This window comes from Aplidium turbinatum, chromosome 17 (assembly GCF_918807975.1).
Source record: "Aplidium turbinatum chromosome 17, kaAplTurb1.1, whole genome shotgun sequence".
Classification (NCBI taxonomy): Eukaryota; Metazoa; Chordata; class Ascidiacea; order Aplousobranchia; family Polyclinidae; genus Aplidium; species Aplidium turbinatum.
The window spans coordinates 11,711,356-11,996,952 of NC_137488.1; the positions used below are offsets into that span (position 1 = coordinate 11,711,356).

The 285,597-nt window shown below is 38.1% G+C and overlaps 12 protein-coding genes across 17 annotated transcripts; 5 read left to right on the plus strand and 7 right to left on the minus strand.

The window, feature by feature from the left end:
* Nucleotides 1-5,118: 5,118 nt before the first annotated feature.
* LOC145786501 (germ cell-less protein-like 1) lies at nt 5,119-10,186 on the minus strand. Its single transcript, XM_082598166.1, has 6 exons — nt 9,852-10,186; nt 9,228-9,395; nt 8,187-8,642; nt 7,518-7,748; nt 6,936-7,143; nt 5,119-6,635 (listed from the first exon to the last, which is right to left on the minus strand). The coding sequence occupies exons 1-6, from the start codon at nt 10,158-10,160 to the stop codon at nt 6,487-6,489; spliced, it is 1,521 nt and encodes a 506-aa protein (XP_082454292.1). The 5' UTR covers nt 10,161-10,186; the 3' UTR covers nt 5,119-6,486.
* A 6,382-nt stretch (nt 10,187-16,568) lies between these two features.
* On the minus strand, nt 16,569-20,841 carry LOC145786186 (uncharacterized). Its single transcript, XM_082597831.1, has 9 exons — nt 20,818-20,841; nt 20,610-20,707; nt 19,164-19,344; nt 18,994-19,062; nt 18,647-18,787; nt 18,504-18,557; nt 17,932-18,087; nt 17,675-17,847; nt 16,569-17,436 (listed from the first exon to the last, which is right to left on the minus strand). The coding sequence occupies exons 1-9, from the start codon at nt 20,839-20,841 to the stop codon at nt 16,569-16,571; spliced, it is 1,764 nt and encodes a 587-aa protein (XP_082453957.1).
* Nucleotides 20,842-33,156: 12,315 nt separating this feature from the next.
* On the plus strand, nt 33,157-53,831 carry LOC145786418 (inhibitor of nuclear factor kappa-B kinase subunit beta-like). Its single transcript, XM_082598070.1, has 17 exons — nt 33,157-33,373; nt 34,383-34,517; nt 39,445-39,557; nt 40,192-40,330; nt 40,707-40,899; nt 41,180-41,355; nt 43,417-43,611; nt 45,216-45,317; nt 45,545-45,701; nt 45,798-45,890; nt 47,730-47,847; nt 48,486-48,557; nt 48,798-48,904; nt 49,579-49,675; nt 49,794-49,947; nt 50,227-50,348; nt 50,629-53,831. The coding sequence occupies exons 1-17, from the start codon at nt 33,200-33,202 to the stop codon at nt 50,879-50,881; spliced, it is 2,400 nt and encodes a 799-aa protein (XP_082454196.1). The 5' UTR covers nt 33,157-33,199; the 3' UTR covers nt 50,882-53,831.
* Nucleotides 53,832-53,872: 41 nt separating this feature from the next.
* On the minus strand, nt 53,873-60,339 carry LOC145786419 (calmodulin-like protein 4). The gene is made up of 6 exons (XM_082598071.1): nt 60,191-60,339; nt 56,304-56,334; nt 55,794-55,934; nt 55,297-55,394; nt 54,977-55,067; nt 53,873-54,149 (listed from the first exon to the last, which is right to left on the minus strand). The coding sequence occupies exons 1-6, from the start codon at nt 60,191-60,193 to the stop codon at nt 54,052-54,054; spliced, it is 462 nt and encodes a 153-aa protein (XP_082454197.1). The 5' UTR covers nt 60,194-60,339; the 3' UTR covers nt 53,873-54,051.
* Nucleotides 60,340-66,184: 5,845 nt separating this feature from the next.
* LOC145786454 (aspartate aminotransferase, mitochondrial-like) lies at nt 66,185-75,141 on the minus strand. The gene is made up of 11 exons (XM_082598111.1): nt 75,030-75,141; nt 74,394-74,550; nt 73,317-73,439; nt 73,046-73,105; nt 72,413-72,486; nt 69,867-69,954; nt 69,686-69,754; nt 69,269-69,455; nt 68,462-68,627; nt 68,033-68,183; nt 66,185-67,545 (listed from the first exon to the last, which is right to left on the minus strand). The coding sequence occupies exons 1-11, from the start codon at nt 75,092-75,094 to the stop codon at nt 67,423-67,425; spliced, it is 1,263 nt and encodes a 420-aa protein (XP_082454237.1). The 5' UTR covers nt 75,095-75,141; the 3' UTR covers nt 66,185-67,422.
* A 2,398-nt stretch (nt 75,142-77,539) lies between these two features.
* Nucleotides 77,540-114,717, plus strand: LOC145786312 (arf-GAP with SH3 domain, ANK repeat and PH domain-containing protein 1-like). 4 transcript variants are annotated; one of them, XM_082597953.1, is made up of 27 exons: nt 77,540-77,711; nt 77,889-77,961; nt 83,823-83,977; nt 86,017-86,091; nt 92,979-93,028; nt 97,222-97,297; nt 98,176-98,229; nt 99,046-99,131; nt 99,406-99,481; nt 99,548-99,679; nt 99,800-99,925; nt 100,287-100,374; nt 100,571-100,619; nt 101,114-101,292; nt 102,570-102,703; nt 102,954-103,042; nt 104,289-104,472; nt 105,064-105,283; nt 105,464-105,603; nt 105,968-106,048; nt 106,318-106,537; nt 107,183-107,270; nt 107,883-107,914; nt 109,173-109,253; nt 110,958-111,066; nt 111,770-111,911; nt 112,334-114,717. In XM_082597953.1, the coding sequence occupies exons 1-27, from the start codon at nt 77,586-77,588 to the stop codon at nt 112,406-112,408; spliced, it is 2,940 nt and encodes a 979-aa protein (XP_082454079.1). In that variant the 5' UTR covers nt 77,540-77,585; the 3' UTR covers nt 112,409-114,717. The 4 variants fall into 4 exon arrangements, with proteins under 4 accessions (XP_082454079.1, XP_082454077.1, XP_082454078.1 ...); XM_082597951.1 differs by lacking the exon at nt 109,173-109,253 and adding an exon at nt 110,061-110,771; XM_082597952.1 differs by lacking the exon at nt 109,173-109,253 and adding an exon at nt 110,625-110,771.
* Nucleotides 114,718-137,915: 23,198 nt separating this feature from the next.
* LOC145786107 (serine/threonine-protein phosphatase 6 regulatory subunit 3-like) lies at nt 137,916-160,637 on the plus strand. 2 transcript variants are annotated; one of them, XM_082597755.1, is made up of 22 exons: nt 137,916-138,075; nt 151,467-151,626; nt 151,960-152,073; nt 152,390-152,527; nt 152,828-153,006; nt 153,227-153,349; nt 153,644-153,773; nt 154,146-154,298; nt 155,344-155,550; nt 155,642-155,825; nt 155,910-156,085; nt 156,333-156,433; nt 156,793-156,844; nt 157,010-157,115; nt 157,283-157,367; nt 157,573-157,679; nt 157,779-157,909; nt 158,188-158,261; nt 158,458-158,525; nt 158,619-158,682; nt 158,846-159,100; nt 159,221-160,637. In XM_082597755.1, exons 1-22 carry the CDS (start codon nt 137,942-137,944, stop codon nt 159,585-159,587), a joined length of 3,108 nt encoding a protein of 1,035 aa, XP_082453881.1. In that variant the 5' UTR covers nt 137,916-137,941; the 3' UTR covers nt 159,588-160,637. The 2 variants fall into 2 exon arrangements, with proteins under 2 accessions (XP_082453881.1, XP_082453882.1); XM_082597756.1 differs by having other exon boundaries at nt 156,384-156,433.
* A 12,296-nt stretch (nt 160,638-172,933) lies between these two features.
* LOC145786850 (cell cycle control protein 50A-like) lies at nt 172,934-174,506 on the plus strand. Its single transcript, XM_082598590.1, has one exon. The coding sequence runs from the start codon at nt 173,080-173,082 to the stop codon at nt 173,845-173,847; it is 768 nt and encodes a 255-aa protein (XP_082454716.1). The 5' UTR covers nt 172,934-173,079; the 3' UTR covers nt 173,848-174,506.
* Nucleotides 174,507-177,894: 3,388 nt separating this feature from the next.
* Nucleotides 177,895-190,570, plus strand: LOC145786371 (CCR4-NOT transcription complex subunit 2-like). 2 transcript variants are annotated; one of them, XM_082598015.1, is made up of 17 exons: nt 177,895-178,029; nt 178,447-178,515; nt 178,974-179,019; nt 179,398-179,527; nt 179,702-179,884; nt 180,157-180,178; nt 181,511-181,660; nt 182,098-182,230; nt 182,915-183,013; nt 183,208-183,312; nt 185,238-185,281; nt 185,583-185,616; nt 185,889-185,941; nt 187,504-187,673; nt 187,996-188,208; nt 188,568-188,712; nt 189,295-190,570. In XM_082598015.1, exons 1-17 carry the CDS (start codon nt 177,946-177,948, stop codon nt 189,382-189,384), a joined length of 1,770 nt encoding a protein of 589 aa, XP_082454141.1. In that variant the 5' UTR covers nt 177,895-177,945; the 3' UTR covers nt 189,385-190,570. The 2 variants fall into 2 exon arrangements, with proteins under 2 accessions (XP_082454141.1, XP_082454142.1); XM_082598016.1 differs by lacking the exon at nt 181,511-181,660.
* Nucleotides 190,571-192,477: 1,907 nt separating this feature from the next.
* On the minus strand, nt 192,478-213,188 carry LOC145786187 (uncharacterized). Its single transcript, XM_082597833.1, has 12 exons — nt 213,069-213,188; nt 205,501-205,619; nt 204,599-204,671; nt 204,129-204,233; nt 203,656-203,753; nt 203,326-203,505; nt 201,886-203,216; nt 196,920-200,077; nt 196,369-196,505; nt 196,106-196,281; nt 195,677-195,750; nt 192,478-194,478 (listed from the first exon to the last, which is right to left on the minus strand). Exons 1-12 carry the CDS (start codon nt 213,166-213,168, stop codon nt 193,760-193,762), a joined length of 6,270 nt encoding a protein of 2,089 aa, XP_082453959.1. The 5' UTR covers nt 213,169-213,188; the 3' UTR covers nt 192,478-193,759.
* Nucleotides 213,189-216,604: 3,416 nt separating this feature from the next.
* On the minus strand, nt 216,605-234,582 carry LOC145786647 (deformed epidermal autoregulatory factor 1-like). Its single transcript, XM_082598342.1, has 14 exons — nt 234,473-234,582; nt 226,775-226,868; nt 224,051-224,103; nt 223,701-223,789; nt 223,213-223,291; nt 222,060-222,147; nt 221,671-221,871; nt 221,146-221,351; nt 220,725-220,881; nt 220,377-220,486; nt 219,942-220,103; nt 219,037-219,148; nt 218,089-218,285; nt 216,605-217,337 (listed from the first exon to the last, which is right to left on the minus strand). The coding sequence occupies exons 1-14, from the start codon at nt 234,557-234,559 to the stop codon at nt 217,149-217,151; spliced, it is 1,824 nt and encodes a 607-aa protein (XP_082454468.1). The 5' UTR covers nt 234,560-234,582; the 3' UTR covers nt 216,605-217,148.
* Nucleotides 234,583-250,043: 15,461 nt separating this feature from the next.
* On the minus strand, nt 250,044-272,251 carry LOC145786121 (G1/S-specific cyclin-D2-like). The gene is made up of 6 exons (XM_082597772.1): nt 271,756-272,251; nt 270,040-270,177; nt 269,800-269,877; nt 267,891-268,050; nt 265,152-265,282; nt 250,044-254,308 (listed from the first exon to the last, which is right to left on the minus strand). Exons 1-6 carry the CDS (start codon nt 271,954-271,956, stop codon nt 254,075-254,077), a joined length of 942 nt encoding a protein of 313 aa, XP_082453898.1. The 5' UTR covers nt 271,957-272,251; the 3' UTR covers nt 250,044-254,074.
* Between the last annotated feature and the right edge of the window lie 13,346 nt (nt 272,252-285,597).

The window sequence follows — 285,597 nt, forward strand, 5'->3', positions numbered from 1 at the left end:
TGTGCATTTTCAGTTTGTATATTATTTCGTTGTTTTTGTTTTGGATATGGACAACTTTGTTTGACGCAAATAAATAATAATAATAATAATATATGTCTATGTCACTGTATGTCACTATATGTCACTGTATATATATCTATGTAACACATAGCCTACTGTATATAAAATCTCCGTTTCTTTCGTCACTTTAAAAATAACTAAAAGCTTGTGTTTTGACTATTTTAGACTTCATGTTTTGGCTTATAATCTTAATTATACTATGCTGCGGCCCTCGAACAAATTCAGCTTCTGAATGCGGCCCTCGAGATAAAAAGTTTGCCCACCCCTGGCTTAGCATATACTGTATAAATCTTTTAACGAGGTCCACTGCACCAACATCGCCCTTTTTAAGGGCATAGAGCTCTTGAAATAAAGTACCTTCAACCACCGCGATGACATTCATTGATTTTTCAATTTTTCTCTGATCCCTCGTTCTCGATACTAATCACGATATGAGTGATCACCATTTGGTGAACTTCTTCCGCTTGTATTCCAGGGAGCCATTCCAACCAACGCGAAATCGGGTAATTCAGATGAGTCCCGCTGGCAGAATATTGTGAAACTCTTATTGTGAAACGAGATTTTCCATGAAAACAAAAAATGACGCATAACGCTTGACGCTTAAAATCAGCAAAATAATTGACGGCGTTATCAGTCACTTATCAGTCACCTAAAAAATAAACTGACGGCGCTAGCCTCAGTGTCAACGTACAACACTGGCTACACACTAAACATGAGAGCTTTTAACCTACGCTGTTCCCAGCTAGCAAAAATTATAACGCATTTGTAAGTCATAAGCGAGTGATTGAATGTGACATGGCGCTGGAGTGCCCTAAGTGATTTTATTACATTTTTGAAGGCAAGTTTCGTGGAATTGATCGTCTGCGACTAGAGCTGTTTTTAGTATTCAATCAATCAATCAACAGTATCATAGCCGATGCGGCCTTTGATGAACTAGATGCTCAGTTCGTAAATTTTTCCAGTGTTCCCTTTGTCGCGCAGTGTCCCAAAGTGTTCTTGGTTGGCTGATTGATGTATTGAAATTGGATATAAATGTTGTTCGTTGTCTGCCACGAGCATCATTTTATTATTATTTTAAAAACATTATGTATATTGTTTTCACAGCATTAGCGAGGCCTCTATTCTAAGCACTTCTACGATATCTTTAGCAGCTCTGTAGCTTTTAAGAAGTTGTTGTTTTAAACAGATTTCATGGTAGATCTCACTGGTGAAAGAATTTTAATTTGTTATATTTTATTTATCCTACTTGTGCCTTTCTAGATACTGAAAAAGTCGCCTTTACGTTAGTGAAAGCTTTATCAATAAATTATACAAGTTTTCGAACCTCACTGATTTTATTTAGGCTACTTATTATGTTTAATTGTTCGGTTCCATCCTAAGTGAAGGATCCTTGTATAAATTTTCATCCTCAATGACACTGAGAAACCAGAACAGAGGTTGAAAGACATAAGCATCTATTTCTTTCATTTAAGCTTTTTCCTTTTTTTTGTATTCTTGAAAATGTAGGTACTTTTTTGTTTCTTTCTGGAACAACCTTGTCAGTACATGCAGGTTTCAATTAGATCTGTTCTTTTATCTTTTTTTTGTTTGTTTCTTAGTCCTCACAAAGCAAAAAAAAATTCTATTCAAAGAACGTTAAACGTCGGATTTACTTTAAAAGTTCTTAATAAAATAGCCTATAACAAAATTCATCATTAAAAAACTTAACTCTGAAATGAAACAGAATGAAATAATAACCGAATAATTAAAATTGAATGAAGCTGTTCACTAAGCATTTAGTTCAATAACATGATAGGCTACGTTCTTCTGGTGTGAACTAAGCTATCACAAGGTGCTTCAGGTGATAGTCTGACTCTCTGTTGAGCATGGCAGAATAAAAGGCAGGACCATGTTGCTGTAAATCAACCAAAAATGCAAAATACTTAAAAAAAAAAATATAGGCTAATGTTATTTTGTGATATTTAAAAAAACATTATAGCCTAGGCCTATGTAAAACATCATATAAGTTTTGTGATAATATAAAATAGTCGATAACTTATATGACGAAGTAAAACGGTGGCCTGACCTGTCAAGCATAGGAGGAGCAACAAGAATAGCGGAGGTACGTGACGTGTGGAAGCAAATGACAGCCCACTTTCGGCTCGGAAACTGCACTGTAGACTATATAGCCTAGGCCTACACGAATAGCGGCCATAGATCTTTTTTGGTAAGGTATTTTAGTTCTTTTGTATTTCCTTTTGATTTTAAATTTTTCTGAAAGAATTGTTATCGTGCCAAATTTTTTAACTTAATTACTTAAGCTATATCTGTCTCGAGCAAGTTTAAAGTAACGTCCACGTTTCGTCGCTTCTACCTTTTTCTAGACCGCTGTTATGTTGATATGTATTGTTGTCGCTGTGATGATCAGAAATAAAAAACAACTAAACTGAATGTCTCGCGTCAATTGTTCTGATTAATTTGAGAAAACTAGGTGTTGATTAAAATTGGTTTTGAGGTCAGCGTGTACAACGGATCTGCTGGAATGAGTGACGACTTCGTTGAAGCGCAAGATATCGTAGTCTTGTTCTGGGAAAATAATTTCCACAGACAAGATAACAGCCTTGTAAACTAAGTAGACAAGTAGCCAAAAGCCAGGGCCGTTGAGAGGATAATACATTTATAAAAAAAAAATAGCAATAGGTTATATCCAAAGAATACGCGGTAATTTCTTTAAAATTTCGAGGCCCTTGCAAAGGTTTCGAGCACCTAAAATCATGCCGGGCCCGGGTCCAAAAATACCCCCTGTTAACGCTACTGCCTATAAGTTAATTATATAATAATATTTGTTGACAAACTCTATTCTGTTATAGGCTAATACAACACGTACGTCTCGTAGGCTCAAGCTTTTACTTCATGACCCACAGAAAATTTTGAAAGTAGAGTCAAATTTATACTCTTAACTTTTAAACTAAATAATAAGTTAAATCAACCCAAAACTAATACTGACTGAGTGATAAGCCAACGTACTTCCAAAGACAGCTCTCCATTCAGCGGCATCTAGTGGATGGCATCATTCAAACAACACTCGGCAACGTCATTCTGTCAAACTTAGTGACCGAGCCTATGTCAGTGGTTCAAAGCCTCTGCTAGGATTAAGCTCACCAAGAAGGTTTCTCAGGATAAAAATTCCCTCAATCGTTGTTCAGCAAACTAGAGTGTTTTTATATTCAGAGCGTTTAGAATACGGTAGCCTACGCTAGATTTAACTTGTAAGGAAATGCGAGATATGGTGTTTGAATACCCCTTTACAGTAAAAATCCACCTCAGTGGGTTTACAACTCAACCTCATAAGTTTTCGAAGCAAGCTAACCTAAATTTAAAGAAGAAAAAAGTGATCTGGTGAACTAAGGGGTTGTACAAACAGGACATGACTACGGTTGTCAGAACGGTTGTTAGAACTACTAAACAATAATAGCCTACGGTTGTCAGAACTACTAAAAAGAGGATCAGTACGGTATTGTTTTATTAAAAGTGCATGGAGAATCAGAGTCAATTGATTCTCCAAGCGCTTTTAATAAAAAATACCGTAGGCTACTGATATACCGTATTGATTCTCCATGCACTTTTAATAAAAAAAAATACCGTACTGAATTGATAAGTTACTTGATGGAGAGTCGCTGGCCTGCTGCTTCTTAGTTACGAGATCCCCTTACCTTAACGGAACTCAATAAATGTAAAAAAAAGGATGGTAGGCTTACAGGGTAGATCTATAGAGTATGACAAAATCCGTTTTCATTTAAGCAATCCTTACCGCTGCGGTGTCAATTTTAATTGTTGGTCTCCCTCGTTCTAACATGAAACGTTGGGGTTGACTTGAAATGCACAAATGACAGGGGTTGTCCGTAAAAAAATGTCCTCATAAAATTGCAAAAAAAAAAATGACCTCTCTCCTCCCATTTCCGAAAAATGTCAGCATTGTGTTCTGCTAGTGTTACAGTGTTGAACAGGTCATGTGGAATGTCTCTATTTGCCAAATATGGCTGCTGTGAGTGCAAAAAACAATTTTGTCGAGTGATTGAATCATTGATTGCTAAAAAGAAAAGTCTTATTTTCCTAACATGGCCTTCGCACTGCAAGGTTGAGCAAAGGGAAAGATACGAGGCAAGTGTCCTCTCACTTCGCACACACGTAGCCTATCGAATTTTCGCACAAAAAGATTGTGTGACCAGAACTAGAATGCAGCGCAGCAGCGTCAAACATTTGACGAGTATCTTACTCCGGTTCTATAGTTTGGATCTGGTTCAAATTTGGAACCGGTTCTAATGGATCTGTTATTCTGAAATGGTCACCCTTGCTACATTGTTGATTTTTGTGCGTGACTGAACCGCTCCATATTTCGCAATCAGACGCGAAACCTGGTGAAATCGATATGGGAACGCAAAGTCAGATGATTTGGAAAATGATTTTGGTGTTTGTACTACAAAAAAGGATGTCCGTATCTCAGGAACCCCCTTCCCTACAAAATTCCGCAATTTACAACCCCATAACTGCGGATGTTTTTATATACAGCCCCCAAGTCATAGAACCAGGGCAGTTGAGAGGATAATTTGGGCCTTGCCAACAGGAAGCCCGGGCCTCACAAACAAGACATTTTGAAAGAAAACTATAGAATATGTTTTAATTGAATCTTTATCCTCGGACTGGGAAAACTTAGAGAGCTTAATTCTAGCAGTTTCGCATAGGCCAACTTGTAGAGACTTTGAACCACTGACGCAGACCTGTCACGGAGATTGACAGAGTGAAGTTTACGATTGTTGAAGTGTTGTTGACGGGAAATTATTCCATCCATTAGGTGCCGTTGAATGGAGAGCAGTCCTGAGTGTGCGTTGCTTAAGCGCACACCCCCATAGTCGAAGCAGCGCCGCTTGATCTTGAAGCTTTTTTGTTCACGAGCTAAACAACTGAGGTGCTTTCTCTGTTCTAGTCCCTCGAAAGATTCTGGGCCCCTAAAATTGGCCTGGATTTTGCTGTTTGGGTACCTATGCAACAACGGAACATTATCAACGCAGTGGAATTTATTTTGAATTTTAGAAGTCGTTAATAACTTTCACTCCAAGCTGTAACGAAAACTACACAACGCAAATGCGAAAGTTTTGTGCTGAAAATGATATAGGCCACGTATTGTGGTCTATTTTACTTCATAAGGGCGAACCCGGCAAACTAGACATTTAGCTGCATGAAACAAGTAGGCTATAGCTTGTACGTTAATGTAAAGTTTTCTTTTATTTAAATGCGAATAATCAATGCAAACAAAAAGTGATAAAATCTGATGGCACAGTCGTAAAAAAAGGAAAAATCAATTCAAAACATCTTTGGAATAAATATCGGTTCAAGCGAGCGACTTGTGGTAACATGTAGCAAAACAGTTTTCGAAAACTTGATGTCATATTCTGGTTTTGAAACGGCTGTGGTTCCATGTTTACCTAATGCAGCTGAAGGATTACAATATTCTTCATCTTGACATTTAGTTAACAAAACAAAGCATGGCAAGAAAGAAAATAGGCTAGACATTTCTGTCCTAATACCGGGGCAAAAGAAACAACCACGGTGTAGGCCAACACTGTTTTGTTTCTCAATGAACAAAAAGCGATCGAGGAAACTTTCCATGATGGCCTCTTGTTACTGTTCCTCAATTCCCACACGACGCCAAATATGACTTTTGTCATTCAACGCAATATGACGGTCGTGACATCACTAAGAGAGTCACATCATACCCTTTTTACGCATACCGTGTACTGTACAAGTATGGTTATTGGTTATCCAACATGCCAAAGTGGATAGACACTTGCGTAATATTCAGTATTTATGTCAAAAACAAATAGAAAAACACTTTGAAATTGGTACATCCATTTTTCTCCTACAAGTTTGTTCCACACAAACACATCACGCTAAGGAATATTTCTGAATTATATTTCTTGTGATAAATTTAAAAAAAATGTTGTTTAACGGAAGTTATTCATTCCTTAAGTAAATTTTACAAGGCGTGGGATTACTGCCACGAATACTTTGTTATCATTGCGTGTAATAAACAAAAAGTTGTGTTTATTTCAAGAGAAAAAATTTTAAGTCGCAGAAGAGCAGTACTTAGGCCTACCGATTTTTCGTGACAAAGAACCATTTCAAACCTTGTAGAACTTCTAAACAAGCTCAGTACGCAATAAATGAGAATATAAGAGTAATTAGTCAACAGTAAAAATAACTAAATAATTTAATTTCGTTTATGAAAATATTATACTCAAAAATAACAATACTGTAATGCACTTCATGGGTAAATCAAAAACATTGTGAAACTACTTGAGAATACGACATAAAACAACCCATTGTTTAAAATGAGAAAAAATGAAGAAAAAGTCCCAAAACTAAAACTGTATTCAAGTGTACCGGCCGTCAATTGGCCAAGCCTTTTTGATCGTCGTCATTCTGTGCTGACGTCAAGGAAGGGTTGATGGTATAGGAACTGTTTCCCATGTCATGGCCAGACACAACACGGAAAGAGGCGGAGACCATCAGAGGGAAAGTTGGCTTGTTTGCTGCACCTGAAGCAAATTAAATAGAGTCGAAAGATACTAGAGAAAAAGTTACAGGTCGATTTAGAATTGTCTCAAATTTTTTTCTGCTAACTTACACAAAAACTATGACAAAAAAGATATTGAACGCAATCATATCCTGACAGTGTCTGCCAAACGCCAAAACGAATATACAATTGATGGAAAAGGGAGAAAATCAAGGAATTTGCCACTGACAACAACACCTAGCAATCAGTTCCTCTAAGTGACAAAAGACAAAGCATCAATATAAAAAACAATGAACAAAAACTATGAAGATAATTAACTTACCATTGTCGAACGTAATCACCGATTTTTCTTCATCTTTTTCTAATGACAAACGCCGAGGACCAACCGCAAGGGCCCAATTCATTTTGCCGTTCTTGTCGAGAGAAAAAAGTTTTAATTGATAAATAATCTTGCGATAAACCGACATGCCCGCAGATGCAACCCGCCGCTGAGAGTGCACATTGCGTTTCAAACACAATGTTTTAATTGGCTGCAGAAAAAGAATAAATTTATTGCAAAACAGCTTAACATGAAGTGAATACATAACCTTGGAGCCCAACTTGCCTATTGACTTTTAAAGTGAAATAGATTTCAGTTAAAACTAAACAGTTCACATATAACCAAATACATTGTGGGCAATGTTAGGATGCCTGTCCAACCAGCAGAAGTCTCCACTTCACAACGTTCCGAGCGCTAGTAAAGCTGAAACCAAGTAAAAACAAACGAAACCATATACAGTCTAACAACTCTTGGGTTGAAGTAGGTTACCATTGGACATGCTTTGTCAAATTGCCGGTTACAAAACAGCGTGTAAACGGAATCTTTACCAAAAAGAAAAAGTTTAAATATAATTGGTTAAAAGACCTGTGAATTGTATGTTACAAGCAAGTCTAATCCAAAGTTATAACCATTCCATCTCCAACAGTGATCTGTATCACTTAATAGTATGCGGCCGCATCGCAAGCTGTCTTTGTCAAGCGACGCTGTTTGTGCAGGTCCGGTATCCACGCCTTGCTCCATGCGTAACATGGTCAACCAACGGTGTCGGTAAAGCGGTGCCAGCCAGAATTGTGGTATAATGCCATCTTTTTCAAGCTGAAAGTAGACAGAGTTAGACAAAAAAAAATTCCCAAAAATGATCAAGCTACATAATCAACTAGGAAAGAAAAAAGCGTTTCCTGAAATTTACAGTGTTACTGGTACTTAGTTCAGTGAACGTACACGACACAACATCAGGAACGCTAGCAAAATTTAGATTAATTCACTTCTCGTTCAAAATAAAAACATGTTTGCGCTCTTCTTTTGTATGAGAAGTTGTTTTTAGACTACATTTCATTGGGGTCAAATATCTGGGCATGCTTCGAGCAGCCAATTGATGGTAGAGTCCTCCAGCGTAGGTAAACCAACAGTCCTTGGTGGAGTAAAAATTGGGCAGTGATAGAGTATGATCAAGCAAATACAATGATTGACGGTCAATGCCTAAACTAACATTACATCACAGTCATGTCACTGTGAAGTAGCAACATAACTAACCTCTATGCAGCACCCAAAGTCTCGCATGATATTGCAAAATCGAACGGCCTGGAAAACTTGAACGTATTTTAATCCCTTTTCAGATAGCAAAAATACTACACCTGTTTTATAGTACTCATCAGAAAAGTAACTTTTGATAGCCACACTTTTGTCTTTATCTGATTTTGCTAAAAGCATTTTTTTCTGTTCACAGGAAGAAATTCTTAAGAATAGCCACATTTTAAGCATAGAGTAAACATCCATTTCTACTTGCAAAACAAACAGTTCATCAGAATTAATGATTCTTTGCATGAGGAGTTCATCAATTTGGACTACAAAGTCTGGGTTCTTTGTTTGCAGCATTAGGTTGTTTGCCAGCCATTTCAAACAAGCCTTCTCAACTTCGGGTTGTCCGTAAACTTGAGCTTTCTTGTAAAAGCAACAGACATTTTGGGAACAAACAGCATCTAACATCACCTGCAAATTAATTTAAATGAAAAATTATTACAAATGCTTTGTAAATTGACTAATTATATTTCAAACAGAGTTGATATATTAATGTTAATATTTAGTAAAAAACATTTGCATCATTAACACAGTTATAGCGAATTATGTATGTTCTTCTTCTTGCGTTTGAGGCCGCCGCAGATCACGTTGTTACATCCAGGCGCAGCAGCCAATAGATTGTGTGTTCATCGAGCGTTCTGAGGTCCACATTATGTATGTTGATTGTTGAAGTAATGATAAATCTCCAATCTTTTAACTAGGTTATATAAATGTCATTTTAATGAGATTTGAATGAAATAGCTGATTTATTGTTGAGTAGGTTAACACGTGAAAAAAGCTTAAGCAACTTTAAAGGGTAAAAATGTCTTCTTCACAGTGTTCTTACTTCTAAATACATCTGATTTAAATAATCAGTGTCAAATGAAAACAACCGGAAGTAATCGATGCCTGGTTCAGGCAAGGTAATAGAAAAATAATTTACAGTGCAATTTTCTTCTATTGTTTATCTAGAAATTGGGGAATTTATTCATTTTGTTTCTAAACCACAAACATTACATTTGTGCAATGTTCCATCAAGCATTCCAACTGAATTAATGAAGCTGCTGCAAGAACGGAAACTACTTCAGATGGTGATATTTCCAGCTCATCTGAATACAGTGATCCAAAGGCAGTTTTTAATGCATCCGTATCTATATTCTCATCAGGAATGTGAAGATCTATAACCTGGAAAATATATTTACATGAGTAAACAAATAAAGTACCAATCAAGTTCGCTTTGTAGTGTGTTTGCAAAAGTTTGGTATTTACTGTGTGTGGTTCCAAAATAATGCAAGTTTAGTCACCCTCAGAATGTACCTGCATACCCTTCTACAATGTTATATTAAATTTGAAAAGGGATAAATTTATTACTTCATATAAAAAGAAATACATTGAAAAAAGATTTACCGGTAGTACTGTTCACATTGTTTATTCTATGCACCATACTTTTTGTACCAGATAGCAAAAAGTATAGTTTCGCAAAATTTATGATAAAAATATAGTGCTTAAATCACAAAAACAACATAATATAAGCCTTTTTTCATTTAGCAAATATGTACAATAGCTGATCAGTAAAACTTAACACTGGTCAAATGGCTAAGCAACAAAGTGTAGATGAAGTTAGGATTTAAATTAGAAAACCTTTAGTGTTGATTCTTTCCATGAGCCTTGAAACATGCCATTGAAATACTTAGCTTGGCGAAGATAAACTTTATGTAACTTCCATTCATGGTTAAGCGCACGAATAGTAATGTCACTGTTTTCTCCTTCTACAAAAAGTGCATTGTATATATAATTTGATGTGCTTCTTGTTTTTTTCTTTTTGCAAGAATAAGAACATGACACTACTTTTTCTTCAGACTCCCATTCACAACTATGCCGCCTTTTGGATGAAGAACGCTTACTGGTTAACACTTCTTCAGGTGTATGTAATCCAAGTAAGTTTCCCATGTTAATGCCATAAACAACATTTACAATCAAATAAGTAACCACTAAACTGCAAATTTATGAAACAATTGAAACAACGTTTATAATATAGTAAGATATAGGCTAAGCCAATTTTTTATACAGAAAATAACAAAAGACAACCAATTGAAAAAATGAAGTCTTTGTCTAAAGCAGGGGTGTCTAAAATCCAGCACACAATACGTTTTACCATGGCCTGCGCCGCCGCCCGTTGTTGCATGATATATTATTTTGGGCCCGCAGACACAGAAATCATGCCATTTAACTTGCATTTAAAAAATACTAAGTATTTTCATACAGACAGGAGAAAAGCGTACAACAAATTAGGGTACTTAAACCTGCATATTGGTTTGTTGTACGAAAATGACAATAAATAACACAATATTACTATATCATATAATTATAATATAGTGTTGGGCGATATTGAAAAAAACAAAACCTTACGATATTTGAAAAAATACTCGATATTTCGATACTTTTCGATATTTTGTAGGCTACTAATTAAGAAAAGAGTTTCTCAGTCTTCGAAATTAGTATCAGCAATTGCCGAGGTGATTGCCGACGCAGATGCATGAATGGCGCATTAGCGTCGGCAATAAAAATGCCGAGGCCACAAGAGCGCTTGTAAGGTTAGGGTTAGACATTCCTCCCAGTCGTTATGCCACAGCCATAGATTTGCTCCTTAATCAACACCCTGATGGAGCTCTGCGAAAGAGGCGTGTGGACTGTGGATGGGTATCAAAGCACGAAAGCGGCAAAACGTGGACGCTTCATTGCGAACGGCGAAGACAGTGCAGATTTACAGCCAAGCGATGATCCTCTTGAGGTGTCCGATTCCAGTGATGACACGACAACCTCATCCTCCGATACAGCATCTGATGATTCCGATTCTGACATCTAGTTCTTCATCAAACAGACTTTGTGTTGCTCGCAGTATCCCAACTGTGCCGAAATTATGTTAGTGCATACCTAAATCGAGGCAATCTTCTCGCAGGGAGCGATTAATTTGTTACCGGTACTTGGTTGAGCAATTAACGTTATGATAATTCAACGTCGCTAGATGTCGAATTAATGTAAAACAAACGTAAATTTCTTATTGGGCATTGTTGTTACGCAATATAACCACTATAACCAGCCGGGAAAATTAAATCGATTTGTGCTGACTTGAACGTTGAATCAACCCAAAATTAACTTACTTTTCCCTCTGAGTTATTCAACGTGAATTACCGTAACAGCGTGCGTATCGCGTTGCTCGCTTTATCGCTACTTTTGGTATTATTGCATCACAACAAATGAAACAGTGCGGTCGTGATAGACTAACCTAGTATATTTTTCGCTTCTCGTTTTCCATGTTTGGTACATTTTTTTTTGTTATAAACGTTCACAGCAATTGCCGAGGTAATTTCAACTTTTGCCGTTTGGCTTTGGCAATGTTTTTGTGGGGGTTTGCAGTTATGAGTTATCGAACGATATTGAAATAAATATCGATATTGAAAAGATATCGTATCGTATCGAAAATTCGATATATCGCCCAACACTATTATAATATATACATTATACACCTTTCTTTGCGCAAAACAAGATTATTAGAGATTGTTGGTCCGGGGCACTTTCGCATTGACAAAGTTGGCTTGACAGCTGAAAAGTTTGGACAACACACCACTGTTTTAAAGCATATACGTATAATATTACAACTTGGATACATATTAAACTATATCCTATATTTAGTACTAAAAATTGAATGGGACTATTCATCACGCATTTAATCCAATAGCATGGCACACTCTCCTGGAGTAAACTGCTTTAAGTAATAACACCGTTTGCTAAAAATAATTTCATTCCAGGGTTGGTTGATTTAAATCAAATGATTTCAATTAAATAATAATAAATATAATAAAAATCAATTAAAAAAATCAAATGATTTTTTATTTGCTAAAATAAAAATAAATATGTACATCAACAAACGTTTCACTGCTTCTCTGTAATACAAAAGTTATATTTAAATACTTAAGGCTATAGGCCAGTGGTTCCCAACCTGTGGTACGCGTACCACTAGTGGTACGCGAAGGTTTTTCAGGTGGTACGCGGGTAGCTTCCGATTCCGAAAATTCCCGAAGCTTATTCTTGTTGTTACATAACTATTCTTGTTGTTTTGTATCATTATATCTTCTAAATGCAGGTCACGTCAACTGTCACCAAGGAGCACAGTTGCTTTGAAAAGCCGTACAACGCTGTGGGGCAGTGGGTGTTAATTATGTCAAATGATTGCTCTTGTTCATAGATATCATCTACTGTTTTATAGCTTAAGCTACAAATAGCGTTGAATAATGCTAGTTGTAAGCTAAAAATGGATCGGAATAAACTGTTCAATAACAGTTACAAGGAATGTTCTCCAATAAACTTCTGGCTCAGTGTGGCCTCTTCATATTCAACGCTAGCTTCTCATGCTGTTCCACAGCTACTGATTTTCCCTTCCACGCGGGAATGCGAGCAGGGATTTTCAGTCATGATGAACATCAAGTCAAAAAATTGAAACTGACTAGATGCGCCCGGAAATGACTTTCGTTGCGCTGTTAGCAAATTTACACCGCGCATGGACCAATTGGTGGACATTAAACAAAAATCTCATTAAATTTAATTGTGGTGCTTTAGTGTTATTTAACTTATTTTAGTATACGCCAATATCATTCTTCTGAATAAAATATGATTCGATCCAATTAATTGTTTCGCAAGAAGTGGTACGCTTGGCTGTACAGAGCGTCCAAGTGGTACAAGATCGTAAAAAGGTTGGGAACCCCTGCTAGGCTATGCATGTTTTGAAAGGCAACTTAGTTTACTTGGCAGTTCACAAACAGTGTTGTTCACTAAACATAGTTTTTGAGCAAGTTTTTTCCACTTTTGGTCTGGTTCAATCAGAAGTTCGAAATTGATTGGGCACTGCAAAGCTGGCGAGCTTGTATTTATGTACAAACTTCTCAATGCAAAATAAACTGCAATTTTGTGTCATCTGAACTTTTATTGTTTTGGTATGGTACGTCGGTAACATATATTACACAGTTAAACTTTCTTTGCAAAAAGTGTGGTTGCAGGCTATGCATCAGTTGAGCAAAAAAGAAAAGTGATGTGTGCTCAAACGTAAGGAAAGATCTTAGTGTAGTGAGATGACAGTCTGAGACGTACATCAATCTCGATATGCACATTATGATTTAGTATAAAGCAACATATCACACCTACTTAAAAATATGTGCAATAGACAGGCTAGCCTACAATATGATAATAAAAATGATTAAACACTTGCAAAGCAAAGCCTTTCAATCAATCAAGGGGTTAAATATAATTCTGCTATCTTACTAAAATGATCTCTTCCCCAAAGTAGACTCGACGCTTTTTTATATAAAAAAAATCAAAAAAATCTGATTTAAATTTTAAAAATCCGATTTAAATCAAAAAAATCCGATTTTTTTGATTATTTTTAAAAAAATCATGATTTTTTCCAACCCTGTTTCATTCTATGAAAGTTAAGCTTAACTGATAGTGACAAACAAGCCCTGGCTTGTTTGATAAGAGATAGCCCAAAGAGAACTCTCATGTTTCCCTTTGTTACACAGGGGTGTCCAACACTCTAAAATGCTAATTTTTATGTAATAACTTATTCTTGTGATGACATTCATTCCCATCTTGAAACATACGTACAAGCTCATTTTTTCTCTTATTCATAGCTTCTACACACCAAGCTATAAAAAGATGCAAATGCAAACCTCCACTACAGTTTAATACCGGTAATCATTCAATAATAGTTCAACATTTCACAATTATAATTGTTTTGTCTGAATGTTGGCAGACTTAACAGAAAAAGGGCCAATTTATCCAATTTTCAACAACGTCAAAGTCATATGTATGCATGCAAAGACCATTACACCATTACGATGTCAAAGGCAATTTTGTTAGTCGTAACTGTTTCTTTTTTGCATTATGAATAAACAATGGAACAACAATTGATTGTGTAACAAATCTTTGCTTTTGGCATATGAATTTTTGCAGAGCTTGATTGTCAGTTTTAAATTTGCCGCATGACTTGTGTTGAATACAACTGCAGCAGAATACCAGTAAAATATTAAGTTCCTGCAAAGCGATAGTATTTGTAGTCTGCGTCAAAAGGAAAGGTATCTGTCAAAAACATAGCAATAATGCTGTTTTTCTGCGGTGATTTGTTTACTCCTACTCCTGCCATCTTCATACTCCAGTGAGGGTAGTGTGGTGCCAAAATATAGCAAAATGCTGATAAACGCACAACATATCAAAGATACAATACCAAACAATCACTAGTCCTAATTTAATGATTGTCAAAGTAAGTGATATCATCTCCTTGTGGTGAGACAGATACAATAGGGGGTGATAACGTACTGTCAAAAAGTTAGCACAATCACAAAACTTGATTTCTTTATCTGCTGGTTTTAAAAGGTTTAGGTAGCCTGTTGATAAACAGACAGGTTTAATTGATTGATTGAATGTTTATCTTCGGACTGGGAAAGCTTCTTGAAGAGCTTAATCCTGGCAGTTTCGCATACTTGTAGAGGCTTTGAATCACTGACGCAGGCCCGGTCACCGAGATTGACAGAGTGAAGTTTCCGATTGTTGAAGTCTTGTTGCCAGGGAACTATTCTATCTAATAGATGCCGCGGACTGGAGAGCAGTCCTTAACGTGCGTTGCTCAAGCGCACACCCCGAGAGTCAAACCAGCGCCGCTTGATCTTGAAGCTTCTTCGTTCCAGAAGTGACGCGGTAACCAATTGAGCTATCGGGGCGGAATTGTGAGGTTATTACAATTACTTTTTGTCTATTTGTAACTTTTCCCCACGTTTTTTGCATAATTGGAAGTCAATGATAAAGTACCGTACGGAAGGGGGCAACAGTACAAAAAGCTTAAAAACCACTGGTTTTTACGGTAAGCACTTTAACGGCAAAATTTCTTTAACTGTCGAGAAAACCTCGAGCCAATCAGAAGCTACGTTGTCCGTGACGTAAGAACGTCAAAATCATGAATGATCATCATGAAACTCAATAATTTAGCCTACTTGTTTTGTCAGCTACATGGCGTGTGTCAGCTACACTTAATATAAATCAGGGGTGACGAACCTTTTTGCGGTCGCGGGCCACTTTGTCAATTACACATGGTTATCGGGCCACACAACTTAGCGCTTGTCAAAATTCAATGACGTCACATATTGGAATCGACCAAAAATACAAGGTGAAGTTGGTGAATAGTGTTTTAACAACTTTGCCTTCTAGCTTTCCTTTTTCTAACTTTATACCGTACCTTGAAAGTTAGTGTTTAGGGCAAGAAAATAGCAAAGGAAAGGTGTACCAGTGAATGCATAAAACAGCTTTGAGATGTATTTAATGCATGAGCGATTGTTAAAGAGTTTTGCGGGCCTCACAAAACTCTTTGACGGGCCGCAGGTTCGTCACCTCTGATCTAAATCTTCAACCACCTGGCGTGAGCCTGGATACGACAAAAAAACTGCTCTTCATCTTCGATACTATAAATCCCAATAACTTTGTGAAATTACTTTAATCAAACATACTTCTAGCTGAAATGTGTAAGTCTGCACTCTGCCACATTTAAAAGTTTAGCTGAATTAGCTCCAAGTGCCTTTGTCTAAATCTTTTCTCAACTTTTTCTAATATATAATTTTTGTTTAACATGTGCGGTATTAACTTTTTGTAAATAGCCAATGCACTATGGCACTTCCACTATTGTTAGGCCAGATCATCATCCATGTGTCTCTCCTCCCCTTGCCTAGATGAGACCTGCCATTTGTCCTCGCAACCCTTTTTTTCCCGACCAAACTGAGAAGTTTAGAGTTTCGTTATTTGTTGGATGTAAGTAGACGCATGCTAACAGTTTTGACCACCTTAACACACTAAACCAGCTTCTGCTCAACATAGCCTACAGTTTTCAATTTTTGTCCCAGGAATTAACTCTTCAAGCAATACTTTCCCTAGTTTGTGTGTGCATTAACATCCTCAATTATATGTCGTCGTTAACAATTGCAACATTTGTGAATTCATTTGAGGCTTTGGTCACCGAAATCAATATATTTGAACTAACAAATTCAGTCCACAACACTTTCCATTAGGCTGTTATTTAACACTAGCACGTTAAGTTAAGCACGCATATGTGCTGCGATTTGTGACCGTATTAGCAACTGAAAAAAACCTTGGTGTGAAGATCACAGAACTGTGCTTGCAACTGCACGGTGTTATCAACGTCCAAAACAACTCGGCTCCAGGTCCCCTGCGGTCACAGACACGCATATTATCCCTGAATTGGGGGGTATCGCGTTTGCCAATCGCTCATTGTCGCCTGGTTTGATTGCAAACAAGTCAATTCTATGTAGTTGCTTTCCTCATTGCGTCCAGAGTTGTTGCACCATAAGCAGCCCTCATTGCATCCGCATGCTCTCCATAACGGTGAGTGTAGGGGTTTGGTTTCGCACGTTTTTGTGGCAGTGGATCACACGCAACTTTTCTATCCGATCCGCGCTTTCGTTTTGCCTTCAGAGATTTAGGCCGAGTATCCTCCCTTACGATTGTTAATCCAGCGTCTTGGCAGATTGATAGAACATCAGCTGTCATTGCATCTATCCGAGTGACTGTATCATTTATCAATGTGTGATCGTTAACACGATACAGAACATTACACAATCGATCTACAGATGCATGAACATCCCTCATAGATGTCATAGGTGTGGTAGGTGATGCATTGCTCGGTCCAGGGGCGTCGTGGTTTATGGATTCAACATTGGTGGCAAAATCGAAAGACGGTTGCACAACACTTTGTGGAGAATATGATGGGCAAGGCACCGCTAACTTACCAACCACGTCGGGATCGAGCACAATCAACACAGATTTGGTGTACCACGTTGGAAAGGATTCCCAACGAACATTTGCCACATTATGAATAATGGCAAACATATGTTTGCAAGGAAGAAAATTGAGTTGGAAATCTTGGCATGTGCAGTTTGGCGCACAGTTGCAACTGCCAAAGGTTGTTCTGTAACGTACTTCTGATGAAGTGCTTTTCACAACAAACGTATCTCCATCTTGAACAATGGAGCTTGCGGTGACGTCTTGGGATGAAATGATACGATTCAAACATTCGTGAATGAAATGTTTGGGCCGATTTTTCAAGTAATCAGGAATCGAAGAGTTATAATTCCGATAAAATTCCGACGAGAACATGTTTTCTTGTTCGTACCTAAACATTGCAAAGATAACAGAATTATTAGTAATTAATTAGCCGTTAGCCATGTGATGTGCCTTTCTCCCCTGCTTTGGGTATTGGGTATGGTCGAAAACGTTTTTACTTTATAATTTATGTCCAGTTTAATGCATTATGTTAAATGCCGTGTGGTTGCTTAGTTTTATGGTTATTAGTAGCAGACAAACATGCAGAAAGTGGCAACATTCAACGATTATTCTGGAAAGTCACTAACCGACGTTTGTTGTCAGGGAGAAATTCCTTGTGGAGAAGCGTTACAAGAGCAGATAACGATTTATCCCTTCTCATGCTGATGTATTCCTTCAGAGTCCTGTTCTGCCGCTCCACTCCATTGTTGGTGTGAAACGTGATGCTGACCTTGTCAGAATGGTAAAACCACACCCAACGCTGAAACCCACCAACAAGTTTATTATTTTATTGAACTAGCCTACGATTTATTTGCATTTAGGGTGGTTTATATTGCACACAAACCTTCTTTTCTGTAAGCCAAACATTCTCAATATAATTCCGGAGTTTCGGATTGCTGATCCAACTATTGCTGTCCTTCAACTCGATTAATGTTTCTTCGAAAGACTGTTCGCTCTCGGCTCCAATGGATCTCATGGCATCTTCCACTGAAGGCAACCACTACAACAAAAAATAATTTATTTTTTATAAGCAATCAAAGCATTTATGCTATAGCCTAACAGTGAAGAAATGCAAATACTACACATGCAACAAATCTGGATTTAGCAAGTATAAGGTAGCTGATAGTTTGAAGCTCCAGTTTTTCTTCTTTCCATCTACTATAAATAGACTATTTCACCACATTTAGGTTTGTTTTATTCTGATGACAGCTCCTGATGAGTCAGTAAAAAAAACTGCAGCTTCGAGCTACCTTTTACTTGCTATTTTCAAGTTCTGTACTACCATTTACTATTATAGAAGAGTTCAACGTATACCAATTGTGTGAAGTTGGAAACAGTAAAATAGTTGAATATTGGTTGGTGAACTGTTGAAGGTCTTGTTGGGCCCTAGTACATTGCAGCAACTACATTACAAACCTGTACCAGTCCATGACTTTCAGTGTCATCACTTTCCTCTACTTCTGCAGAGCTCTGAAAATCACAAAGAACATTTGTAATGACACAATATCTTTTTAAACTTTTTAATTATGCTCTTTTTTAATCTTACTATGGACATTCACCTGAAAGGGATGGCTCTGTGCATCTAGTTTAGGAAAGGTGATGCAACATCTAGTCGTACTTAAACTTGCTTTGTTTGTTTTTAAAGCCACTCGGAGTTGTTTGTTTAAGTCCTTTTTGGTTGTGGAAGTTTGTGTGGATACCTTAAAAAAGTAAAGAAGGTAGAACACACTAGAAAAACTGGATGGTAAAATTAAAAAAAAAATTTCCTTCGTGTTAACATGATCATTTAAGCTGTAGAAAACCAATATCATTGAGTGTATAAGTTGAAGACACTTTGCAATGATACAAAAAATGTAAGAATTTAAAGATAGGCCTACTGGTGAAATCACACAATAGTATAAGTTACCTTATATTCGGGAAATTCAGCAATTTTCAGAAGTTTAACTTTGGCATTGCACTGATCCGTCACCATGACCTGTTAAACAATCTGTCATGAATCGTTATAAAATCCATAGGATAAGTTGATTTTACCTGAAGTAATGTAAGCGTGAGGCACTGCATAATTTTGCTACATACCTGAGTGCTTTGCTGTAAAGCTTCTTTTGGTCGACATTTGAACTGGACATATTCCAGCTTAATATATGGTGTATCCCCTCGCCAATAAATCATGCTGTTTGAGATTTCTGCAATAATTGTAGTAATGTGTTTGGGTACCCGGACACTTTGCCGAAACTCATTTTGCCGAAAAGACAAATTGCTGAAATTATACAAATGTATTATCATTAACACATAAATATCATTCGCAAACAGATCAGTTCTTTCGGCAAAATGTCTACACACGTGTGTTTGGCATGTTAAACAATATGCAAAATCAAAATGTTGCTTATCAATACACCCGGTAGTGCTTTTTTAATTATCATATCAATTTATTTTGTGTCATTAATGCATCCGGAATGAAAACAATACCATTAGTTGAGGTACCGTAGTCAATACCCCAGTATGTAAATGATAAGGTGACATGGCCAGTGGCAACAAAAATCTGTCCGCCCTATTTGCTCAGTGGTTAAGCACCCTACTAAGACCAAGCGGCGCTGATTCGACTATTGAGATGTGTTCTTGAGCAACACATCGAAAGGACAACTGTCCATTTAGCAGAACCTAGTGGATGCTGCACAATCTACTTCATAAAACAATCTGCAAAAAACTCGTGGTATATACATAATGCGGGGATAGTAGCAACACTCAAATCCTGATAAAAGCACTTCTCGTTGTCGTTGACATATTAGCCTACATTTTTATGCCACTTGGAAGTGAAGATACCACTTTTTGAAAAAATTGAGTACTTCTAAAAACGTTACTTCAAAACCAATACATCGAATAGCCGTAAAAAGATAACATTTACACAAGTTATGATAACATTACAGCCTGGCTAAATAAACTTTAAAATTTTGGATGCAACCAAGTTCGTACCCTGAAAAAATTGAAAAAAAAATAGCACAAAGCCGAAGTTGCTGATCGCAGTTTCCGCAAACAAACAAAAACTCTTAGGATCCTTACCGGAAATTTTAAAATGTTTGCGAAAACTCCGATCAACCATAACCCTTTTAAAATGTTTGCGGAAACTCCGATCAGCGACTTCATCTATTTTTAATTTTTTCTTCTTGATCTTTTCCTAACCCTAACCCTTTTAAAATGTTTGCTGAAACGGCGATCAGCGACTTCGGCGAACTCTAAGGATCATTACCGGAAATTTTAAAATGTTTGCGGAAAAAAGAAAACTCCGATCAGCAACTTCGGCTTTGTGGTAATTTTTCTCTTGATCTTTTAAGGGGGAAAATTTTAAAATGTTTGCGGAAACTGCGATCAGTGACTTCAGCTTTTTTTATTTTTTCTCTCGATCTTTTCAGGGTATGAACTGTTCAGGGTACGAACTAGGTTGCACCCAAATTTCTACTGTCAACAAAGGTAAACCTCTACAGTTCAGTATGAATTTTGTAGGATGTTATGTAGCAAACAACATACACACCATATGCTCGTTTCTGCGCAACAAGAAGTTTTGTTGCTGTTTTCTCTGCATACTCTTCAATGAACTTCATGCCATCTTCCACAGAAGTGAACCACTACAACAACAATAATAATAATTGTATGCGCTGGCAAATAAACACAGTGCAACCACATGCCATGATATAAGCACTTTTTGTAGTACTGACTTAACTGAAACAAACCTTACCTGAGTTTCAGGATGATCATTCATGATGTGGGCTACTTGCGTTTTCCTGCACTACGCTGCCTGCTATGAAGCTAATAATGCAAATGTCAGCTATTGCAAATGTCGTCACACCGCCAGCTATGAAACTAATAATGCAATTTCGCAAATGTCTTCCATTTGGGTTTTCGCGCGTTTTTTATGATTTCACGTCACAGAGAACGTAGCTTCTGATTGGCTCGAGGTTTCTCGACAGTTAAAGAAATTTTGCCGTTAAAGTGCTTACCGGTTTTTACTCTTGCTCCATCAGTCCATCTCCATTCAACCATAGCATACTGTAAAAAGTGATAAAGTGTTGCCAGACTCCGCCAAACGAAGTTCACCACAGCTGTAACCAGTTAAGTTTGTTTTTATTTTTTGTTTTTAACCAATAATTCCCAATTTAATTTAATTTATTTTGCATTGTTGGCGCAAAAATGAAAAAAAAAACGATAAAAAATCAATCAATAAATAAACAATCAATCAATCAAAAAACCAAACGGTGATCAAAGTCAAGGTCAAAGTCAAAACTTCTTTGGTTTTGCCGCTGTTTCCTTTTGTTGGTTTTATTCTCGTAAACTGTTGGTAACTTTATCATTGCTGTTTTCCGAGAATGAAAAATAAATAGAATTGAATTAACAAACGTGCTCCAACTTCAGAAACGAATATGAACTCTGAACAGGGTGGATTAACTTTGTGAAACCACAATATGGATTAACCAAAAGCAGATGAGATCAAGCAATAACACGGAATTTCAGTTTCACATAGTATAAAAAACAACCAAAATGAAAAAGGTTTTCAGTTTAATGTTCATGTTTAAAATATGTCAAAATTTCTCTGTTTATGGTTCAATAACTTCAATTCACCAACATTTTTTCACTGCAAATCGACTTCAAAAGTTGTTTTATCAATTTTACGCTGATCTTTAAAAAATATTGATCATAAGGTCTTCACTTGTCTTTTGAGGCTATATTTCTATAGATTTCTGCGTGGTTTTAAAAAAAAAATTGTCTCTTCTTCTGGAAAAAACGCTCTTGGAGGACGTTCACATCAAGAAGGAGATTTTTTATTGTCACATCAAAAATGTTCCAATTCCCCTATTTCAGCACTTTCAGGTGGTGTGTTTCCCAGTCAAGCGATTTCTGAAAAAAAAAAACTATTCTAATCATCAATGGTGGTTGGTGTTTCCAATTTTCAGCAGGTTTCATTTGCTCTCCGGCTTATTCTTGTGTCGGCCTTCGTAACTTTCACAATCACAACTTCTTGTCGCCAGCTGACTGAAAATTTACTCAGATTGGCAATAAGAAAACGATAAAAAAAATTACAATTTTAAGATCTAGAATTAGATTTAGATCTAAAATTAGATTTAGAAAAGTAGATTTTGAAAGTTATAGCTATTTTAGTTTAAAGCAACTCACATTTGATGGGTCTTCAATTGTCAGCTTTTGAAGAAGATGCTGTTATCACTTGGAGTTTTGACTATTCCATTAATTTGAATAAGAACCTTCTAATGATCCCAGAAAAGGTAAATTAGCATGTTAAGGTTTTTAAAGAATGGTACCATAACTCGGTAACTGTTAATGATATTAGGCTATGTACTGTGGGTATGCAGAGATAGCCAGAAACACAAAGAAAACGCACATGTCATGCAAGCAGTGTTGGGCGCGATAACTCATTTTTCAGTTAAGCGATAACGATAATCGATAAACAAACAATGCCTAAAGCGATAGGCCTAAACGATAAATCAAAAAAAAGTTAAGCGATAACGATAAAATTATCGCCAATAACGATAATTTTTTTTTCTTGATTAGCGCTGCCCCATCCCATGCAGCACAAACTGTATTCATCAACATGACGAAAAATCGAACATAATATAGGCTACTGTAAAGGAACAAAACTTTTTGTAAGTTATGCATGAATAGAATCGCAACAGCAGCAGTGGGTATCGAATCTTCAACCTCTTGATCCAGAATCAAACCACTGAGGTAACCGCCGTGCTTATAATTATGGCAGTGGCTATTTGACCGGCTCCGGTCTTTGAATCTGAAACACTATCTGACCGGTCATTACGTCACTATATAAGCGCTTTTTTCTTTTTCTCTTTCAAAGCAACAGACGAGAAGTGCCGATATAAGTTCTAACTTCAACACGTATTCTTCAACTCAGTCCGTGGCGCGTGCGATACGTCTCCGGCTGCCAATCTAGAGGGTATGAGTTCGATACCATCCGGAAGCACTCCTTTATTTCATTTTTTTTTATCTAAATTTTGACCCGAAGCGCATTTTTGTGGTCAATTTTTAATTTGAGTAGCCTACAGCCCATTTTTTATGTCTTTTCAAATGTGAGTAAAACTGTTAGAGTTTTTTTAATTTGCTGGAATTTGAGAATTTCTCTTGGTAATTTTCCGATCGTCATAAGTGAACGTGTGTTGCCGAACGACCCTACATTTTTCTCTCAAGTTAGTTATATACAATACTTCTTTAAAAAATGGTTTTACCATCATCATTTCTTTTAAAAGAAGTATTGTATATAACTAACTTGAGAACTATTAACTAACTTGGACTGTAGGCTACTCAAATTAAAAGTTGACCACATAAATGCGCTTCGGGTCAAAATTTAGATAAAAAATAAATGAAAAAAAAGAATGCTTCCGGACGGTATCGAACTCATGCCCTCTAGATTGGCAGCCGGAGACGTATCGCACGCGCAACGGACTGAGTTGAAGAATACGTGTTGAATTTAGAACTTATCTCGGCGCTTCTCGTCTTTTGCTTTGAAAGAGAAAAAGAAAAAAGTGCTTATGCAAGTGACGTCATGACCGGTCAAATAGTGTTTCAGATTCAAAGACCGGAGCCGGTCAAATAGCCACTGCCTATAATTATACCTTCAGATACCAGTTGGATGCTTTTATCAATTGAGTTACACTGCCGCTTACGTGCAGTAGGCAAAATAATTAAATCAAATATAAATACCATAAAAAATTCCAAACTTTGTATTTTGCTTTTTGCTTCAAGGGCTGTTTACAGCAAAGTCAGCAATAATTAATTGAAAAAGTTCCAAAAAACGCAAAATCAAACGAAATTTATATCGGAACAACAATATCGGACTTTTTCAATGTTAAAATTAGCCATTTAATGCCAAAAACTCTTTGATAAACTCCCTGAGCTTCCGATCCTCGGTTTCCACTGAGTGAGTTTGCAGCGCTTCCCCAGTTCTCTGTCTGAATTTTAAATGATTTTTCATTCAAATTCACTAGGCTATTATTTGTTACGTTTTTTGTCTCTGTGGCCTCTCCTTATAAACCGATTTCTTATTATGTTGATTAGTTTTTTGTTAACTTTGATTTGCAAAATTAACATTCCGCATTCATAATATTGTTGCCCCACCAAAACTTATGGCGTTTGTTATGTGACCGGCTTTTTTATGACTTGTTCATTAGGTTAACACTTTGGTGCTCTCTCACTTTAGGCAGGTGCCCCGCCCCCCTCCCTACCTTTTACGCTCTGGCGAGAGCACTGAACAAGGCCTACTGTATTGTTCTTGCATCTTTTCTTGACGATCATACATAGCTTATCTACTTCATGCTTACTGCATGGCTAATTTTCTTTAACTTTAAACAGGAACAACTTTTAACTTGCTACGCCCCTAATCTAAGCCTATGCAATAAAATCCCACTCTCCATAGTCTTGATCTTGAAAAGTGCGTTGAAATGCACGATGCTGCAATCAGAGTTGCGCTTACATTTTAATTGTAAAATTCACTCACGATTGCCAATTGCAGCAAAACAACAAGAGAATTGTTGCATGCATTTCATTGCAATTTGCAACTCTAAAAATTATTGTGTTGTCAAGGCCGTCGCTGCAAGGGGGCGTGCCCCCTCCCCTGACAACGACCTGTGCACACACACTTCAGGCACTGAAGAAGAACTGGTTTCAATTTTAGTTTCATTAACTAGCTGGCTAGTAAAAATATTACTTTTTATCGTTTTTCCACTTGTGTGTTGATCTGAAATAAAATTTATCGGCGATAATCAAATATTGCCTTTGGCGATAACAATAAACGATAACTGAAAAAATAATTGAGCGATAAGCGATAAAAATTCATCGCCGATAATTTACCGGCGATAAATTTTTATCGCTTATCGTGCCCATCACTGCATGCAAGTTACAATAAGCTACCGTAGCTTATGTGATTATCACTATTGTTGAAAAGACAGTTACTATATGTTTCCATTTTCTGTGTTTGACTAGCTTGTTTTTTGCATTTTACTGTGGTATAATACCGGTATATATTTATATAACAGTTTTTTTAACTTCAATCTTTGTTTTCTGATTTGAGTAGCCTATTGTAATATACAGCTACCGCAAAATGACTTGAGACCTACCTTATTTTTAAAGAAAAACACAGGTTTATTTGTTATGAACGCTTTTATTGAAAATAGTCACTTTTGTTAATATTTTGTCATATTGCCCTTGTTTTTTATAACCATTTGCAAGCGTTTGGGCATAGAGACGCTTAAATTTCTAAAATAATCCGGTGTCATTTCCAGGCACCACAGTTTTTTCAGCTCTTCTTTAAGAGTATCCAGGTTAGAAGTTTTTTTTCGGTCATTGTTCTCTTCATTTTGTGCCAGCAATTTTCGATGGGATTTAAATCCGGGCTGTTGCCAGTCCATTCAAGAACATTTATCTGTTGCTGTTCAAGGAATCTTGTTACTTTTTTGGGTTTGTGGCAGGGTGCACTATCATGCATGAACACCTCGAAGCCATGAATGTGGAAGAAATTGAGCATATGCTCCTCCAAAACTTGCATATAGAGATCAGCGTTCATTTTTTTGTTTTTTGGAAGAAAGTGCAGGCCTCCCCTTCCCTTGTCTCCAGAAAAACTTCCCCACAGCATGACTGACTGTGGGTGTTTAACAGTCGGAACCGTATATCGAGGATCAAAACGATCAGATGACCTTGGACGCCGCACCGTAGTAGACCCCATCTTAAAGACCTGGAAGTTGCTCTCATCAGAGAACATTTCTTTTCTCCATTGTTCAGTGGTCCAATGGGCATATTTCTTGGCAAATGCTAGCCGTTGTTTTTTCATCCGCTCATTGATAATCCACCTCCGAAAACTTTTACTTTGGATTCTCTTATGCTTTCAAATTAACTATGATTCTCCCAGAACTTCCTTGAATTCTCATCACTATTTTATTCTAATAAAATGCCCAAAACAATTCTACAGTAACATTGTCTTGCTAATAGCCCATTGTGTACATATTATACATCATAATTGATTTGAGTGAAACAATTGCCTTTTATGCAATACACAATGGTTTAATACTTATTGCAATTAAAAACGTGAGAAAATGATCGAGGTCTCAAGTCATTTTGCGGTAGCTGTAGGGTCGATGTGCCTATTTGCGACCATCGAGATAATTGCACCTACTTTACCAATTTGTAAATGTTTTGCAATTGAAAACAATTTGACAAAACCAATGAACAGTTCATTTATCAATAATGTTATCTAGGGGTGTTCAATTTCGATTATTTGAATATTCGAAATTCAATTTATTTTCGATTTCCGAATTTCGATTTCGAATATCACAACTATTCACCACACTGCAAAATGTGATTTTATTGAAAGAAACGACATGAAAATTCGCTAGAAAACGCGAAAAAAAGCGATAAAAGATTGCGAAAAAAGAACACAAAATAACGTCTACAGCTCCAGGCCCATGTTGGTGTTTATGAACACAAGCTGATCGACATGGTCACCCATCAGTCGGGATCTCAGCTTCGTGACGGTCAGGCCAGCTTTTGAAAACGATCGCTCCGCTGGAGCCGAGGTCGCTGGGTTCCCAAACACTTCAAGTTCATTTTCACAGCTAGTGATTCACTGCCGCGACATTTCACTGCAGAGTGCAGAGGTTTCGACTCGAAAGCGACATCGAGTATGTTTGCAAGCGCATAAAGCTAAACGCATGCTCCGTCTACGTAGCAAATTATATATGCTGTTTTTGGGTGCATTCAACATCTGATGACATTGAATCGACACAAAATGGTAGATTTTTGCTATGTCCCAGGCAGCAAAATCAGTCATTTTTATATTGATTCAACGTCTGCAGACATTAAATCAATGTAAATATGACAGATTTTGTTGTCTGGTGTTGGATTGTAGCATCGCAACTCGTTCTAGTGATTATCGCGAAGCTGTTGCGCAGGGCTGCGATTTTTGCCTTTTTCGGTGACGAGGTCACTCGACACGCGCCATCACTATTCGACAAACGCCGTGCCTTATGGAAAAAAAAAAGGAAAATAAAAAGAAAAAAAAACTGAGAGAGGACTAAACATTGTCAGGTCGAGGAACAATCGGGGGGGGGGGGCATCACGTGATGCAATCATAAAAGTGCTGACTTACGTTAACTTTCTTGCGCCAGGTACTTCAAAGCAAGGTCTAAAAGCGACGCTTCACACGCGAAACTCCCAAGGCGTCAGCGCCGCCATTTTGAGCACTGTGGGAGAATGCTTTGATCGAAGTTCCAACGCCTGGCATCAAACATTTCGCAACACACGTTTCGTGCTATTCGATACAACGGGTTTCTTTTATAGATGAAATAACCTAGGCTACGTTGAGTTGTCAACGTCTATGCCAGTTTGTATTTTGCGTTTGAGCCAATTAACAATATTGCTCTGGTAAAATGACTGTTGGATACTTGCTATGAAAGTTTTTCACATGTAGAAAACAGCCTAGTTTCCGACCAGATGTTCAGAAATACAAATAAAAAAGCCGCTATTTTTATGGAAAGGAGTTCTCTTCCAGAACATTTTGAACACTGCGGGAAAATGCTTTGATTGAAGTTCTAACGCCTGCCATCAAACATTTTGCCACACACGTTTCGTGCTATTCGACACAACGGGTTTCTTTTATAGATAAAATAACCGAAGTAGGCTACTTTTAGTTGTCAACGTGTTTGCAAGTGTGTATTTATGTCTGACTTATGCATTTGTTGTTCCAAGATTGCTGAAATGTTTTGCAATGTGAATAAAGAATAGTAGACAGATAAACACGGTTGGAAGTCGACTTCCTTCCACTAAAAGAGTTTCTGTGATTACTTAATCGGCGATGTTGCACATTTACAAAAGCACACAACCCAGCTAGCAAAACCCGTCGTTTTTACATTGATTCAACGTCTGCAGATGTTGAATCACAATGCATGACATGTATCAACAAGTTTGCTGGCTGGGAAGTCTGGACATCTGCAGGAAATTTGTCTCGTACCAGGCGAGATGCCATCCTTTGAAAGATTTAACAATGATGGATTTATGTAGCCAGTGCATGATGACGAAAACAAATTTAAGATTTCCTTTCCGTTATATAACTTAAAGCAGGTGATTGATACACGAGAAAATAATCGCAGAAGCACACAATAAAAGAACACAATAAAGCCTACTTATTACGCAAGTTTTTTACATCAAGAAAATAGCCTAGTTTCCGACCAGATGTTCAGAATCAGAAACAGAGATAAGAAAGGTCGCTATATATAAAAGTTCGCTTTTAGAAGAATAGTAGGTAGAGGTAGTCACTGGGAGTGGACATTTATTGGACAAGGCAAGGTAATAGGCAAGTTGTAAGAACAGCATAGCTTTGCCCAACTACAGATAGGATAATCTTCAGTTAGTCAGTATCCGGTAATGACTAAAAAACGACAGAATCCTCCGACAACACGGATGGCAAAAGCTTTGGTCGGTCTTACCGAGAAGCGGTTAAGGTCCAGCAAACAGCGAGTGAAGTGCGGGATCTGTTCGAAGGAGCTATCGAGAGAAGCATTGCCATGTCACTTTGGAACTTATTATTCAGGTAAACTTCTGGCTAATAGCGTTTAATAGCCTAACGTCGCAAAGCATTCTCAATTTTGAACATGTTTAATTTAATAGTGGTAAGCAAAAGCATGCTTCTCGACGAGACAGTGATAACGTTTCTGAGTTTGCCCAAGCACAACCAACAAGCAGTTCAAGTTCGGTCGGTGAGCTTCCATCTGCAAATATAAGGTCAGGCCCTGGCGATAGCACGTCTTCACTAGATGTTTAAGCTCATCAGGAAGCGATCAGGAAGTTGCAACAACCTCTCAATCTCATGTTGAAGTACCACCAACAATCGATAGATCTAGGTCTGAAGCTGGAACGCTCTCCAACGAGTTACGAGACGAACTACGGTAAATACATCTAACATCTTCGGCTGATTTCTGTAACTTGCAGTGCTGTATATCCATTCTTCCCTAAGAGTTTTGAACACAGAAAAATTTAAATCATAAAAAAATGGCTGGCGTTATAGTGGAAGAAACTCGACGCAACAGGCCAAGTTTCTCCGCCATAAAGCAAACGGCGACTACGAATCAAGCATTTGCTTTAAAGGCAAACCATCTCGCCATTACAAAATCGCTGATCGATGCGATGAACGTACTGGGCGATCGCTTATAATCGAACGCTTATAATCTGACTCTTGTGACGTCATACCACTATTCGACAAACAAACGCAGAATTTTTGGTCGTTCGACAAGAAAGAAAAAATCGCAGCCCTGCTGTTGCGGTTTGCATTCAAAAAGTGTTTTCCTGCTACCGATCGCCAGTTCTTCTATTGTTTTATGTATCAATACAGCATAAAAAGTTGCCCCCACACAGAAATATGTGTGGGGGCCTGGCCCTCACACAGGCCCGTAGCCAGGGGGCTTCGCCCCCCTGAAAAAAATTCGCCCCCCCTTGGCAAAATCTCAGCATTCTCGAGCAACAGCTACAATTATGATTTTGCTCATTTAAATTTTTTGGCCCCCCCCCTAAAAAAAGTTGCCCCCCTTGTTCTGCGGTCCGGCTACGCCCTGCCCCCACGGCTTAGGCGCCTATGGATTCGGTAAAAAATGGATAAAACTGCGACAAAGCTCAGCCTACACTTTCTGCCATTGCACAACCTAGCTATCTTCATTCTTGAGAGAAATTTGGCATTAAAAATGCCAACCTGGCATCCCTGGTGCAGGACTGGCCGTTGGACCCGCGAGAGCGTGTGATAGTCACGTGATCGACGATGCGCATGCGTCAAAGTCTTTTTTCGCTTGCAAAATGCGACAAGACAGATTTTGCGCCACTCGCGTTACTTTCAACGCGTTCAGCCGAAAGGGCGGCTATAATTTCGAATATGTCCCATACGAAAAACGAATTTCGAATATCACCTTAATTGAAATCGAATCGAAAATTGAAATTGAACACCTCTAATGTTATCACAACTTACAAAGTGTAAGTTTTATTTTTTATGCTAACTACAGTATATACAATAAATACATGGCTTGTTTTTCGTTTTCAATTTACATTTTTAGAAAAACTCTATTTGTATAAAAAAATTAAATATGGCATCCAGACTTTCAATCGGCATAAAAATGAATATGTCAATGAGAAATGCTTTTATCAGGGTCTGCGTGTTGTTGCTGTCATTGCATTTACCACTCGTTTTGTTATGTGGATCGTGCTAGACTATTCCGCCAGAATGACAGTGGTGTTCAAACACATTTATGAATTAAAACAGCATTCGTAAAATGCCCTATTGCAACTTTATTACATATAATACAACAATACCATCAAATTGAGAGTACCGTATGAAAATATCTTTCTAACAAAAAAAGAGTTACGGTACTGTTTAAGTTAACAAATACGATTTTTCAAGATGCAAGAAAAAATAATAATAATATATGAGATGTTGTAAAGCAGAGTGCTTATTCATCTTTCAAGCACGTACAGTAAACAACTAATAAAGATAATAACAATATTAAGATTAACAGAGGTATCAACATTCAACAGTGATACACACGCAAAAGTAAACAGCTATATAATGTCAATGTGACTAGGTAAAAAGACACACAAAACAATACCAAAATTTTTGTTATTGTACTACAGCAATATTGGTATGCATCAATTAGGCAGTGACTACTGGAATGCCTAATGCTAACAGTGTAATTGAACACTAGTGTTGGTACAGTAATAACAGTAGACTACACAATCACAACAATAAATAGTACACTACAGTATTAGATATTGGCAACAACAGTATAAATAGAAAGTAACGTTAAAAATTTTGGAAACAAAACTTACTGTGTTAAGCTTACACAAAACACAACATAAAAATTAGAAACATTGTGGGGTGTACACAATATCTCGGTTTTGGAAAAATTTATCTAATGAAGCTTTAAACAAATTTACACTTGGCGAAGCAACCACATGTTCAGGGAGACTGTTCCACCCATTGACCACACTGCAAGTAAAAAAGTTACCAAATTTTCTGGTCTTGGGCCTTGGCTTTTCTAGCTTAAGGCTGTGTCCTCTTGTAGCAATGTTTTTCAGGCCCAGTGTGAATAGATTGTTGACATTGACATCATACAAGCCATGCATGTATGTAAATGTTTCGATGAGGTCACCTCGGAGTTTTCTGTGTTCTATAGTGGGCAGACCAAGTTTTTTTAGCCTTTCTGGATAGGTTAGTTCTCGAAATCCAAACACAAGTTTTGTGGCTCTTTGTTGAACTGCTTCTACTTTTACAATTTGATGTTTGAAATTTGGCCACCAGATGATGTTGTTGTATTCCAATACTGTTTGTGACTAGCGTTTTGTATAGAAGGAGAAACATATTTACATCAAGAAAAGTGAAGGTTCTTTTTATGACACCAACCATACGATTTGCCTTAGATACCATCTTGTCAATGTGAGATGAGAAGGATAGATTGTTATCGAGTATCATTCCAAGGTCCTTTTCCTCACTCACACTTTTTAAAACAACTTTTTCTCCGCTTTCTGTAACCATATTATACTGTAATTTCATGTGTTGATGTTCTTTTCCAACTCTGAGGAAGCAGCACTTGTCGGGATGAAACTTTAGTTTCCACACTTTTGACCATTTTGTCAGAAGATCCAAGTCAGTTTGTAGGGCTTCCAAATCAGTACAGGCCTCGAAATTCACGGCGGACATGTCCGCCGTCACAGCATGTGATGTCCGCGGGAAGTACCATCTAGATCGGTCATATTTGTCCGCCGAGAAATAACACAGCAACTAGCGATACAAATCGTCATTGCATAACACGAACAATTGTTGCGAGAATATAATTTCCCGTGCATCTAGAAAATGTGAATACTGTATCTCCTAATTCCATTCAAGAAGGAAAACTTTCGATTTTTACGTTGCTTCAACGATTGCTGACATTGAAACAGCGTAACAAAGACAAATTCTTCGCTAAGAATCGATGGGAATACCGGTACTTCCACACTAATCACGCGCAACGTTAGTTCAAGTCTTACGTCACAATGTCTGGCTTTGATCGAGTAATATTGATAACGCAAGGTTGGTTGCAAAATTAGATTCTACGAGTAGGCTATATCACAGCAAGATGCAGCAAAATTTGTTAAGTTTTGGTATTACAGTAAGAAAGAAAACGTCCAGGGAAAATTCACTTTCGCTCAAAAGACACGCAAAAATAAACCTAAAGAAAAAAGCCCAATGAAACTTTGCACAGCAGAAAAAAGTGGTGTAGTGTAGAAGTTTTCCGACTCGTGCCAAGAGCATTGTGACGCAAGAAGCCACACGATCTCGTTCGGTGGAAGCTAATCAGATATGCGGCGTATTAAGCATCTACACAGCGCTTTGACTCTTCAAGCGCACATCGTTGGTCTGATGAAAGCCTTTCGGAGTGACTTTGCTGAAATTTTAAAAAGCCTTCTAAATAGTAGCTATAGTTTTCGAATGGCGAAGAATTATCAAGATAAAGTGATTAAACATGTCAATCGACGTTAAAACTGGTGTGTCCGCCGTGAAACTTAATTTGTCCGCCGAGATAGCTGCTCAGATCGGACACGTTTGTCCGTCGTCAACAAAAACGAATTTCGAGGCCTGCAGTATGGTCTCGAATTCTCTCATACATCTTAGTGTCATCAGCAAACAGTTTAACCGAACTCTTCAAACCAAGAGGCAAATCATTATTATAGATTATGAACAGCAATGGGTCCAAGACGCTGCCCTGAGGGACTCCACTTGTCACATTAGACCAGTCAGAAAACTCATTGTGAATTGTCACTCTGTGTCTACGATTCTGTAGAAAAGAGTTTGTAGAAAATGGTTGTAAATAGGCACATATGTGCACATTGCTTGCCAAAGATATTTTTTTTAAAATGCAAATCATTTTCAAGCTTTATTAAATTGATAGTTAATGTAAAATGTTTAAATTTAATGTAAAATGTTTAGAACAATAGTATAAACTGCACTAGTGTACTTTTGGTATTGCGTGATATACGGTAGGGTGTTTGTTTTAATTAATCTGTAAGTTTAGGATATTTTGTATTATGCTCTTATGGCGCGTGTTGGCCAAGAACAATTTGGTGATTGGAAAAAGCTTACTGTTCTTGGATCTGGAGGCTTTGGGCAAGTTTCATTGTGGCAAAATGTGAATGATGGAAAAAAAATTGCCATAAAGATGTGCAAACAACAACTTGGAGAAAGGTCTTTGCAACGATGGCAGCAAGAGGTAAAGTTTTTCACTAAACATTTTTATGCCTGTGCATGATGCAGTGAAGTAAAGGTCCCATAGGCTACTGTACTCAGTTACTGAGCTTTGGGGAATAAGAAGAAACTTTTCTCATTGTACTAAGTCTTTAGCACTAATGAGAGTAGGGTGGCCAGTTCCTTTCTCTCAGTTGCCTTTCCTTCAGCAGCTATACCCTCATAATTTATTACACCCTGGGTAGAGGTGAACAGTGTTTTTGACAACCAGCTTAAGCTGGGTGTTGAACCAGGTTCGCATAATAAGAAAGCCAACACCTTATTAGCCAACACCAACACCAGTGCCATCCCACAGTCTGCATGATGCAATAGATGTGCTAAAAGGTTTTTCTTTAATAAAAATTAAATATACCAGCCATTATGTTTACGCAATTATGATATATACATTGTCTTTTATACTTTGAATTTACTGTCTTTGATTTTTTGTATTATTTCATTATCTATTAAATGATCCATTTGCAGTATATTTTTATGTATAATTTATGGCTATCTGGAGATGTGGCTTCATTTGTCACATTTTGCAGATTTTGACCACCGTATCGCTATTGTCTGACTGAAATTTTTTTTTTTTAATGCAATGTTTGCCGACTTGCAATGATATAAAAAGGTCTTTGTTCTCTTGAATGAGGAAGCAGTAAAAAATGAGTAAAATTCACTTGGAGAAGGCAGTAAAAAAGATGTTAAATCATCATTTTAAAAAAAATCATTCAGCCAGTTACCAAAAATTGGCAAAATCCAGAAAAGTCTGCATAATGTAACAAATCAGGCCAGATCTTTACAAGTAGGCTACGGTACCGGCAGCCTTATATATTATAGAACTTACGTATAGTATGATATAATTATACTGTATAGTCACATGCACAGATATTTGTAGCAGCCCTTTGTTGCATTGTAAACATTTCTCTTTACTCTGATTTTTCTGGACTCTATTTGGACATATAGCCAATAGCCATAAATTTTTTTGTTTGGTTTAGGTTGACATTATGAAAAATATGAAACACGAGAGTATTGTTGGATTCCATGAAGTACCACAAGCAATACAAGACAACTATGTGATTAATTACGTTGCCTTAGGAATGGAATATTGTGAGTTGGGCGATTTACGGCGGGTAGGTTTGCATGAGTTTTCAACTTCAGGATTTATAAGCAACCCATACTCTAGAACTGGTCATGTTTGAGGTACTGCAATCTTCGGAATGGCCCGTTTCGGTGAGTCCGATTCGGTGAGTCCGATTCGGTGAGTCCGATCCCTTAACATGGGATTTTTTCAATTTTTTTTTAAATTATCTGGTACCGTAGCCTAATTATCATTGCCGTTTTAGGGTTAGGGGTTAGGAGTTAGGATTAGGGGTTGGAGGTTAGGAACTCACCGAATCGGACTCGCCGAATAGTAGCAGACCCTGCAATGCTATATGCACCAGGAAAGTTAAAGGGTTAATTTTATGCTTTTCCATTTACTACCCCCCATAGTGCTTTAGATGTTTCCAATAAAAGTGTATTTTATTGGATGCATGTGTTGTGAAGCATTTTATTAATACAGTAGGCCTATGCAGTTTATGCTCGCACACAATCAGGAACGTCTAATAACAATGCAACATTATGAAATGTACAATTGTACATCAGTTATAATGAAAACTGGAAAGAAATACATTTATTTGATTATGTAACAATGTAGCTCAAACAGTTACCGTAGGCATAATTGACCTGGACTACAAACAAATGAATGCTGGTTGCCAGTAACTTGGATGAATTGCTTCATCAAGCATGGTGATGTTTTCAGTCGACCTATATTGAAGTCTTCTTGTGAAGTGCCAGTACAGTAGGCTGGCCCCTTTTTGGGGTGATTTTGGAAATTGATTAGGCCTGGGTGTCTAATTTTTGCTTTGACCCAAAAAAATGAGATTCCCAAAAAATTTTTGAAGTTGAACCATGTTTAGACCCTGCCCCGGGCCCCGGTCCGTCTCGCCAGTTGACGAAATTTAAAACAGCCGTAACTTTTACAATATTCATGTTAACCAGGTCATGTAAGTACTCATTTTCATTGGTTTTTCATGGAGAACAAGTATGTACAGGTTTTTAATAGGTTTGGCTTAATTTTGGAAGTTTCGTTTTTTAGTGTACAAGTAATACGTTGGCATATCGGTGCAGGTATTGCATACTACAGTCTACATGTTGTGCTACTTCCAGTTTGTTCTTGAATAGTACAGGTTTATCACATGCTTGTATTTCACAATCACTTTTTTTAATGAAATTTCACTGTGTGGTGTGTATTCTCAAGCACTAAGATGTAGCAAGAAGTACAACAACAAGGTTTGCAACTTGGGTGGTGCATGAAGACCACAGATTATTGCAACCATGCAATTTTCACTGCAATGGAGGACCAACAAACGGTACACAATAACAACTATACACTGAATGGCACTTGAAAATACACATTACATTATAGTAACCATACAGTTGGGTTGCATGTAAAAGCACACATCATGACAACCGTAATCTGGTATCAATGAACCCTTGTTATTCTCGCAATGCAGCCTTTCTGGTTACACGGTAGTGTGGACCATTCCACTTCTTGCTTCTGCCAGAAAGCTTGCATAGTGCTTCTCCAACTTGTCGGCCTTTGCCAGTGATGCGGCTTGTTGACTCTGTAGTTAGCTTAACTGCTCGCTCAACTGACTGTGTATGATTAGGGTAATTGAACTGAACTGGGAAGTTAATACACTGCTTGATGTCACAGTTTTGCAGGAGTGGCGGCTCATGTATTTGGTGGTATCCTTTGTTTTTTGTCAGGTATGTTGGTGCAGCTCTTCCATTACATGCCATTGTTATCATTTTGGTATAACATGTGGCATCAAAATTTAATTTCGGAAGGTAGAATTCTCGAAGTTTACCTTGTGATTTGGTTCGTCGGATTTTTAGAATGATCTTCACAGCTTCTGAACGAATAGCTTTATTGTCATCCCCCAGCATTCCAAGCAAAAGGTTTTCAGGGTGAGCAAAGTAGCAGTTATTCTGAACACAAGTTTGCACAACATTGAGATCACCAACATCTAAAAGTAAATCTCTCTGGGTTGCTATTTCTTGGTATAAAAGTAAGGGACCTTGTTGAATTGATCTTCTATGTTTTATGTTGATGTGCAGTTTCCAGTATACTCCAACAATATATGTTGCCAGCTTTTTCACAGCAGGATAGGATGGAGATTCAGGTGTAATGGAAACATACATCCTGAGCAAGCGAGATGCTAAAGTTAACCATCGTGCATGTGATACCGGACCAATTTTTTTCTTCAGCAGTGCCCCAGAAATATTTCCATCATTCACCATCATGCACATTTGATAAAGATATTTTGCATCTGTTGACAAACTATTTTCGACTTCTTTGCTTAGCAACGGAAATTCTGCAAGCTTGAGAAGATCAAACTTCTGGCAAGGCTGTTGCTGCCAGCTGACCAATTGGTCCAGAAAAGCTACTTGGGCCTGTTGTTGAACCATCAAGTTTTTCAAACGGGTCTGCTACTATTCGGTGAGTCCGATTCGGTGAGAGGCTTTTTCGGTGAGAGCCTTTTTCGGTGAGAGCCCTATTCGGTGATTTTTTTAAATTTTTTTTGGAAAATTATTGGGTACCGTAGCCTAATTAAAACCCCTAACCCCAAACCCCCTAACCTCAAACCCAAAAACCAAACCCCCGAAAAACCCCAAACCCCAAAAAAAACCCAAACCCCAAAAAAACCCAAACCCCCAACCCCACCAAAAAACCCCAAAAACCCCTAACCCCTATCCCCCATCCCCCATCCCCTAACCCCTATAACGGCAATGATAATTAGGCTACGGCGCGCAATAATTTAAAAAAAAAACTCACCGAATAGGGCTCTCACCGAAAAAGGCTCTCACCGAATAGGGAACTCACCGAATCGGACTCACCGAATCGGGCCATTCCGTTTCAAACAGCTTGCGTAGTGGCAGTTCACAATGATGCAACATGCTTACTACTCGTTGACACGGTCTTGCCAGCCTTTATTCAATGCATGCCATTGAACCCCCTTTCCACCCAGTGTTGCAGCTTGTTCCGTCACAGCCTAACACACCAGATATCCCCAGCATCAACCTCCAATGATTCCAAGTAGTCCAAGATGCTATCAGCAACACATTTACCTGTTGAGAAAAGTGTCATTGTTAGAAATATCCATCCAAGAACAGAAACAGTCTTTCATAGGCTACTTTAGTTCACTTTGTATCATGTGTACTAGTTATGCTTTATATGGCTATCCAGCTCCTTTAGTTCAACAGATAATATAAAATCATATGCATTACATACCAGTCCCATTTTCAGGGCTGCAAAATCCCAGATAAGTTTCGTCAGGCTGTGAAACAACAGAGTAGTGGGCTTCTTTTTGTGTTGATGATGATGAAGGCAATGTGCTCTCTTTCACAACCGTTTTAGCATCTAGGCGCCCATCGTAATAAAGACCTGTTTGATATATGGAGTGTTAAATAGCTGTTAATTTTGTTACCATAGCTCAAAATCTCATCCACAAAGTTAAAAACTAGCTTATCACCATACCAAACATACCATACACAGCATTTTGTCTCATTTCACTTATCTTTTGTCTCCGTGCTTTTTCCCTCTGACCACAAACTTTCTTTCTCGTTACCACTGCTTGGTAACCAATGTCTTGGTTATAAGCAGTTAAAATTTTGGCTACCTGCTCTTCACCAACATTGATCTGCGCTGCAACAACAGCTGTATTTTGCAGTGATTGTGTGAAGTATGAAGAGCTAGAAGCTGACTGGTGTTCCTGACAAGTTTCTTCTTCCGATAGTTCGGAGCTACTTGCACTGCTCTTTTCAGATCCGCTTCCTTGACAAGAGCTGCTCTCTTCGTGGCATTCCAGCGTTGATGGTTCCGGTTGAAGACTGGTCAGCTGGAGTTGATTTCTGAGTTTACGCTGATATTTAGCAGTTTGTTGTTTGTCAACAGAGAAGGAATTCATCATTTTCCTGTCAGTGCACTGGTCATTGTAAAATTCTCTCTCTGGTATTGGTACATCAGTTGTACTTTTAAGAACAGAGAAAATCAAACTTAGATGATCTGTGAAGTCAAGAATTCGTTTGGGATTCTTTCTTTTGTTAACTTCCTTCCTCATTTTTTCTAGTTCTTGCATTTCGGCTATTATTCTGGTCTTACTTTTTGTTACTGGAATGGATGCAGCTGTGTAGATTTTACAAATGCAGTCATAAACTTCATTGTAGAGCACAGTTTGTCCTACATCATTTGTGTACTTAATATTTCGCAGATACAAATAATGCCTCAGGACATCTAGCTTAAGCGGAAGCATTGACTGACTCATGGGTTGGTACATACCAATATCAAGCGGATCTTTTGCAATTTTTCTTCTTTTTCTCTCATCCATATTAAAAATTTGACAAACCTTACAATACTATGCTGAAATCAAGAGAATAAATACAGTAAACACAAAGGCAGTTGCTTCAGACATTGCTATGCAAAATGAGGCTAATAAGCGTAATAACAGTAATTTTTCAAATAATTACAAAAAACAAGATTTCTAAATCATGCCATATGTATCAAAAACCTTTAGATTCTTGTTCTCCATGAAAAACCAATGAAAATGAATACTTACATGACATTATTAACATGAACATTGTAAAAGTTACGGCTGTTTTAAATTTCGTCAACTGGCGAGACGGCCCGGGGCAGGGTCTAGACATGGTTCAACTTCAAAAAAATTTTTGGAATCTCATTTTTTTGGGTCAAAACAAAAATTTAACACCCAGGCCTAATCAATTTCCAAAATCACCCAAAAAGGGGCAAACCTACCAGTACAGTAACCCATAGTCTCCTTCACAAAACCACCTCTTCTATTTGGTACTTGTCAATCCTTCTTCTCAATTCTTTATTTGATACTTGGTCTGCCAGTTGATTTGAGCATATCCATCTCACCAAACAACAAATATGCAACTTCACTGAAAAACCTTTACGACTGTTAGATTTAACAGAGTTCTATCTATAAATTGCAGATGTTGAGCCAGGCCAAAAATTGTTGTGGTATTCAAGAATTTCAAGTTCGTGACTTCTTGGATAACATTGGCTCTGCTATCCATTTTCTACATGAAAAAAGCATAGTTCACAGGTGATCTTTCAGTGTTAAGTAAGGTTTGATATATTGTTTTGTATTTCATTCTACAAAAGTGCAAATATAACAATTAAAATCACAATTTAAGTCTCCTCAAGAAATACAGCAAGTACAAACGTGTTGTATATACGACGTTTAATTTATTGCAACTCAGAGCTATTTATTTTTTAATTGTTTATTTTGAGTTTTTGTGACATTATTGTGGCTGTACTTTCTATGGGTGCTCATTACTACCCGGACTTACTTTGTGTACCAGCAAGAAAGTAATTGGTTGCCTGTGTTTTAATTGTTGAGGCTTTGTGTATGGCTTGAACTAGAATCAATCTCAGCCCTACAAAAAAGCACAGGTGAGCATATCAAGCAACTACTTAGTAGGTTGCAGAGGCTAGTAACTACAGTAACAGTAACTGTCAAATTAGTCTGGAATACGAATCAAATAACGAAGACTAGAGTCTATGCAAAAATTAGTGCAGAAAAACACATTTTGGGGTCTGGCACAGGGTTTTTCCTGTGGCTTTTTACGTGGAACTATTGGTGATATTTATACAGTAAACAAACTGTTCTTTGTGCAAAGAAATGCTAATTTAGTTATAGCTGCTTGTAGTAGCAATATTTTTGTTTGTTTTACCAGAGACTTAAAGCCTGAAAACATAGTTATGAAAAGCGTGGGGAAAGAGAAAATTCAATTCAAGATCATTGATCTCGGATATGCCAAAGACTTGAGTGAACAAACTTCCTTGACAAGTTTTGTTGGAACCCTGCACTACTTGGTACTCTATCATACTTTTTGTGCTAGTCTCTTTAGAACAGTTGTGTGATTTATAGGCTGGGTATTGGGTAAACAACCCATTTGAAAAGAAGTTGAATTGTCATTGTCTTTTGTTGAACATTAGGCTATCTGAACGAGAAAGCAATGAAGCTAATTTTCGTAACCGCTTTCAAACATGCCATTAAGGTTTTTGCCAAAAACTCAGCCGTGTGCTCTTGAGCTGTGGCTCTCACCACCACCATTCAGCGGTGCGTTGACAATACAATAAACTCAAAGATTGGTATTTTTCTGTTCAGACAGTTATAGTGTGACTTCTTGTCCTTATAGCATTATTTTTATTATCCCGTGGGGCTGTGATGGTAGTTTGATGTTGCCAGGCACCGGAGTTCTCGTCAGTCCAGCCACTGCGTTACACCAAGACTGTTGATTTTTGGAGTTTCGGGCTAGTTGCGTTTGAATGCATGACTGGCAGGAGACCCTTCTTTCCTCACTTAGAAGCCATGCAGTTCATTACAATACTCAAAGAGAACAAGTTAGATGAACACATTTGCACTGCTGGTGATAACAATGGTATGAAATTATTTTTGCACTTCAACTTGACTTTTGACAAGTCTAAAAAATGTCTAAAGTAGTTAGATAGTTCTTAGTTTTTCTGTCAAAAGTTTATGCTGTGTACACTCCACTGTATTTGCAATGCAGTTTTCCTGTGTGAAAGTTTTTTCTTTACACTGAGTCAACGTCTGCAGGGCCAGCAAGGGGTTAAATCAATGTTAACAGGACGGATTTTTAGTTGAAAGTGGTCGGGTTGGTAACATTGCTTGATTTGTGCTAATTTTTGAGAAAATTTTAGACCAAACCCCACGATTTCTCTCCTACATCCCTCAACCCCACGCATTGAATCCGGTGTTTGCCGACAAGATCAGGGTGTGGTTGCAAAAGATGTTGCTAATGGATGCGAAACGACGCGGAGGCGGAGACGGGAGCAATGGGTGGTTTAAAAATCTTCAAGAAATACTTGCACAAAAGGTATTCCCCTCGTGTTTTTAAGAAAAAAAAGCTTATCTGCCCTTTGACAGAACAACTATTACTGTGCTTGGCTTGCTTATGCAACGACCTATCTGTCAGTTTTGTTGATTGCGTGGTAGTTTTAGTTCAACCGTGTGGCTAGCAATAGCTGATGCCAGTAACTGCTGATTTTAAAGCGCTCAGAAAGCTCAGTGTCGCAACCCAACTTTGAATCAACTTTCGGCTTAGCGGAGATGGTTACTTGATTGATAAGTGTGTGCTACGACAATCCTCTTGTAATTGCTCCTCTAGCATTTGTTAGTAAGCCGTCATATTCCAATCAGCTTGTCTAAATAAAACAATGGCCGTGAAGACAGACTTAAGTTGTCACCTTATAATAAGCTTCAATCACTAAAGGCTTGCAAAAACCTCGTATTGCTCGATATGGTGTACAAAAGATTTTACCAAATGCAGTCCTCGAAATTAGCGGAGGCACACGGCAAATGCTGCCGCAAACGTCATAATCGCCATTCTGCTACGGTAATAAAAATGCCGTCGCAAAATGAGCACTCAATTAGGACAAAAATTGTTCAAAATTTCTTCCAGTGTTATTTACTCGCAGCGGGAGTTTAATCAGCAGAAACATCGCACCAAGACCTCACCTCGGACTATTTTACTTGCTGTGAGCACTCATGCAGTCTTCGAAATTAGAATATTTTTACTTGGCAAAAACGTTGCCGATGCCAAACGGCAAAGTTAAAATTGCCTCAGCAATTGCTGTGAACGTTTATTACGACAAAATTGTACTAACACATGTAAAACGAGAAGCGAAAAATATAGTCTATCACGACCGCACTGTGATTTTTTTGTGATGCAATAACACCAAAAGTAGCGATAAAGCGAGCAACGCGATGCGCACGCTATTGCGTGGAATCAACACAAAAAGACGTGGAATCAACACAAAAATGAATTTTGCTGCCTAGGTAACAACAATGCACAAGAAGAAATTTACGTTTGTTTTACATTAATTCGACATCCAGCAATGTTGAATTATCATAAAATAACGTTAATTGCTCAACCAGATACCGGTTACAAATTAATAGCTCCCTGCGAGAAGATTGTCTCGATTTACGTTTACACTAACATAATTTCGGCACAATTGGGACACTGCGAGCAACACAAAGTCTGACTCTGTTGGATAAAGAACTAGTCAGAATCGGAATCATCATTATGCTGTATCGGAGGATGAGGTTGTCGCGTCGTCACTGAAATACTTGAAGACGCAAAACTGCCCGTTCTTGAACGGGCGATGCCATATGATCGGAAGCATTACTTTACTGCCGAAGAACCATTTATCCAATTTTGTACTACTTTTTTAACTTGACTCGTAGCTTTTCTAATTCCGATTTGTTTCCGTCATCAAACTCTTTACAAATTTTGCAAAGTACCACACTAACTTTTCCTTCTGTTTACTCTGTTTGATAACCTATAGCAGATAAATTCCACTTTTCAACTGTATCATCCTTTACCATGATTTACGTTCGCAACGACACCGGTAAACAATAAGCATTCGATGAAAGAATAGCTTTTGCGTAACTATTAAGCCAGTATTTATAAGGTTGCAAACTTTTTACAGTTCACAAGAGCATTGTCAGCGCATAAAATAGCTTGCGTGATGCTCTGGGCTACCGCCGTTAGACACACGATAAAGCGCATAAAATTTCGTTTGATTAAAATTAAAGCATACGGCAATTGCCGCCGCAATCCAAAGTTTGTTGATTTGGCGACGGCAATGTTTTTGCCGTCGTAGATGGAAGCTAATTTCGAGGGCTGCAAATGCTATGATCAGGGTGCAATTATTTCGTTTTGCCGCGTGACCAAACGCTTGGTACCTTCGATCATTACAATCATGATACGGTAGAGTTTGCATGTGTAGTGTATACTTCTAAGTATTTCCAGTCTCATCAACTTTTTGCACCCTGTATTAAACACATGTTGTGGCACTGCGGTCAAGGTATGTTACATCGAATTCATGTTAGACTGCATTGAATTTTCTTCCTGATGTATTGTGACTTTTTTCAGCATATCAATGTGTACAACACTCAAACCCACTCAATGCTGACTATAGAAGCCAGTCCAGGCATGCGTATCCAAGGCTTGCAGCAGCAAGTAACAGCCAAAACCAACATTCCTATCGATTCCCAAGTGCTGCTCCTGAAAAATGGTGAAAGACCAAATGTCATGAGACTCGCTGTGGATGAGTGTTGGCGCACACCGGTAGGTATACAACTATACATGTTCAATTTGTATCAGAACGGCTATCGTGTACTTTTGAAGTTGATCATAGACCATGATGTAAGGTAGGCAATCTAGGCATCCATCAAATCTTGCCCTACATTGTTACGGGACCCGATATTATCACCAAATATGTGATATCAACAAAGAAAAATTTCGTTGCGGACGTTGCCGAAGGCAAATCATGCTACCAGAACTATATCAATATGCAGTTGGCTTTGTTTCGTAGACATGAGCGACAAGATCTATTGTCCAACAACAAAGATTCCCTTTGAAGGCATTGTTGCATTCCCACACACCCTAGTTTGCATTCAAACGTTGTCTGATAATATTTTTGTTTCAATGTGATTTTTTAGTTTCTTTTTTGTCCCTACTCGCCACATGGAAGTAGCTGAATTTGAGCTCATACTTTGGCAATGGTGGTATACTACATACTACATACAGTCGTGTCCATATTAATTGACTCAAGCAGGAAAAAGCATACAATTTCAGTTTTTCAACGTTTTTATTATTTATTTTACACAATACATTTCAAAACCCGGTGTTAATAACTTTTGTGACCACCTCGATTCTTCAGCACCCCTTTCACACGCTTTGGCATCGATTTAACAACTTTTTTGCAGTTTTTTAGATTTCTGGGTCTTTATACCATACTTGAATAATAATAATAACAATATTTATATAGCGCCACATCCACAGTCAAACTATGCTCCTGGGCGCTGTACATGACAATGGTGATAATTAATACGGTACATTCAGTCATAATGTTCATTGAAATAGAACGTTTTCAAGCGAGCTTTGAATTCATTAAAATTTTCAGCTTCTTTCACACAAATAGGCAAACAGTTCCAGCAACTGGCAGCAACAACTGGGAAGGTACGATTTCCATATTGTGTCTTACATGAAGGGTTGCACAAGAGCAATTGTTGCTGAGAACGCAAAGCCTAACCAAACTCATAGAGGCATAATGGCCTCTATGAGTTTGGTTTTTGTAGTGCAATCGAGTTTTTGCAAACAAGATTTCAAAATTGACCAAAGGTTTTCTATTGGGTTGAGGTCAGGAGAGTTTCCAGTCCAATCTAGAACGTTTATCTTAAGTTGATGAAAAACTCTCTTCATTTGCTTGGATGTATGGCATGGAGCAAGATCTTGCTGAAATACCCCCACCTTTAGGAAATGCTCTTTGCATGTCATGAGTTAAGATTCGTGTTATCAATTCAGAATATCGAGCTGATTTCATGATTCCCTCAGAGTTATTAACACCGGGTTTTGAAATGTATTGTGTAAACTAAATAATAAAAACGTTGAATAACTGAAATTGTGTGATTTTTCCTGCTTGAGTCAATTAATATGGACACGACTGTAACTATATGAAACTAAAACTCAGGAATTAAAAGCACCATCATTATGCAGTTCATGTATGTGAAAGTGCTTGTAAAAGGAAACACTACAGAATGGACATTTTGTGGTCATGTCTGCAACAATGATAATACCCGTGAGCAACCGATGAGTTTGGCGTCTACATATTTTTACTGCGTTTTTTTTTGTTCTGCAACTTCGCTAATCCACTGATGCATTTTTTTCAGAGCAACGACCCTTGGAATGTGTATTTGTATAGCGATGAAGAATTCCAAGTTCCCAGTTTGCAATTGCCGAATGAGCTGAAAAACATGATCTCAGGACGACGGGTATGCAAAACTAGGGACGTACCATGGGTTAGGGATGGGGGAGAAATCGCACCCCCAAAGTTTTACCTTGCCCCTACAAAAAAATGATATGTTTTAATACTACATTATTACAACGTTTTAATAACTGAAAATATTTTCCACCCTGAACAGTTGCTTTTGTCCTTCTTTGTTCCAAATCTTACTGAATGCATTCCAGTCTTTTAACGTTCTCACACGATTGCTTTCAGGCGCAGGCTCAGCCGAAAGAGACTCGTCGTGCTCTGTGCTTAGCCATAAACTTTATCAATTCGCAATGCAAACGCTGCTTGGAAGCTGTATCTGCACTTAGAGCTATCAAATCGAGCGTTCAGAAGCATTATTCTCACTTCAACTCCAGTGGCGAAGGTAGTCAAGTTTTCAGCAAATCAACAGCAACCATCTTTTTACCAAATTTTCATAAGATCTTTGAATCTTCATACTAACGTCAGCGTTTTTTTTTAGAACTGAAAGGGTCTTACTTCAGATTCTATGGTGTCCTGGAATTTTTTGAAAAAAGCCTCAAAACCGATGTCGACTACTACGAAGACCTATTCAGTAACAACTTTAGTATATTATGTCAATGCACAATTGACCGCAGATCGGTTGGGTTGAATGCGTATTGCGTAGCCTACGAAAATATATGACTTAGACACCGTGCATAAGCCTCCAGAACTGAAAGTTGAAATCGATTACGGATAAAAGTGTATTTGGGTTCTACATTTATGTTTACACTCTTGTCCGTTCTTCTTTTGTGTCCGCCCCGTTGACTTAGTAGTTAAGCACCCGCCTCAAAATCATGCGGCGCCGGTTCGGCTCTCAGGAACAGCGCATTTCACTACTGTTCCCCATTCAGCGTCACATAATAGATGGAATAATTCCCCCGCAACAACATTTCTGCAATCGAAAAACTTCACTCTACCAATCTCAGTAACCGGCCCTGTGTCAAAAGCCTCTACAAGTATGCGAAACTGTCAGGAATAACCTACGGTATCAAAGCTTTGTCAGTCTAAGGATGAAGATTCAAATTCAACCAACATTTACTTAAAATTTTTATTCAAGTCTTTTTAGTGTTTTTTGCTTTTTTTTCATCTTGCAATCTGAAAGTCAGCATATTGATAAAGTAATACTCGCCAATGAATCTATAGAATCTACATGTAGAGAATTCCATTCAATGTTTGAACTAATGAATCGAGTTTACACACTGCTTGATAAAATACTGTATCGTCAACCCTTCAATCCTGAAAGCTTTTGATCGGTGTCTCGGCCATTATACAAACTACACAGAAAACACAATTTTCTGCACTGCGTTTGTGGCCTCGTTGAAAAAGGAACTAATTTAATATACAGTAGAAAAAATAATTACAAATAAAAAAAGCTAGTAAGAGACATTTCATTTAGATTATAGCTCAGCTGAGCAACAAAACTTCTAGAACTTGTACCGAAACTGTCAGAGTTGTTATATTTGGCAGAAGATGGCAGTAAAACTAACTGTGGGGGACAGATGAAAAGACGATACTCGTAGCACGAAACTGGTGGAAAACGATGTTACAAAATAATAAACTAACGCAATCAAAACCTCTCTCTTCTAAAGTCATGTTTTTTACCGATTGTAGCGGTTTGAAAATGTTGACATTTTTTAAATTAGTGTTGCATTCAAAATATCACTTCCTTAGTTCTACTTCCTGTCTTATTTATTTCAAAGAGCGATTTCCACTCTTCGCAGATGAGCTTAGAATAGTGTGATTGAAACCTACATCGCTATACCACAGTAGTAGGGATATTTGGTCGAAATATTACCAACAGTGAACCATGCTCATTAAATAATTCTTTTCTTCGCCTAGTTTGTCATTGATTTGCTTCGACAAAGCGCGTTTCGTTTCTACCCTAATTATAAGTCCCCACATAATGCATCCCTTTTAAGTTATCACTTTACAATGCTACAGAAAAGGGATTAAAACAATTGCTGCGCGGAAACAATCGGCCACCCCCACTAGTGGGGAACAAACCGACGATGGATTATGATGATGATGATGACAATGGTAACTCTCGCAACCAATTCGCGGTGGAAAAAAGTATTCCTTGTGATGCGCACAAGGGCATCCACTCCATCAAGCTATTGTTTTCTGAGAACCTTGTTTCGGCTGGACCATAGCGAAGAAACTGTTTCCTAGTTTGCTATGACAAAAACACCGTTGTATTTTTACTGTTCGAATTCGAGATTAAAGCTGAATCAACTTTGAACTGTATTCAGGGTCAAAGACGTACTTAGGCTGAGCAAACAACCGGTAGCTAACCGAAAGTTAAGCTAGATGTGAAATCATTGAGTATGATTTATTGCGAAAATTTGAAGAAATGATTCATATTCTTTTGCGTTCTACTTGTATTTCTTTTCAGACGATGATAATATCATAGAGAATTGGACACGACATGAACGGGAACTTGAGCAATACAAGCGACAGGAGTTGCCTCTCATCAAAAGCACCATCGAAAAAGCCAATGTGTTCAACTCCAGGTAAGCTGCGAGTTCGTCCTGGTAAAGATACAGCTTTGATTTTTAGTGGTATCCACTATCCAAACATATAGGCTTGGATTTTATAAGCTTGAAAATGGCTATATGAATAGCCGAAAACGTTCGCTTATTGTTTTTATAATGTTAAATGTAGTGTTGTTGCTTAATTATGTCTGTTTATTAGAATGTTTCATTTTTTCACGATTTTTGAAGTCAAAAATGCTTGGGGTCTAATTAGATCGGATTACGGTCACATACAGCCGATCCAAAGTATTTTTTCTGTCGGACGGCTTATAGAGGGTGCGTAGCCCCCCCCAAACTTGGAAAAATTGAAACACCATCTTTCGTTTTAGTTTGTGTGATAGCGCATTAGCTACAAAGTTACGCTGCGGAAATTACTATCCAAGTTGTTGTGTATGTGCACTTTGTGCAGCTGTACACTTTAAACCTGGCGAGTTTTTGTGCTTGTTTCATTGGTGTTGTTGTATGCACCATTTTGCGAACAACTGCTTACGTTTTCCTCCAGTATGACTCGTTTTCGTATGCTGCTGCTCCGGGCACTATGATAATGAAGTTTGAAATGACAGAACTTGCGAATAACAACAATTGCTACATGATGACGAAAATTGTTTTGCATGCAGGATAAATGTTGGCGCGTTTGTGAAAAAAGCTGAAGAATTTTGCAATAGCACGTCCAAATCGCTTGCGGAAAGGTAAGAAGACATGCCTGTGTGGGTTACTTTGCTATCGATAGCAGTACTAGACGCAAGACACGCGATAAAGTGTTTTGCAAGAAGTAAGATTTTAACGGTGTGTTTTGAACTATAAATTTGCTGATGAAAGTTTGTTTATAAAGTCTATTAAAAGTTTCTATCTCTGTTTTGTTAAATGACAGCTTGATCGCTGAGTCATGTTACTTTGCAGCATGATCGCTGAGTCATGTTACTTTACAGAATTCAACAGTCTGCGCAAAAATTTGACGAAGTAAAGAAAAAAATACATTTGTATCAAGATCACAACCGACGTCGTTCTGAGAGGGACCCAGCACAAATTGCAGACGGTTAAGTCCCAATTTTTCTATTATACGGTGCACATACAGAGATGGTTATACAAAGCGCTGCCTGGTCAGCATACACCTTGGTCTGTAGCTTTCCAGATGTGTTAAATAACTGGCACAAGTCCATTTCCGCCTAATGGAGTTATCCTTGAATGGTTGCTGCTCAACCGCGCACGCCGAGAATTGAGCCAGTATTGCTTGGTCTCGCAAGTTGCCCTTATTCGTCGTTGTAATAATGTATACTTCTGTCTGGTCTTTGACATATATGCCAGTACCCATACACTTAGGAACATTACATTACGGGACGCGCAGCTCCGCTTTTCCGGCAACACTACAGCTCCGCTTTTCCGGCATCCGGTCAATTGCCAATTTGACCATTTTTAACCCTCACTACTAGCTTGCTTACTTTTAACAAAAAAAAACACAAAAACTTAAATTGCTTTAATACCAACTCCACTCTCATGATAAGTATTTTTTTTTGTAAATCAGAAAAAAGACGCAACCCCTCCAGTTGCGGATAAGCTAAAAGCAGATTTAATTTAGCATCCCCGTGATCTAAAATCTGTATCATACACTTCATGTGTTTCCCTTCTTCAATACTTTTATATCGAGTCGGGTCTAATTCATGGTGAAATGCTCTGAATAATGTGTTTACGTGGTAATTGTGTCTTCTGCAGATATTCACTCAACAATGAAAGATTTGGCTAATGGCTTCTTGCAACGGATCACTACAGAAATAACCCAGTATTACGTTGACACTAGCAATCAGATAAGGTAAAGCCGTTTGGTTACATCACGAAAATGTCTTTATTTTTTTACTGTGTGCTTTTTTATCTATTGTAACTAGGTCACTGCTGCCGTTGCTTTATCTGAAAATCCTTATTTTGAGCAGAATACTTCTCAAGTACCTGAAAGACCTACGTAAAGTAATGGGGGAAACTAACTTCGCTGACAAAACGCATCAGTTGAACCGCCACATCAAGTCTCTCTTCGATTTGCATCAATTCCGTCAGCAATCGATATGGGGAGTTATGCAACGACTCAAGGTATTTCTGTCTTCTGCGGCCTCTACCCTGAACTAGGGTTTGAAAAAAAACATAACAACCTTCATTAATTGGCCACTTATTAAGTAAAAGGTTGAAAGATGATTTCATTCAAGGACTATTCTCTTTTCACATATTGCGTCTACTTAGTTTTTATATTTTGTGCCACTTTTCATGCATGTATGCCATTAGTCGATAGTTAATTCCCGTTCCAGAAGAGTTTCAAATTCCCATCGAAAAAAAAATGTTTCCATTTCTAAACTTAACGTTTTTGCATCATAGGAAGAGAAGGAAGAAATGGACAAAGTAATGTTGGAAACGCCCTTTGTTGAGAGTATCAGCAACGATACTGAAAACACCGAATCTCTTCGTCTAACCGATGAAATGGATCACAATGTTCGCCAGTGAGTATTCAAAGCCTTTTGTGTGTTATTTTGCATAGCGGTAGCACAGATCAGGGCAATCAACAGAAGGGCGGCTATGCAGGTGAAGGAAACGCAACGTCACAGCAACTACTTGCTTCCGTGTAATTTTCAAGTAGCCGTTTTGGATAGTACCTTCTAAGAAAAAAAGAACTTAACTTCCTCACTGCTTACCCATTTATCATACCACTTTTTACGTGAGTAAATAGTGAAGCGAAACAAGTTCTTGCATCGTATAACGGTTTGGCTCGTCTTCCTGCAGATTCGGCGGGTGCATCAACGACCTCACGAATGATCGTGAAATCTTATTGAATTGGGATATCCTCCTCATCGACAGTGCTTCCAGGGTAGATGCAGATCCTCCCGCCGAAAATGATTACCATCCTCCTCAAGCTGACCATTCCGTTGATGCCGTGCCTCAAGCTGTTCGAAATGCTAATACCAATAACAACAACAGTAACAACAGCATTGAAGTGTCACCGGAAATAACAGCAAACGACCTAACCGGGACTTAATGTCGTTTTTGTGAGTACGTTCTTCCACTGAAAGGCCTCGTAGCTTCCCGAGTACGATTATACTCCAGGATGCTGTGATCCAGAGTTGCCGTATGTGAAACTAATTTCCATAGCCAGTTTTCCAATCCTGACATACAGTGTCAAGGCGAAAAGTGATAAAGCGTATCCACAGAAAGTTTTGCACATTAAAATGTAGTTTAGTTATAATTAAACTGTGGCTAAATATTCGTGAAAGTTGTATGCTTTCTGCATAGCAGAATGAACGGGAAGGCAATGAAGCCATTCTTTGCGTTTATCTTCCAACGAACTGCAAAACCTTTTCAGTGCGTTCTCTCCAACGTTATGTAACCGATTGGTGTTTTGAGGAGCATTTATGATGCATGAAACTTCTGTCAACCCCTAATGGTATTCTTCAGTCCAATTCGTTCGTTAATTATTTACAACTCATTAATAGTTCTGTCTATTTGCATTGATAAAGGTAACTTCACCATATGATTTATTCGCTAGCGTACGCAGTTCGTTTTGAAGTGTGCTAACAAAGCACTGTATCTCCTGTTGTTTATGATTCTTATTCTTAATCATAATCAGGCTTGTTGCAAAAGTTCTTGTATCGTTTTCCGCTTGAAAAAAAAACTGCACAAGGGCGGGGATTATGGAAGTACGGAATGTCCAACTACTTACCGAACAAACGGTGCGTTAAGGAAGAGTGATGCAATGTTTTCCAAAAAGCTATCTTACAGTAGCGGTCGCCCAAACCTTGCATGTTCAAAACTAGCCCAGGCCAAAGTTTAAAGTTGCTCAAAACGAATTTAAAAGAAATTTGTAGCTATGTCGTCTTGCAATGAGATTTGTAAATTTTCCTATGAAACTTAAGGTGCGTGTGAAGAAGTTACAGTTTCGGAAAATGTTTCACTAACCATCTGAAAACAACCAAATTTTTGAAAACTGTTGCAAGAATATAGATTCATGCTTCATGTGCAAAAGCCTGTAATTTTGTTTTCAGGCTATAAGTTCTATGTGTAAGTTAAATTTGCAAGCACTATGGTGGTTTGGATAACAAAATAGCTTTGGGTAGTTTTTCTTTTCAACGGGCAAGTTTTGGGTTTCCGTCACTGTAATAATAATGATATTTTAATTCACTCCAGTTGCGTGTAAAATAGCGTCAATAAAAATTCTCCACAATTGGCGATTTTCAGCCAACTGTCGCAGTTCTTCCGAGCTGTGCTAGCATAACAATTACGCCGAAAAAAATTGAGAAAAATACTTTGGCTTAATGTACCCTTCCTTTGACAGTAGTTCGCATTTTGTTGAATTAAAGGGTATCTGGGTCATGTTTAAAGTATTACATAACATTTCTTAATTGTGATAATGCAATAGTTCACTGGGAAATGTTGCATTTCAAGTTTCGTTCAATACAGAATAGACTACAAAGTTGCAGAAAACATATTTCAACTGCTATTTTATTCTCTGTTCATCGGTTTTTGTGTGTTTGAACTATATCTGTTCCAGTTAGCGTTTTTATTGTTAGATGTGAACCGCTTGCTAGGCAATCAGTTCGATTGTGTTGAGCTTTTATACTTAGTTTTACTGCAACAATGCTTCATGCCATGTCTTTTCTAATGATGAAATGTTTGTTTTATTCTTTTTACATTAATTCAACGTATATCGACGTTACAATCTGATATCATGTGATTATCTGCGCGGTTACTGTCATCAGTTTATTTTCAATCAACGATAATAGTAACTTGACATAGAATGTTAGTTAGAAATCTGAAGCAGTAATCTGCTTTGTTTTCTTTGATTATATTTTGCTGTAGTTTTATCCTTATTTTGTATATATCTTCGCAAAGATGTTTAGTTCAAGCGATATCCGTTGAGGAATGAATGCGAATCTCGCAGCCACATCCTTTTCAAACTCGATAAGTGTGTAAAATAATTAGACGGCTCCTTCATATTTCACCAAATCTTTGCAAAACTTCGTATTTCACTATCCAGCAAATCAGTCGTTTTTTACATTGATTCAACGTCTGCAGACGACTGGTTTGCTGTCCAGGTTGAATAGAAAGCGCGCGCTAGGTGTGAGCGATCTACAACGCAAACTCACGTTTTCAACCACAAATTGTTTTTTTGCTAAAAATTTTCGTACGTTGTTTTCCAGCAAACCATTGATTTAAGGGTCCACGTCTTTTAGGCGCAGACAGTTAGGCGTCGGTCAAATAGGCGCGCACACTGTGGCGTCAGGATATTGAGGTGCGGAGCACTGTGGCGCCCGTTCATTTATTTAGGTGCTCTTCCTACTAAAGTCTGCAGATTGTATCAGCTCAGCTTTGGCAAAACCTAGTGGGGGTTTTGACGGAAAACTAAGTTACTCTTCACTCAAGCCTCCCACCCGCTTGAATATAGGTTACGGTATATTTTTTAATGATGTTTAGTGCGGTTATTATTTGACTTATAAACTAAAAATGAACTCAGTCATGTTCGGAAACTTGAATAATTTATTGATAAAGCAATGATTTTGTGTGAAAAGCATTGCCGGTTTAAGCAGTTATCACTCACGGAAGCTATGACATATTTTTCTGTTTAATATAACATTTTGTGTGAAAAGCATTGCCCTACCTGCCAAGATGATACAATCTGTAGACTTTACAAGGAATAGCACCTAAACGAACGGGCGCCACAGTGCTCCGCACCTAAATATCTTGACGCCACAGTGTGCGCGCCTGACTGTCTGCGCCTAAGACTTGCTCCCAGATTTAACGTATGAACTATGCAGACTAATAAGGACTGGTTTACTGACTGAACAAATGTCAACTAAGCTCAATGTGCTCACTTTTTTGTACCACGTACGGCCCGACGTAACAAGTCTGCAGTGTGTGTCACAAGTAGTTCTTTTTTGTTACGTTTATGATTTAACTACTTGATGACCGACAATAAATAAGCTTCCAACCAACTCAGTTATTCTGTTGGAAACAGCAGCACTTCACTCAACGAACACATTAAATGCAGTCATATGGAAGATGTAATTTTTAGCACCAGAATTGCACTAGTTACATGGAGTTCAATACAGTGTATAAAAAGTATTAATATAAAGCAACGTGGTAACCGCATACGATTGTAAAAACAGCAGAATTAAAGCAACTAGGTCTACAATATTCCCGTGGTCCGAGATGTCAGTAGTCTGGAATGGGCATTGTAACCATGGCGATGAAGTCTCTATACTTGATTTTCCCTTTTCCTTTCACATTTGCTGCTCGGAACATTTGTTCAACTGCAAATATAAAGTTACGGTAGTAACCCTTGTAAGTTTCATTGAAAGCTTTTCAGCCTATATGCTACACCTGCTGAAAGAGCGCTAACAATTTTGGTTTGGTTTGGTTTGGTTTGGTTTTGAATCTTTATCCTCGGACTGACAAAGCCTTGATAGGTTATTCCTGGTACTTGTTCGCATACTTGTAGAGGCACTTGACGCAGGGCCGGTTACCGAGATTGGCAGAGTGAAGTTTTCCGATTGTTGAAGTCTTGTTGCCGAGAAATTATTCCATTCACTAGGTGCCGCTGAATGGAGAGCAGTCCTGAAATGCGTTGCTCAAACGCACACCCCGAGAGTCGAACCAGCGCCGTGTGATCTTGAGCCTGGCGCGTAACCACTGAGCTATCGGGGCGGATTTTACAATGAACATACAAAAGTGTGCGCTTGAGCGACGCATACAAGGACTGCTCTCCATTCAGCGGCACCTTGTGGATAGAATTATTCCCCGGCAACAACACTTTAACTATCGGGAACTCCACTCTGTCAATCTCGGTGACCGGGGCTGCGTAAGTGGTTCAAAGCCTCTACAAGTATGCGAAACTGCCAGAATTGAGCTCTCAAAGCTTTCCCAATCCGAGGATAGAGATCAATAAAGTAAGCAACAGTGTAATATTTAACATCACTTATAGACACAGGCAACGGTTTTCTATGTCCTCCAATCCTACGATAAGTGAAGTGTGAGTGTGTCTTTGATCGGTCTCAGAGCGAGAAAAGTAGCCTACTGCAGGAAAGTAAAATGACTGCACTAAGTACTGTAGTGTATTTTTCCCACACATGCCGCTCACCGTCTTTTGCAGGCAGTTTTTCTCCTGTGCGCATCAAGATATGACGAAGCTCCTCTACTGACACCATGCCCGAGTTGTCGTGGTCAATGAGCTGATTAAAAAGAGCGTTCTCTGATGTTTGAACATAAAAGTCAGAACGCTTAACGAAAACAGGCTTTGAAAAGTTATTCGAACACGACTTCAGAGTAAAATTGGTCACAACGTCTGCATGAAAATATAAACTAACCCATCTACAACCAAACCTAATCACAAACACAGTCATTGAAAAAAGTGCAAATTTAGTAAGGCATGGTATGTAACGCAAGCTACTCAGTCCTCACCTTGAGTGCCTCATGCAGCTCGTCGTTAATGTTTTCACTAGAAATTTGCTTTTGCATGATCGTCAAAAATTGGGAAAAGTCCAGGTAATCAGCAGGTTCTACAAAAATCCAAGTACAACTTTGGGCTACAGCTTCACCACAGTTTTTGCAATGCATAGAAGTGATTTAATAATGACCTGCTTTGTTCTATTTAAACTAAACCGAGTTACACAGGAAGTCCGACCCGATCACTCAGTCGGTCCAGCTCTCAACTGTGTGCACAAAGAAACCGCAAGATCAGCGCTAGTTCGGCTCTCGGGATGTGCGCTTGAGCAACACAATCAGCCACATCGATTGGAACAACTCACAGAGAATACTTCAATAAGGAAAAGCTTCACTCTGTCAATCTCCGTACCGACCCACGTCAGTGGCTTTTATGGTACCGTACTACAAATGCAAACCTTCAAAATTACTCTAAATATTGCCATAATTTAAAATCTAAACATGTTATCATTTACTTTTATTTATTGCAGACAAAAACTTTGAAATTTCTGATAGAGTCGGACATGCTCCAAGTGATCTCATTACCGAACACAAATCTTCACAAACGATCCTTCCGGAATGTTTCTTGTCATAGAAGTTAAAGCAATCTCGATATTCTAGTAAACATCAAAACAATAGTAAAAAATAGACAAATTCTGGATAGATCATATCACTGTTCCTCGCAACAGACAAAATAAAAGGTTTCTCTCTCTCTCTCTGTTGTATAACATATAGAGTTAATTCATAAATAAGTAAATAAACAATACTAAAATTTTAGATATGACACACATGCTTATATTTTTTGGCCAAGTCAATTATTTTCCTATCTTTAGATGTAAAAACTTTTTCACGTTTAACAAATACTCTTATAAACACATTATTTTTTATGTGGAAATCTCAAAAAATATTTATCAATTTAAGGTTCCTGTGTAAACAATGATTTAAAGGGCCTAGTGCATATTGCAAAATTTTGTGGAGAATATTACCTGCAATTTGCTGGTCACTTAAAAACTGTGCCTGTAAAATGAAAAAAAAAATATTTAGATGCAATTAATGGAACTCCTACATCAAGATAATCATGTGGAGAACTATTATACAACTACTGTACTTTGTATTCAGCTCCTGTGGTTGTAGTTACAACTGTTCATTGCAATTTTTTCTGAAGCAATGAAAACGCAGCTCTACTAGCTAATTTTCACAGTTCTTCTAGTATTGTTCAACTTCCACATGTGCAATATTATATCGTTATCTGAGATTTTGTGTTTATGTACAATGCACAATACCTAAGAATTAGTAATGTACTTTTCTATGTTTGTTGTTTGTAACATTTTTACAAGTTACTTATATATTTTATCAATTGCAAATTTGGTTTGTAGAAGGTGAATCATTGTAAAAAATGCACAGTTTTTGAATTTGCTTTATAAAATTAAAGTTACAAATTCAACATCATTTTTCACTTTGGTGGCTGCATAATTTGAAGGTTGTCAACTTGTCATGTGATAACTTCGCAGCTTAATGTCTGATGGCAGCTAGAGGAATTTTAAATCACGTTGAACCAATACAGTATATTATAGTTAAAATTAAAGAAAAAATATAAAATTAAGAATGTTGTGAACTTGGAATTGGCAATAGCTTAAATGTAGGTAAATTCCTTCAAATAACCTTTTCTGGTGTTACATACAAGCTGTTGATTAAGCTACTGCACGGGATGCAACCTAGTTTGTACCCTGAACAGTTCGTACCCTCAGTTTGTACCCTGAAAAGATCGAGAGAAAAAATTTAAAAAAAGCGGAAGTTGCTGATTGCAGTTTCCGCAAACATTCTAAAATTTTCCCCCTGAAAAGATCGAGAGAAAGATAGCACAAAGCCAAAGTCGCTGATCGCAGTTTCCGCTAACCCTAACCATAGACCAGGGCTTCCCAAACTATTTTGTTCGCAACCCCTTTTAATCTCTTAAAATGTTTCGCGGCCCCTTACGATTAAAACGACGAACAGTGCAAACTATCCATTTGTGATATTTATTGAAAAGCTTAAAATTAAATCTAATGAAAACCAAAAACAATTTACCGTTTTCAGTTCAGTTTGTTTTTATTTTTTATTTATTTCTGACCGTCACAACGAAGCCTATGGGTAGCTTGCTGGAAACAAAACAAAAAAGCAAACACATTTATTCAGTGTGATGGGTGTGACTGCCTTCTGCTACAAAGCAAGTCCACCCGTGGCTCAACGTTAGTTAAAGCTGGTCTCAAGGCGGTTTCAATGTTGCTTTGGTTGGCGAAGTGAGAACATTTCAGATAAATCATTTTGAAATTTTGGTTTCCAGATGTTCAATTTTTTGATGAACGCATCAATTTTAGATTTCAATGCAAAATATTGATGTTTTCTACTCGGAGAGACAAATTAAATTTGTTCAGTTTTTAAGCAAATCTGACATTTGGCATAATTCCAAAGCTAGATCATCATCATCATAATCCATCGTCGGTTTGTTCCCCACTAGTGGGGGTGGCCGATTGTTTCCGCGCAGCAATTGTCTTAACCCTTTTCTCCATTTCACCCTGTCCCTTGCATCTTCCTCCTTCAGTCCGACTTTTTTAAACTCATCCTTCACTTGTTGTTTCCACGTTCTTCTAGGACGACCGCGTTTCCTCTTCCCATCCACCTTTAGATCTAGTGCCTTTCTAAGAAAACTTCCTCCCTCCCTCCTTATCACATGTCCATACCATCTTACCCATTTGCCCTTGCCAGTTGGTCTATGGTCTCTCTCATCTCTAGCATATCCAACAATTCTTCAGTCCTTTTTTCCCTTCTCGTTTTCACCCCACACATCATTGTCGTGTAGATGTCATTGCAAAAACGGTAGACCAAGACTGAATTTTATTCTGTTGGAAAAATCACAATTTTGCTTTTCAATGTTAATTGGCTAGCCATTTTAAAGCTTTGACTTTTGAAAGCCACCTCACTTCACGATGCAGTGAAAGAGTTTTTAACTCCGATTCCATTTCATTTCATAAATTTTCAAAAATACGGCATCTTTAGGTAGCCATGGGGCAGCTTATTGAGTACATGACTAAAATTAATAACTGTCACAGCATCTCGCACAGAAGTGTTAATATGCAGTACCTTGTGCAAATTGGTACACTTTCTGCGACCCCTGAAGTTCGTTATGTGACCTCCTTGGGGGTCGCGACCCCCAGTTTGGGAAGCCTTGCCATAGACTAATCTATGCTCTAACCCTAACCTTCGCTGATCGCAGTTTCCGCAAACATTTATCTGTAGTTTCCGCTAACCCTTACCCTAACTCTAAGTCTCTAACCATAGAGTAATCTATACTCTAACCCTAACCCTCGCTGATCTTAGTTTCCGCTAACCTTTCCCTAACTCTAACCATAGAGTAATCTATGCTCTAACCTTAACCCTTGCTGATCGCAGTTTCCGCAAACATTTTTTCGCAATTTCTGCTAACCGCAGTTTCCGCTTACCCTCACTCGGCCCTAACTCTAACAACCGAGTAATCTATTCTCTCTAACCCTAACCCTCGCTGATCGTAGTTTCCGCAAACATTTTCCAGCAGTTTCCGCTAACCTTTACCTTAACCATAGAGTATTCTATGCTCTAACCCTAACCCTCGCTGATCGCAGTTTCCGGTAACTTTTACCCTAACCGTAGAGTAATCTATGCTCTAACCCTAACCTTCGCTGATCGCAGTTTCCGCAAATATTTTTCCGCAGTTTCATTTTTCCGCTGTTTCCGCTAAAACTTACCCTCGAGTTTGTTTGCAGAAACTCCGATCAGCGAGTTCGGCTTTGTGCTATTAAACTGCGATCAGCGACTTCGGCTTTTTTTAATTTTTTCTCTCGATCTTTTCAGGGTACGAACTGAGGATTCAGGGTACGAACTAGGTTGCACCCACTGCATGTATCCACAAACCTAACCATCAAAGTATATATAACCTAAGTTCCATCTTTTAATAGCTTACCAATAAGAAAAAAAACAGGGTAAATATTTTAATAGCAACCCCAGGCCCACAATAGTCCATGGGCATTTGTATCCTACGTGAAGGGTTGATTGGTGGTACAAAACTTGAAAATTGCAAGTAGAATGTTGCTTATACCTGCAACATTCCATTCGCAATTCTACTCGCAGCAGATTTTTCTCTAACTTTTTAGCAGCTGTGGTGAGAATAAAATAAACCTAAATGTAGTGAAGTAATTATAGTAGGCCTTTAAGAAAAACGAAATATAAAATTGCTGATCAGAAGAATTAAAATTAACGAAGTACCGGTAGTAGCTTTAAGGCACAAATGAATTCCTTTCAGCGGCTATACCTTGCTAGTCTTATGCTGCCAAAAAGAATTTGTTTAGGTATGCCTTAAAGCTACTACTGGTACTTTGTTAATTTTAATTCTTTTGATCAGCCAAATTTACATTTTGATTATTCTCGCACTCTACAAATAGCCTATTTCACCACATTATGTTAATTTTATTCTGATAGACCACCTCAGTGACCAAAGGATTTTGCCTTCAGCACTAGTGCTGGTAGATCTGAGATCAATCCAGGTCGGGTCAAACCAAAGACTTTTAAAACGGTACCGATTGCGTTCTTTCTTGCATAACACAATGAGAATAGCCTACCCTAAGTCGAGTAATAATGTGTTGACATTTTAAACCCGATATAAAATAAAAAACAAGCCCTGTTGCTAACAGACCCTAGCAGCTGTAGAGCGACAATAAATAAAACCATAACATTATTATTCGGACGATAGCTCCTGAATAGAGTCAGATGGAAACAGGTATCGAGCAGTAGGCCTAGGTACCGGTACTTTATATGGTATTTAACGGTCTATCCTAAAAGTAATAAAATTAAAACAACTTACCATGGTGTGCAATATGAGTTCACAGTCACCGCGGTTTTGTTCTAACTTCCAAAATAAGTCGACTTTGCGCACACTCCAATCAAATTAAACAGATTGCGGTAGGGGTTCACTTGACTTTCGTGACGTATCTTGTTAATTTTTATCTAAAATCTATCAACCAGAACCAATGGTTTTAGAGTTGCCATGCAAATTCATGTTAGCTTTCACGTTTTTTTCTTTTGTCCAACGTGCAGTCCTCTCGTTAAGCCCAAAACCCCAGCCATCTGTTACACAAGCGACCACATCGAGAAAACAATTAAAGAAACGATTAAGATCAAGAAAGCAGTTGTACACGACTTCCTGGGAGTCTCTGGTGGAATGGATGCTATCCTAAACAATGGTGACACGACAGTAGCGTACGTAGGGACCATTGTACCATACCCCCCCCCTTCAAAGCTAACCCCCGTTAGTGGGCCCACATCTCTCTAGAATAGAGAGTAAGCTTTCCCTACTAAAAACTCCAAACACACACTGAACAGAAACCACCGTGAAAACAGAACACACAAATGCAGCCGATCCTACACTCCGCCTAAGCGACTTTTGCCAATACCAAGCATTCAAATATCCCAGTCAGGAATTAGCAACAAGAAAACATAGAGACTTAGCTTTATTTCTAAAATATGCGGAAAAAAACATGATCTTATCCATTTTACAATAATATTCATACCCACATTTTTGTTGAAAATGCTCTCAGAATGCACCAAATTCAAAGTAATTTTTCAAAATTTTCTGGGGGACGCCTCGCGCACCTCGCCGCTAGGTGTCATCTTAGCCGTCAGGCTTCTCCCGCCGGCCGTCAACCCCACTTTTTTTCAAAATTCCTGGCTGCCTACGCCACTGCTTGGAGGCATTGAAGAAAACAAACAGTCATCTAAGTGAGATGCTTCTGATGCCGGGGCGTATCCTCAATGGAAGCAAGGGAAGCATTGCTTTCCCTGTCAAAATTGAAAAAAGAGAAAATGATATTTTTCAGTAAAACGATTTCGTAATTTCTTTACCTGAGTACATATTAGAACGGTTTCTAACTCATGTCCTCGTATGATTTCAGCTCGGTTTTAATTTTAAAAAAGTTGGAAGCTGACGGAAGCAAAGATTCGTACCGGTATCGCTTTCCTTGCTCTCGTTTTTGCTATACTAAGAAACAAGTGAGAGAAAGGAAAAAAGCAGCGCAAAATTTGCTCGATTTACGTTTCTTTTAACTCATCTATGGAAGCAACTTTTCAATTGCATTCCTGTCGCAGAGTTACCAGATTGGCCAAATTCCTCAAATTAGGCTAAATCCGCTACAAGTCATAAAATATATGTACATTTTATTATTTTTAATAGAAACAGGTAAATATATTCATTTGGCCTTTTTGTCTAATATTTTCCTTGTTTTGGCCGTTTTTTGTATTATTTTAGCTTTTAGACCTTTTCATAGTCTGGCAACTCTGCTCTGTTGGATGGTGTGCCAGTGGGCCAAAAATGAAAAAAATGGAGGCGCTGTTATGGTTATATAATATAATATAATATCGGCCTAGTAAGCAAAAGTTTGAGCCAAATGTTGGCTTTACACTGCTATCCTGGCTGGATAGACTTTGGTATAAAACAGGATATGTGAGGTCTAGCTGTTTTCTAATTTTAGCCGCATTTTGTACCCGTTTGTGTGTAAGAGCTACCTTTAATAAGTTAATAGCTTTTATCTGCTTAGGCTATAAATTTCATACAAATATTACCCTAAAAGTGTTTACTGAAAGCACTGTAATCCATTATTTGAGTGTAATGTTGCAAAAATTTTTCCGGGGGAGCATGCCCCCGGATCCCCCTAGAAAACACGTGCCTTCGGCACGCTCTGATCCCCCATGAGTTTTGTTGCTTCCCTTGCTCAACCAACCAGGATACGCCACTGCTCTGATGTTTCACATGAATTGACAAAACACGGAAACCAGCCATTCCATTCAATCAATCATTTTATTTTTCGTCATTAACGCGTCCGGGACGAAAAAGATACTAACTACAAAAATCGATATAAACCTACCAGCACGTTAACGAACGGGAAAAGGTGGCAAAACCTTGAAAGCATGGCCGGATTTAAACCATGAGAGGCCCTAGGCTATTCCATTTGTGAGGCCCCTCCCTATTTTTGAGCTCAGAATTACTCTCTAAACCAGAGGTCCGCAAATAGTGGGTCGCGTCCTAAATTTGGGTCGCGAGACCATCCACAGTGGGTCGCAAAACGGTTTAAACTTTCCATAAATATAACTTGTATGGCAAAAATAAATACAATCATATAGTCTTTGATGTGCTGAGTTTCGTACGATTTGGTAGGCTACACGAAAATTTATACTTTCGGTTGCAGTACAGTAGTTGCAAGCCCACGGTTATAGCCTATAGCCACCTTGAGGCAGGGCATGAAAACTCTCTCAGCTTATCTCCAGAACTGGCGACTGAAACTCAGCGAAACCAAAACATTGGCGGCAGCTTTCCACGTACACAATCGGGAAGCTGATCGTAAGCTACAATGGAAAACTTCTGTCCTTCTGCCCCGAACCAAAATATCTTGGGGTGGCACTATGACAGATCGTACACATACCGCCACCATTTGGTGTCACTGCGCAAGAAAATAACATCCCGCGCTGCACTACTCAAACGCCTGGCAGGCCACAGCTGGGGGGCGAGTGCTGACACTTTGCGTATAGCAGCCTTAGCTCTTGTCTACTCTTCAGCAGAGTAGCCTACTGTGCACCTGTTTGGTGCCGCAGTGCTCACTGCCATAACATCGACACTGCCATAAACAGCGCCCTGCGCACAGTGACCGAATGCCTGCGTCCCACACCATTGGACAATTTTGCCATTCTCGCTGGCATCCAACCTGCTGAGCTTCGTCGCAAAGAAGCCACTCTGTTTCTTGACCGACGGGCACTACAGCCTAACCATCTTCTCCATCACAAGATCTCTGCTCCCCCAAACCAGCACCCCCGTCGACTGAAATCAAGACACCCATTCGTGCCAGTCGCTCAACTTCTGATTAACGAAGCAGATGAACTTCATCTCTGCGGCTACTTGGGCGGACTATAAATGGAATTCTGATATGATAAGCAGTTATTTTTTTTTTTGTTACTTGATAAGGGCTAACGTGTGTATGGCCGAAAACGTCTGTAGCTTATAGTTTATGTTCAATTTTAATGGATTATGTTAATTGCCGTGTGGTTGCTTGGTTGTATATGTCTGTGGTTAAAGAAAGTGACCTCTTTACCAAAATTGAATTCTGAAGGGAAGTCAAGTAGCCTACCATCAGACTCCATTCGTTCATCCCCGACGCCGACACATGCCCCATCGGCCTGACATGCAAAGACAAGCATGAGTGCGCCTCAACTGTCTTCGTACGGGCATCGGGCTTTTCCGCTCAACCATATGCACCAATGGGGAATCGGCCTCTTCCTCCTCCTGTGATTGTGGAGCCGATGAGGAACAGACCGCAGCAGTGCTGTATTCGAGGGTATACGGCGGTATACGCAGTATACCGGTACCCTCTGCTTTTTCGAGCAATTATGGTATACCCTCTGGTTTTCCAAAGAGAACGCGTATGCTATCCTTGCTGGTTCTTGACAACTAGGCCTACTACAGAATTCTAAAATGGTGCCAATTAACGCGAATCAATTCATTCAGAGCATTGTTAGCAGAATGCAAATGAGACTTTGCGCTATTGCTGACATTGGCAATGGTCAGCTAATGGTTGATATTGCTAACTTGCAACCTGAAAAATGACAGCTATTTCAACTTTACCTTGTTCGACAGCAGAATGTGAACGTGGTTTCAGTTTAATGAACAATATTATCACAGGTTTAAAAGCATCTTTGCTCATTGATAATGTGAGCTGTTTGATGTTTATTAATTGCAATTTGCAATGGACCACCTGTGGCTCAATTTACCGCTAAAAATATGTAAGATCCTGGCTGCTAAACCACCGATCAGCTAGGGAGACTAGATCCCAAATTTGTAAAGAGGATAAAGATTAGATTCCTCTCGGGAGGCTGTTTGGAATATAGGCTATTCATAGAAAAATAAACAATTTTGTAGGCCTTCCTCTCGTCCAACTTTGATGTTGATAATTCAAGTTATGGTACAATAAAGGTTAGTATTTTGCAAGTTGTATATTATTGATCATTTTGGAAAATCTGACAGTAGGCTATACTCTGTGCTTTTTTTACAAACACAGCACTGTTCATGTTATGGTAGAATAATTCATAGTCATGCCTTTGCCCTTTTTACAGCGTTGATATAACGTTACTTCGCCAGTGAACGTTCAGGTGAGGATGCAATGTTTAGTTCGTTAAGCTTCTATACGCAGGAGCCAAACTTATCCAGCTTTTTGTACAAATTGCTTGCGGTTGTAATGTTTAGGCCTAAGTGTTAGTTTTCGTAGTGTAGGCCTAACTGAATATCTGAGAATGAACATTCATGACGAATTAAATATTTAGACAACTATTATTCCATGTCTAACACTGGATTTTGGTCCTGTAACGTTAAAATTAAAATTGTTCATGACTTCTAAACATTAAATGGATGTATGATCACGACATAGGCGAAGCACAATTTGACAGATTTTTATTTGTTTTGGAAATGCTCTCAGAGCGCACCAAATTGGAAGTGTTTTTCAAAAATTTCTGGGAGGCCCCCCAGACCCCCCGCTGGAAGTGTTGCCTTCGGGCTTCGCCCGACGGTTACGCCCTTCGTTTCTACTACCTTGCTGCAGAATATTTCCAAGTTGCTTTCCCAACGGTTTAAGCCACCGAACGTCACTGGTATTTTTCATTTTATCAAATCTGAGACAGTATACCCTGTGCTTTTTTTACGAATACAGCACTGTGTAAATCGTCCTTTTTCATTGGAAAAGCAGAAGCAAAAATTGTATTATGATCAACCAGGGATATCTAGATATCCCTGTGATCAACACACAAAGTCTCTGCCCAATCTCCAAAAAGATGATCGAGTTCGAGCATTCGATTTTACCGATCGTACCTGGTCTCAAAAAGGTGTTGTTTTAAACATGGTTGCCCCAAGATCCTATGAAGTTAAATTGAACAACGACGTAATTTGCAGGAGAAATCGTTATCATATCCGAAAAGACTACAATTATGATGATGATTTACCAAATGTGTTACCTTTATCGCCGCCTTTTATTTCGTGTGATCAACCCAGTAAGGTGGTTTTACCGCGACGTTCAAATCGAAGTGTAAAGGCTCCGAAAAAGATTAATTGAAACAACGTAAACTTGGGTGAAGCCCAAGGTTTATTAATATTGCCCAACTGCAGGGCATGGTAGTGGTGGAGCCAACAAATACATTTCTAAGATTCTTTTTTCTCTTTGTACTGTATATTATCTTTTCTTTACAATTACTATTATTTGCTTCATTTTTTTGTTGGGAAAGATGTTCTATATGTAGCCAACCCCTGCAACACTGCTTTATTATTACGGTTGAATGCCTTCCACGTGTATTCATTGAACTTGAGGTCATCTGACAAGCAGTTTGTCTCATCTAAGTGAATGACTGTGCGAACGGCTTCGTGCTAATGAAAGTTATATATGCACAGATATTATACCCACATTAAACCCCACGCTTTTTGAAAATCAAAAAATGGTGAAAACATGAAACACCCTAATGGAGACTGTAGGTAGACAAATGCACAAAAAACTTTGAAACGAATCGTAAACACCAAACAAAAAACACGTGAGATTTTTTCAAAAGCGGCGCGTAGGTCCGCCCTTCCCCTATATATTTGCTCCAGAATAATTTTAATCATTATAAAAGCAAAGCGTTGTTAGTGCAGCTTTCCAGAAGCTACAAATTTGTAGCGCTTATTTGCAAGCATTCTTAGCAGCCTGTCTGACAGTGCCAATGGGTTGGCTGTGAAACGTAACTTTAAATAGCTAACACCAGTTGTAGGTTAGACTGCTACAACTAACAAAAGACAGAAAATGCATTTCATTTTATTTGACATTGCGCATTCATTTCTTGAAACTACTACGGCACCAGGTTTAAAAACACAAAGTGTCGTTCAACAATTAACAAGTCGTCGTGTGGATACCAATTATTATTGCAACAACATTTATAGGCTACTTAGTAAAAGAAATGTTGTAGGCTCCATGAAATATACATCCAAGAGATCACAAAAAGTACGTAAAAGCAAAACCCGCGATTATTCTTCGATTGACAATACAAAACTTGCAATATTCATTCATAGGCAGTCCAATGTAAACTCAAAGAAACTCTCCGGTGTTCATTGTGGGCTACAGTGCTACACCATCACGGGAGTAATTCGAGAATTCCAGTTTTCAATCAAATGTTGACGCAATGCGGAGTTGACACAACACAAAAACGACCAAGGTTATTATAGCAAAGGTTAGCAAACTAATAGGTCACTATGAAACTATGGGCTTAGTTAAAATGAAGAATTCAATTTTTGGTTACATTATTGTAGTTTCGAAAATAGGTAACGTCGAATGGGTAAAAAATGAAAGCAGTTTTATTTTGCATGAAGACGAACCGAGCTAGAAAAACGCCTTTTTGTTCTTGGGGGTATTTTCTCGTTAAACCTCGGACGGTTTTTCTTGCAAAACAATAGGTTAGCGAAGTAAATCAAGAATAGTTTGCATGACATGTGACGATAACCATGAATAAACTTAAACAGCAAATCAACTATTTTTTTTATTGATTCAATGTCTGCGGACTTTGCTAAAATGTCCTCAACGTTGAATCGATGTAAAAAAACGGTTGATTTGTTGTCTGGAAACGTTATTGAGTGGATCCAAATACGATAGCACAAGTTTAAACCGAGTTAAACTTGACGTTTATTGGGAAACACGGGCGTCATGCGATGACGCGCTAAATTAAATCAAGTGATCACATAATTGTCATAACACAACCCTTCTTCTCAAAAAACACCTTTTGAAGAACCACGCAATTTGCAGACATGCACTATTTCGCGCGAAAAGCATGTTCGAAAATATACATCATGGTTTCAACCATGGCGGTATGGTTTAAACGAAGCAAAAATTACGGTTGATTCAACAAGCTGATAAATACATAATTTTGAAAATTATTGGGCTGATATTTCGACTGAGTGGTTCGATGTGAAAGCGGCGCAAACGAAGCAAAATTGTCGTCAAAGAATAATAATGACGAATGTTAAAGCATCTGCGTTGAAGCAATTCACTTGGTGACTGCATGCATGGCATTGGCTAAGTACCCGACGTTGTCAGACGACAATCCGGCTACCGAAATTCTTCCGTCTTTGGTCAAGTAAACGGAGAATTCTGATGTCAAACGTTCCACCTTGTACAACAAAAAACTTTAGATAGTGAACTAGTAATTTAACAAGTTTTTGACAAAGCAAACTTTTTGTCCATGTAAAATGTAAACTAACAAGTGAATAAAAAAATATCAGTAACCTCTCAAGTACATGTAGCTCCACACAAAGTGAAATTTGCATGACTTTTGACTCGTTTTTATTTTTTTTTAAATAATGTTTAATAAGACATTATTGTCTAAAAAGACATTATAAAAAGTAATTACGGACAGTGGCCAGTGTTTCGATCTTCCGATCTCTTCAGCGTTGTAAAATGAAAGTGATAAAAATGTAGACTACTTGAAAATCAACATTTTACAGCAAAAACACGTATTCTGGTGCATAAGGTGAAATCGTTACTTCGTTACAATTAAAAATAACTTACTGCATCATCGATAACTAATCAGATTATTAATATATCAAAGATATTCAATAGAAGATCAGTACCAACAGAACAATGACGTAATAGCTTACCTCGTCAGGCTTCAAGCCAGTGAAACAGAACATTCCGATTTGATCTACAATGTGATTCCAATTTCGAAGTGAACCTTCCTTTTTCAAATTGTCAACCAGTTGCTGTCGCATTAATATAATTCGGTCAGCCATTCCTTTCACCTCAACAAGCCTAAATACAATTAAAATAATTTTGATACCAACTGTGATAGCATGACGGCATCTGTAATAATAATTAATTATTGGAAATATTCTACACAGCAATGTATCGGGTATTGGCAGTGGCGCAAGTAGGACTTTCTTCAAGAGAGCAAACTCCTTGTGTGTGGTGGAGATAAAGCAACCAACTTTCGTTAATCGTTAGCATTCGGTTGAGCTAAACCCAACTAGCTTGAAGCTTTATCAAGAAAAATCATTTAACTCTTGAAACATAAGAATATGATAGAATACCACTCCGCTCGAAGCTGAGAATCGTTGAGAATGATCGATGCAATACGAGCTCCATTGCAAGGTGGGTTGGAGTACAGAGGCCGAATCAAGATCTTCAACTGACTCTCCACTCGAGACGCTTCGTCGCTATCAGCGCATACTACCGTGAACGCTCCAGCTCGTTCACCTGCGAAGAAGCAAAGATAACTGCAGCCGTTGAATCAACCTAACAAAAAAATCAAATTTACTAGCTGGATAACAACGTTTTGCACTCCAGACAGCAAATTCCGCCATTTTTGCATTCATTCAACGTCTGCAAACGTTCAATTAATGTAAAAATGACAGATTTTGCTGTCTGGGTCGTTCATTAACACGATTATTTTTCGCAATCTTTCCAGCCAGAACTTGTGAAATGCAATTACAATATTACCTATTGGTGTGATACTTTTTCAATCATTTAATAGACGTAATGAAGAGTTGAATGTATAAACCTGCGAAAAAGCGTGCAAAAAAAAAAAAAGTTATCTACATCACTCAAAACGTTGGTAGAAAGTCACGTGGATTTACAAATAACTAGAATCTCAATGTTTCTTCTTCAAACAAAGTGACCAAAGCATTTCAATAATTTTAGCCACCAGCTGTCTGATTAAAATTTTAATCCGTATTTTTCTTTCAAGACGTTTCAAGGAAACGAAACACAAAGTTTTCTTCGTGTTGGCGTGCTTAAAGTGTTTATATCACGTTTCAAGTTATCTAAATACAGTATAATGTGTGTGCAATTACGTGCGTTTCCAAAAATAACAATATGATATGACAACGTTTGTTTACCATACAAGCCCATATTTTTTGCAAACGACTGTGCTAAGAGCACGTCGTGACCATCTTCAATGAACATTCTCAAAGCCGCGGCATCCTTGTCAATGTCACCGCTAGCAAAGCCTTGATAAGCCATGTCAAAGTATGGAAGCACTTTCCTTTTCTTTGCTATGCATGACATCTCTTTCCACTGGTCTGGCTGCAAGGAACAAACATATAGCACGGTATAAAAGACAAAACAAGACCCAGCACCAAATTGTGCAACCAAAATCCTCAACTACAGCAATATTAGAGTTCGCTTTAACACACGTTGCTTTAATTTAATCAAAAGATCCTATTTTTTGTACCATACACAAAAATATAAAGTTTTCGAGCACAATTTTACAACTAAGCGTACACGCACAGAAAATCCCTATAAACTAAACTAACCTTTGGGTCTACACCAGTAGGATTATGGGCACAGGCATGGAAGAGTACAATGGAATGCTCGGGCACTTTCTGGAAAACAATTCAATCAATGCAGCAAATATATTTGAAGTTTTTGTTATGGCAAGTTGATGCAATGATGAAAACTTATGAAAACCCTCAATGAAGACATAACTCAACGTACATTCAAATCTTCAATTGCACCTTCCACATCAAATCCACAAGTGGACGGTTTGTAGTATCTGTACCAACCGACATCCAACCCGGCATGCCTGGACAATGCAAACAACGGTGTAAAATTATTTTTTTAAAATTCAAAGAAGTTTTTGATGCCTGATTCTTCAATACTCTTTTTCACGTTTGATGCACTTCAGCAGATCATTTTTTCGTTAACATTGCTTGTTTTTATACTAATTGCAAAGGGTTGCACAAAATTTTCGAGCAACAGTGAAAATACATGCAGGTCTGTGAAGTAGCCGCTACTGTTTCATTTTGACATTCTTAATTTTTGCCTCAGACGTCATAAATCCAGCTGTTCACCGCAGCATGAAATAAAACAAGTACTAGAGATGTACCGATACCAATATTTTGGCCGATACCGATCCCGATACCGATATCACTTTTTTAGGCCGATACCGATACTGATACCGATATTTTGGCCGATACTTTGGTGTTACAAAAAGAAGCAATTTTGGTATTTGCAAGGAATCATATCAAATGCTGAGTTTTACCTTATTTGCATAAAACTATTGAAAAAAGCTTTCAATTGGCATAACTTATTAAAGATTCAAGAATCCAATCTCAACTGCATTGTTGTGTCATAATAGTAGGTTTTAGTAATGAAAGGCCACCATAATTGAGGACTGGGGTATAAGGGAAGAAACATTACATCATAATTGGGGTTTCTGAAAAATTAATAAAGTGTTTGCGCAAACTCTCCAAATAGGCTATCATAATTGATAATAAGATGTAAAATGTAAACCAAGTGATTTGTGTAGTCGTACAAAAACTATTCGACAAGTAATGTGCAACCTAATGGCGCTTGTCGTTCGGTTGAAAAGCTTTTACCAGGCCAAGACTACCCAGGTAGCAAAAATGTATACTACTTTTGCATCGTTTTTACGTTGCTAAACGTTTAAAAACCCGTGTAACTTGGTTGTTTTTAGTAAGCTGGTTCTATCAGTTTCTGATTAAATTTCCACCTTTCGTGTAATAAACTCACCAAGCTTAAACAATGTCATGGCAGAATAAGTATGCTCAAAATGAAAGCAATGAAACTACGAATCCTCACTAAACTAATCAAAATGGTCTTGTTGCGCCTAAAATGACCAAGGCCTATGAGAGGGGGTACGGAGGGTACGGCGTACCCTTGACGGCCCAAGCCTGTGTTTGTTGGGAGGGCCCGAAATTTTGGTTTTATAGTTTACGCGCAAAAATGTTTGGCTAAAACCATTCTAAACGACTGATTTCAAGCATTAAAGTTGTTATTCTTTAGTCCTGGGGGCCCATAATCTAGCAAAAGGGCCCAGAAGGTAAGCGAGTGCTTTGCAAGCAAATTATGGGCCCAAAGTGGTAATTTAATGCTTTACGTGCAAAAATGTTCTGTTTAAAGCACCCTAAATTAAATCATAACACTTAGTTATTCTGCTGTCCGGGCGTACACTAGCCATTTCAATTCTTGTCGATGTCAATTCTTGCTACAAAACGGCTGCCGAGAAACATATAGTTGATTTAATGGTCTAAATGGCTAGCGTGGAAGCTACACCGTTATGGTTAGCGAATCGCAACAGCTCGCTGTACTAGTGAGTGCTCAGCCTTGTGCTGATAGCCGGGAAGAACGCTCCTTTCTTCACAATGAGGTTGTCATCTTAGGCGCAACAAGACCATTTATTGATTAGTTTAGTGAGGATTGGTAGTCCCATTGCTATCATTTTAAGCCTACTTACTCTGCCATGACATTGTTTAAGCTTGGTGAGTTTATTACAACGAAATGTGGATATTAAATCACAAACTGATAAAACCAGCTTACTAAAAACAACCAAGTTACATGGTTTTTTAAACGTTTAGCAACGTAAAAACGATGCAAAAGTATACATTTTTGCTACCTGGGTAGTCTTGGCCTGGTTTTATCCTCTGCTGAGAAATAAAAAGAAACACAAAGAAAAGCATGATAAATATTGGAGAAATTGAGTCTCCTTCACAACTTAAGAATCGAACAACGCAAAACTGCTGAAACAAAACGTTTTGTTTGAGTGAAAGAATCACTGTAAGCAAACAATGCCAAGAGGTACGCACATGAAGTCATGGGAGTGTGAGGTATCAAAAATTTGAACAGGTTGTTATTTTTCTATATCAATGTGGTGTTAGTTACTACTTTAAAAAATCTATGTAATATCTTTGCTTCTGCAAAAATCCGCAGCAAACGCCTTTTTTTACATGTTTAGTATCGGCCACAGTATCGGCCAAATTTTGCCGATACCGATGCCGATACCGATACTCAAAAAATGGCCGATATCACCGATACCGATGCCGATATATCGGTACATCTCTAACAAGTACATATATTGTATCTTTGAGAATTATACCAACATGGCTAAGCAGATATTAGTTTGGCTCTAGATGTAAACTGAACCCTCACACCGCAATTCGAACTTTAAAAAAGTGCTTATGGGTCTAAAAACATTATTTTTCATGCAATTAAATACAATATGGCTATGGCAAAATACTCACTTAAATATCGGAACATGGTTTCCCCAACTTGGCGTTGGAAGATATATGGTCTTGTTTCCAGTAAAAAACTTTTCCTAAAACGTAACCAGCACAACTTAGAGATGCCGTCTAAAAATCATAATTCGTATCTATGATAATGATATTATACGTCAATCTGTGTTAATTCTTGTCCATTTCTTGCACAGCCACAACATTTACACATGATTGCTATACAGTATTTTTCGATATGAAATCCATGTGTTTTGCTGAAAATAAGCAATAAAAGTGTAACTAAGTTAAATAAGTAAAGTGTAACTAAGTTATGAAGTAAAACGAACTTCTCCACCAAAGCTGTTTAAGCAACACCATGCAATGATACCAAGCAAGATGATGTCATGATGAGTCACTGCAGTCTTCCAGCTGTGCAGAGGACATAAGGTGAAAGACACAAGAAGTAATTTTAGACATATAGGATATGAAGTACATGATGAAGAATGCTACTGATGTCAAGCGAAAATCCTCAACATCATTGCACATTGTTTTGAAAACATCTAAACTGCAAAATGCCAATATATATTATTTTTTGGCTGTAATATAAATATGATATATATAGTATACAGTTTTTTTTTTTAAGAACACAAAAGCAACAAATACCAAAAAATTTGCTCCAATTCGTAGAGATCCAGTTCCTGAAATTCCTTGCACGGTAACATTCTGAAAAAGTTAAACAAATATATAAATTTAATAGTATCGATGCTCATAGAAATAACCTGAAAATTACAGTACTGGTAGCCTACACATCACATTCAGATTTCAGAATACAAAGTTGATCTACAAAAAAAAGTCAGTGTGTCACAAAAGTTTAAATAAAATTTACTTCTGACTGAATCAAGAGTATCATTACACAACGTGTTAAAAGACGTACCCTTTTTGCAGCCAGAACTGGGTTACTTGGGCCAAATGCTAGTTCAGCAGCAGCTTTGGTAAAGGTTGGCAGCCCAGTTATACCAAGGTATTCTTTGTCTAGCTGTTCAATTTGCTTTTGAGCCTGCAGTTACATTTAACACAATAAAGTAAAACCAACTTCATACAAAACTCAATAGCATATCAAAGGCTAGAAATTCTAAACTAGATATATTATAAAATCTATTAAATTTGAATGCAAGTACATTTGAACAAATTTAACAAAAATGACAAAATCTACTACAACTTCATTAGTTTGTGAACCAAATGCTACTTAATAAAATATATTACTTGAAGGTATTATTTTTATACAGACATAACTCAGCAACAACACTACATTTAACATTATAAAAAAAACAAAAAAGCAAACGTTTTCGGCTAGTCATATAGCCCTTTTCAAGCCTATAAGAAAAAATACATTATTAAAAAAAATGCTAAAGAATCATATAGTATCACAGCAAAAATATGGTCAAATTTAAACATTTGAGAAACTGCCTCGCTCACACAAAACGTTCGCTTTTTTGTTTTTTTTTATAATGTTAAATGTAGTGTTGTTGCTGAGTTATGTCTGTTTATGGTTTAAAAGAGTTACCTCTCTACCCAAATTGTATTATTTTTAAAATAAGAAAATATCTATTATGAAGTAATGCAATGATAATTATCAATAAACACATTGGAGTTATACAAATATACAATATATTATACATTATAAATATATATACACAAATAGTATGCGCTTCTGACAATATCATATACATCCAATTAGTAGCCTAGCTATTCTTCTGTTTCCTGCTTATGTTTTACTTTTGCGCCCGATGGTTGTTATCTACTGTAACATGAAATCTTAGGTAGTGCAGAAATTTTCTGTTTCAGATTTGCTGTTAAATAATTTAGGGTCTGCTTGCTGCATCAAGCACTTTACTTCAACTGCTGCATTTTATCTATCAAATATATTCAGTGACATTTGTCATCTAGAATCTATTAACAATTTATCTGGCGTTAGGTCATCAACATCTGCCCACTCTAATATCTACTTCACCTTTTGCACAGAAGGCAAAACATAGGGTTTTCCTAAATCATCTCGATATGCTCCTGCACCAAGGTTGATCTTTTTCGGGTTATCATCTCGTTTGAATGCTTCAGTGATTCCAAGTATAGGATCTGGTGGCCCCATTTCAACATTACTCCACCAAGAACTGCAAAGTTCAAAACAAGTTTATTGCAATATAACTGTGTGGTTCAAATTAACACCAGTGGTTATTTTGGGTGACCACAAAAACAAAGAAATACAATATATTCAATGCAATTTACTACAGTTCGGAAAAGATAGGAATAATTAGCATGCTGTATGTAGAAAGACTTTATAATTAAAATATCAAACGTCCAGTAAAATGACTGGAGCTGACGTACAAGTCTCCACCGAGGATCGTGGTCATAAACGCGATATAATCCAATGATTGAAATCGATCAAGACATATATAAGGTGAAGTGTATGAGCAGTAAAGTATATACTGGTAGGCGATATTGGTAGTAAACAAAATAAGCAATTAATCATTTAATAATGTTAAATAATGCTGAAACAAACAAAGAAATTCAGGCTATTGCATAAACGGTTATTGTTTTTTTTTGTTACAGTTGTAGGCTACAGAAATAAAACATGAATAGGCCAACCAACCTCAATCTCGCAACAGAACGGAAATGAGAAATTCTACTTATTCCATATTTCCACTGCAATGCCATGTTACTTCAGAGTATAGCCTATTGCATTTAACAAGAAATCAAATCCTGTCAAATGAAAAGTTACCGTACTGTAACATTATTTTTAATTTAAACAGGTAATGTAACGTTTTGAGTACCGTAGAGAGCTCTTGGATAACATTTCTGTACTTCGATACCAGTAGTAGGTACAGTATCCTACTTAGAACTTTAATCTGTAAGTATGCAAAGTTTGCAAACTTGTACTATATGACTTGATAGGTTAAGCACTTTTCATGACTTTACTGTATGACATGTACAGCTAGTTGTTTCAAAGAACAGAGGTTCTCGAGTCTAGACTGTAGAGATGTAAATTAATTTCAAGTTCACTGATCAGCGACCACTTCACAGATCAGGTTGAAAATACTGAAACACTAAACTGAAGCACTATATGCACTACTGTATGCCATTTTTGAAGCTAATGCATGAGTCAGTGTGAAATTGAAAAAGAAGCTGATTGACAAAGTTGCCAGTTCTGGACCAGCAAAAGCAGTCATGGGTTGCAAATTTTTGAAGAAATTTTGACCAAAAACTAACCTACACTACAGATCATTAGTTTGGTCATTTAAAAGTCAAAAAACGTCTTGCTTCATTGCATTTTTCTAAACTATATTTAAAATGACATTTGTCTGCTTTTCGGGTTGAAACTGCCAGGTTCAAGCTCTCAAAAAAGCTTTCCCAGTCCGAGGATGAAGATTCAATCAATCATTATATCTTAAACTTTAGTTGGTTGGAAGCTTTATCTTCGAACTGACAAAGTCTTTGATTATTTATTCATGGCAGTTTCGTATGCTTGGGTCTTAGAGGCTTTGAATCACTAACGCAGAGCTGGTTACCGAGATTTACAGAAAGCTTCCGCTGGTTGAAGAGTTGTTGTATGTAAATTATTCCAACCACTATGTGTCGCAAAATTGAAAGTAGTCCTGAAATGCGTTGCTCAAGCGCACACCTGGCTCTGCCCCGACAGCTGAGCTAGCGTCGCATAAATTTGAGGCTTCATTGTGTACAAATTTGGGCGCTTGAGCACTGAGCTAACAGGCGAACTAATTTGCTAAATAGACGAACTATTAAAGACAAACTTGGGACCTAATGACACCACAACAGTTTCTAAATGAAAGAAAATTTTTGAAACATCACGTTGAAGCTTACAGAATTAAACTCATGAACGATTTTGGTAGGAAAGCGATAGCGAAATGAATTTGGATTTTAAGAAGTTATTAAAGCTACCCAGTGAAGAAATTGATTTTGTGGTCTCTGGCAACGCTGACCACAACAACCTCACAGCTTTTGCTGGTAAACCGTTGCACATGACCATCAAATTAACACGAAAGAAATTTTATTTTCTCGTTTTCGAAACCAACTGTATTATTTTTTCTTACAGCTCATGCTTCTCTTTCTTCCTTGTTAATTGTGTAATAATGGATTACCTTTTGGAAACCCATATTTTTTCCAGACAGTTCATGTTTCTCTTTCTTCCGTGTTAATTCTATGGTCATGTGTAATGGTTTACTCAATCTCCCAGTCTAAGTAAGGCAATTAATGACCAATGTACGGTACTGTATCAAAACTAAAAAGTAAAAGCTGCACTTGGACAGCATTGAAGTAAATAGATAATTGGATAGTCATAATAAGTGTACCATCGAATCTACAAAAACTATATCATAATGATCATAGCATGACAACCAATTTGTCCTTTGACAAGATTGAGATGAAAAATTAAATACAGTAGGCTACCGATATTCAATATTTTTTATTGCTGGTGCAAACATGTGGCATAGAGAAGACAAAGTAAACACACAAATTTGGCACCAACTAAAGGAAAAAATAACAAAACCAAAAAGTTTTGAAATATCCATTAATAAAACACTATCTTCAGTTTGGACAACTACAGTACGTACCCTACCAAATCTAGAATAGCGCTGATATAATTTAAAGCAACCAAGTAAATAATAATAGGAGATGATTGTTTCTATCTCAACATGAGATGGTGTATCATCATCTGCTCGGTTAGAACTTTGTCTTATAAAGTATATATTGTCGGCGGTGGAAGCTTCAGCCTAAGTAGCAATTTTCTAGCCCAAACATTGGCTTCCAGCCAAGATATTGCCTTCAATACATCACAAACGACTTCGCCCCTTCCATTAACACTGTGACATCAATAATTAAATTATTGTTAGTACTGTCTGTATCATAGCTGATGTGGCTTTTATTGAATCAAATGCAGAGACTGGAAGTCTTGCCAGCGCTGTTTGTATAATTAATGGCCTAACTTATCTTGAAAATTTGCTGAAAATGTTATTTGCTGTTTGTCATAGAAATGGCTTTCAAGGAAGTTGCTACCTAGGTAGAAATTTTCATATACTTTGCATGCTATATCAAAAGATTTATATCTAGGGTTTGACACGTATGTATTGCAGGAGTTGATATATATCATAAAATAAGGTATCTTTAAAAAATTTCCGTCATTTCATAGAAAATGTCGGACAGAATTTCTGTAATTGAGTTTTTGTCTGCAACGAAGGATGATGTCAATTCTCCGACTACAAGTACATTTTCTTCTAAAATGTCTTTTTGTCGTTCAACCATATCAGCTTTGGAAGAGGTACTGCAATCTTGTTTAGTTTTGTTGTTAAGACAAAATTGTTTTTTAAGATGTTAGGCTATGGGTTTGTTTATTTTAAAGTGATGTGATAGCATTTAACCATAGTTGATCAGATTGTTGTAAAGCAGTTAACCCACTGCATTCATTTGCGACAACTGTGAATTATTTGTTTTACAGAGTTTGGATGCCGACAGATCTGCTTTAAAAAAAATGAAAAACTCTATCAAATCCATGTATGCTTCTGGAAAAGGTATACTTAAATACCATGCTTGATGTGTTAAGTTTTCGTATCAAAATTGGCAACTTGCAATAATGTTTCAAACTTATATTGCATCATAATTTTTGTATCATTTTTTGCTTTGCATGCTGTTGCTGTAAGTTATAATCACTGTAGTCAAATTCCGGAAAGGCTTTGCCCTCTCAAGTTTGAGGATGAACGGGATTGGAAATTAAGTCTGCCCTTTCGGTTCTTAATAAAAAAGCAATCAACAAAAAAAAAGAGTCTACAAAATATGTCATGATGAAAAAATAAAAATAGGCCTGTGCAATTAGAAGTAAAAATCAAGTTACTTAAAATGTTTGTAATTTGAAGCTTCAAACTTAATGTAAGTCATTTAAAATATCATCAAACAAAAATATTCAATTTTTGCAATTGCACTCAAATGGCATCACTATCATTAATTAATTTAATGGCAAAACAAATAACTATAAAGAGTAGGGTGGATCAAAAAAATCGAATTTTTGAGTTCAGCTTAGTGCATTTGCCAAAAGATGCAGTTTGGGCTATCTTTTACATTGGTACTTGAAAAAACATTTTTTGACCCCGTTTGACCCCTATCCAAGAGCGCTCTAGTGGCCGCTGAGCCAAAATTCCTTAAATTAGCCATAATACCTTTTCTAGTGGGTGTAGGCTAATGATTTTGGTGTCTAACCCCACTAAATCAAGTCTTAGGAAGTCACTTCTGCAGTCTAAAATGATGCATGGGCAGCCAAAATTGCATAATGACATTTTTGCTCTAAAAAAGGCATTTTATGGGAAAGAAATGGCATTTTTAGATATTTTGGGCAGTTTTATGGATGAAATACTAAAAAAAGTGTAACCTAGGTAAAACACACTAGGGTGTGACCATTTGTGTGCAAACTGGCCTCCAGTCCAATGAGGTGGTGAGGTGATATGAGGTCCAATAGACTACAGAAGCATACAATAGTGCAGCTGCATGCCGCATATATATTTATTTGATAGTGTAAACTTAACTATTGCATTTATTACAGCTTTAGATATTGTTTATTTCAATGTTTGTAAATATCTGATCACACTTAACTTAATTGAGTTTATATGATGTTTAATAGAGGCAAAACTTGCATTTGGCTTCTGAATAAGCATCCCATTGAACACATCCTGGGTAGTGTGCACACAACCCCCTTGTTTTTTACTTTTTTTTTGTACTTATTGACTTGTAGATTTGTGAAATTGTTCCACTAGCCAGTAGCCAAGAATCTTTGCTGGTCCAAAAATCAGTAGAATTGGGGCACGTTTATGTGGGCCACCATCCCATTCAAATTTTCAGGTTTGCCATTAAGTAAATATTGAATTAACGGTATTTTCACGCTTCTCAACAGAAGTTGTATGTTTCAACAAAATAATATGCATAAAACTTTTGCCTGTTCGACTATCTATCGTACAGGGAATTAAAAGAATATGCTTGTCTATACGAGTTGTCTGTGAATTCACATTTTTTACGCGTTGGAATAGCTAAAAATACAACTCCAGTGAGCGGAAGTGGTCTAAGATTCTAATTTCGCACTGGAAATAGATCAAATACACATAGAAAGTTACCAATAGGCTAGTAAGTTTGCTACATGAAAGCCTGGTATTGAATCTGTATGTATATATACAGTAACTGTAAACTTTTATTAACACATTTTGTCACAGAAGGCAATGTAATCGACTAGTCTAATCTGTGCAAGAGGATATTTAGTTTTTTCTCTTTCTCAAATTAGGTGCGTCTTTTCTGTTAGCTTCCACTATTTGTAAAGTGTTTTGATAGTGTTCCTCGTTTCTGGCACAATGTAGGTAATCGGTGCTCAGTTTAACTCCATGTTCAGCCACATTGTACACAGCTTTCTGGTACGACTCTGATTCAGACCATTTCTATACTGATAAAGGAAGAAAATCATCATTTATCTCTAAAACAGAGAAAAAAACCGAGAGTCCTTTGTGATAAAATCTGTCAGTTTTGATTCCAGATTGATTTCGGATGGAAAACGTGGTCCGTAGCTAGGCTGGAATGGCCCGTTTCGGTGAGTCCGATTCGGTGAGTCCGATTCGGTGAGTCCGATTCGGTTAGTCCGATTCGGTGAGTCCGATCCCTTAACGGGGGATTTTTTCAATTTTTTTTTTAAATTATCGGGTACCGTAGCCTAATTATCATTGTCGTTTTAGGGTTAGGGGTTAGGAGTTAAGGTTAGGGGTTAGAAGTTACGAACTCACCGAATCAGACTCACCGAATCGGACTCACCGAATAGTAGCAGACCCTAGCTAGGCAGTGCCAAACCGATCTGCTGGTGTAAAAACAGGATCTGTAGGTTTTACATGTATAGGCCTAAGTTCATCAGCCATCTGATGTTTTCCTCTTCTTGAACTTCAGAGCTGAACAGTGCCAGTCCAGTGGTACCATCTCAGCAGAGAGATACCAAAATTGACGTTTGAAGCTACGTTCAGCAGCATCTAATATCAACTTATGCACTGCTCCATATCTGAGAATGTTCTTGTACATAGCCAAACAGTTCCAAGGAGCATCTACAGCAACACTACACCGAAACCAATATATATTATACAGTAGACGAGTGAAATAAAATTCATGAGATCTTTTAATTTAGCCACTTGTGAAACTGATGTGATAGTTCCCTTAGGTAACTTAGCTATTTAATTTTCCAGTAGCACCAATTAATAGGAATGAATCAATTTGGCCATCCATCTGGCCTTGTGTGTGGCCCCAGAACGGTAGAATTTCACATTTTGTAGACCAGGACTGATATAAGCAATGCACAAGTTCATAAGTTATTTATAGTCGCCTCAAATGAATTTGTATTTGCTTTGTGCAAGTTGAACAACGTCATCTTTGAGGTTCTGAATGAGATCATGTGTTGTTACTGGAAAGCTGTTGATATCCAGTGTACTTAGCAGTTGGCCACTGTGGAATAGAATCCCAGTTCTTGCGGAGTCTCATCAAGATGCTCATTTCTGGTTATTTGAAACCTCTAGCTCTAGCGATTTCACCGATGTGATGTAAACAAGCTGACCAGAGAAGTTCCTTATCTTAAGAGCTACAGTAGAAGCAGTTTTTGCGTTTCTTTTTTAGAGTGTTTTTGTCGTTTTTCTGCACTAAGAATCCTACTTTCTTTCTTTCTGACTCGTGCGAATAAAATAGAGTCAAATCCGTCTATTGTGGCTGTCCTGTCTGTCATCATTCCTTTTAAGAAAGATATGTCTGCAGGATTTGATATAAGCTCCTCAACAAAACACTAACATACTGATTTCGCCTGAACCCGTTGTCATGCATTTTGTCCATTACTGTAATGCTATGGATAATTGGATGCACAAATTAAAGGCAGCATTTTTGCAATTAACTTCATACGGTAATTGTTTGCTTTTATATGTTTGCTTCAGTGTATTAACAGCAGTACCTTTAGAAGCATTATGAATTTGTTTTTCTTTACCCTATTTTTTAAAAAAACAATAAATTTCCAACTTTTTCAAGCATTTTTGCTGAATAAAGGCTCTGATGTCATTTTGCTAGCCCATAGATGATTTTAAACTGCAGAAATGACTTCCCAAGACTTGATTTAGTGGGGATAGACACCAAAACCACTAGCCTGCACCCACTAGAAAAAAAATTATAGTCAATTTAAGGAATTTTGCCTCGGCGGTCACTAGAGAGCTCTTGGATAGGGGTCAAACGGGGTCAAAAAATGTTTTTTCAAGTACCAATGTAAAAGATAGCCCAAACTGCATCTTTTGGCAGATGCACTAAGCTGAACCTAAAAATTCGTTTTTTTTGATCCACCCTAATAAAGAGGTTATGAATTGAAGACTATAAAATATATTACACATGATGATATTATCATCATAACAAAAATATGTACAATGCCAAGCAGAACAAAGTTAACAAAATGCAGTTCCATGATGGGAGCTTCTTCTTCAAATAGAATTCAATTTTAGTATGAATTTGTGGGATACACGATTTTATGCCACAGTCCAAGTGACGTAAATGTGAATGAACACGATTCCTAGGCCACAAAGCACGAATGACGCAAGACATGGATGATGCATGACCTAAATGACGCAAGGACCAAATGCCACAATGCATGAATGACACAAGGTTTAATTATTTTGTACTAATGTTAATTGTTCTTTTGAATACGGTAGTAATTTCATTTGTCCCGGAACTAGCAGTTTCATTTTTTTATACAAACAAAAACGCTCCCTTTACAAAAATATAAAATTGTGTTTTGCACTTAACAAAATAACGATGTGACTTAGATATTTTTCAATGTTTTTTTTAATACGGTAACAATTTCATGTATATACCACAGTAGTAGCTTTAATTTTCATTTTCTCCTCAAACAAAAATTTAAACATTGTTTTTTTTTCCACTTAACAAAATAAAGTTGAAAGTGCCACTAATTCATTTATTGCTTTTTAATCTTAATAGACACATCTGCAGAGAAATCTTACTCATCAGAAACGTCTGGAAAAATGTCATTCTGGCTTCCCATAGTTAATTCCTTTCTCACTGATTCAGGAACAACACAGAAGATCAGTTACATTATTTTGTTTTCGAAAAAGATCGATTAGGTTCGGACTTGAAGCAAGCAAATTCAGACAGAACCAAGTTCTTGAGCTTTCCCAGTGCCAATTTATAATGTCTCGTTATTAAATACAACACCCCTATTCCTTCCAGTGCTGTGGTGGAGAAACTTTTCTGCATTAGAAAAGTCATGCTAAAACCAAAGCTAGCAGCAAATTATTTTCACCATAAATTTCACCGAGAACGTGTTTTTTATAATGATGTTAGAATGGCTGTGCAAATGAATGTGTTTTCAAGGTCATTTTGATGTCACAAAGTGCTTGCTGTGTCAGTTTAAGTTAAGACGAAAGTAAAAAGAGAAGTAGCGGCAGCGCTCGCTACTATAGCCAGAGTAGCAGGTAGTGGGCTACTTTTATCGACTGGTAGCAAGTAGCGCGCTACTTTTAAATTAGCCGATTTCCACCTTTGACATTAACCAATGTGAGAAAGCCATAGTTCTACTGCTACTACTTCTACTATGCTGAGCTACGATACTTCTTCCTGCAAATTGTAAGTAAGATTTTTCAAGTAGAAGCATTTCTCTGCAGACATGCCGATTAAGATTAAAAAACAACAAATGAATTAATTAATATTTTTGTTTGTGTAAAAGATGAAAATTGAAATTGCTACTGTGGTAAATAAAACTACTAGGCTGCCGTATTAAAGAAATAACAATTAGTATTAGTAAGAAATAACCACATCTCATCTTTAGTTTGTTACGTGCAAAAAACAATTTTTATATTTTTGTTGTGTATAAAAAATGAAAATTGAAACTTGCTGTGACAAATGGGATTACCACTGTAATCAAAAGAACAATTAATTTTACCACAAAATAATTAAATCTCACGTCATTCATGCCTTGCAGCTTGAAGATTGTGTCATTAGAATCGCGGCATTAAGTCATGTGTCAGAGTTTGTGGAGCACTTTTTGGAGATGCTTCTGTATTTATTAAGGCTCCAGATGTATTTAAATCCAAAATTGCTACAGTAAAACTTCTGTCAAGCACTTCTAGCATTTAGTTCAATTGTGCTCATATAGCTCAATACATGTAAACTGAAAATATCAACTAGCCTATTCAACTTCATGAGATACATTTATTTCAGTGAATGATATTATGAAAAAATTCTTATCCCATGGAATTTGCTTATTTCAATAAAAAAAATTATATATAATGGTTATACAACACTGGTTTTTATTCTTTACAATGAAAGGCGATAAAGCTTTTAAACATGCTTCTTTTTAACTAACTGTTTTATATAGCCCATACTAACAATGAAACGGATTTCATTGAAAACTTGGAAAAACTTGGATCTTCAGCTTTATTGAACAACAAAGAGTCAGAATCAGAGATTGGTTCGGCTTTTCTCAAATTAGCTGTGTTCACAAAAGAAATAAGCACACTGCTAAAAACTGTGGTATGTTTTTTTTAAATTAACTTCATAGATTTATTACAATTGTTTATGATTTCCCCCAAAGTTGACTGATCTCACTTGTAATTCAGTTTTTCGTACTGTTTATGCTCTAAAATATAGACCCACCTGTTCAATCCAGTTTAGTTTGGTTCTAATGTTATCCAACTATGTAATGTTGTTATTCTGAATGCTGCCTATTTCACCGGAGTTATGTAAGATATATGTTTGTATTTTGTAACAAAAAATGACAGCTTATTTATGGTTTAAGGTTCAATAATAGTTTGTATCATATTTGTTATATCACCAGTTGAATGATGTACTTCTAACCATGGCTTTGGAGGCGGCATACATATGAAACTGCTCCAGCTCCAGAGCTCTCTTCTATCGGAGCATTGCTCCAGCTCCATTTAGGGATGGGCAAAATAGAATACCGAATATAGAATAACCGGTTGTAGAGTCTAACCGGTTTCAAAATGCATATGAAATCGGATAATTGAAACCGCTTTAACGATCTACTTCGTAATAGTCCGTTTGATCGCAACGAATTCGCTGCAGCGAAAGTAGAATTGTTTATCGATTCAGTGCGATGCGGCGTCGGAAAAACGCACGAGTTTCATTGTTCGCATTAAAGAGATCTTTCTTGTCAAGCGCTTTGTAGTCTTCACAGTCTTGCGGAAGTGTGGTACGAAACAGCTTAATCCGCTTTCAGGATTTTTCTCTATTTCGGTACCACAAACCTAAGTTGTTTCTGGTAGAATACAAGGGTCGACTTGCCTTCGCTAAGCTACCCTCGTGAGCTCCCACTCTCGTATGCAGGGCAACGTCGACCACAGGGTGTGAGAATTAGCGACCCTCCCTGCCGCAGAGCAAGGGGGGAGGCAATTTTTTTTAGGAGGGGCCGAAAGAATTTAAATGGGCAAAATCATTATAATTGTAGCTGTTGCTCGAGAATGTTGGGATTTTGCCAGGGGGGCAACAATTTTTAGGTGGGGGGTGAGGCCCCCCGGCTGGCTACGGGCCTGTAATACCGTACATGCCAGTACAGTGACATGGACGACTTGTTGAGCTGTGGGATTGAAGATGCTGCTTGCAGTAGTGAAGATGAATCAGCAAATTTGGCTTCCCCTGCTTCAGAAATAGATACATATCTCACTACATCTCTGCAAAACGCCCTTGTTTGATGGAAAGCAAAACAAAAACCAATCTTCTTGTTTCTGTCAGTTAGTTTCAAAATATTTTTGTGTACCTGCTACATCTGCTTCTTCAGAGAGATGTTTTTCAAATGCAGGTTTAACTGCCACCAAGTTGAGATCTCGTTTGACTGGTGAAAGTTACACTGCGATAAGCAATTTTTGTAATGTTCATTGTTTTTGTAAAGTCGTAAAAATCATTAAAATGTGTCGATGGTAAAAACTGTCAATTATTCTAGAATACATATCTGTATTCTATATTCGGTTTCAGTATTCTAGAATATTCTAGAATAGCTAATTATTCTATTTTGCCCATCCCTAGCTCCATTACCATATTTTCTCAAATAACATATGACTTCGTTAATAGTCGCCCTCAATCAGTAGGCTAATCGCCCCAAATTTAAAGTCTTAAGAAATAGCAGACACACCACAATTATCCAACAATTAAAAATGCCAGCCAACAAAAATTAATTTTGTAATGGGTTGCTGTTAAATTATGTGAAATCAGCCAATAGCAATAGTATCACATAAAATTAATTGGAGCTGGAGCTGTGTATCAAACAACTGGTTCCAGCTCCACCTAAGTTTTACATAATGCTCCAGCTCCAAAGCTCTGCTGCTAACCAAAGACTTTTTGAAAACGTTTTACTGAGTCTTGTTTCTGCTTGGCACTCAGTAAAATGATTAGATTCATAATAATAATAGTGTACGGTACTCGGCTGTGCCTCTATACGGCTGCACTGACACTATCTGCTTTGTAAAGCTCTGAGGAGCTTTGCATATATGTGGTGGATACAGCAGCACAACACTATTATAAAAACACACATTATTATTGTTCTTGTACATGCTAAGGTTTCAACCATCAACAACATTCTTATGTTTCCAATGGAATCATTGCTGAAGGGAGACTTGAAGGGATTAAAAGGGGTGAGTTCTCCATTGATCATTCGATTGTGTTTACAGGCTCCAGGTAATTGCCATAGTTCAATTTTGACCATTTGTTATACAGGGGTCTCACTTGATGTAAAATCATCACAAAAGAAGCAATTACCCTTCTATTTTGTCGTAAAATTTTACTTAGCATAAATTTTTTGCAAAATAATAATTATACTTCTATTTTCTACTGTTGTGATTAGTGATGGAACAACCTTTGGCTCCAGTTCTGGCTTCGGCCACTTTTTTGAACTCCAGCCTGGAGCTGGAGGTGTGTGCACCAACTGTGTGTGTGGTTGTGGTCAAATTCATAACCTTGGATAAATGTATTTTTAAGTATCACTGTGGTATTGTTGTAATGCAAGAATACACAATTTACACATGTTGGCTGTAACATTGGTCTTAAATGTATATGTAACATTGAAAATGGATTCAAGGAAGTTAATTAAATATCTTTAATATCTTAAAAACTATACTACCTCAGGGAGATAGAAAACATAGCCAAATTGGAATCTTTCCAAATGTTTACCGTACTTCTAAATAAACCCTTTTAAAGCATCGTAACCATTGCTATAAAGCAACTTCTTTAAGAATGCCTAGTTATCGCTTCAAAGCTTGATAAGAGTGGTGTACCATACTGTACCAACAACCATGGTTGTTGTGAGGATAGTTTGGGCCGATATGTGTCTGCGGAGCGGTAGAACAAACAATGCAACACATACTCCACGAATGTTCCATCTTACGACCCCCAAGTGGAATCACTGGTATTCGACAACTGGACCCAACTACCGTATCTTGGCTGCACGAGGAGGCATTGCCAATCTAAGCTGCTACAAGTCAAACGAGAGAAGAAGAAGTTTGGGCCGGTATTGATGAGACTCTCACGTCCCAAATTCAGACACTTCTAAGAAAACCGCACCATGTCTAACAAATTCGAGTTAGTTTCTTCAAGTTCCCAGGCCTCTTGGAATGTTGACGAGCCCTTAAAATGATCCCTGGTCCAAAAGTACCCTTTGGACCTTCTGTGAATGCTCTTGTCACCAATCGCTAGATTAAAACATGGATTATATGAGGTATATAGATATTAACTTAGGCCTGAATCTCCGGCCAAAGTTGACATTCTCTAGATCAGTGGTTCCCAACCTTTTTGTTGTCACGGACCCCTTTAGACAAATTATTAATTCTGCGCACCCCTACCTAAATTTTGCCTGAAACTCAATTAACATAGTATTGACTATTGTAATAATTATGCTACTCAACTACTGTACTGTGTCATATTGCATTGCCGATTGCCGCTATGACTCCTGCGGCAAATATCAGGTTAAACAGTTGTTCAAATAAAAAAATGAATGAATTGTTCAAGAAATATCAACAGTATTTGAATATTAAGGTGACCCAAAGTGCCATGCCGAAACTGGTTGCAGGTGAATTGTTTGTAAACAGTTGTTCGTAAACAATTGTTCGTAAAATCAATTCTTTGTAAAGCAATTCTTTGTAAAGCAATTCTTCGCATAGGTGAATTGTTCGTAAACAGGTGATAGGTGAATTGTTCGTGAACAATTTTTCGCAACAGCAAGGTTTGTCTTGCAATTTCCGATGAAGGTGCGTAATGCAAATTTTCCTGAATAACCAAGTTACGACGACACAAAGAAATAAGCACAATGAAAAAGCGCATTATTTGTTATTTATTGGAATACAACTATTGTCTGTGTTTAGCAATTCTTTGCTTACACTACCAATACTACTTTGAGTAACTTCGTACAAATTGTCCACGAGCCAAGTTTAGTATGAAGTATTGTGTGCAATTCCATGCAAGTAATCACAAATTTCATCATCTTGAAAGTCTTGACGCCAAGTTCGGACGACTCTAGTTGGTCTTTCTGCACTGTCCTTGTACTTCTTCTTTGGAGGGGGTCCTGCCTGGCCACTGACATGCTGTTCAATGCGAACCTCATTTAGGTTTTGCTCTTGCTTGATTGCAGATATGAACTTCCAAATATCTGGATGATTTGCAGATACCTGGAACATGAACCCCCTGTGCCATCCTTCAATGCTATTATTAGTTTTGGGAAGGCCACTGAGGACGCCATCATAGCAGTTCCACATTTGAATTGCAAACATTAGGAGGACGGCGCCCTTGACGACAATCTGGGCGCCCAACCCAAGTGTCTTCAAAGTAGTCAATTACTGGCTGGGCAACATCTGGTAATACATTCCCATCAATGAGAATGTCAAAAGACCCGGCTGACTTCATCAATAGGCAAAAAGGCCAGAGGCGACAACATGCGCAGCCTCGGAGCAAACTCTGCACTTGTCTCGTACTGCTCCTTCAGGCCACTTGATTGCATCTTTCTCCAAATGCACTGGCACAAATGGAAGAAATAGCCACGGTGAGTTGAAAGTGGGTACTCTCTGCTTACTGCATTGACCATGGCCATCTCAAAGTCAGTCATGATTGTCTCTGGAACAGCAACAGCAGGTAACAACTCCTTGATCTTTTGCAGCAGATGAATGTATGTCCCTCTCCTTTTGTCCCCCAGCAGGGCATACACCAGAAGCACTGAAGTGTTTTCCTTCAGTCCGTGTATTGTGTAAAGCTGTTCAAACAGTGAAGGCACTGTCTTGAAGGTGCCGTTAGCATACCAGTGCTTTGAACGGGCGAGGAGCTGCAGATTTCTTTCAGTGGCAAAGAGGACCATACGGTTATCTCCAGGGCCAGAATCATAGGCCAAGAATGTTACACCAGCAAACGTTTGCTTGTACTCTACTGGAAGCACAATGTCACGGAGAGAATGTGGGATTACTGGGCCTGCATTTTCCTTCAATCGCACTTGGGTGACTGCCCTTTTCATGCTCTGCACACTTGGCAGTTTTGCTGCCGTGGCTTGACTGACTCCAATAGTTTTTGCTGAGACGAGGTAACTTGGGGCATCACGACTTTTGCTGCACAACGAATATTTTCCATAACCTTTGCTGCTTCGACATGACCAGCATGATTGTGCTCACCTTTGGATTGTACAATGGCTGCCATAGCAGTTGTTACTCGTGCAGGACGTTTCTTATTAAAATGCTCACATTTCCAATAAGTAGTTTATTGCCCTTGTGCGTTAAGTGCACTATAATCTTTGTAATAAAGCTGGCCACTATACAAAAGTTTTGGCTTTCCTTTTTCGCTGCTCACAAACTGTAATGCCATTCTGAATCAGGGACTCTACACTCTGTCTGCTCGTCTACACTCTACAGGTACAGCACGTCTTTAAGCACAATTAGCACATCTCCAGCATATAGGCTACCCTAATTGATTGTTCGTAAACAATTGTAACTGTTTTTTTTTTTAAAAGCTGTAGCCTAACTTTTATGAACATTTGTTTACAAACAATTAGTATTACGGTCAATTGCATGCCCGAAGAATTTCTTTACAAAGAATTGATTTTACGAACAATTGCTTACGAACAATTGTTTTACGAAAAACTGTTTACGAAGAAAATGTCGGACACCGCCGAAACTGTTTCAACGTAAGCAAATTTAATGAGAGGGCTCTTGTTGCCTTTCCTGAACTAAACGACTGAACTGTGGTTGAGTTTTTGACAATGCACAGCACGCAAGTCATCTTCAACGTCCAGACGATTTCGATGTTTAGTTTTTATTGTAACATGAATGAATTGTTCAAGAAATGTCAGCAGTATTTGAATATTAAGGTGACTCAAAGTGCCATGTCGAAACTGTTTCAACGTAAGCAAATTTAATGATCGAGGGCTCTTGTTGCCTTTCCTGAACTAAACGACTCAACTGTAGTTGCGTTTTTGACAATGCAGCACGCATGTCATCTTCAACGTCCAGGCGATTTCGATGTTTAGTTTTTATTGTAACATGAGCTGAGAATCCTGCCTCGTAAAGGTAAGTGGTTATGAATGGTAACAAAGCAATAATCGCTTGCTTTACCAAGAATGGGTAGGTCAAAATTCATCAAGGTAATCATGGACCCCCAAATGCTTTCTCACGGACCCCCAAGAGGTCCGCGCACCTCAGATTGGGAACCACTGCTCTAGATGGAACATCCTACCTCCGAAATCTTGCCTCCGGTGTATCACTAGTTGTGATTCTGGTAATAGACCTGAAGATCAACAACTAGTGTGTATGTTGAAGCATTGAGGTTGTGTGTATCGTCAAGTACACTATTCTATAACAGGCCTCGAAATTCGTTTTTGTTGACGGCGGACAAACGTGTCCGGTCTGAGCAGCAATCTCGGCGGACAAATTAAGTTTCACGGCGGACACACCAGTTTTAGCGTTGATCGTCATGCTTAATTACTTCATCTTGATAATTCTTCGCCATTTGAGAACTATAGCTACGGAACTATAGAAGGCTTTTTAAAATTTCAGCGAAGTCGCTCTGAAAGGTTTTCATCAGACCAACATGAACATTTTTCATCCATGCGCGATCTGTGAGTGCGGCAAGAAGGAACAAACCGCAGACCACACCATCTGTACCTGCGCCACCGCCATCTACCATGCGCCAAATGGTGAGTGGGGTCTGCGTGAACTGGATGACGAATCAATTAAATGGCTGCTCGACACCTGCCCAAACATCTAGACCGCATCGCCGCCACTGCCCAAGGGTGGTAAAAGGCAGAGCCTTTTAAGTGGCGAAGAAGATCAGACCAACGACGTGCGCTTGAAGAGCCAAAGCGCCGTGTAGCTGCTAAATACGCCGCATAACTGATTAACTTCCACCGAACGTGGTCGTGTGGCTTCTTGCGTCACAATGCTCTTTGTCACGCTGATTCAATGTCATCAATCGTTGAAACAACGTAAAAATAAGTTATCCTGCTGGAATGGAAGTTAAGGGATACAGTATTCACATTTTCTATATGCGCACTAGAATCCGCAGAAAATTATATTCTCGCAACAATTGTTTGTGCTATTTAATGACAGATTGTATCGCTAGTTCCTGTGTTATTTCTCGGCGGACAAATATGACCGATCTGGATGGCACTTCCCGCGGACAACACATGCTGTGACGGCGGACATGTCGGCCGTGAATTTCGAGGCCTGCTATAAAATGATCTCACTTGCTGGTGCTGTTTTGCTTTGATTATCACAGTTGTTTTGATACAGTGGTACTGGTATACATCAGATTTACAAAGAGTCAAAGACTATACTTTTTGATGCACACACTACACAGGCTTTGATGATATGAGAGCTTATATAGATGCTGACATAATTTTGATTATAAATTCAAGTCTAAATTTCCTTTTCTTTAAAATGATAATTACAAGAATCGAAACTACCAAAGCTTACAAAATCTTGGTTTTCCTTAAGAAGGATAACAAAACCGTTAACTGCTGTTAATGTTGTAAGATCTTATTTCAATGTCCAACACTAATGTGAACATATTGTTTGATATTTGTATAGTAAGAACAGCACAAAAGTAACCAAAAACCCCATATAACTTGCACAAAGCTATTTTATCAACTGTTTTCAGGCTTGTGACTTTGGCTGCTATTAAGCGCAGAAAATCAGCCTCTAGTGAAATTTTAAAGTTCTCATGTTGGTCCATGACCACTTTGTGACTTTCGCTGCCATCCTTGTTGTGCGAATTATTTGTGTTTATTGTCTTTTTGCTTTTTGTGTCTTTCTTTTTCGCCAACAAAACAAAAAATAAACTGAACTGAACTGACCTGGTTTAAATGACTTCAACTTGAATGATGCCAGAGCAATCCATCATTTGTAGGGTAAGAACTTATTACTGCCTGCGCCAATCAGGTTGAAGTCATTTAAAATCATGCCAGACTTATTTTGCTTGCAAATCGACAAGACTTAAGTGACAGTGATTCAACAACACATGCAGCCTACTGTAATGTTGTTCATGCTGCCTTGTACGCCTACTAGAATTTCCATGTTTTAGTTAATACCGGCTTGCACAGGTTTTGTATTTAGTATTGATTGGTTGCCAGTGGCCATGGTTGCCGTAGTTGCCAGCACAATGCTGTATTCAAAATAAACCATTTCATTTGTTATAAACTGGTTAGAGTAGGCTAGTATTGCTAAATAATTTGTAGTAGTCTGTACTGTTAAAAACTTTTGATTATGACTGTATTTGTGTCCAAACGTTACAAAAGTATAAAAAAGCACAAAATTGGTCCAACAAAAATCCCCATTTTGACCTTACAATCATCAAAAAAGCGAGCATTTTCAGAGTGGGATCCCGATATAAAGGGTTATTGCCACATCACTTCACTTTACTTTCACCAACAGTTACTTTTTGGCAGCTGAGAGTCCGAGTGGTCTGTGTATTGACTTGATACTCGAAAGATTGTCCCTGTAATATCTATCAATAACACAAAGACTTTATAACAATATAACATGATTAAAGTTGGTACTAAAGACCAGATGTTTGCCTTACCATATGCTCAAACCAAATCTTCCACAATCCACATCCACAAAAACTCATTTTTGGCCTCATTTTTCAATTTGACATTTTACATATTGCTATGTGCATTGTGCAATAGTTGTTGCATTTATTCAGATAAACTGAGCTGCTTTAATGGATAAATGCAAGAAATAGATTCAAGCTTTGTTTTGGTGTGAATGATATGCTTGATTGCATTTAAGTTGTGTCAGTTGATGTTGCCACAAAAGTGCAACTTTCTTGTGCCTGTACATTGCATTACTTGAAAACATCCATTTGTCTAATTTTTCAAATGCAAGTTGAAGAGTTAATTTAATCAAATTAAGTGTGCTGATTTTGTCAGTTAGCTCATGGCTAATTTGGCTATGCCCCAGCTTACCCTATATAACAACCATACCATGATAATAACTTGATGCATAGGCTCTGCTCTGTCTTGTTAGTCACTTCTTAATTTTACTACTTGTTGTAGGATATGAAGCGGCCATTTGAAAAATCTTGGAAAGACTATGACAATAAGGCGTAAGTTTTGTACAAACTTTTCAATTGTGTGATTGAATAGGCTATACTCTGTGATACCGTACCTGTTATGTGCCATTTTCTGCTATAGAGAATAGAGATTTATGTCTGGCTGCTAAACTGGCAGAAGACATTGAAATAGCGAACAGGTTGATTTAACTACTCGTCCTGCCATTGCAGTTTGTTGTAAAATTCTTACTTGTACTATTATGCTTGTACTTATAACTGCAGGTGGTGTAGTATTATTATGCAGCAATTAAATCCACTGCTTTGTTCAAACCGTTTTGAAATTATCATCCAGTGTTTTCTTATCGCATATGAATTAGTGCATGTTATGTATGTTGATAAACTACAAAAGTTATTTGATTGTAAACCAATTGCAATGTAAAGGTGTTAGATTATATTCCATGATTGAACAGTACATTCGGCTTCGCCACATTGACATTTTCTTGAACATTTTTTTTTTTCAAAGATTGCATAAGTTTGTAACCGCAGCATTAATTTGCTTTGCAGTAGACTTGTCATTTCAATAATGCCACTGTTAGATTCCATTATTTTACTATTCACGATAAGCGTAGGATGTGACTTCATTGTTTCCTGTGAAACTGTTGGTGAAAACTAACTAAATCAGACTCTAACAACACTCAACCATGTCATGACCTGCCTCGCTGACGTCATGGCATCGAGAGGGGAACTCCCTTCGTTTTGCTGAAACAGACGAAAAAACATTTTGATGCAACAAATAGCTTATCTTTTGTCTGCATGATACAACCCTTATTTTTTCATGTGAAACATAGGATAACTATAATAGAGTAAAAATGTTGTTTTTTTGCACTTGTCACGTTGCAGAGAGTGATGCCTTTTTTGTGCTCCATCCATGAGCAGTTTTCTTGTAATACTTTTCATATGCTGAAAGGCATAATTTTCCCTGGCTATCAGCATAAAGTTGAGGAATCTGCCGGTTTATTTTACTTTCACAAATGAAAGCAATCAATTATTATTGTTGTAAGTGGCTGACACCATACTGTCAAAGTCAATGCATCCCTACTGGTGAAGCCCACTTGGCTGAATCAACTGTCTATTGTTGTATTCTTTCCACAGTCAGTTGCCCGCACATATATAATATATATAACTGCAGACAGCGTACACCGTTTCGACCTTCCGGACTCGTCAGTGCAGTGTTTACACTGGAATGGCCATGAAGGTATACATACACTAGGGTGGCTCTTATTTGGCAAAAAATGAAAAAAATTTGAATTTTGTGTGGGACACCCTTTGAAAAGGTGAGGTTGTCAGAAAAAATAACTCCTGCAAAAAAATTTTTGACTTTGAAATTGATTTAGAGGTGGCCCTCCCCCCCTAAAGTTTTGCGCCCTCCTCCCAAATACCAAATCTGCATATCTCAAAAACTGTTTGAGCTAAAGATACGGTTTTTGTGTCAAAAGATGCAGAAAGCATGATTTCCTATCTGCTTTCTGAACAGTGATTGCGTCTATCTTGATTAGAAAAGCAGTTATTTAGAAAAAACCTGTTTTCGGTATTCTAGCACAAAACAGTGCTAAACAAGTATTGTGGCCCAAGCTATTCAATAAACAAAGTTCATAAACTAACCTGTAAAACTGGTAAAGTAATAAACGAAATAAGTATTCCTAAACTTTTATGCATTCATGAATAGCTAAAATGCCCGTTTTTTGTCATATTCCTTGAAGAAACTCCTTAGTGTGGAATCTGCTTTCAAGCTTCAGGTGCTATGCATTGCACTTGTTGGAAGGCGAAGGCGATTTATGCAAAAGCTTGGTCTGCATTTATGGTATCTGTCTGAAGAAATGGTTGAACTAGCCTTGTTTGACTCTCGATTGTCTGTGGAAAGTAACAAGGTAATGGTGGCAACCATGTTAAATGAAACAGCAGAACGTCCACCAAGGAGACGAAGCATCAAAGTAGATGCGTTTCTTAGCAATAAGGGTCTAGAACAGTATTGCACCTCTAATTCAAAATGGCTTCAGCTGTTGGGTGAAGATGAAGCAATAATTAGACTTTCAAAGGATCCTGCTCATTGGACTGAAGATGGTGCATTTATTCAAGCTTTACACATGGCGAAGGGACTTTCAGTAGTCAATGACAGAGCAGAGAGAGGAGTTGCTCTCAGTCTAATCCCGGATTTTAACAAACTCTCAACTGAAGATGAGTACCAACTTCAGTTTCTTTTGCAAGTTGTTACTGAACACAGGAAACTGTTGAATCCAAATTCCAACAAGAACAATATTGTCGATTCTTCTTTGTTTAAACCTTCTTTGTTACTCCAGGGGTCAAGGGGCTCTATCTTTTACCACCCTTGGGCAGTGCCGATGTGGTTTAGATGCTTGAGCAGGTGTCGAGTAGCAATTGCATTGATTCGTCATCCAGTTCAAGCAGACCACGCACACCATTTGGCGCAGTTACAGATGGTGTGGTCTGTGGTTTGTTCCTCTATGCCACACTCACAGATTGCGGATGGAGCCATCCCCAATTTGTGCATGTTTGAGCGGAATAGTCTGACTCCAGTAGCCCAGCACGCAGGCGGTTGTGCCACACCCAGGCCTTCCTTGGCAAATTATGCATTCTGGTTGGATGGGGGCTGGTGTCGGAGATAAAACTTTAGAGCCTTGAGGAGTTCTTCTTCCTCTCTGAGCTCTATTTGTTGTCCTCCCAGGTAGCCGCGCTGATGGATTGGTTTTCAGCGGTTTTCATCAGGAGTTGTGCGTCACATACAAATGGGTGTCTCGATTTCAGTTGGCGAGGATGCTCGATTGCTCGCTCACAGACTTGTAGAGACTTGAGTGGAGCAAGTGGTTGGGGTTCGTAATGCCGAGAAAGAGACAGGATGGCTTCTTCGCGACAAAACTCAGCTGGTTGGTTGCCTGCAAGGACAGGGAAATTGTCCGATTGTGTACAATGTGTAGGTCGCAGACATCCTGTCACGATACGCAAGGCAATATGTAAAATATTGTCGATAATATCGCTTCTTGCAGTATAATACTGACCAGAATTACATTTTGAAATGAATATCGTTACCAGTGTTCCCTCTAAGGTGCAAAAATTAAGAAAAAAAAACGAAATTTTGTAGACGGTTTCGTGGTCACAAAAAAGGTTGTAAAATCAAGATTTGGTCAAATGCGTTTTTTCTAAATAACTGCTTTTCTACTCAAGATAGATGCATTCAATGTTCAGAAAGCAGATAGAAAACCATGTTTTCTGCATCTTTTAACACAAAAACCGTATCTCTAGCTCAAGTGGTTTTCGAGATACGCAGATTTGGTATTTCGAGAGAGGGCACAGAACTTTAGGGGGGGAGGGCCACCTCTAAATCAACTTCAAATTTAAAAAAAATTTGCAAGAGTTATTTTTTCTGACAACCTCACCATTTGAAAGGGTGTCCCATGCAAAATTCAAAAACTCAATTTTAAGAGCCACCCTAACATACACCTCCATGTGACATTTTCCTATTTGTGGTACGTAAGCACCAAAAATAGTACTACTGCCAATCTTGCCAAAGTGCTCAAACTGCAAGCAGTGAGCTTTGCGCAATGCATAGCAAGGTGCCCCCAGTAAAGTGCTCAATCGGTGTAAACCAAGAGCGTCAATAACTGCAGACAGCGTACACCGTTTCGACCTTCCGGTCTCGTCAGTGCAGTGTTTACACTGGAATGGCCATGAAGGTATACATACACCTCCATGTGACATTTTCCTATTTGTGGTACGTAAGCACCAAAAATAGTACTACTGCCAACCTTGCCAAAGTGCTCAAACTGCGATATAATATATATATATACATTTTCCACAATGCTTCATAACCTGTGCAATCAAGCACTTAATCACTTCTGTATGTACAATAATATTGACTAATCAGGCCTTTGACTAACAAAGCTAGAGCTATTAATTTGCTAGCTTAGCTGGACGTTGAACCAGGTGTGTATGATTGCATTCACTCTTACATTTAGTCGTGGAAAATACTGGTGAATGGTGATACTTAGTGAAGTTTGGTTTTCTAAAAAAGGGTGTGAATTACTTCATTACTTGGTGTAGTCTGTGAATTTTTTTGCACGTTGATGTGCTGCAGTGTTACCAGTGTCCCTTTGATTGATATGATCATGGGAGTGTAGTGTTGTCAAAAGAAATTCAATGCATTGCGGTAACCAATTGGCTTTAATTGTTAGGAAACAAGTGGAGCGGGAGAAACGTCAGCTTGCGAAGGATGCTGGAATGATTCGAAACGAAATAAGTGGCGCCGAAGTATGACTTGCAAAATCTTTGATTGTTTCTTTTCACTTTAAAGCCGTGGTGTGAACTTTAATGTTTTGTGGTCAGATATTAGCACTGTACATAACTTCTGGCTGTGAAAGGCGATTGTTGCACACACAGTTTGTTTTTCAATTGTTGAATCGAAACGCAACGCTGTTGCTGGTTCTGCGTCATTAAAAGAGCTATAGTTTCCTTTATGTGACCCACCTCGCTCACGTCACTGACATGTGATACATTTCGACCAAGGGAATTGTATTCACACGATTTATTTCCAAAATCCACCACGAAATAAATCAGTCTGTAATATTTCTGCCAGTAAGCCATAACTTTTAAAACTTACAAGCTGTCCCGTTACGAAAATGATATAGAAACATACTGTAAAGTTTGTTGAAGATTCATGCAACAAAAATCGGTGCAATAATTTCATGAAATGAACCACAGTACGGTACGTACCGTTTTAGTCAGGTTTGAACTGCAATTTTTGTGGAAGCATTAATGATACTGGACCTACTACTGAATAACCGAATCGTTTCTCAAATCGGTACAGTAAATCATAATCAATTTTGCTGCATATTTTTTCTTAGACCTTGTCACTATGCAATGCTTTACAAGCTAACATCATATTGTTTTCTACAGCTGTATTTTCTTTACTGTTTGAGTTGACGTAATCCTGTAGCCATTTTATTTAATTTTTGTGTTTCATCATGAATTGAAAGTCAATGATCTGTTCTTTTGTGTCAACATGTGTTGCAATGTGACTGCGCAAATAGAGTATCTGGAGTGAAGCAGGATTTTTTATTTCTTTTTTTTTTTGAACGTGATTACTCGATTGTTTTTGGAAATCCAACATGACGTTACGTATTTGACAGATTGCCGAGGAAATGGAAAAGGAGCGGCGAATGTTTCAGTTGCAGATGTGCGAGGTCAGAAATACAAAAGTTAAAATATATTTTCTTGTTTAAAATAACACCCTGGTAAAGATGGCTAACTTATCTGTGAATTCAAAAAATATAATAAAAATACATATACCGTAACAAAAATCGCAATTCTATAAAATAGATCCTTTATCACTATAAACACCGTCTGGATCCTGTCCAAGTGGCTATTGCAATGCATGCTTATGATGCATCGTTTAAGCGTGTAACATGCTGCTTAATGGTACTCAGCACGGGTTAATAAAAGTAGTAACTTTTTGCACTGTAATATTTCGACTTTCATGCTGCCCTCCGGTTAAGAGTCATTCACCCACGTTGGCAAATATGTTCATTTTGCATTGATTCAACATCTGCAGACTTACGTCATTTGTTATGCAATGCAAGCCCAAGCTTTGGCAGAGCACGGTTTGTGCCAATGTTGGAAGTGACTGATTCGTGGAACAATTTCAAAAACGATATAATTATTAAAGTAACACGATTTAGAAATGTATTTACCAGTGACGTAACAAGCAATTGCGATGCATCACAACAAATAAGCAGTAAAATCAAACGTAAAAACAAAATATATGCAATTTCTACACAGTTGTTTTAATTCGGGTTAATATACGAGATAAAGCACCGCATTAGGTCATGACGCCAAAAGCTAATACTAGCGCTGTTTTTACAAAGATCTTGATTATATTATACCAACCCAGTGCTGTGATTTACATGGTTTGTGTTCGTGAAACGAGTGTGGTTCCGGTCATTCATCACTTGAAATGTAACAATATTGTGCTTCTAACAATCTATCAATGTTATTTCTAGTATCTGATCAAAGTTAATGAAATCAAAACCAAAAAAGGGGTGGATTTTCTTCAACATTTAGTGGAATATTATCATGCTGAGCATTCGTGAGTGAAGAGTTTTCTGCTTTTATTTATTGTTGGTTGTATATTTAATTAAGGTAATCTTTTCCACCAGTATTATGGTGTATGTCAGTCTGTTGGCAGATTTTATGCTTATATAATCATTACACACCATTAGTGGACAGTGGTCAGTCACTGCATGTATTTTGCTTAATACGCATCATGCCACAAGGCTTCACCAAGCAAGTTGCATACAGAGAAAGCAAATAAAAAAAAATCACAAATTTATAGTTTTTCATGATTGTCATTATTTTTTCAGGTATTTCACTGACGGCGTCAAAGTGATTGAGCACTTTCGGGCGTATGTTGACGACTTGACTGCCAATCTACAGTCTGTAAGTTTTGTGTCCAATTTGACTTGATCGTGATTTTCTCAGTAGACTAAATAATATTTTATTTAGCTTCGTCAAGGCCAAGACGAGGAGAAGAGACAATTAATGGAGCTAAGAAACACCTTAAAGTTGTCAGTGTCGGATAGTGATAATAACTCAGGAAAAACTCAAGCGAACGTCTACAACCTTCACCAGCTGCAGGTAAAAAAAGATTTGACAAAGACGTTTTTTTTTTTTGTTCAACAAGAAGTTCTTGGTAAGTGGGGATGGTAAATTCCGGAGTAAATAGTGCTGTTTTTTATCCTTCTGCTCCATTTTTAGGGAAACAAAGCGTTGGGAAATGAAAAATGTGGTTATCTGATGAAACGAAGCGAAGGCTTAAGGAAAGCGTGGCAAAAGCGGAAGTGCTTTGTAACTGACGGGTATCTGACGATGCACCATAACAAAGTATGTGCAGCAATCTACTGTCGTTGTGTTTGCATGATTGTTAAGGCTAATTTTCATGCTCATGCATCGAAGGATGGTTTAAACATCAAAACGTGACCATACCCAGTCAGTCCCGTTTTACATTGATTCAAATTCTGCAGACGTTGAATCAATGTAAAGAGGAGCTGATTTGCATGTTGAGTAACATCAAAAATATTGTTTTTTTTTTAAATTGCTGTCGAACTGATCAAATTTATCACACAGTTGACTGAGCAGACTGAAATTCACTTTAGGGAAATTTATCATGAAAGAATAGTTAACAGAGTCACATTTGGTAACTTGTTGCTAAGTGAAAAGGTAATGCACTTGTTGTTCTTTCCAGGCTAACAAGGACCCTGTCAAGCTGAACTTGTTAACCAGTCAGCTTAAACTGGTACCCGAAGATAAAAAGCAATTCGATCTTGTTTCTCGTGAGCTATGCTTTTGTGGTTGTTCTTCATTCTAGTGTCATGAAGCTGCTGTGAGATTAGAACAGCATATTTTTCTTGCAGTATAAAAGTATTTTTTGTTTGATTTCTTACAAAAAGTTGATTTGTAAAGAAGAAAGAGATATTCTGGTGCAATGAAAGAGATAAAAATTTTCAACTAATAATTGCACATTTTTAGATAATCGAACTTACCGTTTCATGGCCGAAGATGAACATGACGCTATGAAGTAAGTTTTACTGAAGTAGTTAATTTATTACGTGTTCCTATTCACTACCGTTATTATTGGCAAATGAGTATGCAATAGTATAGTATGCACAGTTAGTCCCGTAAGAATTCTTCGATTAAAACCAAAAAAAGATTATGAAGCTTGTGGCTTTTCTGGCCCTGAGACCGAACCAACTGTCTACCGCCGTAAATAAATTCTTACCATAGTGAATCATCGAACACATGGCTTAGTGGTTAGTTGTCTGCTTCGAGGCGGTAGGCATGGGTTCGATGCCCTGTAATACCAAAAAGTTTTTAAAACTCGTGCTGGATCTTATTTCTGCTTGGCACTCAGCAAAAGAAATAGATCTGTACAGCTGCACTGAGTACTTTGTCAAGGCCTGAGGAGCAATGGGAAGGATATCTGGGAAGAATACAGCGCTATATAAAAAGACACATTATTATTATTTTATGAAGCTTTCTGAAGCCATGCTGACTATAACATTAAATACACAGTTGGGTGTCCGTTCTGACCAATAGCAAAGACGATGCTTTGAATCGTGTGTTTGGAGATGCCAGCTCAGGCAAGAGCGGCACTGAGCAGAACGCTGGTTTGAAGGAGCTCACTCTCTCAATCATCGATGAAGTGCGTCGTTTGCCAGGAAACGACCGATGCTGTGACTGCAACGCTCCTGGTATGGTTTTTCAACGTTCACCAAACTTATATTCAAATATTTACGTCCTGTGAAAAGAAATATGCAAAATAATAAGTGGCTTTTATAAACAGTTCTTTGCTGTGTTAAAATTCGGAACACTTAAAACATTGTGTTTGCCTGGACAAATGGGGAAGGTTTGTTTTATTTCCAGGGGCTCCGGACACTTCCTGAGAGTGGGGGGTAATTTAAGCATGGGCGGGAATGATGTTGTGACATCGACAGGGGCTTATTGGATTATCACATCACATATACTTCTGGGAGGTCTCCCCCCAGACCCCCTTCGCAATACTGAAAGCTTAAATTTCTTATACAGCGTCTTTGGCGGCATGTTTTGCGCCGAAGGCGCAAAAATTTTGTCTTTCAGCACAATTAAAAATCATAAAATTATTTCAACGAATCTAAAATCGCAAGCAGAAGCTTTTTAACATTCGCCACAGTTTTGAGGTTTTGAGACAATTTTGACTGGAAGAGGGGACGTACGCAAAAATTCCTCTCTGTCTTCTTCATTGGCTCAAGTCCTCCAAATTTTGCATTTCAGACGTTAAAAGGTCAAAAGCGTCAAGGTCAAAGCTTTCTATAACTTAATTTACAATTATATGAATACAACACGATAACCTGTGCCATAACATCCACAGTGAAAGGAAAAGTTTCAGCATCTGGAGTCTAGGCCTACATTTAATTCAGAAAAAAATAAGATAAAATCTAAAATGCATTAACTTTTACAACAACTGAAAATAGGAAAACATTGAAACAGCGCAACTGTAGTGGGTTTCGTTCGTGAGTGGTGAAAGCGAAATTAAACAGTTCCTAGCAGTGAAAACTATGACGTCACACATAGCTCATTGTGATGCGTATATTTTTGACAGGATACGTAGTTTGGCGTTGTCCTGCGAGTCGAAATTTCCAAGCAAAAACCTCAAAAGTTGTGCAACAAAATAAACACATGAAAATAAAACACAAAAGTAAAAAAAAAATTCAAAATAGAACTTTTATCTGTACATTAGTGGGGGGGGGGGGGGTAATTTTGCATTAGTTAATCAACCCCGCGGCCCCCCTCTAACGGAGCCCATGTTTATTTCAAATCTCACGATGTAAAATGTAGATACTGCTTAACTTTGGTACTGCTTTTTATGAATTTTAACCGTTCTAGTTTTGCTCACTGTTTTCCAATGTTATCCCGGCTTCTGCCTTAGAATACAAAAATTCACATAAATTGGCTTTCTGTTTCTTTTTTTTACTCATGTTTTTCATTTCAGATCCCACCTGGCTTTCCACTAACCTCGGTGTGCTCTTGTGCATCGAGTGCAGCGGCATTCATAGAGACATGGGAGTTCATGTGTCACGGATCCAATCTTTAACTCTCGATGAGTTAGGAACCTCCGAGTTATTGGTAAATCACATCTTTTAGGAGCGAAATCAGACATCAACTGCTCAAATAAATGTTTTAGCTCAGTAGTAGTTAAAATTCACGCCTTCGTATTTCATCATTATTCCTTTGTGTAACTTAAATTAATATACTAGTGGGGACAAAACCGAATTTGGATGATGATGAATAGTAACTTAACTCAAATTTATGCGTTTCAGCATTGGTCTAATAATAACCTGTTTTTAAAAGCCTTAATTGTTCATTGCTTCATTAGCTAGCTCGTTCGATTGGCAATGACACCTTCAACAACGTGATGGAAGAACACCTGGATCTTTCCAAGAAGCTAACCTCCACCAACGACATGTGAGTAGCTTGTCGAAAACGTCGATGTGAACGGTTGCATTTTGATCCACAGTCAGTGCTTCATTGGGAAGTTATTTACAATATCTGACGAGTACACAGTCGACTGGTATTTCTGTGCAGGAGCGATTGCAGACGCATTGTAGCATGAACTACACTGTTGGTGAGGTACTGGTGAGATGCTGATGCTTTTTGTCATTATGTTTTCAAGCCTTTGTCCGCTTAGGGTACAAGAACTGAATCTCTGATTCATTGATTACGCTTCGTACATCTGTCTAAAAAAATCGGATACGCTGTCATGTAGCTGAGTGCCACGTTCGAATATTTTACAACAAATGAACATCTTTTAACCTTAATTCAACAGAAAAGTGGCAGATTTTAATGCTTTATTTTTTTAGTATTTTGTTGCAGATGATACATTTGATAATGTCACGAAATTGTTGTTGTTGCAATATTTTTGCAACTGGGTGACTAAGCAATTTTTTTATACATTTAGAGACAATGTCAACAGACATGTAGTTTAAACGCTCATTTACATAGCTGGAGAGCAAGCCAGATTTCCATTATGGGCAAAATACAAATTCTATTGTAATAAGAAAATTTGTTTACGCTTACTTAACGGACCTATGGGGTCGTGCCGGCAAACTATCTCGGTTTTCTGTGTGCTCCATCTCTTTTTTTGGACGTTTTAATACCCTTTGCTTTTAATATGCTTTTGGTCGTTAAATCCACTGTGTAACACCATTGTAACTTCTTTTAGCGACTGAGGTAAGGTGAACATGCAGGTTGTGCCATTCGATTATTTTGCTCTCAAGAGATATTTTTAAGGTTGTTGCAACCGCAAAATGAAACAGTTTCCTTTTAGTTACACACATACGGTATACCTGCACGCCACTGTATACTTATTAAGCAGCAAACAGCTGTCTTACCAAGGCATTGGATGACTAATTGAACACACACGTCACGGCTAGCTAGGAACGTATACAACACAAGACCACGCAATGTTTAGCTGTTTCATCTGAGGTATTTTAAATACACTTGCCCACATACAATCTGCATGCGATTAGGTCTGTGACAGCCTAACCTACAAAGACTAGGCAGACAATTTGCATTTGGATACGAACTTGATATTTTGTGCTTGAGTAGACGTCAACATTTATTTCAATCCAAAATATGCCAAAACCTATGCAACTTTGTACTTGAGTGTTGATTAATACACGTATTTTTACTGTTTTTCTCTCTTTTTCAGGGAAGAAAGAAAAGCATTCATCCGTGGAAAATATATCTCCCGCAATTACGTCGTGTACACTTGCAACAATGATCCTGAGACATTAGCTGATGAGCTCGGACAAGCCATCAGATCTTGTGATATGTTCTCTCTTTTGCAATTGTTTGGTGAAAATGCTGATCTTGCCGTGCCATTGCCTGGCTATGTAAGTTGAAATATGCTAAATACTATATTTCGCTTTGAATTCAACAATTGACTTAACTCGCAGCCATTGTGTTGCTTCAATGGTTATGTCATGTATTGGAGGGTGTAATAAATTGGGTGGGCGTAGTTGCTAAAGGAAAGGTGGCCAAAAGAAAAGAGCTGGCCACCATACTCTTGTTAATGCCGAAGACTTATTGTGATAGGAACCATACGTTCTCATTCCTTGATGTTCAGTAACTCAGGCTGAGTATGGGACCTCCTTTACCTTTTATATGCGTGGAATTTTTATTCGTAAGTTACAATGGCCTCAGGGGACGAAGATCTCGAATTTTTAAACTTCATTATTTGTGAAACTAAAGCTGCCGAAAATGAATTGCTTTCCGCTTTCTTTCCTGGATTGTCTCCATGCACGAAACCCTAATGTGTCCCGGAAATGGAGCCATCTTCTGGGGCCGAGAGTCTACCCTTTTTCTACCCGAGGCTCACAATGTTCCCGGACTACAATTTTTAAAGTTGCAATTTTATTTGACAAAACCAGTAAATGTAAAACGAATAATATAATCACTGACCAGTGTCGTATTATGTTATTCAGGAGGAAGGAGAAACAGCCCTGCATGCCGCTGTATCTCTGCACTCGAACGAGGAGCTGGGATCTATTCTTCCTCTTGTTGACTTTCTTTGTCAAAATGTTGGATCTGCTCTCAATCTGAAAACAACCACATCTGGCAACACTCCACTGCACATCTGTGCCGAAAACAACAAGACCGAATGCATGAAGCTTCTCCTCAGGAGCAAGGCGAACACCGACATAGGTGAAGTTTACTCTGCAATATTTCCCTTTGTATGTGTTCTCACTTGAATCAACGTTTATTGACGTTGACATACCGTTTGGATCACATCATTAAATGAGGTCCGTTCAATGTTGTTGTTTTTTATAACTTTGTTTCTCAAAAGATTGGTCTTTTTCTTTTCAATGACTTCACTCATCGCAGAAAATGCCAACGGTGAAACAGCGCTGGCGATTGCCCAGAGACTGAAGCATACTGGTTGCATGGAGCTGCTCGAACAAGCCAATTCTGGAAAATTCCGGCCAATAGTTCACATTGACATAGATTGGAATTTAACTTTCATGGTTCGTTTGCTTTCAACTGTTGGTCTGTGACAACTGATTTATTTTATTTTTTCTTCTGAGCCTTCACATTAATTGAAAACCATATAGAAAAAGATTTTCACACTAAACTGGTAAATTACAAAGTTATCTTTTTGAAACGTTTTACTGATATTTGCAGTTAAATGATGTAATTACTCTCGAATACCGAGCGTGTGGACTGTGGAGTGTATGTGTTAACTTATACAATCCTTACCCAGTCAGCAAAATTCTTCATTTTTACATTGATACAACGTTTAAGACGTCGTGTTAGCTGTTGTCCGTGTTACGCTACCGAATGGTTTATGTCGTCAGAGTAGATTATATTACTCAACCATGACATGTTCAGGACGACGACGATTTCTTGAGCGACGATGATCTCGATGAACGTAACTTCACATCACAAGGTGCCATGCATAGTCCCATGAAAGTAAGTTTGCGATTTATGAATTTGATATTATGTGTAGTTGCGAGCAAAACCTGCGCGATTTAATCTTACACTATACCTTAGCAAAAGTTTGAGGTGAAAACAATGAGATTCATTAGATCTCGGATTTTTAAAGCCAAATCCATGTGCAGTAGATATAGCGAATTCGTGAAGACGATTGAAATGTGGTTTTGCTTGTTTGTGGCGTCCCAATTTGCGTGAGTGCTGAAGCTCCTTGAATTTTACTTTACGTTGACTCTTGATATTTTTAGGTGCAGTCTCAAGAGGGTCGTCACAGATTACCATCTTTCAAGGATCGTAATAAGCCTCCAACTGATCCTCCTGCTCTTCCTCGAACAACACCTCCAGCTGTACCTCCTCATCAGAATTTAAACCGGAATCGCAGTCAAAGCCTGGCTCCTCCACAAGCAATCGTGGATAGTTATCGAACAAAAAATTCTCCTCTCACGCATGTCCTACCCGTAAAGCCTGGTAAGGGATCTTCCGTGCTTTATTTTCCCTGAACAATCATGTTTAACAACCCAACAGTTTCCAAGCTTTATCGTGCCATAAACGTATCTTGTTGCTACAAAGCCACACCAGATTCCCTAATGGCTAGCAAAAGATTTTTTGATAAAGCTCATTGCTTTTTCATTGAAGCTTTAGTTGAACATGGATTAGTTTAAGTCGTTAAACCCTACTTACTTCATCACTTAGTGCGTGAAGTGTTTTTGCAGAACAGTAGTGCACGTGCCGAGATTATATCATAGTGTTCTGCCAGTGTTTAGAAATGCACGATAGAATCATAAAAAAAAAATGAAGTAACTCATTGGATGTAGATAAAATTACTGTATAATTGTTGTGGTGTCGACAAAGTTGAATATAAACTTTGCTTCAATGTTGTTGTTTCTTCTGTGATGTGATAAATATGTTCCATCTGGTGACGTTATTCGGCTTTGTGTGTTTATGGGACCACAGGCCAAACTCTCTACCGAAGCTCTATCAAACATAAAAAGATTGACAAAAAAATTCTGTTTGATCGGATTATTTTAGAACTTTTATGAAAGTTTTCGTACATTGTTTCCATGTTTTTACATGATGCACGTTAATGATGATAATAATCGTTGATGTTTTCAGACTTAAACAAACTTGCCAGCAAAGCTGCTACCCCCCGGGTTCCCTCCCCAACCATGTCGACCAAAGATGGCGACTCTGTCACTAAAAGGTTAGAAGTTTTTAATTAGCACAACTTCGTCACAAAGTCTGGCCCTGCGTTCTATTTACCGGTAGCCATCGCAACACAGTAGAGGTTTAAACTTTTTCATTATGGGATTCAAAGTTGTTTGCTACTCTTCTATACAGTTCATATCCCAATCCAAAGATGCAAACCTGAACTATGCTCGAATGCAGAGTTTTCTCAATAAACGAATTTTTGGAATACAAGTTGGCGTACATCGGTATCAACCAATTACACGGAAGTTAGGTCCAAATTCGTTCATTTTTTTAAAACGCAAGCCCGATATGTTCTACCTGACTTACAACTCTGATTTCTGTTGCGTTTTCTCAAAATTTAAATTAACCTTGGTTATAGCTTTCATGCTATAGCAGAACTGTGCGTCGTTTGACTGACGTCGGCAATTCTTTTGGTGGCAATTCATGCACTGACATGCTACTGCAATTCTATTATTAAATTCTATGAAACTTCAACAGTAAGCCAAACACTTTCTCCCAGTGTTGCAACTGGTGCTAATTTGCTCCGCTTGTTCTAGTTATTGATCGTGTTTGACATTTAATCGTTTTACAAAACATTTTGATCTGATCTTTCATATTTGTACAGGGGAGCTCCACCTGAGGTTCCTGCCAAGTCTGGTAAGTATAAACACGATAGTGTAGCTTGTCTTACAGGCCATTCTAATGCCGGTAGTCTCTTGTTACAACCTGAAATATCGGTTACTTGATCTTGCAGCAGATCTTTATTAGTCTTTGCGTTGTTCGCTTGAGAATGATATTTTTTTGTGATAACAAATATGTGGCATGTTTGCAATGAAATTGTAAAACATACTCCAATGGTGATCCCAGTATCTTGGCATATTTTAACACCTGTCACACTCACATAGCTGTGCTTAAGTAAATCATTCTCCTGTACAATAGACGTTTTATCTGTGTAATACTCTATTAATACTCAACAGGTATTTTACTTTTTTTAAGTTATCGACTTTGTTTAGTTGGCTTGATTCGTGAGCAAATTGTATCGTTCTTCTATTAATCCCATTAACTACTTTTACAGGGAGCAAAAGTTGCCTCTTACATCGTTTCAACACCTCACGATATTGAAACGATGTAAAAATAGCAACTTTTGCTGGCTGAGTTGTGATATTGAAATTCGCGATTTAATTTTGTACGTTGTCAGCACTCACACCAACGTTACGCTTTGCCTTGTCACCACATGTGTACAATGTACAATTGTACATGGTTTCTTTGTGTCCACATGTGGTGTTGCAACGTGCTATTGCATTGAATTAACAATTTTGTGGTGTTCTTGAGTGCCAAACTTTGACAGCGATTTACTGCACGGGTGTAATGTCCTGGTGTGGTTCTTATTACTGAAGGAAGAGTTGATAAGAAAAAGGTCTCGCTCAGTTAATGGCATCCTAGCCAGCAAATTTTCAAATCAGTCATTTTTGCATCGATTCAACAACTGCAGACGTTGAATCAATGTAAAAAGGATTTGTTTGGTGCTGGGGGGGGTCTTCTGGCCTGTTCAATTGTTTAATGTTGTGTTTTCTCTTTTGACTTCCTACCTCAATTTTCTGACACTTTTTGTACTTTCCTGTGGCCCACTGAGCAAGGCACGGTTATGAACGCACGAAATCGGTTTTGTGCTAACTTCTCTTAAAAGTTTATCGTATTTTTTCCAAATAGAATATTGACTTGACTTCGGCCAAATGCTGCACAATATCTTAAGCCAAATTTTCAAAAACGTTAACACTCCAAGCTTTAAAAAGTTGCATTGTGGTATAGCGAGTAGGCTCAGTTGCATTTACTCTCCAATGTTGTCCAAACTCTGCAACAAGAACTGTAATATTTTCTCCACAACTCTCTTCAACATACCTTCACTGCATTACAGCTAAACCAACCAAAGGTTTAAACATTCAGCATTTTGCCTCGTTTGGAGGCAACAGGCGAAAGCCACGCCCAGCAAGGCCGGGTAAAGTTGTGCTATGGTTACTTTATCCTTTACTTTCCAATTTGCTTTGCTTATTTTTATATATACTCAAATTTACTGGATGCTTTATATATACTCAAATTTACTGGATGCTTTGAAAGCTTTTACCGCAAGTATGATAGTCGGAAAGGCAAATGTTTACTGCATCTTTAAATTTACCAATATTGGCAATTGCGACGCTGCTTGAAAAGACACCCAGCGAACAAATTTAGTTTTGTTCACATTGATTCAACATTGACATTGACAATCACATTGACGTTGATTTTCTTCACGTTGAATCGGTGTAAAATCAACGAATTCTGTTAGTTGGATATTGGAATCAACTGATCTTGTTTATAGGCTGTCGAGGTTTCCCATGTGGACGCAGTAGTGGTTGGTTTATTTTTAATGGCGTGTCATTTTTGATTGCAGTAGTTTTTATTAAAATAGCGTGAGGTCAATTTTTCTGAATTATCTAAATATCACCTGACTTTACTTGGTATAAAGTAACTTTCACTCTTAAAGCATGGAATGAGTGTTTTGGTTTTCACCTCACAGACAAAAGAAGCTGGTTGTCGATTTTTAAGCTAACATCTGTTTTGTCAATGAATGAAACCTTGTAGAAATTGGTCCAAACTAAGCTTAAAATCATTTACAAGCTTCTAGTTGTAGCCTAAGCTGTCGTTGTTTGTTGTGATTGCTTGCATGCTTCTGATTTCACCTCAATCACCTGTGTATTCAAACAAGAGCCATTGCCCATCGGTCGATAGCTCACCACTTTAATTTGCATGATTTTGCTTGTTCATTCAGTTGCATCATCACAGTCCACAAAGAAAGCAACGTCATCCACTGCGAGAGGCAAAGCTGCTGTCGATTTCGCTGATACTAGAACTGCTGATATTCCTCACGACACCCGACAGTGCAATACACGAAGTAGTAGCAGTAGGAAAGAAAACCGGATTGACGATTGTAACTTAGTTAGCCCTAGAAAAGTTTTAAAATCACGCCCGTCTTTCGCAGTTAAACACAATCTCTCTAGAAGCAACGGCGACAATTCGCCTTCCCCACTCTCCCCCGTGTGGTATTCCACTCTTCCAGCACGACTGTCCTTGTATTCTCCCCGGAACGTCCACCGGTCGTTCCCAGCCAATCAACCCCCTACTGCTACTAAGCGTGAAAACGAAGCTTCTAGTTCTACACCTCAGCCTGCGGTGAGGCTTCCTTCAAGAGGCGATGCATCGCCTTCGAATGGTCACTCGCACGCTTTTGATAATTCTTCTAATCCGACCTTGCATGACCAATCATTTTCTCGCCCCACAACCAACTATCGAAGCTCGGCAACCACGTGTCCAAGTGAACAATTGAACGCTGCAGGAAAAAAGAACTCGTCAGCTACTCCCTTCCCTTCAGCTGGACTCCAACCGACTCCAACAGCGAGGCCCAGCACCTTCTCGTATGAAGCGGACCGACCGATGCATCCGCTCCCTTCTCCGACCCCTGCAGTGGCGATTCATGAGACAGGCATGGATGTTTTTTCGACAAAAAAATTGCATGTGTTATTCTGTTCCTTTGAAGCATCATCATAACATGCTTGTTATTTAAACCTACTAAACCTTCTTTTACATGGCGCTTGCTAGAGGTGGCTGCGGTGACTAATGGTTGGTTTAGAGACCTTCACCTCATGAATATGTAACTTAATTCACACAGGTTGTAACCCTGAGAAATCCAAGTCACTGCCTCGGAATAGCAATTTCTCCCTAAGCCAGTTCAAGTCTGCGGCTGCTTCGTCTTCAGATGCTCCTGTGCCATTACCGAGGTATGTCTGTGGATAGTCGAAAAGTTGTCAGCATTGTCAGCCATTACCGTGGTAGAACGCCAGCAGACTTTGAATCAAAGTAAAAAGACTAATTTTGTTTGCTAGGATGCTTGATAATGTGGAAGATTTTCAAATAAATTGTTCCGATTTAAAGTTTAAATCGTAAACTCAGTTTAAAGCTTTAGCTTTGCTTGTAATCGTAAAACTAATCAACTCTCGCTTTGATTAAAAGCTGAGTTTACACTTTGGTGCTTTAACGCGATTCGGTTTTGTACAAGTAAGTCCATTTTGCAAGGAAAAAAGGTTGATTTCTGCTAACTTTGTTGACTCTGTGGTTTTCGCTATCATCCTAGTAAAAAGGTCCCATACTCAGTTATTGAGCTTTGGGCAATGAGAAGATAAAGTTCTGATTATACTCAGTCGTTGGCATTAAAGAGTGTAGTGTGGCTAGTTCCTTTCTCTCGGCCGTGTTTCCTTCAACAACTATGCCCATCCAATTTATTACACCCCAGGTAGAGGTGAGCGGTGTTTTTCAACAACCAGTTTAAACCGGGTGTCGAAGCAGGTACGCATATTTGGGAAGATAACGTCTTTTGTTGCTTAACTGATTTGTACGTGCTGAAGTACTACAACAAATAAAAACGTATCTTATTCCCGGTTGTGCATGGTCAACACAAGGTACTAATTGTACTGTAATTTTCAGAACCAATACGGTTACTTCTTCGCCTACCCGGCCAAAGCGAGTGCGGGCGATATACGATTGCGAGGCTGACAATCAAGATGAACTAACGTTTGTTGAAAATGAAATAATAGTCGTCACCGGTGTCGAAGACCAAGAGTGGTGGGTAAGTACAAAGCCGGGACTAGTTTCTGTCATGAGTTCAAAGCTGATTGTTAATCGGTCAGACCAGAAATAAGGAAACTTTTCTGATGCACGCTGTATTGCATTCATACAAATCGTGAATAAAACATTTCCTGGATGTCTTTGTGCGAAATATAGCAACACGAGGTGCTCAGCTTCAGTTTTGTATGATGCCAAACCGTATTTGATTTCAAGTTTACATTTGCCCAATTCTTGAGGTCATTGTTGCACCTGTTTGATACCGTCCTAGAAGCCGGGCCAAAGACAAACAAAATTTAGCACTTCACGGGCATCTGTCTGCATGTCAAGCCCGAATTTTGGCGGCGCATTGGTTTAGAGAAGCCTCACTGAAAAGTAAACTCACCGCTGACTGATGCAACAATTGTCTTGATTGTATTCCTTCAGGTTGGCCATGTCGAGCATCAGCCCCATCGCACCGGAGTCTTTCCTGTCAGCTTTGTCCACATATTACCGGAATAACGATTCCATCTCCAATCAAGCGGCTCTCTAGAGGAATTTCTAACAAGCATTTAATTCCGCCAATTGTGGACGTTGACGCGTATATTTTGAATTTACTTTTTTTTGCATCCCATTTAGTCAACCAACTATAAGTACTTTGCCAGACAATGTTGAACTTTCTAGAAATGCATTGTACAGTAGTCTAATTCTGTTGAGGTTTGTTTATTCCAAAGTCAACAGGCTAAAGATTTGTTCAACGATGAACTTTTGACTTGACAGAACCGTGCATTGTATCTCTTCACTCTCAGTGTTTTATTCCAAGTATTCTATGTTTTTTTTTTTTATATGGAATAGTTTGTTACTAGGGGAAGAATGGATTATTATCCTTGTTTCTGTAATTTCTGTACAAACTGAATGACCCTGTGTCTGCGTTCTGCAGAACCTAACGTAAATATCCGTCCTTTTTACATTGATTTAACGCCTGCATACGTTGCATCAGTGCAAAAAGAACGGTTTTTGCGAGCTGGGTTACAGGTGTAACATTTGCTGGTTATGAAAATGTTATCGCCTCAGTCAAGTGTTTCTTCGATAAACTCTCAGATGAATGTAAACAACGCTTCTATTCCGGTCGTGGGCGGTCCAAACCGGATTGTATTCAGTTTACCTGATTTATAGCCATTACTGATTTAATATCCCAGCAATGAATTGTGTTTTTAGTTCTGATAAAATGAGCAGATGTATTCTCTGACAACAAAACCATCATTTTTACATTGATTTATCATCTGCAGACATTGAATCAACGTAAAAGCGACGGATTTTGCTGTCAGGATTGTTGGTGAAATTGCGCACGATGTTACTGCTTGAATCTTCAGTTGCTCAGATCATTCAACTAGTTGCTTTCTGTTTCAAGCAATTCGTTGTTGTGCCATTTCTTGTCTGGTTTAGACGTTAATATGACGTTAGATTTGTGTTATCCCGTCACTGCTTTTCACCTCGTTTAGTTTTCTCAGTTGGTCTTTTTTACAAAGATTTTGTTTATGAAAGCCCGTTTTAATTTCAATTAGTCTTTTCAAGGATTATTTCTATTTAAAGTGTAATTGCAACTTATACATCGTGGAACTTTTTCGGCATAATTCGTTCAAATTTTAAGTTCCTGCTTGGTCGTTCCAAGTCTATCATTGCAAACATGGAAAATGGTTTTTTTTCTGTTTGGCGATGTTGGGTAAACGAAGAAATAAACGCGTTTCCTTGACAGAGTTTTCAGAGAACTTTTCGCAATGTAGAACAAAGTGTATTTTATGTTCGTCTTCACTTTTCCGTATCGCTACCACTATATATTCTGCTTGTCGCCAAAAACAGTTCCTGCGTTGTAAGTTTTCATTTCTATACATTGTCAGAGTGAAAAACCACGTTGCGTTTTATCTAACCCCTCTCTCCATTCACAATTTCTTGCCTGCTATGCACACCAAAATGTATTTGTATCTTGCTTGACGTTGTGAAAACGTTGAAAAGTATTATTTTGAGTGCAAAATAATATACAGGTAACATATGCGTCAATTCCTTGTGATAATCACGAAAACAAGTTAACTCGCACTAAGCTTTTAGCATTGCTGAGAAAGTGCATTGTAGGTTGCTTCTCATGTAGCGTATTTAGTAGACAAAGTGATTTTAGAGAAAATGTGAACTTTCGCTGCTGAGGAATAGTTAAACTAGCTTTGCTTGGTTATGATGCTATTTCTTGGTTGATAAAAGCTATTAATATGAACTTAGTTTATCTTACTTGAAAATCTTTATTGTTGTTGAAATGAGCGAAACTTATTGATTGGGATTACCCTACCTAAAATATCTGCCGTGTTTTGTCACTGCAACTTGTTCACCAATCCCCCATATTCAATGTTGTTGTTTCTATTAAAGAAAAAGTTACTGGCCTTTTACAAATCTCTATGTTCTGGAAGCTTCTTCCATTCGTAACCAAGGATTGCTACTTGCTATTGGAAACCCTCGTATCATTCCATCGCCCTTGCTGAGGAATTGGAAGAAAACTGGAACACTTCGAATAAGTTCTCGATGCCATGGCAACGATTCTGACAAACACAAGGTTTTCTTTAAATCTGACCTGTGGCGACGTTGGACCGATGTAAAAAGAACGACTTGTGTTTGCTGGAATGTTCCTTCAAACTAATTTTTATTGATGACTTTGAAAATACAAATTTGTTGCTTTTTAATGTTAAGACATGTCTCGTGACGACTTGCTATATAATCGGTTTATTGAACGGTATATTATTGCATTTCATTCCACCGCTTCAGTAAAAATACACTTTCAAATCTCATTGTTATCATCCTATATAGACAATGCACTGATTGCAGCAACTGGAGGGTGCTATCTAAATTGCTGCCCCATAAGCAAGAATGCTACGATAACGCCGTTTTAAGAATCAGAATCGATCGTTGTCTCAATCTTATAATAGAAAACATTTTTTCACTTTACAATAGCAATATTCAACCAAACCTACCAAAAATTAGACAAGCCACCAGTAAAAAATAGACCGGTTATTGAGCTGAGCAGTAGGGTGGCTCGTTTTTGAACTTTTTTTTTAAACTCTCTCGGGGTAGTGGGGAAATGGTGCCAATGAGTGAGAAAACAATCATGACAAAATTTGAGATTTGTAAAAAATTGTCTTCAGCCTCCTCATGGGGCCCAAAAATCGAAAAGTGGGATCAAAAACGCATTTTTTTTCAAAAATATTTTTAGTTTGGGTAGATACAATATTGTTTAGATATATCTAATTAGCCTAAGAAAAAAAATTGAAGTCATTTGAACTATTCCTTCAGCTTGTGAAAATTTCGATTTTGCTGAAAATTTCCCATTTTTGTGGGTGGTTACATGATACATAATTGCGTTAGACATTTTGCCAGCTATAAAACGTCATTGTATTTCTCTTTATAGACCTGCCCTGAGCTGTTGCGTCATTTTTTCAATGAAATTGGGTTAATTTGGTAGGAAAAAGTGACGTCTTTTATTTGAATTTACGTCACTGACGAAGCTTGTAGTTATGTACAGTGTTTTTTTAAGGTGTTTTAGGGGACCGAAACGGGCCCAAATTTCTCCAGCGGTTTCCCAAAATTTGGACTTGCAACTACAGTAGAAAAGTAATGGTTGTTTCTCGCTACGTCTTGTCGATAATACGAATATAGCCTACGATCAATAGTTCACGTCCGGAAAAAAGAATAAGTGAAGGTACAGCTAACAGCTGAATCAAAGAGTTATTCACAAAAGAAGTGCACCTTCGATACTCGTCAATGTTTATTTCTGATTTATTGCGCATAATGATCAGTTTTTACGTGTGGAAACATAACAAGCAGAAGCTAACAAGCACACTTTGTTTGATTGTGCAGCAAACTTGTTTGGTGGCCGTGTTGGGCAGGCTGTTTGGTCGCTGTCACAATCATTTAAGCTGTGCCTTGTCGAATAATTCATTTTATGTTGCGTTGATTGTATGTAGTTATGGCTATTTTTTGGTATTTAAATGAAACACTTGCGGTCTCTTAAAACTACTTAGCGGTCACCCAAACCAAACCTTAAAAAAAACCTGGTTATGTAACCACAAACAAAAATTCGAAATTTTCAGCAAAATGAAAATTTTCAAGTGCACATCAGTGCTCGTTGGTTCAACGTCAACACTTTTCCAGTAAGTAAAGCATACAATATATTCCCACATACCTTCTTTTTTTACACCAATTAATTGAGCCTTTGCTCCAGATTTTTATATAATTTTCGTCTCCCACGAGTATTCAAATCGTCCTTGTAGCTAAGCTTCTCTTCCTCGTGGGAGACCCCAAAGTTTATCCGCTCTGCCTACGGGCAGACCGGGTATAGGAGTCAAACGTACCTGTGTTACGGTCACGTGATGGAGACGTGGGCGCTGCCTGGCTTTATAGAATTTCTGTCGCCCGGCCGTCGTGAGCTGACCTTTTTGCGTTTGCAGAAAGCTAAGCCCGTCTCCCTGGCCCGTTCCGCCATTCTAACTTTTACGGACGAGTCGCACAAAAGTCTCGATCCACACTTTCCTTCCACAGGTACCTAGACTTCCCAGCCTGGCCCCCGCGACCTAAGCTGGTGGACTTCCTTCCGGGTGCATCGCCACCCCATAATCACGCCGCTCCCCGCCTCCACGGGGCGTGGCAGGCCGGTTCTTTAAAGTCTCTGACCTGGCTATGTTTATTGTGTTCTTCTCGCCGTGTCAATTATTTTGTACTCGTGCGTCGTTGATCAAAATAAAACAGTTCATCATCAATAGTTCAAATGACTTCAATTTTTTTTTTAGGTTAATTAGATACATCTAGACAATATTGTATCTACCCAAACTAAAAATATTTTTGAAAAAAAATGCGTTTTTGACCCCACTTTTCGATTTTTGGGCCCGATGAGGAGGCTGAAGACAATTTGTTACGAATCTCAAATTTTGTCATGATTGTTTTCTCACTCATTGGCACCATTTCCCCACTACCCCGAGAGAATTTAAAAAAAAAAGTTCAAAAACGAGCCACCCTACTGAGTAGGTGGTTCGCCTGTGTCGACATCAGCCTATGGTTTTGCTTCCCTTATCAAAAATCACATGTAATCGCCCATGATTGCACTGCTCCAGTAGCCCTGATGCCGTATTTGCATTGGCTGAATATTGTGATGAAATCTTTCACTACGTTTCTTGCTAAAGTCTCTAAAAGTTTCTTGAACGTAATCAAAGTGAAAGTATGGAAAATTAAGTTTGGGCATGTGACATCTTGTTTTGTGGTAACTTGTTATCAGTCTCTTCACTATCTCTTTGCAATTTGAATCTTTAAGCATCAACCACTCCTCGAAAAGCTTGCCATGCCTTCCTTTCAATTTCAGACATTTTTTCCTCCAGGGATCTTGACGTCAACATGGTAGTTATTTATTAGCCAACAAATATTTTTTCTATAAGTTTCGCCTCCAACAACTTTGGAAATATTGTTTTGATTTTTTGAAAAACTTTTTGAAACCCAAAGTTTTAACAAATTGGGGTAGGCCTACTAAACATACTTTTTATGTGAAGAGGCGGTAATAAAGCTTTTTCCAAGCTTACAAGCGGCTCCTTGATGACATTGTAGCCTACTTTCTTGGCGTCATTTCTTCCTTAAGAGAGCCATTGGATCTTTTATTAGTGCTCTTTATCAGCACCGCTGTTCCACAAGAAAAAAAACACAAGTAGGTCTACGCATATGTCTATCTTTTAGACCCAACAAAAGCCCCCACATTTTAAAATAACCACAAAGCATTCACATCTTCGCAAGAGAAAGGGTTCAGAACTACTTTGAAGTAGGCTAGGCTAAACAGAGAAGTCCATGTGCTTATTCAGTTCAGTTTGTTTTTGTTTCTGACCATCACAACGAAAAAGACAATATATGCCAAAGATAGTAGCGGTCCAGAAAAGGGTAGGAGCGACAAAACGCGGACGTTATAACATGCATCATAGCCGTACGAGGCAGGGGGGCTGCCCCTGTTGTTTCAAGACGTCGCGAATTCGGGCAAAAATTGCTTTATGAAAAGCTTCAAAATCGCATAAATTAAGAAAAACTACAAATTATTATCTTTTACCTATTAAACTAAGTACGGTACAGCCTCTTATTTGCACAAGAAATATGCCGCAAAATTTTCATTTGGCGCACCCGTATTGATGTATTGTATGGTGATCGAAATGCATTTAACTGCCCAAATTAGTGTGAGGCAGGGCAGTTTTCCCAAAATGAACAAATTCATTAATTTTTCCCATTTACATAACTGTATCGTTTAGATTTGGGCAACAAAAAAATATGAAATTATCTGATCATAGTCTATTTATAAAACTGCCCAAATTGGCATGATGCGGTTGCCTCGGCATCAAAATTTACAAAGTCTTTAATTTTTTTCATAGGCCCAATATCCATAAATGCATCATCTTGATTTGAGCAACTACAAAATATGAATTTATATAAATCTGGTGAATACTTTTATAAAACAATTGGGTGGAGAGGTTACAGTACTTTTTCAACCATAAACGGGACATAGGTATAAGCAACACCACAACATTTAACGAAAAAATGTTATACTGTACCTGTTAAATGTAATGTTAATGTTGTGGTGTTGCTTAGCTTTGTTTGGTTACTTTTATAAAACTACCCAAATTAAAATGATGCAGTTGCGCCCCAAAATAAAAAATAAATATTTAGTTTGTATATGCAACTGTGTCATGTTAATTTCACTCACGTTTAAAATGCTACTGCTGAAGTATAGCCTATATTACTCCTAAATCTTACTCCTACCTACCATGCCAAAGTGCAGAAGCATCGAGCAATGCACAAGCAAGGTATATTCAAAGATGAATTCAGTTGTTCTATCTTGATTACTTGGGTAAGAAATTCTAGCTAGCTGGTGATCTTGTTATGTTAGTTTTTCACTGTTATCCTGCACCGCATACATTATATTTGGGCAATTTCTATAAAAGCGTGCAGATTTGGGCAAACTTACGTTCTGCCCCCCCCCCTCCCTCCCAAAATGGTTTGGTCTCGTACGGCTATGACATGCATAATACCAAAGCAGAACAATCAGTTTAAAATATAACTTGGTCGCAACACCGTAAAAAAATTTAGAATAAGAGAGAGAAAAAAAGGCTAGTGATTTTTTTTTAAACAATTTAGATACCGGTAAGTGAATAAAAAAAAACACAAGACAAAAAGAGTTACTATGTTGATCGACTTTGTTGGGCTATCAAAAGTGTTGATGGTCTTGAGTGGAATACTTTTGATGCGTTAGTTCTTCACGAAAAGCAATGTTGGCAAAGAAAACACCTGAAAGAAATCCTACCACGGGCAAACTAAGCCATTTCAGAATGCAACGCACCAGGCCTTGCAAGACTAAACAAAAAACGATACAGTAGATATTATTAAAACATCATAGAAATATAAACAATTTGTTTAAGGCTTTTTTTAAGTCATGTAGATAATAGCCTACTGGTAGTCAGTTAATTGGGTCCCACATAATCGTAGGCGTATACATGCGACCCGTAGGCCGCCGCAGCAGACGGAGTGCTACATGCACGTAATATTGTAAGCGCTCTTGAAACATCTAACAGAAACTAAACTAAAAAAACGTTTAGCCGTCGCCAGTGTAGCCCAGCCGTCCAGAGTTAGGGAGGCAGAAACCTCGACGCATGGGTACAATGGGTGGACGCTGGAAACCTCTTCTCTGGGTAACTTACAATTCACCCTCGTCACCACTTTTTTAATTATTAAAATTCAAAGCAAAAATCAACTCTCTGGCCAAGCGCCAGAAGGGTCACAACTAGAGATGTAAATGCAAAAAAAAAACGAACCGTTTTTTTTTAAAAAAAACGTGTTTTTTTTCAAAAAAAACTTGAGCCAAAAAAAACACTCGTTTTTTGTTTTTTTTGTTTTTTTTCATATTTTTCTGAAAAAGTTGCAATTTTTTTGCAACTTACAGCTTAGTTTCATTATAGTGCTATTGAAAAACATTAAATTACTAAAAATAGTTTTATTGGTGTGCTGAAATTCCTAAGTGTTTATCCCTGGTTTGGCAGCATAATTATGTTCTTGCATAGTCCTATGAGGACCTATGTTGTTTCGCTTTCTTTTTCATTCTCAGGCATGTTTGTTGCAGCAGACCTGACAAACATTGAATTAATGAAATTTGATACATGACATAATGTAGATGAGTTAATTTCTTTTTCCTTTTATGGAAGTTAGCCTATGATGTTAGTATACTGTGGTACTGGTTATTCTTGTACACACTCAATGGGTTGACAAAATTTTGACAAAACAAGGTGGCAGTATTCAGTACACACATTTACCTTGTTTGTGGACGTGGTAATTTACTAATGCAAGCTATTGCCAATAGCTTGTTTAAACATGTTTTGTAACTGATAGCTTGCCAACGATGTATATGCTTTATAAATGTTGAAACAGAAGTATTCTTTTCGTGTGTTGTAAGATCTTGGATTGGACACTTCGTCATTGATGCTTCTTGCAGATTATTTGGGACATATAATGCAAGAGACCTTATCACTGATATTTTTAGCTGTAAAAAGTTAGTGCATTTGTCAGAAAAGGTTTAGGTTAATGTTCCTTTCAAATACCCACCACCCATGTTGACTATTGCTAGTAACTACCATTCTACCAACCTTGAATGAAGAAATTTTTCCTTTAAAGTGGAGTTTTTCAGCACTGCTCAGTGCTCAGTGTTCACATAGTGAATAAATGCTTTGTAATGCTTTTCCTGACAAGAATAAAGTTTTACCCATATTCCCACAATGCAGGATAAAGATACAAAACAAACATCAAAGATGAAAACTTATTTTATTTGAGAACTAGGCCTACTGTTTTTTGAGATAAAAAGAAATTGACCTCTTGTCGTTACGCACCAATAAAACCATGATGCAAACTTTAATTTTTTTTATTGGGCAGAGGAAAGATTGACGAAAAGTTAGGCAAAAACAAAAAAAGTGCTAAAGTCTCAAAGTTCTGCAAACTAGTTCAAATTGGATGGATTAAGTGCAACCAATAACCATACTTCTTTTAAACATGTCTATGACAGCACAATGGTGTGATTAAGGGAAAACAAACATGACTATGACGTCACAAAGGATTATTGAATCTCTTCAGGGAAAATAAAAAAACATCAAAACGTTTCCATCTTTCACTACATTTAAATGTGATTTGGGCTAAAAGTTGGGACTTTAGCACTACACTGCTTTTGCCAAACTTGTCATCAATCTTTCTTCTACCCAATTTTTTTTTTTTTAATTTACGCACCATGGTTTTATTGGTGCGTAACGACAAGAGGTTAATTTCTTTTTAGCTCAAAAAGTAGTAGCCAAAACTTGTTTTAATATTCATAAACAGATAGCCCACCCCATAAAACATGGGGGTAGAGCTAAAACTTATGTAAATATGTTGAGCGGTTCTTGAGATATGGCCGTTTTTCTATTGCTCCTTATTTATAAAGCCACTTAGTGGCTAAGGTTATTTCACTTATAACTCGAGAACCGCTTGTGTGATTTTCATCACGTTTGCACCAAATGCACATCAACTGGAACAATCTCTTGACGTTGTACTGGTAATGGTGTGGTGTGCTGGTGAAAAGTGCCTTTGTGAAGTAGAGAAACAGGACCCTGACCACCTGGTCCTAACGTAACATGCCCATTAACCAAAATCCCAGGTGGCTTCGAAACTGTACACGAGTGTGGTACTGCATTTAACAACTGGCTGAACCAAACTACAGACAATACTTGAGATGTGCCAACCATAGGACACTGTGTTACTATTTGAGACGATGAGAAACCTTTATGGCTCGTGTGTTGAGACTTGAGAGACATATTGTCTCATTTGAAAGATGTTATACGAGTTATGAGACTATTTTTTTGTTAAAAGAGACGCTATTGCAATGAGTTTACCCTAATTGCTGCATATTGTGACATTTAATAAAAAAATAGGTAAAAAAAACAAAAAAAACGAATAAAAAATAAAAAAAACGATAAAAAACAAAAAAAACGAGCTCGTTTTTTTTAAAAACAAAAAAAACGTTTTTTTACATCTCTAGTCACAACGACTGCAGTCAACCATGGTTCAGAAGAAAAACGCCTAATCATATTCCTGTAGACCAGGGGTGTGCAACGTACGGCCCGCGGGCCAAATGTGGCCCGCGAAGAAAAATTTTGCGGCCCGCAAAGATGTGGCAATTTTGAATGGTGTGCGGCCCGCGAAACGTGTTTATAATTTAGTTTAGTCTGGTACGTGCGAACAATTCATTATAGAGTGGATTATTGTACATTTCGCACCTTCTGTTAACTATTTTAGAAATCTCCCACTGGCCACCGCTCATCCGATTGTATTTAATTATTTGGAACGTCAGTAGATCAGAGGCACAGAATTGCACAGAAAATAGCTCAAACTATGAAACCGTATTCTGACAGTAATTTTGTGAAGCAGTGTCTTATCGATGTCGCAGAAGAAATGTGCTCTAAAATGAAGAGTGCGTTCGAGAAAATGGTGGACGATAGCGAGGCGTAGGCTATCGATGATCTTGCTTGTGATATTAGTGACACTCTCAATAAGGATAAGGTGAAGAACTTTGTTTCATGGAGCTTTGCGATCGATGAAAGTAGGCTACGGACCAGAAGGACACAGCACAGTTAGCCATATTTGAAAAGGAGTGGACAAAGACTTGAACGAAACGGAAGAGCTTCTGTCATTACAGTTAATGAAGGGTACGACAACTTATACTGGTGCTGACATTTTTACTGAATTGATGCTTTTGACAACTTCGAACTGGACTTGTCCAGCTTATGCGGAATCGCAACTGATGGTGCTCGATCCATGTCCGGAACTGGCATTGGATTCATAGGTCTCTTGAAGTCTACCTTGAGGAAGAGAAAAATCGATGATGACATAGCAATTTTTCATTGTATCATTCACCAGCAAAACCTGTGCGCAAAATCCTTGAAGTTCAAACACGTCTTAAGTCCGGTTGTTAAGGCAGTAATTTCATTCGAACACGAGGGCTCAACCATCGTCAGTTTCAAAACTTTCTGGATAATCTCAACACGACACATAAAGATCTACTTTACTTTTCCGAGGTGCGTTGGTTACGCAAGGGCTGCATGTTGCAACGATTTTACGAACTGCGGAAAGAAGTCGTAAATTTTTTGATTTTACCGAAAACATCTCAACCAAGATGACTTTCCACATTTGAAAAAAACATGACTTCAAAAATGGCTCTTTTGGCTAAACGTATTTGTGCGAACAGATTTTTTCTAAAATGGACGTCATAAAATATCCCCATCGATCCGTTCTGACGAGCGAACACCTGGAATATGGACTTCGAATTGCGAGCACTTCCATTAAACTAAATTTGGAAAAAGTCGTCCGGAAAAGAAACCAGCTGCAAATTTCTCACTGAACTCGTAGTCGGTGTGACAATAAATTTGAATAGCAGTTTTCTTTAGAAATTTATGTGTCTTAACTTATTATTTCTGCAAGGAGATAACCTCTAATAATGCCATAAGATTAACATGAATAACAAAAAAACTACTTTTTTGTGCCTGCAACTACTAGAAAACATATGTTAAATAAACGTGTGGCCCGCGGTTTCACCCAGATATTTATACATGGCCCTCCTGTAATAAAGGTTGCACACCCCTGCAGTGTAGACTATTGTTATTTTGCAAATGACAAAGCTCTTTCAGAGCTCTTCATCAACCTAGATTAAATCTATAGGCTACTACAGCTAAAACCAAGTAGGTACGGTAGCTTATTACGTAAGAAGCCCAGCAGGCCTTGTGCTGTTAACCAATTGAGACTGCTAAACCTAGCCTAGGTTATATCAGGAAAAAATACATTAACAAATTATCAAAAAGGTAGTAGCGCTGCTATGGTAGACTATAGCCTACCAGGGGTTCTAAAGGTTTTTTCTACCCCTTTTAATTTATCAAATATTTTGAGACTTTTTCTTGAAAATTTGTTGCGGAAACCTCGATTTACACAACAATAATGTTGAGAGAGTAATAGGCTATTCAATGTCATTGTGCTTTTATTGTCAAGTAGCCTACGGTACCTCTTGAAACGGGTTGGCTAAGCGCTTAACCCATTTAGCCTATACAAATTGGCCTTCTGACAGTTAACAATCGATGATAGAAAACAAAAACTAATTGCATTTTTGGAATCAGCTTTTCGAAATCATCCAGAAACAATAAAAATATAAAGATAAAAAATCCAATGAGTCGCCTTATTTCTCCTTCACATCGGAAGCTCGAATTTAGCATTGAACCCAAGTAGGCTAATCGAAAACCTGTCCGATTTTGCTATTGTTAGAACAGACACAAATTGTGGGTTCAGAAAGACTTTTATTATTTTGTTGTGCCTATGGCCTAATGTCTATTTAATGCCTAATTGAACCGGATTTGAATTGTACAATGCTCATAATTTGGATTTGAATTTTAAGTTTAAATTTGGAAATGGATGTTGATTTTAAATTCCTGACTGTGTGCATGTTCGCAGGTTGAAGCATATTATCTCTGATCTTATCTACAAAATTTATAAAATTGTCGGTTTTTGAAAGGGTTTGAACCCTACAATTAAGGCTGTTTATGAAGTGTGGCTGTAAAGTTTATTTTTTGTTTGTTAATTTTTCATTTCATATGGTGCGGTCCGTGTGACATAAGTTATACATGCGGAACGAAAATCATAAATTTGACATGAAATACCGTGCTTTGCACATTTTAGTCCCCGATTTTAGTAAAAATTTTGAAAAAAGTTTTTACAATTTCATTTTCAATTTTTACCTTTTAGACTGATGTTGCTCTATTTATTTCATTTGGCATGTTTACATCAGCAGTTAAGGACAATTTTTGCTCGGGATTGTTTATTGAGGCATTTTTCCAAAGGAAAAAATTAAGTTTATCAATAAAATATAATTTTCCTTTGTCTCTTGGTATTTTATGCTTACAAATTGTGAGAAATCTCTGGCAACTCTGTTTTGATAAAAATTATGATTGAGAAATTAAAATTAGAAATTGGGAGGTGGGTTTTTGGAATTGGGCTAGTGAAATTTGCACTTGAAGTTTTTTAATTCGGAAATCTTGATTTATTTTGTAATTTTTGGACTGCTTAACACAGTACTTTAATTTTTATTTCAATATTTTTGTTTGACTCAAATGTGTTCTTCCATAAAACGTTCGGAAGTTGGTATCGTAACAGGCTCAATGTATTCCAGTGCCATTTTGCCACAGCCCCAAAGAAGCAAGAAAAAGCATGCAAATCTTCCTCTTCTTGCAAAATTTTTCTACTCTCTTTGCTCAGCTCGTCCACTTTTCATTTATCAAGCCAGCAGCATAAGACATAAGTGTTCAAATCAGCCTGTCATTGAAGTAAGATCTCCAAATGTTGAATCAATGTAAAAATAGCTAAGGATTTGCTGGCCTAGAAATCAGTATTAAATTATTAAGTTTGAAATATATGTGCCCTTCAAAAGCTGAGAAAAAGTATCGTACCGGTATTTCTAAATATAGACAGTGCTTATCTGCACAAGTTTCAATTAGGGTCAATGTACGGTACCGTACTAATTTGTGACCAATTAACGTATTTGCGTCCACTTCACAAATATTTTGTAAATGAAAATAATTTTACCAAAAAAAATGTATGGTAATCGTTTTTTTAACAAAAATTTATCACAACTTGTGTAAGTTTTATGAGTTTATAAGGTTTGACATCGACTTCAACGATTATGGAATGTTACGTATCGTAATAAGAACGATTATGTCCTACATGCAAAAATAAAAAAAATTGATCTCTTAAAACAGCTCTTTCTGCTGTTTTGTCTCGTGAGCTTTGCATATTGCTCAACAAGTGCATAAAATTTAGAATTAACAAAAAATCATTAAATTTGAAAATTAAGTTTGAATCACTGCAAAAAAATGTATTAAAACTTTTACTTTGGCCGACACCATTTCACACTCCGTATTCTACGTCGGCAATGATTTTGCCGCAGCAAAAATGCATTCATTTTGAAAACTGTTGAGCTGGAGAAGTTGAACCTGTGTATAAGTTGAACCCGTGTATAAGTTTAACCTCTCTTTTTGAGGTGAAAATCACTTGCGAACATCTCGACCTATACTCGAGTATATACGGTACGGTATTCGATATTGAAAGACTATAAAGACTTTCGATAAAAAACACTTCGCCGTTGTTAACGCTTTGAAAGTAAGTAATTAGCAAAACGAGGTTAATAAAACTGATAGCGGGTTTCCACACGGCTTGAGATCGTAATTTTTTGCGTTTCATTTCGATAACTTCACTGTCATGATCGTTGTTATTCACTCGCACGAAAAGGAAATGAATCAGTTTGTTTTCCAACTGGTCCAATTATGAGCTATCAATATCAAAATTTTTACGATTAAGCCTGCTGCATGCATAAAACTAATCGTTTCAAACAGCGGTGCTAATAAATCGGTTTGCGAACTAGGTGTCAATATAAACAAGACAGTAAGCTTAATCAAAGACTATTTTAATTAAGTAAAATAGCGATATGGTTATGACATCATCACCTTTCTCGCCCCCAAAGTTTTTTTGAAAAGTCGGCGACTATGATCAAAACAGCAATCACAAAATACGCTATTGTAATTTTAATAACAAAACAATACCACTAAATTATTGCATGCCTAAAAGTATGAAGATATTTTTCTCATAAGAAAAAGAGTAACTGTTTAAGTTAATACTATTTTCAGAAGTCCTTGAAAAAAATTGTTGCAAATTAGTACATGGGCTATATATAGTAGTTCCACCAATTAGCGGATAGTGACCCTTGCTGACAAAACGAGTTCAAATTTTTATAAATTTAGTTTTGAGTTGTTTTACTGTAAGAATTCTTTTTCCTCAAAACTTTGTTTCATGAAAAAAATGTGTCAAATTAGTGGTCTTTGTGACATATATCAGTCCACTTTCAACCCTGTTCAAGCAGAATTCCTCAAATTCTTACTGTATTTTGCAAAATTGTAGCAAATCGTCTGAAACTATGGAACTGGGATACTTCTGTAATTTCATACCCAATCTGGACAGTTTTTGGCGTGCCAAATGTTTTGTCCCTGAGATCTTTTAGCCCTCAGCATGTCAGAAATTATCGCCCCAATTTTTCTGGTTATGCAGATGAACAGATCACTGCCGTTCGGATCTTATTTTATTTGAAGTCGACTAGGGACGACAAGTCCCCTTCAGCTTGAGTTCCAAAACTTGATAAAAATTTCGTGACTTGGAAAATAATTTACTAAATACTAAAAAAAAATGTTTTGGCAAAAATTTTAAATGTGATACATTAACAACAACTACCATATATATATTATATACTTGAGTATAGCCTATAGGTCAAGATTTTTGCAAGTTATTTTCACCGCAAAAAGACAGGTTCGACTTATACACTGGACAAGCTATTGTCTCCAGCTTGGCAGCCTTCAAAATATTTTGGTACTCTACTTTGTTTTAAAATTTGATTTCAATGCATTTGGGATAAGATTATCTTTGCAAGAAGGATTTGAATCACAGATCGGTCTTGTAGCGGCCAAAAATTTAATGAATAAAAGCTTCTATGTTATATAATTAAGAATTAATGCCTTATGTTTGCCAAACGCTAATCCTATTACAATAACGAATTATTGTTGTCTCAATGTCCGCCCTAATAACTCAGTTGGTAAATAAGCATCTGACTTTACGACCGAAATATCTGCAAGATCAAACGGTGTTGTTTCAACTCTTGGGGTATCCGCTTGAGCATTGCAATTTCAGGACAGAACTGCTCTGACATGACATAACAGACTCATACTGCTCATAACATAACAAACTTCATAATAACTTAATGTAAAGAACAGGGCTTGAACTTAATGTGAAAAACTTTTAAGCCGCTCGCAATTTCATGTTTTCCTTTTTCTGTTGTATTTCCAGACGTTTAATATAAAATAAACAATAATAATTGTAGCGATAGCCAACCAAGTGAGAAAACCATTTACCTCTTGTTACTTACTGATTCAGTGTATGAAATCAACGCAATATATAGTAAGAAAGAAACGCAAAACAATCAACTAAGGAACGTGGTACAGAACGCTCAATTGATTACACGCGCAGTGCGGTGGTAATCAATTCCAACGTCTGTACCAGAAAACGCTGAACGGTGATTATGTAGTGACGCTGGTCACGAGTTACATATATTCAACGTAGATGACGACTATAACACCTCCCCGATAATTTTTATACACAAACATAAAAAATGAACAAGACACCGAATTAACAATAAAACTCAAAGTCCGAAACGAGCCGGAGGTCTGCGGCGACGGCTCGACCTTCGTGGGTTGTGTGGCCCGAATTCCGGTACAGTCGGTGTGTCGTCCGAATTCGTTCGGGCTGAGGTGGAGACAGCGGAAGAGTCGATTGTTGGTGCAGGAGTATCTCCCGGCTCCTGGTCCTCCGATGATGCATAGCGAGGTTGCAGTTGGTCCATATGGCGCCTCCACGTCGGACCATGTGGCAGCAGACGTACCAGGAAGATTCGGCTACCCTGTCGCTTAATCACCTCGGCTGGAACCCAACGAGGATCCTGGCTCCGTCGTGGAGTGAATGATAGCGCGTAACAGGGATCTCCCGGTTTGAAATGTCGTTTTGTAACTTCAGAGGCGTCCGTGTTGTGAGGGTTTTGTCGGGGTACCACTTGAGACGATCTGGGGAGAAGCGTGTCGATCTTGGTTCGAATCTGACGATTGTTGAGTAATTGGCTTGGAGAGTAGCCACTCGGAGTGGGCGTGCGTCGATATTGCTGTAGGAATTCCAAGACGGCCTGCTTCGGGGGTAGGGAAGATTTGCGAAGTGCTTGCTTGAACGTACGTACGAGGCGCTCCGCCGCTCCATTGGTTTCCGGATGGTAAGGTGCACCCGTGATGTGTACCATACCCCTCTCCTTACAGAAAGTTTGAAATTCTGTGGATTTAAAAGTAGTAGCATTATCGGTAACTATAGTATGGGGATAGCCGAAATGAGCAAAATCTTCTTCTAGCAGGTTGATAGTAGCTGTTGAAGATAAAGAAGTAGTAGCATGAATACATGGGTATTTAGAAAAAGCATCAATGCTGAGTAACCAATGGTAACCCATGAATTCTACCGCATGATCTATGTGCAAGCGACTCCACGGTGCTTCTGGAACCGTCCATGATTGGACCTGGGTTTTAGATTGCGGTTGATATTCGCCACAGGTACTGCACTTGTGACAAAGTTCCGCGATGTCTCGATCGATGTTTGGCCAGTAGACGGACGTCCTTGCCAACTGCTTCATTCTCTCAATGCCGAAATGTCCTTCATGAAGCAACTGAAGAACGGAAGGACGAAGTTTGGAAGGGATGACCACTCTGGAACCGTAAAGTAGACACCCGTAACAAGTAGAAAGAGAGTATGCGTACTTACGAAACGGTTCGACCGGGTCTTGTGGAGAAGACTTGGCCGGCCATCCTTCATGAATGAAACGCATTACCGTGGAAATGATAGGATCTTTAGAAGATTCTTTACGCAGTGAGGCGGCACTTGGGGTCTGGACCTGCAAATCCAAAGCATCGATAGCGCAGACGATATCAATGTCATCCGCACTTTCCTCTTCATCGAAGACTTTATCCCCTCCTGCTGGTAAGCGACTCAAAGCATCAGCGTTTTGATGATCCTTCGTCTTCCTGTACTCAATAGTGTATGTAAATTGCGATAAAAAGAGTGCCCAACGAGCCAAACGATTTGCTGCCAAAGAAGGTGTCGATTTGGTCGGGCCAAAAAGACTAAGCAATGGTTTATGATCTGTGACCAAAATGAATGATCTACCAAAAAGATATTGATAGAATTTCTTTAGCGCAAAAATTATCGACAAAGCCTCTTTCTGAATTTGACTATAGTTTCTCTGAGAGGCTGTTAATACTTTTGAAACGTTTGCTATAGGCCGTTCTGTGCCATCTGGGTAACGGTGAAACAAAGTAGCACCAATGCCCACACTAGAAGCATCACATGCGATACCTACCGGAAGTGACGCATTGAAATGTGTAAGAACCTCATCAGTAGATAGATGATGCTTCAGCTGAGCAAAAGAGTTTTCCTCTTGTTTTCCCCATCTCCAAGGAATGTCCTTTTTCGTGAGATGGTATAGTGGTTCTGCTACAGTAGAAGCGTTCAACGGTAGAAACTTCGAATAAAATTGTAAGGAACCTAAAAACGAACGAAGAGAAGATACGTCAGTGGGGGCAGACATCTCCAGTACGGCGTTTACCTTGGGACCTTTGGAGATGCCCTGCCTGGACAAAATGTGTCCGAGATACTCTACCTGAGGTTGTGCAAACTTACACTTGTCTTTCCTACACCTCAGGCCTTTTGAGTGAAGTCGATCGAGGAGCCGTCTAAGATTCTGGAGATGCTCCTCAGCAGTAGTGCCACTGACAAGAATGTCGTCTAGGTAGACTGCGACCCCTGGAAGGTCGGCTGTAAGGTCGTCCATGATCTTCTGAAAATAACCTGGAGCAGAAGATATGCCAAAAGGTAAAACATTTTGTAAAAGTACGCCACGGTGAGTGCTTAATGCGAGTCGTTTTCGACTGTCAGGACCAAGTCGAATCTGATTGTAGGCATCAGCCAAGTCTATCTTGCTGAAACCGTACCCACCACCCAACTTTTGCATTAAGTCTTCTGGTAAGGGTAACGGGTGACGATGGGTTTCCAGGGAAGGGTTCACCGTGACTGAATAATCGCCACAAATGCGTAACTTGGCCTTCGCTTCTGAAGAATTTGAACGCTTACGGACTGGAACAACCGGTGTGCCCCAATCGCAAAACTGAACTGGTGTCCATACACCACGTGCAATGCCCGAATCATAGGCTTGTGCTAAGTCCTCCTTTAGCGCGAAAGGTACAGGCCTAGGTTTGAGAAAAACAGGTTTAGCATCAGACTTAAAATCTATGTCTAGTTCATAATCTCGCAAGCACCCGAGTTCAGGCTTAAAAACATCTTTGAACTCGTCACATAAGAGGGAGCATGCTTTCTCCAGACTCTTATCAGGCTTGTCGTATGACTGGATACTCTGTAAAGTAGAACAGTTAGACAGAAGGAATTTATCGATAGAAATTCCTAAAGACGAGATTGCATCACGACCTAGCAAGTTTAGTCCTTTGACTGTCGTGACTACAAAAGAAATATTATCTGACCTTCCCGTAGAAGGACAAGTTACCTGGGCCGTGAAAGAACCCGTGATTGGTACTAGATGCTTGGTAGCAGATTGGAACTGCGACACTGGTGCTTGCAATTGAGGTGCGCCTACCCGAGTCCAGACGTCGCTGGAAAGGAAATTTCCATTTGTAGCAGTGTCCAGTTCTAAGTGTGTGGTTACCGAATTAATGGAGATCGGTACTTCCAATTTTGAATTTCGAGGTTTTCTGCAAGAACTAGAAAGCATGTTAATTTCCTCGATACAAATTACCTTAGAAGGTTTGAACTGTCTAGCTTTCTTTCGACAAACACTCTGTAAGTGTCCCGTAATATTGCAGAAATGGCAAGTGGCTTTCTTAAACCTACAGTCATTGGCGTTGTGGTTGGAATTACCACAGCGATAGCATTCTTTATTTTTAGAAGAAAAGAAAGTACCTGTAAGTTGCCTAGTTTTTGGAGGTTTGCTGATGGTCCTTACTTTCGCAACTGGTACTGGTGGAGTGCCGTAAACAGTTTCTTTGGCCACCTTGGCTGCCTCTTCGGTTTCTGATGCAACCTCCACCGCACGTTTGAAAGTAAGTTCATCAGCTCTGATTTTGAATAACGCCTTAAGCACCGCCTCGTTACCTATTGAACAAATAAAACGAGTACGTAAAGCTTCGTCCAATGGATTTGAAATGGACGAGAAGTCACAGGTGGCAGCTGCCTGGCGTATGCGGATGGCTAGTTCTTGAGTTGTTTCACCGGGCTTGCGCTTCATTTCGCTCCAGAAACGGAATCGCTCCCTCACGATGAAGCGTTTTGGGTCGAATTGTTGAGCCATGTAATTTGTAATTTCCGTCATGGTGAGATCGTTGACTTCTTTTGGGTTTGTTTCCTGCGCAGCCAAATTTGTTAACATTTTGTAGATTGTAGGTGATTGATTGGTGAGAAAAACCTGCGGCATTTTGTCTTGTGCGACTGAATGTGCTGCTACAAAGGTGTTAAACCTCTTCCAATAGTCTGCCCACAGTTCAGTGGTGGCATCGAACGCTACGAACTTAGGTAAAGATACCTGTTGTTGTATTGTTGTTGGCTGTGATCTCGCAGTTTGGGCTCGTATTTCTCGTAGTTGTTCAAGGTGGCGCTTTTCTTGGTTGGCAATTTGATCTTGATGACGTTGTTCTTGTTCTTGGTGACGTTGTACTTGTTCTTGGTGACGTTGTACTTGTTCTTGGTGACGTTCTTCTTGCCTGGCAATTTGCTCCTTCGTCTGGCGTTCTTGGTTGGCAATTTGTTGTTGCAGGACTTCGATCAGTTTCTCCATGTTTCTAAAATCCTGTAGAAATTCTGTAAAGAATCCTGCCGGCGACGCCAGTTAAATGTCTGTTGTATTTCCAGACGTTTAATATAAAATAAACAATAATAATTGTAGCGATAGCCAACCAAGTGAGAAAACCATTTACCTCTTGTTACTTACTGATTCAGTGTATGAAATCAACGCAATATATAGTAAGAAAGAAACGCAAAACAATCAACTAAGGAACGTGGTACAGAACGCTCAATTGATTACACGCGCAGTGCGGTGGTAATCAATTCCAACGTCTGTACCAGAAAACGCTGAACGGTGATTATGTAGTGACGCTGGTCACGAGTTACATATATTCAACGTAGATGACGACTATAACACATACCGACATACGATGTTATACTAAGGAGATATGTCCAGGCGATGGTCATCGTCTCTTGTGACATTTCTCCTCTTTCTCACTCATGCAAAAAAATGAAATTGCCGGCGGCTTAAAAGTAATAAGCCCCTAAAGAACACTGACATACCTATAAGGAATCAGAGATCGTTTAAGTTTTGGTATATGTGATAATTTAACTTAATTTGCATTAGTAATTTACAGTCCATTTATTCATAATTGTTAAAATAAAGTTAAATTTTAATAAGTTTGTATGACAAGCTTGAAATAAAACTTGTATATCAGTCTTCGAAATTAGCATATTTTTACTTCGGCAAAAATGTTGCCGAGGCCAAATGGCAAAAGTTGAAATTGCCTCGGCAATTGCTGTGAACTTTTATTACGAAAAAATTGTAGGTTACCACAACATGTAAAACAAGAAGCGAAAAATATAATAGAGTAGTCTATCAAGACCGCATTGTTTGATTTGTTGTGATGTAATAATACCAAAAGTAACGATAAAGCGAGCAACGCGATACGCACGCTGTTACGATAATTCACGTTAAATAACTCACGGGGTAGAAGTATGTTAATTTTGGGGGTCTGCTACTATTCGGCGAGTCCGATTCGGCGAGTCCGATTCGACTAGTCCGATTCGGCGAGTTCCCTATTCGGCGAGTGCCCTATTCGGCGAGTTTTTGAAATTTGTGAAAGGAAATTATCGGATACCGTAGCGTAATTACAATTGCCGTTTTTACATCGTTTTAACGTCGCTAAACGTTGAAATCGTGCAGAAAGGAATAAAAATTAAATGTTTAAACTATTAAATTACAATTCGTCATGTCAGTTCAGTTGTTTTTATTTCTGACCATCATATGAAAAACAATACACGTCAACATAGCAAAGACGTAGAAAAAGGTAGAAGCGACAAAACACGAACGTTGAAACGTGCTTGTGACCGAAGTAAGTTATTGAGTTGAAAGAAACATACGCGCCGACTTCCAGGGGGCGGCGCCCCCCGTAAATTTATGGTTGAAGGGCAACAAAAATGGTGATGACAAGTGGTGTTTCAAAGATAAAACACTTCGTGAAAGAGATTTAGATAATTTAAACGGTCTTAAAGAATGCCGAAAGCAAGAAAAGCCTACGTTGCTCTTGCCCGCAAAACAGCAGCTGATCGCATGGCTTTCTCATACGGTATGGAAGTTTCAAAGTAGATGGTAGAGTAACTTGCACTGCTGGAATAGTCACGTAACTATTCACTGCAATATTAAGTAAACCAGCTAAATTAGACGCGCTATTTTCAACGAGGCCTTCCCGCTGTGAGACAATTATGATTCAACAGAACGCATTGTTTTCTTCGCAATGTGTGAGAATTAAATCGAAAACCGATAAAAGAAAAGGTGTTTAATGGTCTTGGTCGCAGATATTGCCTGCATTAACGACGTCTCTTACCGCTATTATCACCTAGCTAACCTGACATCATTGTTTTATGCGGCCGCTAAGGTTTGACATCGACTTCAACGATCATGGAATGTTACGTGAAAATAATAACGATTATATCCTACACGCAAAAATAAAAAAATGATCTCCTCTTTCTGTTTTGTCTCGTGAGCTTTGCATATTGCTCAACAAGTGCATAAAGTTTAGAATTGACAAGAAATCATTGAATTTGAAAATTAAGTTTGAATCACTGCAAATAAACGTATTCAAAAGTTTTACTTAGGCCGACGCGATTTCACACTTACGTAATCTACATCGACAATGATTTTTAGTGCGTTCATTTTGAAAATTGCCGAGCTGGAGACAACAGCTTGTCCCGTGTTAGTTGAACTTGTCTTTTTGAGGTGAAAATCACTTGCGAACATCTCGACCTTTACTCGAGTCTAGGCCACGCTCGAGTATAGCCTACTGTATTCAATAAAAGACTATAAAGACTTTCGATAAAAAACAGAAGAGAAAACACTTCGCAGTTGTTAACGCTTTGAAAGTAATTAGCGAAACGAGGTTAATAAAACTGATAGCGGGTTTTCACTCTGCTTGAGATCATGATTTTTTGCGTTTTATTTCGATAACTTCACTGTCTTGATCGTTGTTATTCACTCGCACGAAAAGGAAATGAATCGGCTTGTTTTCCAACAGTTCCAATTATGAGCTAACAATATCAAAATTTTTACGACTAGGCGTACTGCATGCGTAAAACTAATCCTTTCAAGCAGCGCTTCTAATAAATTCAGTTTGGGACCTATTTGTTCATATAAACAAGACACTAAGCTTAATCAAAGACTATTTTAATTGAGTAAAATAGCGTTATGGTTATGACGTCATCACCTTTCTCGCCCCCCAAGGTTTTTTGAAAAGTCGGCGCCTATGGAAAGAAATTTGGCACGGTCGCAACACCTTCAGAAAAATTTAAGATATGAAGGGAAAATAAAATGAAGAAAATGTTACAAAAAAAAATAAAATAAATTTTGTTTATGTCTATAAGTTAGTACTTTTGAATAGTTAAAATGATTAGTTTGGATCAACAAATGTGTGGCCTACAGCTTGGATTGAAAGGAAATTATCGGGTACCGTAGCCTAGTTATCCCGACCAGCAAAAATTTGTTCCAAGAACACAGTTCATTTTTACATTGTAGTAACAGAATGAAAAGGCTAACCAAATGTGTGGCCTATCGTGTTAACGTCGCTAAACGTTGAAATCGAGTAGAAAAGGGAGCTTTTGCTGACTAGGATACTTTGAAACTGAGAAACATTCACAGAAGCCTTTCGATTTGTTCCAAGAACCCAGTTAGCCTAACAGTTCATTTTTACATTGTAGTAACAGAATAAAAAGGCTAACCAAATGTGTGGCCTACTGTAGGCCGCCTACAGCTTGGATTGAAAGGAAATTATCGGGTGCCGTAGCCCAGTTATCCCGACCAGCAAAAATTGCCGTTTTTACATCGTTTTAACGTCGCTAAATGTTGAAATCGTGTAGAAAAGAGAACTTTGCTGACTAGGATACGTTGAAGCTGAGAAACATTCACAGAAGCCTTTCGAATTGTTCCAAGAACCCATTTAGCATAACATTTCATTTGTACATTGATTCAACGTCTGGATACATTATCTTAAAAATGCAACGTATCGTAGGGCTTCTGTGAATGTTTTTCAGTTTCAACGTATCCTAGTCAGCAAAGTTTTCTTTTCTACACGATTTCAACGTTTAGCGACGTTAAAACGATAGGCCACACATTTGGTTAGCCTTTTTATTCTGTTACTGCAATGTAAAAATGAACTGTTAGGCTAACTGGGTTCTTGGAACAAATTTTTGCTGGTCGGGATAACTAGGCTACGGTACCCGATAATTTCCTTTCAATCTAAGCTGTAGGTCACACATTTGTTGATCCAAACTAATCATTTTAACTATTCAAAAGTACTAACTTATAGACATAAACATGATTTTTTTTGTAACATTGTCTTTGTTTTATTTACCCTTCATATCTTAAATTTTTCCGAAGGTGTTGCGACCGTGCCAAATTTCTTTCAACTCAATAACTTACTTCGGTCACAAGCACGTTTTAACTTCGCGTTTTGTCGCTTTTACATTTTTCTCGACCTTTGCTATGTTGACGTGTATTGTTTTTGATATGATGGTCAGAAATAAAACTAACTGAACTGATATGACGAATTTTAATTTAATAGTTCAAACATTTTATTTTTATTCCTTTCTGCACGATTTCAACGTTTAGCGACGTTAAAACGATGTAAAAACGGCAATTGTAATTAGGCTACGGTACCCGATAATTTCCTTTTAAAAATTTCAAAAACTCGCCGAATAGGGCACTCGCCGAAAAAGGCTCTCGCCGAATAGGGAACTCGCCGAATCGGACTAGTCGAATCGGACTCGCCGAATCGGACTCGCCGAAACGGGCCATTCCGAATTTTGGGTTGATTCAACGTTCGAGTCAGTACAAATCGATTTAATTTTCCCGACCGGTTGTATTGCGCAACAACGATGCCCAATAAGAAATGACGACGACGACGTCATTTCTTAAGACGCTTGAAGCCTAAGCTTGAAGACGCAAAACTGCCCGTTCATGAACGCGCGATGTCACATGATTGGAAGCATTAGCCTACTTTTCTTTACTGCCGAAGTACCATTTATCCAATTTTGTACTACATTTTTAATTGGGCCCCGTAGCTTTTCTAATTCCGATTTGTTTCCGTCATAAAATTCTTTACAAATTTTGCAAAATACCACACTAACTTTTCCTTCTGTCCCCTCTGTTTCATAACCTATAGCAGGTAAATTCCACTTTTTAACTGTATCTTCCTTTTACCATGATTTATATTGGCAATGACATTGGTAAAGAACAAGCATTCCATGAAAGAATAACTTTTGCGTAACAATTAAGCCAGTATTTATAAGGTTGCAAACTTTTTTTATACGGTAGTTCACATGAGCATTGTCAGCGCATAAAATTGCACATGTTGTTGTTGCGCAACCAGACATCTATCACAAACCGCAATTAACAAAGCTCACTCTAAAGGTTAACGCGTTAACCTATTACTTACATGTATTCGACGTCTGTTGATGTTGTGTGGTTCGTTGTGAAAACGGCGCAATCGTTTCTGATACAGCTGGACGAGATAACGGAAGGCGAAGCGCGATAAGGAGTGAATGTTTACAATAATTTGACGTCTACTGGCGTTGAATCAATGCAAATAATAGGGTGATGTTTCATATAAAAGATTCAATTTTTCCAGCTGGGCACGTGTCTAAGCGGCGGCGAAGTAGAAAGTAACCCAAATAAAAACATCAAGCAATATTAGTAAGATTGAATCAACCTCCTAGTCTGGTGTGGTCTAAGAAAATTAGGGTTATTTTTGTAATCTTGTGGTCCTTACAAGCGCTCGTGTGGCCTCGGCATTTTTATTGCTGAGGCTAATGTGCCATTCATGCATCTGCCTCGGCAATTGCCGATTGCCGAGGCTAATTTCGAAGACTGCTATATACATATTTTAGCTAATGAAATTATCTCTTGCACCCATTATGCTAATTCATAGATTGCATTAAACAATGTGTTGTTGTTTTTAGCTATTTAATAAACATTTATAATAGAGAGCAATCATGTTTTGGAATTTTGCAACAAGTTCAAATATAGAAGCTGTTTTGGAAAAAGAAGATGTCACTCTTACTGAAGTGATGGATGATGACGATGTTTTACAAGAATGTAAAGGAAAAAATACCAAACTTGTTGAGTTGTAAGTTACTCAAGATTCCTAATTATTTTATTTATGATTGCTGCTAGTAGGTCTCTAAACTCCTGTATTTTACCGATGACCAAGCTTGGTCTACCAGTATTCTTCCCAGCATCCAAAATAAACATTTTGTCATTACACTTACAGCAAAAAAAGCGCTTTCCCACACTCAACAGATCGGATTTTGTTTCTCACACGTACTAGGTCTACATGGTTTAGCACCCAAATTGTTAATTAAATGACTTGATAATGCACTGTACAAAAATATAACAACATTAAACAAGCATTTTAGGACATGTTTATTAACAATATGCTGTAATACAAGGTAAGCTATATTTCAATATTGTGCTTTTGCTTTCGTTCATGTAGAGCAGTGCAAACAAGGCCATGAAAAATATTTATGGGAAAAAAGGTTACAAATGTGACTGAGGAGAAAAAAGTTTCATATATGAATGCAAGTGGAGAAAAAAAATTGAAATATGACTGCAAGTAGGGTACAACAGTTTCAAATACCAACACAAGTGGGGAAATGTTGACTTGTGAAAGCCAAGGACCAAACATGGCCTACCGGCACGATAGTTTCAGAGGTCATTTAAAGATTTCTCTATGGAAAAGATAGATTACATGTGGCTAAATAAATCAAACATGAAGCAGGCCTCGAAATTCACGGCGGACATCGCAGACATGTTCGCCGTCACAGCATGTGATGTCCACTGGAAGTACTATCTAGATCGGTCATACTTGTCTGCCGAAAACTAACACAGAAGCGATACAAATCGTCACTGCATAGCACGAACAATTGTTGCGAGAATATAATTTCCCACATTCTAGCACGCATCTAGAAAATGTGAATTCTGTATCCCTTAGCTTCCATTCAAGCAGGAAAACTTTTGATTTTTATGTTGCTTCAGCGATTGATGACATTCTTCTTCTTGCTGACATTGAAACAGCGTAACAAAGGTGAATTCTTCGCTAAGAATCGATGGGAGTACCGGTACTTCTACACTAATCACGCGCAAGTTAGTTCAAGTCTTACGTCACAATGTCTGGCTTTGATCTCCGAGTAACATGGTAGGCACTTTAACATAGGACAGTTTTCCGTTCGAACCAGCTACCACTATTGCTCTACGGCGCATTGGTTAAGAAAGGTAGGACAATTTTCCTTATAAACTCAATTGATTACAGTCATTAAGATCCTTCTTGCACTCAGTTCAGTTGCAGAAGAAAAAAAAAAACATTAGCAGAGGGTGGGAATCGAACCCACGCAATCGAAATGACTATTCCCTTGCCTTAACCTTAACCCATAAGGCCACGCTGCTTGTGGCGATACATTCACTTAATTTTCTTTGTATCAAAAATCTCTCGAGTAGATCGGTCAGAATATCACGTGCTGAGTCGCATGACTGAAATCAGCTGATTCGCAAGGAAAACTGTTCCATGTCAAAGTGCCTACCGAGTAACATTGATAAAGCAAGGTTGGTTACAAAATTAGATTTATACGAGTAGGCTATTACAGCAAGATGCATCAAAACTTGTTTAGTTTTGGTATTACAGAAAGAAAGAAAAAGGCCCAGGGAAAATTCACTTTCGCTCACATGACACGCAAAAATAAACCTAAACAAAAAAGCCAAGTGAAACTTTACACCGTAGAAAATAGAAGCGTTAGTGTAGAAGTTTTCCGACTCGTGCTCAAAGCATTGTGACGCAAGAAGCCACACGACCTTGTTCGGTGGAAGTTGATTAGTTGTGCGCGTTAGCAGCTACACGGCGCTTTGACTCTTCAAGCGCACATTGTTGTGCTGATAACACAAGCCAACACACTTTTTGTGTCAACATAGTAAATGTCATTCTAGGGTATATTTTGGGTGCTGAATTCAAAAATCACATCAGATTTTTTGTATCACATCAGGATTTTATGATATCTGAATGCTGTTTTGGTAAAAATGGGTAAAATCGACTTCTGATCTGTATTGGTAGACTGGGTCTGCTACTATTCGGTGAGTCCGATTCGGTTAGTCCGATTCGGTGAGTTCCTAACCTCTAACCCCTAACCCTAATCCTTAACCCCTAACCCTAAAACGGCAATGATAATTAGGCTACGGTACCCAATAATTAAAAAAATCCCCCGTTTAGGGGTCAGACTCACCGAATCGGACTCACCGAAACGGGCCATTCCGTGGTAGACTATGGCGTTTCATGGAATTTGAACTCTTTTTTGTCAACAAGGTCTGTGATAAAGTCTAAATTCATCACGGTAAAGTCTAAAGTCTACACAAGAGATACAAACATAATATTAATGAAAACATTGAGGTATTTCAAGACCTGTTTTATTTTTTTTAATTTTTAATTTTATTGAAGTGTGGTAACTTGAAACCAATTCTTCAAAGTTTATCTGCTAACACTAAACGTTCAACGTCATTTTTTTTTACAAGAGTAGGCTACATTGTTACTTTTTTCGTGTTAAGAAGTAGGTTTGATGGCTGTGCAAATCCCCAATACATATTTTAAACCTTTTGGTTTTGCCATCTTTTCCTTTTGTTGGTGCTACAGTTGTGTGTTGGTAATGTCATTTGTTATTATGTTTGCTCCAGCAAAGAAAAATGAAATTAAAGAAATTGAATAGAATAGACACTTAAAAATAGGTTCAATTCTACAGAAAAAAGAAAATTCACATGCACATTTGGGAAACGTTACTCTGGACAAACTTTCGCTTACATGATTTTGTGAATGGTGTGAGTGGATTTAAGATTTCCATTGATCTATCGTCTTAGGTTTTCCACACAAGCTTTACATGCAGCATGTGTGAAGCCCATGATTTGTCCTGATCACCCAGGCAAATTTTAAAGTATGTAAGATATGCTTGTTTCACAAAACATGTTATGGTTTGCCTTTGGTTAGGAACAGTAGCCTATAACTGCTACATATGTAACAAAGAACATCAGGGTCATTTTCACACTTTTTTGAAGATGTCATTCGGCTACTTATTCTAACCACAAACAGAATTAACACCTTGCTAATATGAAAAAATCTGAATACATGAAAATTCAAATAAGAATGAGTCATAGACAAGTTTCACATAGGCTTAAATCTCCACGTTCAGCGAAAAAGATAAAACCGATGTTATATATCAAAAAATAGAATGGTACTAAGCATTCAGGCGAAAGTGAATGTAACCCTGCCTGTAAGGGGTGGTTTATGGACAGTTCTCAGAAGGTACATAAGTTGGATGGTCTACCATAGACAAATGGTCCACTAGCCAGATGGTCTAGGTGACTCGTTTGACCAGTGGACCATCTAGCTAGGGGGGCTTCTGACTAGTGTACCTTCTGAAGGTAGGTCGGTCACTCCAATGGTCATGGTGTCATCATACATCTCCAAATGTTACAAAATAAAATCATTTCCATGAATATGACAAATTTTCAAACACTATTGACTCATAAGGTCTTTATAAAACGGTAACAGTACGAGAAAATTCGGCCAAAAAGCCAATATTATGAGAAAAAGTATCATGCAAAAATCTCAAAAACCTGATGTGATGGATAAAATCTGATGTGATTTTTGAAATCAGCAGCCTCAATATACCCCAAATCACATCTTACATTGCAGACACAAAATTTTTTATCTTTTTTGTTGGCCTGTGTAATAGCTTTTCAGAGTGACTTCACTAAAATTTTAAAAAGCCTTCTAAATTGTAGCTATAGTTCTCAAATGGTGAAGAATTATCGTAAGATAAAGTGATTAAGTATGACGATCGACGCTGACGCTGGTGTGTCTGTCGTGAGACTTAATTTGTCCGCCGAGATAGCTGCTCAGACTGGACTCATTTGTCTGCCGGCAGCAATAACAAATTTCGTGGCCTGTGAAGCCTCAGATATTAACTAATTTATTTTTACCTGAACTGTTTGTGTGTTGTTTTGTCTGAGGGATCCTACAAATTGCCCATCAGAGTTGGATCAACTTCATAGTTTTTAGTTAAATTAGATACATTACAGTTATACCATCAATTTTTTTAACTACGGTACACATACGCGCCGACTTCCGGGGGGGCCAGGGGGCGGCGGCGCCCCCGTAAATTTATGATTGAGGGGCAACAAAAAGTCGCTATTACAATTGGTGTTTTAAAGATAAAATATTTTGCTAAATAGATTTAGATCATTTAAACCAGTGGTTCTTAACCTGGGCGCTACCGCCCCCTAGTGGGCGCTGTTAACTTTTAGAGGGGCGGAAATATTCAGGGGGCGTTATAGGGGGCGCTACATTCAGAAGGTGTAACGATATTTTCCTCACTGCAAATTTGCTTTAGTAGTTCTGCTGGGGGTACGAGAATCCACCGAGGATGAGGAGCTATATACAGTATAGAGATTGTGTTTAACAAGGGAAGTAGTGATTCTCTCTCAGAGCATTCTATGTTGGCCTATACAGCACAATGCACAACACCATCCGACAAGCGTGGACGTCGGATGGTGTTGTGCATGGCCTTTGTTGTTGATAATGGGCATTGTTTCCCTTTCCTTGTAGTAAGTAAATGGCATTTTGTGGTCAGCTTTTGGCAGGGACAGCGGGCAGGCAGTGCAAGCAAACCATAAGGACTGGTCATAATAATAGTCAGTCAATAATGGTTATTAGTGTAACTCTTACTAACTACTAAAAAATCAGCAGAGATGTGCCTTAAGACTTTTAAGTTAAGAGCCTTAAGGCACATCTGTGCTGATTTTTTAGTATTAAAACTAACATCGGCTTAAACTAGTTTTTTCTTACTAACTAATAACTAATTACTACTGGCTGTAGGCTAGCCTTATAGTCTTGGAAGAAAATGTCATTAGTAGGCTACAGCCCTTATATTATGGTGGGCGCCAGACTATGGAAATCTCTGAAAAGGGGCGCTGGGGAAAAAAAGGTTAAGAACCACTGATTTAAACGAACTAAAAAAATGCCGAAAGCGAAAAACAGCCTACGTTGTTCTTGTCAGCTGATTGCACGGCTTTCTTTGGGAAGGTAAATTGCATGCTCACACACTGCTTTTCTTCCCATGCGTGAGGCGCAACTTCAAAGTCAAAACGCGTGGTAGCGAAAAAGCGAATGCGATGTTGAATGTTTATTCTCATTTTACGAGTTATCCAAACGTCCGTTAGATTTTCTGTGACTTCAAACATGAAATCGATTTTAGCAAACTTTATCGAATTCAAACTATGACATAACGAACAGTTACGTGAATACAGCTTAAAGAAAAAATGCATTTTTTAAAACTGTCATCTGTGTTTAGCTTCAATAACCACTGTATTAATGTGCAGTGTTTTTTTTAAAGTGTTTTGAGGGACCGAAACGGTCCCCCAAATTTCTCCAGCAGTTTCCCAAAATTTGGACTTGCAACTACAGTAGAAAAGTAATGGTTGTTTCTCGTTATGTTTTGTCGATAATACGAATATAGCCTACGATCAATAGTTCACGTCCGGAAAAAAGAATAAGTGGAGGTACAGCTAACAGCTGAATCAAAGAGTTATTCACAAAAGAAGTGCACCTTCGATACTCGTCAATGTTTATTTCTGATTTATGGCGCATAATGATCAGTTTTTACGTGTGGAAACATAACAAGCAGAAGCCTGCCAGTAGCCTAATAAATAATTCGTTTAAGCAAATATGGCTATTTTTTGGTATTTAAATGAAACGAAACACTTGCGGTCTCTTACTTAGCGGTCACCCAAACCAAACCTTAAAAAAAAAAACTGTTAATGTGTATGATGAATGATGATTATGTGCCTGATCTGATACAGATGTTGGCGATCATGGTCTTCCAGACTTCTCTGTCATTTGCCATTCGTATAAAATCGTTCGTTTTGACTGTTGTGTTTGTGGCCCATTGATTCAAGCTATTTAAATAAGTTCATCTTTGTCGACCTCTGCTTCTTTTTCCCTGTATTATCCCCAGTAGTGCTAATTTTTCCAAATCTACATTTCTGTGAATATGACCTACAAATTGCATCTGGCGCCTACTAACTGTTATTAATCTCCTTTCTGCTCTTGCCAATTTCATAACTTTGTCATTACTCATTTTTTCAGTCCAAGATATGTGTATACATGTGTAATGTGTACGGTATATGTTCACATTTTCACCACTTCCAGAAAAGAAAACACTTTGCCATTGTTAACATTTTAAAGGTATCTAATTAGCAAAGAAGCGAAACGAAGGTAGTAAAACTGATCTCGATTTCCACACTGCTTGAGATCGTGATTTTTTGCGTTTTATCTCGATAACTTCACTGTCTTGATCGTTGTTATTCACTCGCACGAAAAGGAAATGAATAGGCTTGTTTTTCAACTGTTTCAATTATGAGCTAACAATACCAAAATTTTTACGACTAGGCATACTGCATGCGTAAAACTAATCGTTTCAAGCAGCGGTTCTAATAAATTCGGTTTGCGACCTGGGTGTCAATATAAACAAGACAGTAAGCTTAGCCAAAGACTATTTTAATTAAGTAAAATAGAGGTATGGTTATCATACGCTCCGACTTCTAGGGGGGCCGGGGGGCGGCGCCCCCCCATAAATTTATGGTTGAGGGGCAACAAAAATGGTTATTACAAGTGGTGTTTCAAAGATAAAACACTTCGCGAAAGAGATTTAGATCATTTAAACAGACTTAAAGAATGCCGAAAGCGAAATATAGCCTACGTTGCTCTTGCCCGCAAAACAGCAGCTGATCGCATGGCTTTCTCATACGGTATGGAAATTTCAAAGTAGAAGGTAGAGTAACTTACGCTGCTAGAATAGTCACGTAACTATTCACTGCAATATTAAGTAAACCAGCTAAATTAGACGCGCAATTTTCAATGAGGTCTTCCCGCTGTGAGATCAATTATGATTCAACAGAACGCATTGTTTTTTTCACGATGTGTGAGAATTAAATCGAAAACCGATAAAAGAAAAGGTGTTTAACTTGGTCGCAGATATTGCTTGCATTAACAACGTCTCTTACCGCTATTATCACCTAACTAACCTGACATCATTGTTTTATGCAGCCGCTAAGGTTTAACATCGACTTCCACGATCATGGAATGTTACGTAATTAGAACGATTATATCCTACACGCAAAAATAAAAAAATTGATTTCTTAAAGCAGCTCTTTCTGTTTTGTCTTTTGAGCTTTGCATATTGCTCAACAAGTGCATAAAATTTAAAATTGATAGAAATCATTACATTTGAAAATTAAGTTTGAGTCACTGCAAATAATCGTATTCAAAACTTTTAATTCCACCGATGCCATTGCACACTCCGTAATCTACGTCGGCAATGATTTTGCCACAGCAAAAATGTGTTCATTTTGAAAACTAAAACTGACGAGCTTGTCCCGTGTATAAGTTGAACCTGTCTTGTTGAGATGAAAATTACTTGTGAACATCTCGACCTATACTCGAGTATATACGGGATTCGATAAAAGACTATAAAAACTTTAGATAAAAAACATAAGAGAAAACACTTCTCCATTGTTAACGCTTTGAAGGTAAGTAATCACCAAAACGAAGCTAATAAAACTCATAGCGGGTTTCCACTCTGCTTGAGATCATGATTTTTTTGCGTTTTATTTCGTAATATATAACTTCACTGTCTTGATTGTTGTTATTCACTCCCATGAAAAGGAAATAAATCGGCTTGTTTTCCAACTGTTCCAATTATGAGCTAACATAATCAAAATTTTTACTAGACGTAGGCTACTGCATGCGTAAAACTAATCGTTTCAAGCAGCAGTTCTAATAAATTCGGCTTGCGACCTAGGTGTCAATATAAACAAGACAGTAAGCTTAATCAAAGACTATTTTAATTGAGCAAAATAGCGTTATGGTAATGACGTCATCATCTTTCTCGCCCCCCAAGGTTTTTTTAAAAGTCGGCACCTATGATGGTTATGACGTCATCACCTTTCTCGCCCCTAGGGGTGTTCAATTTCGATTATTTGAATATTCGAAATTCAATTTATTTTCAATTTCCGAATTTCGATTTCGAATATCACAACTATTCACCACACTGCAAAATGTGATTTTATTGAAAGAAACGACATGAAAATTCGCTAGAAAACGCGAAAAAAAGCGATGAAAATTTGCGAAAAACGAACACAAAATAACGTCTACAGCTCCAGGCCCATGTTGGTGTTTAAGAACACAAGCGACATGGTCAGTTGGTCACCCATCAGTCAGGATCTCAGCTTCGTGACGGTCAGGCCAGCTTTTGAAAACGATCGCTCCGCTGAAGCCGAGGTCGCTGGGATCCCAAACACTTCAAGTTCATTTTCACAGCGAGCGATTCACTGCCGCGACATTTCACTGCAGTGGTTTTGACTCGAAAGCGACATCGAGTATGTTTTCAAGCGCATTAAGCTAAACGCACACTCCCTTTACGTAGCAAATTATGTTGTTTTTGGGTGTATTCAACATCTGATGACATTGAATCGACACAAAATGGTAGATTTTTGCTATGTCCCAGGCAGCAAAATCAGTCATTTTTACATTGATTCAACGTCTGCAGACATTAAATCAATGTAAAAATGACAGATTTTGTTGTCTGTTGTTGGATTGTAGCATCGCAACTCGTTCTAGTGATTATTTATCGCGAAGCTGTTGTGGTTTGCATTCAAAAAGTGTTTTCCTGCTGCCGATCGCTAGTACATCTATTGTTTTATGTATCAATACAGCATAAAAAGTTGCCCCCACACAGAAATATGCGTGGGGGCCTAGCCCCCATGCAGGCCCATAACCAGCCGGGGGCCAGGAAGGCTCGCCCGCCTGAAAAAAATTTTTGCCCTCCCCCCCCCCTGGCAAAATCTGAACATTCTCGAGCAACAGCTACAATTATAATCATTTTGCCCATTTAAATTTTTTCGGCCCCCCCTAAAAAAAAGTTGACCCCCCCTTGCTCTGCGGTCTGGCTACGGTCCTGCCCCCACGGCTTAGGCGCCTATGGATTCGGTAAAAAGTGGATAAAACTGCCACAAAGCTCAGCTTACACTTTCTGCTATTGCACAACCTAGCTATCTTCATTCTTGAGAGAAATTTGTGAAATTTGGCATTAAAAATGCCAACCTGGCATCCCTGGTGCAGGACTGGCCGTTGGACCCGCGAGAGCGTGTGATAGTCACGTGATCGACGATGCGCATGCGTCGAAGTCTTTTTTCGCTTGCAAAATGTGACAAGACAGATTTCGCGCCACTTGAGTTACTTTCAACCGCGTCCAGCCGAAAGGGCGGCTATAATTTCGAATATGTTCGATACGAAAAACGAATTTCGAATATCATCTTAATCGAAATCGAATCGAAAATCGAAATTGAACACCCCTACTCTCCCCCCAAAGTTTTTTGAAAAGTCGGCGCCTATGATGGTACATTACAACCACATTGTTTTAAAATTTTCAAGTTGCAATTTTAGTAGCCTACTTCCAAATGTAATTAATTTACACATTTCAATTACAAAATTTAATGTTTCAATGTATATTTATATTCATCAAGGATATTTTACAGTTTGATTTTATCAAAGACAGTTTTGCATCTTATACAACCACATACATCTCACCACAAAACTTTACTTAGTCGGTCTGTGTCTCATACTTAGATTTTAGAAGCCTATTTTAAACCTAACTAACGGTTCGACATCACTAAGACTCGTGCAACTTACCCCATGTAATTGTAATTTGGATGTAAGTTTTTTGAATTTACAGTTACATTACAAAACAACAAGAAGTTTCAATTACAATAAATTAGTACAGTACATGAAAATGTGCAACTAAGTACATTCACTTACAGTTGATTTGATTCTGTTACCATAAGCATTAAGTAAAGTATTAAGTATCTCTTGAGTCCGTTGAGGTAGTACCAAAACCATGGCCACGTAGGCCTAACAAGTGCTGTTTTTTAGCATAACCTTATGATTTTATTTTTGAGTAACTTCGTTTTTGTGAAAACGTAGGTCCTATTTAAACTCCCCATAAGCCATATATTTTGGTAAAGTGATGACTTTTCACCGGCAAATTAATTTTCGTAAGTGGAGAATGAAAATTTCTAGTTTATTTCAAATCGGTAAAGCAAAGGACTAAGGCTTTATGATCCACTCAAAAAGTCTTTGTCGTTGTAGTTTAAGTGTTTTTGATTTTGTAGGAATGACAAGCTTTATTGACACCTCATGGGTGATTTCAGGGTCCACATCATTGAGGCGCAGTGCACAGACAGTTAGGTGCCTGCCAAGTAGGTGCGCGCACACTCTGGCGTCAGGATATTTCGGTGTGGTGCACTGTGGCGCCAGTTTTTTTAGGTACGGTACCGTACTACTTGGTGTGTCAAATTACACTCATAATCATTTGTCAGAAATGTGACACCCGCTTAAATATTAGGCTTGTTTTTTCTGATGTTTAGTGTAGTTTATTATTTGGCTCAACTAGAAGTGAACTCAGTCATGTTCGGTAATTTGAATAATTTATCGTTAAAAAGCTTTTGCTAACCTTCACTAACAACAAATAAATGCCAGACACACGCATTCACAAAACTATGTATATTTCCGGAATGGCCAGTTTCGGCGAGTTCCCTATTTGGCGATTTTTGGAAAATCCAATGACGTCTTCTGTTTATTTAGAGAATTTTGTATTTTATTCCACAATATTGTTTCCAGGGTTGGCTGATTTAAATCAAATGATTTAAATCATTGATTTAAATCGTGATTTAAATCAAACAATAAAAATCAAAAAAATCAATTAAAAAAATCAAATGATTTTTTATTTGCTAAAATAAAAATAAATACATCAACAAACGTTTTACTGCTTCTTTGTAATACAAAAGTTATATTTAAATACATAAGGCTATAGGCTATGCATGTTTTGAAAGGCAACTTAGTTTACTTGGCAGTTCACACTTGGGACTTGTATACCAGCTCCAACATAGTATATTAGGCTAGAGCTTTTTAGGTAAAAAAAAATACAATCAACGATTCAGAAAAATGATCTGTGACTTAGTAAGGATGGTACTATCATAATATATCTGTGATGTTAAGGACAATAACGTTAGTAGGTGGGAATAATTGCACATGGCCAGGGTGACTGCTCTTGTCATTTATGAGAAAGGATGAGCCTTGGTCTGAAGTTGCAGCAATGTAATAGCTCAAAGTATAGCTGTGATTTAAGATACTGATAATTAAGTATAATACGGAGTTTCAGTTGTGCATTTCAACTCAGACAAAAAATTGTTTCAGCATTTTAATACAAAAGAGGGTAAGCTGCACTATTCTGCATTGAGGCTCAGGGTTTTCAAATGTGAGAGTTTGAGCTAAAAGACACGGCACAGATTAATTTTTATTAGACCTTTTTTAAAATGCCTGTCCAGGTTAAAAACCGTTTTAAAAGATTGGTACTTTTTAGATCATAGAAGTATTTTGCAAAATGTGTTTCTTTCTTTTTTCAAAAACATGTTACCATTCCACAGCTATTGATATTTTGTAGAGCCATAAACTTTAGCGCGAATTTTTCCTTTTTATTCAACACAGATGTTGTCATGCAATGTGACGTCACGATGGGAGTTTTGCGCTCAAACGTAAGGAAAGATCTTAGTGTAGTGAGATGACAGTCTGAGACTCACCTCAATCTCGATATGCACAATTGTGATGTGTATAAAGCAACATATCACACCTACTTAAAAATATGTGCAATAGACAGGCTAGCCTACAATATGATAATAAAAATGATTAAACACTTGCAAAGCAAAGCCTTTCAATCAATCAAGGGGTTAAAAATGATTCTGCTATCTTACTAAAATGATCTCTTCCCCCAAGTAGACTCGACGCTTTTTTATCTAAAAAAAATCAAAAAAATCTGATTTAAATCAAAAAAATCCGATTTAAATCAAAAAAATCCGATTTTTTTGATTTTTTTGAAAAAATCATGATTTTTTCCAACCCTGATTGTTTCTTTCGCATTCCAACAAAGAAAAATAAATTAACATGAAATTTAGCGAAAAATGTTTGAACTATTAAATAAAAATGATTGCTCACATACAATTGACTTGTATCCTACGTCATCCACCTTTTTTGCGTCATGTTTATGTTATTCGTCCATCGTCATGTCATTCATTTTTTAAATAAGCTATTTATTGATTTTATATGATATTTCAAATATATTTTACATCACAACAACCTTTTTCACAAAACGATGCTGTAACTCAAAACAGTCAAAGAATTTTTGATGTCAACAAAACTTTTGAATGTAATGTAAAGGCAATTACATTGTTTTAACGTCGCCAGACGTTGGAATTGTTTACAAAAGGAAACTTTTGCTGACCAGGTATAGGTTGTACCTAAGAAACATTTACAAAGGCCATTCGGTTTGTTCAAAGACCCCAATTAGCCTAACAGTTTGTATTTACACTGATTCAATGCCTGAATATTGAATAATATTCATTCAATTGTTGGATTTTCAAAAATTGCCGAATAGGGAACTCACCGAAAAAGGCTGTCGCCGAATAGGGAACTCGTTGAATCGGACTTGCCGAATTGGACTCGCCGAATCAGATTCGCCGAAGCAGACCCTATATTTCTGTTCAATATAACAATTTGTTTGAAAAGCATTGCCCTATCTGCCAAGCTGATAAAATCTGCTTTATTACCATCAATATTCAAAAATAGACTTTAATGGGAATAACACTTGATCTATGGAAATGACCGGGCACCACACCGAAATATCCTGACGCCACAGTGTATGCACCTAATGGCAGGCACCTAACTGTCTACACCTAAAAGGCGTGTATTGTGATTTCATGCTATTCTTTAAACATTTATCTTAAAATTATTGAAAGATTGAGCATTGTTATACACACTAAGGTAATCAGATATTTTTACAAGATTCTCAAGCACAGAACACTAATCATGTTAACTGCAAGTGGCTTCTATTCACATTAGGCTAGTATAGTTCGTTTTTCAAATTGTTAGAACTGATAATAAATTGTCAACTTGAATGTACTTCACAGTCATCTGTTGCTTCGCATTAAGCTCCGTGATATTTGCCCATCTCAATGTTAAGAATTTATTGTTTTTGACTTTCTGAATGATATAAGCAGCCTTCAACAGTAGCCATCACTGACTACTTTACATGACTGCATGTCATGATTGGGAGAGTGGTGACTGGTGAGCCTACCAAACAGAAAAGTTATACAGTATACATCGTACATGACCTTATAACAATTATAAAGCAACTTGATTGACGAACCAAGTGAGCCTACTGTGCCACAAAGATTTATAAGCAGACATACCTAATGTGTATTGATAATGTCTACTGAGAAATATAAAATTACATATAAGATAGTACTAGCAATAAGCATTCAACGTTTACTAAATGTAATAAACATTACTTTTAATATTTCTATTCTGTTTAGTTTGAGTCGCCTCAATAACATGGAAGACCTGGTTTCTTTTGTGATTGCTGAACCTCCCGGTGATGCAGATGAAGCTCTTAAATATAAATATCCCAATATTGCATGTGAACTTCTTACATCGGATGTTCAACAAATCAATGATATGCTTGGCGACACAAAGGTATCCATATTCCCTATTTGCTTGAACAATGATTGGTTCAAAAGCTTATTTGCTTAGCACATTGATTTCATGCAAGAGTTACACTCTGTGTAATACCATAAGTGGTGACAAAAGAAGCGATCTTTCAATAAGTTTTCTCAGTAGAACACTGGCACACATTAAATGTTTTGAAAAGTTTCTGTAACTCAATATGTTTTTGAAACATTTGCTTGGATCATTAGTTTAACTTTGTCATTCTTAGTTCTGTTCTTTTCAACTGCTCAATGGTTTTCAAACGTTTGACTTCAATTTTATTGGCAATCATGTTTAATCTCTGTTTTACAATATGTTTAGAGTTTACAAGAAAAGTTATTTTCTTTTTTGGACAATGAGCCAATCCTCAACCCACTCCTTGCTAGCTTCTTTTCTAAAGTTGTTGGAATTCTATTATCAAGAAAGCCTGAACCAGTGAGTGCATTTTTGATTGTATTATAAAAAGAATTGTTTGTTTAGTTTAGTCATTTTTCTCGGTCACAAGTTTCTTGCTTTTCATCACCTGTAGATGTGAAAGTTTTGTCAAGATGTGTCTTTTGTTATTGCAATATTTTAACAAAGCTATTGTTTTGTTCTGAAGACTGCAAATATTCTAATACTGGATAAAAACTAATCATGTCATCTTCCTTAATAAGTTTCTTTCTTTTTCATTAATATTAAAAGTAAAAATTTGGGTACGTTCTGTCTTTGCATTTCTATATTTGAAGAAAACTTTTAATTTGTTTTGAAGACTTTAGAATATATAAAGACTAAAAGTGACTTCTTGGGAAGCGTTCTGAAGCATCTGGGGACTTCTGCAATAATGGATCTTCTGTTGCGCCTCATCACTTGTGTTGAAGCTGCCGACTTGAGATCACAAGTGCTTACAGTAAGTAAACATGATTTCAAGATGCAACAAGTGTACTAAATATGATGAATTAGTTTGATGTTTTTTTTCAATTTTTTTCTTTTTAATGGACTGTACCTTCTTTTTTTTAATATGTATATATTGTATGTGACGAGCAAGAAATTGAAAAAAAATGATTAATTTCCACATTGACCTACCTTATGTATTTTGTTTGTAACCTACTTTAAAGTTACCTTATTCTCTTTTATGTAGTCACGTCATGTGGGTAAAGGACTAAAGGTTAAACGCCATACATGAACAGCTTTCTATTCTCTGTTTCAGTGGCTCAATGAGAAAAAGCTCATTGAAAGACTGATTGGATTGATTGACCCTGCCGTTGAAGAAGACTTCCACTGCAACAGCGCACAGTCACTTTGCGACATCGTGAGGTTGAGCCGAGAGCATATGTATACCATGCAGGAATCAGCACAAGAAGACCCGTTGTTGAACACGTTGGAAAGGTGGTTTGTGTAATGACGCTCTTCAATTTAAATCCAAAGCTAAAGCAATTTATTTCTAATAAATTTATTCCATAAATATTGTTTTACATTCAACGAATCAAAAACTGCCGAAGTTCACTTCAGATTTTTACATAATTTTTATGCCTCAGACAAAGTAAAGTAAAATTGATTTTACTATTTCTGCATCCCCGATTGAACTTGTTTTCTTTTTTCATCTTAGGAAGGAGACTGTCGAGCTGTTGCTTGAACACATGTTTGATAAGGAGATCACTGAATCTGTGGTCACCAACGGAGTGAGCGTGTTGCTAGCCTTGCTTGAAATAAGAAGACCTGCACCATTCGGGTAAGATCAGTCAAGCTGTTTGGTTGTAGTTGATTTTCTAGCAGATGACCTGTGTTGTAATGTACGACGCAACCAATGCGTGACTGTGCAAAATGGTGTTCTAATTGCAAAGCCCTGGACCCCGCCACCAAAGTTATGCAGATATAAATATACTGTGTTAAAAAGAAATTCTTCACTTAACAGTAAAGATAACTCCTAGCGAGGTATGTTAGAATGAGTTTTTTAATCTAACTACTATAGAAGTGTCAAGGTAATCATTAGTCATGCACTTTACAGGTTTACGATGTTTTACAGGTTTCCCGAAATGGCTCCTGAACTGACTCAACTTGACGTGGAGAGGTTAGCTTGTGGAGTCTCCAAGACTTTGCACGGGATCAGTGACCGCCTGACCGATTTCCACAAACTGTTGCAGCACCCACCGCAGGTTTGTGTAGTTTTGTATTGTTCCTAATCTCAGTGAGTACTTCTCAGTTGAATAAATCGCTGGTAAGACACGCACGGGAAGCATTGAGTGGTTGTGGGGGTTTTGCTCTCAGATTGGGAAAGCCTTTCTAAAGCTTAGTGTAGAAGTTTTAAACCACTCAGCAGAAGCCCGGTCATCGTGATTAAGAGTCGCCACTTCAACTTTTTGAAAAACCTCTATAAGAGATTGTGTTGGGCATGTACTGTTGCCAAGTAAACTCTGCTAATCCAACCCTAAGGTTGTTTTGTTGCCAATCACTTCTATTGTATATGTTGATTCGTATCGAATGATTTGCGGCCTGGTGTATCTCATTCTAAAACAATTGTGTTTCAGAAAAGGGTGATGCACTGCACGTTTGGAGAACTAGACCCTCCACTGGGAAACACGAGACTTCATGTTGGGAAGTTATTGTCGGCTATCTTGATAACTAACACCCACAATATGAACGTGCAATTATCAGAATTACATATATTTAATGCGTTATTGGTAAGTCATTTTTTCGAGCGGTTTAATTTTTTGAATACGTTATATTTGTTAAAGAATACCGAAAAGTTACACTAGGCCCTAAATCAGAGGCGGGCAACTTCTCCAGTCGGCGGGCCTGATATGGGAAAATGAAGTACTTGGCGGGCCGGATTCATGAATCGCTGCATTAATCGCGTATTTATCTACCCAGACAAATCAACAACCAGAGAACAACCAACAATCTCTATTATCTGTATACGTTCCCCATTTAATTATTACACTAATGAGCCAAATTTCACTTTGATCTATTTTTTCGGCTTGAGGCAAGGCTTGAGACTGAAGGAGATTCTTATAAGAGACAAAGAAAAAGGATGGAAGGGCACGTTTATGGCGAAACATAACATGCTTGTCACTTGACCAAAATCTGAAAATAAAGAATCAAAGAACTAAAGAATAACGAACAGTCACTATTATTTGACGTAGTAAGCAAGTAGTGGGGAATTGTGGCAGAGTGTTGCCGTGGGCCACATTATCATGTAAAGACTAGAAACTGTCTGTGGGCCGCTCAAAATCCCGTCGCGGGCCTGGTCCGGCCGAGTCTGGCCCGCGGGCCGTATGTTGCCCGCCCTTGCCCTAAATTAAGGAAGTCATAACTTGTTACTCATCATACCCACAACTGCTCTATGTTTAAATAATATCTATTTAACATTTTACCTACCAAAATATGCAGACCTAATCCTTTCCTGAAATGTTATTAATAATACACATTACACAAGTACCGAAATTGTAAAAAAAAACTGGAGTTTTTCTATGTATGCAAAGAAATTTTACTTCGAAACGGTTTTGAGGCGGTTAATTTTCACTAGAATCCATAGAACTTCCATCCCCTGTCTTGCAGCCTGTGTCAATTAGGCTACTCTCTGATAAGTTTTGAGTCCAATACCGTGTTGGTATTTTTTCACGCACGGGAAGCACTTTGCTCGAATTTTAAAGGTTATCGCAACTTTCCAAAAGCCCAGCCAACCTCGATCCGTCGGCTGTCTATTATTGTCACTTTGACTTCCAGGATTTATTTTTTCAATACGAATACAACAACTTCCTCCACACGCAAGTTGTGCAATGCATTCAAACGGTGCTCAGCAACACGGCCACAGTGACAGATCCGTCAGCCCACTCTTCCGTGTATTCAAATGGCAGCGAACCGAATTGCGCTGAAGAAAGTCCAAAAGAAGACGAGGAAAACCCGAGAAAAGTTGCGCCTTTGTTAGCCCACGTGAGTATAACGCCCTTAAACGTTTCAATAAAATCATTTCCTTCCCTTTTTGCAAAGAATCATTTGTGCTTTCAAACCGCTTCTTTTACAGCTTTTTGAAGACTGTCGTATAGTTCAGAGGATATTGGATGCATGGGAAGATAATAGAGTGCACGAGACCGAAGATGGTGGGCATCGTAAAGGCAACATGGGCCACTTGACATTGATTTGCAATCAAATTGTAGAAAACATGGACAAAGGAGCAAATTCTGAACGAATTCGGCACTTCATTAGTGGTAAGTCAATGGCGGTGTTATTTTCAAAATGTTGCTGTGTATATTCAGAAGGACATAATTCACAATTGTTGGCTAACTTTGCAGGGTTGCCAGAGGTAGACCAGGGTAGATGGCAAAAATTTTTAGCCGAGTCTTTGGTTGAGATGAACGAAAAAAATTCCCGAGAATTGGGTGGTCACAATCCAATGCATTTCTCGTCTGACGACGACGCAGAAGTTGATTACAGAGACGTCCCTTTTGCTTCGAATTCTGCGCAACAGGTAATTAATGATAAAAATGTCATTCAAATTTGAAAAATTGTTTACAACTTTAGACGAATGGTGTGACAGTGTAAACATCGTAACGACACCAATCCAAGCAAGCCAAATATGACAATAGTGTGAGCTGTCCTCCACCTCACTGTTGCAACGTTAGCTGTACACTTACAAAGTATCAAAAATATATTCAAATAAAACAAGGCAATAATACTCGCATTGAGAGACTTTGCCAATGTTGTGCGTCTGCCAGGCGTTCACGGACTTTCAACTACAACAAATCACATCCACTTTTATTGATCAGTTCGGATTCACCGACGGGGACTTTACCGAAAAGGATGACACCGACGACAGGTAAGCTCTTCTCCGATGTAAATCACAACTTTGTGATGCCCTGCACTTTCTGCTGTGGTTTGTTAAAAATTATGGGAGTAGAATTCAATTGCATCTGTTGCTATTACATTCTCATTACTGCACTTCATCGAATTTTGAAAGATTAGAAAATCCAAATAACCTTGGTGAAAGTTGGTACTGTATTGTGATGCAAATTGTCGAGCTATTGATCGATAAGTTCGCTGGATCTATTTTAAATGTTGATAATGCAAAGGATGTTACGCAATAAAGACAAAAGAGCATGATAAGACGTTTTCTAGTAGAACTGCCTATCTATGCGAAAGACGCTCCGCTGCTATAAACAAGCCGATGTGTTTCAGATTTGACAAGATCAACTCCATCGATTTTCATATCAAAGCAGACACTAACTCTGTAAGTAGACGGTGGAATGTTAAACCTTTTTGTTTAACTTAAATAAGAAGCAACTACAGGACCAGAACCTTTTTACTTTTACTAACGATTACAATCAATTAAAAATAAAGCTGTAACTATACGTTTGCCAGCTTCTTCTATGCTAACCTAGAAATGCTATTACAGCCGAACCAGGAGTTATTCGAAGGGATATGCCGCGCTCGCCTTCCGCACTTCGGAGATGGTTGCGATGAAGAAGACAATGAAGATATGTTTGATTCTGGAAAAGAAGGTCATTGCATGAAAGTGTTGTCTGTGTGTCAACAGTTTGCAGTACCAGCAACTTTTTTCACCGCTGAGTTGCTCTATTATACGATTCTGAGTAGTCATAGTCGCACATACCACCTTTTATTCACATTTCCCTGACTTTCGCAGTTAATAAATCGATCGTTTTTATAGGCGATGACGATTGGAATTTCACAAGCAACGCGACCATTGACTCGCCTTTCAAACATGAAACTGGTACTCCTGTCATTACTATCAGGTAGCTTCTATTATCCCAAGATCGCTGTGTCTTTAGCTTATCACGCGTCCATTTGATTTTTTTTGGTACTTTAAACTAAGATCTGTTTTTTCTTGTATACCGATGACGAATGTTATGAGATTCGATCTTGTGAAATCGCCAAAGTTTCTAAGAACCGGTGAAATGTTTGTTGTGCAAAAAGTTGCACTTTTTATGATTTTTTAAGGGCACGAACCAGTTCGGGAGCCAGTGATGGGAGCAGCAGCAGTGAAGAGAGCGACTCGATCAAAACTTCTCCACTTACAACACACAGTGGCACAGCAGAGCAACAAGGTGATAGTATATTCATGCGTTGTTTCAATCTTTTATCAAATACACACAAAGCTTCCGTTTGATGTAACGAAGGTAACATTATAAATGTTTGCGTCATAGATGCCGATTGGAGAGCCCAACCTAGTGATGGAAACAGCTCCAGCGGAAGTGACGTCAACATTTCCGGGTACTCAACACGCATCGTTGCCTCTTCAAACGTTACATGTGAAGCATCATCATGGGCACCGGAGGTAATCATAGACTTTCTTTGGAATGCGCTATTTTTATGGCACTATTTCAGTTGGATTCTACCACAGCAAATCACAAAGATGATTGTGCAATGTACGAGTAAAACTATTTTCTTTTTCACGGTTGTGGATTTCTTGTCGTTAAAACCTTTTTTTCGGTTGATTTTGAATCGAAAGTTGTTTTCGATGAACTGGCGTTCAATGAAATGTCGGGTCGCGCTTTTTGAGAAGTAAAATTTTGTTTTGAAAGGCGTCATGTCATAATATCACATGCTTTCCAGCTTGGCAGCTCTGCTCCACCTGAAAAGACAGAAGACAATTGGGCTAACTTTGAGAACATGGAAAATTTGGCGAGGTAAATTTGTGTTAGCGCTTAAATTTGATTTAAATCTGCAAAAAGTGTACTTTCACGATTGAACGCACTTTGTTATTTCAGTTAAGGCACAGCGGGATTGAACATTATAAGTATACTCTTACAATGTTTAACCCTGTTGTGTCTTGTCTGTCTGTGATACAAAAAAGCAAATTCTCCCGAAACTACGCTATTTCAGTTACCAAGCGGAAAAAAACGACAGTGAAATGGAATCTACTCTGGCTTCGGCTCCATCACTTGATGAAGGTAAGTATTTCTCCACGACTTGTAATTTTTAGTTTCTCGAAACAGTTTGCTGTCGAAAACCGTACAAATAAATGCGAATATGTTTTTCTACAGCTTCAGATTCCGCCGACAAGGACAACACAAGTTCACAAATTGTTGAGCCCAGAGATCAATCACGGCAAGTGATTTTGCTTCAGCAATGAAACTCTTTTATTTTGACCCGCAAGTGATGTCTGCACAAAGCTATTGAAAAATTTTTCAAATAAGCCCTTTTGTCTTAAATTTTATTTCGTGCTTTTTAGCCACATTTTAACTAGTTGTTTCAAACTTTTAACCGACAGAGAAGAGATGGAGGTTTTCGCTACCGATGCTGTCTTTGAGCAAACAAATGAAAGCGATGTTGCGGGGATGGACGTTGAAGAAGATCCATCCAACACTCTTCAGGAAGCTCAACACTTCCCCTCTACTGATGACCAAACTTCATTCCGCGAAAGATCTCTCCCTCCAAAGGACATACCGATGGAAACTAGCGATTTCCCATCATCCAGTCCGGAGAACCTTGTTCAAGACTCATTACCCACCCAAGAGGATCAACGGTTTGCAAAATCTATTTGTTTTCCACTTGTTTGTCTTTTTAGCTTTTTAGTCGATGACGGAGAACAAAAGACGGAAAACCGTGAACTTACCAACTACTATTAACAACTTTTTTTGTCTAGGTTGCTTGGAGGCAGCAAGGAAGAAATCGACGAAGCTCAATCATTCCCTGAAGTTGAATCCAAGCCAAGTGAAATTTCCCTTTGCCAAGCTGACTACTCGTCCATCAGAACTGAACCAGCCGCTCTTGATAGTAATTCAGCAGCCACTGGCGGCACTGATAGCATTGTTGATGACGTCGCAGCAGTTCACAGTAGCTGCTTGTCTCGTGCCGACGGCGATGGTGCTTCAGATAACACGACCGACAATCCCCTCCCATCTATTGGTGACAATGCTATGATTTCCGCCAAGTCGAGTAGTGAGTTTGAAAACAAGGAAGTGACATCGCCTACTATTTCACATGAACTGACAGCCAATGGGCCCTTGTGAAAGAGAAAGGTTTGATGAGAAAAGTTACACCACTCTATCTTATATTGACATTAGAAGAGCTTGTTATTTTAAATTAATTGTGCATTCAGGATACATTTGGAGTTAAAAAAGTTGAAGATCTGTAGTTTTACCGCCCGGTATGGCTAATGCGGTAAATTTCATGGGGGCACGCATTCTAACAGCGATATAGCGAAGGTTTATTTCAAACCATCATAGCAGAAGATTGCACTTTGCTTTCTTAACAATTGCATTGAATTCAACGAAAGTAAACCTAATTAGTTTTAATGATGCTCTGGTATTCAGTCATTTGGCAACAGACTGCATTTACACGACTGTCCTAGTTTTGTTGATCATCCACCTGATTGGCTGTTTTCACGTCGTTCGCACTGCAGTGCTGCTTGTGCACAAGAACTCACGTCAACAACATTCTCGTGATATTAAATTGCCTTGTTTTTTTCCGTTGATTTAGCGTTGAATTTGTGTATTTTGTAAGCGAAATGGAGCAGTAATGTATGAGGGACTTGGGTGCTATCTTTTCCATACAGTTTTCAATTAAATTTTTCAACTTTATTTTCCGGCATAGGTTACTTTGTCAAGTAGCTCTCAAATTGAAGTTATTCTCTTTCGCTCAATGGTAAAGAAGGGCTGTTTAAGTATTATCTTATGACGCTTTTTGGAGGCTTGTCAGTAACGGCACTGTCTTATTGCTTAATGTAATTTGTTGGCAAGAGTACAGTAATATTTGACCTCATAAGATGTTTGAACAACCCTAAAGGAGCACACAGCCCATAAGTCCCATAAGATTCTTCTTTGCTTTAAAGACTGTGAACTTAGACCACAGTTTGTGTATTGTACGACTGTCAAATTTGTCTGTTGTTTCAGGGCTGTTTATGCTTTGAGGTGTGGCCCTTAATTGTTTATTGTAATTTAACATACCAGCTTTAAAGTTGTTCTCTATTTGTAATCGAACTTTCACTTATACTTATACGACCATGAAAAGATCTGTTTCATTTTGACAATAAATGTTGATACGAAATATATGAAGACTCGAAGTTTTAAGTTTTGTTTTTTGTTTCACCGATTGGTCAAGATCCTTGGCTTCCAACTACAAGTAGGCTACCTAGTTCGACGCCGGCCAAGCTAGGTTGGAAAGTGCCACTCATTTTTACCCCTGGCATAGTAGATTGGGTACCGCTAGGTGTATGCACTATGCAGGGCGTGTGAGCACCATCTTTGGCGCCCCAGCCCCGAAAACTATTGGTGGGCCCCCATGTTTAGTAATTGCTCTTAAAAATAGGAACAGAAAGCGTTTAGGGCGGCAAACTGTTTTAATGTGGGAAAAATATTTGCATTCATCGTTTTAGCAAAGAGTAAACAACTTTTAAGATTTCATTGAAAAAAATAGTTTATAGGCTATGAAGAAGGAGGTCTAGAAAAAAAGTTGAAAAGGACCAAAGTTTTAATAAAGTAAAATTTATAGCAAAAATTAACAATAGGCTACAATGCAAAACTTAATGACCAAATAAATGAAACGGAAAGGAAGCGTAGGGGAACGTTCAAATATTATGTAACGTTTTTTTTTCCGAATTTTTGACGTCCCCCCTCCCTCATGTAACGCCAACGTAACGTTTTTTTCAACCCCCCCCCTCTCCCATGTAATGCTTTTTCACTACAAATTCAGCACAAAAAACTACCATTCCGCACTCGAAAGTGTTGCGTAACGTTTTGCTTGAACCCCCTCCCCCCGATGTGACGCTTACGTAACGCTTTGCATAAACCCCCTCGAAGGAGTTACGTAATATTTGAACGTTCCCTAGCCTAGGAGGCTTGCCCCCAGAAAATATATTATCTTGTTTTGGTCACTGTATAGGAGCAATATGTTTTAGCAAGATGCACACTGGTGTGTAACCAAATTCATCAGCTTAAAATTGGATTGGGATTGAAGTTTTGTTTAAAATTTAAGTTAGCCTACCATTTCAATTTTTTCACAACCACAAAAGAATTTTATAAATTTATTTTTTGAGAATTTGTACAGCCTAGTGTGGTGTAGCCTTTCAGCAGGCAAGAACTTCGAAATTTTTATTTGAGATGTCTTCATTTTCACTGATAACACTTCATGTTCATAACCTCTTTCAATTAGCATTGAAATTTATCAGTTTAATTATAGTTAATTAACTAGGCTATTTGAGTGAGCAGTGTTTACTTTGAAATATTGCATCATTTTGTCAGTTTTTTTAGACACAAAAAACTTTTCACTCCCTTAGCCTAATCCTCAACCATGCTTGCCCAATATCGCAGAGATAAACAAAATGTGGTTGACCGAGCGAAAAAATTCTACTAATATGGAAAAAATACGCTGCACGATCTAGCCTAACTATAGGCCTATGAGTGTACCCAGGTCCGGTGCTAGGAACCGCGGGGCCCAATTAGAAATGTGATGACGGGGCCCCTACTCTTCATAGCAAAATTTATGGGTGTTTATATATCATAAAATACATACCAGTACATACAAACTACAAAGATAGACATTTATTACTTGCTATAAAACAAATTAAAGGTAATGTGGATGTTTATTTACGATATGTTGTTTTACTTTTGAGAAAGAATATTATTTCAATTTTTATTTTACGTTTCAGTAGTATTTTAAACCTCGTAATACAGAAAGACCCCCGCTAGCGCGGGGGCCCCTTCAAGGTGCGGGGCCCAATTTGATCTAATCGGTCAAATCGGCCTAAAACCGGCCCTGAGTGTACCCCTAGTTAGAGTTAGGCCCCCAGTCGGGGGTTTGGAAAGCAGTAAACACGGCTTAGCATGATTTAATTGGCTATTGATTCTCTAGCTTCTGTAGTAGCCTAAGCTATTTATTTTTTAAACAGTCGAAAACCATTAGACAGACTAAAATGAGTGGGCAGCAGCTGGGGGTGGGCGGTTAACACGGCCCTGATTGAACGTTTTAAACTTAAAGCAATCCGACCGCAAGAACGAAACTAGTTACACTACTCTTATTTGTGCCGTAGTCTAAGCTTACGCTGCACAGGGAACCTTGTCAGGGGCGCCGGAACAATTTTTGACTGGGGGGGCAGGATTACGAAAAAAGGGCACTTTTGTTTACTAAAAGGCCAATTTTTTTCAAATTTTAAGATAAGATATAGCGATAATGCTAATCTATCAGCTCACTATGTATTGACTAATGATAGCCTACAAGTGTCCCGTATACAAAGAAGGGCATCATGCTATGTTATAACGATGTAACCTACTGTCAAGCCTTAAAGCAGCCGGCGGCCATGACCGCTAAGTAGTGCTTGAATGACCGCCGGTGTTACCTCCTCAATCGGCCAAGTTTGGCCGCCGGTCTCTTCTAGCCAATTATCTAATTTCGCAATAGAATGATCGTGGATTAACTGTCGAAAATATGTAGTATCAAAGAGTGACGCAGAATTAGGTCAGCGCATCATAATCGCCACTGTTGCATTGTGCGGGAATATTCGTTATTGATGGAATATATCCATCTGCGATCATCAGCGCTGTAAGTCTTGTTTGTATCTCCCGACGTTTATTTTAACATAGTGATATTCCGAAGTGCTAATTTACATCGGCTGGCAATATTGTCGTTTTTATGTCGATTCGATGTTGTCGGACATTGAATCGTTGTTAAAAAGGAGAACTAGGTTAGTTGACATGTGAGGGGAAAACATTTTTTGATCATATTTTGCAAAAATTATGCTTCTTTTAGTAATGTCCTTCGCATCATTGAAATACTTATTACCTTGCCGTCATCGTCAACACAGTCATGTCGAACGTTGTTTTTCGTTGCTAAAAAGAATTCTAGGGGAGTGGGGAACTTCTTTAATATCAGCTACATTTGAGACACTCGTGCGAGTGTCGTTAGATGGTCCCGCAGTACTGGATTACAATCCCGATAAAGCAGTTATTGCGTGGTGCAACGATTCTATTGTAGGACGTCGCCCAGGCCCAGACTTCAACAACGCTAAGTGATCATTTTAGCATTGTTGCAAGTTTAATTCTATTTACTTGTGCTATCGTTATTTTTATTTTGTATTTTGGCCTCCAAGCACGCAGATTTGGCCGCCGAGAAGGAGCTCCAGATAGGCCACGATGGCTGCCGAAAAAAAACGAGTTTTAAGGCCTGTACTGTGTTGCAAAATTTTGTGCCGTAAATATCATTTTGAGGCAAAAATGAAAGATTATAATTAGGCTAAAAGCGAATAGCAGAAATTGTTATATTGCAAAATGTGCAGTAGCTTACATGACTTTAAAAGGGCACCATTGCCCCCCCTGCTCCTCCATCTGCAGAAAAATTGAGCGCAGGGGGGCATCCGCCCCCCCTGCCCCCCGCTTCCGGCGCCCCTGAACCTTGTAGTGCGGTAGCCTATATATGGTCTTTGGCGTTTTGTGACCCAACATAGGATAACCTTTATTTTTGTCGTAGTAGTTTGTACAAATGGAAAACATGCAGTCCTCTGATATTGAATTTCGCAGCTCTAGTTTTGCTGTTGCAACTCGATTTAGCCTGCTCCCGTTTATTATGTTAAAACAAGCAAGTGCACTGTCCTAAAACACCAGTCTAGGTGTAGGACATAAGAAGTTGTTTTCATTGAATTGCATATTTTTTTTTTATTATAAATAGGCTAGGGTTATGTTTTTGAAACAAATTTGCTTTGACACATAATCTCTTTGTTTAGCTTTGAATTAAGGTTATTATCAGAAAAAGAACCAAAGTCGTTTCTTTGTGAGATTGGAATGCAGAAAGTCCGGTAAATTTCGAAATGCGGATTAGGATATTGTTTCTTGTTCGAGGTTTTTTAACTTCTATCAGCTTAGCTTAGGCTACAAAGTGAGATTTTGGTTTTGCATAACTTGTGCGCCCCGTTCGCTCAGTGGTTAGACGCTTGAATCAAGATCAAGAAGCGCTGGTTCAGCTCTCGGGGTTTGTGCTTGAGCAATGTATCACAGTAGCCTACTATTCTCCATTTTATGGCACCTAGTGGATTGGAATAATTCACCGGAAACATAATTTCAACAATCGGAAAACTTCACTCTGCCAATCTCGGTAATCGGCCCTGGGTCAAAAGCCTCCACAAGTCTAAGAAACTACCTGGAATAACTTATCAAGGTTTATCAGTCCGAGGAAAAGACTCCAAACCAAATTTTAGAAAATAATTAGGCTACTACTATTTCTAGCTAAAATTATGTTACAAGGGTACCAGACAAGTTGAGAGTTTGTTTAGAAATACTTGATTTTTAATTGAAAATGACTGGAAATATTAAAAAAAAAAAACCTGGCAACTTTGAATGCAGGCTTTAATCGGATTAGAACTCATTTCGAATTCTACACAATATGCCTCGCTTTAGTGCACGTGAATGTCAAGTAAATGCAAATGCCTTTGTGCAACGTTGTTACAAATCTCTCAATTCTTTCATCACAGCATTAATGTCCTCAGACGCTTTCTATAAAACGACATATTTTAAGCACTACAATGATATGTTGCACATGTCATCTAAGTGACTCCTTACGTCTTGTCTTTTTGTGTTTTGGTTTTAATATGGACAACCTTGTCTGATACAAATAAATAAATAAATAAAAATAGTGTTTCCAGCTAAGAATCTTTATTATTTTAGATAAATTTAAAAACATCAAGGTCTTTGAAAAAAAGGTGCAATTGAGAAGTTTTTAAAATACTTGATCAAGCAAGAACAAAAAAGTTTTTTCCAAAGAATGAAACATACTGTCTGATAGAGTAGTCGGAAGTTTTTTTTATTTTTAAACATGTTCATGACTTTAGCGGAAAAAAAATCTTTTTGTGAAGGCTCAGCCAAGGTATGTTATCTTCTTAGAGATCTTCATAATTGAGCCTGAAAAACATCGCTTTTAAAAAATAAAAATTGTTTTCTTAACGACACGGTTCAGTCAGGGTTCAGTGAATTAAATAGTCCAAGAAAAGTTGGATGGGATTGACGAATGCTGAAACCTTTGTTGTGACTTGTGAAAATGTATTTCTTAGCGTTTGGCAACAGTAGATTTGACTGAAAATAAAAAAATTATGGAATTCACTTTTGTTCAGTTTTTTTTTGAGGTGAGGTTTTTAATTTTTTCTTGGGCCATATGAGCTTACCACCTACCAGCTTAATCTGTTCATGAAAAGGGGTGGTCAGTTCGACGTTATTCAAATTATGATCATGAAATATGTACTGCATTGTTATTGTTCGATATTGGAATAAAGTAAAGTTGACAAGCCCCTAAGTACCGTACCGTAGTGACTGCAAAATAATTGAAAGCCATTTTTATGATGAACTTTTGGTTTCCACTTTAAAATCGACGTCAGAAAATCTGTGTCAATCTGGTGTACGTCTGTTTGCAATATGTACGGTAGCATTTATAAACGCAAAAGTTATGGTTTTCAATAGTCAGGGTTGCAAGTATCAATTCCAAATCGCTATTCGATAGTGCTATTCTCTATTTTTTCAATATCGATTTTGTCCAAGTCTTTTCTTTTTTCCGCCAATATTGTTTATGGTTCTTTCTTTACTTTTTTTGACTGAATCAATATTCTTTATTCGATAGTTTTGCGACTTTTTTCAAGCCTTTAATTCTACTTAATAACATACGACGGACAAAGATATCATAGCATATTTTGACGCTCATGCGAGAAAAACGATACTTAAACAATACCGATCAAGCGGAGTTGAAAGAATAAGTATTTTGTTTGAAGTTATGCATGATTAAGCAGAAAGAGAACACTGATAGGCAGTATAAAATCAGATAGGCTACTTGATTTGTATTTTTTTTAATTGCCTTTAATATCGATTAGCCTACGGTATGTTTTATTCTTTACTTTTTTGGGAAGCTATTGAAATCGGATATTTCTCTACTGTTTTAGGGCGCTATCGAAATCGGATATTTTTCTACTTTTTTGGGAGGCTATCAAAATCAGATACTTCTCTACTTTTTTGTTTGATTAGCCTATCAATATCAATTTATTCCCTACTTTTTTCAATATTGACTTGCAACTAGGGATGGGCAAAATAGAAGAATAAGCTATTCTAGAATTATTCTAGAATAATTTTTCGAATTTAGAATTTCGAATACCTATTCCAGAATAATTTTCAATTAGCTTCAGAAAATGTCAAAAAGCTTTGTTTTTATTCTGGTTTTCTTGAAGAGACATCATGGAAAAGTGGCAACGAAACGAAAAACAACAGTAACTGCCTAGGAGAGCAAGTCTTTGTTGCAGTGAAGAATGTTAAAAGCTTCTAAATGCTCGCCAGTGAGCCGCGATCGCAGTTTTGATGCTGTTAATCCAGCACTCGAGAAGGATCTTTCTGAGGATGCAGAAGTGACAGGAGTGGCTAAATACTTCCTCGCAAGATCAAACAACAGCGGGAACTTTTCTTTATTTTTGTTCCACCATTCCCTTGCATCGCTAGTGTTTGTTGTCGTCGTGACATACTTGATGCTGAAGGCTGAAGTATTTGTCGCTTCAACACCGGATCTCAATAGACCATCCATTTCATTGGATTGCTGCATTGTTGTGGAGCTTCCAACACTAGGTGTAGCGGTACTTAACCCAGAGTTGAATTGTGTTCAATGTTTCGTACAATGAAAATAAATGCAAATCCACAACACAACGGTCTTCCGACATCTGAAAGAGAGATGGCTAGCCGTTTTCGCTAGAGCGAATAGCTATCGCTGAGCCGAATGTAATTGATCGGCCAAATTCGATAAAAAATTTTGTTAGTGGGAAAAGTGGATATTTTAATTTTGGTTTGGAAAATTCGATTCGAAATGTCATTTCAATTCGAATAATTAGATATTCGGATTGCAACTATTCGAAATTCTATTTTGCCCATCCCTACTTGCAACCCTGTCAATAGTCTATGTTTTCTCTTATAGTTCGTCTTCTCAACAACAACAACAAAAAGCTGCGTTTATAACCCCAAACTTGACAGACTTTAGCGTGAATGTTTGTGGCTCATAGTGAATGCATTGATGCAACCTAGTTCGTACCCTGAACAGTTCGTACCCTGAAAAGATCAAGAGAAATTTTTTTAAAAAACGGAAGTTGCTGATTGCACCTTTTGCAAACATTTTAAAATTTTCCCCCTGAAAAGATTGAGAGAAAGATAGCACAAAGCCGAAGTCGCTGATCAATCGCAGTTTCCGCTAACCGTAACCGGGTGGCGACGATGTCATCCCCTGCCGATGTCGTACCCCCGATGTCGTACCCTCATACATCGGGACGCGCAATAATTTACGCCGGCAAAAAAAGCTTCATATGCGGCACGCTGTTGGATTTCAGCTCGAGTGTCAATGCCCACGTCGTCTCCGTTGAGTGATCATGAATCACGCTGCCGAACAGACTTCAAAATGCGGCGGGCTGTTGCATTTCAGCTTGAGCGTCAATGCTCACATTATTCTTTCAGTTTGGTAGGCTACGTTATTCTTTCAGTTTGGTACAACTTGTGGGATTAGTTGATGAACAAACAATTTTTTGTTTTGTTTAGATCAGTGGTTCTCAACGGGGGCGGTACCGCCCCCCAGGGGGCGTTTTGATTTTGCAGGGGGGCGGTATGATTACCTCGGCTTGAGGGGGGCGTTTTGATTATTAGGGGGCATTCTGGTTTAACCAATCTACCACCCAGCGTAACGATTTCGTCGAAAAGCTCTTATATTCGTGGTAGCATTTCCTACCTCATACCTGGTGGAAAAGGGATTCAGCTGTGTTCTTCTGCTACATACCAAACAGCGAAACCCACTTGACATATCCATAAGAGGTGATCTTCGAATGTTTCTCACTGACTTTACACCGAATGTGAAAAAACTGGCACTTTTTCTCCAAGCCCAAAGTTCACACTGACTACCAGTAGGCCTATAGCCTATCCTGTGTTTATGCTCGCAAATATATATTTGCTTTTTATCAAATATAATTACTAGTCTCTAAAACCCTTACAGCCTGTTTTACCCTAACAGGGGGATCATCAGAAGGTCCCTATTCTAATAGAAATGGATTTCTATTTGAATAATGACCTTCTGATGATTCACCTTTTAAGGTAAAACAAACTGTAGGCTAAGGGTTTTAAAGACGGGTAACGAGCCTCTATTAGATGTAATTCGCTCTGCTTGGCTTTTTGCTTGGCAATGAGCACTTTTTGTAGTATTAATAGCATGTATAGTTTTATCTTTGCTTTTCGTAATTAATCGTTTTTGTTCGGGGGGCGGTAAAATTTGGCCAGTTCATGAAGGGGGCGTTGGGCCAAAAAAGGTTGAGAAACACTGGTTTAGATGAACAAACAAATTATTTTAATTTCAAAAATAAAAATTAATTTCTAGGCTAATTTTTTTTCAAATGTTTTGTTTAGCCAGGGTTAATTACTTTGTTGCTGACGAGTAAACAGTTTGTTTATTTATTATTATTTCTTTAAAATAACATAACCTACGGACACGGTAGCCCACTGCTACGAGTGGCGGATCTATGCAAAATGGCGCCCATGGCAAAGTTTAAATGTGCGCCCTTTTTAACAATTTAAGTTAAATATTGCATACAAGTCTTTTATGAACAAATCGTGAAGAAAATAAATCAATGTATTATTGCCGTTTTATAATGTTTAAAGGCAGTCACGAGAGATTGTTTCGTCATGCAAATTTTGTTCTCTCTGCAGAGCTAATCAATTTTATAGAATGCTGCGCTATTGCACCTTTCCAAGTTATTTCTAACATAAAAACTAGCCAACGCGGCTTATTACTTTTTCATCTGACGCTGTGTGTGTATAGCCTACTACCAAGTGAATTATTGGACAAAATCAATCGGACATAAGTTTGTCTGCTTGACTTTTCAGCTTCTGCTGCTTGCAAGTCTCGTCTCTTTCTAGCTTCAGGCCCACTTTCCTTTTTGTTTGTATTGGTTTGTTTCAGAGTCTAAAAGGGCAAGTAAAAGTTAAATTAAAAAAATCCTTGGTCGATAATTACACTATATAGCCTAGGCATACACAAAATGTTTTCGTAGTTCTTTACGTAGGCCTAGCCAACTTAAAATTCATCTCATTAGAGCACTGTGTTGATGCAACCGGCGGTGACCGACCTGTAGATAGGGGTATTTTTGTCTGATAACTGTGGATAAAAATAAAACAACCCAAGTCCGGCAGATTTTTTCAAAAACTAATATGAATTAATTTAATTTGTCACCGACATTTGTTGGCATGTCGGCGGGTTTTGTAACCGTTGGGTTATAGCCTATACTAACTAGAGATTGAAGAAACTGACAGCGAATGAATTCCAACATTGGTGTGTAGGCTACTACTAAGAATTGCGTTCATTTTGTCCGTTTGACAACTTGAGGAAGTTAGTTAAAAGTATGGTACCGTATATTTATAAAGCACAGCTTGTGAAGTTGTCAATGAACCTCAAAACTTCAGACTGCTTAGTGCTAGGCAGCGCCAGCACAGCACGTAAAAGAAATCATACCTAGCATAATTCTTGGTCTCAAAATTCCACATAATGATGCTTATAGGCTCAATAATACTTCAATGCTAATTTCTTCCTAGAACAGGCTGAGTGGTCTGTTCAGGACAAATTGAAGTCACACAACAGATTAGATTTATAAATTCTTATAAAAATGAATAAGTAAGTTCTGGAGCTACTTCTAAGCTTCAACTAATCGCTGCTTAGCGACTTTACTAAACTTCCAATTTTTAAATGGCAAAATTGTCATTTCTGTAGGGTGGCAAATGACTAGGTCGTCTCGTTGTCTCCCTGTCGGTATGGGAACTTGTGTAATGGGTGAAATGGAGAAAAGGGATTAAAACAATTGCTGCGCGGAAACAATCGGCCACCCCCACTAGTGGGGAACAAACCGACGATGGATTATGATGATGATGATGTGTAACTTTTGCATTGTGTATATTACTTGCATATTTCAAACATGTAGGCCTACTGTACTATGTTCCTAACAAATAAATCGTTGATTTGATTGATTGATTCCAATTGTTGCTGACTGAACGCAAAGTGAGCCAGGAGAGGCACAATGTTGCTTTTTCAACGTCCATTGTTTAACAATGGCTACAGTAAAGAGTGACCCTTTTTGATGTTTGTTGGGCGCAAATTAGATTTTGAAGAAAGTATAACTCACAAATTTTATTTTTTACCAACCGATTTTTGCGCCCAAGGCTTGAGCCATGCCTGCCATACCTTAGGTAGGCTACACCACTGCAGTGCTACGGCCTCTAGGGGAACGAAGTCGTAAAAATGTGGCTTGTAATTCTGTTCACTTCCGTTTAATTGTGTGTCTGAAAATACGTTATCAATGGAAAATTACCATCACAGAAATGAAGAAGAGCAAATTCTAAAGTTAGTTTGCAGTCATTATGTGTTTATATCTTGACCTAGCCTATAGCATAAATTTTAAGCTAATACCTGTCCGCTTACAACAATTAGCTTTGTTTTCTAAGTAGGCTAGTCCTAGGCCTATGTTGACTTGCGAACAAGGCGGACTATATAGAAAGCAGTATAGACTATATAGAAAACAAATGCAAACCATCGATGCAGTGCAGTAACGTGGCACCTTTTTTTAACATTATTGTTAAGCAGAAGCGCTATGTTCTTTGCTTGGATTCGCTATCATGCAATAGGCCGAATGCAAAAAAGTAATGCTTTGAATGATGATCAAGACATAAAATAGCCCAGTCAAGCCTAACAGTAAGAATATAGCTAAAACAGATCGAAATCTATAGAAAATAATTTCAAAATCGCAACCTAGTTAAGCTTTTATTTAACAACGTTTCTACTTTCAGCAACGCGTTATCATTTCTCACTATGCCAGTCCTCGAAATTAGCGGCGGCACACGGCAATTGCCGTGGTAAATGCCGCCGCAAACGTCATAATGGCCATTCTGCTACGGCATTGTCGCAAAATGAGCACTTAATTCGGACAAAAATTGTTCAAAATTTCTTCCTGTTTGATTTACTAGCAGCATGAGTTTAATCAGCAGAAACATCGCACCAAGACCTCACCTCGGACTATTTTACTTGCTGTGAACACTTACACAGTCTTCAAAATTAGCATATTTTTACTTCGCAAAAACATTGACGAGGCCAAACGGCATAAGTTGAAATTGCCTCGGCAGATAAGCAGGGTCTGACTGTGAGCGTGCGTATCTCAGTAGTAATTCACGTTCCAGAGAAAGCCATGCGATCAGGTGCTGTTTTGTAGACAAGAGCAACGTAGGCTGTTTATCGCTTTCGGCATTTTGTCTGTTTAAATGATCTAAATCTCTTTCGCAAAGTACCTATTTTATCTTTGAAACACTACTTTGTGAAGCCATTTTTGTTGCCCCTCAACAATAAATTTATGGGGGGCGCCGCCACCCCCCCGGAATTCGGCGCGTATGATCATTATTATCTTGTTTAAGCTGATCCTTCATCATTGAAAAAAGTTATGGGCAGCTCGCAAAATATTTGTGCGCTGCATTTGACAATTAAATTTGCTTTGTTTTTAGCCGTCACTTTTGTTGCGTATATAATATGCTAATTATCCAAGAAATGTAAAAAAATTAAAACCTAAAACGAAGCTTCATATTACTTGGCTGGTTTTTTTCTTCAGTCATTTATTAGTCATTGACCAATTTTTTAGCAATAGGTCCGAAAAAAAATATAGTCTATTTGGTCAAAATGTCCGAACAAATATATATATAGTCAATTCGGTCAAAATGTCTGAAAAAACCATGTTTCTCAGCAAAACTTACGGTAATGTTGTAGCTAATCAGGAAGTGAAAATTTTGATTTGTATCAGCTAATTGAAAGGAAATATTTTCATCAGAAAAACTGACCGAAAAGTCTAAGCGAAAAAAAAAACCCAGTTACTTGGTGACAAAACTTGTTCTCTTTTTAGGTGGTATAATTATGGTAGGCCTAGTCTATAACATATTAATAGGCCAAATAACAATATGGGTCTTGTTTCAGTATATGTGTTTCAAAGTGGAAGTATTATGTAACTTGTAAAGATTTATCATCATAGAGATTATAGCACACTATAATATTAATCAAATACACTCAATGGAGCTTTATGAATTATAACTAAGTTCATATCATATATTTTTATAAAAGGTTAAATGAAAGATATTTTGTGCAATTTACTCAGCTTGTGTTAAGCAAACATTTTATTAAGCTTAGAAACACAACTGTGCAATAATGCCTCATTCAGCTTATGATGTTTCTGATGCAAGAGATAATACAACGACATCTAAAAAACCGGACAATACAGCTTTCAAGCAACAAAAATTACCAGCATGGCAGCCTATTCTTACTCCAAAATCAGTTTTACCAACTTTTTATTTGGTTGCACTCATTTTCATTCCAATTGGTATAGTTCTTCTTGTTGTTTCTAATGGTGTAGTTGAAGCATCCACTGACTACACAGATTGCTCTTCATTGCATCAAGTTGGCACACCATGCAGTTCATTTCGGTTACAACCCTCTCGAATGGATGAACCATGTCATTGCAATGTGACCATTACAGTTCCAACAAGAATGAGTGGTAATATCTATATGTACTATGGACTTTCTAATTTTTACCAAAACCATCGGCGATATGTCAAATCACGAGATGATGATCAACTTGTTGGGGTACATGTAACAGCATCAACTATTAGTCAAGACTGCAGCCCCTACAGGACAATAGATTCAAATACTACAGATCTCATTCCAATTGCACCTTGTGGAGCCATTGCCAATAGTTTCTTTAATGATACGTTTGAGTTCATTGATACAGCAGAATTTTTTTCTATCAACCAAACACAAATTGCATGGACCACCGATCACGATGTGAAGTTTAACAATCCACCACCAACAGATGACTTGGATGCCGCTTTCAGTACTTATGCTCGGCCACTCTTCTGGAGTAAAAATGTTAGCATGCTTGATCCAGGTAACAATGACAATAATGGATACAAGAATGAACTTCTTGAAGTTTGGATGCGAACAGCTGCTTTTCCCTCTTTTCGTAAACTTTATGGAAGACTCAATGTAACTTTGGAGCCTGGAGATTATCATCTTAATGTCAGTTATAACTATCCCGTAACAGAGTTCAAAGGAAGAAAGCAAATTATCTTATCAACCACAAGTTTTATGGGAGGAAAGAATAGTTTTCTTGGTATAATGTACCTTGTTGTAGGAGGTCTCAGCTTAGTAGTGGCAATAGCACTTTCAATTATTGCTCACACTACCAAAAATGGAAATACCTCCAACTAAAGTCATGGTGCTTTAGGAAATTTACATCTGTTAAAGCCATGAGTTGATTGGACAAACTAAAGTAATTTTTAATTTACTTTACGGATATTGTTGGTAGTAATTTGTAATTAAAGTAGATCTTTTTGCATTAAAATGCCACTTGTACGTGTTTCAAAGGAAGTGCAATCTGACATGATGATTATTCTATGTTTAAGTTGAATGATACAGAAGTGTAGAAGCTGCAACCAGACAAAAATGTTGCATCTTCAATTTGATTTTCACGCAAAAAAGACAAAAAGATAATGGAAGTAAAAATTTAATCAATCATCTTTGGAAAATAGACAAAAATCATCATTTTTGCCACATTTCATGCACTGTTTGCTCATATTGACACATCAATATGTATTCAAACTTTTGAAGCCACTGGTAAATGGACTTTAGAACTGTTAGTAAGTATTATGTCGATTGTATGTATAATTGTTAAATTTTTATCCTATTCTCATACTGTATTGTATATGTTCAATTTTGGTTCATGCAAGCTTAATTTCAAAGCAACATAAAAAGGGACAAAAACACTATTAATATCGGTATATAAAAGTATGTTTCAGGGTATGACTTTGCTTATATATACAGTGGTAGGCAGGCATTATCTAGTGGTGGGGTCTGCTACTATTTGGTGAGAGCCTTTTTGGTGAGAGCCCTATTCGGTGATTTTTTTGAATTTTTTTTTGAAAATTATTGGGTACCGTAGCCTAATTATCATTGCCGCTTTTACATCGTTTTAACGTCGCTAAACATTGAAATAAGACCCTAATCCGTAACCCCTACCCTATAACGGCAATGATAATTAGGCGACAGTACCCAATAATTTAAAAAAAATCACCGAATAAGGCTCTCACCAAAAAAGGCTTTCACTGAATAGGAAACTCACCGAATCGGACTCACCAAAACCGGAATGGCCCGTTTCGGTGAGTCCGATTCGGTGAGTCTGATTCGGTGAGTCCGATTCGGTGAGTCCGATCCCTTAACGGGGGATTTTTTCAATTTTTTTTTTTAAATTATTGGGTACCGTAGCCTAATTATCATTGCCGTTTTAGGGTTAGGGGGTTAGGGTTAGAGGTTAGGAACTCACCGAATCAGACTCACCGAATCGGACTCACCGAATAGTAGCAGACCCCACCAAAACGGGCCATTCCGCTAGTGGTGTGCAGCATTCTGCCTTTCACTTTTTATTTACATAACCCTTCAATAAAAACTGTTCAGCATTATAATAGACTTTAAATACCTTTAGGGATTTTAGAATAGTTTAAGAAGCATAGAATCACTGCAAAACTTGCATTGTGTGTATACAGAGACATTTAAAAATTCCCACAGTATGGAAGTTTAAGGTTGATATTTACTACTTTGATGTGCTGTTGGGACAATTGACACAGCATTATTCTTATTCTGAAACATTCTTACTATTTTTTGTTTGGCCGAGTCAAAAAGCATGATTTGAAACTTCTCTAAAAAGTTTGGAAAAATTAATATTTTCGTTTGTGGTGATGGGTGATCCACGTTCATGTTGTTGTTGTTTTCTTTAAACCCTATAATTACTTCAAAGTTTGTTTTAAACATAAGATAATGAGCCTTTTAAGCATCACCCACACAAATGAAAAACATTCACCTGTAATGTCTTATTGCTGCAATATTTAAAAGTTAGTCACAAGAAAACTAATGAAATGCTCGTTGCACATGAAGTTATTGCAATTGGATGCAGAAAACATTTAAATGTCAGTGAAAAAACAATGCATATTAACTCAACCCTTGTCCAATTAACTTGTTTCTTTCTCTTATTTTTGATTTAAGATCTTTGGAAAGCACTTGCACTCTATTATCCCTGACCACAAGAATAATTACATTAATTATTTTCTTGTTTTACATATGTAGTTTTGCATGAACAGTGAACACATCTGGGATTAGGTGTTTTGTAGAAGAATTGTGTTTAGTACACCGATCCAAAAGTCTGTTTTGTTCAAATGTTGTTTCATTACAAATTTGCATGGGATAATTAGCTGCAGACCTTTGCATGGGATAATTAGCTGCACTTGTTTATCTTTCAACCACAAACCATCAAGATTTAATAAATTCAAATGTATTTTCCATGTGATCGTTAACAGTAAATGTTAAGTATAATTGACTGGCCTGGATGTATGTTCCATTCAATTTTTTGCAAAGGATAAGTGTGCCTTATTTATACTGGTACTATCGAAGTTATGGAATTTATCAGAAACAGTTTAACATGGAAGTAAATTTTTTTGTTTTGAAGCTGGAGTTGCTCTAAATTATAGGTTGCAAAAGTATACCTTCAGCATTTTTTTAGACCAGTAAACATGAATTGTCTTGTGAATTTTGTACTTGTGCATTTTCTGTTTATTTACATGTGCATACATTTGTGAACTTATGCATATTCAATTCATTAGTCATGTTCTTTTACTGTTGAAAACATAAGCAAAAGTTAAAATAATAGGTTTCTGCAAAGTGTAGATAAAGCTATGTATATATATTTTCCCTGGTGATTAATGTAGTAGATTTAGTTTTTCAAAAGTTTATCACTCAATCTCATCATACAGTAAGTGTTGTATTTTCAGTTTACCTTGATATAAAAGCTTTTCATAGTGGCTTTAGACAGAAATGCAAACTGGGTCAAAACATTACATTTCAAGCTGAAATGTGCATTACTGTGCTCTGTGCATAATTTTTTTTAGCACTTACTGAAAATTATTCTCTTTGAATACGGAACCAATAGCAATTGGGTACGGTATGTAATTATTTTGTGAGAAAAGCTCACATTTTTCTTCCTAATGGCGTCTTTGTTTAAATAAAAAAATGTTTTTGCATTTTATTTTACCATGTTGTGTTTGTTGCTATCTCATATTATTGATGTCAATGTGCGTGAGAAACGCTGGAATTTAAACGTTATACTTTTGATGTCATAGGGCTACCGTACTTCATTGTTGTTTTTTGGATGTAGTAGTGAAAAGTATAATTACAGAAAAATGTCTTTCGTTGGAGTAAACTGGCATTGGATTGCACTGTATATATGTTGTTTTATTTGTAATAAAGTGTAACATGCTACTGAAGTTAACTGAACTATAAAAACATGTCCTGCTTGTCATGATAAGGCTAGTCCAAAGCAAATTGACACGTTTCATTGTAGTATAGCCACCTTCCTTCCTGGTGGTTATCAAGGTGCTTGACACTAGTTGTGCTCCTTGATAATACAATATTTTTTAAGTAGATCTATAGATTAAGAATAAGTACAAACTGTTTAATTATAATAACTTGTTGGTTAGAGATAGTGTTGTCATCCCTATTGTCTGTTTGGTGCAGAATTGTGCCTTTCCATAAATAGTTTTAATGGAAAAACTGGCCATGTGGCGAACTGTTGGTCATCAACTGGGTGTGTCAAAACTGGTCCAATCGACGATGGGGTGCATAACATTTTGAATCTTCTTGTATAATTCTTCAGTATTTTAAAAATATTAAACTGCAACATGCAGTTATATTGAATGATTTAATAAAAGAAACTTGCACTGTTTGATTTCGTTATATGTACAAGTTCATAACATGTACTGGATATACAATTATAGAAGTGGATGCATCTTTATGAATATTCAATAATATAAAAGTTGTTATATGAGCACATGTCTATTTTTGCTTTCCTTCATTTAATGCAAATATATTTCCTCTTCACTGTTTATTTAATTCTTACAATTGAAAAGTTGAACTGAAAAGAAGTCAACATAGGTGATGCTGGTTTGAAACTGCTAGCTGTGTTTTACTTAAAAACAATGTTGTTTTATTCCATTTTTGCAATCGATTTATAAATATTTTTATGGATAAATTGCTATATACTGCACGTATATTGTGATGTCAAATTTTAGAATAAATGAAAATGTATCCGTCATACATTTTATAGAGCCATGCCATTGGCATAGTTCTTCTACCATAACTATTGATTTATTTTTTCTGTTGTGTAATTTTGTGCATATGCGAAAATGTTAACTTGTGTTTATATGTAGAAAAAGTAATTTTGCTTTGAACATACTGCACTGCTTGGTAGTCATAATATGTCTCATGGTTCATGACAAAACCTCACAATCCGGACTGGCAGGTGATATGTTTGGCTCCAATTCGGGAACAGCAAAGAAAAGTAAAATGGTAATGACTAATGAGTTGTTGAAAAGGGTGAATAGATTTATCAAATCTGGCCATATCTTTAAAGCTAAAATTTGTTTTGAAATGTTCAATGTTTATTAGTTCATGGTCATATTTTTAAAGCTGACAAATGTTTTGAGGTTACAGATTTCTTCAAATGGCGTCAGTTTTGCCCTTTAAAATATCCTAGTTTGAAGTGTGTTTGCATGTATATTCTGTTGCTGAATACTTGTTTCATGAATTTGCTACACTATTCCACTTCAAATACTACGCTTTATTGCTATGTGTAAGCTACTTTCTACACGCCACAGTATCTTTGTGTGTAAAAATGAGGCTATCTATCTTTCTTAATTCTATAGCAATTTAAAGAAAATACCGGTAAGTGATTATTGCTGTGATATTTAGTTTTAAACTTTGCAGCCTTATGGAGATGATAACGACTTTGACTTGGCTTCATATTACAATCAAAGTCCTGGAAATGTTAGTGATGTAAGTAAACTTTCTTAACAATACCATAATGCTGAAATCGCTCAGTAGAATTCTCGTGGGATTATGTGGGGTGCTTGTGTAGTGTGTACGGTTTTATAAAAAGAGCTTCATATAAAAAAAAACGTAACATACACTCAACCATTACTTACGTTTTGTTAAAGTCTTCATTTGTAATGTATATGTAAATTTTCTCTGTTTGCACATTGAAATTGTACATTTATCTTAGCTTTTATTATATACTTCTTATTTGTCATATTTCACCATTAGATCTAGCATTTTTCCTTTTTTACACATCTATCTACATACATATTAACTGTTCAAATGTATGTAAATGTTTAAATACACTGAATGTTGTGTTCACTAGGTTACTGTTCAGTGTTCACTTTTGCTCAGTTGTTTATGACTGATGAGTATGATCAAATACCACAGGCTTATTAATGAAGATGTGATTATTTCAGATGCTGGGTCAGAACCAGTTTTCTTCAGCTCTTTATAACCAACAGAGTAAGTCCTAGTATTGTGTTTAGTTTCTTTTTCTGTTGCTCTGCTTGGCAACTTGTGTGTTCGTTCAGTTTTGTATCTCGTAACTTTCTTTTTGCGCTATCACCATTCACCAGCCAGTGTTTGAACTGAACTGGTACAGTACAACGATACGGTACGTCGATAGAAAACGTTTTTCTATTTGCTCTGTGAATTGCTTTGTTTGAAGTACTGAGGTTATTTTCCCTAATTCAACCAATCAACAATCTATGTATCAACTGAACACAATTTTCTATTTTAAGCTATCAGGTGATTTTTATCTTGTTTGGCTTTTGTAATTACTATACTATGCAGTGTCAATTCTTAATGTAGGCTATTAAATATATAATATATTTGATGTAGAAAGTGGGATTAGCATCTTAGGAAGCCGAGGGTTGGGACCACAACAGCCTTTCGGAAGGAGTTTGTCTATTCCTGGAGGACATGTCACTCCCACAAGTGGTGATAACAACGCCACATCCAACCAAAGCAGGTATGTATATCAGAGATACCAGTATTTTTTTGGGGGGAGATTGTTTTGTTTGTGTTCTGAATGTCAAAGTGAAATTTAGATATGTAGTGGAAGTGTTTCTCTTACGTTCATGAGAGATCGCAGCTTGTTGTTATTATTCTTCTTCTTACAACTTACTTATTGTTGTGATTCCAGAGGCATATTGCCTATGAATAGAAACGTCTTAGGAAGCGGTCAGATGCCAACCAGTCAAATCGGAAACAGCATACTTGGAAATAGAGCTGGGCTGCCGAGCCCCACTCGAGCTATGTCCAGTAAAGACTTGTTTGGCATGAAACAACAGCCTGGAAACCGAGGGTTAAATGCTGCCATATCAAGGTGAGTTTTCATAAAAATTACCAATACTGTAGTTTTCTTGAAGTGGTTTCTCTAACCTACTGCATTGCAGGGTTTGATTGGGTGATGCAATTTGTTAACTATCATTTTATTTATTACCTAGACATAGCTTTGTGAATTGTGTATATGTAATGCAACCACAGATATATTTTTGATGTGCATATAAAGTCTGTTTGTCTGTTTTTGTGTGCGAAATGTACACCAACAGAACACAAAATAAAAGTGAAATTTAAAAACCTATTATTTTATTTCAGAAACCATTCCTTTTCTTCTCAGGTATGTAAACCAGACGTCTGTTGATGGCAAAGACATTGTATGTTCACTTTTTTATGTTTCTCCCTATCTAGTGGGCACATCAGACAACAGTAAATGTGCACGGGGAGACAGATATGTTTATTTTAATTGAGAATATCAGCTTCAGAAGAATCAACAGTAGTAACAAGCTGGTATTTTGTTTTAATCGCGTGACATGTCTCATTAATTAGAACTTTTTTATTTTTTTAGATAAACCACTAAATTACGTTGTATTGCATGAAATCGATGCTGGTTGTCTGTCCGTAAATGCTTTAATTTAAGTTTAGAACTAAGTTATTTTTATGCAATGTCGTTTCCAATGTGTTGAGGTAACTAGCGAATATGTCGCCCACTGTAACTAACATGTCTTTTTAAAATTTTGTTTAGGCAAGACTTGGAGTACCGTAGTTGAAAATATTAGATTTGAGTTAAAGAGCAGAAATTTGTTGTGCTGGCATGTGTTGAGTTGGCACCTACTCTTTCCTGTTGTCTAGTTGTAGCTAAATATTGCTGGCTAAACAAAAACTAAAACGATTCAAACAAGAGATGGTAAGAATTACCGTAAAGAAAAGATAAACTGTGCAAGGGTTTGAATTACTTTCTGTACAGCGCAATATTGGCATTTCAAAACAAAGCATATTGGCATATTAAAATTACAAGCACTAAGCCAATATCAATAGCGTAGGCTAAATGCACAAAAATTAATGATTTACCGCTTTCTCATAGACTGGCTTAGGTAGAGAGCCTATCAAAATCCAGCTGGCTTAAGGCGTTGGTGTAGGTGCATTACGTCACAAAAATTACGTACTTTTCCAAGAAAAGCAGCAGATTAATTGATATGCGCAAGCGTATCATGTTGTCCTTACAGGAGGGGAGGGGAGATGATTTTTGACAATGCACTTACATTTCCGCAACCAACCCTCTTTTATGCTTCATATCAATATCGACCGACGCTGAAACATTAGTCAGATTTGCACAGTGTGAATGGCTGAGGAGAAAAGTTTATCACAAATTGAGAGTTACGAGTAACATAAGATATGTGTTCTTCACAACATACATTTGCTATACAAATAACATATAATGTACATAAAATCATAACCAAGTGAGCTGAAGGTTGCATCAAAATGTTATGTTACTTGCTCTGAGGATGCGCGTTGCCATGATGGAAAAAACATTAAAAAAAAACTTCATCTTTCTTGTGGTAGTTTTTATGTCACCAGATAATCTTTGCTGGAAAATTAAAATAAAACTAGTGAAAATGCAACCTTTCCGGTGTCCAAACTTACAGCATCGATCGCTTTTTGATTTTTTCAGCTCGGTCAGAAATACTTTGAAGCCTCAATTCAGGATTTATTTCAAGACAGGTGTAAGTGGAGAAATGCATTTGCCATATCACCATCTTGTCAACCGCAGACAACCAACTGCAGTGGGATGAGCAGCAACAAGAAAGACCGTATAATGCTGGTGTGCAGTGTCAAGTATTTTACTCATGAGTCTCACTGCAAGATTAGTTGATTATTATTTAGCATTGAACAGATGGTTGAAACAGTATCCAAACGTCAATATTGCTAAGCTATTTGAAAAGTTTAGCTGAAAAGTAACAATTTAGAAAGTTCAGTAACACATAAATGCAGTGTATATTATGCACCAAAGAACGACAAGTTATATACACATTAGGTGCTTTGGTGATGTAGTTAGCTATGCTGAGTTATTACAACCTGGTAGTTGATGCGAGTAGAAGCGTGCTTTACAGTTTGAAGTTGTTAGAGTAGTTAACGTGTTGTTACCGGAAGCAAATACAAGTCCATGGACTAACCAATTGGCTTTTGTCATAGCATGAGCTCTTTTTTATGGTGGCATCACAGTGGCTTAAAAATTGCATTGTCATCTTATTTTTTCAGCCTCAATCCATGTCCGTGAACGCAATAGGCAGTGAGAGCCTGGCGCAGCTTCGACAGCAACAACAACAACAGCAGCAGCAAACATTGCCCGTTTCGTCACAAATTGGGCAGAGCCTCACTGGCTCAGGTTTAAGTACGTGTGCTAACGTTTGGCTCATCACTGCTCTGTTATTATGCCAACCAATAAATCAGTTATTTTCACATTGATTCGATCTTGAATCCATATAAAAATAACTGATTTACTGGACATCATCTAAAAATCTAAGTAGGCTGTCTTTACTGTTGAGAATATAGCTTTTGTCTAACTCTTCAACATATATCGCGATATTGGATTCAGGGAAATTGGATTTTACACGAAGACAATTCAGTTTCTTTATAATTTTATTAAATTTTTGGAACTAAATCTCTTAAAATATTCGGCCGAAATTGTAAACATGTTGTAGTTTTGAAGTTTTTAGGAAGGTTGAGATGTTAAAAATGCTGAAAAGTAAGAAAATTATTTTAGGAAATCAAAAAACTGATTTTTTAAGTTATAGCTACTACTTATAATAAATTGTAGTTTGGCAAGTTTATAATTCATCAAAGACAGGTAAATAAGTCTTAAATGACTGGCTTTGAATGATGTAACAGAAACAAAGAACCGGCTAAATTAATCTAGTTGGTGTTAATTTAGGGTGGTACAACTTTCTTTTATTTAATTAATAATTATTTACCCTTCACCGTATTGTGCGTCCTACCGAGTTTTATCATTGGATTCAACGGCACCTGCTGCATGGAAACTTTTTTAACGACTACTTGTACTTTTAATCTGTCACAGATGCTTTTAATTTGGATCAATCAGATTTTCCTGCCCTTGCCCAAAGAACGAAGCCCATCGGCTCCCAGCCCACCTCGTCTGGTGGCTCTAAACCATACGGTATGCAAGTGTGCCATTTAGGAAAGTCATTTAGGAAAGTCTGCCCTTTCTACGTTGATTGAACGTTTGCAGACGTTAGCAATGTAAAAAAGACATGTTTTCTACCTGAGTGACGTTTTCATTGAACGTTATGCTGTGAGAAAGTTGATTGCACAGTTGGCTTTTTTTTAACCGTTTTTATTTTCTATTCCTAGTTGGCATGGTGAGCAAGCAAAGTGAAAACAATGAATTCCAAATTCATAACGAAGATTTTCCTGCGTTGCCTGGTGCTGCTGCTATGAACGTCATGAAAGCTGTTTGTGAGTATTTCTTTTGTCTTGATCTTTCAGACCCACACACATCCAGCTACAGCCTTTGCAATTGTTCTAGCGGTCTTTGTAATGAGTCTTTACATAAAATTAGATGGAATTTTTTACTTCTGGTTTCGTGTAAACATTGCAGCAGTAAAAAATGTTGTTTTGAGCTGTCTGGAATGTCGGACACTACAGTATAGTGCACATTTCACACTTTCCCACTTCCGTAAAAGCTGCTGGTCTTCACTGCAATATCACATCTACGCGTGGAAAGCCAAAGATTTATTGAGTCATTGCTTTGATCTATCAATCCAGGCCTCGAAATTTGTTTTTTTTGACGGCGGACAAACGTGTCCGGTCTGAGCGGTAGCCACTTTAACAAGTCGAAATTCTGCCACTGCGAATGACTACAATGCAACCGCCAACCAATCAGAACATGTTATAAGAGGCTACCGTCCAATTGTGACCCTTCTAGCATTCATCCAGAGAGTTAATGCCTGTTTTGAACTTTATTTGGTAATTACAGAAGAAAAAGAGCAATAGCAGTGATGGGAATCGAACCCGCGTCAATGAAATGACTACTTTCTAGCCCTAACCCCTAAGCCAACCAGCTGACAAAAAATCCATCACTTAATTTGCTTTCTATCATCTTCTTTTCACCATTTTTTACGTCACTTAAACCGTAGCTTATGATTGGTTGGCGGTTTCATTCTAGTCAAGTTTATTGGCAGAATTTCGACTTGTTAAAGTGGCTATCGGTCTGAGCAACTATCTCGGCGGACAAATTAAGTTTTACGGCGGACACACCAGTTTTAGCGTCGATCGTCATGCTAAATCACTTTATCTTGATAATTCTTCGCCATTTGAGAATTATAGCTACGGTTTAGAAGGCTTTTTAAAATTTTAGCCAAGTCACTCCGAAAGGCTTTTATCAGACCAACGACGTGCGCTTGAAGAGTCAAAGTGCCTCTGTGTAGCTTCCACCCAACGAGTTCGTATGGCTTCTTGCGTCACAATGCTCTGGACAAGAGTCGGAAAACTTCCTCACTAACGCTACTATTTTCTGCTGTTCCAAGTTTCACTAGGCTTTTTCGGAATGGCCCGTTTCGGTGAGTCCGATTCGGTGAGTCCGATCCCTTAACGGGGGATTTTTTCATTTTTTTTTTAAAATTATTGGGTACCGTAGCCTAATTATCATTGCCGTTTTACGATTAGGGGTTGGGGTTAGGGGTTAGAGGTTAGGAACTCACCGAATCGGACTCACCAAATAGTAGCAGACCCAGGCTTTTTTTTAGGTTTATTTTTGGGTATCATGTGAGCGAAAGTGAATTTTTCCTGGGCCTTTTTCTTTGTTACTGTAATACCAAAACTTAACAAATTTTGCTGCTTCTTACTGTAATAGCCTCCCCGTATATAATTTTGCAATCAACCTTTCCTTATCAATATTATTCGGAGATCAAAGCCAGACATTGTGACGTAAGACTAGAACTAAGTTGCGCGTGGTAGAAGTACAGGTACTCCCATCCCATCGACTCTCAGCAAAGAATTAATCTTTGTTACGCCGATTCAATGTCATCAATCGTTGAAGCAACGTAAAAATCGAAAGTTTTCCTGTTTGAATGGAAGCTAAGGGATGCAGTGTTCACATTTTCTGGATGCGCACTAGAATGCGCGGGAAATTATATTCTCGCAACAATTGTTTGTGCTATGCAATGACGATTTGTATCGCTGGTTCCTGTGTTATTTCTCGGCGGACAAATATGACCGATTTAGATGGTAATTCCCGTGGACATCACATGCTGATCCGCCGTGAATTTCGAGGCCTGCAATTTCTGATATAAATTAATTATCATTTACGTTGAAGTATTCACGATTTTGTCAGTGATCCTTCCAATAAAATATCACTAGCCATCTTTTCTTTCAATTTCTAGTTCCCGACCAAGATGGAAGAGGAGATGAGTCCAGCAATAAGTTTGTAAGTGTTCTTACGTTAAATTGAAAGTTTCGGGACTGGTTTGGTAAATTAGCTGGTATTTGTGAATTGATTTGTCAGCTCACTGAGCATGTGTAAGCGTGTGTACTGTGTATAGAGTGAGATAAGATTTTTTTCTTGCCTCCCATTATTATTGCATAAATTGTGCGGTGTTTCACAGACGATATTTCACATGCGGATATTCACTGACTTAAGGGAGAACGTAAAATATTGTGCTCCAGTTCATCAAGCGTATTTTGGCATTTTTAGAATTTGTTTTCATAATCTTACATTTATTCAACAGAATCCCTTGGGAACTTTACAAATAGGTGGTCAAGGTAAGCATCTATTATGGCGAACACTGACTAAAATAATAAAAATGAGTGTTTAATGCTGATACTGTGGTAATTGTGGTATATCAGACAACTTCAACTTAAGTGTGAAACAAAAATTTGTCAAAAAATTTTGCAGCCAGAACACTACACTTACTACCATTGAAATATAGACTGCTGTAAAATTTAAAAATTGTTTTGTTGAGCTTTGCTTATCTCATGTTTCATTCTATGATTAACCATAACCTATCATTAACAGTGCTTATTGCCAATTACAGTAGACAAAACAAATCAAAAAAGCTCGTCATCTGAAAATCAGAAAGGAATACAAGTACGTCGTACTTCTTTTTAACGTTAATGTTTTTATTTTAGATTCTTGTGTAAAGATACAACTCTATTCATAGCTCTATTTCAGGGGTCACCAACTGGCGGCCCGCGGGCCACATGCGGCCCGCCACGCTGCTACGTGCGGCCCGCAGAAGGTATCAGCGCACAAGTATAACCAAAAATACTTTCAGGGAAGCATATTTTCGCTTTGCATACGATTTCACCGACCGACCAATCAGATTGTTGTTCTAGGTGGGGGTCGCTTAAAGGTATTCCAATGCGATGTCCAGCTACACTATCCCAGTGGTTGATTAAAACGTCTGTTTTTCGGATTTTCTGTGACCATAAGGTTGCTTATTTTAAGTTTGTAAATGTCATGTAAACACTACTTAGTGTGCGTTTCACGTTTATTGTGTTTCACGAGCAGTGTTCCCTTTATACAAGTTTTTGTTGGCAAAATAGGTCGGTGTGCCATCTCAATTTATAATAACTTGGCAAAATATTATAAATTTATAGACTTCTTCAAGTTGTATTATGAAAATATTTAGCTTAGTACTGCAAAATGTTGTCAATCAACAATTCTTGCCATGCTGAAAAGCACCAAGTGACAGTTGTCTAATAGCCTAATCAAAGAAAGCCGGTTTTATAGACTCTTGCAAAAACGATGAAAAACCAACTCATTGCTTTTTTAGAGGAACCATGTTCATGAGTTATGATAGAAGCGTTTTTTCGGTGATTTCCACAAGCGTTTGTTTCATGGTGCCTGGTTTCTTTCTCCCTGTTATTGAAGCCTATTTTTCGCTTATATGTGTGCAGGTTACTAGTGTTCGTTGCCTGTATTCCGATGTGTCAAACATTTCCTTTTTTACTGAAGCTGTTAATTGCGACTTGCAAGATATCTTTTATGAAGCGAAGTAACACCATACTCTTGCTTGGCGATGAATATTCTGATGCAACCGCTCGCCTCACTATGTGCGCACAACAAGCGGCCTCGTTTATTAGGCATTATTAAAGAAGTCAAAACTGTTGTTGAAGGAGCTTAGCTTGGCAGTAGCGTTGTTCGACTAATTTTGTTGCTGCGGTATTCTAAGATAAATATTAACAAAATGTAACGCTGGATACTGGGTACGAAATGCGTTCTTTTCTAGCATTAGAATCAACCTACTTAAAATTTTATTAGTGCGGCCCGCCACAGCTCTCCTTAGTGCCAAAGTAGCCCGCGTGAAAAAAGGTTGGTGACCCCTCCTCTATTTCATTGCATGACAGTTTTGTGAAAATGTGTTTACACTGTTTGCTTAGCCTTATGTTTCGATTTACATGATATACACAGAATAGACCTTTTACACTTAAAGCACCTTCTTTTCAATCAAATGTACGAGAAATATATTTTACAATGTCTTGTTCTTTGGGAAAACAGAAAGTGTTTTATTTTCATGTGATCCTGTGAAATTTTCCCTTTATGCATTTCAAACATTTCCAAGTAATTGACAAAGTTTCTCTTCCGCTTAGTGTAAAAACGACAAGTTTGTTTGGCATGATTCAGCAACATTGATGCTTCATATCCAGATTTTGCCTGACAATACGATCAAGAACATTCCAAACTCAATGCTTACCGATCAGTACGGAATTGTTGGCTTATTCGCTTTCATCAAAGCCGCCGAGACCGATCCTACCTTGGTTCATCTGGCCTTGGGAAACGACTTGACAACGCTGGGTCTGAATTTGAACTCACCAGAGTGAGTGTTAAGTAATCGGAATATTAACTATCAACCTGAAAATACATTATATGCTTTAAAACGTTTTTGAAGATATCTTTTGAAATATTAACTTCAAAATAAGGAATCTTTGTGAAAAAGGCTTCATTATAATGGAAACAGTGAATAAAGTTTAGTGTCATACATATATTTACAGACTTTAACAACAAAACTAATGTTGCACTGAATTTCTTAAGGCAACGATCAGTATAACGTAAATTTGTATTCTTGAAATGACAGAAAATTATATGTTATATAAAAGAATTTGTCTAAATGATAACCTGATCTCTTTCATTCGTTTCAGCAACCTCTACCACAAGTTTCAATCTCCATTTTCTCGCCAACCCTGCCGTTTGCAAGATATCGACTTTTTCGTGCCTAGCGAATACCTTACCAACACTCACATACGAGATAAACTGGCCCCTATAAAGCTCAACCGATACGGCGAAGATCTCCTGTTTTACGTTTATTATTCTAATTCTGGCGATGTTTTGCAACTGGCTGCCGCTGCGGAGTTGTAAGTACAAAGATACTGCTCCTTCTCTGCCTGTTGTAAACTTGCAACATAGATACAACCATTAAAATACATGGGGTGAACTTTCCTCTTGAGGTATTAGCAGTTATGCAGTCGGTGGTGTAAAGCATATAAGTTTCTTGCGATGCTAGGTTAGACTGCGTCTTCTTTTACAGTTGCTAATACGTCTAGAGTATATCTATTGGCAGCTTAGTTGTGAAAGTACCAGTACAATAATAATAATCATTACACTAAACACAAGAATAAGAACTTCATATGTTTTATTTTTGCTTGAATGACTTCAAAGTTGAATTTATTTTGCTCGTTTCTTCGATGACCAAACGATCTTCGCCATGAAACAGGTACAACCGTGACTGGAGGTTTCATAAAGAAGAAAGAATCTGGATAACGCGCATGCCGGGGATCGAACCTGGAATGAAGACAAGCACCTATGAACAGGGAACCTATTATTACTTCGACTGTCAGAATTGGAGGAAAGTAGCGAAAGTAAGTTGGCTGCATTTTTTGTGAGCGCTGTCACCATGCGCTTGTGTTTAGCTGCATTGCCGTGCAGTTTACTAAGCCATCTACATTACTCTGTTGCGTGTGGGTCTGTAGTGCATACCATTGTTGCTGTCATGAAAATCAATAAGAAAAATATGATCAAATATATTACAATTTGTTAAACTGCTTTGTTGGTATGTGCTAGAACCACGAATACCAAGATTCAGAATTAAATGTGGACTATGGTGTCAAAATTGTCTCAAAGACAAAAGTAACAAGTACGACAAAGTTCAGAGCAGCATAACAGCTTAAAGTTGCATTTTTTTTTTTAAATTAACGTACAGTAATTGAAATTGTTCACTCCAACAAAGACTTAGGCCAATATACTGTATTACCATGTCTACAATTTTACAATGTCTACAATTTTATTTACCATGTCTACAATTTTACAACAGATGGTTTTCATCTTCATACCCGCCGTTGGTTCCATAAGCCACAAGCATAATCGACGACAATTGGCTTTGTGCTGTGTAGAAAGTTGCGAGTATGCAGTTTGTTTGCTTTCAACAACAGTTAACTTTGCAGGAATTCCATCTGGAGTATGAAAAGCTAGAAGAGCGACCTCACTTGTCCAATCTGGTATCTTTGCATTTCAACCCCGCTCAACACGGATGATGAGACAACGATATAGCGCCACCTAACCAACAGTTCTTGGGCTGTGAGTTTCTACTTGATGGCGGTTGTGTATGAAGAAGCAAGGATGTTGGTAGAAAAATAAGGCGTGATTTAAATCTACGCTGTGTTGTATCTGGAGTCAGTCTTTTTTTTTAAGAAAACGGTCTAAATAGATTTGTATTTTTCTTCTGATTTTCGCATTGTTTCTAACTTCGTTTAAACAGAAATTAACAATTTTTGAAATTTTAATGCATTTGTGACATAAACTTTGACTTTTTTTCGAAGAAGTCGGTTGGCATTTCGATCGTTATTCTTGAAAAACTGTTTACGAACATAATCTGGCTTGATTCGTAATAACTATCATGTTTCTGTTATTTGATTATTTAGTACCTTTTCTTTGACAAACAAAAGAATGCAGCAGAAAATCCACACCAGTTGTAAAACTTTGCGGTGATAGTTCTGTTGCTAGTAGATAGACAGATTAGAGCGAACTCGTGCAGCATGTGGCTTGACATTTTGCTTTGATAACAACAATAGTTTAAAATAGTTTTTCAATCTTTGCCGGTTTTTCAATCTACAAGTTTTGATATGACGTGGCAGACATACAACTTGTGTTGTGGAAAAACTACCAAAATTGCTGAAGCAATACAACAGTACTTTTGTTTCATAAATCTTCGACTTACTGCTGAAGGTTTACTACAGCTATTGGCAACCAGCCAACATGACAGAAGCCTTTTTGTAAGACAGAAATTACATATATACACACACGGCATTGTGTCTCGTTCATTAATATAGAGGCGCTTGATCATTTAAGTTTCTTTTAAACCATCAACAGCAAAGTTACCCCTGTATCAAAATTGCCTTTTGACCCAGGTTGCAAAATTAGCTGAAACAAACACTCCTAGACTGATACCTCACAATTATCAGTAGGCTAATTTAAACAGTGCAATTTCTTTGAAACATTATTATCACTAGTTATTACAATGTCTGGTAATAAAACATAAATGTCAAGTTATTGGCTATATGAATTTGCTTTAGAAACCTGTTTATTTGTAGCTGAATTGCCACAGTAAAATTTTTGATTACCGTACTGGAGTTTTTCTACCCCACCTTGTATTTGCAGCTTTTCAGTTTAAGTGTCTTTTTCTGTCACGCGCATCAGAAAATACAACTGGGAAAAAATGTTGGTAACTGAATGCTTTGAATATCAAGAACCGGTAGACTAATTAGCAGCATATCCACAAGGCGAAACATTCTTTGTGTTCTAATAATGTCATATTTTTTATCGATAACTCTTGATACCAATCAATTCCCTCGATCATCAACCGTCGCAGTGACTCTTCAACGACAGCTCTTGTCAGTGAAAGGAATAATTTGATGGCAATAACACATCAAGTGTAGCAATAGACAATAATGTTCAGTACCAAAGCAAGTTCCGGGACCACGCGAGAACTTTACTGAAGTTCTAGTTCTATCTACATCTGTACGTTGCACTCTTAAGGGGGCAGTTCTACTTAGAATCGCATTTTTCGTACTTGTCATAACAATCTACACACAAAAGTTCACCCACAAGCCTCTACAAACCATATATTGCTGGAAAAAGGAGGAAACAAGCTATCCAAAAATATTTACTTTGTTAGGCTGGGGCAATCCATTAAGGGTTTACACCATCTTTTAACTCTTATTTTTTTAATATAAAAAAATTTATAATTACTATGCATCGAGAGCAAATTTGACTACAGGATTTGGTAATAAAATATTTATTACTCTGAACATTGAAACAAAACTCAGTCATTATGTCGTAAGGGCCTACTGTACATCTGTTAAAATTTTTAGCCAATTCTAACCAGTAGTTTTCTAGAAGAAACATTTTTAGTGCACAAAAACATGATTTTGAGTAAATCGCATTTGAAAAATAGAATTAGGTAAATTTATGCCTTTGACTTTAAATATGACTTTTTTTCTTCTATGTTCATTCACAACAATTAAAATATACATAATGAACAAAATACTGAGTTTACATATACACGAATTAAACATATCAGTGGCCACCAGGTACATAATCACCAGAAATTGGTGTTTTCGAAATTCGAAGACTTTAATCTTTTGGCTTTAAATTTTTATTCACATTTTAAACTGAGGTGCGTTCAGAAAACCTTTCGTTTGAAGCCTAATGAGGGCAAATAGGTAAAAACTGACTGAATTGTGAAGAAAGGGGCGTTCTTCCCGGCTATCAGCACAAGGCTGAGCAGTGAGCACTCACTAGTACAGCGAGCAGTTGCGATTCGCTAACCATAACGGTGTAGCTTCCACGCTAGCTATTCAGACCATTCAATCAACAATATGTTTCTCGGCAGCCGATTTGTAGCAAGAATTGACAGCGATAGACACGTGTTTCGCCCATGAGGCTGGGCTCATCAGTATCGCACCGTATTCTAGCCACAAACGTGTCTATCGCTGTCAATTCTTGCTACAAATCGGCTGCCGAGAAACAAACTGACTGCGTATACGGAATCTACGATAAATTTCCAATATAGGCTATATCAATAAAATAAATTTGAATTTTTTCGAAGTAGAACTGCCCCCTTAAACCGTCATATTTTGTGGGAGCATTATAACTTATTTCGCATAGGCTGTTGACTGCTTTGCATGGCGGTTTGGGCTTTTGCCTGAAGCAAACTGTTAAACAACTTCTTGAACTCCGTTAGTTTTTATAACAGCGGTGACAACCTAATTAATAACGTAATGGCCGATAAATTTTTTTATCAACTAATGTCTATGATTGCACAAATATCCAAAAGGATACTAATTTGTGTCGCCGGGATTGAAGGAAAAATGTGGATACAGGCGAACTGTCGATATAATAATTATTGAAGTCTAGTGTACAGTACTGTCATTTCGGTCCCGAGCAAGCAAACATTTGCGTTTTGTTGCTTCTACATTTTTTCTAGATCTGGTCATGTTGTGACAGGCATTATATAAGTTAATCAAACCTAATTTAGAATGAAAATTAGCCGCATTATGGTACGGTAATTTTAACCTAATTATGAGACATATTTCTAGAAGACATAAAATTCAGGGGATTTAAGGATTTATTAAGGCTCTAACGAACGATCATTAAGGCCTCAGAGTTTAATGGTTGGATGGTTTGGATACAGCTTATATATATATAACATAATTTTGCGTATAGCTTATTTTAACAGCTTGAAAAAAGCTCTGAGTCTTAAGGGGCAATTGGTGAAACACGTTGCGTGATTATAACACCACGCTGAAGATGTTTCAGGCGTATGCTTTGCGATACCATACCAGATGAGTGTCTGCAGTTGTTTTTGCTCCGAAAAGTGTCAACAAAAAAATAAAAACAGTGCAATTAACCAACGAAGACAATATTAACGACAAAATTTTATTTGTGCGGCAATCTTCAAGTACATGTTCTATGTGGACCAGCTGGGTATGGGTAGGCCTACTACAGTACTAGGTATGGGATGACCATACTTTCACCACAGCAGAAGCCCCACACACAGGTTAGTTTAGGACCCCGATTTCCACAAAGAAGATGCTGTAGTTGAACAATGAACATCTGATGACAAGGCGTGCGCTTGGCTTCGTCTATCGACGTCGAGGCGATGTGAAACTGGATTTGCTTTGACAAGCTCGTGTTTCAACGATCACTGACATCACAATTCAATAAAGTTCTTTCCATTGGACGTGTTGATAAATATGTTTTTTCTAAAACGTGGAAAGTATTTGGTCACGGTTTCCATGATTCAATTGCTATGAACAATAGCTGCCGAACGGCTATGCAACACTCCCAACCTCAGTAAATGACACAGATAAGAAAACGGTAAATAGCGGATGAAGACAAACAATAACACATGCCATGTTGTACAACAGAAAATTCTCAAAGCCAAAATAAACAGTAATTTTCTAATTTTTCTTTAGAAAATGTTGACTGGGCGATTTTTAATACCGACATTACATTTAAGCTGGTTGGTACAAGCTGAAATATCATGAGTTGTAGAGCTAATGCTGATGCACCAAACTCAACAATAAACGTGTCAAATTCCAAAAGAAAATTTTCACAATGTCCATACACATTTTGCCTCAACATAAAACAGTTTGTTATTGTAGCATACTCCATAAACGCACTCAAAGGAGACGCATTTCAAGCGACTGACACAGTAAATGATACATTTTGATACGGCAAGGAATCCCACTGCATACGGTAACTCGACATGATCGAAGAGGTAGGGCACGGTGCGGGTGTAACTGTGAGTCACAATTTCAATATTCTTAGTTGGAATGAGCTAAATTGTTCCACGTTGGTCAAAGAAAACTTTTAAACGATTTAGTTTCCTTAAGAGCAGGAAAATAGCTAATCGTCGTACAAACCGCTTTCAATAATCTTTTGAATATAGGAGCCACTGGTGGAGTGTTTGTGCACAAAACGGGCTTTCTCTCTGTTGCGGGTGGTCGGTGAATCTTCTTGGGGTGATAGAGAAGGATTTGGCGATGGTGGCAACGCAGGCTTTTTCATAACCAGCAAAGAAACTGAACTGGATCTTCTGTTTCTTGTTGGTACCAGCAAATTCTGGTTTCGATTTCTCATCGACGGTTTCAAAGCGCGCCCGCGGGATGACAGTGCAACAGGAGCGGCCATTTCGATCGGATGAGTCTCGATGGTTTCCAATGGCACAACCACTGCGTTCTTTTTGATTTCTTCGTCAATCTTGCGGTAAGAAGAAACAATTAACGTTTCTTCTTCATTTCTTAACGTTTTCTGTGCATCATCGCTTTCGGAAGCCGGCCGAACCGTCTTTTGTTTACGAATCAAATGTTTCTTATCCGCTTCGACTAACAACTCCATGCAAAGCGATGGGCAGTCTTGCTTTCTCGCCTCTTCGGCGTTCACACGTAAAAGTGATAAACGTTTATTTAACCGTGCGGGAGGATTGATGTGACTTGATCCGTTGCATAGGTCGCCTTTGTAGTGGGGGTGCCTCGACTTGAACAAAGCTTGACGTAGTTCTTCAAATGCGTCGTCTTGTGGTGGTACGGACTTGGATCGTTTCGCCGCAAGATCGCGTCCTGGAACTGAAAAAATATCTACTCACTGACGTCTAAAATGTCTATGAGTCTTTCTTTTTTCAAGTCAACTCACGTTTTTCGTTCACCAAACTCCTCACATTGGGTAAACATACTGAGCAAATTAAGTGCTGCCATTTTCGTCCGCACCAGCCTAGCACTGATGGTTAAAAACAGGTTTTTATCATGGTGTTCTTAACAGCTCTAAAAAGGAGATTAGGCTAAAATGAAGGGTCCACGTCTTTTAGGCGCAGACAGTTAGGCGCCGGTCAAATAGGCGCGCACACTCTGGCGTCAGGATATTTAGGTGCGGAGCACTGCGGCGCCCGTTCGTTTAAGTGCTATTCCTAGTAAAGCCTGCAGATTGTATCAGCTCAGTTTTGGCAAAACCTAGTCGGGGTTTTGACGGAAAACTGAGTTACTCTTCACTCAAGCCTACCACCAGCTTGAATATAGGCCACGGTATATTTTTTACTGATGTTTGGTGTAGTTATTATTTGACTTAACTAAAAGTGAACTCATTCATGTTCGGAAATTTGAATAATTTATTGATAAAGCTTTTACCGACGCAAACCTGGACTAACAACAAATAAATGCCGAACACGCGCATTAAAAAACAATATGTGTTTCTGTTCAATATAATATTTTATGTGAAAACCTTTGCCGGTTTAAGCAGCTTCACTCACGGAAGCCATGACATATTTTTCTGTTCAATACAACATTTTGTGTAAAAAGCATTGCAGGATAAAGTAGCTTCATTCACTGAAGTTATGACAAACAACAAATAGGCTAAATGCACGCGCATTAACAAAACAACATATTTTTCTGTTCAATATAACATTTTGTGTGAAAAACATTGCCCTACTTGCCAAGCATCTGTAGACTTTACTAGGAATAGCACCTAAATGAACGGGCGCCGCCACCTAAATATCCTGACGCCACGGTGTGCGCGCCTATTTGACCGGCGCCTAAAAGACTTGCTCCCAAAATGAAGGCTGCAGTTGCATTGGGAAATGCCTGAATTGTGGCTAAGCAGCAGAGCACAATATTCTAACAAACAGTTCACGTTGAATAACTTTTTGCGATTTTGCGAAAGACGATTTTGCAAACGTAGATCACACCGAGATGGATTGTAGTCGTTGCAACTACGTCCTACAAATTCATCTGGTATAGGCAAGGTATTTGGAGAAGAATATCACCAACAAACCTTTCGTGTTCTTTTTTTGCACGCGTCCAGACTCGTCACCAGAGGACGTTACGACATCACTGACATCTCGAGAACTGAAACATACGACGCAATCACAAGCACGAAAAAACATCAGACCGAACAAAACAGAAAATATCAAATTTACATTAACAGCGACAAAACCAGGGGATCTCAACCTGGGGTCAACGAGTCTTCGGGGACTCGGGGTTCGTAAAAATTTAAAGAAAAGTACTAAAATTTATATACACTAGGTATCCATAGATAATTTTGGAAAATTTTCTATGTTTTCTTTTTGAGGCCCACAGACATTATATTTCTTTGAATGGAGGCAGTGACTGCTAAATGTCTAAAATTTATTGATCTAAAAAATGGCAACCTTTATCGCTATAATCTAAAATAAATAACATTGGCATAAAACAGAAGCCTGACTTTGTTTTGAAAGCAGTCTGCTGCTTGGTGGCATTCTTTCGGGCAAACATAAATGGAAATCGTAGCGGCCGAGGACGAGATAGTGTACCGCTTAAGATCCAACTCCGGACTAAATCGCAGTTGAGCCTGTTCTTAAACAGAGATTGAAAGGCTTCGCAATTTAAACTTCGGGGTTTCTGAAAGTACAAACATATGACAAATTTAAATACATTGTGCAGAATGAATTGAATACAAAACTCTTAAACTTTGAGTAGCCTACTTACCACGCTTTCACTGACACTTCCTTTGTCTAGGTTTGAACCGTCATTCCACAAGGAATCTGCAATCTCATGCAGAGATTCGTCAGAACTTGGAAGGTACTTTACGTATTGGGTTTTCTTTCGTTTGCGTTGTGGGATCTCTGCAATGAAACCACGGCATGATTGTTGTCGATATATTGCCCAACGCAGTGAATACTTCGGCATGTGAAGGCACTTTTTAGAGCTGTCATGGTACTTTTGGGTCCTTTGAAGCATTGTGCCCACTTTTACTTGCAGGACTTTAAAATTGAAGTGCAACAACTAGCATCAAGGCAAAAAGAGAAACGAGCATTAGGATAACAGGCTCCAGCGACGGGGTGTAGTACAACTACAAGTTACAGTAATGATAAGAAGTAATGATAATTCAACTGCCACTGCGTGCAACAGATGAAGGAATCTAAAGACGTGAAGCAAAATACGCCGAGCAATAAATACATTAAGCTGCTAACTTTTGTCTTAAAACAAAGGTTGCATTTACACAAAATAACATTACGATGTAGTTATTGCTCGTTTACCTCTTTCTTCTTCATCCACAACAACTTCGTCTTGCTTTTCAAGAATCAAGTCCTCATTCACGACAGATGTTGACTCACTGTGTGTACGCTTCCGTCGATCGCGGAAATGCCAATGACTGGCTGGTGTGAAAGACACAGGGGATCTTGGATCAGATGCTATAGGTTTCCAATACGCTCCATTGAGCGCCTGGTTTTTAAGAAGGCGATTTAATTCACGCGCAGAAGGTTCAATTGAAGATAGGTTGAAGCTGTTGTATTCGTTATGATAAAGCTGCGAGTTTAAACCATCACATGAAGTGTTTCCATTTGTTTTAAAATCTTTAAGTATCCCTTCAAGTGGTTTTAAAATAACATTGCACATTTTCATTTGCTGGTTAAGAGGACTGACGCCAGAGGCAACGTCTAGTTCTTGGGGTGGAAGAGTAGATGGACTCGACTGAAATTCTCTCTCACTTTCTGTCGGTGAGTTCAAAGCTGGAAAAGATTCTGTGTTGCAATCGTCATCTTGCTTCTTCGATTGGGACATTCCCCGCACGGTCTCAGGTGAATCAAAAGAAGAAAAGAGACTTGAGATTTTTTTATTTTCATTCTGCGAGCAAGTAAACGAACCATTGGCTATGCAAGGATAGCGTTTCTTTTCAAAAGAGCAAGCCGCTCTTGAGCCGGACATGTTGAGTTTTCGTTTGCCGCTTGATCTGTCTGACCCTGCGCCAGCTTTGAGTTTTTTCAGTAAGTCTACTGGAAAAATGTCATTGTTTTGATCAGAAATAAAAACTCTTTCAAGGACATCTAAGCTGTCAACAGATATAAATTGCAGCAATTCTTCAAGAATGTTTTCTCCAAACATTTCTTCATGATCCTTCTTTTCGGCATCACAAAAGCTCGTGCTCTCTAAATTTTCATAATCGTCTACTGCGGATGGAAAGTCAAGAGAATTAGGCGAAACTTTGATAGGTGTTGAACTGATCACAGTCGAGCTTAAAATGTTGTTATCTTTTACACATAAGCTGTTACCAAGTTCACTGACAGATCTGTGCAACATCTCGGCATCGTTTTCCAACGTAAAATTTGTCGCAGAGACTGATTTTAACGGTGAAGCCGGAAGAGCGTCCACAACAAAACCTTCTATTGCTGCTGATACGTTTGTGACAGCAGAAAAGTGGTGGTGGTCGAGAAATTCATGTGTTACCTGTGGCGAATTGCAGTCGCTGCCAACTTGTTTGGTATTTGATTTGGGATTTACTTCACCTTCTTTGTCTAATAAACTTTCATTTTCTTGACTGTGCAAGGATAACATGTCAAAGTCAGTTGCTGTAGATGAGGTATTCGCTTCTGTTGTATTAACGTCACAACATTGGCTGGGTACAGCAGCACTGTCACAAACTGCCGGATGAGGATTTTCTTCTTCGAAAATTGGAGGCTTCGGAACGCTGTAGATGGCAGAGCCAGACACTTCACCAGTTTTGCGAAGCTTCAGCAAAAGTTTCGGCGAAATCGGATCGCCGTTCCCATCTATATGTTCGTGGTCTGATATCTTACGTTGCTTGGACAAAATAGGAGAAGCAAGAGAATTAGAGCTGGAAGCATCTTTGTCTTCTTCTTGCGAGTTTGACTCGGGAGAAGTAATAAGTTTTCTACTAATCAATAACACAGTGTTTTTGCCTTTTTTCTTCTTACTGGAGAAAGTAAATGTCTCATTGCTTGCTTTTAGTGCAGAAAGGGCGTGATTTACTAAGGCAGGTGTTAAAGTCACTAGCCCATTTTGATTTTGAACTGAACGAAGACCAACAAAGCCACGAAATTCTTCTTCCTCACACCAAACATGTTCAAGCTTTCTCACGACCTCTGATACACTCGTAAGAGGAACATTCCAAGATGAAGAGCAAGGCTTGAAACCAAATACAGGAACAACATTTTCTTCTTCATTCTGGTAATATTTCTTACTTACAAGAATTTTCGTTGCTTTCGGTCGGCACGAGCGGTGTCGATGTGCCTTCTTTCCAAAAGCAAGTAGACTTCTTTTGAGTATCGAACGAGCTTCTAATGATTTCATAAGTTTTTGTCCAGCATCCGAAGACCCCTTCTTTGTTTTTTCAAAATTCTTTTGTTTTTTTAAGATAGCTTGTTTACGTTTCTCCAGAATTATCTTCTTTCTTTGCAAAGTCATTGTTTTCTTTTTTTCGAGAAAGAACTGCTCCGATTTGCCAAACGCCCATATTGGCAATAAATCGTTAGCTGAATCTGCGGCAGATTTACCAGAGGAAACATTACCAACTTCCAAAGGTTTTAGTAACGCCGATCTTCTCGAATTACGTTTACGTTCGATTCCAACAGCTTCTCTGCGTAAGTCAGGAAATTCCTGCACGACTGAAGAATGCACGCTGACAACGTCTAAACAGCTGGGCTGCTTATCCATTTCCTGAAAGAACTGTGAAAAGACATATGGTTGCATAATGACAGAGCACAAGGTATTATTTTGCTGCAATTCCAGTGTACCGTTCTTTCCCCTGATGTTTTGCTTCAAAATAGTTTTGTGCAATGATTCGACTTTTTTGCGCCTTGTTAAGAGCTCAGTCCTCGACAGTTGTTTTGCAGGAGTGGCAGAACTATTTGATGCCTTGATTTCATCACTTTCCTCTGGTTGATATTGTTCTGCTACATCTATATCACAAGTGACCGTGATATCATCTGAAAAATATTCCGCTGATGAATCAGGCTGATCTTCGTTAGAAACAACATCAGCTTCCACTGGTTCTGTTTCCATTGAACCCAGAAAGTCATTTTCAGAAATGAGATCCTGGAGTTTTGATGAATTATTGGAAGTGTTCATGGAAGTAGAGCTGAACTTCGCAACCGGTAAAGATGTTTCGCTCAATTCTTTTTTATTGCGCTTGTAAAGTGATGCATCAACTTTCAACGACATCTTCCGCTTTCTGTTCCTACCCACAGCTTGTTGTTTGGTAGATTCACCATTCACACTATTGTGTTGCGAAGTGCTGCCTTGAATAGGTTCTTCGGGAATCTTCTTTCTTCCGGAACGTGCACATCGGCACTTCCTGAACCAGTACGCTTTCCAGCCTTTCTTTGCCAAAGTCTCGTATATGCACAGGTAGTGGGATTCGTAAGGAACGGGTATGATTTTGTTTGTGGACCCTTGCCTGAAAACGACAAAAAATAACATTGAAACAACAGTAATTTCATGACACTTGAAGTTTGTTTTGTTTTGTGGCATCCAAGCTTACACCTGGTGGTTGAAGATTTAGATTAAGTGAACTGGAAAGCAAGGAAGCCAATCTTTGTGCCCACCTTATGTCAAAGACACAGTCCCACGCTCTTTAGCGGTGTCGAACAGGCGCCCTTTCGAACGTCGTTCATATGGTTATGGTGGTGGGATGAAGAGGTGAAGCATGGTATTTAGGAAAAGAGAGAGGTGTACAAACAGTGGAAAATAAAATAGGTCAGAAGAGAACGGAAAGACATACAAGAGTATGATGATGAAAAACAATGCAAAAAGGGTGGTTGCCAGAGCTATGAGAAACAGTGGTTAGGAGGAACTTTGCAAGTTGGGTGCAAAAACAACGTAAAAATTAGATCAAACCAGTATTCAGATAACTTAATTTGTTTAATTGGAGTAACTAAGGATCTGTACTGTCACCTCCAATACTTGCTGATGTGGGAAAATGATATATGGAAGAATTTTTTTGTTAAAAATAAATGGAAAAGTCTATCAGAGTTGTGTGCTACCGCCTACCTGCAATATTGTACGGCAGCAAGACATGGATACTAAAAGAAAGTGAGCTGGTAATTCTGAAAAGAACAGAAAGAGAAATGATAAGAGCAATACGTGGGGTAAAAACAAGGAGAGAAAAAGACTGAAGAATTGGTGGACATGCTAGAGATGAAGGGAACCACAGATCTATTTTCTGAAAGTCAATTTGCAAAGGCAAATTGAGTAAGATTGTATAAGCAAGCGCTAAGTGTGAGGAAAGAAGTTTTCTTTGAAAAGCAGTGACTTTGAAGGTGGATGGGAAGAGGAAGCAAGGATGTCCAAGAAGAACATGAAAAAGGTGAAGTATGAGGCAGATAAGGTCGTACCGAAGGAGAAAGATGCGATGGAGAGAGTGAGATGGAGAAAAGGAGTGAAGACGATCGCTGCAAACAAGGGATTTGCCATACCCGCTTGCAGGGACAAAATCGAAGTGGGATGATGATTGATGAGTTTGCACCGAGGCAAGTAAACTTTCTAACTCCACCCAAACCACTAAATGTGAAAAAAGTATATTTGTACGAAAGTGGTCATGTGTTTTAAATGGCAAGTAGAATTGCATTTGCTAAAGATTAGGTTGCGAAAATTGTCTGTAGGCCTACCCAGTAAGTTTCTTTTTGCGGTATAAAAGTTACCAGCTATTGAAAAAAGTCTTTCTGCTTGGGCTGATGTTGCAGTTAGCTCTAAATGTGATTGTAATTTGAACCGAATGTTTTTGATATAACAATAATTACATGAAAACGTGTTACAATTAATTGCATTCAATTACAATCGTAATTAATCAGACTCTGATGGACACGTGGCTAAAGCAAAATTTTAATGCTATATGATAGACGTAAGATGATAGCAACACATTCTCAAAAAAACAGTCACAAGCGTAGTTTTTCTTCCTTAATACAGTTTCACTTTAACGTTCTTATACCGAGAAGAATTTTTACACAAATTAGACTTGACATTTTTACTGTAGTATAATCTATGTTTGAAAAAAAAAGCGGAAAATTAACAATTTGTCCTAGTTATGAGGCTACATTAATCACAAGGTGCACGAATTCAGATTCAGAGCATCCTATAGAAAGGTGCACGAGTGCAAAAAGGCTTAAAAAGACTTGCATTAAGAATTAAGCAAAATTTCAGCTTACCAGAGTACTCAGCTGTACATTTCAACTGTTAGCCTTATTAGTGTACAAGTACAACGTTTACCTTCGTCTACGTCCTCTGCGCTGCCGCTTCGTATTGTATGCCATCGTATTATTTTGCTCAGCTTTTTGGACTGAAGATGAAGTAGCGAGAAAGTCGCGAACGATCGAATTCATTGATGCACCTTGACCAGTCCCTTTGCGTTTGCTGGGAGTTTTTACTCGCGTTTGCTTGCTACTGCCATCTACCGACTGTTGTGAAGGAACCTTCGGTTCAGCGTTGGATATCGCCTCGGGTGTTTCATTAACTATAGAAGCGGGGGTGCTATGTTTTTTGGGGGCCGTTGCTTCTCGCGATGTTGAAGTTTTTGAAGCCAGTTGTGCAACTTTTACCTTTCTTCTAAAACCATTTTTGGTACAGAGTTTTGTTAAATGCCCCTTCACGATTGGAGTCTTTGTCAAAAACGGTTCAGTTTTAATATTTAACTTTCGGAATAAGTTTGTTGTTTTGACTGGAGCAGATAACTTTGCAAGTGGTGACGCGGTGCTTTGAATTACTCGAATAACTTTATTGTTGGTGGCGACAGTCTGATTAAAGTTGCTGGTGGTAGGATGCAACATCTTTAGCAGATACTTCTTGCATTTCGGTCTGTTGGTCTCTGACTTGGGATCAACTGTCGTTAGAGTAAAATTTTGAAGACGCTTTCTTTGGTCAGGTTTTAACGTAAATGTCTTTGCATTTGATATTTTTTTAAACGTTGCAGACACTCCTGGCAATGTAGACAAAACCGGTTTTCTTTTTGCCAAGACTCCATTCTTTCCTACAATTGTAACCACAGGAAACTTAGCACCGTTTTGACCGGACAATGAAACTAACGGTTTCGTTTGTCTTAAGCACTGACTTTTTTTGCACTGAAATTTAAAAGTCGCAGGTAGCTTCGAAGCTCGCAGACCACCACGTGTAACTGTATCGTTGTGAATAGGACTTTCTTTGACAGTAGAAGAGTTGTTGAATATGCAGCTGGAGAGAGACACAGTGATTGGTGGTCCGATACTACAACCAGGTTTCTGAAATTGAAGGTGATTTGGAGAATGTCTAGTATTTTGACTAAACTCTGTAGTACAATTGTCATCATTTTTGTCTTTTCTACAGACGACAGTTACAGGTTCACAAGGCTTCTCAGCATCAATCTCGTTGTTTTGTTCCTCAGAAGAAAAACCCCTCGCTTCCACAGCCAGATTTTGTTCACAAAATTCGTTGGCCGTTACGTAAAGAGTGGCGATCAAATGGTTGACAAGCTGGGCCACAGAATGTACGACTCCGGCCTTTTTTTCGGGTTTATAGACATCAAAGGATATATGACTGAGACATTTATAGCAAATTTGAAACTGTACCTGCAAAAAATTGTCCTTGTTAGAGAATATCAAACCAAGATATAATGAAAAACAATACAGCACATCTGACACAAAACTGGCCAAAAACTTATTTGATTGTAAAGTTTACCATTGACAAAGATTCTTCTCCATGGTTATGTCGGCATACGTATAGAGACGACATTCGCGATTTCAATTCTTCGTCGGACAATGCAGTTGCAACAGCAAATGTGCAACTTTGTGGCTTTTCATCAGTCCCCAATGACAAGTCACTCGGCAGCGATTCATCGCTGTACTTCAGCAAGACCTCCTGTACAATTTTGTTCAAACGTGAATGCATATGTCAAGAATTTAGTTTAGCAGGCAATTTTTACGCAAATGAACATTTAATAAATGCTTTACGACATGAAAGTCACTGAAAAATTGCGTCTAACCTAGCATACAAAAGTAAAATACTTACGGCCACATTGACGCACAAAGTCTTCCAATCTGCAGAATTCTTATCGTTCATTTCGTTAGTTGGTTGCAACGGTGCAGTACTTTCTATCTCCTCACCGTCTAAAAATCAAAGTCTTGTAAAATCAGCTCTGAAAATGTTACAGAAAAAAGTGAAAAAGCTGCTTTTGATATCAAAAGTAAACTCAAAATACCGTTTCACTTCATTAATTTTCTATCTATTACTTTAATAATTTCCTATTTTTTATCATATCCCATGCAAAAAATACTGATTCGGTTGACAGGCTGACCAAGTTTATGCTACATAGTGTGCAAACTGTGCATGGTGTGGGGGACATAATATATGCTTCATAATATACACGCTACAGCCGCCACACACACACGAAATAATGCTTACGGTACGTCGACGTAAAGCCATACACTATCAGCGATACAGTTACAATCGAGAAAAAATTCTGTTCAGTGTCATGCTTATACCCGTGGGTTTGCGACGACGAACAATAATCACACCACTATGGTCTTCTAGGTTGCCTGCATTTCTCACAACTTTCCATATTCTATCAACCGGCAGTGGCTCGTTGTCTGAAAGAGTTCAAGTTACAATTATGAGCCCAACATCTGCTGTTTTCTTGCCATCAAATCGTATGACAGTATCAACAAAAAATTAGCAATTAGTATGCTTATGACCATATCTTGGTGGCAGTCAATGCCGAGTTCTTTGTCAGTCGACACACTGTTGTATCAGATGACGAATCAATTTAGTGGAGCTTGCTCGACACCTGCCCAAACATCTAGATTCTAGACCGAGTCGCCGCCACTGCTCGAGGGTGGTAAAAGGCAGAGCCCCTCGACCCTTGGAGTGGCGAAGAAGACGATGATAAAGTGTAAATGACAAAAATATTTTCAAATTTGAAAATGTAAAAATGTGTCTTATGCTAGCAACTTACCAGATTTAGATGACGCAAGAGAGTCTTCCGTGGCTATTATCTTGGCAGTCCCGTCACAAACGTTCCACAAGCCCTGTGTCATACACGAAGAAACGCCGTGATAAAATTCGGCAGTTGCTTGTCAAAAATAATATACGTATGCAACACAATATACAGTTGTGCAAAAAGACAAAAAGTTGGGAAGAATCGTTAAATTGTTCCCAACAACTCGAACCCCGTGGAGCATGACGTTTTAGCTACAAAAAAAACGTAAGCTTGCTCTACTTCGCTTTGCTTTGTGGTTTTTCAGTGTAAACAAAGGTTTACAACGTGTTAATTCTGAAGGGTTCTTTCAAATATAAAAACAGACCACGTAAAAAGCGCAGTGACACTCGGTAGCCGCAGCAGTGACACAGGTAGCCAGACAAAAAGTTGGGAAGAATCGTTAAATTGTTCCCAACAACTCGAACCCCGTAGAGCATGATGTTTTAGCTACGAAAAAACATAAGCTTGCTCTACTTCGCTTTGCTTTGTGGTTTTTCAGTGTAAACAAAGCTTTAAAACGTGTTAAGTCTGAAGGGTTCTTTCAAATATAAAAACAGACCACGTAAAAAGCGCAGTGACACTCGATGTGATTAAGCATATATTAACGTACATGTGCAATATGTGAATAAAATGCCATAAACCATCTAACAACGTTTTGTCTTGTTTTCCCAATAAATGACGTAAACTTAGTGCATCAAGTGCAAGTACAGTATATCTATCAACAGCTGACTAATAACTCTTTTACATAAATGTGGTCCCTTTGGCATGACACAACGGTGATAAAACCGAAAGAAAATCTTTTCCATTGAATGTCGCTCCAGGTCGTTGAAACCAATACTTCTGTCTACGAATCGAAACAATAAGAGAAATGACATCACCTTGAACAACTTTTCCTTGACCGCACACAGCCAGCATGCTTCGTCGTTTTGTTGCAAAGCAACTGATATACTCTCAGCATAATCCTTCTCTTTAATAAATTGAAGCAACTGTTGTAAGCCTGCAACAAAGACAAAATTAAGCAACTTTCCAATATCTGTGTTCTTTTGAGTAAACACAGGATTAAAAAATGCAGATTTAATGAGTGACTGAGTTGATAAGTAAAACTACCAAATTCTTGTGGATAATCTTGAAGTATGGGCCTACCGTAGCAGTATATTAAAAAAAATTATAGAAAATTCACAGTAAAGAGGTCGTAAAACTTGTACATGTACAAGATCATGAACACTTGAATTTAAAATATGAACCAACAAAACTAAGCTTTAAATTAAAGTTTCAAAAAATGCAGCACATATTGACATTTTGACCAGAGATCTGTTTCGGTGCGGTTTCGAAAGGAAAAAAATCGTCAAATCATGTTTTAAAATGTAGGCAACCTACATTCCCACAACCTTGCATTGGGTGAAATCATAAAAATACACAAAAGGAGTTGGATTGCATGATTCAAAACAACAAGATTCGATAATTATGAATAAATTGTAGTTTTTCCACGTCTGTCAAAGGCACTGCACAAGAAATGATGTCATCATTTATGAATGCAACCAAACACGGGAACAAATTTCAAGATTTTCCACGTCTGTCAAAGGCACTGCACAAGAAATGATGTCATCATTTATGAATGCAACCAAACACGGGAACAAATTTCAAGATTGCCAAATCCTAGCCAAAAAAACATAGCCAACAGAACACCCCCATTGTTATCAACTGTTGGTGTAATTATGAACGTGAATTTGTAAAGTATTCTGCAACCAAACAAACAAGACTGAATAAACTTACTCATGGTATGCAGTTGAATTAATGAATTCTAACTTTAGACTAGCAATGCAAATTTTTTGATTGCATTTTTAGTCAGACTTTTAAATAAGAAATTGACAATTGTTTATTTTTGAAACGGTCTCAGTGAAAAACTAACGTGTAAGTATATTGAAAATATTTCTTGCAGCATATATTCACAGCCTAAAATTCAAGTGGTAGGCTACTTGATAGTTAACATTGGCTAATCTGAATTCCAAGTGAAAGTCTAGATGTCATGCATTGAACATAAAACACCATGTACAAAATCTTCACATACATTATAGCAGCTGGAAGTTGGACAACATTGCAAGAATTTTCAGGAAACTACTTGTGCCAAGTTGGAAAAGGCAGGATAATCTGACCACACACTTTTCAACCCAACACATTTCGGCTAGTTCTCTTTGGCCAGATCAAAAACACATCGCATAAGCAAAAATGTATGCAAAGCCAGAGTAACAATAATATCATCATTTACTGCATGAAGAGCTTACACTGGTTGGCCCAGTAAAATTGAAAATCTCCTGTGAATATCTACAACATTAAAAATCGCAGACAGTAAAAAAACAATATATACAGTTATAGCATTAAGATAAAAGTCTTTTGGTGAATATTCTTTCAGCACAGCAACAGCACATTTACTCAGCTTGGTATGTTGTTGAAAATAACAAATACATAAATGTCCTAACCAATATAGTAGTCTCCAAATCAAAACTTACCTAGTTAAGATGTTTTTTATTGAATTTTGTCTACATGAATAGACTTTCCTTTATTTGAAGTTTACCATTAAATTACATATTGTTTAATAATTAGTTTATATATGTTGTTTCTGCATGAAGTAGAAAAGAACAGCAAGTTCAAAAAGTATGTAAATATCTCTCCAGAAACAATCCATCTGAAAATTATCTTCCCAGAAAAAACCCACTTTGGTAAATATCTCCCCAAAGAAAATTCACCATGATATATATCACCAAGAAATATTCCTCTGGTGAATATTTCTCCCAGTACAAAATTAAACTATGTAACGGGTAGATGTTTTTCCACGGGGATACTTGTAAATGTGGTTGTTTTCTGGAGAGGATAAGGAGATATTTCCGAGTTGAATTTTTTCATCGAAATTTTTACCGGTTATTGTGTGTTTATACTGCAATATTTTATTCTCATTCCAAAACTATCCATATGGTAGCCAGACAAAATCTACTTGTAACAAACACTCATTTGTTGAAGTGCCGTATTGTGTTTGTTATAATATAAACAACATTTTTCTTGGACTTGATCCAATTGTCTTTCATTGATGAAAAAAAGAATTTTATAAGTTGGAAGTGTCACAGAAAAAAATCTTATAATGATTATCCACTTTTTCAACATAACAAAACAAGGGAATGTAACAATGGAAAGATTTTACCAGAGAACTTTTACTGAATAATGCACAGTATTGCACAATAAATTGTTTGATTCATCTGCACCGTGTTAGCAGAATATTTAAGTTTTCCTAGGCCACTTCTGCTGTGCTAAATCGAATTTTCATTTGGATTTAAATGATGAAAACTCAAGCAAAATGCAATGAAAGGCTAGAGATTGATTCTGGGTTAAGTTTCTAGCTCCTTTCCCTATCATGCTTGCACCTACCAACACAGTGACAGTTTGGAGTCACTATTAATACAATGTGCATTGTGCAGTGTCAATTTTGTTTTTTTACTTCCATATTGCTTCAGTTCAGTAATAAAAAAGTGTAGGTGTTGCTTAACATTTAGTAAGCTCTATCAAACATACCACACATTTATGAAGCTTGACAGAGGAACTAAAATAACCTGACATTTATCAGATAGCCGCCAGGCCCGTAACTAGGGGGGGCGCAGGGGGGGCGAAGCCCCCCCTGCAAAAATGTTGGCACCCCCTGGAAAAAATTATGTTAATTAGCTCTGTTCGCTGACTTTTCAGTTTTATACTCAATTTTCTTGTGTTGTTTAATTGTAAACATTGTGTGTTTAAGGGTGTGGTAGAATGTTGTCTCTAAAACAAAGTTTGCCTAATTTTAAACGAAACTGCATTAAAAGAGCGAGTTTTGCCTATACCAAACATTCAAATATCTCAGCCAGGAATTAGCAACAAGAAAACATAGAGACTTAGCTTTATTACCGAAAAATGCCCTAGAAAACATGATCTTATCCTTTTGCTATGCCACCGGACAGCACCATTTTTCAGGAATATTTATACCCACATGTTTGTTGAAAATGCTTTCAGAATGCACCAAATTCAAAGTAATTTTTCAAAATTTTCTGGGGGAGGCCCCCCAGACCCCCCGCTGCTGGGTGTCGCCTTTGGCGAAGACGCCGTCGGTCTTTGTCCATCGGCCGTCAACCCCCACCTCCTTTCAAAATTCCTGGCTACGCCACTGACTGGTTCTATAATAAACTAGTCTAATGCAAACGTTGTATTAGGCCTTCGATTAATGTTCTTGCGTAAATATACCCACATTGTGTACAAACGTCGTTTTCGTACATGATACGGAAAGTAAAAGTTGGGCCCCCTCTAGAATACTTTTTGCCCCCCCTGCTGCTCCAAGCTAGTTACGGGCCTGATAGCCGCTCATCTTCAAGGTTTGGTTTGAATAAAGAGGTTTAAAACCTTCAATATGTGTTGATTGAACAAGATGACCTATATTATGCATATTGCATTGGTTATGTCAACATGCAAGCTTTAAGTTCGACCGGACGTTGATCTGCTAAGCTTGATAGCAATCAGAATGTAGTACAAGGTGATACGAACCACAGTTAAAAGATATATTATAGTCGTGGTATATATTTTGTCTAATTTTGAGCTACTCGAGTACTCGTGTGTTACAGTTACCATGCAAATATTGAAATAGGTTTTGGCACTTAAGTAGAAAATCTAAAGACCAACTGGCAACACTGGTAACAGAAAAAGATTGATTATATATTTTCTGAAGTAAAACAACTTTTTCAGAGATTGAAGACTCAGTCATGACATGTTGACAATTTAATTTCTAAAACTTTCATTTCAATATATTTGCATTCAGTGGCAAAAACCAGGTGGATGGGATTGGGGCGATCAGCCGATCACCCCACTAAAACACGCAAAGGTAACTTTAGTCATGGCGTAATTTACAAGGTTGTATTAATTTAATGTAGTGTTGAAAGTGTGAAACAACACATCATTGTGTTTTAATCTATTGACGTCCCCGTCAACGATCACCTTCGGTAACAGGAACATCACCAAATTAGAACTGGACTACTACCGTACTGTGTTTTGTTGAAACCTCCTCCCCCAAGGCTGCTTGTTGGATCTGCCGTTTCCATTACATGTAGGCTAGAGTTCGAAATCAAAGTTCCATTAGCTTCAAGTTACTACTATAGGTCCACACAGGTCGCTATGGTGTAGAAGTATGTATGGACCCAATGATTTTGCTAAAGACTTACATTGTGTGAATTGTGATACATGTATTGAGTGATACCATAGTTACATAACTCTAGAGATGTACCGATATATCGGTATCGGCATCGGTATCGGTGATATCGGCCATTTTTTGAGTATCGGTATCGGCATCGGTATCGGCAAAATTTGGCCGATACTGTGGCCGATACTAAACATGTAATAAAAAGGCGTTTGCTGTGAATTTTCTGCAGAAGCAAAGATATAGATTTTTTAAAGTAGTAACTAACGTCACATTGATGTAGAAAAATAAAAACCTGTTCAAATTTTTGATACCTCACACTCCCATGACTTCATGCGCACACCTTTTGGCATTGTTTGCTTACAGTGATTCTTTCACTCAAACAAAACGTTTTGTTTCAGAAGTTTTGCGTTGTTCGACTCTTAAGTTGTGAAGGAGACTCAATTTCTCCAATATTTATCATTTATATATGTTTCTTTTTTACTCTCAACAGAGGATAAAACCAGGCCAGGACTGCCCAGGTGGCGGAAATGTGTATAATTTTGCATCGTTTTTGCGTTGCTGGACGTTTGGGAGACCCGTGTAACTTGGTTCTTTTTGGTGGGCTGGTTCTGTCGGTTTATGATTTGGTTTCCGCATTTAGTTATGGTGGACTCGCCAAGCTTGGGCAATGTCGTGGCGGAGTGGGTGGGAGCGGTGAGACTGCGAGTCCTCGCTGGGCTGGTCAATAAGTGGTCTTGTTGCACCTGGGATGGCGGCCTCGTTGTGGGGGGAGCGTTCTTCTCGGCTGTCGGCGCGGTGCTGGGCACTCACTGGTGTGGCGGGCTATTGCAATTCGCTGGCCATAGCGGTGTGGCTTCCACGCTAGCCATTTAGACCATCCAATCAACTATATGTTTCTCGGCAGCCGCTTTGCAGCAAGAATTGACATCGACAAGAATTGAAATGGCTAGTGTGGAAGCTGCACCGTTGTGGTTGGCGGGTTGCAGCTGCTCGCTGTGCTGGTGGGTGCTCGGCCTTGTGCTGGTGGCCGGGAGGGGCGCTCCTTTCTTCGCGGTGGGGTTGTCGTCTTGGGCGCGGCAGGACCGTTTTGATTGGTTTGGTGAGGATTCGTGGTCCCATTGCTTTCGTGTTGGGCCTGCTAGTTCTGCCGTGGAATTGTTTGGGCTTGGTGGGTATGTTGCAGCGAGGGGTGGAAGTTGGGTCGCGGACTGGTGGAGCCGGCTTGCTGGGGGCAGCCGGGTTGCATAGTTTTTTTGGACGTTTAGCAGCGTGGGGGCGATGCGGGATTGTGCATTTTTGCTGCCTGGGTGGTCTTGGCCTGGCAAAAGCTTTTCAACCAAACGACAAGCGCCCTTAGGTTGCATATTACTTGTCGAATAGTTTTTGTACGACTACACAAATCATTTGGTTTACATTTTACATCTTATTATCAATTATGATAGCCTATTTGGAGAGTTTGCGCAAATACTTTATTTAATTTTTCAGAAACCCCAATTATGATGTAATGTTTCTTCCCTTATACCCTAGTCCTCAATTATGGTGGCCTTTCATTACTAAAACCTACTATTATGACACAAAAATGCGGTTGAGATTGGATTCTTGAATCTTTAATAAATTATACCAATTGAAAGCTTTTTTTAATAGTTTTATGCAAATAAGGTAAAACTTAGCATTTGATATAATACCTTGCAAATACCAAAATTGCATCTTTTTGTAACACCAAAGTATCGGCCAAAATATCGGTATCAGTATCGGTATCGGCCTAAAAAAGTGATATCGGTATCGGGATCGGTATCGGCCACAATATTGGTATCGGTACATCTCTACATAACTCATACTTGATAATGATTGTTAAGTATCTGATTAAAAGTTAAAGAAGGACGTTTCCTTTACTGGCCCAAAACTTGGTCCATTTGTATGTATGCAGCCTACACAAACCAATATCCAAAACCACTGTGATGTATAAGATATAATTGTAAACTATATGTACATAGAAATCCCCCCCAAGTGATTTAGGCTATCACTTGAAAAAACCCACCCACTACAGTTTCAATTTTACAGAGGGGATAATTGCAAGATGGATTTATCTGCAATGATCTTAATCCTGGTAAATGTTTTCCAGGAAATAGTCTATGTATCAGAGTGTTTTTTTCTGGAGAGGATATTTCCCAGGGTTGATTTTTACCTAAATTCGATTGTTGTAGTGGAAAATTGTTGCATGATGTTTTTGTAAAAGATTTGTTAGGCCATAGCTAACATCCCAAGCAGAAACGAAGATGATGCGATTTAAGCTTTTAATGATGGTCAGAAATAAAGACAATTAAACTGAAGCTTCAACAAGGTTTATTTAATCTTAAGATATCAATGCTTATTGCTTAATATGATATACAGTTGTGTATACCATCATCATGTTGCAGCACAACATCTTCAAAAGATGCATTCTTTTAACATACAGTATGTATGTGTAATTGTATACTAAGTGGAGTGGCAAAGTCATAGTACAAACTGAAGAATTTGGATATCCAAGTTGTGCAAGAAAATCAAATGGGGAGAAAATTTTATTTATACTTTTTACATCCTTTGTACGACAACATAGAGTAGGTTTTAAAGATTTTTACTGCAACCAAAGACTTTTACACATTTTAAAATGGCAAGATTTTTTGCAAAAATCTTTCATAATGTGTATTTGAGTGTATGAAAATAGTCTTTTGTGACCACTGTAAAAATTTATTTCAAATTTTTCATGATCTGCCCCACAACATGGCATTGAATGATGAAAGTCTTGAACAATCATGAACTTTGTCAAACAGTTGGAAAACTTAAGAGAATTATGTGTTTGTGGGTGTTTTAATCGGTAAATGTTAAAAAAAACGTCTTCAAGGTGTCATGCACCATATTCAGACGTCGTCGAAACGTGGTTACGAGTCAAGTCAACGGAACAAAGAAAAACGCGTCAAAAATCACGAAAACGCGTTGTACATGATGACTTTAACTTTAAACTAATGAGTAATGAGATTCTTGTTTTTATTACAACAACGTTAAAGTCGATTTGCGACGAATGAAACGTAATTTACCGTTTTAAAACATGATTTGAACGGGTCATTCACGTGTGATGTCAGCTAGCGCAAGCAAGGGACAGTTTACAGAAATCTTTTAACTTTGTTGCACAAATATGACAAGAGATGAGAATAACAAATCTCCCAAAAACATACTTCAATTGTTAGTTATCGATCTACTTACCAATGCCCGAAACAATTTCATTCTTCCCGTCCAAAAATGATAGCAGAATTTTTGATTTGTTTTTGTGGTTAAACACATCTAACTCAGACTTACTTTCCATGCTCTGAAAGTTGCTACATCTGCAAAACTGAAAGATTTATTAGCATGTATAAAAGAACACCCTCACTGCTTCGCACGCTAAAACGAAATGGCAATGAGGATTCATTGATGACGTTAGTAGCGATGTAGCCTACTGGTAGCTTTCCTTGAAACCTTCAAGTAATTTTTTTGTGACAACAGGTAAATCTCATCAGTTTAATATAACGCTGAAATCAATCTTTGAACTGTGTTTGTTTCACGCCATACTGTGATGAATTTCCTTTCAACAATTTTCTAATCTCAATTGGCGCAGAAGATGAATACATGCAAATTATCTACGAATCAAATACTGTCAAGGTTTAATTCGAAAATCAATTTTATCGTGAAACTTTTCCGTTATGGCGAAAAAACTAATTCAAGCTTGACCTTTTCTACAGCGAATGAAAAGTTAATTGGAAAAATTTAGATAAAACTAAAGTGAACTGTCATACAACCGAGTCAAGCAAAAATTGAGACGTTGCGAAAAAAACGTGCGTTTGACATGCCACGGGTGCATCTAATCCGTAAAGAAGATTTCATTGATGCCTTATCCGAGTCCGCTATATATATCATCTCAAAAAGTAACCTTTAATGATGTACTTTAAATCTAAGGGAATAAGCTTCAAAAAAATAATCACCGTTATTGCACTCGAAAGGCAGATAGGTTGCGTTTCCTCAGATTCTGTCTGTGTTCATGTCTTCATGTTGCTTTGAGACTATTTAGTGACGTCACGTGATATCACCGCACGTGGCGCACCCACACAAACCAGCGTTAAAATTTTCTCTTCTAAACATTTCTTTGTTGTGTGAACAGCGAAAAGTTTGTTCGATTCTTCCGAATTTGCAAATAAAACGCACGATAATTTTCGCTAAACCTGTTTCTGACGCTTTGTAGACTCCTTGCTAGCCATCCGACCGAACCTAAGGTATTACACCTTATTACCTAGTCAGATTTGATAAACGAAACTTTTTTTTTCAAACTATGAAGCAGCAAGTATCTTGGTTAACAGAACACCCTGAAAAGCTATTTTTCATTTAAATTGCAGCAAAAAGTATCGAAATAAAACCAATCTTACCTGAAATCAGTCAAGCATGACAAAGTAGGCTGGTCTACAAACTAGTCGAGTCGTACAATAACGCCGTCATCCGCAAGAAACTAGTATAAAATAGCTAATAGGCTAAGCTGTAAAAAATTTTGGTGCAGTAACATGCTATTTCGCTCATTCACCCGAAAAGTGTGGGAAGTTTGTAGGTTGCATGATATGAGGTTGCATCAACTTTATTTGCTGCAGCCTATTGCAACCCTTGGCTGTCTGCAGAACCATTTGAAACACGCGCAATCGCGCATGCTTAGGCCACTTTAAGTTGTGGCATCTCTTCAGTAGCCTCTAAACTACTTTGGTTTGCAGCAAACATTTCATACTTGGACATTGTACTTGTACAGTACACTGAGTCTTAAATAATTCCAAGCATTTTTTCCTGCCAAGTTTAGCCTACTTATTTCCAACTTGGTTGGTCAGTTTTGAATCTATCCTCGGACTGACAAAGCCGTGATAGGTTATTCCTGGTAGTTTCGCATATTTGTAGAGGCTTTTGACGCAGGGCTGTTACTGAGATTGGCAGAGGGAAGTTTTTCGATTGTTATTAAAATGTTGCCGGGGTAATATTCCATCCACTAGGTGTCGCTGAATGGAGAACAGTCCTGAGATGCGTTGCTCAAGGCCACACCCGAACCAGCACCGCTTGATATTGAGTCGGCGCTAAACCACTGAGCTAACGAGACAATCAGACAACTTAGACTAGTCAGCTCGCCTACCTCACAACAGGCAGCCTAATTAAAATGCTCACTGTTCAGGCCTAACCGGCGATAGGCTACCTGGCATAGCCAATCTTTAATAAGCTTATAAAATTTGTTTGAATGCAAGCAGTTGTCTTACGACACCGAACATTAACTAAATAGGCTACACCGGTCATCACACAATTTAGATTTTATTGTCTGGAATGTGAGACTTATTTTAGGGGTACCGTAGCTTAGGTTACGATAGGCTACAGCCTAGGTATTTGGGGTACTGATAACAAAAATGCAATCAATGTTTTTTTTATCTGCTCTAGTTTTCGAGATATGGTAGGCTGGGGACGTTAGATTATGTCTAATTTTTATAGCCTACACCCTCAACAAGACCAGAGTTGATACAAACTTTTTAAAGATGTGTTTTGTTTTTTTGCAAAACATCAAAGTTGGCCTATAGCCTATAAGTTAATTGGGTGCTAGCTGCTAGGAATATGTTAGACAACGCAAAGCAGTCAGAGTCATGAGCAGCCTACCAACAACTAGCGAATCAATTACAACATAGAAAAGGTTTCATTTGAATGATTCAGTTGGTAAACAGGAGTTATTGGAGCGTCCCATCCTCTGAAAAATCTTTGCTATTAAATTCCTAGCCTAGTAGTTACAACAACTTTAACTTGAGAATAGGGTGGTAGCCTACCGTAACCACGATAGATGGTAGGCCTAACAACAGTAAGGCTACTCCTTAACATCTCCCTATAAATTTCATCAGCAGACTGTCCATTCAACAGACCATTCGCTGTCTGAATAGGTTGGTGAAATGAGTCTCATTTAAAACTAGCCTATATTTCACGCAATGCTGAGAAGCATAAATTTGAAACTGCTCAAGTACCGGTAGGCTACTTTAGCACTGACTCTTGATTCCAAGTTGCTGCATATACCGTAAGTAAGGTCTTTAGAGCTTCAATGACAAAAGAGAATGCAAAGCCATGGGTTTGACTGCGTCATGCTTTATCCGCCACAACGGACAGACATCCGTTTTTGCCCAAAAATATTGGGAACAATTATTTATTTCTTATAGTAGGGCATACAGTTAAAATATTTCACATTCATGTAGGTACGGTAATTGTAAAGTAGGATAGGCTACTGTATAGAAGTGTATAAGTTATTAGGGGAAGAATACTTGATTCATTTAAACTACGTTTATTATCAAGTTGGTACATTTCTCTTTTCATAGAAAAATTTAAGCTACAGTAGAACTCGGTTAATCCGGATGAAACTGGAAGTACAAATGAGTCAGGCTTGATAGAACCGTCATCGGTTAATCCGGATCTTCGCCTAATCCGGATGGAATCGCCGGTCAAATCGAATCCGGATTAACCGAGTTCTACTGTATTTGTTTTTCCGTCAGAATGCTATGCTAGTGGAAAAAGTTGTCCGACTTCCTCCCACTCTCGGAGCCTCTTGCATTGTACATTAGTGTAAGAGTCTCAACCTGCAGAGGTAGGCTACAAGTTTTTAAGGGATACAACTTCAAATTTTCTATAAAAAATGTCACCCTCTCCTATCACTAAACCGTTTGCCGAGAGACTAGGCACATACTATCAAATTATTAGATGAAAAACGAATTATTTTTTGGCTTTATTTACATAACTTATAATAATTCCAACAAAACCAATCTTTAATGTTAATGCAAACATGTAGGCCTAACATGAAAGCGAAAAACTGCAGAAGAAAATAAAAACACATTTAAAGGACTTCTTTAAATTTTAAACTGCAGTGTTAGCCGTCCTCCCCGTTTTCTTAATGATTACCCCCGACTCAAGATCACGCGGCGCCGGTTCAACTCTCGGGGTGTGCACTTGAGCAACGAATTTTTAGGACTGCTCTCCATTCAGCAGCACCAAATGGATGGAACATTTCCCTGGCAACAACATTTTAACAACAATCGGAAGACTTCGCTCTGCCAATCACTGGCCGATACCCGACCCTGCGTCAAAAGCCTCTACCTACAGTCTACAGAGTCTATAAGTATGCGAAACTACCAGGAATAACCTATCAAGGCTTTGTCAGTCGAGGATAAAGATTCAAAACCAACCAACCTAATTAAGCCTGTGATATGCTGCGGGAAATACGTAACAAACGGACAACATTTTACAATCACGGAAAACAAGTTACGACGATGAAACTTCTTTGAGCTGGTTGCCCAACCGGTTGGTTAAAGCAGACGCGGTTGACATTATCGGATAGGAATCCTCTTCAGCAGTTGCACATGGAATCACAATGGCTTCTTTCGACTTGGCGCTGATAGATTCAACTACCTTACAAGACCGACACTCTTCAGAGTGTCCACTCAACCAATCCTGCAAGTATTTTGATTTTTAAAAAGTAGAAACGACATTTGATAGCAATTGTTGAAAACAATGAGATTATAAAAGCAATGGCCTTTCTTTGTCGGCACTTTGGGTGCTGTTAAAACTATACGACGCCTGCAGAGAGTTATATGAGAAATGGTCAGCGAGCGGGATCACTAGCATGCCATATTTGAAGAGCTCGAGGTAGTTGTTGTCGAATCATTGCTGGCGCTTGACGATTTCCACAGATACGCTAAACTGCCATTGAAGCGTCAACTGATTGTGACCACGGTCTCCAAAGAAAGCAAGACAGTGAAGACACCCGTGGTGGATTTAGAAAGAGGCATTTGAATGCCGTCGTTCTACTCATATATCTCATTTGGTATTAGCGGTGATGTGAACGTGTTTGCAAGAATGGTTGTGAGCGTCTGGATCACCACATCAGATTGTTTCGGGAGTCCTGAACTGTGAAAATTGGGTGCGAGAAATCGATGGAGAGGATACTTTTCTCTTTCTAGCTTTTCTTTTCCTACTTCTGACTGATGAGCTTGGAAGTATATAACAACATAAGCGTTCGTCTACTGTGAACATGACAAAAAAACTAAAAAGTAATTCAAACTTACCAGTAAAAGTTCTTTCTTTTGATATAACTTGTCAGGGCAACATTCGAGGGAAAATTACAAAAATATAAAATAAGTTATTTTTAAAAGCTATGAACAAATAGCAGGTGGTACAGATGTTTCACATTTCCCAATCTTACTTTTTCCTGGCATGCTGTAGAGCAGTAAGTAGCTTTGTGACAGCCTGTGCATTTGCTAATCGCAGCATTGCCGCAAGTGTTGCAGAATTGTTGAGAAGACGTATCGTTCCCACTTTTCCTTCGATCCATGCGCTGATCAGTGACTGGCTTCGGAACAGAGGTCGGTGCACTGTTTATCCTCTGATTCGTAGGAGACACTGACAAGAAAGTGTAAGATGTTCTTTAAGAATGACAATTTAGATTTAGTCTACAAACAAAATTGATAGTTAATAGGCTAAGGTTTATAAACAATAGGATGTTTCATGTTTTCACGATTTTTTAAATCAAAAATGCTTGAGGTCTGATCAGATCGGATTTTGGTCACATACAGCCGATCTAAAATATTTTTTCAATCGGACAACTTTTACAGGGTGTGCACTGTGCACTCTGTGCAGCCCCCCCAAAGTTTGAAAATTTGAAACGCGAAAAAATTTGCAAGAAGTTTTTGATGTGTCGGCAACGGAAGGAGATAGGAAGACATGTAAAGTGTCAACTTGTGCGGAATGGCCAAGAATTGGTTCAATTTTTCAAACTTTGGGGGGCCATGCACCCTCTAAAAGTCGTCCAATTGAAAAAAATATTCCGGATCGGCTATATGTAACCAAAATCTGATCTGATTAAACCCCAAGCACTTTTGATTTCAAAAATCGTGAAAAAATGAAACATCCTAATAAACAACCATTCTGTGATTGAAAATATTTTTTGGTAAGTACTCGTCAAACCTTTCTATTGGTAAGTTAGTGTCCAACCCTTCCAATACGGGAAACAGAAGACGTTAAATCGTGGACAAGGACAATGAATGAAGCTTGCATTCACCAAAATGAAAAGTAAACAACCTCGAAACAAGAGTAAACTCATAATAATAGCTCAGTTAAATAATAAAAAGCATTGAAAGAGCAAACTCACTACCTGGAACGAACATGTTGGACGCAGCAGATGGCGTTGTGGTATGTAATTCAGTAACATAGGTCGTTTTAGTTTGTGAACGAATGCTTTCATGTTGAGGTGTTCCCGCAGATTGCTAAGAGAGCAAAAAGATAAGCAAACACTTAAAATGTGCCAGATGCTTTTCAGTCAGGCGGTTTTGACTGATTTGATAAGGGCGAGTGGAAATGCAAAATAGCTGCAGGCTGGTCTGCAACCATTTCGAACCAGCTCTTTCACTGCAGAACTGCAGTTCTAATCACCGGTCTTTTTCACAGCAGTGAATAAACAGTGACATAGCTAGAAAGGAATTCTTGGGGGGCAAAAGCAACTGTTAGGGAGGCAAATGTCATTCAACATGTACTAGTACAATGGTATTAAAACGTAATAGTATTAAAATATATTTTTTTGGAGGGGTGCAAGATTTAATATTGGATGGGTGATTGCCCCCCCAAGACTACGTTCCTGCGAAGAAAAAAGGGTTTTTGTTGTTGCTAACTTAATGTTCAAGTGGACCGCTTTGTCAGTACTATTCAAAACCAATACAAGTGAAGATAATGTGGCAAACGTACGGAAATGCTTCGTTGGGAAGAAAGCTCAGTTCGATGTCGGGTCATTTACCTAGCCAGCAAAACATACTATCTTTACATTGATTTAAAGTCTGCGAATGCTGAATTAATAAAATTGACTTCTGCTCTCCGCAAACTTCATTCGGTGGTGACTAAAATGTCCAATGCGTGGCCGGCAGACGCGGCCAAATAGAAGTCACAGTAGAAGAACCTACACAAGCGCTTATTGAAACATAGCCAAGCTCTTGTTGCTTGAGAGGTAACTTATAAACTTAAGTTTAGGATTTTGTTTGCATAAAAAAAAATTAACTCGATTTTTACCTTGGTGAAATGTGAAGCTATCTTGTGTAACAAGGCAGTGCGCTGGTTGATGCTGGTAGACTTAGCTTCAGAAATAGCAGTCTTGAGTCGCTGCGCTTGCTCCATTAAATTATTCGACATTTCTTCAAGCTGCCACCACATTCTTTGCTCCGACAACTCTGACTGTATATAAATTAGTCGATGGTTGACACGCATTACTGGGGTCTGTTGGCAGCAACTTATAAAATACCATTTATAATACTGAAGCAAACACTAAAACATGATTATTATTGATTATTACATGATAAATGTCAATATCGCAACTGCACATCTACTGTTTATACAAAAGTCATTCTACTAATCGGATATGGTAAACATTGATATGATGGCCGCTGGTTAGTTAAATGTAGATCGCACAGTTGAAAAGTCACAATATAAAGTTATAGCCAGCCTTACTTCAGCAATACACAATCTAACAAATGATTCTGCTTGTGGAGAAAGTGAATTCTTGACGCTCTCCGCTAGCTGATGTTCCCCAGTGGTCGGTGTGATCGATGGTAATGGAGCTTTGGATGGAAAGATAAAATTATGGCACGCTTTAATAGTTTTTAAGATAACTTTTAACGTCAATTAGCATTAAGAAGGAGAGTTATTTTACTTGCTTTGATGCTTTATAATCCAACACTGCAACATTGAAAATGAAGTTTATAACTATGCGAGTTGCTGAATATCAAGATATAATGTTAAACAATGAAGATGAGTCAAAACCCATGTTATTTAAAAAGTATTTACCAAAGCGCTTACAAAAAACGTAGTGTTGCGGTGGACTTTTCTTGTAGTAGTCGCCAGTAGTGATCACTTTAGAGGGTATGGGACTGTTAATGGGGGAGTAAGAAGTTGCCATCGCAACAGAGCTTCGCTTCCTTCTTTTGTATGGTTGAAACAATCGAATGGGGCAAGTCTGAAAGGAAATATACTGGTGTTAGGGTTGCCCGTGGGATTTTTAATAAACAGAAGAAAAATTACGTGAGATTTTTTGATAACTTGAAATAAGTGAGAACAAATTGCCATTTTTAAATCGTTTAAACGTCGACAGAAATAAAAACCAACTTTTGTTGGCCAAGACAACACAAGGAACGCTGCAAAGGCACACAAGTAACGAGACACATGTCGAACAGCAATGAAAATGCTTGCAACACTTTTTTTCACGTTTTTCCAAACTTACCACTGAATCGTCATCACTACATACTGCGCAAGTGCACACTGCTGAATGAGGCTTCAGAAAGCCTTCATTGATAAGCTTTTGTACTGTGCAACCCGCGTAACGGATGCTTCGTTTCCAATCTTTCGACGTGGATAAGCCGCTTTCTATTTCAAACTGACTTGGAGTCATCCAAGTTTTTTCAAACAATATGCACTTTCCTCGGTGTCCTGAAAACCAGCGGTTAAATCGTAATGCTGGTTAAAATTAACCTCCCATGTCACTAAATTTCAGTAAAAACTACTAACTTCAATCGGATTCATTCATAGCTTATCACGCCAGTGTCGGAGCTAGTTGAGAGAGTTGTTGGTAATGTTTCTTTAGTCCTTGTCGTCACAATAAGGGCAAAGGGGACAGTAGATGAAGATGTGTTTGATCGGTTTTAAGTATACCTATTGGCTACTGTTTATCACTTTAAGAAAATGCAAATCATGCCTCTGTGCATGAAAACCACACTTTTCGCTAAGAACGTGACAAACTTTTACGTACCTGAACCTAACTTTCTTCTGTCAAGAACAGCGTGGTTTTTACGACAAGTCACCGAAATCTGATCGCTGTTTTGAAATGGGTCTTGCTCGGGAACAAGCACAGCAGACGATGGGGTTGACGGGGTGGCTGGGGTGATGTGGGGCTGTGGGGTGCAAACTGGGGCGACAAGAGACGCTATTGTAGACGAGTGGCCGTAAAACACTAAAAAAGAATAAAGGCCTGATGTGAAATTTTCCTTTACATTAATACAATCGATTGAAAAATGTTTTAGTAACTGAATTCACGTATCAAACACAATACCAGTGAGAAACACATTTCAACGCAAACATCGATGACACCTACTAGCTAGTGCTAACGAAAAAGGAGAGTTTTATTGAAAAATACCACACCTTGACCGGATGGGTCAGGACGCGGAGATAGGATCTGCTGACTGGTTCCTGGCATAGAAAATCTTATGCCGTGCGATGGTGTGCCAACCTATACAACAAACAGTTAATCAAATGATACACAAAACTTAAGTTAAATCAAATATAGTTATTACTATCTGAATCCTTAACAGCCTGTTTCACCTAAACGGATCATCAGAAGGTCTTATTCAAATAGAATCTATTTGAATAAGAATAAATAGATTCTATTCTATTCTATTCTAGAATAAATAGAATCTATTTGAATAAGACCTTCTGATGATCCGTTAGGTGAAACAGGCTGTTAAGGATTCAGATAGTAATAACTATATATATTTGATTTAATTCGCTCTGCTTTGCCTTTTTGCTTAGCATTGAGCACTTTTTGTAGTATTAATAGTTTTCATTGTTTTTTCAAAACTTAAGTTATATATAACTGAGTATAATGCCTAATAAAATACTGTATACGATACGCACCCGTATATCTGAATTTAAAAGAATCTGAATCTATATATTCAAAATGCCCTGATAGCTCAGTTTTTGTATCCTTTCAACGGCTAGCGACGTAAAAAATCTAAAACGGACAAATTTTTCTATCTAGAAATTGACAGTTTGTTGCTTGACGCCAACAAACAGCGCGTGGCTGCATCTTGGAAAGCTAGTGGCATATTCACAAGTGGACACGAAAATTGGCTTCCTTGCATGATTAGATAGCCTACTCAATCAAGCAACATAAAATTTCTTTATAGTGACGAGCGGTGTTCTGATGCCAATGATATTGAAAAATTAGGTGTTGGTTATTCTTCGTTGGTGGTTTAGAGTTCAGTTAATAGCAAAGTGAACAAAGAACTGTATAGTGAACGTAATTACGTAATCATCGCTATTTCTTTCGTATGGAGTTTAGGACTCATGTAGAGACGGTATTGGGTAATATAATACAATTTTGTATAAATAAGGGTTGAACAAAACTTAATCATACTTTAATGTCACATATTGTAAGAAAAATGCTTTAATTTTATAAGCATCGGAAACATATATACAATTGTACATCAAATGAATTCAAATATCGACACAGTAAGTCTGGCCTGAAAGTTACATTAAGTCTATTGCAGTGAAATCTGTTACAAAAACGTTTTACCTTGTGAATATTTAGACCTTTCATCACAGATGGAGCCATCACAATAAGTGTGGGAGCGACGGTAGATGCATTGCCTTTGCTGAAAAAATAAAACACTTTTGATAAAAAAATAACAAAGATAGAAATTCCGGTGTAAATGAGGGTTATTCATAGCGTACATGATGCTATAAACTAATACGAACACAACGGAGGACAAAACTTCACAAGGATGACTGAAATAATACAAAAACTTGTCGACAACAGCAAGTTTACAGGCGCTGCCTGTCGTCATGAGCAGCGGCATATTGATAGCACATTTCAGATCAGAGCAAAAGAGCGTTAACAATACAAGAAAGTAATGGACAAAAATGCATTGTAATTAAAAAAAAACTATAATGGTCGCATTCTAACATTAACGGTTCTCATGCTTGCAAAGGCCTAAAAACAGTCAGAGTACCTCTACTTGAACTGCAAGCAAATTGAAAGAATAAGAAGTATAACATTCTCACTTTATGACATGTCCAATCGTTCCAACAATATGTGGAGACTTTGCCAATGTTTGCTGAACAAATCCCGGTTCATTGTTCAAAGTGATTTCCTTTAAAAGTGCAAAATATTTTAAGAGGCATGGCATTAAAGTTGGCTAAATTTACACAGCCACCCACGATGAAAAATAGTTGTTGAAGATTTCGACTAGTTTAATTCCAAACCATTTTTAAATGGACAGCAGCTTGTGGGATACAATAAAGTTTATAGGATATCTTCATAAACCAATTCTGCACAGTAAGCCTGCCCGAGTGTAAATGGCTTTCACAAGATCTCAACAAATTTGTAATTTTGATTAAATACAATTACATACTTGACTTTTTCTGGGAGATGCAAAGGTAGTGGTAACTTCATGTTGTCCTGATTCTGAAGCAAAGATATGTGCATGTTACTAATTCACAGAGGTGGGCAGTAGCGCGCTACTTTTGTAGCTACTTTTTTGGTAAAAGTACCGGAAGCGGTGCTACTTTTTAGTTGGAGTAGCGGCTGCAGTAGCGGCGCTATTTTTTTCCAAAGTAGCGGTAGCAGGAGAGGTGCTACTTTTTTTCAGTCGCACTCCCGCTACCCGCTAATTTTTAATTTAAGTTGAAAAAAATGCTTGTTTTTTGCAATACTGGCGTGGTCAAGCAGCTATATAATCGGTTTGGTTGGAAAGTTTCGGTCTTTTCTAGCTGACGTCAACTTCTTTGGTGAATATCTCCGTGTGATGAAGCCTATCTGCCAGGCTTTAGACATTCTCCAGGGCGAGTCCAAGGCGTATTACGGAGTCTTGCTTCCAATCATCACAATTTGCGGGAAGAAGTTAACCGAGATCAGTGATCTTGTGACCTGTGAGGAGTTGAAAGTGAAAGTCCTTGAAGGGGTGAAGAAACGATTCAACAAGTGCTTCAATGACATGAAATGCGTTATGGCATCATGTCTTCATCTCTCCTTCAAGGCGTCGTGGCTACAATTTGTGCACTACGTTTCTACGGATGATGCTGACGCACTGCGAGAAAAAGTCAAGACAGATGTAATTCGACTGTTGCGGGAGACATCAAGCCAGGTTAATACCGAGAAGAGTGACACCAACACCAGTTATGACCCCAAGGATGTATCTTTTGGAGTGTTTGCGCCATCTGTGAAACGTCGGTGCAGAAGAAAACAGCAATTGTAGACGCCTTTTTTTCGGACAAGAGCAAGTCCTTGAGCTTTTCGAATACCGAGTTAAAACATCTGTTCATTAAATACAACACACCCATTCCTTCCAGTGCTGCGGTGGAGACACTTTTCTCTGTTGGAAACAAGGCCAATGAGAGGGGGGTACGGAGGGTACGGCGTACCCTTGAGGGCCCAGGCCTGTGTTTTTTGGGGGGGGCCGAAATTGTGGTTTTATAGTTTACGCGCAAAAATGTTTGGTGAAAACCATCCTAAACGACTGATTTCAAGCATAAAAGTTGTTATTGTTTAGTCCTGGGGGGCCCATAATCTAGCAAAAGGGCCCAGAAAGGTAATCGAGTGTTTTGCGAGCAAATTAGGGACCCAAAGTGGTAATTTAATGCTTTACATGCAAAAATGTTCTGATAAAAGCACCCTAAATTAAATCATAAAAGTCAGTTATTCTCCTGTCCGGGGGAGGGGCATAGTGTAGCAAAAGCAGGTTTGAGAAAAACCCGGGCAAAAAGCCCTGGTGTTTTTGTTTTAAACTATTTGACAAAGGTAGTTTCACGCTTATTTCACTTCAAAATGAATTTCGAAGTTAGAGCAGGAGCCAGAGAATACTTTCGGAGCAGGACCGGAGCCGGAGTCAAAAAAAGTGACTTCTCTCGTTCACCTCTGCTAGTGCTGGGCATGTGGTGAATGCAAAAGTTAATGAAGAAAGGTTAGGATTGGTCAGATGATTAACTTGATTATGTTTTAACAAGATGTTATGTTTGAGCCTTGGTAGAGAGCTTGGCTTGTACCAGATACATATAACACTCAGTAACGTTATCGGATTTAACATTAAACACACAAAAAAAGCATGAAAAAACTACTAAATCCAACGTTTTCGACACCACATAGTGTCCTCTTCAGAAATAATTATAAGCTACATCTAAAAGAATTAAAAAATTTGAGAAATAAAAAAATAAATTTAAAAATTTTACATTAAAGATGTATAAGCGACACCTCTCAACAGCAACATCAACAACTGACACACGAATTCAATGCAGGAATTGGCGAGGGACAGATCACATGATATGCACAACACAAAATAATAGTTTTATTGCAGCCTGATACTATTATTGCGCACAGATGTCTAATTCTGCAGTAAAATGTTGTATGGTGTGCAATACGCCTAAGTAAACATCACACTTTTTGCCCAAGACAAAGGGGGCCCGGAATAACTCTTCGTACCCCTAGTGAAAATTTCTCTCAGAGGCCCTGGTTGGAAACGATGTGCTTAAGCGAAAGCGGGCAGGACTTAGTGACTCTCATTTTGAAATGCTCGTGTTTTTGAAAGATGCGTAACAATAAATTTCCCTTAGAATATGTTTTCTATAACGACGTTAAAATGACAGTGTAAACGAATGATAACATTCGTTTTCAAGATCGTTTTTGTGTCACTAGGGACTTGAGTGTTTTTAGTGTCATTTTAGACAAAAGTAGCGGTAGCGTGCGCTACTTTGACCCGAGTAGCGGTAGCGCGCGCTACTTTGGCCTAAGTAGCGGTAGCGGGTAGTGCACTACTTTAAAAGTAGCGGGTGCCCACCTCTGCTAATTCAGTGCTTTGTAAAGGTGTAAAATAAGCAAAAAAATTAAGATATGACACCTCTGACAATGTTGACTCTGACAACAAAACTAAAAAATGCATTTGACACAATAAAACTTAAGTTTGCACTTTTGACAATTGAAAAAGACTTCCTGTATTAGTTGGTATTAAAACACACAACTGGAAATAAATTAATGTTTGAACTTTTCACAAAAAATGTTTATCCAGTCATCCAGTGAAAGGTAATGAATTTACAGTTAAACTGAGATGTTCAAATGTTTAAGTAGGCCTATTATTTATATTTACCATTTGAAGTAGCTTCATTGTTCTGTTTTGGCCAAGTGTCATCGGCATCATTATGTTGGCTTCTTTCTTTTCGGCTAATTGAAACTGCATGTATCTTTATAAAACACATTCATAATTAGCATTGGTAGGCCTAAGCTTCCACAAATATGCTTCATTGAGGTAGTACTATGATAATAAAACAAATGACAATGTCAGATAGAATGTGATAATCCAATATTTCGTAAGGTAGGATATCTTCATCCGACTTGATAGTTTGTAGGGTTTAAACTTACGTAAAAAATATTTCCAAGTTAAAGTTCTACATATCAATCTTTTTGCAATATCAGTGGTTATCTAGTTTATTATCAAAATATCAAGTTCCAGTTTAATGATCCAGAAGTTATATACTTTAAATTTTCTGGATCACGAAGACAAATGTGAAATTCAATTCCATTTATTTTTCATTGCTAGCAGGAACATGTAAAAAACGATAAGGTAAATACACGAATTTCGCACCAACAAAAGGAAAAGATGACAAAACCGAAAGGCTCAAAATATGCATCGATAAAACACTGTTTGAAAAACACTATTTTAAAAATGCACAGCAACCAAACCTAGAAAAGAGGCTATAATTTCTTTATAGGAAGTGGCTACAGTTACGGCGCCGTAGATACAGCCGTTCCTTACCTTTTTTTTAATCTTTACGTCGCTTTTTCTATGCATGCGCGCTGGTGCGTATTTTTTCTTCTTTCTCGAAAAAACAAATGAAAAAAAGTGCATATAGAACTTCTAAATTCAACTGCTTTTGCCAAGTGAATCCGTGGTGCGTGCGATCTTTGTCTGGCTCGTATTCCCAAGGATATGAGTTCGATACCACCAAGAGGTGTTTCTTTTTTTAAACTAAACTCGGACCCGAAGTGACTCAATCGTTAGGCTACGCATTTTTGTGGCCGTTCAGTTTAGTTTGTTTTTAGTTCTGACCATCACAACGAAAAAACAGTATATGACAAACATAGCAGAGGTCTAGAAAAAGGTAGAAGAGACAAAACGCGGACGTAAAAGCGTGCATGATAGCAAAGTTGGACAATCAGTTTAAAATATGGCACGGTCGTAACACCTAAAAATTTTAAGAATTAAAATTTTTTTTTTACTCATATTAATTGTTAAAGAAAAAAACTCGCTAGCCTTTTTTTCTCTTTGTTCTCAATTTATAAAAATTTTATTAAAGGTGCTACAACCGTGCCATATTTTGAACTGATCGTCCTGCTTCGGTATCATGCACGCTAGCCTATAACGTCCGCGTTTTGTCGCTTCTACCTTACTCAGCTATGTTTGTCATATATTGTTTTTTTGTTGTGATGGTCAGAACTAAAAACTAACTAAACTGAACGGCCACAAAAATGCGTAGCCTAACGATTGAGTCCCTTCGGGTTCGAATTTAGTTTAAAAAAGAAACACCTCTTGGTGGTATCGAACTCATATCCTTGGTAGTACGAGCCAGACAAAGATCGCACGTGCCACGGATTCACTTGGCAAAAGCAGTTGAATTTAGAAGTTATATACGCACTTTTTTTCAATTGTTATTTCGAGAAAGAAGAAAAAATACCCACCAACGCGCATGCGCAGTAAAATCGACGTAAAGACTAAAAAAAAGGCATGAAACGGCTTTATTTACGGCGCCGTAAATGTAGCCACTTCCTTCTTTATAAGTTCTTGATCAATTTTGAAAATTTTGGTATTAAAATGTTCACAATCCAATAATCATCTTTATTTTACTAAAATTAGTTTATGTACAGATCTCAATTTATCACAAATCTAGTTTTTTAGATTTGGACCTAGAGAGCAAAAACTTTGCTGCTTAACTTTCAGAATTAACTTCGAGTTTATTAATTTAGTTCCTATTTAAAAGAAAAGGCATAGTTTGAATTTAACTCTGTAGAAATACTTCGGGTACAGTAATAATAAAAATGATAAGACTTTATGATAAGAAAATAACCATAAACTTCAAAGATTGAAACACACAACTTCACCTACTGAGCATAACATTGAAATCAAACGTAAATTATTAAAATAAACTCATGGTTGCAAGAAATAAGAATGAAGAAGAGAAAAAATAAAATATTTTTGTTAAGTTGAATAGTAATCAATTAATGTTTCAACACTAAATCAATCAGTACATATAGATACCGTACTAGCCTATACAATACAGCTTTGGAGTTAACCTGAAATATAATTGAACTTCATTAGGCTACAATTGCAAGAAGTACTGTACAATCAAACAGGGCCTCCAAGAGCCCTGCCGGGCCCCGGTGCAGATGTTGCTGCCGGGCCCCCCAGCGCGACATGTCGCATGATATCTCACAAATCACAAGCAAAATTTGCGGTGCGCATTAGTCCACAAGGCCAATGCATACATGGTGTTCCGCACAGTGTTTTTATTTTAAAACCAGACCTGTTATAAAAATTATACAAAGAATACAAGAGGTTAAAGTATTAACACTCCACCATTTCACAAAGAATGCAGTATTGTACTGGTGTTTATGACTTTGAATTCACAGATACACACTAGTTATACACAAAGATAAAAGGCTGTGGCTATAGTTACACTATGTAGTGTAAATATAGCCTCAATAGTGTTGCCAGATAAGGAATTCTGCCCAAATTTGAAGAAAGGTTTATAGCTGTTGAAAACAAAAACTTGTACGGTATCATATTTTGGAAATTTTTTTTAGTCCTGGGCAAAGATCAAAACCCTAACCTTATTCCTAACTCTAACCTTAACCCTTCCTAACTTTAATCCTAACTCTGGCAACACCTGATTGTAACCATGACAAAAAGTGGGTAAAAATATCCACTTTGAAGATAAAAATGGCAACACTATCCGGCATGGCTGACATACATACTGTATGTAGCATAGCATATGTGTGCATGCAGCTTTACATTAACATACCGTACAGTATCATTTCTGACCTTAAAATCAGCAGAGACTAGGAGACCAAACTTGGATGAATGCATTGCTATTGTTCATGACATTAAGAAATATATATATATACCAACTTCATTTCAGGATCAATAGGCTGCTTCTTATTTTTACTCCTTTAGTTTTCTTTGCTTGTTTGAGTGAAACTGCATTCAAGCACGATTGAGAGTCACTTTCTCTTCATTTCTACAGCAAGCGGTCAGTAGAAAACAAAGTTGAATATATTTCTATTTTCAAGTCTTATCAATGTAAATGTACCTACATCTATCACTATACTATGTATCCATACCTTTACAAATACCCTGCATAACTACAGAATGGCTGTTTTGAGTCAATATTGACACTGTTCCTGAAATTCAAGAGTAAGATTGGATTGGCCTGGCTGGAGAAAACTTAGTGAAAACAAATGAAAAGGAAAACTTAAGATACAGTATAAAAAAAAAATATTTGTTTATATACTAATTACTAAGCATATTTTTGAAAATCAACACCTTTCTGCAGTGCTGGAAAAAGTATGTTGCATTGCAATTAGGACACTTCTGATTCTGTCTAGAGTTAAAAGAAACTGTACTTCAACAGAAGTAAAGATCTATGATTTTTTACTCAAAAAATCACACTTTCACTAATCTTTAAACTTTTTTTCGATTTTTGTTAGACTGCTATGACATTTGGCCCTGCTACAAGGACAAAATTATTTTCCAGCACTGCCTCCATGAAACTTGCTTGCATTCCAATATATAGCAAAATCATTCAAGTCCTAAAAACTCAAAAATACTGTACTGTCTCAGGCTATATTAGAGAAGTTCAGTATAATTAGTATTAGAGATGTACCGATACCAATATTTTGGCCGATACCGATACCGATATCACTTTTTTAGGCCGATACCGATACCGATATTTTGGCCGATACTTTAGTGTTACAAAAAGAAGCAATTTTGGTATTTGCAAGTAATTATATCAAATGCTAAGTTTTACCTTATTTGCATAAAACTATTAAAAAAAGCTTTTTTGAATAGTTTTATGCAAATAAGGTAAAACTTAAAGCACAAGAGCACAAGATCAAAAGTAAAACCACAAGATCTTGTGCTAAAACACAAGCGGTGGCACCACCGCGACTGACACAGTGACAAATTAGCCTAAAACCAAAAAATCCCCTAAATTTAAAATTAGTTGTGTTCAAGTTTAGCGCTTACAATAAATAAATTCCAAAATACGCCACAAAACCAACCAAATTTGGAAATTTATAGAGCAGCAAGGGGAACTTCAAATGGGCAACATTAGGGGCCAAAGGGGCATTATTACGTCATTATGAGTGACAATGGACGGATTTCGAAGTCCTTGGTACTTGAAGATTCAAGAATCCAATCCCAACTCAATGTTGTGTCATAATAGTAGGTTTTAGTAATGAAAGGCCACCGTGATTGAGAGCTGGGGTATAAGGGAAGAAACATTATATCATAATTGGGGTTTCTGAAAAATTAATAAAGAGTTTGCGCAAACTCTCCAAATAGGCAATCATAATTGATAATAAGATGTAAAATGTAAACCAAGTCATTTGTGTAGTCGTACAAAAACTATACGACAAGTAATGTGCAACCTAAGGGCGGTAGGCACTTTAACATACTGATATCCCATTGAATCATCAACCAATCAGAAGCTACGCTGTTCATGACGTCATCAAGGTTGCGTTTCTCGGAACAAAGGAAAAATGCAACTTCCCACCACTGCTATTGCTCTTGTTTGTTGTGTAATTACCAAAAAAAGTTTAAAGTAATAATCAACTCTCTGGCTGAATGCTGAAATAGCCACAATTGGACGGACAACCTAACATCTGATGGTTCGGGTTCGTTCAATTGGATATCAGTATGTCAAAGGTTCTACCCTTAAGGGCGCTTGTCGTTTGGTTGAGAAGCTTTTGCCAGGCCAAGACTACCAAGGTAGCAAAAATGTATAATTTTGCATCGTTTTTACGTTGCTAAACGTTTAAAAAAAACATGTAACTTGGTTGTTTTTAGTAAGCTGGTTCTATCAGTTTGTGATTTAATTTCCACCTTTCGTTGTAATAAACTCATCAAGCTTAAACAATGTCAGAGTAGGCTAAGTAGGCTGCGCAACAAACTCCCACAGCCACAGTTATCACCACTTGCTGCTGACAAGTCAAAGAACATCCATGTCTTTTGATGTTGCCTATTTGCGTTGCATTTTTGTGTTTTTTTTTTATAGTGATACTTGCTCTTCGCTATTTCTGTTACGTTTAGATGATGTCACGTTATTATGCCGATTTCAGATATAATAATTTAATTCAGATAATATGAAACCAAGGAACTTTCAGAAATAATTAATTAAACTACCATTCAACGTTTTATAGGCAGAGAAAACTTTTTCTCGAACCGTAGAAAATTTCATTATCAGATCACCGCTTCAATGCGTGATGGAAATCTACAGATAAATCTGCATCAGGCATTGCAGAGTGCAAAAAACAGTGTTGCAGAACGCGTTTTCGAATATTAAATTCTCATCAGTGCAACTACGTTTATGAACGCAATAATGACGTTGTATGGATGAAAAACTTTTACAAGTTTCATACTCTGCTGAGAGTAAAAAAGAAACACAAATGATAAATATTGGAGAAATTGAGTCTCCTTACACAATTTAAGAATCGAACAACGCAAAACCGCTGAAACAAAATGTTTTGTTTAAGTGAAAGAATCACTCTAAGCAACCAATGTTAAAACTTGCGCGCAAGAAGTCATGGGAGTGTGACTATCAAAAATTTAAACAGGTTGTTATTTTTCTACATCAATGTGACGTTACTTACTACTATAAAAAATTTATATCTTTGCTTCTCTAGAAAATCCGCAGCAAACGCCTTTTTTTTCCGTGTTTAGTATCGGCCAAATTTTGCCGATACCGATACTCAAAAAATGGCCGATATCACCGATACCGATATATCGGTACATCTCTAATTAGTATATTAATTAGTAGGCTATTCTATTTGAATAAGTATGCGCCTGATGATTGTACCTTGCAGTACATGAAACCAATGGTAGCGCAAACTTTTTATAGTTGATTAAATAATGGTTTACATTAGCTCTGTCTTTTAAACATTGAGCACTTTTATTTGCAACTGCTGCAATCAATTTCTGGATTAATTAGTAGGCTATATATATATATCCAAAAAAAAACACTTGAGCATTTTTGTACTGAAAAAGTGACAGTAACGACTTCTTGCTAAGCAATTCTAACAATATTTCAATACCGGTACTTTTTACTACTTTCTGAACTCTTAGAATATCACACTAAACAAAATTATCTACAACTAAAATTGTACCAGTTCAACATGATTACACATAACTGTCACTGCTTGCTTGTGTCATAAATTGACAAGATGTCAGAAAAATGCATGGAATACCTTCTGTGTAATGACTGTAACCTAACCTGATCAATCAATTGCTTATTAAAACATACCGTACACACCCAAATATTCACATTAAAACACCACTGAAATTAAAACATTGAAATAAACTGAAATATTCATTCACACTGCAATATGTGTTTTCTGTAGTTTTTAAAAAAATAATGCCCATGATGGGCCCAATCGAAATACGAAACTACCATAAAAAATAATATTTCATGCAAAATAGACCTTGGCACGCAAATTTAAACATTTTGTCAGGCCCCCCTGAAAGTAAAAAATTGAAAATTCTGTAGTCATAAAAAAGAGCATACCCATGAGGGGGGCCCAATCAAAATACGAAACTATTACAATATGAAGTAAAAAACAATATTTTATGCAAAATCGACCTGAGCCCGCAAATTTAAACATTTTGTCGGGCCCCTTGAATTCAACAAATTAAAAATTCTGTAGTTTTGAAAAAGGGCATACCCATGAGGGGGCCCAATCGAAACACAAAACTAATATAAAAAACAATATTTTATGCAAAATCGACCTGAGCATGCAAATTTGAACATTTTCTCGAGCCCTTTGAACTAAAAAATTGAAAATTCTGTAGTTTTGAAAAAGGGCATACCCATGAGGGGGGGCCCAATTGAAATATGAAGCTACCGTTAATATGAAAAACAAAATTTTATGCAAAAGCGACCTGAGCATGCAAATTTAAACATTTTGTCGGGCATTTTGAACTCAAAAAATTGAAAATTCTGTAATTTTGAAAAAGGGCATACCCATGAGGGGGCCCAATCGAAACACAAAACTACTATAAAAAACAATATTTTATGCAAAATCGACCTGAGCTCGCAAATTTAAACATTTTGTCGGGCCCCTTGAACCCAAAAAATTGAAAATTTTGTAGTTTTGAAAAAGGGCATTTATAGGCTACCCATGAGGGAGCCCAATCAAAATACGAAACTAACATTAAAACAATATTTTATGCAAAATCGACCTGAGCAAGCAAATTTATACATTTTGTCGGGCCCCTTGAACCTAAAAAATTGAAAATTCTGTAGTTTTAAAAAAGGGCATACCCATGAGGGGGCCCAATCGACATACGGAACTAATATAAAAAACAATATTTATGCAAAATCGTTGAAATCAATTTTAACGCGTGAATTTAGACATTTTGTCGGGCCCCCTTGAACTCACCGGGCCCCGGTGCAATGCACCGGTTGTCCCCCCCTCTTGTGGGCCCTGCAATCAAATGCTATTCAGGATTGAACAAGTAGAACACTAAATTAACTCACTATAATACACCATAAAGACAAAATAACGCATTACTTACCGTTGTCTCAGGGACAGCAGTTGGAGAAGTCTGTGAGATGACTTCGGAATCGGCAGTCCTCGGAATACATTGCAAAGCATCGGACATTTTGACGAACTCCGAAAATGGTATTTATCAACTTCGGGACACGGTCTGTTGCATTGTTCTATGCGCCACCGAGTGAGGAAAACAATAAAGTCAGTTTTTTAATTTCATGAAAAAAAGAGAATTTCGACACTTTAAACAGCACGAAAATATTAAACATTCAGGCGAAGTATTTAAATTCTAACAACAAACAAAGGGGTCAATCAGTTTTAATTTCATCTTTGTAGTTTGTTTCAATCATCAATCATTTAATCATTTTCTTTTTCGTCATTAACGCGTCCAGAACGAAATAAAGATACTACTAAGTACTAACTACTCACTCACTTACTCTACTCACTCTACTCATTTTTTTTACATTGTACATGAATGATTTATCCCAGAGACTCATAATATATGAATCCATATTCCCTGATTTATCCTCTGAATGACCGAATTACACGGTCTTTCTGTTGGCTGCTGCATTGGGAATTCCTGTCTTAATCATTTAATGCAGTGGTTCCCAACCTTTTTTGGTGTCGGGGCCGAATTTCAAACTTCAGAGTACGTATGGAGCCGCATGAAAACACTCAAGTAATTAACGTGTGCTTTAGCGGATAGCCTATGTGTGCTTTAAGCGTGCTTTGTGCTAATTGGTATTGGTTGCAAACTATTGGGCTTGTCTTTGTGTTGATTTGCCTGTTTTGGGCTTGTTTCTTAGATTCACTTTCTTGTTTTCAAAAAAACAACCTGACATCACTGTGTAAGATGAAAATTTCACTGACAATGCAGAATGCAACCTCTACGACACAACGACAACACAGTTTGTAAACAATTTTGACTTCGCAAACAATTTTGACAAGTCATAAAATAATCGCCCTAGTTATTATAAATAGATTTTTTTTTTGTGGGATTTTCAGGGGTCAACGAGAGCCGCAAGAAGGTTAGCTTGGAGCCGCATGCGGCTCTAAGAGCCGCGGTTGGGAATCACTGATTTAATGTATGCTGATGCTTGACTGCTCTGATTGACTGATGTATGACTGCTCATCCACATCAATATTGGAACTGGCAAATTCAATCCACAACACTTTTCATTAGGCTGTCATTCAATACTACATGTGTGCTTCTCTGTTTTTGTTTTATTTTTTGCTATTTGTTTTTTTGGGTTTTGTGGCCGTGCTAACTACTGATATATAGGCTAGCCTACTACCAGTGATGGGCATTATCGGCGATAATTTATCGGCGATAATTATCGGCGATAAATTTTTATCGCTTATCGTTATCGCTCAATTATTTTTTCAGTTATCGTTTATCGTTATCGCCAAAGGCAATATTTGATTATCGCCGATAATTAATCGCCGATAAATTTTATTTCGGATCAACGCACAAGTGGAAAGACCATGAAAAGTAACATTTTTATTAGCCACCTAGTTAATGAAACTAAAATTAAAACCAGTTCTTCTTCAGTGCCTGAAGTGTATGTGCACAGGTCGTTGTCAAGGGAGGGGGCACGCCCCCTGCAGCGACGGCCCTGACAACACAATAATTTTTAGAGTTGCAAATTGCAATGCAATGAAATGCATTCAACCTCTTGTTGTTTTGCTGCAATCGGCAATCGCGAGTGAATTTTACAATTAAAATGTAAGCGCACAGACAGCACAGATTCCTTTGAAGCGAAGCGAAAGAAATTGGCAAGTGGTTTGTGAAAGTGTCGCAATACGAGGCCGCTTTTACATCGGAAACATGGTCTTTCGCGCCACCTCACGATCAACTATTTTATTCTTGTGTTTTCTTTTTTCGTTGGAAGTGTTACACTGTTAGTTTTTAGTAATTGTCGTAAAAAAATAAAATCCCTCTCGTCAAAACATGAAACTTACTGTTTTAAGCGTATTAAATCTTTAGATGAGTAGATTAACTAAAATTGTAAGAACTTGCCTTGAGACGTGCGGTTACGTCACAAACTCAGTTTAAAAGACAAAATTCACACACAATAACAACACAAGATCGGTTATAGACTATAAGATCGATTTTTTTCTAGCTTGGCGATATAACTTTAATCCAAAAATAATAACCAAATTCGTAAGTGCCATTTAACTTATAAAGTTAACCCATTTGTGCCGAAAGTGAAAGTACTTAAAAATGTTTTCGGAAAATTTAAATATTGCATAATTATGACCTAAAGAACATATCACGATTATGTTTTTCCTAATTGTGTTTGTACTTTTTGAGAAAAAAACGTCCTATATATAAGACGCTAGGCAAATCCGTTAACAAATTTTACAAGTTTCTTGTGCGTAATGCTTAAGCGTTATTACATTTTAGCCTACTTATCGCTCAAAGCATAGTTAATATTATTAACTATGCTCAAAGTGATAAATGGGAAATGTCTTGTTCATGTCTTGTCATGTCATTATTGTCATCAAGCATTTTATTAAAATGAAAGTTCAAAAAATATGAAGATGAAAATTAGCAAAGTAACACAATATCACTGAAACAAGTCATTGCGGAATATGATATTGCTTGAAGCATTTGACATGCAGACCGACATCACATTTTTGCATCTTGTAGTAGTTTTTGCATGACAATAGGCGCATCGAGTTGCGTGGTAAAATGATGCTAAATACAGTATAACCTTTCTCATTTACCTATGCGACCTAGCCTACCTCAATCAAATATTTTTATTCCCACTAATACAGTGCCTATATTGTAATTCTTATCTCAACAACTCAGCGTTCTGCCATTGCTTTAATGAAGGTGTTCACAAAGAAAGCAAAAAAAATTATCTGAAATTATCAGTAAATTACGATAGCCTAATTATGTTATTGTTCTTAAACAAACACGACTAATTTGACAACCTTGATGGATTTCACAGTATGCACATTTTTACTACCAATAACGTTTAAGATTACTGATAAATTTTCAAGCATTTTGCGTTTTTTGGAATTTTTTCAATTATTGCTGACTTTGCTGTAAACAGAAAACGATATAGCCTACAAAGTTTGGAATTTTTTATGGTATTTTCATTTGATTTAATTATTTTTCCTACTGCACGTAAGCGGCAGTGTAACTCAATTGATAAAAGCATCCAACTGGTATCTGAAGGTATAATTAAATCAAATATAGTTATTACTATCTGAAGCCTTTACAAATTGTTTCACCTAACGGATCATCAAAAGGTCTTATTCAAATAGAATGAAGGTATAATTAATCAAATAGAATGAAGGTATAATTATAAGCACGACTGTTACCTCAGTGGTTTGATTCTGGATCAAGAGGTTGAAGATTCGATACCTACTGCCGCTGTTGCGATTCTATTCATGCATAACTTACAAAAAGTTTTTTCCCTGTACAGTATATTATGTTCGATTTTTCGTCATGTTGATGAAAACAGTTCGTGCTGCATGGGATGGGGCAGCGCTAATCAAGAAAAAAAGTTATCGTTATCGGACATTATCGGCGATAATTTATCGCTTATCGTTATCGCTTAACTTTTTTTTGATTTATCGTTTATCGTTATCGCTTTAGGCATTTTTCGTTTATCGATTATCGTTATCGCTTAACTGAAAAACGAGTTATCGCGCCCAACACTGCCTACTACATAATTTTTCATTCAGGCACGTTTTAAACCTTTCAAGGTTTTGCCATCTTTTCCCGTTCGTTAACGTGCTGGTAGGTTTATATCGATTTTTGTAGTTAGTATCTTTTTCGTCCCGGACGCGTTAATGACGAAAAATAAAATGATTGATTGATTGATTGATGAGTGATGACTTATGTTGTTTTGCACCAAGTGTCAAGGGTCTCCAGAAACTCATCAATATTTGTCAAAAATATGCCTTTTCTCACGACATTATATTTAATTGCAACAAAGCTGTTGGTGTTTTATTTAAGCCCAAGATGTTAAAACTTGACTTTAATCCGATCATATATTTAAATGAAAAATGTAGCCTATCTGCTTTGAGACCTCTGTGAAATATTTAGGAGTAATAATAAATTAGTGACTTGCTATCCGATGATGCAGACATGAAACGACAATTACGGTCGTTGTTTTGTGCTGGAAACATGTTAAAAGCAAGGTTTTCCAAATGTTCGATTGCTGTTAAAAATGTGTTGTTTCGTTCCTATTGTATGCCTTGATATGCCTGTCAACTATGCAGGGCCGGATTTACCAGTAGGCAGAGTAGGCAGTTGCCTAGGGCGGCAAATTATTGGGGGCGGCAAAATATACAAATATATTACATTGATAAATGATAATACTGTAGGCTACGTGAATATAATAATTCACAACAGGTATATTCAGATATTTATCAATTAATAAATATGTTATCACATCACACACATTTATAAACAGTGCGGCAAGTCATGTACCGGTATGGCAAGTCATCACCCCTAGAGTACTTCACGCTTGATTGGTTTTCAATAATAGGCTATGTGCTGCTTAGCGCTTCTTTTAGTTATCTGTCTCGCTTAGTATGGAGGACTAGGCTTTGTCTGTGCAATTTTTATTAATCTTTGTTCGGTTTGTTTCACTGTTAATAAATTTGATGGAGCCTAGAAAAAATGTTTTTAGTCAATGTTAGGTTGATGGAAAAGTTGCAGGCTATTTTGTGTACTTGCCTTGATGCTTAAAGTATGTAAACAAGCCAAAAACTAAGACTAGTATACGAAACAATTTTAGTTTCATGAAGTTTTATAAAAATGGCGGCATTGAGGACAAATGAGAACCAGTGCCTGATGATGATGATGATGATGATGGCGTATGAGCGATCTTTCCAGGCTAGATTGGAGGGCAGGAAATCTTCAGCCACTCAGCAGTCTCGTCGTCCAGGACCCTCAGACCATGCGCACCGTGTGGAGGCCGGTGGGTTAGGCAGTGGTGGATGACATGGTCTGCGGTCTGTTCAGTGGCACCACACTCGCATTCTGATGAAGGAGCCAGGCCCCACTAGTGCATGTCCGAACGAAAGCGGCCGACGCCAGTTCGCAGGCGGTTAAGCCTGACCCACGCAAGCCTTGTGAGGGACATCCCTGGTGGGCGGGAATCGGCGTCGGATATGAAGTCACGGAGCGTGGAGGTGTGATTTTGCCACTCCGTATTCCACATGTGGTTCGTCCAGTGTGCCGCACTTAAACCAAGTTCTTCTGCGTTCTTTAGTAGTTGTTGTGCGGCAGGCACAAAGGGGCGTCTTGATTTCAGCCGCTGCTTTATAGGTGGTGGTCTTTTGAATGTTGCATGGAGGAGATGGTCGGGGTCCAAAGCGCGGCAAGCGAGAGAAATCGTGGCTCCTTTACGGCGTAGCTCAGCGGGTTGGATGCCTGCTAGGATGGGTAGGCAGTTCGTTGGAGTGGGACGCAGGCATCCAGTCACAGTACGCAGTGCGTCGTTGATGGCGGTATCAATCTGGTGGGTGTGAGAACTAAGACACCAGACCGGCGCGCAGTACTCAGCGGTGGAATGAACAAGGGCTAGGGTAGCTGTATGAAGAGTTTTAGCACCAGCTCCCCAGCCGGAATCCGCCAATCGCCTCAAAAGTGCGACGCGTGTAGATAGTTTTTTGCGCGGTGACTTCAAGTGCCGGCGGTACGTGAGTGACCTGTCCAGGGTTATGCCGAGGTATGTAGGTTCGGCACAGTAGGGCAGGCGTTCCCCATCAATGTTGATGTTTATCTCACGCTGTGCCTCCCGATTGTTAAGGTGGAAGGCCACCGACACTGTCTTTGACTTGCTGAGCTGTAGCTTCCATTTCTGGAGGTATGCTGATAGTGTTTGCATGTCTTGGCTGAGGTTCCTCTCCACTGACTGCCAGTTTCCTGCTGAGTGCAGGAGTGCCAGGTCGTCTGCGTAAGCATATTTCCTGGAGATGGTGGGGGGCAAGTCGTAGGTGTATATGTTGAACAGGAGAGGAGCCAAGACCAGGGGCGCCGGAACGACTTTTGACTGGGGGGGGCAAGATTACGAAAAAAGGGCACTTTTGTTTACTAAAAGTCCAATTTTTTTCAAGTTTTAAGATAAGATATAGCGACAATGCTAATCTATCAGCTCACTATGTATTGAGTAGGCTAATGATAGCCTACAAGTGTCCGGTATACAAAGAAGGGCATCATGCTATGTTATAATAATGTAACCTACTGTCAAGCCTTAAAGCAGCCTGCGGCCATGGTCGCTAAGTAGTGCTTGAATGACCGCCGGTGCTACCTACTCAATCGGCCAAGTTTGGCCGCCGGTCTCTTCTAGCCAATTGTTTAATTTCGCAATAGAATGATCGTGGATTAACTGTCGAAAATATGTAGTATCAAAGAGTGATGCAAAATTAGGTCGGCGCGTCGTAATCATCACTGTTGTATTGTGCGGAAATATTTGTTACGGTATTGATGGAATATATCCATCTGCGATCACCAGCGCTGTAAGTCTTGTTTATAATTCCCTACGTTTATTTTCACAAAGTCTTAATCCGAAGTGCTAATTTACATCGGCTAGCAATATTGTCGTTTTTATGTCGATTCGATGTTGTCGGACATTGAATCGTTGTTAAAAAGGAGAACTAGGTTAGTTGACATCCAAGGGGAAAACATTTTTTAATCATATTTTGCAAAAATTAGGATTCTTTTAGTAATGTCCTTCACATCATTGAAATACTTATTTTATTACCTTGCAGTCATCGTCAACACATGTCGAACGTTGTTTTTCGTTGCTAAACAGAATTCTAGGTGAGTGGCGAACTTGTTTGTTTGTTTATCTTTATCCTGCATTGCGGGAAAGCGAACTTGAGCGCTATGCATCGGTGTACGTCTTCCGACGTACACCTGACCCACGCTGCAGCCGACGGCAATGTCTGTTTCCGGTTGTCTACTTTACTTATGACTTAAATTTGGTACTACCCATTACTCGAAATCGATCACTGGGTAGAGGCAATTATCGTAAAGTTTCTTGCCCAGAGAAACAACAGCAAGTGCGGGTGGCTGGAGTCGAACATGCAGGCTCTCGACTGTGAGCCCAACGCGCTAACCACTCGCCATTGCTGCTAACCACTCGCCTTCTTTAAAATCAGCCACATTGGAGACACTCGTGCGAGTATCGTTAGGTGGTCCCGCAGTACTAGATTACAATCCCGATAAAGCAGTTATTGCGTGGTGCAACGATTCTATTGTAGGACTTCGCCCAGGCCCAGACTTCAACAACGCTATAAGTCATCATTTTAGCATTGTTGCAAGTTTAATTCTATTTTCTTGTGCTATCGTTAATTTTATTTTGTATTTTGGCCTCCAAGCACGCAGATTTGGCCGTCGAGAAGGAGCTCCCTGTAGGCCACGACGGCTGCTGGAATAAAACGAGTTTTAAGGCCTGTAGCCTACTGTGTTGCAAAGTTTTGTGCCGTAAATATTATTTTGAGGCAAAAATGAAAGATTATAACTAGGCTAAAAGCGAATAGCAGAAATTGTTATATTGCAAACCGTGCAGTAGCTTGCATGACTTTAAAAGGGCACCATTGCCCCCCCTGCCCCTCCATCTTCAGAAAAATTGAGGGCAGGAGGGGCATCCGCCCCCACTGCCCCCCCGCTTCCGGCGCCCCTGGCCAAGACTGAGCCCTGTGGGACGCCGTTTTTAAGTCGGCGTAGTCTGCTTTGACGACCGCTACCGGTTGTGATGGTAAAACTGCGATTTTGCACAAGTTCCATCATCATATGGACCATGTGTCTGTCAGGGAGCAGACGGAGTAACTTGCAGGTAAGGCCGCTATGCCATACGGTATCATAGGCAGCCGTGAGATCAACAAACACGGCGCCAGCCTTCTTCTTAGCCGAGAAGCTGTCCTCAATGTCTTGGGTCATAAGTGTGACCTGATCTACGGTTGATCGTCCGTGTCGGAAACCAGCTTGTTCACGGGAGAGCTGCGGATCTATTATTGGTTCGACACGGCGTAGATGAGTCTCTCGAGGATCTTGAAGGGGATGCAGAGCAGTGAGATTGGACGGTAGCTCTTCGGGTCCCCTGGGGGCTTATTCGGCTTAGGAACTGCAACCACAAGGGCTCTTCTCCAGATTCTGGGAATGTTCAGGTGGCTCAAACAGCAGGAAAGGAAGTCTTTTAACCAGGACTTTAAGGAGGCAGCAGCATGGAGTATCAGCTCCGGGCAAAGGTGGTCAGGGCCCGGGGCTTTACCTGGCTTTATATGCTGGAGGGCGGCGAAAAATTCTTCCGGGGTGAACTCACCCGAGATGTTGTCCCCGTCTGGGGTTGTTACCCTCCAGAGGTCCGTCATTTCTTGCAAGACGGATCTATCTGATTCACGGTCTCTCGATTTGTATTTCCCGTTCTCCACAAGTTGTGAGGCGATGGAATTTGCTGAAACGGGACATTGTTGACGAGAGGCACGTGATCTGCCCAGGGCCTATGAGAGGGGGTACGGAGAGTACGGCGTACCCTTGAGGGCCCAGGTCTGTGTTTGTTGGGGGCCCGAAATTGTGGTTTTATAGTTTACGCGCAAAAATTGTTGGTGAAAACCATCTTCAACGACTGATTTCAAGCATAAAAGTTGTTATTCTTTAGTCCTGGGGGGCCCGTAATCTAGCAAAAGGGCCCAGAAAGGTAATCGAGTGCCTTTTGAGGATATTAGGGACCCAAAGTGGTAATTTAATGCTTTACGTGCAAAAATGTTCTGCTAAAAGCACCCTAAATTAAATCATAAGAGTTAGTTACTCTCCTGTCCTGGGGGGGGGGGGGGGGAGTGGCATAGTGTAGCAAAAGCAGGTTTGAGAAAACCCAGGCAAAAATCCCTGGTGTTTTTTGTTTGTGTTTTTAAAAAACTATTTGACAGAAGTAGTTTCACGCTTATTTCTCTTCAAAATGAATTTCGGAGTTAGAGCAGGAGCCGGAGAGTACTTTCGGAGCAGGACCAGAGCCGGAGTCAAAAAAAGTGACTTCTCTCGTTCACCTCTGCTAGTGCTGAGCATGTGGTGAATGCAAAAGTCAATGAAGAAAGGTTAGGACTGGATAGATGATTAACTTGATTATGATTCATTAAGATGTTATGTTTGAGCCTTGGTAGAGAGCTTGGCTTTGTACCAGATACATATAACACTCAGTAACGTTAATGGATTTAACATTAAACACACAAAAAAAAAACATGAAAAAACTACTAAATCCAACGTTTTTGACATGACATACCGGAAGTGTCTTCTTCAGAAATAAAGCTACATATAAGAGAAATAAAAAAATGAATTTAAAAATTTTACATTAAAGATGTACAATAAGCGACACCTCTCAACAGCAGCACAGCACCATCAATAACTGACACACGAATTCAATGCAGGATACAGAAATTGGTGAGGGTCAGGTCACATGATATGCACAAAACAAAATAATAGTTTTATTGCAGCCTGATACTATTATTGCGCACAGCTATCCAATTCTGCAGTAAAATGTTGTGTGATGTGCAATACGCCTAAGCAAACATCACACTTTTTTCCCAAGACAAAGGGGGCCGGAGTGAGAGGGGGGCCCGGAATGACTCTTCGTACCCCTAGTGAAAAATTCTCTCAGAGGCCCTGGATCTGCCAGTTAGGTTGTTCAGTGTACTCCATGCTATGCGGCTGGAGTGCGCGAAGTCGATTGATTCAACGGCTTCTGTCCAGCGCTCCTTCCTCTTTGAGTCTAGCCTTGCCAGCAGAGCTGTGGCTGAGCTGTTGGTGTCATTGCCCTGAGGGGCGTGGAGGAAGTCGGAGTAGAGGCTTTCGCACTCCTTATCCCAGCACGGTATGTAGGTCTTTCGTCGGCCGCGGGGGATGGATTGTTTTGCCGCTGATGTTATTGCATCACAAAAGTCCTGGTAGGCTTTTTCCACGTTGTTGGTGTGAGGGGATGGGAGATACTGTGTGGCTTCATTTGTGAGGAGGCTATAGTACTCCCAGTTAGCCATTCTGAAGTTCCATCGCTTAACAGGTTTGCTCGGGACAGGCATTATGAGCGTTGGAGCCGTGATAATCGAGGGTCGATGTTGGGACCTGGGAAACTTCTTTAGCACACGTCTGTCCGGTTGGCAATTATCGGGGTCATCACTTGCGAAAGCCAGATCGGGGTTTGTACCAGTGTTCCAGCGTCCGGAGAAGAAGCTCGCTGCACCCTTGGGATCGTGCAGTAGGGTGAGGTTATTATTGGCTGACCATGAGGCCAGGCTTTCTCCGTCGATGTTGGTGGTGTTGTAGCCCCAGTCAACGTGGTGGCAATTAAAATCGCCAGCATAGAGGCTGGGTTGGGGAAACACTGGGATGGCTGTTGGTGTTAAGCGTGAGGGTGGTGGCTTATATAACATTGATGATGTGATAGCCTGATATGTCTATGCATAGCCACTCTATCTCCGATTGGGCACTGGACTGGTCTATTGGCGTCCAGCTCAGTTGCTCATGGACAAACGTGGCGAGGCCGTGCTTCCTGCTGGTGGTTGCGCCTGCGAGTGTGAAGTTGGGTAATACCAACTTATCCACAGATGTGCAGTGGGTCTCCTGGAGGAGAATGACGAGGGCCTGATGTTTTGTGGCCAGATACTCGATGATGCTGAGCTTGCTGGCCGTAATGCCCTCGGTGTTCAGCTGCAGTACGGTGGGTCGTCGGTACTTTTCGACAGAGGAGCTGCCGCGCCCTGAGAAGGGCGTTTCCCTATCCACCCTGCGCTGAACCTGGGCCTGGTTTGCTCGAGTATGACAAGCTTCGCTTCGCATATCTTTTTTTCTTGAAGATATGGTACTGACGGGAGGGACCACGAGAAGGTGCTTGTTCTTCCCCCCAACCAGTGCCTGTATTGTATCGAAAAATCGAAAATCACCATCGACAATTTTTTTGGAGGCGACACTTTTCTCATCTGCCTAGGGCAGCACTTAGGCTAAATCCGGCCCTGCAACTATGGTGTAACTATCTTTTATCCAGTCATAATCGCTTAGTTAGGTGTTAGATATAATAATTGTTACCGGTACAGAATGTTGTTTAATCTGCAGAGACGATGCAGCATCACCTCTGCATTCGTTGATAACAATACCACAACTTTTCAAGCTCTCATTCGTAAAAAATTATATCAGTTTGTAATTGTAACCCGATCTAACTTGTCTTCCAATCAACGGATATATGAACTAATGCGAACAGACTGTTAGGCTACTATCAATCTTTGTATTTGGTAGGCTACACTACGACTCAGCTTTTCGGAGTTGAGTTTTGTTTCTACTTTTTATGTGTGATTGTAATATGGACCATCTTGAGTCTGATGCAAATAAAAAAAAAAAATAAATAAATAAATAAAAATAAAATAGTCGGAATACCAGCATGTGAATAAACCGAAAAGATGGCAAAGCCTTGAAAGGTTTAAGATATGCCTGACTAATAGTTTATGATGTAGTAGGCCTAGGTATATGTTTGCAGCTAGCACGCCTACAAAACCCCCCCAAAAAAAACAGCAAAAAATTTAAGGTTTTGGGTTTGGTTTATGAACCTTTATCCTCGGACTGACAAAGCTTTGATAGGTTATTCCTGGTAGTTTCGCATACTTGTAGAGGCTCTTGACGCAGGGCCGGATACAGTGCCGGATTAACCAAGTGCGGGGCCTGTAGCAGATTGATTTGATGTAGGCTACAGATAATGACTGGGAAGTATGGTAATTGAATATCTTATAGATTTGATATTTTTTTATTATAGTGTAGCCGCTCTTGCCTCATCGTGTTTCGCAGATAGGCTAGTTTTAATCAACTTCAATTTTGAAAATGATCTCCCTCTAGTACAATTAATTACAATCGTATCTAGATAGATAATGCGTAACAAATTGTCAATGTTACGAAACGTGATGTCAATATTGTTTTCTTTAATCGAAGTGAAATAGTTGAGTTCTGGAGAGGAGCAATCAATAGCAATGTGCTTTACGAATTGGTGTATGCCTTGCGACGTTGCTCCAGCGCAGATTGTAGGCTGTCCAATACTGCAAGGAAAACTTCCACCGGGAATCTGTCTTTAGTTGATATCCATTGCATCTGAAACTGAACGGCCACTGCCTACATTCTCATCGTGCGTTCGATTTTGGACAATTCTTCTTGTGCTTGTTGGTCAGTAATCCCGCGCTTGAGTCAGCTTCTGCGCCTCTGACTCAAACTTAGTGAATTGTTCTCTGAAAGTCTGTAGGGATCCTGCCAAAGAGGCACACAACGCTGAAGCAATGTTGAGATTTTGCCGCTTTGTTTGAAGAGAGGCTTGACTTGCCTGGAAGCAATCGGGTAAACTATTTCAAAAAACCACTAAGATTCCAATTTCGAGCAACTCCGTTTCCTCGAGGAGTCCATTTGCCTGCTGTCGACATTCTGCCTTTTGCACTTGGTCATTTGCAAGTTTCTCCAGTGCCTCCTTTTTGAAAAGAAAACGTTCTTTATTTAAGCTTACCTTAATGGCATCAGCTCTTCCGGACCATCGTGTTTCAGAGAGCTTCTTTAGCACTCCACCACCTGAACACTCCAGAACGGACCACCGGTGTGTTGAAGCAGCAAAGAATAGCCTACATAGATATTTTCAACAAAGTCAAAGATCTGAACTGTTTCTGGACACATGTGCAGCGCATACACCAACTAAATTCAACGAATGAGCATAGCACTAATTTTTTTTTGACAAGTGTCTGTAGGCCTACTCCATTATATTTTCCGCTCATGTTGGACGCGTTGTAATATCTCTGTCCAAGGCAATCGGCAAGGTTGATACTCTTCTCACTGGTGTACAGTAGCGTACAGTCAAATGTTCTTTCAAACAACTAGTATTGTGGGCTCGTGGCACTCGATTAGGCAATTGCCTCCAGCGAATATTACCAGTTTTTAAAGTTTACAATAATTAGGAAGGGATAAGACGTTGGGACCCCCTGCGTTGGGACTAAGTAATTTAATCCTACAACTATAATATTCTCCCATGCCATTCCAGTTTGCAAACCAAAAATTACTTACCAACTATGTTCGACAGTTTTTAGCAAAAAAAAATGTTTTGCTCACCAAGCGCGGGGCCTTGTGAAGCGCGGGGCCCGTAGCAGCTGCTACATCTGCTACTATAGGCCTAGTTAATCCGGCGCTGGCCGGATACCGAGATTAGCAGAGTGAAGTTTCCGATTGTTGAAGTGTTGTTACCGGGGAATTATTCCATTCACCAGGTGCCGCTGAATGAAGAGCAGTCCTGAAATACGTTGCTCAAGCGCACACCCCGAGACTCGAACTTGCGCCGCGTCGTCGGCTGCGTAGCCGAGTAGTGAGAACGTCTGCGCGACGTTCGAAAGGACGTGGGTTTGACACCGCTCCAGAGCACGGTTCGACACCGCTCCAAACCACGTGTCTCGGCAAAGACACTTAATGGCAAGCCAAAATAAGAGGAGCAGCTGACTCGAAGACTATATATGCATGGACTTCTATATAAGAAGTCCATGATATATGTCACTTCGCTGCTTCCTGTCGTCTGTTGTATCGTATCTGTGATGGCAGTGTACTGTATGTTATCACAATGGGCGCAAATAAAAACACGATTATTACTATTATTATTATATTAATCAAGGCTTTGTCAATCCAAGGATAAAGATTCAAAAACCAACTAACTGTGATAATGATAATAAATCAATCAAGTCTATTTTTAGTAGCCTACCGTATAGCTTCACATACCGGCATGACTAAGTAGGCTAGCATTTGACAAAGGTCTGAGACAAAAATAGTAGGCCATTTCAAACACATAGCCTAACTTTTATCCATATCGAAGCTATAGCCTACCTTGGAGGCACCGAGCTAGTGTTGGTCGCTTCAAACACAGTATGTTTTCCTGGGGTTCGTGTGACTTACTGGCCTGTGGCTGTGTTTGTGGTGAACGCCAAACAGCACAGCACATCATAACACACTGTCCAGTGTTTCGACCTGCAGAACATGTGGATTTCATAGACCCTGATATGAAAACATTGCACTGGTTGCAACAATTGGGAGATGTTGCCTGAATTGCTGAATCATAATCAAGAAGAAGAAAAAGCACCGAAAACAAAACATGTGCTAATCTAAGACAAGGTGCCACCACACTATAAATGAAGCTTAAACGATAAAATAGACAATAAGCTTGCCTCGCTACAAACTCCAAACACACACTGGACAGAAATCACGGCGAAAACGGAACACATAAACGCAGCCGATCCTACTCAACACCAACCCGCAAAACTATATTGACAATACACTTGGAGGAATCGAAAAAACAAACAGCCATCTAAGTGAGATGCCCATGATGTTTCACATCAATTGACAATACACAGAAAACAGCCATTCCAACGCATTCCATCTCGCTGTGCTCCTGTACAACAAGTGTTGAAGTAGACTAGACTACATATAAACAAGTAAACAAGACTACATATATGCTGCAGTCTTCTAGTTTAACTTCTAACAGTAGGCTACACTGTAGCCTAATCCTTAGAAAAATACTGATGTTAAATTTTTAGCTCAAATTTACCGTATAGTTCGTGGGCTTACTTGTTACATATAATGATATACAATATGTCGATAACAAAATATGCAGATGGAAAATGGAAGAAATTTTTCGAAATTAAATGGAAGATGAGATGGAACAAAATGTCAGGATGGAAGATAGATAAAACGTCTTCCCTTTCATTCCATCCCATACCCTATTCGTGGTTACGCGCGGGCTACTCGCACCAATTGTGAGTAATGTTGAGTTTTTGCAAAGACAAAATTTGGGCAAATTTTGTTTGCCCCCCAAAGTGTTTTACTCTCCTACGGCTATGCTCAAACATATCACCAAAGGGCCAAGCTTGCTGAAGGGGGCAGTGACTATTGTTCAGTGTCATATGTTATCCTTCGAAATATGAACATGCAACCTACATTTTCAAAGCTGACTATAGCTTATAGAACATCATCGTGATTTCATGCTTTTAGCCACGTTTTATCAGAGCAAAGAAAACCGATGTGACTGGTATTTTTGCTCAGGGAGAACTACAATCCGCAAATGCAACCAAGATTATTTCATTACTTGTCTCAATGGCTAACGTGGAAGCTATACCGTGATGGTTAGCAAATATCAAAATTGCTCGCTGTTCTAGTGAGTACTCAACCTTGTGTTGACTGTCATTAAGAACACTCCTTTCTACGGGATTATTTTGCTATTAAAACAAGAACATTTTTTTTAATTCAAAAATGTAGAACATTACCTTCCATTCTGCAGAAAGTAAAAAAGCCTGAAAACCTAAGAACCGCATTTAATAAACCAACAGTTCTTCACCTCAAATGACTGATGAATTCAGAAAAAACGTCGTAAAATAAGATAGCTATCTTTTCCGTCCTGAAAATGTTTAAAACTTCCCGGCCAAAAAATTAGTTGTTTTTCAAATTGATTTAACGGCTGGACGTTGAATCAATGTGAAAAAAGACTGGTTTGCTGACCAGGTTATGTGTTAAAAGCAGGGATTAACAAGGCATTATGACTGTCTGGTTAAAATGTAGTAAACAAATTGCAATCTTTCACAAATGCAATAACCTCAGTTTATTGGCAGAAAAGTAGTTATGGAGAATTGAAAAGTATTTGGCTATGATTGAGTAATGGCAGCGGTGTAACAGGCAAAACATAAGAACATACAACGAACAAAAGCAAATTATATCACTTAAAATGATACAACTCAAAGAACCATTTAACCCTGCGTTGCACATTCTCTGAAACGAGGCCAGTGTTTGGCAACTTGACTGCCAACAGTATAGCACCGTTCAGTTTTTCAAAATATTAGTTTAACCAAATATAGATTAATTCTACCTTCAACTCTGAAACAATGGTTACATACAAATGAACAGGTTTGTTGCTGTAGAAATACTTCGGAATTTATATCAATAAAACATGAAGGTATTACAAAAACACGATAACATTCCTTAAAAATGTTGGTTAAAACACGAATTGAAAACACATATACAGTAAAGAGGGTAGCAGCTTTTCGACATAACAATTTTGTTGCGCACACCGGTGGCTTGTTGGCTGTAGCCAACTCATAGTATTCAATTCTACAAAATCTTGTGAATTGCAAAAAGGATTTTCAAGCTTTTGCAACACATTCTTCAACAAAACTCAACATCTGCAGACGTGAAATCAGTGAGAAAAGGTACTGTTTGGTTTCGCAACAAATACCATCATATTGCCCGTATTTGTCTGTTCGGAATTATGAGGCAATAGTATACCAGAACATGTTCCTTTTTATCGGCGTAATTGGATTGTCAATCCTTCAGCAGAAGAACTCAAGAGAACGTCAAAAACAAAACCAGGCAACTTTTACAGACATTTCAAGAGGCCAACTTTAAAAGGTGTTGTCAACATCGCCACATTAAAACGCTATCTTACCGGATTTACGCCAGTTATTCCAACGTTTTGCGTAAAGAACAATATACAGTATTTACAGGTGAAGTATATACAAAGAAATTAAATGATAAGATTTTGTTAGACATACCGGTAGTGAAAACCAGTCGATACTTATTTACATTTGAAACAAAATCAATGCCTCAAATCGAGCCAAAACAAGTAGCCCTTTAACGAGCTTGGCATAAATTTACAATAGGCCTTCTGTCGGATGAGCTTGTTTTCAAAACTAAAGTCAGCATGAAACGTTTAAAGCTAGTTTAGTTCAGTTCGCAGGCTCTTAAGAACAACTGGTCCATGTGAAGGAAATACAGGCTGATGAGCCGAGAAAAGCGTTCATTGACAATTATCGTTTCACACAAAAGTGACAAAGCCTCGATCTATGAAAAGGATAAAGCCACGGGTGATAAGTAAGTTCATAAAAAATTCAAGACTTTTTGAAAAGAGTTTATCGTAATCACGATCTTCTCGCAGTGAACGCTGGTGTGAAGACCAAAAAAAAAACAAAAAAACGTGCACGGTGCATTTTTCATGAGATCCTACGTTCTTTGCCCTCAGGCGCACGGATCTTCAAAGGACGTGCGCGGATTTACATCTTAAAAATATTCGATCCGTCAAGTTTCTTTTACCATTTCTTGAATAGATAAAAACACAGAAAAATTAGTGGTCATCTGGTGCAGCGGTGAGGCAATAAGCGATTGAAGGGAGATTGTTCTCTTGCTTGGTAACATGTTAATTATTAAATGATGCATTGTGCCCAAAACTGGCCTGCAGAACGCCAGGAAGCTTAGATTTAATTATAATAATAAAGAGAGGATTAACCAAAGGTTGCTTCCGAAGCAAAGGGCACATTGCAGAAGCTTGGTATTATTACACGATGACGTAATAAAGAATTCGAGAAAGCTTTATTTTGTTTGTAAAAAATACACCATTGGTTTTCAAATCACGTGTCAAAGTAAACACAATGCAATAAAAACTTGCAACAAAACCTTGCCTTGCAACAAAAAAGCAACAGATAACATTGTCCACGATTGTAAGGAAGTGTTTCTGGCTTGGGGTTTAAAACCGGCACCTGTGCTCTATGGCGTAGACGTTATTTTCAACACAGGCTGTACATTGTACAATGTACAGTCAATACAGCAATACAAGTCGCGTTACGAGGTTAAAACACGTTTAAGCAACCTAAAAACTCACAAAAAGACCTCACAATCAACAGTATCATTTTGCTATCTTTCAGACTTGTTGACTGGTATAAAACGAAAAACAGCATACACCCGGAGTGTTGGCTGAATCTCATAGGGTGAGCAAACCAATCATGCGGTGTGTGCGACATATTTGCAAGGCAGGCACTGTTTCATGCTAAAAAATCGTCAGAACTCGTCAGACTTCCGCCACCATGTAAAACATTATTCAAAATCAGAAGACCTAGCGAGTAAATGCAATAAAAAAGTGAAAAAAAACGGGAACACATGTCATCACTGCGTGTGTTGAGCGCCCAATAGTGTTCGTGTCGTCTCCGGTACAAGACGTGAAGCAAAAATATGCGAGCAAACAAACCACATACGACAACTGCTTTTGCAACAAAAATTAAGGTGTAATTAACTCAAGCAATAAGTTTAGGGCGCTGACTAGTTAGTAAAAGTTGCCACTTTTCTATCGTGTCTATGTTTGACAACGTCGAAACAATGTCTATACAGCGATTTCTAACGGAATGGAGTGGTTTGGTTAAACTGGGTTGAACGTAAAACCTAAAATGTTTCGGACTCAAACATAAAACAAAATTGCTAAAATATTTTTGCTTTAAACCACATGCAAAGAATACACCATCATCATGTTTGGTGACCCTTGTTGGTTATCATCCATAATTAACAAATTCTCATACAATTGTGTCAATCGAGGTTAATTAACAATACAATTTGTAATGACAAGTGATTGGCAACACGGCAACAAGTGATAAGTTGGCATCATGGCATTTGACAATTCGGCAGTGTCATGTACAAAATGTTGTAGTAAAACTCGAAAAATGCTGCAGCAATTCAAATGGCAGTGTTAATAACACCAAAAACATAAGACTGGCAGTCCACCTGGCCACATGCAAAGGCATCGGGTAGATAATCTGGAAGTTTAAGCTGTAGGCTAGTTCGTATGCAGTAAAAAAAGACAATTCAAGTAATTTCTAGCTAGCAATCGTACTTTGCAATGGCATTGGAAGACAAATTTTGTTGATAACGTGGGTGAAAAATTACAATCAAATGTATTGAGCAATAACTTTGTCCATAACTTAAACTACAAACTATGACTTTTAAGGCCATTTTTCGAAACTAATTTGTTTTTTCAGCACATGGCTGCAAAACGGAAATCTTGCTCGAAAGGTTGAAACAAGTTGACGCGACGAGTTCTTCTCGTGATATTTCACCAAAAAACTTCCAGATTACTATAAAGTATTTTGGCAAGGCTAGTTCAATTGATCAAAAAAGCACCAAAAAAAATACAGACGCACCTTCAAAAATTCCTATTCAGCGCTACAAAACAGTTGTAGATCACAATAAGTAATAAACGTTAATACAGGCTAGCATTTTCATTGAGCAAACTGCTAGTTGGAATAAAATCAAAGTAGGCTGTGTTAGTGCAGTCTGTTCACTAAGTCTGAATTAAACGAAGTGAAGCAAACAAGACCAAACAGATCAAACACTACATTTCAGCAAAACTTTAATCAAGTCCTGATAAAGAAGTTTGCATTAGCGGCAGAAAGCTTCAAGCAAGAAGTGTTCAAATATTTTCGCGCTGTCCAGAAGCTGTCTCAGGACTGAAAGCTAACAGATAAGATGAAGGTAAACTGACAAAGCTTCTTATAATAGAAAGACAACTGTTGGCATTTTGTTCTTTCTTGAAGCCACATATGCAAACTACAGACAGCTTTGAAGACTCTCAGTGCGACAATGATGCATTTCAAATGGCAATAACCTTACGTCTACAACTAACAGATAACAATGCATTCTAACCACGGCTTAGATTTTATAACAAAATACAAAGATTTCCAAAAATGTAAAAAGAGTTTATGAAATATCTTGACGGAATCGCACTGCTCCTTCCGGCATGCTTCAAACACAATGCACAACAAGGTGCATGGCATTTCCGCTTGAGTCTTGTCGATGCCCGGACTAAAACACCATGTCGACGTCTGTTGGCGTGTTATGCGATTGTCGACACTCGCTTGAAACTGCCGCTGAATGCGATTGCGCATCAGCGGTCATTTGTTCCCCCTGAATTCCTTCCCTCCCACAGTTTTGCATTTCGCCCCCGTCTTCGGCGTATTTGCTCGGCTGTGACGTAGTTTGGTGATAACTTGATCTGAGCGCGGCTTCGACTTGCTCCAAGCATGCATGAAGGATATCCTGAAACATATTAAAACATGTTGGTTCGATGTAAAGCTTGGCGTTGAATCGATTTGTTTGAGCAGTTTTGCTTCATACTTGTGTGACCGTTTCCTTCAGGCTATTCAGTCAAGAGGAAAGCAGATAACCACATTCATAAACAGTTTTCAAGACTGAAGCACACGAATTTGTTTGAACTTGAGCCATTAGACATCTTCACTGTCTTACGTCTCGCTTCATGAAAGAATTGAATGCAGGTTATCTACTTTTCAGTTAAGAGTTTTATCAGAAACAATGACATGATTAAGAAACATACCAAGTCAACGTACAAAGCTAATTTTCTGCAAGTTCATTCATTGAAATACAGCGAACTATTCATACGAACGCGTTTCAACCTCAACGTAAAATAGGAAATACAGCGAAGGCGATGCTGCTATTTTAGTGGGAGGGGGGATGATACAAGAGTATTAACAGTAGTCCTCGCTTATTAAGCCTTTTTCGGGACCGGACGATTTTGGTCTTATTAAGCGGAGGACGATTCTCTGTCACTCCAATACATTAAGTAATTCCGGACCGGGCCAAATTGGGCTTAAAAAGCGGGTGGGCCTATTAACCCTGGGGGCCTGGGCTTAATAAGCGGGGACTACTGTACTATCATTTTGAAGTCTTGATGCGAAATATGACACTGTTTTTACGTATATGCTTCACAATGCCCGGTGAGTATAACAAGGCAATACAAATTAAATTTTTCGATGGCTATCAGTGTTCTTGCTCGACATTCAACACGCTTGATCTTAAGAAAACCTGATATCACAAATATGCGCTTGGATATAATACGCCATGAAAAGCATACGTCTGTAAACAACTGGGCAATTTTCCTTCGTTAAGGTTTGACAAAAATTCAAACATGGCTTCTTTCAAAAACTTTAATCCATAAAAAAAACTTACTAAGGATTATTACAGGCACTTAAAATATTTATTGCTTTGATGTGATTTATTAGAATCAAGCCAACGTTTACTGTATGCAAAACAAACCAATGTACAATTACCAAAAAGGCTATAAAGCATCATGAAAGAAAGGTCCTCTCACATAGATTCGACGTATGCAAACGTGGAATCACAGTAGAACTATCAGATTCTCGTTGTTGGAAATATAATCGTCAAAAATTAACCAACTCAAACATCAAAAAACTTAACTCAGCATTTTTGAGATGCATGATTGATATGCCCTGATGTGCCTTTTTTTGTTTTAATCACCTTCTGCAAGTCGACTTTAAAACATTATACTACCTGAAAACAATGCGGTCAACTTGTGAAAGGCCCCGTAAATCATCTAGATATGGCCCCTTGCTACACGAAAAAGAACCATTTTGTTGTTTTTGGTTGGCGTAACACCAAGGAAAGACTCACAAAATTATTTATAAGAATACAACAGATGACATTCGACCTCCACATACGTCACTAACAATTGAGCAAACAATGTGAATAAAAGTGATAAAAATACACTTTGGTCTGGCTGGAACTTTGGCACAAAAGATGTTACATCAATACGCTGGGTTTTCTACCCGCTTCAGACCGGGAAACTCGGAAATAATTGCATGGCTATTGCAGGCAAATGAATTCTTATCAATTGACAACCAGAGGCAAATATAAGCATCCAAGTTGAAGTTCCGACAACAGCAGCGAGAAACATGTGCTCATTTGATCACGTGACTTTTTCGTAATGAGCCATATCGAAAAAACCTGCGTAGGTCGAAAGCAGCCAATTCTGAAAGAAAATTTGAGGAATATTATGCAAGGAAAGTTCTCCATTCCACAACCGCGTTGCTTTGACACGTAGAAAAGTAGTAAACACGAAGCTCTTCCACTTGTGACGAATTGAAATTACGCAGTGGACCATAACAGAAAAAACAACGTATTGAAATTCATCCAACTACCTAATTCGGCATAGATCCACTTGGGACAAAAACAATAAGTAAAAACATTCAAAAAAATGAAGAAATATATTTCACTAGGAGACGAGAGAAAACGACAGTTTTTTTCATCTGATGAAACAGTCGGACAAAGAAATGTCCACTCTCGTAAACAACATGAAAGTTTGTGAGAATGAATGCTTAGACCCCGACCGTTTCGCTGATTGGTCACTGCTTCCCATCTCTGTTCTCAATCTTCAAGTCTTTATATCCATTTACCGTTAAACTTAGTTAGAACAAGGCAAAAAACAAATTGCCGAGATACGCGTCATAGCTCAACTATGAGTCCATCTATGAGTAAGCTGCGCAGCTATGACCCGATTTGATATTTTAAAGGTGGGGAACAAAGAGGCCTTTCCTTGCTTTCATGCGTCAGCTTTCAGTTACTTATAAACGACATTTCTTTAAAATGTGCAAGTTGCGCTCCCCCACATGATGGCATTTTCACAGCTCGTGTTTCACCTTCCACGGTTAACTATAGGTCAATAAGCAGACTACAATCAGTCTACCTATTTGTGTGACTGTGTGTGGAGCTGCTTAATGTGGAAATATCACCTACAAAGTGATAGGCTAACTCAAAAAACTAATGTGTGCAGCATTGTTGATTTTAATATGAAATAGAGCCCTGTGCCGTACATAACTGAAAAAAGCCGCGTTTTGCAACGGCGTTGTCAGTCGCTTCTAGGCGCGAAAAGCAAACAGGCAGATAGGCCTTGGCGCGAAACTATATCCTTCCGCTAAACCACTTTCTCATGTTTCAGATCACTGCCCCAGTCTGTAAAACGTTAAATCAATACTAAAAAGACGGATTTTGCTGGCTGTGATACTCTGGAGAGAACCAAATCGACGAAGAAGCAACATACTCATACATCAGTGAAGCAAGACAATAGAGACCTTCAACCCGGTCGAATTCACAACTACGTAGGCTACAAACCTTCGCACTGACGTACTGAAACGTCAGGTTAAACAAAAAAGTACTAGAATGCTGTTTGCGTGGGTGAAAAAATGCCAAATAATATTTTGCTTGTTTTATGTTGCACCGCACAAACATACTTTGTTCTGACTTGACAGAATGTCACACGCATCAAAATTCAGCGGGTTTCCTCCCAAAAAAGAGTATGCCAAACGCAACAAAATCCATAACGTGCTAACGCAAAACATTTTCTCGTAACAAAAATTGAAACGTTAAATACCAGCGAACCTATGAATGTAGGATTTAACCATGACAAAATAATAAAATGCTAAGTTATTTTGTTAAATGCTGATCACCAGTCAAAAGCTAGATCCGAGTGCTAAATGCAAAAACACGAATCTGGCAACAAAAAAACAGCTAAATTTGTAACGTGGCAAAGCGACACAAGAATTAGAAAACCCCTCCATCAATAGCCCTGTCACGAACGCCACTATTCAAAACTCGAAAAAGATATAACAGAAGGTGCGCAATTGCATATTGCACAGAACAAAACATTAATTTGTGTTGCCATCAAGTTTACAGTGTTTTTAAAAACTTCACGTAATTTCAAAATTGTGACTTCAAAAACAAAAAATATCGAGAAAGTTTTTTTTTGTTAATAAAATAAAAATATAATTCTGCAATATAGATTAGACTGAATTTGAATTTTTTAAACGTGATTAACTGCAGACTGTACCACTACTAAAGCACAGGCATATGATAATCGAGTTGTTTATGGGTATGATAAAAGATCCATTCGGTATGCATATAACAAGTAGTTTAGGATTCTTTTGTTATTTCATAGAATAGACTCAAAATAATGATGGCTTCTGTAACAAAAAGACAAAACAATGTTTTTGCCCCCACGAAATAAAATGAGACCGTTTTCGGAACAACCGTAGATGTATAATTTTCACTAGGGCTATTACGTTACAGCATTGAATGAAGCAATTAGTGAAAGGATAAAAGAGATTCCACAAACTATATTATATGAAATACAGTTTCGAGCGGTAGGTGAGGTATATAAAACATAAATTACAAGCTTTCTTGCGGGGTAAGCTAATATAAGCTCATAAAGTCCGGAATTTTAATAACAGCAGGAAAGAGCGTTTGAACAGCGCTCTTGAAACGAACATAGCTGAAAAAACTAAGGATAACAACACAAAAGAACGGAATGCGCTGGATTAGGCATTTGTTGCTATTTCAAAACGGGAAAATCTTTAAACTACAACGTTACCGTAAGAGAATCGTGGTTGAAAAATTTGCTGCCATGCCAAAGTAAGCAACATTTTCAACTTTGAAGCATAAATTACGAATCGCATGCCGAATGCATATCAGGTTGCGACAAATCGATGTCTGCGTAAACGAAATTAACCTCAGAAGCAGTTCGACTCATTGCCGCAAAACGTAAGGTTGAATTCCACAGGCTAACATAACAACCAAGTCAAGAGCACCCAAGATGGAGTGCCAACTTCAGCACACGACCAAATACCCTCTAATCGAACCCAGACAAATGTTTTTGAGCCGGGAAAATGCGATGCACTCAATCAGCCCCTGAAGGTAAAAAGAGTGAAAACATTTTGCTGAATTTCAGGAAAGAATTTGACGCCCTTTTTACATTGATACGATGCTGCGTGGTGGTGGAGTGATGCAAGGAGAAGGAATTTTTCCCTCCTGCCCTGGACAACACTCCAACAAGTCACGTACTCTAGACAAGTGCTTCCTCTTCAAGCACACGTTCAAAGAAGGAAGTTTGTTTGGGACAACCACTCCACATGCCTCAGCTATACAGTAAGTAGCCGCAAAATGCCTGTGGTAACAAACAAATGAGCCCTAATCATCAACACGACGTAATGGATGTGATGATGAGTGGTATGAGATAAAAATCGAGAAATGTTGCAAGCGTGGAGAGTACTGAATTAATGTGATTCTACAGCGCACTTAAAAAGATCAAAGCCTCGGATTAAAAGTTTAATTGCTTATTCATCTCATCCCTGTTCTTATCCCGATGAAATTGCCGTAAAGTGGTTTAGTGGTTCATTAATTTGCACTTGCGCGAATTTGAGGACGTTGTCGATTTAGGAGCATTCATAAAGTCAGATTTTTGAAACATTGGAAAACAGATTCATCACGGCACGTCATTGTCCATTTAATTCAGATATGTGAAAAAGAAATCAATACAAACAGTCCATCTGACAAAACCTAGATTCCCTTCCGACTCGGCAAATGTCATGGGACAGCAGTAGAATGCTGAAAGGAAAAATCGACGTTGAGTGAAAAATTGCCAACGGACCACCCTTTCAGGCTTAATCTCTTAAAAACAATCAACGTCCGACTTTCTCGTAGAGTTACCACCATATTTATGTGGATAACGCGTGCTTTGCCTACCACAGAGTGGAAAAAAGTGAAAGCCGACTGGCTAAAAAATAAGATTTTATAACGCACGAACTTCGTGTCGATGAGCCGCACAAATGACATTTTCGGCTAAGATAAACACAGGTAACCGCTAAATTATGCTGTCTTCGTATGAGCGTCAACTTGGCCGAGTAACAGTCCCCAACCAGTCATCGATCGGATCTACGTCATTTTTTTTGAGCTATGCCGCTTTATTCATTTAATCCCGAAGCATCGTCATTCAAGCCATGTAGCAGTTCCAGGCGGCCACTTTGAAATGCCGACAAGCGATGCGACATAGGATATATTCCCTTATACTTCGTATGAAAAAGAAGTTGAAAGTGAGACATTTCTTTTGCTCCAGGCAAACCGCCCGGGTTGATATTTTTGCATCGGCGGCAATCGGATGTGCGTCATCGCTATAATAAGTAATATTCCAGCCAGGAAAATCCGTCTTTTTTACATTGATTCAACGTCTGCAGACGTTGAATCAATGTAAAAATGACGGATTTTGCTCTTGCTCGGCGTGTTCGGGTTTGAGGTTGAATTAGGTTAACTTGTCAAAATTGCTCTGTTTTGTCAGGGACAGCCGCCCCATTACGTGTTTATGCAGCAAAAGTCGTCCAGGCTGTGAGAAACAGTCATACTTCTTATCTAATATCATGCTTCTTCCAGAGGCCAGAAAAATCAGTAGAAGACAACATGCAGAAATTAGAAAAATTGTGTTATGTAATTAAAACAAGCATAGAAAGATAAGAGAAAGGACGGATAAGTCAACACATTTGTTCAAAGAAGATATTGAAAAAACACCTTCGCAGCCAGTGGTACGTACAAGAAGAACAAGAACTACCATTTCCCACGAGAAAACAAATTTTCTTGCAATAACGGTTAGTCGAGCAACGCATTCTCGAAATATCTTGCATCTCCGAATGCTTAATGCGATATGCCCAACACAAAAGCTAAGAGTGCTAGACAGTTTCGCCAAGTGAACTGTTGCATTTGGACTTTAGAATTACTTTTGAAACAGGTGGAAGAAACACCAGTGGGTTGACAAACACAAAAGAATTAAAAATGAAACATAAAAGAGTTAACCAACAGACTATACCTTTACCGATTGCAAACAAAATCTAAGGAAAAAATACAGTAAATAGGTATGCAGTAGTTGCAGTTACTTTAGTCGTTCACTCAGTTTAAAAGATTCAAATGTCAACCACGAAATATATGACGGAAAATGACGCCCGTCCACATCTCATCTTCCACTCAACAAGCTTTTTCTAGGGTGACGTAAGAGGATTAGAACGCTAAAATAAGCGCATAGGCGAGGTAAGTAAGTGGGGTGCAAAATGTCTCTGTTAAAAACAAATGAAAAGTTCATTTTGAAAAGCTAGCACTGCTTTCGAGTGGATACAAAACATCTTCATGAATCAGGCAAACGTTGTTGATACATCGGAGCTTGAGAAATAGCTAAGACAACTTTCAAGAATTCTTCGCCCTTGTTTAGATCTTGTGTGGCTCGTATTACAAAAACATATTTTTCCCATCAACGTTAAATTCACTGACTTTAATAATGATCGAACGCTGTGAGTCGCTGAAATATGTTGACCGTTGTTTTATTTTGTGCCGAATTCCAAATAACGAAGAATGCATTAACAGACTGTGGTTGGCGAAGCGAGCGCTTTGTACAACGGCGATACTGCCGCACATTCCTTCTTAAAAGCCTCAGCAAGCAGCCAATAAACTTCCAAAAATAAAACAGTTCCGAAAAAGGATTGTTGCGAGGAGTCCAACTCATAAAAAACAAAAAGTTATTAAAAATGAAAAGGTTTTATCAGAAACTAAGTTATCAACGCCTTGCTACTGTTTCAACGGGCATCATTGGCAATTGTCTTTTTACATATTGCAAAGACTGTCTGTAGACTGCACGGAACCACACGGATAAGATGCCATACAATGTATTTTCCTATGTAATTAAAGGTTAGTCGCAGATTGCAGCTCTAAGTCAGCGGAATTTATTAATGAAATCAGTCATGATTTGAAGTGATTAGATACAAGGTCAGCGAAATACAAATTCTCTTTGGCAAACACAAGATAAGATCTTCGAGAATCAAATATGCCTTTCATGTTATATCAACGAAAACAGTAGATTTTTTAACGCAGTGAAAAGCTAAAAAAAAGTATCAAAACAAGTATAAGACGACGATGGATATAGCTATCTTGCAATAATAAAGAAACTTGTAATTGACCTGATGTTAAAATTGCTAAGGTTAAAGTTAAACGTATATGTGATACAACTCTATTACTTCTACAGGGCGCTAGCTCAAGTTCGTGAAATGTTGCTTAATTTTACATCGCGGAAGTTTTTTGCACGTTTTCGAGCGTGATATTATTATGCATAAACTATGATTCAAACATGGTATTATAATTGACTTAATAGTTTGTGGTTAATTCTGACGCCTTCAACAAAACTTTCACACTTGTTTGTTAACACCATCCTAGTTCTAAAATACCATGAATCCTTTATTTTCTAGTCTTGTGGATAATGATGAACCAGTTAAAAACACTCACAGAATACAGCATGTCACTGCAAGCTGTCGTATTCGCCATCGAACGCATGGAACACTCTTCAAACCCTAGTCAGGGGTCAACTTAGGTCACATACGTCACTCTACAAGTGAACTGCAAGGTGGGCTTCACTTTTTGGATAGAAATAGTCGTATCCTGATCTTCGGCTTTAAAAGACGGAAAATTGATCCCTATCTGTTAGATACAAGAAAGCAAGCTTTTTTTCACTCACTGCCATCCAAAGTATACTCGTCGTCGTCGTATCAGCCTCTGAGGCAGAGGTTCTTTCCTTTTACCACCTCAGATACACGATGTTCCCGGATTACACTGGAAGGCTTCTAGAGAGCAAGTTCCAGTCTTTGGTTTCATCATCCAGACAACACACATTGCGTTGGAAACACAGCCACTTTTCGATCCTAATCATCAAAGACCATGGACGCGAAAGACAAGAGTTGCCAGTCCAGCTTCCACGATATCGGCGTCACACCTGAAGAGAACTTGACGCAGATTTCATGCTTCCAGCTTTCATACGAGCCTAACCTCCCTGTTTCTTTTAAACTAAACATTCTTTGCCAGCTCAAGTATCGAGGGGACGATCTTAACATTGTATTATCAAAAACAGGTGGTGTAGATGAAAACATGTTGAGAATTATTTTTATAACAACAGTGCCCCAAGTGCATGAGACGTCTTCCATTGAAATCGTTTTACCTGTGAAATTTGTTTCGTTGAAGATTACCGTATCAAAAAATCACCCAAAAAAAAACCCACTCAGCATACGCTCTCGTCGGCTCCGTCTATTTTGGAAACCACCGGCATAGGGAAACGGAAGGAAACAAATTAACAGCAATCAAACATGATTTAGCTCAAAATTCGTGACATAAAATGCAATATCACAACTTTTAAGAAAGAGGCATGGACACCAACAAACTTGCACAAAAGTAGCATTACGTTTTGGTCATTTTGAACTGCAGACGACTTGTCGCAATTATCACATGGCTTTCTGTGCTTTGTAAAACACTAAGACAACCAAAAAAAATTGATGTCGCATTGAAATAGAGCTGGTGAGTGATTAAATCAACAGAAAAAGCCATTAACTGGAGCAGTAAAACATAAAAGACCGACGGTTGTTAGCTACGAATGCCTGGAGCTGCTGAATAACAGATTCATTTTATCGGTAGCGGATGTTTGTCAAGGCCCGGTATGCGTAAATATTTGTCAACAACTTGTCCTGTGCGTGTCTGCAGAATGATAAAACTAAATAAAAGTAGGGGAATTTGGGCGTAACAAACGAGCTTTCAACTTTGTTCCGACGACCCAGCAGCCAATTTGCTTGAATAATTTCCAAGAATTGTGAAAACTGAACTTCATCTTCACACAATACCTCAATACGCCCACCCACTCGCTTAGGTCACGTGACTTATCGCTGCACGTGGCCTTTGGAAAAAGTGAAAAAAACGAAAAATGTGGTCCAATAGAATGAAGGGTTTTGTCAAGTATTTTTCCTTTGTGTCGATTTTTACGGCTGCTGCAGTACAAAAAAGATCATGGCTTGACTTAAAAAATAACTCTGCCAGACTTCAACTAGCCACGTTCTCCAAAAGGAAACTAGGAAACTTTTTATTCACGAATTTCAAAAAAAAAAATTTTTTTCCATCAAAATTTTGACATCATTAAGTGCTTTCGGGAATGAATTTTCTGCAGGCTTTCATTTGACGCAGTGATATTTCCAAAACTGCACATACTGGCTTTGGGGATGACAGTGCTGTCTTTGTTGACCCCAAAAAAAGTTTTAAAGCTATTCGAACCTGTCTGATCACAGAATTTGTTTTGATGTAATTGACAACGCGACAAAGGTCAGCGATATATTTCATCGCTCATTCCGCTTTTTTATATGTACATATTAGCAGTTTACAAAGTGGGTGGAAAACTAAGTGCAATACAATGCGGGCGTTTGCTCGGTTACTCAAGTTTTGTTCAAACACAGGAGACTGGCAAACAATAATCGGCCATCTTATGAGCGTAATCCATTAAAAGTACAATTTGATTCGTTTGATTTCACGGAATGATCATCTTGAGTAATCTTATCTAAATTAAATCACAAAGAACTTCACACATTTAAACCGTTTGATATTTGCTAACATTAGTGCATACTGCATACTACTCAAATGGGAAATATAATTTTCAATTTGCGACGTCTACAGACGTTGAAACGATGCAAAAAGAGGAACGAATGTTGGTCGGGTATGCAACGGACCGGTGAATTTCCAAAAGCATGAAGGCAAGCCATATATTCCAGTCAACAAACTCCATGAACATTGCATTAGTTAAACAACGCTTCAAGACGTTGAAACGTCAAAAAAGAGAGCCATGAAGTCAGTGGGATAGTCACATAAAGTTCGGTATCATCTCCAACGACCCAAACAATGACATGGACCATTATACCCGCATGAAGGCTTCCGATTGAACAATGTGGTTTACGCCAGCAATATAAAACATCCCAGACAGCAAATCAGCCATTTTTTTACATTGATTCAACGTCTGTAGACGTTGTAAAAATCAATGTAAAATAAACGATTGATTTGCTGCCTGGGCAGAGGACGTGCTTCCCCAGACCTAACACATTCTCTATAAAATCTCGAGGTTAAATGATTCAAGACAGTTTCAAAGCGTTGAAAGCGTAACAGAACACTGTTAGATTAAGTTCCAGCAATTAATGGAAAGCGTAATAAGTAACGGGGACAAAATCCATTAACTGATGGGTTTGTATAGAAACAAACAGGGGTAACAAGTCTGTCGTCACGCGTAAACTCTTTCATCTCGACAATGCCGAGTTACCATAGAACAAAAACTTTAGCTTTGCAACTCAAAGAATCAAGTTACAGCATGCAGAGCCTTGGTCTGAGCGAAAATAGCACATTACATCATTCTTGTGTTGAAAGGAAACGATATGAGCGTAGAAAAAGATATGTTGTCAGTACTAACCGAATCGACGCCCGTGATTTCTTGCAGTTGTCCGAGTAAGCGTTGACGAGAAGGGCCGACAATTCCAAAAACAGCAGCACCCACACAACTTGCCGCTATCATGGAGGGGGTATAAACAGAGAACTTGTGATCTGAAAAACCACAAGAATGACAGGTGAGGTTTGAAGTTATTCATAGATAAAACTAAATTTTCAAAATTTTTCACGATCGATTTTAGGGTACAAAATGTCAAAATACTCTGAGAACAGATGGACAGCCAACAAGAAAGCAAATGGGGTCAGATATTATTCGAGCTACACACGAACCAAAACTAAACATTGTTTAACTTATCACGGTATTGGATCTATGCTACTTGGTATTCAGTTCCCAAGATATGACACGAATTTTGTGGAAAGATCAACATACTGGTGACAAAAAAAAACAATAAAATTACGGATTGTGAGTGTTAGAAATAATCATAAAATGTTAGATAAGAGATGCCGACAACATTTAATCAAACGTTTTTGCATGAAACGTCGTATTTCGGTCGAACTAATATCATACAGTCATTCGGTCTGTCAACACAAAGATAAATTATTACCAAAAAAAGCAGTCGACAATTTCACAATGCCGAATTTCGCTTTGATCACATTGATACGAAAGTACAAATTATTCAGTCATCCATTTTGCAAATGAAATTTCTGAAGCCATGTCAAGTTGATATAAGATCCTCGGACTCCAAAAGCTCATCCAAAGAGATCATCATACATCACAAACTTTTGTGAAAAACAAAATCGGAGTTTGCAAGGTTGATGAATCAAGGTTGATAGACCACCAAATATTTTTAACCCGAACTGGTTGTAGACATGTTAAATGCCTTCAAGTTATAGTTAGATGAAAAGCCCTCTTTTACACACATAGTCAAGTAACTGTTGACATGTCGGACAGTCTACACAATAACCCATCATCAGATAAATGTTTTCCCACACTAGTTGATTCCAGTAAATTTCATGGCTTCAAGAGCAGGAACGTTGAAACGACATCTTTTTTGCAACAAACTTTAAACATGAAATTCCTTCGATGGTTGACCATCTAAACGCGGCGATAAACTAATGCGATACAATGTTAGAACTGTGGATTTTAAAATCTCAAATTACATTCCAAGCTTCTCAACTCCAGGCATTGGAGAGTAAGTGATTCTCATAGCGGAAACAAGCTTGTCTGCGATCGGTCTGTGCAAACTAAGTGCACACCGCAAGAAAAGTGAAACTGAACATACAATCAACTTCTGCTTTTTTGATTGTTTTCGTGCATTAAGCCAAAAAGCACAGTAGAGATTATATTCTCTTGTCACTTGTGCAACACTTAAAATCTCGCCCGAAATCAATAACCACGTTTGTTAAAGCAAAATGTAACAACACAGCATTTTCATGTTTGCCGCATCACTCGGGACATGCCGGGTCGAAATAAACACCCAGACCATACATTTAAACTGGAGTGTAATCTGATATCACATAACTATCCCAGCCGGCAAATCTTTCATTTTTACAATGATCTAACGTCTGCAAACGTTAAATTATTGTAAAAAATGAATGATTTGCTAGCAAGATTAAGCAACTCTAAACGGATGTTTCACAGAGCTCCATAAAGTGCCGATTTGAGATACACCCGTATAACTATGAGGATTTGAAAACGTTGATTAATTTGATAGAACGACTTCTCAAGCTGCTACAATTTGATAAGATCAGTCACTCAGTGGCCATTCGATGGAGAAAGGTCTGCTGACCTGCAGGCGACTGAGGTCCCTTTTTAATATTATAGAGACAAGCGATAAATATACGGTGCGAAGGTTTTATGAAAGGTGGTCTTTACTTCTGAAGAATCGGCTGGTTTAAGAACTCGTCATTACATGACGCTACAAACACGGTTCTACAAAATTAAACAAGAAAAAACAACTGAAGTGTTGACTGTCGTTTCATATCGCTGAGTCTGGCAACAAAGCGAAAGAAGTTTTCTTGCGAGAACTGATCGCCCTTGTCTCGTCAGTACACTGGGGAATTACATTGAGGTAGCCGTAAACTGCAACCGCAATCATCCGGTTTAATCTTGCTTATCAACTTGAAACAAAAATGCTAGCTCAACGTGTCAGACACGTCAAATTCTTCACCATTTTTACTTTTAATGAATCAATCGAAAATTATCGACTGCGTTTGAAAACAACTCCCATCATTAACACAGGTGGACAATTCTCAAAAAGTTGTCATCCAAAAAAGAAATCAATATAGCACGCTCCATAATTATGTTCTTGCCATCTCCAATCCAAGCCAGCAAATCAGCTTTCCGACGTTGAATTAATGCATGAAAGGATAGACTTGTTGGTTGTTGGTATCGCCGCTAAGATATCTTAGATTGAAGTTAATAAAAATGAAGACAATGACTCTCTGTGCGTTATGTAATTGTTTATTCGCTGCTATGCAACATTTGATCAACTTACAAAGATCACACAGGCAAATCCAGCGCTTCTAGGTAATGCGAACAGTTGCTTCAGAATTACTTAGAAGGACGGATATCCCGTAATGTGAGACCCGTCCAACCGCATTGGAAGCAAGGAGGCAAGTAGAGCAGAGCCAGAAATGACAATACACGCAATTTGAAACTCAAAATATCTCACATCGACTGTTAAACCAATGTAAACCATCCTTAATTGAAATCATACTGGTTTACACCGTACTAGCTTAGTTGCACATAGTGACGACATACCTGTACAACAGAGGTGGATAAACGCATTCGCATGTTTTCTTATTGCAGCTGTACTTTTTTCTTCTAGGTTGAGGTAGTGCAAAAACTGATCCACGAAATCAACAGGAGTGACCGATAACACGTCCCATTTGAGTTGCATAAGTAACATCAGCTCGAAATGCTGTTGAATGTGATAGGTTGAGATAAAATATTGCAAATCATAAATCGTATAGCCTTCCTTAAATTGTTCCTGCAGCCTTTTACATGCAACTTTATGTGTGAAATAGCAACACTAAGAACGCAAACTTTCGCTAAACTATATCGACAATGTGCTTTCAAATTTGCATTTAACCGAATATATCCGATGTGTTTGCACATGATACTGCACACTATATTTAAATTATTAGAGTCTTGGTAAATGCAAAGCCATACGCAGAGCAGGGGTGTAGAACTATGCGATGAAGTATGTTATATTTCAAGTGTTTGTCACACAGTAATTTATTAAACCTGAAATTTAGGCGTACAATCCAATTCACAACCTACAGTTACATCAAAAGCATGGGTGTCGACGCTTGCTACTTTCCATCTTATGCTAAAATGGACTTTCCAACAGGAAGAAGTACATTGAAACGTTTCCTATTCCGTGAACGACTAAGCTGTGTCAAAAATTGTAACAGACCGTGCGGAAAACACGTTTTTACGGTTTCATGCCAATTTGGTAATTGATGCAAATGTTTCTTTTTCACAAACCTCCAGGTGAGCTAACACAAGTTGAACCTTAGGCAAGAAAACTAGTTTGGTTTTCATGAAAGTGGCAGCTGCCATGCAGACTCAAAGGACTATGTCGGATTTCTGGCTTTAGAAGAAATGCACAGCTTAACATTCTTGCAGCAACAGCTCGCATTGTTCTTGCAGCAACAGTGATGCATGAAATCGGATGTATTCCAATTGCAGTGCGAACATATTTGCACAGCTTGCAGAAGATGAAAAAGCATCAACTTAAATAATTATTCTTACATGGAAATACTTTCCGATACCATTTTGTTTTTGTACCGACGTACATCTGCATCGGAAAATTGTACAACTTTTACGTGTGTAATAAAAAAATGATGTAAAAAATGTTGAAATAAAACCCATGCTGAATGACAAAATTCATTGCGAAGAGCAGCACTGGAAGGAAAAATAAAATCCGGAAGAAACATAATTAATGATATTAAAAACGACTGTAAAATTGTCGAAGTGAGCTTGCACGTTGTTTGAAATAGGCCTACTGACACTCTATAAAACCGCAAACTTAAATAGGCTATATAATTTAGATAGCGTTTGTACTAAAAGTTTTAATAAGTGAAATTGAGAATCCTTTCACCACAGGCTTTATACTTATTGGAGATGTTAAAACATTAAGAAATTTTATGTAGCCTCCTATGATAAGGGTTGACAAATTTCATGACCAATAACGCCACGTCGACCATATAGCAACAAACGAGCCTTTGAGCGACAAGCACAAAAAGACCGCACCAGAAGAATTTCTTTAAACAACCATTCATGGTATCTTATTTAAGACTATGACATCAACAGTAAAAAGTTGAATGGAATGTGTCTATCTCGACATGACCCCTTTACACGCTGCTGCCTCAGGCAAACTCACTACCTCACAAGTTATATTTTCACCGCTGATAAGTGATAAACGCTGCACCATTTCCATAAGAATGGTGTCTTTCGTTTCGGATAAATGTTCAATGGCAATGAAACAAACCAAGGTAAAACTTTTCAAGAATTTATGTCCAAGAATGCAAAATCTGATAACAAAAAAGACTAAATGCAGTTCTTGTCTAAAAGCTCTCGATCTACAAGTTATCAAAATCAGTAGCTACGTAAGCGAGATGATTTCGTAACACATCGACAGATTTTTGTTTAAGACCAAACTTACCAAAAGTTCATCTGACGCCACAGAATTGTCCGTGTATATCACCAGCTTTTCCGTAGTCAAAGGCAGCGTTTCTTTCACCTGAAAATCGTAAAAGCATATTTGAATGAAAAACTTTTAAAAATGACGCTAAGACTTGAGCAGACAACAAAGCATTATTTTGAATCTCAGAAAAATAATTTAAAATAATTGCTTCCAGTTGCGTGCCGTTAGTAACTCAATTTTGGTGTCGTGTTTATTTACCTTAGAAGCGAGCAGCATACAGGCTGATCCCAGTGATTGAAGCTGAGTACGATGAATCTCTGCGACACTCAAGTACCGATCCAAATAATTCATGGAAAGAGGAAACACATCTTCTTCGCAACGCTGCTCTTCACAAACCTGTGCCATCCAATTAATATAAAAAAATTAGCACTTAAAGAGTACATCCAGCTAGCATGCGTTACCATTTTAAGAGTTTGTCGATGAAAAAGAACTAATTTTGTTGGTCGAAAAATTTCAAATTTGTTTTACACAGGCCATAAACGTCTTGGTACGCCATCACGACTGTGTACAATTTATTTTGGTGACAACCACATAGTTTGGTTGGAAAACCACACAGTGAAACAAATTAATCTACTTTACTGTGCAATTATTGCTTCTGAGTAAAAAAAAGACACGAAATGACGAAAGCTTTTCGTATTTCACTCTGCGAGGCAACCAGAAATGTCAAAACAAAAACTTGATAAAGTCATTTCGTGGGTGATTAGTTACCATTTGAACAGTGTGAGATAGTTTGGCTTTTGCTATTGTTAAAGGTTATCACTCAGCAATCAAACTGCCAACTTCAAACGCACAAAAAGCTCCCATTAAAACCGTGGCGGCCTTTCATGATTTCATGACAAGCTGTCTATGGGCAAAGAGCGCATGAAATTTTGTGAATGAAAAGACTCGCTTCCTTCTAGACCCGACGAACTATGCTGCGCAGAAAGACCGGATATTGCTAACCAGTTTCGAAAAAAATCCTCCTTTTTGTATCGTTTCAACGCCGCCAGACGTTGAAAGGATGAAGGGGATTTATTGCTAGCTGGAAAGCTATTTCTGCAAAAGGCCACCAAGAGTGAGCGAATGCGGCAAAAAGCCTGCTGGCAAGATAAAAGAATATTTATGCTAAAAGCTACGTGGATCCAACACTTGAGAAAATGCAGAATTGAAAAGGAACGTACACACAAGATTGTGGTCCGAACTCATGCTTGAAGATTAGACTGATAGACAATTATAATTTTATTAAATACAAAACATGTTCGCTTTCCCGCAGGGATGAAGAGACATTGTACCAATTAGTTATAGACCAATGTAATTTCCTAAAGTCCGATACTGAACTTTGCTCATAGGGAAGGCAGTGTGTCAAAATGGATTATTGCAAAACTCAAATGGCGCAAACAAAATGCAGCAGACAGAGGAATGAATTCAAACATCAGACATTATCAGAAGATAAACGTTGATTTGCGCAAAACGAACCAGCGGTTATGGCTGGAAGTTTGCGTCAAAGGAAGCATAGCCACAAGGATCCTATAGGACAACATTCTTGATATAAACGCCACCTTTTAATTTGATCATTAAGGGTTGTGTGCACCAGATCATCTACCGATGAAATAAATCAGAAAATTAAGCAGTTTAATCCGCGAAACAACTTTTTCCTTATGTACCAACGGAAATGTGCTATGTTACAATCGCCGAGGACTGATTCACACATGAATTTTGCACAAAATAATCTTCTATAGACCAAGCACACGATGAGCTTAATGAGCCGCTTAAAAGATTCGCTGTAGGCGGATCCAACCTTTGGCATCACAGAGGTGCCATTTTCCACCCTGTTTGCTCCTACAAGCAAATGTAATGATATGCCAACCAACAAATCAGACCTTTTTTCAAAGTAATCAATCCACAAAAGGCTTAACTTGGTGGTTGGATAAGTACCTGCATCATCCAAGTTGCGACCATCCTTCTCATATAAGGTTGGACATCACGTTGAACGCAATCGAAGTATGTGGTTGAAACAAGGTATCTTTCTTCGAGTTCCAAGAGGTTACGTAAGACTCTTGGATCGAACATTGATGGGTCATGTCGAGCGCGAAGGATTCGCTCCTCCACGCAACTCTCGGGACAGGCAAGACTCATAATGCCAACGCACACGGTCACGAAATGACAAGTAAAACCTTGATCAGCTTATTCGATAGCGACTTGCTTGGTAATGAGGTGAAAGCTATGAAAAATAGTTCACTTATTGATCTGCTTTAGAGTCCTCTTTGAGTCATCCGGGTTGAGTTACGAACGTCTAAAATTCATTGTTGTGGCCCCACTCGCTGGAAAACGCGCAGGGATTGTTATAAGCCAGAAAGACAGTGTATTACGTCAAAGAGAACAACTTAGCATCATAAAAAAACTTCAGACAAAAGTTGAAGTTCCTATCACGTGATCTATAAATCATACAAAAACCGTCCTGTTTATTTTGTTCAATTTTGGAGACTACCTGTAAAAAAGGGCCACCTATTCCTTAAAGAATATACGCCACGGCCATTGTCCAATAGGAAAGTCTAGCGTAAAAAATGTTGAAAATTTTCTTATTTATCTTATATTTCTGTACTGCTATTGTCTACCGTGATGGTTCAATCATTATTTTTGTCGGATTGTTTTCGTTCTCAAGCAGTGATGAAAAAACAGTAAAAGAACTCCAAAAAGCTATACCCCTCGCGAACAGAACGCTAATAGAACACGTCATCATGTGGTTTGAAATGATACACAATTAACATTTACGCCTTGTGCAGTGTGCACCATACAATTTATACGTTAGAACGATATTGACACGACACTTAATAAGCGATTTAAAAAAAATCAGTAATTCCTTTGAACTGTCTGATTTTGCTTGCAAGCTTCGTAAGAAATCCTTTCCAATGATAAAATCTAACAATCCAGATTCAACGTCTGCAGACAATGAATCAATGCAAAAAGAACAAATTGTGTTGGCTGGGTTTTTTCGCATTCCGCATTGGCTTTTTTCCGCTCCATTGTGTCGATAGCAAGAAACAAAAAGAGAAAAAGGATAGATCCAGCAACACGTGGCTGTAACTGCACTTTTCTCTTCGAACTTCGAAAGGCTGCGAAAGATCAAGACGAAAATTCCACTTCATTAGAACAACATCAACGCAACGTTGGGAAATGCTTAAATTGCAACAATGCCATGACGTAATTCTCTTAGTTCGAAAATATTTCCGAACCAGTGAGGTTTCTTTATTTCTCACTCTCATTATAGCGATGCAAAATAAACATTAAAAAGAAGTATTCCATTGGCGTTTTATTTCACCACCAGTCACCACTGCCAATCCAGCTACTGTAACAATTTTGTTGGATGAGAATATTGAATGAATAAAGGAAATTAAATAAACAAGATATAAATGTAAATATTTTGCGAGTTCCAGAAATGGATTTCAATAGCACATCAAAGAAGTCAGCCTCTGTAAGGAGTGTGGTGGAGCATACCGAAGACATGCCGGAAAACATAAAACTAAAAATCAATGCATTATTACATTTCGTTGTAAATACCAAGCGCGTCCAACATCAAATAAAAATCGTAACACAATTAATTAAAAATTACCTCGCAAAATTTTTTTAAAAAGCTTGTAAAAAGGCGATTTATCTGGATGCAAGAATAAGTCTGTCCAAAATTCTTCTAATCAAATGTATGCAAGAGATGATTTCAAACTGAAAGCTTGGTGACCCACTGTAGTGAAAGTTAGGGAAAGAAGTTTCTCTTTTTATAAAATCAACCTATTATTGAAATGCAATCATTTTATGGCACGGACATCCAGTGCAGACCACACTGCCTCCAGGGTGTCAGGGAATAATGCCTTTAAACTGATGAAAAAGATTAAATGAAAAGTGCTCTGCGTCTACTGTCAACTTGTGCTTACTAATTCACATAAAAAACATATCTTTTGATATTTCTTTGCTCTGACGTGCCGCCTTCACAAATTGGTTGTGTTGTCAACAATTGTTTGTGTGATAAAATAAAGAGCCTCACAAAGCACACATCCACAAAAAACAACATCACAGACAAATCATTTTCCTAACTGGCATATCAGTCCTTGTTTGCATTGCTTCAACGTCTGTAGACGTTAAAATAACGTAAAAAATAACTGATTTGTTGGTTGCGATAGTCATGAATTTCACACAAGCGAAAAAACCGACTACCGTATATTACACAAATAAGCTATTGAATTAAGTGAATACTAGACATTATTTTGATTGTTTTATAAACACACTGCAAAACTATGACATTAGTAACATAATTACCAGAAGTGTAGCCCACTGCTATAAGCCGTACAGCGAATTTTAAAGGCTGCCAAACTATTACTGCAGTCAATCAAAGACTAACTGCAGTATCAAAGACTAACTTAGAAGTTGTCTAATTCAACTAAACTACCAGCACCACTTAAACTGCTTTGCATTTTATCATTATTTTAGTCCTGTTCCAAGTACCCTAACGTTTTTAAAACTAGCCATGGCTAAGTTAAACAGATGTACCGTACTAAAGTCTAAAGAAAGGGTACGCTTACTAGTTCCTACCTCTGTTAACTTACAAATACCCCAATCAAGGACAGCCTGTCCTGAAAATACAATCTTAACACATTTTACTTCGTGCCATCCCTATTACTGAGTACCTTTAAACTAAGTATAAGCTAAGCTGATTTTCAGCAAAAAAATGTTGACTTGTAACCAAATCTCGGAGGAGTTAGATCAGAGAAATTTGGCAAATGCACTCCTCGCCGACTTATTTTTTCTCTGAAAGCTTCATTATTGTTCGTTGAAGCGAAACTCACAGTAGCGTGACACACGCCGACCAGCTGATCGGTTTTGTAGCTTTTTTTTATTATGTCGATTTTGTCAAGGGGGTGAAGAATCTGCAAAACTTGTAATCATTTTATCACGTCGGAATTAGAAACTTATTTTCTCCTTGAATCCTTCATTTCAAGCAAGATTTAACCTTATCTGCAGCCTTTTGACAATTGATTATCACATATCAATTGGCCAAACATCACTTTTCTTTTGAAATGATGAAAATATTTTTTGGAATCATTTCCCTTTCGGAAAAAAAGACAAAAAAATATGGAACGTTTTCAAAAGATTGTGGATTAAATACAGTCAAAACTGACCTACCAAAAAGAAAACTCAATCATCGATTTAGGGTTTTAGCCCCAAGAACCTGTTTGATTAATTACTTTTTTAATCCTTCAACGAAATAAAAATTTAACTTTAGCATCCAAATCTTTTCAATTTTTTATTGGAGATAATCTGATGATGATAAACAAAGGGATCAAAATCAAAAGCCTTTATACGTTCTTCCTGGTAGTTTCGCAAACTTGTAGTTGTAGAGGCTTTTTATGCAGGTCCGGTTACCAAGATTGGTAAAGGAAAGTTTTCAATTATTGAAGTGTTGTGGAATTATTTCATTTACTAGGTGCCGCTGAATGGAGAGCAGTCCTGATATGCGTTGCTCAAGCCCACACCTCGAGAGCCGAACCAGCGCTGCATGATCTTAAGTCGAGCGCATAAACACTGAGCTAAGGGGGCGGACTCAAATAATATGAAAAATTAACTATTGGGCTAAATGTACCCCTTCCATTAAATATGCAACGTTATTTGATTTTCATTAAAAACTTTTTTTTACGAAAAATCTTGGTTGGTTATGTTAATGCTACGTTATGTTTATGGTTAACGGTTAAGTTAGGTTATGTTTATGATCAGTGATGTACGCGCATACAAAAATATTGACGCCGTCAGCGTTAGCGCAAACGTTCGAAAAATCATACGCCGTATGCGTCAACGCAGCTTTTAAAAAAAGTTGGCGGCGTCAGCGTCAGCGCATACACTAGCGTAAAGTAATTTTGTTTGCTAGATGCCAAACATTCATACGGTATAAACCACTCGAAACAAATAAGTTTTATTTTGAATTTCCACAAAGAAACACAAGGATCTGAAAGCGTTCATCTGACATTTTGCTGTGTTTTGGTGCCAATATGTCTTTGCCCATTGAAAACATTCTTTCAACTGCAGCGCTGGAAGGTATTGGCGTGCTGTAGCGAAAAAAAGACATTAAAAAGTATGCGTTGACGCTATGCGCTAAAAAACCGCGAAAACTTTACGGCGTAGCCTCAAGCGCAAACTATCCAAAAAAATGTGGCCGCAAGCGTTAGCGTATACGTACATCTCTGGTTATGCTACGTCAGACTGGTAATGTATTTACGTTGTAAAGATGCTTTCTTGCAAAGTTTGGGTAATGTTTCTAAAGCTTTGAAATATTTAAGTTGGAAACATCGATCACAAGACGTCAGCTTGGTGCGCTGTTTAGGAATTAGGTTTAGCTTTCACTGAACCACCGTCATTCTGGCAGAATAGTTTTTCCGCTTTCCGCCTAAAAAAGTCATCCGTGAATAAGTGCGAGGCATAAAATGCGACCTGACATACCTTCGAAAAACCTTAAATAAAACAAAAACTCGCAACACGTGCCACTTAAATTTTACATGCATCGGATTCAGAATTAAATTACCTTTCCAGGGATGTGCACCAATAGGTGGGCATTTGGAAGGAACTCCCAGCAGAACGCTTCAAAGATGGAGGATATATTTACGATAAACATTAAAACAATACGATGTTTGCATAATGGACACCACTTCAAACATCTTCAAATAGAACTATAATCCGCAACACGTGCCACTTAAATTTTGCATGCATCGGATTCAGTATTAAATTACCTTTCCAGGGATGTGCACCAATAAGTGGGCATTTGGAAGGAACTCCCAGCAGAACGCTTCAAAGATGGAGGATATATTTACGATAAACATTAAAATAATATGATTTTTGCATAATTGACACCTCTTCAAACATCTTGAAATAAAACTTTAATCCGCAACACGTGCCACTTAAATTTTGCATGCATCGGATTTAGTATTGAATTACCTTTCCAGGGATGTGCATCAATAGGTGGGCATTTGGAAGGAACTCCCAGCAGAACGCTCCAAAGATGGAGGATATATTTACGATAAACATTAAAATAATACGATTTTTGCATAATAGACACCACTTCAAACATCTTCGAATAGAACTATAATCCGCAACACGTGCCACTTAAATTTTGCATGCATCGGATTCAGTATTAAATTACCTTTCCAGGGATGTGCATCAATAGGTGGGCATTTAGAAGGAACTCCCAGCAGAACGCTTCAAAGATGGAGGATATATTTACGATAAACATTAAAACAATACGATGTTTGCATAATAGACACCACTTCAAACATCTTCAAATAGAACTATAATCCGCAACACGTGCCACTTAAATTTTGCATGCATCGGATTCAGTATTAAATTACCTTTCCAGGGATGTGCATCAATAGGTGGGCATTTGGAAGGAACTCCCAGCAGAACGCTTCAAAGATGGAGGATATATTTACGATAAACATTAAAATAATATGATTTTTGCATAATTGACACCTCTTCAAACATCTTGAAATAAAACTTTAATCCGCAACACGTGCCACTTAAATTTTGCATGCATCGGATTCAGTATTAAATTACCTTTCCAGGGATGTGCATCAATAGGTGGGCATTTGGAAGGAACTCCCAGCAGAACGCTCCAAAGATGGAGGATATATTTACGATAAACATTAAAATAATACGATTTTTGCATAATAGACACCACTTCAAACATCTTCGAATAGAACTATAATCCGCAACACGTGCCACTTAAATTTTGCATGCATCGGATTTAGTATTAAATTACCTTTCCAGGGATGTGCACCAATAGGTGGGCATTTGGAAGGAACTCCCAGCAGAACGCTCCAAAGATGGAGGATATATTTACGATAAACATTAAAATAATATGATTTTTGCATAATTGACACCTCTTCAAACATCTTGAAATAAAACTTTAATCCGCAACACGTGCCACTTAAATTTTGCATGCATCGGATTTAGTATTGAATTACCTTTCCAAGGATGTGCATCAATAGGTGGGCATTTGGAAGGAACTCCCAGCAGAACGCTTCAAAGATGGAGGATATATTTACGATAAACATTAAAATAATATGATTTTTGCATAATAGACACCTCTTCAAACATCTTGAAATAAAACTTTAATCCGCAACACGTGCTACTTACATTTTGCATGCATCGGATTTAGTATTGAATTACCTTTCCAGGGATGTGCATCAATAGGTGGGCATTTGGAAGGAACTCCCAGCAGAACGCTCCAAAGATGGAGGATATATTTACGATAAACATTAAAATAATACGATTTTTGCATAATAGACACCACTTCAAACATCTTCGAATAGAACTATAATCCGCAACACGTGCCACTTAAATTTTGCATGCATCGGATTCAGTATTAAATTACCTTTCCAGGGATGTGCACCAATAGGTGGGCATTTGGAAGGAACTCCCAGCAGAACGCTTCAAAGATGGAGGATATATTTACGATAAACATTAAAACAATACGATGTTTGCATAATAGACACCACTTCAAACATCTTCAAATAGAACTATAATCCGCAACACGTGCCACTTAAATTTTGCATGCATCGGATTCAGTATTAAATTACCTTTCCAGGGATGTGCACCAATAGGTGGGCATTTGGAAGGAACTCCCAGCAGAACGCTTCAAAGATGGAGGATATATTTACGATAAACATTAAAATAATATGATTTTTGCATAATTGACACTTTTCTAAACATCTTCGAATAGAACTATTATCGGTGTGATATACAAGGTTTTCCTACCGCGCCATTGAGGCAACCTCATGCGGTCGCTAGGTTTTTTGTTGAGGCAGGACCTATCGCCAGTAGCCATATTCTACCTGCCTGGTGTGTATCTGACTGAACAATGACGACAACCAAGCATAGATACGTGACAATTAATTGTGTCAGGATTTCCTTTAAACTTGATATTGGCGAGGTTGTATGCAAGTGCACTTTCTACTAATGATTCCACATCGCTCTCATTTGCAGTTTTTACAATTTAGGCCAGGGTTGTTGCCGGGGAAATATTCCATTCACTAGGTGCCGCTGAATGGAGAGCAGTCCTAAAAAGGCATTTCTCAAGCGCACACCCCGAGAGTTCAACTTGCGCCGAATGATCTTGAGCCAGGCGCGTAACCACTGAGCTAACGGGGCGGACAAGCATATTGACCCCATAACCATGAAATTTTGGTTTTACACTTTTTTTATTAATTGGTACAACTAAAAAAAAGTAACTTTAGTGACAAAAAAAATCGCTTTTGTAATGAGTGATAGGCGAGCATTTATTGATTTTTCTGCTAGCGAATTCAACGACTGCTTTCGCAATTTCGCTGTAATTGACAAAGACTTAGCTGATTGCTATTTACTTCTTTCTGTGTGAACCTGATGAGGTTCAAGTTCATTGAGCTTCGCTAGACACTTCAACATAGACCATTAGGCTACTCTGTGCAATGGAGAAAAAACATCAAGAAACGCTTAGAAAACATTGTAAAGCTGAGTAGACCAGACATTTCTCCATCATTGTATGGCAAAATTGTTCCTACTTTAGCATATGTGGAGCGATGATTTTCCTTTTTGAAATCAATGCTATATCCAAACATAAATTTTGCAGACGCAAACATTGTATATGCATAGGTCCAATAAATGAAATTGTACTTAGATGCATTAGAGTTAGACATTTGAATTCTTCTTGAGATTTTGAAGTGATATAACGTAAAAGTTTGGGTTCGTTGTTCGAATATGTTATTCGAATTCGAATATGTTATTCTTAATTATGAAAATTAGCATAAACTTGATGTTTAAAAATTAAAGTCATATATTGTCATATACAGGGTGACCCAAAAAGATTCGTACCCATGAAAATTTCAATTGTGACTTTGATTGAAAAGCTATTTATTTCAAATTACAACCACACATTATTCAGTTTATGAAAGACCATTGACCAGAGTTTTAGCTTTTTCTGTCAATTTTTAGTCAATTTATGGCTTTTCCAAGATGTGTTCCAAATGTGAAAAAATCGAATAAAACATGGGTACGAATCTTTTTGGGTCACCCTGTATCTCAAAAAATAAAGTCATATCTTTTGATTTTTTATATCATAAAAAAGCCCTTTATTAAAGCCCTTGATTAATGATGTAACAAAAGCAAACGTGCTTCCAAATTCTTATCAGCAACAATGATTCTAGCTAATTAATTATGTGAAAACAGATAAAAATGAATATGAGAAATAGCTCGCGGCACCCCAGAGTAGGCTGTTGTAAATGGCACCCAGGTTGAGAACCACTAAATTAGACAATGGAGAATTAGTTGGAGCGAAGTTTTTCGGTAGATCTGTAGGCTATCCTATTCATAACAGCGGGTTAAGTTTGGTGCAAAAATAGTAATTCTTGAAATAAGTTGGTTAATCAACACAATTGCTATATTGGTGAATAATAACATATTTCTTTGAAGAGCTAACGGGGCGTATTGATGTTAAACTTCGCTCGACGAATAAAGCGACAAAACTGGCGCTGTAGACATCAGAGGTAAAGACTGGCAGCAAATATAATATCTCGCTTGATGAGGCAGATGCCTTCCGCGAATTTATTTTCCAGTTGAGTATTTCCAATCGCCTTCGCCGCGTGGCACATTTCTCGTAGAAGTTCTTCTAATCTTCTCATGCACCTGATGATGCTGCCTTCGTATGTGTCGGTCATCTCAGCTATCTGAGCGAACGTGGAACCATTGCACCAGCTATGAACAACGTCCATCAGCATGGTCTTGAACGACTGAATGTATTCCTCCTCATCCAAAGGTAACTTCGATTCTGACGAAATCTTTGCAATTCTCCTGGCAGCTTCGTGCATTAACCGAAGAGGTCCAGCTAATGCTTCACTCTTCACTCTTCACTCTTCCAGCTTCGCTTCCATCTTTGAAGCGTTCTGCTGGGAGTTCCTTCTAAATGCCCACCTATTGGTGCACATCCCTGGAAAGGTAATTTAATACTGAATCCGATGCATGCAAAATTTAAGTGGCACGTGTTGCGGATTAAAGTTTTATTTCGAGATGTTTGAAGTGGTGTCTATTATGCAAAAATCGTATTATTTTAATGTTTATCGTAAATATATCCTCCATCTTTGGAGCGTTCTGCTGGGAGTTCCTTCCAAATGCCCACCTATTGATGCACATACCTGGAAAGGTAATTTAATACTGAATCCGATGCATGCAAAATTTAAGTGGCACGTGTTGCGGATTAAAGTTCTATTTCAAGATGTTTGAAGAGGTGTCAATTATGCAAAAATCGTATTATTATAATGTTTATCGTAAATATATTCTCCATCTTTGAAGCGTTCTGCTGGGAGTTCCTTCCAAATGCCCACCTATTGGTGCACATCCCTGGAAAGGTAATTTAATACTGAATCCGATGCATGCAAAATTTAAGTGGCACATGTTGCGGATTATAGTTCTATTCGAAGATGTTTGAAGTGGTGTCTATTATGCAAAAGTCGTATTATTTTAATGTTTATCGTAAATATATCCTCCATCTTTGGAGCGTTCTGCTGGGAGTTCCTTCCAAATGCCCACCTATTGATGCACATCCCTGGAAAGGTAATTCAATACTAAATCCGATGCATGCAAAATTTAAGTGGCACGTGTTGCGGATTAAAGTTTTATTTCAAGATGTTTGAAGAGGTGTCAATTATGCAAAAATCATATTATTTTAATGTTTATCGTAAATATATCCTCCATCTTTGAAGCGTTCTGCTGGGAGTTCCTTCCAAATGCCCACCTATTGATGCACATACCTGGAAAGGTAATTCAATACTAAATCCGATGCATGCAAAATTTAAGTGGCACGTGTTGCGGATTAAAGTTTTATTTCAAGATGTTTGAAGTGGTGTCAATTATGCAAAAATCGTATTATTATAATGTTTATCGTAAATATATCCTCCATCTTTGAAGCGTTCTGCTGGGAGTTCCTTCCAAATGCCCACCTATTGGTGCACATCCCTGGAAAGGTAATTTAATACTGAATCCGATGCATGCAAAATTTAAGTGGCACATGTTGCGGATTATAGTTCTATTTGAAGATGTTTGAAGTGGTGTCTATTATGCAAACATCGTATTATTTTAATGTTTATCGTAAATATATCCTCCATCTTTGGAGCGTTCTGCTGGGAGTTCCTTCCAAATGCCCACCTATTGATGCACATCCCTGGAAAGGTAATTCAATACTAAATCCGATGCATGCAAAATTTAAGTGGCACGTGTTGCGGATTAAAGTTTTATTTCAAGATGTTTGAAGAGGTGTCAATTATGCAAAAATCATATTATTTTAATGTTTATCGTAAATATATCCTCCATCTTTGAAGCGTTCTGCTGGGAGTTCCTTCCAAATGCCCACCTATTGATGCACATCCCTGGAAAGGTAATTCAATACTAAATCCGATGCATGCAAAATTTAAGTGGCACGTGTTGCGGATTAAAGTTTTATTTCAAGATGTTTGAAGTGGTGTCAATTATGCAAAAATCATATTATTTTAATGTTTATCGTAAATATATCCTCCATCTTTGAAGCATTCTGCTGGGAGTTCCTTCCAAATGCCCACCTATTGGTGCACATCCCTGGAAAGGTAATTTAATACTGAATCCGATGCATGCAAAATTTAAGTGGCACGTGTTGCGGATTATAGTTCTATTCGAAGATGTTTGAAGTGGTGTTTATTATGCAAAAATCGTATTATTTTAATGTTTATCGTAAATATATCCTCCATCTTTGGAGCGTTCTGCTGGGAGTTCCTTCCAAATGCCCACCTATTGATGCACATCCCTGGAAAGGTAATTCAATACTAAATCCGATGCATGCAAAATTTAAGTGGCACGTGTTGCGGATTAAAGTTTTATTTCAAGATGTTTGAAGAGGTGTCAATTATGCAAAAATCATATTATTTTAATGTTTATCGTAAATATATCCTCCATCTTTGAAGCGTTCTGCTGGGAGTTCCTTCCAAATGCCCACCTATTGATGCACATCCCTGGAAAGGTAATTCAATACTAAATCCGATGCATGCAAAATTTAAGTGGCACGTGTTGCGGATTAAAGTTTTATTTCAAGATGTTTGAAGTGGTGTCAATTATGCAAAAATCATATTATTTTAATGTTTATCGTAAATATATCCTCCATCTTTGAAGCATTCTGCTGGGAGTTCCTTCCAAATGCCCACCTATTGGTGCACATCCCTGGAAAGGTAATTTAATACTGAATCCGATGCATGCAAAATTTAAGTGGCACGTGTTGCGGATTATAGTTCTATTCGAAGATGTTTGAAGTGGTGTCTATTATGCAAAAATCGTATTATTTTAATGTTTATCGTAAATATATCCTCCATCTTTGGAGCGTTCTGCTGGGAGTTCCTTCCAAATGCCCACCTATTGATGCACATCCCTGGAAAGGTAATTCAATACTAAATCCGATGCATGCAAAATTTAAGTGGCACGTGTTGCGGATTAAAGTTTTATTTCAAGATGTTTGAAGAGGTGTCAATTATGCAAAAATCATATTATTTTAATGTTTATCGTAAATATATCCTCCATCTTTGAAGCGTTCTGCTGGGAGTTCCTTCCAAATGCCCACCTATTGATGCACATCCCTGGAAAGGTAATTCAATACTAAATCCGATGCATGCAAAATTTAAGTGGCACGTGTTGCGGATTAAAGTTTTATTTCAAGATGTTTGAAGTGGTGTCAATTATGCAAAAATCATATTATTTTAATGTTTATCGTAAATATATCCTCCATTTTGAAGCATTCTGCTGGGAGTTCCTTCCAAATGCCCACCTATTGGTGCACATCCCTGGAAAGGTAATTTAATACTGAATCCGATGCATGCAAAATTTAAGTGGCACGTGTTGCGGATTATAGTTCTATTCGAAGATGTTTGAAGTGGTGTCTATTATGCAAAAATCGTATTATTTTAATGTTTATCGTAAATATATCCTCCATCTTTGGAGCGTTCTGCTGGGAGTTCCTTCCAAATGCCCACCTATTGATGCACATCCCTGGAAAGGTAATTCAATACTAAATCCGATGCATGCAAAATTTAAGTGGCACGTGTTGCGGATTAAAGTTTTATTTTAAGATGTTTGAAGAGGTGTCAATTATGCAAAAATCATATTATTTTAATGTTTATCGTAAATATATCCTCCATCTTTGGAGCGTTCTGCTGGGAGTTCCTTCCAAATGCCCACCTATTGATGCACATCCCTAGAAAGGTAATTCAATACTAAATCCGATGCATGCAAAATTTAAGTGGCACGTGTTGCGGATTATAGTTCTATTCGAAGATGTTTGAAGTGGTGTCTATTATGCAAAAATTATATTATTTTAATGTTTATCGTAAATATATCCTCCATCTTTGGAGCGTTCTGCTGGAAGTTCCTTCCAAATGCCCACCTATTGATGCACATCCCTGGAAAGGTAATTCAATACTAAATCCGATGCATGCAAAATTTAAGTGGCACGTGTTGCGGATTAAAGTTTTATTTCAAGATGTTTGAAGAGGTGTCTATTATGCAAAAATCATATTATTTTAATGTTTATCATAAATATATCCTCCATCTTTGAAGCGTTCTGCTGGGAGTTCCTTCCAAATGCCCACCTATTGGTGCACATCCCTGGAAAGGTAATTCAATACTAAATCCGATGCATGCAAAATTTAAGTGGCACGTGTTGCGGATTAAAGTTTTATTTCAAGATGTTTGAAGAGGTGTCAATTATGCAAAAATCATATTATTTTAATGTTTATCGTAAATATATCCTCCATCTTTGAAGCGTTCTGCTGGGAGTTCCTTCCAAATGCCCACCTATTGGTGCACATCCCTGGAAAGGTAATTTAATACTGAATCCGATGCATGCAAAATTTAAGTGGCACGTGTTGCGGATTATAGTTCTATTTGAAGATGTTTGAAGTGGTGTCTATTATGCAAACATCGTATTGTTTTAATGTTTATCGTAAATATATCCTCCATCTTTGAAGCGTTCTGCTGGGAGTTCCTTCCAAATGCCCACCTATTGGTGCACATCCCTGGAAAGGTAATTTAATACTGAATCCGATGCATGCAAAATTTAAGTGGCACGTGTTGCGGATTATAGTTCTATTCGAAGATGTTTGAAGTGGTGTCTATTATGCAAAAATCGTATTATTTTAATGTTTATCGTAAATATATCCTCCATCTTTGGAGCGTTCTGCTGGGAGTTCCTTCCAAATGCCTACCTATTGATGCACATCCCTGGAAAGGTAATTCAATACTAAATCCGATGCATGCAAAATTTAAGTGGCACGTGTTGCGGATTAAAGTTTTATTTCAAGATGTTTGAAGAGGTGTCAATTATGCAAAAATCATATTATTTTAATGTTTATCGTAAATATATCCTCCATCTTTGAAGCGTTCTGCTGGGAGTTCCTTCCAAATGCCCACCTATTGATGCACATCCCTGGAAAGGTAATTCAATACTAAATCCGATGCATGCAAAATTTAAGTGGCACGTGTTGCGGATTAAAGTTTTATTTCAAGATGTTTGAAGAGGTGTCTATTATGCAAAAATCATATTATTTTAATGTTTATCATAAATATATCCTCCATCTTTGAAGCGTTCTGCTGGGAGTTCCTTCCAAATGCCCACCTATTGGTGCACATCCCTGGAAAGGTAATTTAATACTGAATCCGATGCATGCAAAATTTAAGTGGCACGTGTTGCGGATTATAGTT

Bases quoted from the DNA above. Each gene is read 5' to 3' on its own strand.
- LOC145786107 (XM_082597755.1), top strand. From the start codon at position 137,942: ATGTTTTGGAATTTTGCAACAAGTTCAAATATAGAAGCTGTTTTGGAA. The intron at 152,074-152,389 runs GTGAGTGCATTT...TTTGTTTTGAAG, and splicing joins TATCAAGAAAGCCTGAACCA to ACTTTAGAATATATAAAGAC. The intron at 157,368-157,572 runs GTAGCTTCTATT...TGATTTTTTAAG, and splicing joins ACTCCTGTCATTACTATCAG to GGCACGAACCAGTTCGGGAG.
- LOC145786371 (XM_082598015.1), top strand. From the start codon at position 177,946: ATGGTTCATGACAAAACCTCACAATCCGGACTGGCAGGTGATATGTTT. The intron at 179,885-180,156 runs GTGAGTTTTCAT...ATTTTATTTCAG, and splicing joins TTAAATGCTGCCATATCAAG to AAACCATTCCTTTTCTTCTC. The intron at 187,674-187,995 runs GTGAGTGTTAAG...CATTCGTTTCAG, and splicing joins CTGAATTTGAACTCACCAGA to CAACCTCTACCACAAGTTTC.
- LOC145786418 (XM_082598070.1), top strand. From the start codon at position 33,200: ATGGCGCGTGTTGGCCAAGAACAATTTGGTGATTGGAAAAAGCTTACT. The intron at 47,848-48,485 runs GTAAGCTGCGAG...TTTTGCATGCAG, and splicing joins GCCAATGTGTTCAACTCCAG to GATAAATGTTGGCGCGTTTG. The intron at 49,676-49,793 runs GTAAAGCCGTTT...TATTTTGAGCAG, and splicing joins GACACTAGCAATCAGATAAG to AATACTTCTCAAGTACCTGA.
- LOC145786186 (XM_082597831.1), bottom strand. From the start codon at position 20,841: ATGAATGATCATCCTGAAACTCAG. The intron at 18,558-18,646 runs GTGAATGTCCAT...TGTGATTTTCAG, and splicing joins CACAGAGCCATCCCTTTCAG to AGCTCTGCAGAAGTAGAGGA. The intron at 17,848-17,931 runs GTTTGTGTGCAA...GGTGGGTTTCAG, and splicing joins TTTGGCTTACAGAAAAGAAG to CGTTGGGTGTGGTTTTACCA.
- LOC145786121 (XM_082597772.1), bottom strand. From the start codon at position 271,956: ATGAGTCTTGCCTGTCCCGAGAGTTGCGTGGAGGAGCGAATCCTTCGC. The intron at 268,051-269,799 runs GTAAGTTTGGTC...CACATTCAACAG, and splicing joins TGGCGTCAGATGAACTTTTG to CATTTCGAGCTGATGTTACT. The intron at 254,309-265,151 runs GTTAGTACTGAC...AATATGTTTCAG, and splicing joins AAATCACGGGCGTCGATTCG to GATATCCTTCATGCATGCTT.
- LOC145786419 (XM_082598071.1), bottom strand. The intron at 55,935-56,303 runs GTAATATTCTCC...GATGTTTACTAG, and splicing joins AAGTGACCAGCAAATTGCAG to AATATCGAGATTGCTTTAAC. The intron at 54,150-54,976 runs GTGAGCGGCATG...TTATATTTGCAG, and splicing joins AAAACTGCCTGCAAAAGACG to TTGAACAAATGTTCCGAGCA.
- LOC145786501 (XM_082598166.1), bottom strand. From the start codon at position 10,160: ATGGGAAACTTACTTGGATTACATACACCTGAAGAAGTGTTAACCAGT. The intron at 8,643-9,227 runs GTAATGTTTGTG...ATTAATTTGCAG, and splicing joins TGATGGAACATTGCACAAAT to GTGATGTTAGATGCTGTTTG. The intron at 7,144-7,517 runs GTCTTTTAACCA...CTTTTTCTGCAG, and splicing joins TTGTAACATACAATTCACAG to CCAATTAAAACATTGTGTTT.
- LOC145786647 (XM_082598342.1), bottom strand. From the start codon at position 234,559: ATGTCCGATGCTTTGCAATGTATTCCGAGGACTGCCGATTCCGAAGTC. The intron at 221,352-221,670 runs GTACGTAAAAGT...GCTGGTTTTCAG, and splicing joins CAGAAGAAAGTTAGGTTCAG to GACACCGAGGAAAGTGCATA. The intron at 220,487-220,724 runs GTAAGCGCTTTG...TTCCATCCAAAG, and splicing joins ACCGCAACACTACGTTTTTT to CTCCATTACCATCGATCACA.
- LOC145786850 (XM_082598590.1), top strand. From the start codon at position 173,080: ATGGATGAACCATGTCATTGCAATGTGACCATTACAGTTCCAACAAGA.
- LOC145786454 (XM_082598111.1), bottom strand. From the start codon at position 75,094: ATGGCATTGCAGTGGAAATATGGAATAAGTAGAATTTCTCATTTCCGT. The intron at 74,551-75,029 runs GTTGGTTGGCCT...TGAACTTTGCAG, and splicing joins CGTTCTGTTGCGAGATTGAG to TTCTTGGTGGAGTAATGTTG. The intron at 69,755-69,866 runs GTACGTTGAGTT...ATTGTTTTCCAG, and splicing joins GTGCAATTGAAGATTTGAAT to AAAGTGCCCGAGCATTCCAT.
- LOC145786312 (XM_082597951.1), top strand. From the start codon at position 77,586: ATGTCGGACAGAATTTCTGTAATTGAGTTTTTGTCTGCAACGAAGGAT. The intron at 99,680-99,799 runs GTAAAAAAAGAT...CTCCATTTTTAG, and splicing joins ACAACCTTCACCAGCTGCAG to GGAAACAAAGCGTTGGGAAA. The intron at 102,704-102,953 runs GTAAATCACATC...TTGCTTCATTAG, and splicing joins TAGGAACCTCCGAGTTATTG to CTAGCTCGTTCGATTGGCAA.
- LOC145786187 (XM_082597833.1), bottom strand. From the start codon at position 213,168: ATGGAAAGTAAGTCTGAGTTAGATGTGTTTAACCACAAAAACAAATCA. The intron at 205,620-213,068 runs GTAAGTAGATCG...TCTTTGTTGCAG, and splicing joins TGAAATTGTTTCGGGCATTG to GCTTACAACAGTTGCTTCAA. The intron at 196,282-196,368 runs GTAAGTAGGCTA...TTGTACTTTCAG, and splicing joins GAAGTGTCAGTGAAAGCGTG to AAACCCCGAAGTTTAAATTG.